The sequence below is a fragment of the Musa acuminata genome, chromosome BXJ1-11, assembly GCF_036884655.1.
Source record: "Musa acuminata AAA Group cultivar baxijiao chromosome BXJ1-11, Cavendish_Baxijiao_AAA, whole genome shotgun sequence".
In the NCBI taxonomy this organism is placed as follows: Eukaryota; Viridiplantae; Streptophyta; class Magnoliopsida; order Zingiberales; family Musaceae; genus Musa; species Musa acuminata.
This window is the reverse complement of record NC_088337.1, coordinates 32,601,720-32,819,664: the sequence shown is the minus strand read 5'-3', so window position 1 is coordinate 32,819,664 and position 217,945 is coordinate 32,601,720. Positions and strand designations below refer to the sequence as shown.

General features: G+C 39.2%; 31 protein-coding genes, 3 long non-coding RNA genes, 2 other non-coding genes and 1 pseudogene across 64 annotated transcripts; 21 read left to right on the top strand and 16 right to left on the bottom strand.

The window, feature by feature from the left end:
• Positions 1-9,582: 9,582 nt before the first annotated feature.
• Positions 9,583-12,255, bottom strand: LOC103972668 (DNA (cytosine-5)-methyltransferase DRM2-like). Its single transcript, XM_009387012.2, has 7 exons — positions 12,121-12,255; positions 11,855-11,951; positions 11,747-11,793; positions 11,436-11,594; positions 11,161-11,254; positions 10,827-10,930; positions 9,583-10,743 (listed from the first exon to the last, which is right to left on the bottom strand). Exons 1-7 carry the CDS (start codon positions 12,253-12,255, stop codon positions 9,583-9,585), a joined length of 1,797 nt encoding a protein of 598 aa, XP_009385287.2.
• Positions 12,256-13,157: 902 nt separating this feature from the next.
• Positions 13,158-23,718, top strand: LOC135597781 (polyprotein of EF-Ts, chloroplastic-like; annotated as a pseudogene).
• Positions 23,719-24,518: 800 nt separating this feature from the next.
• Positions 24,519-27,009, bottom strand: LOC135597780 (small ribosomal subunit protein eS4z-like). Its single transcript, XM_065091241.1, has 5 exons — positions 26,888-27,009; positions 26,076-26,153; positions 25,814-25,994; positions 25,503-25,600; positions 24,519-25,185 (listed from the first exon to the last, which is right to left on the bottom strand). Exons 1-5 carry the CDS (start codon positions 26,888-26,890, stop codon positions 24,748-24,750), a joined length of 798 nt encoding a protein of 265 aa, XP_064947313.1. The 5' UTR covers positions 26,891-27,009; the 3' UTR covers positions 24,519-24,747.
• A 4,651-nt stretch (positions 27,010-31,660) lies between these two features.
• LOC103972410 (small ribosomal subunit protein eS21) lies at positions 31,661-34,238 on the bottom strand. Of its 3 annotated transcripts, none has more exons than XM_009386744.3 (4): positions 34,183-34,238; positions 33,794-33,895; positions 33,565-33,697; positions 31,661-31,973 (listed from the first exon to the last, which is right to left on the bottom strand). In XM_009386744.3, the coding sequence occupies exons 2-4, from the start codon at positions 33,841-33,843 to the stop codon at positions 31,908-31,910; spliced, it is 249 nt and encodes an 82-aa protein (XP_009385019.1). In that variant the 5' UTR covers positions 33,844-33,895; positions 34,183-34,238; the 3' UTR covers positions 31,661-31,907. The 3 variants fall into 3 exon arrangements, with proteins under 3 accessions (XP_009385019.1, XP_009385020.1, XP_018675838.1); XM_009386745.3 differs by having other exon boundaries at positions 34,128-34,226; XM_018820293.2 differs by having other exon boundaries at positions 34,131-34,223.
• Positions 34,239-35,389: 1,151 nt separating this feature from the next.
• Positions 35,390-36,123, top strand: LOC135596679 (protein RALF-like 33). The gene has a single exon (XM_065088738.1). The coding sequence runs from the start codon at positions 35,547-35,549 to the stop codon at positions 35,916-35,918; it is 372 nt and encodes a 123-aa protein (XP_064944810.1). The 5' UTR covers positions 35,390-35,546; the 3' UTR covers positions 35,919-36,123.
• Positions 36,124-40,192: 4,069 nt separating this feature from the next.
• LOC135597778 (pollen-specific leucine-rich repeat extensin-like protein 3) lies at positions 40,193-43,715 on the bottom strand. Its single transcript, XM_065091240.1, has one exon. It carries the CDS (start codon positions 43,666-43,668, stop codon positions 40,321-40,323), a length of 3,348 nt encoding a protein of 1,115 aa, XP_064947312.1. The 5' UTR covers positions 43,669-43,715; the 3' UTR covers positions 40,193-40,320.
• Positions 43,716-46,220: 2,505 nt separating this feature from the next.
• On the bottom strand, positions 46,221-47,535 carry LOC103972408 (dormancy-associated protein homolog 3-like). Its single transcript, XM_009386742.3, has 3 exons — positions 47,318-47,535; positions 47,033-47,215; positions 46,221-46,915 (listed from the first exon to the last, which is right to left on the bottom strand). Exons 1-3 carry the CDS (start codon positions 47,451-47,453, stop codon positions 46,809-46,811), a joined length of 426 nt encoding a protein of 141 aa, XP_009385017.2. The 5' UTR covers positions 47,454-47,535; the 3' UTR covers positions 46,221-46,808.
• A 971-nt stretch (positions 47,536-48,506) lies between these two features.
• Positions 48,507-50,151, bottom strand: LOC103972407 (60S ribosomal protein L22-2-like). Its single transcript, NM_001377450.1, is given in 2 exon segments — positions 48,507-48,923; positions 49,864-50,151. Coding segments are annotated over 2 exon segments (387 nt in total). The 5' UTR covers positions 50,106-50,151; the 3' UTR covers positions 48,507-48,778.
• A 443-nt stretch (positions 50,152-50,594) lies between these two features.
• On the top strand, positions 50,595-55,178 carry LOC103972406 (NADH dehydrogenase [ubiquinone] iron-sulfur protein 5-B). The gene is made up of 2 exons (XM_009386740.3): positions 50,595-50,825; positions 54,827-55,178. The coding sequence occupies exons 1-2, from the start codon at positions 50,676-50,678 to the stop codon at positions 54,929-54,931; spliced, it is 255 nt and encodes an 84-aa protein (XP_009385015.2). The 5' UTR covers positions 50,595-50,675; the 3' UTR covers positions 54,932-55,178.
• An 833-nt stretch (positions 55,179-56,011) lies between these two features.
• Positions 56,012-59,652, top strand: LOC103972405 (serine/threonine-protein phosphatase PP1). 3 transcript variants are annotated; one of them, XM_018820232.2, is made up of 5 exons: positions 56,012-56,290; positions 58,338-58,897; positions 58,979-59,069; positions 59,148-59,182; positions 59,269-59,652. In XM_018820232.2, exons 1-5 carry the CDS (start codon positions 56,089-56,091, stop codon positions 59,287-59,289), a joined length of 909 nt encoding a protein of 302 aa, XP_018675777.2. In that variant the 5' UTR covers positions 56,012-56,088; the 3' UTR covers positions 59,290-59,652. The 3 variants fall into 3 exon arrangements, with proteins under 3 accessions (XP_018675777.2, XP_009385014.2, XP_064947311.1); XM_009386739.3 differs by having other exon boundaries at positions 58,979-59,182; XM_065091239.1 differs by having other exon boundaries at positions 56,087-57,032; positions 58,979-59,182.
• A 2,860-nt stretch (positions 59,653-62,512) lies between these two features.
• LOC135596506 (uncharacterized) lies at positions 62,513-62,935 on the top strand. Its single transcript, XM_065088554.1, has one exon. The coding sequence runs from the start codon at positions 62,513-62,515 to the stop codon at positions 62,933-62,935; it is 423 nt and encodes a 140-aa protein (XP_064944626.1).
• A 1,669-nt stretch (positions 62,936-64,604) lies between these two features.
• LOC103972667 (putative pectinesterase/pectinesterase inhibitor 28) lies at positions 64,605-66,412 on the bottom strand. The gene is made up of 2 exons (XM_009387011.2): positions 65,374-66,412; positions 64,605-65,296 (listed from the first exon to the last, which is right to left on the bottom strand). The coding sequence occupies exons 1-2, from the start codon at positions 66,410-66,412 to the stop codon at positions 64,605-64,607; spliced, it is 1,731 nt and encodes a 576-aa protein (XP_009385286.2).
• A 763-nt stretch (positions 66,413-67,175) lies between these two features.
• On the top strand, positions 67,176-67,675 carry LOC135596678 (uncharacterized). The gene is made up of 2 exons (XR_010480997.1): positions 67,176-67,314; positions 67,484-67,675. It is a non-coding gene; the product is annotated as an uncharacterized LOC135596678 (long non-coding RNA).
• A 2,136-nt stretch (positions 67,676-69,811) lies between these two features.
• LOC103972402 (phosphoribosylformylglycinamidine cyclo-ligase, chloroplastic/mitochondrial) lies at positions 69,812-72,983 on the bottom strand. Its single transcript, XM_009386736.3, has 8 exons — positions 72,623-72,983; positions 71,503-71,597; positions 71,321-71,422; positions 71,108-71,167; positions 70,836-71,008; positions 70,606-70,717; positions 70,362-70,520; positions 69,812-70,170 (listed from the first exon to the last, which is right to left on the bottom strand). The coding sequence occupies exons 1-8, from the start codon at positions 72,918-72,920 to the stop codon at positions 70,000-70,002; spliced, it is 1,170 nt and encodes a 389-aa protein (XP_009385011.2). The 5' UTR covers positions 72,921-72,983; the 3' UTR covers positions 69,812-69,999.
• Positions 72,984-74,535: 1,552 nt separating this feature from the next.
• Positions 74,536-79,906, top strand: LOC135586919 (uncharacterized). Of its 6 annotated transcripts, none has more exons than XM_065091233.1 (6): positions 74,536-74,810; positions 75,114-75,231; positions 75,309-75,370; positions 75,453-77,102; positions 78,763-78,904; positions 78,999-79,906. In XM_065091233.1, exons 1-6 carry the CDS (start codon positions 74,787-74,789, stop codon positions 79,694-79,696), a joined length of 2,694 nt encoding a protein of 897 aa, XP_064947305.1. In that variant the 5' UTR covers positions 74,536-74,786; the 3' UTR covers positions 79,697-79,906. The 6 variants fall into 6 exon arrangements, with proteins under 6 accessions (XP_064947305.1, XP_064947304.1, XP_064947307.1 ...); XM_065091232.1 differs by having other exon boundaries at positions 78,757-78,904; XM_065091235.1 differs by having other exon boundaries at positions 74,536-74,830; positions 75,065-75,231; positions 78,757-78,904; positions 78,999-79,905.
• Positions 79,907-80,441: 535 nt separating this feature from the next.
• On the bottom strand, positions 80,442-80,513 carry TRNAP-CGG (transfer RNA proline (anticodon CGG)). Its single transcript has one exon. It is a non-coding gene; the product is annotated as a tRNA-Pro (tRNA).
• A 65-nt stretch (positions 80,514-80,578) lies between these two features.
• LOC135585334 (uncharacterized) lies at positions 80,579-87,446 on the top strand. Of its 6 annotated transcripts, none has more exons than XM_065091231.1 (12): positions 80,621-80,684; positions 81,047-81,150; positions 81,231-81,314; positions 81,410-81,434; positions 81,535-81,617; positions 83,516-83,548; positions 85,425-85,503; positions 85,599-85,651; positions 86,047-86,107; positions 86,305-86,387; positions 87,064-87,133; positions 87,171-87,446. In XM_065091231.1, exons 2-12 carry the CDS (start codon positions 81,130-81,132, stop codon positions 87,191-87,193), a joined length of 615 nt encoding a protein of 204 aa, XP_064947303.1. In that variant the 5' UTR covers positions 80,621-80,684; positions 81,047-81,129; the 3' UTR covers positions 87,194-87,446. The 6 variants fall into 6 exon arrangements, with proteins under 6 accessions (XP_064947300.1, XP_064947303.1, XP_064947298.1 ...); XM_065091230.1 differs by adding an exon at positions 80,860-80,951 and having other exon boundaries at positions 80,647-80,775; positions 87,064-87,446; XM_065091227.1 differs by adding an exon at positions 80,860-80,955 and having other exon boundaries at positions 80,647-80,775; positions 87,064-87,446.
• Positions 87,447-88,192: 746 nt separating this feature from the next.
• LOC103972399 (GTP-binding protein SAR1A) lies at positions 88,193-91,551 on the bottom strand. The gene is made up of 3 exons (XM_009386727.3): positions 91,214-91,551; positions 90,966-91,097; positions 88,193-88,783 (listed from the first exon to the last, which is right to left on the bottom strand). The coding sequence occupies exons 1-3, from the start codon at positions 91,340-91,342 to the stop codon at positions 88,463-88,465; spliced, it is 582 nt and encodes a 193-aa protein (XP_009385002.1). The 5' UTR covers positions 91,343-91,551; the 3' UTR covers positions 88,193-88,462.
• A 565-nt stretch (positions 91,552-92,116) lies between these two features.
• On the bottom strand, positions 92,117-97,308 carry LOC103972398 (calreticulin). The gene is made up of 14 exons (XM_009386726.3): positions 97,147-97,308; positions 96,370-96,477; positions 96,027-96,219; positions 95,658-95,916; positions 95,510-95,566; positions 94,838-94,885; positions 94,665-94,751; positions 94,524-94,581; positions 94,377-94,444; positions 94,209-94,304; positions 94,082-94,129; positions 92,673-92,702; positions 92,508-92,585; positions 92,117-92,393 (listed from the first exon to the last, which is right to left on the bottom strand). Exons 1-14 carry the CDS (start codon positions 97,247-97,249, stop codon positions 92,382-92,384), a joined length of 1,245 nt encoding a protein of 414 aa, XP_009385001.2. The 5' UTR covers positions 97,250-97,308; the 3' UTR covers positions 92,117-92,381.
• A 5,162-nt stretch (positions 97,309-102,470) lies between these two features.
• LOC103972396 (uncharacterized) lies at positions 102,471-130,871 on the top strand. Of its 3 annotated transcripts, none has more exons than XM_009386724.3 (26): positions 102,471-102,763; positions 105,663-105,743; positions 106,778-106,877; positions 106,983-107,067; positions 107,175-107,224; positions 107,303-107,368; positions 109,182-109,261; positions 110,803-110,862; positions 112,899-112,998; positions 113,092-113,169; positions 117,099-117,166; positions 117,244-117,312; positions 117,392-117,469; positions 117,562-117,657; positions 120,408-120,478; positions 121,374-121,451; positions 121,586-121,679; positions 125,183-125,281; positions 125,888-126,087; positions 126,177-126,291; positions 128,780-128,911; positions 129,011-129,118; positions 129,276-129,385; positions 129,452-129,547; positions 129,851-130,107; positions 130,215-130,871. In XM_009386724.3, the coding sequence occupies exons 1-26, from the start codon at positions 102,722-102,724 to the stop codon at positions 130,298-130,300; spliced, it is 2,499 nt and encodes an 832-aa protein (XP_009384999.2). In that variant the 5' UTR covers positions 102,471-102,721; the 3' UTR covers positions 130,301-130,871. The 3 variants fall into 3 exon arrangements, with proteins under 3 accessions (XP_009384999.2, XP_018676394.2, XP_009385000.2); XM_018820849.2 differs by having other exon boundaries at positions 130,198-130,871; XM_009386725.3 differs by having other exon boundaries at positions 102,472-102,763; positions 130,221-130,871.
• A 387-nt stretch (positions 130,872-131,258) lies between these two features.
• Positions 131,259-135,838, top strand: LOC103972395 (uncharacterized). 4 transcript variants are annotated; one of them, XM_065091223.1, is made up of 3 exons: positions 131,259-131,356; positions 132,205-133,063; positions 134,398-135,838. In XM_065091223.1, the coding sequence occupies exon 2, from the start codon at positions 132,248-132,250 to the stop codon at positions 133,043-133,045; it is 798 nt and encodes a 265-aa protein (XP_064947295.1). In that variant the 5' UTR covers positions 131,259-131,356; positions 132,205-132,247; the 3' UTR covers positions 133,046-133,063; positions 134,398-135,838. The 4 variants fall into 4 exon arrangements, with proteins under 4 accessions (XP_064947295.1, XP_009384997.2, XP_009384998.2 ...); XM_009386723.3 differs by lacking the exon at positions 134,398-135,838 and adding an exon at positions 132,007-132,076 and having other exon boundaries at positions 131,308-131,356; positions 132,205-133,257; XM_009386722.3 differs by lacking the exon at positions 134,398-135,838 and having other exon boundaries at positions 132,205-133,257.
• LOC135597776 (bZIP transcription factor 53-like) lies at positions 135,096-135,838 on the top strand. The gene is made up of 2 exons (XM_065091225.1): positions 135,096-135,229; positions 135,332-135,838. Exons 1-2 carry the CDS (start codon positions 135,180-135,182, stop codon positions 135,735-135,737), a joined length of 456 nt encoding a protein of 151 aa, XP_064947297.1. The 5' UTR covers positions 135,096-135,179; the 3' UTR covers positions 135,738-135,838.
• Positions 135,839-139,044: 3,206 nt separating this feature from the next.
• On the top strand, positions 139,045-149,360 carry LOC103972391 (uncharacterized). Of its 3 annotated transcripts, none has more exons than XM_065091221.1 (13): positions 139,045-139,687; positions 141,219-141,639; positions 141,799-142,450; positions 142,769-142,809; positions 144,108-144,152; positions 145,110-145,210; positions 146,409-146,487; positions 147,393-147,491; positions 147,577-147,645; positions 147,754-147,803; positions 147,908-147,989; positions 148,524-148,618; positions 148,707-149,360. In XM_065091221.1, exons 1-13 carry the CDS (start codon positions 139,317-139,319, stop codon positions 148,864-148,866), a joined length of 2,265 nt encoding a protein of 754 aa, XP_064947293.1. In that variant the 5' UTR covers positions 139,045-139,316; the 3' UTR covers positions 148,867-149,360. The 3 variants fall into 3 exon arrangements, with proteins under 3 accessions (XP_064947293.1, XP_009384991.2, XP_064947294.1); XM_009386716.3 differs by having other exon boundaries at positions 144,108-144,176; XM_065091222.1 differs by lacking the exon at positions 139,045-139,687 and adding an exon at positions 139,787-139,996 and having other exon boundaries at positions 144,108-144,176.
• Positions 149,361-150,846: 1,486 nt separating this feature from the next.
• Positions 150,847-153,634, top strand: LOC135597775 (uncharacterized). Its single transcript, XM_065091220.1, has 2 exons — positions 150,847-151,442; positions 153,136-153,634. The coding sequence occupies exons 1-2, from the start codon at positions 151,011-151,013 to the stop codon at positions 153,379-153,381; spliced, it is 678 nt and encodes a 225-aa protein (XP_064947292.1). The 5' UTR covers positions 150,847-151,010; the 3' UTR covers positions 153,382-153,634.
• An 850-nt stretch (positions 153,635-154,484) lies between these two features.
• Positions 154,485-160,815, bottom strand: LOC135586044 (uncharacterized). 2 transcript variants are annotated; one of them, XR_010481412.1, is made up of 8 exons: positions 160,336-160,815; positions 159,568-160,058; positions 157,084-157,465; positions 156,056-156,252; positions 155,783-155,924; positions 155,073-155,229; positions 154,814-154,928; positions 154,485-154,691 (listed from the first exon to the last, which is right to left on the bottom strand). XR_010481412.1 is itself a non-coding variant. In XM_065091219.1 (7 exons), exons 2-7 carry the CDS (start codon positions 159,633-159,635, stop codon positions 154,906-154,908), a joined length of 969 nt encoding a protein of 322 aa, XP_064947291.1. In that variant the 5' UTR covers positions 159,636-160,058; positions 160,336-160,814; the 3' UTR covers positions 154,485-154,905. The 2 variants fall into 2 exon arrangements, 1 of the variants encoding a protein (XP_064947291.1); XM_065091219.1 differs by having other exon boundaries at positions 154,485-154,928; positions 160,336-160,814.
• A 403-nt stretch (positions 160,816-161,218) lies between these two features.
• On the bottom strand, positions 161,219-166,357 carry LOC135597774 (shaggy-related protein kinase alpha-like). Its single transcript, XM_065091217.1, has 13 exons — positions 166,197-166,357; positions 164,388-164,576; positions 164,161-164,253; positions 163,957-164,016; positions 163,578-163,850; positions 163,239-163,313; positions 162,746-162,802; positions 162,520-162,660; positions 162,233-162,283; positions 162,050-162,145; positions 161,856-161,939; positions 161,660-161,762; positions 161,219-161,540 (listed from the first exon to the last, which is right to left on the bottom strand). Exons 2-13 carry the CDS (start codon positions 164,499-164,501, stop codon positions 161,458-161,460), a joined length of 1,230 nt encoding a protein of 409 aa, XP_064947289.1. The 5' UTR covers positions 164,502-164,576; positions 166,197-166,357; the 3' UTR covers positions 161,219-161,457.
• A 2,444-nt stretch (positions 166,358-168,801) lies between these two features.
• On the top strand, positions 168,802-173,336 carry LOC135597772 (ATP-citrate synthase alpha chain protein 2). The gene is made up of 11 exons (XM_065091216.1): positions 168,802-168,959; positions 169,205-169,381; positions 169,464-169,706; positions 169,853-169,904; positions 170,226-170,340; positions 170,427-170,508; positions 172,258-172,353; positions 172,486-172,587; positions 172,695-172,811; positions 172,885-173,001; positions 173,087-173,336. The coding sequence occupies exons 1-11, from the start codon at positions 168,861-168,863 to the stop codon at positions 173,156-173,158; spliced, it is 1,272 nt and encodes a 423-aa protein (XP_064947288.1). The 5' UTR covers positions 168,802-168,860; the 3' UTR covers positions 173,159-173,336.
• Positions 173,337-174,809: 1,473 nt separating this feature from the next.
• On the bottom strand, positions 174,810-177,771 carry LOC135597773 (uncharacterized). Its single transcript, XR_010481411.1, has 3 exons — positions 177,234-177,771; positions 176,646-176,684; positions 174,810-175,194 (listed from the first exon to the last, which is right to left on the bottom strand). It is a non-coding gene; the product is annotated as an uncharacterized LOC135597773 (long non-coding RNA).
• Positions 177,772-177,782: 11 nt separating this feature from the next.
• LOC103972388 (uncharacterized) lies at positions 177,783-179,474 on the top strand. Its single transcript, XM_009386713.3, has 2 exons — positions 177,783-178,992; positions 179,277-179,474. Exon 1 carries the CDS (start codon positions 178,042-178,044, stop codon positions 178,957-178,959), a length of 918 nt encoding a protein of 305 aa, XP_009384988.2. The 5' UTR covers positions 177,783-178,041; the 3' UTR covers positions 178,960-178,992; positions 179,277-179,474.
• Positions 179,475-181,749: 2,275 nt separating this feature from the next.
• Positions 181,750-188,636, bottom strand: LOC135597771 (uncharacterized). Its single transcript, XM_065091215.1, has 11 exons — positions 188,457-188,636; positions 187,316-187,480; positions 187,139-187,242; positions 186,805-186,879; positions 184,766-184,859; positions 184,598-184,657; positions 184,372-184,437; positions 184,189-184,287; positions 182,932-182,976; positions 182,299-182,401; positions 181,750-181,988 (listed from the first exon to the last, which is right to left on the bottom strand). The coding sequence occupies exons 1-11, from the start codon at positions 188,562-188,564 to the stop codon at positions 181,918-181,920; spliced, it is 990 nt and encodes a 329-aa protein (XP_064947287.1). The 5' UTR covers positions 188,565-188,636; the 3' UTR covers positions 181,750-181,917.
• Positions 188,637-191,529: 2,893 nt separating this feature from the next.
• Positions 191,530-193,222, top strand: LOC135596677 (probable galacturonosyltransferase-like 4). Its single transcript, XM_065088737.1, has one exon. The coding sequence runs from the start codon at positions 191,777-191,779 to the stop codon at positions 192,833-192,835; it is 1,059 nt and encodes a 352-aa protein (XP_064944809.1). The 5' UTR covers positions 191,530-191,776; the 3' UTR covers positions 192,836-193,222.
• A 353-nt stretch (positions 193,223-193,575) lies between these two features.
• On the top strand, positions 193,576-198,402 carry LOC135585301 (uncharacterized protein At4g15545-like). Of its 2 annotated transcripts, XM_065091213.1 has the most exons (9): positions 193,580-194,076; positions 194,162-194,230; positions 195,246-195,302; positions 195,517-195,586; positions 195,766-195,867; positions 195,954-196,160; positions 197,440-197,482; positions 197,851-197,929; positions 198,013-198,402. In XM_065091213.1, exons 1-9 carry the CDS (start codon positions 193,795-193,797, stop codon positions 198,103-198,105), a joined length of 1,002 nt encoding a protein of 333 aa, XP_064947285.1. In that variant the 5' UTR covers positions 193,580-193,794; the 3' UTR covers positions 198,106-198,402. The 2 variants fall into 2 exon arrangements, with proteins under 2 accessions (XP_064947286.1, XP_064947285.1); XM_065091214.1 differs by lacking the exon at positions 197,440-197,482 and having other exon boundaries at positions 193,576-194,076.
• A 558-nt stretch (positions 198,403-198,960) lies between these two features.
• Positions 198,961-200,877, top strand: LOC103972384 (33 kDa ribonucleoprotein, chloroplastic). The gene is made up of 4 exons (XM_009386708.3): positions 198,961-199,464; positions 199,557-199,658; positions 199,752-200,054; positions 200,181-200,877. The coding sequence occupies exons 1-4, from the start codon at positions 199,015-199,017 to the stop codon at positions 200,304-200,306; spliced, it is 981 nt and encodes a 326-aa protein (XP_009384983.2). The 5' UTR covers positions 198,961-199,014; the 3' UTR covers positions 200,307-200,877.
• A 148-nt stretch (positions 200,878-201,025) lies between these two features.
• On the top strand, positions 201,026-206,282 carry LOC135597769 (histidine-containing phosphotransfer protein 1-like). 6 transcript variants are annotated; one of them, XM_065091210.1, is made up of 9 exons: positions 201,026-203,177; positions 203,268-203,355; positions 203,669-204,796; positions 204,896-205,013; positions 205,108-205,238; positions 205,354-205,422; positions 205,620-205,691; positions 205,808-205,880; positions 205,955-206,282. In XM_065091210.1, the coding sequence occupies exons 4-9, from the start codon at positions 204,954-204,956 to the stop codon at positions 206,003-206,005; spliced, it is 456 nt and encodes a 151-aa protein (XP_064947282.1). In that variant the 5' UTR covers positions 201,026-203,177; positions 203,268-203,355; positions 203,669-204,796; positions 204,896-204,953; the 3' UTR covers positions 206,006-206,282. The 6 variants fall into 6 exon arrangements, with proteins under 6 accessions (XP_064947282.1, XP_064947280.1, XP_064947281.1 ...); XM_065091208.1 differs by having other exon boundaries at positions 204,893-205,013; XM_065091209.1 differs by having other exon boundaries at positions 204,882-205,013.
• A 1,036-nt stretch (positions 206,283-207,318) lies between these two features.
• Positions 207,319-209,783, top strand: LOC135596692 (uncharacterized). Its single transcript, XR_010481002.1, has 4 exons — positions 207,319-207,440; positions 208,151-208,297; positions 208,424-208,586; positions 209,654-209,783. It is a non-coding gene; the product is annotated as an uncharacterized LOC135596692 (long non-coding RNA).
• A 161-nt stretch (positions 209,784-209,944) lies between these two features.
• On the top strand, positions 209,945-210,016 carry TRNAC-GCA (transfer RNA cysteine (anticodon GCA)). The gene has a single exon. It is a non-coding gene; the product is annotated as a tRNA-Cys (tRNA).
• Positions 210,017-211,165: 1,149 nt separating this feature from the next.
• LOC103972381 (bZIP transcription factor 39) lies at positions 211,166-214,415 on the bottom strand. Its single transcript, XM_009386705.3, has 2 exons — positions 212,723-214,415; positions 211,166-211,789 (listed from the first exon to the last, which is right to left on the bottom strand). Exons 1-2 carry the CDS (start codon positions 214,299-214,301, stop codon positions 211,320-211,322), a joined length of 2,049 nt encoding a protein of 682 aa, XP_009384980.2. The 5' UTR covers positions 214,302-214,415; the 3' UTR covers positions 211,166-211,319.
• Between the last annotated feature and the right edge of the window lie 3,530 nt (positions 214,416-217,945).

Below are 217,945 nucleotides of genomic sequence, written 5' to 3'. Positions count from 1 at the left end.
AAGAATTGCATGGTGTTCCAAGTAGATGATGGCTTTGCTGTTTTCTTGGGTCATTCAATCAAGTGACTCCACTGCTTCTGCCATTGTCATAATTCATTGGGTTATTCTTGGTGGGTCATTTTACTACTTGGCATTCATAAATGGCGGAGCCCTGGTTACCCCAGGTGATGCCATCATCTGTTGTAGGGCCTGCAAATTGAAGTGTAATATTGAAAGTAGATAAAAACTTAGGTTGACTTATACGAGTATGTATTATCGATAGTGTAATATTGTTAACTTAGGCTTAAACATTTTAAACTATGGTTAGGCTTAAAAAAATTAATATATTAATTATCCAATCAATCATTATCATGACAATTGCTATTAACGTATAAGCCACTACTAGGTTATGTCTCACATGCACTATACGATAGTCAAATTAGATGGCTATGATAGAGAATTTCATGTCAGCACCAGCATTGATTGATTTAACCACCCCATCATCTAAATCAACTCCATCATCCGAGTTTGTTTCACATGTTACGTTAGATACTCAACTTTAGAAGATTGACTATCGACCGAAAGATATACGTTTGAAATTTCAACTTGGCACAGAGGTAACAATGTTGACCTAAATAACCAGTCTATTTTCATCTAGAAAATCTAAGAAGAGTTGATTCCCTAAGGTTTGGCTATAGAATATAAAGATATTCGATAAATTCAACCTTGATATAGAGATAATCAACTACTTTCTATTTAATTAACAAATCGTTCCACTTTTTTCTACCATCATCATTCCTATGATGTGCTTTATTCAATGACAATCAAACATGATCAAAATGACCCAAAATGCTTCCTTAGACTAAAATCCACTTTTTTTCTACCATCATCATTCCTATGATGTGCTTTATTCAATGACAATCAAACAGGATCAAAATGACCCAAAATGCTTCATTCGACTAAAATGGTACCCTTTAACAATAATACAATTGAAATGAACGAAAGCTCTCCCTTTAACGACAATATGATCAAAATGGCTCAAAGCGTTCCCTTGAATAACAATGCGATCAAAACGGTCCAAAATATTCCTTTTTGATGATAACAAGGTTGAAATAGCCCAAAGTGCTCTTCTTAATGATTATACTATCGAATCAACTTAATAAACTCACATTGTTGATAGGAGTGTGAATTGGTCTCTTTTTTAGTGTTGACTAGTAAACAAGACTCATTTCATGCCTTGACTCTACTACACCCATCAATGCATGAATGGGGGCAAATGATACGAAGATGATGACATGGCTGACACCTACTTACTATATGGTTGACACCATAGTGCTACGTAGCTAATACCTTGACACTACTATCTAATACCTAGCACCGTATGACTAGAGCTCGACACCATGTTGTTAACACCTTGATAGTATGCGGTCAATACAATCTTATTCCTTGGGCATTATAATCACATCCATGATTGCTATAGACTTCGTATTGTGTGATCTCACCTAGGACTAGGAAAGGTGAATAACTATCCCTAATATTAATGCACATCTTTGAGTGTAATGATCCTAAAATTACACTATAAATGATCCGTTAGGTGTATTCCCTAACTCTTTAATACATAAGTTCCTATACATTCAACATTCAAGGACATGACATTTAGTTAGCACCTCATAACCACATACAACTTAAGTATCAAAGGAGTTTTGTCAAGCACACCCCCGATACAATTTTATAGAATTCGTTGCATTACGAATCGAGTGGGTTCAACACTTTCCCATACTAGTTCGAGATAAGAGTGGAATATGACATTGGTTGGCTCCAAATCAATACCCTGATTAGACAACCAAAATCTACATTAATATATTGGCACTAAAGGAAAGACCTTCTCGATATGTCTTAAGAAAATCCTACGAGCCCCTCTTGGACAAACTAAGAAGATCCTATTTTTCTAAGCCCAACTTTTGGATCCTCTAAAAACTATATATTCTTCATTCCTAAATATATTTCTTTTTGTCGCCTGTTCTCTAATACGATGATCAACCACCTACCATTTAATCAATAATCCACTCTACTTTTACTTACCATTGTCATTATTGTCAAAGCACTCCCATCAATAACAATATGATTGAAATGACTCAAAGCACTCCCTTCGATGACAAATGACTAACATAGTCTAGATTGCACCCTTCGATGACAACATGATCAAAATGGCTTGAAGTACTTCTTTCAACTACAACATAGTCAAAATAGCCCGAAGCACTCCATTTGATGATAATATGACCAAAATGGCCCAAAGTACTTCCCTCAATAATAGCATGGCTAGAAAAACAAAAAGAGCTCTCCTCAATGATGATACTTCTGAATTAACTTAATATACTCTCATTGATAATAAGACTGAAAATTGATCCCTTTTCTGATGTTGGCTAACAAACCAAAATCCTTTTGCTTCCTGACTTCGCTACACTCATTAAGACATAAAGAGGAGGGGCAAATTATATGGAGATGATAATATGACCGACACCTACTTGCTATATGATCGACATCTTGGTATTATGTGATCGATAGCCCAACACTATATTGTTGATACCTTGACATCATGTGATCAATTTAGTATTATTCCATGGTTATTATAATTGCATCCACGATCGTTGTATGTTCTATAGTTTCAACATAGCATAATAACATCTAGGATTAAGAAAAACATGTAATAGTCCTTAACATTAATTTGTGTGCAAATGACCATCTATGTGACATCAAACAACACTGTGTCAATAATTCCTAAGTACACATCATATAGTAGCTCAGGAATCTTATCTCCCTTTGCATCAATATCTTGATTTAGCTAATTAGCAAAGCAATTCAAGCTGTACTTTGGTAGCAACCAATGCCTAAAGCAAACCATGATTTCTCTCGTAATGGTTTGTTAGAGGGATGAGGAGTCCTTGGTTGATTATGTCTCAAGATTCATCGATGAAGCTTATTTTGGTCATCGATCCTTATCCAATACTTTATGAATGATCTAAAATTATCTCAATTTCTATGGATGATTATAAAGAAATCTTTAGCAACTTTACTAAGTTAATATAATGAGCAAACCAACGTATCTTTGTTAAGGGCCTTATTGTAGGAATGAGGAAAGATGATAAGTGAAAGTGTCAGAGGGACGAAAGACCGCCATGACTAAGTAGCCACCTCCTTGAAGGTCCAAACCTTCTTATGGAGGACCCTCTTGACCAAGGAAGACTTCATTCCCTTAATACCTCTTAAACCGAAGTCTTTAAAGGATTATTGAGAGAACCTAGCCTAATAAGGTTAGCGTCGACAAGGCATGACAAAGCCAACTGCTATAAATTCTATCAGAACCATGACCATAATATTAAAAAAGTCCATGATCTAAAGAAGTGAATCAATAAACTTATGAGATGTGAATATCTTAGGAAGTAACTTTGTAGACTTTGGGAGCCCTCTTCATGACCCAAAGGGCCCATTGAGAGGTAAATCATGTCATCAATGGCAAGCCCACTTTACGGGTGCAGGGACAAGTGATACATGTAAAATTTACCTTTTAACACAATTGTTCATATTAGATTTGTCATGACATTAACCACTAAAAAAAGTCTTTAGTATACTTTCCTAGCATAAAAACATATGTAAGCACTTACAGTAATTATTTAGGAGAGAGCTCCACATGAGCTTAAGGTGACATCTTAAAGATAAACCTTCTCATGAGCCCGAAGTGACCTCAAAGGAAAGCTTCTCATGAGCTTGAGGTGACCTATTCGATAGAGAACTCCCCCGTACCAAAGTTGACCTCTTTAGGAGAGATATCACTAACGAGATTGATAACCACTTGGGAAGAGTGCTTCCACACATCCCGAGGTGACCTCCTAGAGACTGCTTTGCATGAGCCCAATATCACTTTCTTGAGAGAGAGCTTGATCATATGCCCAAAGTGACCTTAGGAGGGAGCTTCCCATGTGTTAGAAGTTATCTTAGTAGAAAATTCCCTCATGCGCTTGAGATGACCTTCTTTAAAGAGAGCTCCTTAAGAGCTAGAGGTGACATCCTTTAGAGAGAGCTCTCTAATGTACCCAATGTACCTCCTTGCTAGTGAGCTTGCCCTTGTACTAGAGGTGACATCCTCAAGATGGACATCCTCGTGTGCTATAGGTGACCTCCTCGAAAGGCATCTTCTCATATACCTAAAGGACCTCCATGATAGAGAGTTCTTCATCATCCTAAAGTGAACTTCTTATGAGAGAGCTTCATCACATGCTCATGGCAACCTCCATGGGAGGGAGTTCTCCATGTGCCCGAGATTACCACCTTAGAGAGAGGTCCTTCTCGAGTAGGTAGCCTCTTTCATATAAGGTGTTCTTCTTGAAAAAGATATGAGCCTAAGATGACATTGGGAGAGAGCTTTCCTTATGTTGAGGTGATCTCATTGATAGAGAGATCTTCTCCTTGTACTTGAGGGGTCATCCTCAAGAGAGACTCCCCATTGACTGAGGTGAATTCATTGTGAAGGAGCTCTCTTAAATGCTAGAGGTGACCTCATTAGGAGGAGAGCTCCACATCGATCTTCTAGGTACATCGGGAGTGTAAGGATCTACAACAGATTGGGAGTTCTAATTTAGCTTTGCCTTAGGGATCAAGAGCAACATTTTGAGAAGTCGAAAGTTCTTCCTCGACACTCTAGTATCACTTTGATGATTCGATTCTACTTTAGCTTCTCGACACTTTAGGTTAGATAACTATACATAACAAAATTGACATATACAAAAAAAATCACTTAATATTTAAATAATTTTTTATTTATTCATACAAATGAAAAATATTTGTAAGTACTTTAGAACTCAACTTTAGTGAGTTTAAAGTAAAAATACTTTTGAAATAGTATTAGTTTTATATAACTATTAGTTTAATGAGGGAGTATTCCTTTTAACTATAATATTGTTATTCTATAAACTTTGTTATTCTATAGCATATTCAATAGATACTTTGTCATTCTAGAAACTAATGGGTCATATCTATTATAAGTTGACTAGACTATATATCAAATCTTGATTGAAAATAATAGTTATATCATTCAACCCCCTCCCGCATTGTGCTTTAAGATATAAACTTGTCTATTTTGAAACACATTTTTGGACTTAGACCTTAGTTACTTATATTTAAAAATAATTAAATATTATTTTAATTATTTTTTTACTCAAGTAAATGTGTTAAGTGGTTGGAGATAATTTAATCACATCACGAGTAAATATTTTTTTTACTTTAGGAGACTTATCGTGCATAAAAGGAATGCTTTGGTTATGTCAAATGCTTTTAATATGTCTCATGAAATAATAATATATTTTATGAATGTTGAGTATTTTGGATGTTTTTTATCCTAGGTAAACACATCACATGTAAAATACATACTTTAATCATATCGAATACTTATAGGTAGACATCATCTTAATGCCGAGGAGACCTACTTAGGAGAGAGCCCCCCCATGTGCCCTAGGTGACCTCCTTGATAGAGAGATTTGTATAAGCGTAAGATGGTCTCCTTTGAAGATGACTCCCTCATGTGCTCAAATTGATATTCTTGATAGAGTGCTTCCTCTTATGCCCGATGTGCTAGTCATATATAAGGTTTCCTAACATGATGTGACCTTGAGAGGGAGCTCTACTATGTGCCTAAGGTAACTTCTTGAGAGAGAGCTCCCATATATAATTGAAGTGACATATTTAGGAGAGAGTTCTCTCATATACTAGAGGTAATCACCATAAATAGAAGGCACTTCCCTAGTATAGTACCCCTTTCACTTGAGATGTCCACATTGTCTAAGACACCCCAAGGATCATGTCAGGAAGCCTAAAGCCCTCAATCCTTAAACTATCACATTCAAAATTATATCTAGCGATGAGTTAAAATAAACATTACACTTCATCTTGAAAGACTCCTACACCAAAGTACGATGGTGGGGATAAGTGGTAAGGGCAAAATTATTCTTTTACAACTTGACATGTAGACACCAATGCGACACAACTTCCACTTTAGGATCAGACCTAGTTGTGTTATCCTCAATACCACACTTAATAGCTAACTTTGGAGTTAACACATACATACATGCACACACACATATTTTTTGGAGTATTGTTGTGTATATAGAAGAGGGAGAATTTCACTCTGATGACACATATAACAAAACAATCCTAATGGTTAACCCAATATTTGTTTGTTCATATAAAAAAAAAAATTGTAGGTAGGTAAAAAAATCAAGTCTAATTTAGTGAGTTCAAAATAAAAATATACCTTCCTAGGTTGCTTAAATAGTTTTAGTTTTATGTAACTATTAGTTTAACAAAATAGTATCTCTACTAAGTGTTATATTGATGTAGCATGTCTGAGTCTATACCAAAGTATAATATATATTTTGAGATCTAGACATCTATTACTCATATTTAAATATGGTTAAATAGTTTTTTAGTTAATTTCTTTTCTAGTAAGACAGATTAAATGGTAGGAAAGGAGATGATTTGATTATGTCAAGTAAATCAAATATTTTTTTATCTTAAGTGAACTCATCATTTATAAAAGGAATGTGTTGGTTATGTCAAATACTTTAGATGTGTTTTTAACCTTAGGATGATTTGGTTAGGTGCGTTCACTCGACATGGATGAGATTTTAGATGTTTTTTTCCAGCAAACATATCATATACAAAGGGAACACTTTGGATATATTTTTATGATAGGCAAATGCATTACATACAAACAAGATGTTTTAGTCATATTATGTGCCTTAGATTTTTTTTTTTTATACAAAGATATATCATGCACAAAGGAGATGCTTTGGACTTAGTTGTTCATCTCATATGATTATGATTTTTTTTATTTGTGGATGGATACATCACACATAAAGGGAATATTTTGTGCTGGGTCAACCATGTCGAATATTTTAAATACCTTTTGTCTTGGTAGAATATATCATGCGTAAAGGGGATGCTTTGGTTTTATTTTATGGAGTTACCATACCATCTCAAGAGCACCAATTTATAAGCCCCTTTATGCCTCATCAACTAATATTAACAGGTTCCATTCTATGAAATGAGATTGTCACTCCACCCAAGGTCATTATCCCAACAAACCAAACTAATGAGTACGACATGGAGGTATTGGTTGAGGGACTTGGAGTTAAATCTCAACTTGATTGATGAAGTATGGATAAAAACACACTTATACAACTTACCCCGTAATCATGCCATGGTGAAGCATTACAACCAATAGATCTAATACCAATGATTGAAGACTAAAGACTTGATATTATAAAAGGTGAATATAAATTGCCCATAACTATGAAGGGTCTTATCGAGTATTCGAGGAGGCTTGATAAGAGAAGGGTTAAATATACCTCAAACTTGGAATATTAGTCATCGCAAAAAGTATTTCCCATAAATAGAAGTTTGAGCCCAACACAAGCACAAGTACAAGACAAACACAAGCCTTAATAAAAAACATATCTTCTTCAAAAGAAATATTTTTATTATTGTTGGAAACTTCTATACATAATAAGAACAAATAAAAGAAGAAATTCTTGATAATAAAAAAAATTTGGGAGATAATAACAAGTTGGACGATAGGAGTAATCTCAAACTCAAGCATCTCCACCACTTCAATGTTATTGACCAAGATGATGGTCTCCAACACTGTGGTGGGTTTGATACATAGTGTCTCCATGGTAGCAATAGGACCTTCTTCGATTATAATAGGAGCTTCGATGAGAGTTATCTCTCTCGTTGGATCTAATACCCCCAACGACCGCCCTAGCTTTCGCCATGGTCTCCAACACTATGGTGGGTTTGATACATATTGTCTCCTTGGTAGCAATGGGACCTTCTTCGATTATAATAGGTAGCAATGCCCCCTACACTGTCAATGCCTCGTCAACATCTTTTCCTAGTTCAACTACTTCAGGATCAGTAGCCACTAGAGCTGATGACTCACCATGGTGCTCTAATTCATCATTATCGACTAATATGACCTAGTTGTCAAAGGAGCATCAATCGTTGGGATTCTCATAGATCATGGAACGTGTGTGGTTATAAAGGATCTGGGAGATTATCATAACGTTGGGATTCTCATTGGAATTGCATGAGCATCTGAATCATTATAATGTTTATTATGCAAGATGAAACCCAAAATGACGAAAGCCAATATCCCACGTGACACATGGAGCGATGAGGTGCGGACAACTTGATCATGATATGGTTAAATTCGATCATGAAGCATAACTTAATTTGCCGTGATGCAAACAAATCTAGCCACGAAGCATATGTTGATTATGATGCAACTAAATCTAGCAATGAAATATTGCTCATTGATGATGTAATCAAAATCGATCATAAAACATCTCGTGATTATGATCCAATCGAATTTGGCGTAAAGCATTGCTCGAGTTTTATCATTAAATATCTTCTAATTACGATATTGGTAGAATATGATCACGAAGCATCGTAATCAAATCTGACTATTAAATATCTTTTGATTATAATATAATTGAATCTGGTTACGAAGCATCACTCGATAACGAAACAATCACGAAGCATCCCTCTAGTAGCTCGAGGCTAATGTAGCTACACACTTCACATATGATGTGGTCGATAGCTTATTAAGTAGAATATTGTATCTCGATGCCCTCCGCACAATAAAACATGATATGGAATTTCAAATATGTATATGATCTTACCATACATCATATCTCACTATGTGTCATGTCAATTGAATAGTCATCCTGTAATGACACTAACTCGATGGCAACATGCAGGCCAACTCAGTTTTGCATGTCATTTGGTATTCCTTGACGTCAACATAATATGTTGCATTGTAAGTAAAATTATTCTCTTTTTATAGATGGTCATTTCATTCCTATTAGGTTTCTTATTTTTAGGTTTATTATATATATATATATATATATATATAATATTTTTAGGTTCAATGTAAAAAACTATTATCAATCCAAATATTTTTTAGGATTTTTATCCTAATTTATTGGTTTTTATATTTAAATAAAAATAGAGTACATATATGGCATAAATGAATAGAAATTCTAATCTATAAGGATGAGTAAATACATTTTATCTTTTTAACAACCGTTATTAATTGGGCCTGAGTTATATCTAATGACCCCTAAATTGGATCTTAACCGACAAAATGTATCGACTGATATAGCATGAGTTTTGACCGTATTGATCTATACATCACCGTATCGATTGATGCTTGATCTGTTCCTTGTGTACCGTACCACCCGAAACGGGTTGACTCGCATACAAGTCAACCAACGGATAAGTGCGTATCACCCGTTTCAAACCATTTCGGGTGGTACAATAGTAATAGTCCTTCATGGCAGCAACAAATGCGAGACCTATCTGATCATAATTGACTCAGTGAAGGACTTCCCAATTCGTCTTAGCAACAATGAACATATACACTGCAATGTTACGAGCACTCCCTCTTTCCGAGAGTACAAACAAATCAAAGAGACACTTCGTCAACAGTTTAGTTTCCTCCTATCTCACTCGGAGGAGGAGTTAGCAATGTGTGTTTTGTCAATGGAATCAAACCTTCTTCCCCATAATACATCTAACAAGTTCCAGGATGCGGAAGTATTCATAGAACAGAGAAGAAGAATTATCACCCTGGAGCCCATCCCGACGGTGACGGTCGCTTCCGGCAAGGTTACGACAAGGACTTCCACCGATCACCAGATCAAATCCCCCGAATCTTGCGATCAACAGCTCCAGTCTCTCGCGATCGAGCTGCCGGACATCAGGAAGCTCAATCAGCGTCCCTGTCTGGTTGGTCTCATCCCACCAACTCTTGAGTATGTTTCTATTTTGCTGTGAATTTTCCAGCGACACGACCGTCTTCAGATGTATTCCCAAGCGATGGAGAGCGACTTCGGCTCCTCCGATACCCGAAAACAGCGAGAGAACTGTCATACCATTCGGGAACATGTCCTTCAGAACTGACAAATGGTAAGCCACTGTATCTACTTGAAACGAGTTCCCGAGAGACCTATATCTCTCTGTCGTGGTGATGCCACCCCCTCTCGTGTGATCCTTGGGGAATCCCAAAAGCATTTCGATCTCGCCCGGTTCGAGTGGAGCTACTTTGTGCCGCCCCACCCAAACCAGATTCCATCTTCGACATTCGTCGAGGACATACCGCTGGGTCCTCGAAGGTGGTGGGTCTCCAAACTTTTGGAGCTCTATCCTGATCTTATCAGTTAGCCTCGCGCTTGCGGTGCTGGTCAGAAAGCAGTTCAAGTGCGTCCTGGTGTCCCAAGAAGGCCACCACTTCGTCGTCGCCGGGAGTGCTTCTGGGATAGTCTTCGGAGCCATTGGCATCACAGGAAATCTGTTCTGGATCGGGAGGTTGTGGACGTACCCCCGTTTCCTCGAGGCAGCACAAAAGTACTTTGAGTCCACGAATTCCGGTTCGACGTCGTATAGTAAGTGTGAGATGGTTGCCCAAACTTCCTTTGGTGCCGATGCGTCGTTCTCATAGTAAAAATATGGAGGACCTGCGGCTGCCTCCGGGAGGAGTCTTCTGCATGTTGCAGTCGTCGCCTCATTTGGAAGCCCAAATCCAACCATTCGCTTAGAAGTGGAGATCATCGAGGATTGATCTCCAGTCAAAGAACGCTTCTTTTTGCTTCGTATCTCTGCATGCTTCCTCTTCTTGCCTCTTGCCCGACTATGTTGATGGCTTTCAGGCTGTCAGATAAAATGATGAATTAAACTATGTCAAATCTGCATCAAGCTGGTCCAGTAAACTCCACGGATACGATTCGAGTTACCTCATCGTTGACACCAGACGGTTCCCCCGGATCACACTCGAACGTCTTTGCTACCTCGGCAGCATGTATGGAATCTGCCAGCTCCAAGATGGAAGCATTCGGACCTGGCGAAGGTGAACAACAGTAACAGTCGATGAGTATTTATCATAATACGTGACAGCAATCGACCAAAAGATTGTGTTTGCATGAAGCAAAATTTCCGAAAATGATCACGGCATACTGCTCGCTATATGGGTTGTCAAACAAGCAAATGCTTTGCCAAGTCTCACCGAAAAACACTTCTAAAAATCAACTTAAAATGATCACTTCTTAATGGATTAAACAGATACGATACCACATCTCTCGATGGCAGCAGATGCCTCGGTGCTGGGAAAACCCATCTCCACTAAGGTTATCAACTTATCTTCAGAATCATCCTCCGTGGAATCCTGTAGATAATTTTGGAGCAGAAAAAGTAGTCAAATATCTATCTGACTTCAAAGACTAAGACCACAAAATATACGCTGATATGCCAAGTTAAAATAAAGAACAACAAATAGCTATTGAAAAAGAATTTGATTCGTTTGACTATGACAAAATTCAATTATTAATTGCAAAGTGCGTCCAAACAATTGGTGTGCAATGAGCATCCTGCTGCAGTCTCAAATCAAAGAGGCTAGCAAAGTTGTTGACCTCGTCACTGAAGTCAACTTCATCTGATAGATCATGGCCCGAGCTGTTTCCATCACCAGGGGGACGATGAAGCCTTGCAGGAGATTTTTCTATAGCCTGTTGAGCAGAATATAAATATTCTTCACTGTCCTAAAAGCTTTTACGTGCGGAAAATAGAGAAAACGTATGACCATAATAAAGTTCAAAGCTCAAAGCTTTTCAGCTCAATATGACATCAAAAAGAAAAGGTACAAAATGGAGCTACCAACCGCATACGTAAGAAGTGTTTCCAGTATAGCATTAGGATCACTTTCTCCTGCACCCAAAACAGTTGATTAGACAAGGATCAATCTCTACATTCAACAGAAAACACTGACCATTTTCCTCGACGGCTTTCATCACGGAGTCTCCAGAAAATCCCATCTCGATAAAATGATGAATCAATGCATAGCGACCACGCCCAGCCTCACAAACCTTGAAACACAAAGGTTGGTTTCAGAAATGTCAGAGTTTCCTGAAGGTGTCAGCTATTCAGAAATGTTTTGAGTGTCTCTGTCAGCTAATTTGGCCGATGAAGACTTTGACGGATCTCACCTTCGTCATTTATGTCTTGCAAAAAAGAAAACAATATCAGCGTCCTTACCTTCTTTGATGGGCCTGCAATGTCTTTGGCAGGCGAGCGAGGAGGATTTGCTGCAGGCATCTCCTCCTCGTCGTCGCTGGAGCACACGATTTTCTTGCCCTTATTCGTCGGAGACTGGACAGCAAGCAACCTCATTTCGTCAAACAAGCAAAGAGAAAGAAGAATGGACGCCGACGTTTCAGAGATGACAGACAACTCACTCACCATCGGCAGACGAGAAGGCCAGGAATTCTAAGAACAATAACAAGCGAGAAGCAGCGCTTCAGGGGAACAGAGCGTGCACAGAGAAACGCGTTGAACCCTGCCCGGGAACACAGAAGACTGCGGCACGTTGCACCTTTTATATACGCGGGGACGGGTGTGGCCTTTGACCTATCACACGTACGGCTGCGTTCGATGTAGAGAATTTTGCCATTTCTGGAGTGGTATATATATGGTCTGTTTTGGCTGCCATCGTTGCCATAAGTCGACGAAGAACGGTAAGCGATAAAGGTGATGCTTGATAAGGTGCTCCGAATACGATTACACCCTTCCAAGTATATGACGGTGTCTACTGCCCAAAGCAGTTCGACGCTAACGATTTTCCTATCATCGAACTCGGATGCCCTCGCCGATCCATCTCGCCTGCTCCTTAGAAGATGCGGATAAGTCGTTCGATGGTTTGTCCGGTGACGACTATGGCATCTCTTACGTAAACTGTCTCTCCTCCGGATACAGTCACTCCCTGTCCGAATCCGTTGCAGATATTGCCGTCCGAAGCAGTTCGAGAGAACCCATCCCTCCATCACTGAACTTGGATGCCGTCGCCTTCGCCATCGTCACTGATCCTCGGAGGACGCCGGTAAGCTGTTCGATGGTTCGTCCCATGGGAAAAGAAAGGGGAACAAGACGTCCCATGGGCGTTGCGAGTGGCACCGTGTTGAATTGGTGGCGCTTTGACCGCCCCGGATAACGGTAGTCAAACCCGCCGTCGGTCCGGTTCGGGGCGAGATAGGCCGGTTAAACAGACCCGGTTCTGTCTATCTCATCCACGTATACATTAAAGCAAAGTGGCTTCCGACATCGGTCCCGGGCCTCGTCTCACCGCAAAGATAAGACCCCTTACCGCTCACTTCTCACTCCTCTTTCCGGAAGAGGGACGAAGACGACGGAGGAGTAGAAGGAGATCGGCCCCGGTAAAGGTGCTCTTTTTCACCTGTTTCCGTCTCTCAATTGAGTTGCTTCTTGCCCTCTTCCCTCGACTGTATCCGCTCGAGTTGTGTTGTGTTGTGCCAAGTTGTGTTCTTGATCAAAAATTCCTCTTCTTTCTTTGTGCATTTCATGTCGAACTGGGATTTGAGTTCTAGAAATTGGTTGATGTAGTTAGAATTTAGGAAGGAGTTTATTTTATTGAGTTATGGGCTCTAGTTCTTGTTGGCTTCGTTGCCATCACAAGTGCGTGAAACATGACATCGGGAGAGCCAGAATGCCAATTTACTTATTTATGCCTCAAAGTGATCGTTCCCCTTTAGGTTTCTGACTTTACATCGCATTTACCCGGAGAATTACTAGCGTCGAGGATCCAACTGTTAGCAGGAATTAGGTGATTGGGCTTTGACTTGATACTAGTCCAGGGCGTGAGTGAGAAGGCTTTTGCTATTCCAATTAGACAAAAGATTGAACTTTGATTTTGATGAATTGTTATCAGTTAATATAAAAGAAAAAATGCTGGCAACCACTCTCTTGGGGACTGACAGTACCCTCCTTTCGTCTCTCCCACATAGAAAACAGACATCAGAAATCCCATTTCTGGATTTGTTCTTTAGCTTTACCCTCATTCATGATTCAATTGCACGATTACAGTTTGAAGGACTTGCAGCTGCATGATGGTTGGCTGTTGACACTTAAGTGTCTCCACACTTAGAATTAAGAGAAGTCCAGATAGTCACATTAGTCTTTGTTTTGCAATAAATCAGAGTTTGAATACTAATTTCACATTGAATTCTGAGATATTTATTCGATGAATTATATATCATTGAAAAGCTTATCGAGTCAGTAATCCAAAGAATTTTGAAGAATTTGATTTGAGGTTTTCCAAGGAAAGTTATATTCAGTTCTTTCTACAAAGGTCATAGTGGCTGCTCTATCGAGATTGAAATAAGGTTCTTCTCACTTCACTTTTGGGTTTTCCTGGTGACTTTTATTTATTCTTTAAGTCTTTAATTAGTTTTCATTTATTTTGATCTTGAAATTGGTGAAGAATTAATCACCCATGCTTGGAGGGTTGTTCCATGTTTACCACTATATATACCACGTCTTGTAAGTCTAAAGTATAAAATGTTTTGAATACAAGTCTTGTTTCTTGAGAGATATTGTCATTCTCATATAACTATGTATCTCTTTGGTGAATTTCTTGGAGTAGCAAGTTCCTAAACCCTCCTCTTAGATAGACTCTTTTTGGATCGTGATATTTATATCCCTTAAGTGTTTTACTTTGGTGGTGAGCTTGTTATCTTCCCTTCCATCCATTTTCTACTTATTTTTTCTTCATCTCGTCATCAGTTATGGATAAATATTATGTAAGCTTGTAGAGTTTGAGATTATATGACAATTGGTACATGCTTCGTTTTCCATTAATATACTATGAAGTGTGGTAGTTTTAGAATCTAAGCCCAAACTCTATGGGTGACATGTTGATGTAGGCCAAGTAGTAGATTTTTTTAATGATTGAAGAATTAAGAAATAAAATAAAAATAACTAAAATATATAAGAAAAACAAATAGAATATTTGCATCCTAGGAGAATACTCCTATAATGAAGGTCTTGGACATTCACACATCTTACACGTGAACCGGAAAAATAAATATGGTCTCACTCCATTCACATATAATATGGGAAACAAACTCAATTTATTGATTTATTTGTCTTCTCATTAACTCTATCCTTTTATAGTCGCTAAGTACAAGACTACAAATAAGAAAGAATACAAACAATAGCATTCCATAAATCAAATTATTTTAATCATTACAGCTTTCCTTTGCTTAAAAAGATATATTTGTATATTTGATATTCCTTTTTGGTGATATATTGGGTTGACAGATTTTCATCTTTGTATAGAACTAATCTTCCTTATAAAAATTATATCTTCAATCAAGATTTATAATCTTTAAATCAAATTTTAGTTTCTTCCTCATTTGTTTCCATTTTTTTGTTCTTTACTAATTTAGGAAATTAAAATATTAAAAATATTGCCATACTTTGTGTCCACTATCTTGATCATGAATTTACTACCCCCACCTTAGAAAGAAAAGTCCTTCGAAAAAGGGAAGATTATGGGTGAGGGGGGATTTGAACCCCTCGACATGAGGTTCATAGTCATGTTTCTAATACTCTAAGCTGTTGGGAGTACCTTTAAAAAGTACATTTTCTCTTAATCATTTCAAGTAAGGTTCGTTGTACCGTACCGTATCGGCGTTTCGACCCGGGCTCGGTATGGTACGGTATTGGTGTATCGGACGGTACATCAGGGCGTACCGAGCGGTACACCCTGGTGTACCGAACAATTTTATACTTTTTCCTACTATAACAATGCTACAGTATAGTACTGTAGCACTGTAGCGGCACCGGGCGGTCCGCGTACCGGTAACCTGTCGGACCGGTACATACTGTCTGGTACGGGCGGTACGCTTCGGTATGGCAGACCTTGGTTTCAAGCAGAGTTAGTCTTACTAGTCCATACCGGTGTACCAGCTAATCATTGATATGGTATTGTATCAATCCATATCGATGTACTGTGTGGCGATACGGTGGTGCATACCGATGGCAAGGAAAAAATGGTCGAAAATAGCTCCAAAAGTTCCTGAAAAATAAAAAAGATTGGATTTTGATTTTTAAGTTGGAAATAAATATAAATTTAGTATAATTTTAGCAAAAATAATCTAAATTAGGAAAGAATATTGACACATGTCTTTTTCGGGATTTGAGGAGTAGCCTTGTGGTACGTTTCAAATTGTCCTTTCAATGATATTGAATTATCTATAAAGAAATAATTTAAATTATTAGATTATTTTTAAATAACTTAAACTTTAAGATTCAAACAATTCAAGTAATCAATCGATGGATATAATTGGTTCTACCACCAAAAAGAATGACGGGACTCCATGGGCGGTGGATCGAGATCCTCGATCCCCTATCCCATGTATTTGTATATCAATTTGATATGTTTGTCGAACCCAATTTTGAAATTGATATCACAACATGATATAGTGATACATCGTATGTCATTGGTGCATCAATATGGTGATTGTTGTAGTATGATCATTGTGAAGCACACGTGCCCGAGGTTGCTCCTTAGACAAGTACGATTGTCGCATGTATCGGTGCAGAGCATGGAGAATGTCGATTATCATATTGTTGCTCATAGAAGAATGACCAACTATCATTGTACTATTGTTAGTCATAAGATTCTCCATAATATGATGGCTTTATTCTATTTCTACATCGTGTAGGCTCTGTCATATCTACTCAAAATAATTTATTGTCTCCCCCTTTCCCTTCCGTGTATAAACTTAATCAGTACTTCGTTGAGCTCCATGATCTGAATCCTAGGTGACATATGTGTAAAATACTGCTCCTTGGTACATTCACCACACTCAAACTATATAAACGGGACCATTGACTCCTCGGTGTCGTTGCCATCATTGGTCAAGGCATTGTTGTCCACGTCGCTACTTTGTCTCTGGGCCGAGCAGGTTGTTAAATGCGATTAAGAAAGTGTCTCATCACCTGATTCGATTCTTTCCAACGGTGCGACTGATGCTACTGCCTTCCCCTTTGCCTTTGCCTTTGCCTTTGCATGCTGGACGGACAACTGTGATGGTTGGGTTTCTCTAGTTCCTCGAATAGTTTGACTTGATATTGTCAGGCTCTCTCCGTCATGTTTTGATCGAGGAGTATCTTCCTCCTACTAGGGATATGCTTGTTTTTCTTCTGTTGCCTCAGTGATAAAACGTGAAGGACATAGAGGATCTTCCGCCTCATAAAGTATAGGATCCTCTTGGTTCTCTGCTACCTCTACCCACTCTAACATTAGTTATGAATTTTCATTATAGTATTAGAGGTTGATGGGATCAATTTATGGTTTCTCTAGCTCCTTATCTAGCTCGGCATATCGCAACCTTAGTTGCATATTGTAATGGACATATATAAGTTTCTCCAACTATCTATACGATAGTCTATTGCAGACCTTTGTGTGAATCAGTGCGAATGTTGACCAGTTATGTTCACAACCACTAGATGTCGTAAATCAACAAAAATATAGAAAGAGAATACGTACCTCTTAATTAGAGTGTTTTTCCTCTAGGTATTAATCCTCCTAAATTTGATCCAATCTACAAATCGTCGCTTTATTGAGTTTAAGAGAATGAAATTGTGAGAATGAAAGAGAGATGTGAGTGAGAAAGAAAGAGTTTGAGAGAGCTGAAGAGTTTGGGAGAATGAAATGGGTTGAAAGAACGGAGGGGAGGGGAAGGGTTTAAAAACCCTTTCCTTTGGTTCAAAAGGTCAAATTGATCTTTTGAAACAAAGCAATCTTAGCCCTTGATTGGTATCTGTCGAAATCCAATCGTTACTGATCAGTACAGGTGATAACGATCGGATTTTGATCATTTCGACCTGTATAGACCTCCCTATCGCTCGATACGGGGTCATGTAATGTATCTTGCCCAGTATAGGGCAGTCCGCATATTGGTCTCTTATCGGACCAGTATGTATCGCCAATACCGAGTTGTATGCCACGGTACAGTGAACCTTGGTTTCGGTTGAAGATATGATAGTGTGTTTTTCTCTATACATCTCTATCTGTAAGAAATAAAACAGGGTGTTTTGAGGTCAAGTGATAGGGAAGAGAAGTCGATCTAGGTTTTGAACAAGATGACCTCTGTATTTTTTTTATTTTTATCTATTATATATTTTTAAACACAAAAAAAGCCAAATATAGCATTATGCCATCAAGCTATTATTTTGTAAGACCTCCCCTACAGTATTGTCACCATAGTAGAGTTTAACCACAAAGTTTGGGATGCATTGATGTGATTCTTCTATGTCTAACACTAGAATATTGAACCAAGCCATGAACAGAGAAAGGCATGAGAGAAGAATATTAGCTAGTGATTATGAGGCCCCAATTCTTGATTGGAAGGGACACCAAAGACCTTTGTACTTCTATCCCGTAGATAGACAAAAAGGGAGGGAGGACAGAGATTTTGGTTTTTCATGTTGTTAAACAATTGAACAATGAAAATATATGGTGAGTGCCTGATCAAATTGATTAGGTAGTGTACGAACAAGGTTCAAGTCTCTCAGTCTATCGGGATGCCTCAACTGCATACATCACTGCACTTCCACTTGACACTTATCTATCCCACAAGGACAGAGAACCGTCATTGTCTCGATTGTGCTACTAGAGGCTTTGGGGTCGATATAAGAGAGCACTCATCTTAGGGTGAGCATGCTACTTAGATGCTTTCAAATTTATCCAAATTTATTGTGGGCAAGATAAACAGTACACTAGAGGTGCATCCTTCTTGGTCCTCTTGATGGCCCTAGGGCAACTTTTATCTGTTGTCCTTCGACTCGGCATCGTCAAATCACTAAGGCTGACTTTCGTCTTGGCTCAGTGGGTGGGTCTTGCATTCAAGACCTCCTTTGCCTTTGCACTCAAGGGCCAATGTCCATGCTGCTCGAGGAAGCTTTTGCACTCCTCCATTAACTTATAGGAGGCCTACGCCCATAGGTCTTAGTATAAGGTTAGAATTCTAGCCCTTCTAAAGTGGTATCTCACTAATGGCTTAGGCCCCTCAGAAAGAGAACTTCTTCGTCTTCCACCTAAGCTAGATGAGAAAGGTCCAAAGCCAATCCTAGGGTATAGCAAAGCTTCATAGGGTCTTTCTATCGAGGTGCGGGTACTCCACATCTTCAAAGACATTATGTCATTGAACCTCTCTTAGAGACAATGTCCAGATTGTTATGCCTTTTGTGTGGATCATAACTTGATAAGGAATTTTGATACCTTAGGACTATTATAGTTGCAGTCACCCTTCACTAAGGCACTCCCTTGATCTTCCATGGAACTAGGACAACATCAGCCCCCATATATGGTCTGACTTTACAACGACCTGTCTTTTTGGTAAACAATCACCTGGGCCTAGTCATTACAACCCCCTCTATAAGGAGGCACCCCTTCTCCCGAGGTTAAGGGGCTATTTTGTCGAGTTCCTTAGAAGAGTTGTCTCATGCCCCCAGGAATTGTCTACCTACCCACCTATGTCGGTTTTAGGTCTCAATACCCTTTTATCGAAGGTCATTTGAGCTTTTCATGGGAGTATGGCATGGGTTATACTCGAACATTGGCTCGAGGCATTTCCTCTACCTTTTTTATCTTGGAAAAGCAAGATCACCTTGCATCCTTGAACCAATAATCATCTTTCAATTAACCTAGTCTTCTCCTTCCCTCCGAACCAACAAGGCGTAGTATAGGAATATTCACCTATTCACCATTGAGTATGCCTTTCGGCCTGATCTTATGCCCTGACTCATCCTTCATGGACGAACCTTGTGGAGGAACCCTTAGGTTTTCAGGGCATTGGATTATCACCAATGTTTATGTTACTCAAGTCGACATTCTCACTTTTGATTCATCCAAATCTGCACGTGGGTGCTTCGCTCTAAGGTGGAGTACCAATGCATTTTCACATCTCATATATTTGGCAAATCGCTTAGCCCTATCCATCTTCAACATAAGAGCACTAGATATATGAGTTATTGCACTCTTTCTGGGCAAACCTCCTAGTTGTGTTTGCACCCCCACCTCCTTTTTCATTGAGCTGTCATTTCGGGGTCTTAATTGGTGATCTGGGTTGTTTCTCTCTGGACAATAAAGTTTATCCCCTTTGCCTTATTGATTGAACTTAATCCCGCTTATTTTTGGGTCATATTTGATGTTTAGAGTTTGTCTCGATTCGGTGTCACTCTTGCATCTCGCGTTAACACAGTGCTTTACCCCTGGATGTCTACTCAACTGTAACACCTCAATGCCAGCTAGCTCTAGGTACGAGTGACATTTCACCCCTAAAATCTGCTAATTCTTCAACATCAGTCAGTTGGGACCTACCTCTTAAACTAATTAAATTTATTCAAATAAAAGATAATAAATGGTCTAGCATCATAGGTCTCTAAGTGAATAGGAATATATTAACATATTAAGGTATGGGGACTTCGCCTTTATAGTTAAGGTGAAATTGAATGCTTATATTTATTCACAATATAGCTAATTCTTTTAAGTCATGTATTCAACTCCATTTGATTTGGTGCCTTGATGTAAGACAAACATAATTGCCCAGTTTTCCTTCAAAATATTTTTACTTCAAATTTAAAAGTGATTTCATGAGTTCTTTTGACAGCTTGAACAACTGTTTATTAAAATCCCTGGATTTCAATGTTGATCGAGGAGCAATGCACCACCAGTTCACATGTTGAGTAAAGGTTTTTTTCTCTTTTTTTCCCTTTTTTAACCTTTTTTTCTTTTTATTTCCATGTTGAGTAAAGTTGATAGCATTATCATTCATAGTTTCTATAATCACCTGATTGCCCTTCATTTCTGGGTAAGTCTCGGGCTCATTGATATGAGCACCATTCCGTGGCACATTGCAAGTAGCACATTGTTACTCACAGCAAGCACTAAATAGAAGCCAACATATTTTCTACATCCAATTTGTGGCCCAAATGTTTTTTTAGGATTGATCCAGTGAACCTACGTATTGTGCAGGTTGCAGGAGAATTTGGAGCTTAAACTTTAATTACAGATCACACCGTTAAACAGAAGACTTTATTCAAGATGACACTTGTAAGTCATTGCTATATAGGCAATATCTCTCTTCCTCGAATTGTTTTCAGACCAAAGAATGAGATCTACTTACCAAGATGTGATACTTCTGAAACGAACACTAGGCTAAAATCATCTCAAAGATTTCTTTTACCACATTCATCATCAAGACTGTTTCGGCTACACAGAAATCGCTTTTGTTCAAGAGTCCAAACTGCAGCAGCTGTTGATACTGATTTAACTGTAGAAGAACCAAATCCCACTGTATCAGGTGAAGTTGCTGATGGAAGCTCACAAGCACAACCAAGTACTGATGAATCAGGTGGACCTGCCCCAGCAAATCCAACTACCACTTCTAGTAAAGTCAAATACACTAGACCCACGAGGAAGAGTGAGATGCCTCCTGTTAAGGATGAGGAACTAGTTCCAGGTGCTTCATTTATAGGGAAAGTAAGATCAATACAACCATTTGGTTGTTTTGTGGACTTTGGGGCCTACACAGATGGTCTGGTACATGTTTCCAGGATGAGCGATGGTTATGTCAAGGATGTTGCCTCTGTTGTTTCTATTGGAGAAGAGGTGAAAGTGAGAATTGTGGAAGCCAAGAAGGAGACTAGATGGATCTCTCTGACAATGCATGATAAGGATGACAGCTAAAATCCAACCGAATAGAGTGACAGACAGAAGCAGTGAAAAGCCAAGACCTGGTAGAAAAAATGCTTCAAGGTCAAATCAGAAGCAAGAGGAGACCAAAAAGAGCTCAAATTTTGTCAAGGGGCAAATTTTAGATGGAACTGTAAAGACCTTACAAGATCAGGAGCTTTTGTGTCACTCCCTGATGGAGAAGAAGGGATTCTTCCTGTGGCAGAAGAATCTGAAGGATTTGGTGGCATCTTAGGGAGTTCATCTTTGCAGGTTGGTCAAGAGGTCAATGTTTGGTTACTGCATATTGCCAGAGGACAGGTAACTTTGATGATGGAAAAAGAAGAAGATATTGAAGGATTAAACATGAAACTTAATAAAGGTGTGGTCCATATAGCAACAAATCCATTTGAGCTGGCTTTCCGCAAGAATGAGGAAATTACTGCTTTCGTCTCTCGAGGTGAAATCTTTGGTTGATGACCTTGCCATGCAAGTAGCTGCATGCCCTCAGGTCCATTATTTGGTTTCTGTAGATGTCCCCGAAGAAATTGTGAAGGAGAGGGAAATCGAAATGCAGAAGGAAGATCTTTTGACAAAACCTGCGAACATAAGATCGAAAATAGTAGAGGGCCGAATTAAGAAGAGGCTTGAAGAATTTGCTTTGCTTGAGCAACCTTATAAAAAGAATGATAAGCTGGTAGTTAAGGATTTGGTTAAGCAGAGAATTGCAACCCTTGGAGAACATATCAAGGTCAAAAGGTTTGTCCGGTACAATCTTGGAGAAGGCTTGGAGAAGAAAAGCCAGGATTTTGCTGCTGAAGTGGCTGCACAAACTGCGGCTAAACCTTCACCTGCAGTCCCAATGGATCAACCTACTGAAACCAAGGAAGCTGTTGAGAAGTAAGTCTTTCTATTCCTTACATAGTTTGTATGTCGTGTCTAGGGCTAGTCATGATTTTGTCACATGACACAAGATTTGGCTTTATTTACTGGCTGACCAACAAGGAAGGCATACTGTGAAATGTAGAATCCAGAGACTTTAGTTTCTTGTGAAATAATATGTCGTCCCTTTAAGCCTTCATTTCTTAACTGCTGCTCCAGTTTTGATTACCGAGGAAGTTAATTATGCTGGTGGCCATCATTTCTTCCTAATAAAGAAGAAAGAACAAACCGATAAAAAAAGTAAGAACATGGATTTTGAAGTTGAACTACCATAGTTAGTCAATGATTCTAACTTTTATCCCTTTAATTACTACCCTCTCTTTCTCACATTCTCTGTTCCAAAATGCATGTGGTATACTTTTATGCAACAGTTTGAACATCAATATGAGATATAGACCTGTTTATTTGATTGTGAATCCACTTTGATCGAGTCTTGCATTTAGAAGATTCTGACCAACAACCTTCCTGTTTCAGGCCTGAAACAATTGCAGTGTCAGCTGTATTGGTGAAGCAACTTAGGGAGGAAACAGGTGCTGGCATGATGGACTGCAAAAAAGCAATTGCAGAAAGTGGTGAATACCTTGGCAAGAAGGGCCTATCATCTGCTGACAAGAAATCATCCAGACTAACTGCCGAAGGTCGGATTTCATCCTATATCCATGACTCTGCATTAGTGCACTCGTCGAGGTCAACTGTGAAACCGATTTTGTGGGTCGGAATGAAAAGTTCAAGGAACTGGTCGATGACCTTGCTATGCATGTAGTGGCCTGCCCGCAGGTTGAGTTGTCTCTATGGAGGATATCCCAGATAGTATTATCGTGAAGGAGAAGGATATAGAGATGCAGAGAGAGGATCTTCAGTTGAAGCCCTTCATCAAAGATGATAGCATTAAGGTGAAGGATCTGGTGAAGCAGACGGTTGCTGCCCTTGGAGAGAACATCAAAGTGAGGAGGTTTGTTCGCTTTCACTCTAGGAGAAAACTAAAAACCGAAAAATGAGCTGTGCAAATATTTAATCGGAATAGGCTGTCCACATGAAGAGTTGAGATGACTTTTGGACGCAATTGTGACTCTTTAATCTGTAGAGCTCCGCTTTTGTGCTTAATTTGTCGAATCATTTATCAACAAAGTCACCATTTTTTTTTTGGCCTTCAAGTCACAATTCTGGAATTGCATGTTGCATGTTGCATTTGCTGTCATGTTGTCTCTTTGTCGTCTCTGTTTCAGATTTCTGCACTTGCTGAACTGCTAGACAACTGCAAATTGCTTCACATCCTAAACTAAAGAGTGATAGATTCCATGTTGCAATAGATGATGAGTTGTGGGTTAAGACCTCCAGAATCTGAAGCTGCATTGAGTAGGTCGTAATACCTTATGCACTCACTCTCTCATCACACCTTATGCATTATGTAAGTGTCATAATACCCTATGCACTCTTTCAACAACAGCTATGGTAAGACGTAATGTCTTAACGTCCAACTTATTTGAGATGCGCCACTTGGGAGTAAAATGTAATATCTATTAGATCTCATTATTCTAAACAATCTTAATCCCCTATTAATGTCTTAACTTGCTATGTTATTCCTTCTAAGAAAGTTTAAGCTCTCTTACAAGATATCCACATTACCTGTTTTTGATAAATTTACAGTTATTGGGTCATTGTGCTTTGCAAGGGAAATATTCCACTAGAATTCATCCCTGTTTAGCCAATAAAGATTGAGAAGTGATTATTTATTTTTCTCAATAACAATACATAAACATATGCGTTCAATGAATGTCATATCACAACATTCCCTATTGGTCATCATATTTACATTCTGTCTTCACCATTAGACATTTGACACTCTCTTTGTTTTGTATATGCTATGTATAAAGCACAAGATTTTTTCAATTATTTGTGCCAACACAACTACTCAGTCTGTCCACAAGCCAAAACCTAGAAAGCAACATCAAAATAAAAGGAAAACACAAATAGGCATTGGTAAAAACCAAATAACAATGTCTAAGAGTAAGAATAGAGTGGCAAAATGTAGAGGATCCTATAACCATGATTATGGCAATTATTTCATCTTCCACTTATGTCCAAAGAGAAACTGGCATGCAAGTGATAAAATTTGAGGCAAGGTTCTAATCCAGTAAACAAAGAGCCCTATAACAAAATTCAGATGGATGCAGAGCATAGAACTAAGCAGTGGCAGTTGCGCCAGCAGCAGCCAAGCGCTTTCGTGCCTCCTCAATGATGCTGAGCTTGATTCCCTTGCCCTTTGGAAGAGACACCCATGGCTTTGTCCCCTTGCCGATCGTGAAGACGTTGCCCATGCGAGTCGCAAATTCATGGCCAGTGGCATCTTGGACGTGGATGGTGTCAAAGCTCCCCTTGTGCTTCTCCCTGTTCTTAATCACACCGACACGACCGGTGTTTCTCCCACCAGTCACCATCACAACATTTCCAACATCAAACTTGATGAAGTCGACGATCTTGTTGGTTTCCAAGTCAAGCTTGATGGTGTCATTGGCCTTAATAAGAGGATCAGGGTAGCGAATGGTACGACCATCATATGTGTTCAGGTAGGGAATGCCCTTCTGTCCAAACTGCACGGAGCGAACCTTGCAGAGCTTGAACTGTAAATGGTGAAAATGGACTTTCAACACATTGATAGATTTCAAGATTTTTAACAGCAAACCAATCCGCAAAACTGCACATAACTAGTTCTACCATTTACTACTCATTTTAGTGTATGGAAACAGAATGAATTACGATGTTCACTAAACATGTTGGTCTTGGAAATTCAAACATCTGCAAAATGTAATGACAAATCACAACATTGATCAAGATAAATCTACAAATACATATTTTTTATGCTCAAATTATCATCAAAATTTTATTGTCATGAGTCCCACAAATATTCACAAAGAAACCAAGCACAATGCCTACATACCTTTGCCTCTTCATCCCTAACTGAGTGGAGACGAAAGCGTCCCTTGGTGTCATAAAGGAGTCGAAAGTTCTCATTTGTCTTAGGTATTGAAACAACATCTGCAGATTACAAACCATGTTAGGTAAATAATCAAGCAAATAACAAAGATGTAAATCATGAATGAGAGATTGCTAATTTTAAGTTTTGAACTCTTAACATTATTGTTATTTTTTAACATTATTGTCATTTTCAACAGTTTTGTTGCAAAAAAAAGACCTTCCACCAGAAAGAACAACATATCACGTCTCATCAGAAAAGGGTTGATTGCATACCCATGAAACCAGCAGGGTAAGTCTTGTCAGTCCTGACTTTCCCATCCACCATCACATGGCGTTGCATCAGAATAGCAATGACTTCACGGTAGGTAAGAGCATATTTCAGTTTGTTCCTTAAAATAAGGATCAAGGGCAAGCATTCCCTGGCTTTATGAGGGCCAGACGACGGCTTGGGAGCCTAGCAGATGACCAAAACTATGCAAAGTGAAACAAAGTGCGTAAACCAAACGATGGCTCAAAATAAAAGATTTCAACTTACGAATGCTCCACCAAGCTTATCCAGCATCCAGTGCTTTGGGGCATTGAGCCTCTTCAGATGCTTCTTCAATCCCCTTGCCTGAAGCGCATCAAGGAAAACAAGTCAAGCAAGCAAAAAATAAAAAATAAAAGGACGAGGTGACGAGCAATTAGAAGCAGATAACGTTATAACCTAGTTTGAAAAAATAGTTCATCAGAATCTTCCCTAGTTCTTGACAATTATGACTGACAACAACAATCTCATAAACCAATCACTGTGATGTTTCATGCCTTCTGAGAGTACAAAAGCATAAGCCACAAACAAATATCCTACATGTTTCCCAGTTAGGAAAACAAGATCCATCTGTTATATGCAGCAGAGAAACAAAAGACACCGACCATATCAACCAAGTTGCTACCTTTGCAAAATATCAGAAAGCTATGAAGGCAAAAAAGACACCTTGAGTGGAAAACATCCAGAAAAATAACATAAATTTGATCGCTCAAGCAATATAAACAAATCCAACACTCCAATCTCCCAAAAAAAAGCATCATAGGCAAGTATATTCAAACAAATAAATCCATCTAAAACAATCCAGTAAAAACATAATTCCAATCGCCACGAGCGGGACCTTTTTCATAGAAAAATAAATATTTAACGGGTAAAAAATCCAAAATAACAACGAACAGCATCATTCGAAACAAATGCTCGATGCATAAACCCTAATCCAAGATGTGCACTTAAACAAAAGCAAGCTATTCATCGAATCGCAAAAACGACGAGAAACAAAACAATATTCGTGGTATACATCGTAAACTTGGACTGGCACAAACCATATTTTCGGATCTCCGGTTCCTTCCTCCGCCTCCTCTCTAGCACTCGGAAGCGCCGAATCCACCTCTAAATACCGAATAAGCCCGACGGAGAAACCCTAGCGCACGGACGCGATCGCCACTTAAGAAGGCTGAATGACCATCTTACCCCCGGATGCGTTTCTGATGCGGTCCGATCCGACCCGGTCCGGCGAACCACCCAATCGTTGATTGGACTCACTAATTTATGGGACGTAGGTTTAAGCCGTAAATATCTTCATTCGCATGCGCACCCGTGTGAGCGAAGTTACGACATGTAAAACATTATTTGCTCGTTTTTTTTTATCTATTTTATTATTAACTTGGATGCGAAACGAATCACATCGATAGATCTAATTAAGCTCGATCTTTTTGTAAGTTGATATTAGATTCAGCGTCCGAGGTCGGTTGATATTTTTTTTTTTTCACGTGAGTCTGAACTAAATCAAGTTGATTCAATCATCACTGATATCCATCCCTAATATTTTGACGCTAGAATGAAAATTCATATATCATAACATATCTATGTTGACCAATAGCCTGTGTTCGTAAACCATCGATACTCTTCTACGGTACTAGATGTCTTTCTAAGCCTCACCAAATAGATGCATGCATTGACTAAGATGATACGGTTTGCAATAGCTCTAGCTCCTTAGTAGTCGACAACTCCCTTGAGGCCTATTGAGATGTCTCGATCGATTGTGACCATTGTCACCTTGGAACACTCATGGTTGACCAAGCGTCTGGTGTATGACGTGCCACGATCTCCTACTACTAAGAAAAACAGGCCCCATCACCCTCAATTGGTAGTGCTTGAGTCAAAACAATAATAATCAGGGGAGGAGCAATTGTGACTAAGGCCAAGGTGTAAGCACCAATGGAAAAGTTGAGATTGTCATCAAGAGGCACCGACAAGCCTTCATGGCAGTCAACATAGGGGTTCTCCTCAACCATGGCCTTCATGTATTTTTTTATGAATTAAGTCAAGACGAGAAGATCTCTAAAATTAAAGGAGACATTCTCCACTCTCCCCAGCCCTTACTTAAAGCCTACAAACTCTTTGTATACGATGACTACTTATGTTGCACACTTCAAGGCCAAAGCCATCTCGATCTCCTATCACTCCATCTCAGTGATTTGATTATTCAAGTTATTGATCTTATCATTAACCTTTATAAGTCTGTCCTCTATTTGCGCCCTCATATCATCTTCGGCTATTATGCTTCGCCTGACTAGTAATATGCTATTGTGCATCAACCACCTTTGCCTCCAAGGCAAACGATGACCTATGGGTCATCACACTCCTACACTTGCTCCACCTCATTATGGATCTAGAACAACTCGCTTGTTATGTGGGTGGTGATGCTTCTCAAATCAGACACTTGATTGCTTAGCCTCATGATATAGTAGTAATGTTGCACAAGGAAGATTGAGAAGTTAGTTGGAAGGAAAAATTATCCAATTGTAATTTATGTGACTTCATGACTTACCATCATTTTGTTCTTCATGGTAGCACCGATCATAACCTCTCCAAGTACCATGTGTGCACCTCCCTCACTAGAGAAGGGATTAGTGCCCTATGGTAGCATTGAGTTGAAAGGTTCTTATCCTCCTAGGTCAATTGAGAAACCTTCGTATTTTTCCACATAGCCTAAAGGGGTTCATTCTTGTCCACATTCAATAAGTCGAATATCTTTTGGGTAGCAAAAGGCGTTGCCTTATTCTTGCGCAAGTCATAAATAAACTAGTAGTGTGGCCTCATCCTTGATAGTGCCGCCTTAAGATACTCACTCTCTAAAGCTGTCTTAGATATTTTCTTCTTAACCACCACATTCTTTCTCTTGGGAGGTTCTTCGATGATGACCTTGTTAGTAGGGGTGACTCTTAAGTCACATGTACTAATGAGGGGGCAAGTTGCCCCAACACAACTAATGAGATAGCTAGGGTAACAGATGCCTTGATAACTGAGGTCGCACCCCTCTTCTTCATTGTAAAGAGATTTATCCCTACAAATAGAAAAGAAAATAAGTTATGAATCAAGAAGGTAAAACAAAAAAAGAAAAGGATAAAGTTTGAAGTATACCTTAAGGGTCCAGCTTAGGCTAACACTAATCATTCAATTTTTATTCATCCATTTGAAGGCCAAAGATGAGGTTAGAACCTCTGCTAACCAAAACACATGACCCCTTTATAGGAGTTTCGGAAGGGGGAAGAGTTATTGATGATATTTGTCAATTAGTCAAGATTGAAACCTCAATCCTAACGATAAAAAAGAAATACCAATTTCAGCCTTTATTAGATGTTAGGGGCCTCTTTATCTTAAACTTCTTACGAGCTATAATAATACATTGACTCTCTTGCATACTTTGAAAGTAGACGGGAGGTGGCAATGCTAGAATGGCAATACTCCCCAATAATAACAATCAAATAATGCTATAAGTTGGGTATCATTTGGAAAAGTGAGATACTCCATCATTGAAGGTATGTTGAGATGAGCAGATAAAGAGGGAATCTAAGCTCAACCTCTAATACATCGATATATCTACAGAGGTGTCTACAAAACGGGTCAAGAGAGATGTTGCCCAGATTGAGATACCTACAACGAGTACTCGATTGAGATGTAAAGTATTAGACATGTATACTCTTCAAATACTCAGGGTCAAAATAGACTCATAATTATAGAAATATTTTATGATCTTAATGGTCTCTCAAGATGTTTGGATCTATCATCATCAAGTACCCCAAGGAGGAGGAAGTCGAGACCCCCCAAACTTTAGATTATTCAAGAATAAGCTTTAACTCTCCCAACCATTAGTTTATTAGGAGATCAAGATTCAGATGAAAGAGAAAGATATTTTTCTAGCCTAAGGTGAGAATAAAAGATGATACAGGTTCGAGGAGCTAAAAGTAAGGACAGAAGATAAAAGAAACTCAAAAGAGCTTAAGGCAAATAGTCCTTATAGCCCCATAGCACCTCCTCTACTGTTAAACATCCTATCAGTAATTTCTTGCCCAAACGACGTACTATATGACTAGTGCTACATCAATTATCTCCCACTCGACTTTTTCATTTGTGGACTCAAGACTTCTATGGTTTTTTCACTCGTTGAGGTATTGCTTGTTGGTACTAGTTTCATGATTATATCTAACACATTTTCTCATACTAAGCATTGAAAATATACTCGATGCATCCTTCTCAAGCTAAGTATTGAAGTTATACCCGATGCACCCTCCTCAAGCTAAGCATCAAAGATGTGCATGATCCGACCTTCCTCTGGCTAAGCATTGAAGATATACCTAATGCACCCTCCTCGAGCCTAGTATCAAATGTGCTCCTTGAGCTAAGTATTGAAAACATATCTAATGAACCCTCCTCGAGCTAAGCTTCTAAAATGTGTTTGATGTGCCCTTTTTGATCTAAGTATTAAAGGCTATCCAATTTGCACTTCTCTAGCTAAGCATCAAAAGTTATTTGATGCACGTTTCTTGGCATCAAAAGTTATCTGATACACACTCCTCAACTAAGCATCCAGAATTATCATAAGCATCCATCTTATGTTAAACATCAAATATTGTTGGAGGCTCTCTTTAGGGCAAACACCAAAAGTTACCAACGAGCTATCCAATAAAACTCGTTGATTTTTTTTTTTTACGAGGAGTCATGACTCTCTAATCTCTAATAGAGGTGCATGTGACTAACTCGTTAAGCCAATGTCTGATTGCACTCGGAGAACTCTTCCATAGAGCCTCCGAAGCACACTTTCATTTGAGATAAATAATAAGAAAAATGTTTACCCAACTTATGACTTAACATATGGCAATCTAATCAGCACTAGAAAACTAACGCCCCTAGTTAATAATTAAATCATACAAGTATTCATTGAATATAAAACATCCAATGAATATTCTCTCTAAGTGGATCAAGCTCATTAGACTATACTAATCGAGGCCAAATACTATTTACTCATATCTTCCCTTACTTCGTTATATCTTCCCTTACTTTGTTTCGTTACTAATTTCAGCATCGAATGAACCATAGTAGAACAATCATTGGAGCTCTCCTCGACCCCAAGCGAGTGTTGGAACCTTCAGTTAAATTGATCTGGGCATGACCGATAAACTTTAGCAAAGTTTAAGCATACAAATACTCAGCATGGAAAAATAATTCAAAAACTTGCATTGCTTCATTGATTTGTTAACTATTTATATGATTCAAGAGTGTTTCCGATGCAGTCCGATCCGACCCAATAAACCATCATAAGAGACGAAACCTAGCCGTTGGATCAACGAACCCACTAATTTATTGCGCCATCCCCAAGTTTGTAAATACCTTCAATTAGTTTCTCTAAGTCATGACATGTACCGGCTCTTAAGCTTACAAATATGCTGCATGAACATAGAACCCTGCTTATCATGGAAGATCCTAAGAACTTGTATAGTTGCATCGATTTGTTATTTATATGGGTTTGATTTTAAGAGAATTGACATTTTAGGTTTCCAAGAAAATTATTATCCAATTTCTCTTTCATGCACCGATTAATAGCATAAACACCCTACTCGAGGGAAATGGTTGGAGGGACCATAAATTTGCCATCGCAGTAGATGAACATAGAACTAGTTGAGCATTTGATTGATTGGAGAGAAATCATGGCCTGTGATATTGGCACACGACTGACTACTAATAAATTTCCATTCAATGAAATCATGAAATGAAACAGCATTTATTTTCCAGTGCATCAGAAAACACAACTCAGCTATGGCCAAAAATAAGGCAGTCATTAACTTAATCCCATGGCTTGGAACACGCTACGCTACATAGAAGTAATAGTAATAATCCAATGAGTTCGAATGGGGTTTAAAAAGACCAAGCAGCACCAGTATGTCATCGTCATCATAGAGCACAAAATTTAGGCTTCGCGCAAAGCTAAGTGGGCTTAACAGTAGTTAATCCCTTCGTTAAGGGAAGGGAATTTTAATCAAGCATTGCTTCGACAATTGACTTCTACTGCTGCTTCACTTCGACCTTTTTCTTCTGCCAAAGTCTATCCAAAGAACCATCAGCATCACCCTGCGGGAAAAGTTGTGGAACAAGATGAACTTGTCAGGAGCATACAAGTCGTACAGCAATTGACGCAAGTAATGCAAAGGCAACAGGTTCTCAGTCATGCCTTATGGTCGAGCTAAGAACCATTTTATTATCCAACATGTCATAACTAGATGTAAGTAATGCTATTTGAGCCGACAAATGTGTTTGATAATGAGTGGCACATTTCCATGTCAAACAACCGTTCAGCCTACTGATCTTATGAACAAATTTCGGTCCATCAGTGGTTAGCATGTAGAAGCATTGCAATGATCATGTAAATAACTCTCTGACTGGTGAAATAATATTCCTATGAGAGGCCATCTAAGCTAGCTTGTTTTATTACAGATAATACAATTGTTAAAAAAACCCCTTTTTTGGCTCAAGTTTATGATGATTACTGACATGTTAATTAATAACACAGATAATTAACTCAAATGGACTCTCCAAAGGGAAAAGCTTCGATGATGCACCAACATAACATTCATGTAAATCTTGATATCATTATCAGTCGTAAGCTTTGTTGTGACTTTGAGGAAGTGCAACGCCTTATCAAGGAAATAAGTGTTTAGGATTTAGTGTGTTGTGCCAATTAGGTTGGCAACCGTACCCATAGTCTCAAAATCCAGACAGAACTTAGAGACCTAAAACAAGGTAGCTAAACTGATCCTTCAATCAGATGTTGATAACAAAAGTATCCCATTTTGTAAATCAAATACCACGCAAACCACAATAGAAAAACCAAATACCACAAGCTAATTGGGTAACATAATGACAAACTACAATAGAAAAATTGTCACAATTTTTTTCCCAAATACAGCATAACAACTATGTAATGCCAGAAACTGACAATTAGGACAAGCCCCTTTGTCATACAAATAAAGGAGACTTAGTGAACACAAATACAAGTGACATGAGCACAACAACATACCCCTAAGGATGGTGAATTTTCATGTTACATGAGCTTTCCACTCACAACAGCTCCCCCTCCCCCTTCTAGTAACCTTTGGATACATAAAATAAAAGGCCATTGTAGAAGAAAGGAATGTGATTTTATTCACTATTCCCAATAAGTTTTGTTGTATTTATGCCCAACTAACAAGAATCCTTTAATCTCAAGAGTATTATAAATTTAATCTCTTTATTTTCTGAAATCTTATGGTTTCTGTGATGTAGATGACTTTCCTCGTTTTTGTAAGTCTTATACTTATTAAGCTACCACACTAATCCAGCAAAATAATTTGATTGTCCCTAAGACAAGATTCCAATACTAATCCCGAAATCAATCCTAGTCTCTCATACTTCAAACCTGGATTACATTCGGTTGGAGGACATCTTTTCGTGAGGGAAAAAAGGTCAGAAACTTAGAAAAGCAACCATAGCAACATTAATATATGGGGCAATGTGCTCATTTTCAAATAAGTCTTCAATAAGCAGCGATATTAAAAGAAGAAAATAGTAAAAATGGCCTCATATTTTCCTTAAAAAACAGTAGCATATCAATCACGACATAAAGAACAAATGATTCCAGAAAGCATGAATTAGTACATCAGAAAATCCAAAAGTGGCAGCAGACCTGAGCTCGGATAAAGCCAGAAAGTGCAAAAGTGGAAAACTGGCCGGTGTAAACGCCACTCTCATCCAAATGCCCGATATTGATCTGGACCGAGGCATGATCCTTGGCTGTAATGAGCCTATTGGTAGCAGAACTACAACAACAACATCGAGGTTGATCATCATAAGATGTAAAATCACGCTTTAGCACAAAAAGATAGAAGCTCTCCACGAAATTATAGGACGATTACCATTTCCTTGGGATGTAGAGATCCGTCATCTCACCCGCTTCGTTCTGCATCTTGTCAGTCGATTCTCTTGCCGAAATACGTGCACAACGATCACAAAATCACCTAAATAACAAAGATTTGAATCATAAATCAGATCGAGGCAACCAATTCCAAACAACCTGCGCCTTCTTCTGGGCACCACAATTACAAGGAAACATGCTCTAAAGGGGAAAAAATTTCTGTTTCGAAAGGAACAACAGAACAGCCGCAGAACGTCAAAGTAATCAAATCATAGCACGAAATCTTTCCACGAGCCAATAAACAGAAATTCTGAGGCAAAAGAAACAATATCAACCACAGAAATCATAGCACGAAGAATCGAAGAGTAGCTTTGCATTTGCGAGTCGCACCGGAAGCAACGGATGCGACCAACGGGAAGCAGCGCCGACGCGGGGCGGAGGGCGTCTTCGATATGATATATATAGCCAGTCGCCAGCCCTAGTTTCCGCACGTGCTAGTTCTACTCACACGTGAGACGAACCGGTTCAGGAGTGGAACCGGTGAAATGACCGAGCGAGAGCCGGCCCAACCTTAGATGATGGACCAAATGTGTTATTTGGTTCTCAGGATTGACCGATCCAAGCTTTAATGAAATCGAATCTTGAACCGATTTCGCTAATCACATATGGAAACTGAGCCGAGGCTGAGTTGATAAATGATATCATATAAATTATTAATAATTGATAGGACATATTTTGACATCACTAACGTGCACCAGAAAAGTAGACACAATGATACAGACGTGAAACCTCAAGTACGATGTGACGTACAACACACACGTGACGGGCAATCACTTGCCACCCCATCCGTACGAACGACATCATTAGAGTACAGTCGTCTCAGAAAGCTCGGGGCAACGTCGTGTAGTGTCGATCCGTGCAGGTCGATCGGCACTCATACAGAAGCTAAAGTCGATCACCCGAGGAGCCTGCCACAGTTAATTAACCCCGTACGACCAACTCATCCTCACAAGTTTAAAAGCTACCCCTCCTTAATCAGGAGAAGGAAGGACTTCGAACACTCAACTCTATCTTATTTTACCAAAAGCTAACTTAAGCTTCGGATGGGTCAAGTCAAGAAATCCCCCTCTCGACCTTGACCTGTGTGTAGGAGTCCAACAACGAAGAAGGAGGCCACTTGTCAATTAAGAAGACTGTGCTCGAGAGATGAGGCTCAAACTCGATCAAACGTGACCCGATTCTCGCCTTCACTATCCAAGCATCCACGTGGATAACCTTATATATCCAGGATTGAATTGAGTCGTACTAGCCACGGTGTAAAGATTCACCAACTATAACTAATCTAAATTATTTTGTTATTGATCTAAATATCCGCATTAAAATCAAAATCCCAAGTGACTCCATTGCTAAAACACCAAATCAATGTCACATTTTGCTTTGTCCAACTAAGATTGGTCTTCTGTCTTGGATCCTATGTCAGGTTTAAGATGATCTTAGTGCCGCAGTAAAAGACAATTATATGTTCCATGTAATTTTTCATCTGCGGCTAAGCTTGAATGAAAACTCAAGAGTAAAAATCCCCAGTCAAATGCGAACGCATCCATTGGAAGATCTCTACACCACCAAGATCCTCTCTTCTTCTCTTTGTTGGTAGGACAAGGAAGGAGAAAGCAATACTGGAATACCAAGAGTTCCTTTCTTCCGAGAGAGAGCAAGAAAGAGGTATTTGTTCTCTCCACCGAGGAAGAGGGCGAATGAGCAAGCACCACATGATGAGGCCGACGCAAAGCTCCCTCCTTTCGGTCGCCCTCCTCCTCCTCCTCCTCCTCGCCGCCGCAGCGGCCGCCAGTGGAGGAGGAGGGGGCGAGGTCCCGCTCGCCTGGATCTCCTCCCTCTCCGGGTGCCGCGGCACCGTCGCGGAGTGCCTCGCCGGCGAGCAGTTCGACCTCGGAGCCGAGGTGACCCGCCGGATGCTCGCCACCTCCAACTACGTCAGTTACGGCGCCCTTAAGCGCGACACCGTCCCCTGCTCCCGCCGCGGCGCCTCTTACTACAACTGCCGCCCCGGCGCCCAGGCCAACCCCTACTCCCGCAGCTGTTCCTCCATCGCCCAGTGCCGCGGTTGAAAAGCTTCCATATAAAAATACGCCAATTTTTAGGAAGAACAAGCACGAATTTGGTATGTGATTTGGTTGCTTCGCTCCAGTTTCAAATAAATGGTGTCGTTCTTGATGACGCTATTGTTGTTTCGGCGTTGTAAACAGCGCTTTCATGTGATTCGTGTAAAAAAAAGCTTAATTTAGTTGATCATGGCTCGCTTCCGTTTCCTTCTATGCATTTCCTCTCCAAAAAAAGGTCTCCTTTTAGAAAAAGGAACATGATTTAGGCGCAGATGTTATTTCCAAGTTTTGATGCTCAAACATTCTTGCACTTCTTGATGCTTCGAGCTACTAGAATGTCTGTAACGAAAATGTGATTCTTTGCCATAATTGAGATCTTCTTCGTCTTGTTCTAGATTTCCTGTTGATGAGAAAATAAAAATATAAGCATGATTAAAGAGCTTTAGTAATTGGTAACACAGTGGGTTTGGTTTAAGGGTAATGGAGTTGAATTATTAGAACTGAGATGGTGCTATTGGTTTCTAGTGCTTATTGTTGTTGTTTGGATGCAAGAGAAGTTAAAATTGCAGATTGGAAGTGGATCAGCAAGATCTCCTGTTAGCCACTAGAAACCAAAAGGTGAGGGACAGGGCATCCAAAGGTCAGTTTAATATATTGGTGTGGCAGCACTTACTGTGTAACTGCTTTAGATAGGTAAAATTTATGATTGGTTTGTTTTGAAGTCAGTGAAGATGATGTGTGAACAAGGATGGCTAAGGTAGGGGGGGTCTATGTTTTAGAGAGAGAAAGGTGAAACCTCAGAAGAGCACACCCTCCACCCCAGAATCCCAAAAGGATAACTTGGAACTCTTGCCTTCTCTAAGTTTTGATGCTTATGTTACTTTATTCTCTTTTATTTAGGTTGGGATTTCGAGGTGTTGACCATATGTTCCATAGTGCTTGTGACTGGCATTTATTTAAAGAAAGAGGACCCCAGTTTCTATGATCTACTCTTGCAAGTTTCAGTAAATTGGTGAAGTTTAGCCATGTCTTTTACAGGTATGTCTTCCTAAGATGGGCTTTTGTTCTAAGGAGATTTGATAAGAACATCATAAAGAGACTTTAGTCTACAAGGTTTTGATTCTTACTCCTGACTAATGATGGGTTATCTTGTGTTAGTATTTATCTTATTTAGCTGCCAACTTAAAAGTCAGGGGTTTAGGATGCCTTCTAAAAGAGCTACCATCATCTTTGTGATTGCTCATGTATTCCTTCTAAAAGAGCTACCATACATCAACTTTATATTTTTTTTCTTTGCATGGTTTGAAAAATAGATTTTTGCCATCCTTGATTATAAGAACATGTTTGAATAGCAAGCATTGATAAAAAGCTATGATAAATATGTTTCAGATGACAAAAGAGATATAAAACATATCTTTTTACCTTGTTTGGTTTTGATACAAGGAAGAGATGAATATTGCTTTTCATGGCTTAGTGGAAAATATAGACTGGGAACCAGGGAAGCTATGTATATTTGAGTAGAAAGATTCCCTGTCTTGGTTTTTAAGCGGTTTCAACATCATTTTCAACTCTCTTGTTCTTTGTCCACCGATAGCTACCTTGAGGCCAAGTCTACCTCGACCTGAACATGGAGACTCAAGGAGGTTCTTCCCTAGAGAACCTAGTGTTTTCAAAAGAAAGAAGATTACCTTAATCGAAAAATGAAAAGGAAAACTTGCTGACCCAGCTATCGACTTTCAAGTTAATGGTTCCTGTTCTTATTTTCATATCTAAAACAATTGTGTGAGCACAAGACCAGTCATAGCCAGCTGGAGACTCTGTAGGGGATCGATGTTCTTGTAAATTATGTCCCCATCTTGCAATGTTTGCTTCGTCAGTTTGAACGTAAACATCTGATTTCTGCTATAAGTGAATTCACACATGCCACTGGAGTTCCAAGGTCAGGAATATCGATTCATATTTAGCTTGAAGGAAGAAAAACCTTGAAAGCAGACCTTAACAAATTTTTGTTTCTGTATCTATGTTAGTTCTATGAAGATAAAACATGTTCTATGTACCTTTAAGTTATGAGAAGTGATAAGTCGAGTCAATATTATGCTGTGACCCTCAAAGTATGACATTTCTGATAGGTACTAATTACCTAGAATCTAACTGCAGTAGTCATGGCCAACCAAAGTCGGTAGACTTGACTCAGACAATCATCAGACCTGGAGCACATGAATAATGGTACACTCACCCAATCTAACAGTGGCAACCAGATGAACCAGCCAATTTGATGTTTCAACAGCTGCCAATAGTGGCATTGCATCGAGAAACTGTCCTCTCAGGTCCACACTGGTTTGGCTTGTTTTTCTGGATTTACTGTCAAGGTTTTATGTCGTAGTTGCCAACAAGAGGAGCAAAAGAATCTTTGTTCTTGGTTTTTGCTTTTGTTTTTTTAGAACAGAATGAATAAAGCTTTGTTCTTATCATAAGGAATGGTTTCATGGGAACTTGTTTTCTTGTTTCTGAAGAGTGTAAGCTGAAGGTTTTCGAAACAGGACAAGAAACTCTGGAGTGACATAAAACATTAACATGTCACCCTAATATGAAGCTGTTGTTCCTTGAAAGAGAGAACATAGACATCAGTTGGTACTTTGTGGTTTGGATCCAGCTCATGTTGTCTTTTCAAGGTTCTATATCTGATGCTTTAGATCTACCCTGGAATGCTGAAGCAAGTGGGTGCTATTCTATGTTGTTAGATCTGAGAATTTGGCTGGTAAACACCTCATGTGTGTCTCTGATCTGTGTCAGATCCAAATCAAGGTGATTTCCACTGCTGAAAAAAAGTCCATCAAGAGACATGCTGTGCTGTGATGCAGAAATCAGATCTACAAGCTCAGCAGCACATTTGAGTTCCATCCTCTGATATCCATCAAGGATGGAGTTGCCAACAACCCCCAGTCTGGGCTAGTGCAAGTGAATGAAAGTGATGCAGACATCACACAGTAGCAGTTGGTGGTGTAATCTCTCTGCTTCTGCTACCAATGCATGCACAACGGACAAAATATATTGATAGAAAGAAAGATTTGATGGACAATATGTTGTGGTAAGGAAACATTGGTAAAGTGAGCTACATCTGAAGTAATAATATGAAGGCTTCATGAAGTGGGAGGAGGGATGTTAGTGTCTGAAATAATGCAAGGGAAATCTCTCTTTGCCTGCATCAGCAGACTACAGTTGCAGCCAACTGGCAAAACATCTGCAACTCATCCATAAACAGTAACCGCAGAATTCGCAAGCACAGCATCAGATAACCTGTTTCCTCTGGCAAGCTTTGCCTCAGACTGAACTTAAATCTAGAGCAACCTGCAGGCTCACAACTGAGCCATGGAAAGATTAGGAAAACAATTTCATTGATTGAAAACCAAGTCCTCCCTCTTGGCTTTGTACACATCTGCAGATTCTGTGGTTACTTTCCATCCATAGTGTATTGTATACTGACTAGAAAAAAAAAAAAAAAAAACTGCTTATTAATGTCATACAGCCTCAGTAATTTTTTTTATATTATTAGCAAAGGAGGCAATATCATATACCGATGTTTCAAGGTTGACTCAGAACAATATGATATCGTATACCGTTCGATACACCAGGACATGCCGAGTGATTTTAAATATTTCTTCCTCTCTACTGTAGCACCATAATACTGTAGCACATTCCATCCGGTAGTGAGCGGTCCTCGTACCGATATGCCATCGGACCGGTATGTACCGCCTATATCGAACGATACTATTCGAAATTACATACCATGATTATTAGTCTCGTAGTAATAAGCACCCTTTTGGAATTCAGAGGATAGAGGATTGAGTAGAGCATTCCTAATATTAATCAAATTTTATCAAGAATATTTTATTTTAAAGTTAAAATAAGGCTCGTTAAGGTGCATACTAATTGGTTGATTTGTGTTTTGATAGAGAAATACTGTGATAATCAACAACGTCTAAGCGTTAGACAGTCGACAACTAAGCACTAAGTGATACGATTGGCATGACAACATCCTCCAAACATAATCAATCATGTCATGAAATATATGAAATCATACCCGACATTAATACACGTAGCATAATGATCCTTATTGATGTAAATTATTAGTGGTCAGGTAAACGTCTTATGCATGGAACTTCATCAATCGACAAGCCCGAGAACAATTATTTGTCTGTGAAAAATTGCTCCACCGTGAAAATGCAATGAAAAGACTGTCATATAATCATCAAGTTACATAAAAGATGGAGAATTGGAGATCCATTACAGAGCAGAAGATGGATTGCATGCATCCAAAAGGAATAAGGTATGCTCTTTAGCCTAAGCGAGATGATTTCTTCCCCGACGAGTGCACGGATGGTCGAAATGGGAACGAGACCACTCCAGCTTAATAGCCTTTGTAGATAGGTGGAGGTGGAGATGCGTAGCTCAATCCGCCGACCGGCGGTAACGTGTCGGGCTCAGGAAGTGAAGCAGGGGAGACGACCGGAGGATATGAAGTCGATGGTGGCGGAGAGGAGACAAGAGGAGGGGATGAAGATCCCGGGGCCGGTGCTGGTGTTTGCACTGGTGGCGGTGGCGATGCTACGGGTGGTGGAGGTGTTTGCACTGGTGGTGATGCCACCGGCGGTGGTGGAGAGTGCATTGTCGGTGGTGGGGTTGATGCTACGGCCGGTGGTGGAGATGATGCCACGGGCGGTGGAGTTGATACTACCGTTGGAGATGGTGATGGGGATGATGCCACGGGCGGTGGAGTTGACACTACCGATGGAGATGGTGATGGGGATGATGCCACGGGCGGTGGAGTTGATGCTGCCGACGGAGATGGTGATGGGGATGATGCTGTGGGCGGTGGTGTTTGCACTGGTGGTGGCGGTGGTGAGTACACAGGTGGTGGTGGGGATGATGCCACGGGCGGTGGAGGTGATGCTACCGACGGAGCTGGTGATGGGGATGATGCTGTGGGTGGTAGTGGAGATGATGCCACGGGCTGTGGAGGTGATGCTACCGACGGAGCCGGTGACGGGGATGATGCTGTGGGTGGTGGTGGAGATGATGCCACGGACGGTGGAGGTGATGCTACCGACGGAGCTGGTGATGGGGTTGATGCTGTGGGTGGTAGTGGAGATGATGCCACGGGCTGTGGAGGTGATGCTACCGACGGAGCCGGTGACGGGGATGATGCTGTGGGCGGTGGTGGAGATGATGCCACGGGCGGTGGAGGTGATGCTACCCACGGAGCCGGTGATGGGGATGATGCTGTGGGTGGTGGTGGAGATGATGCCACGGGCTGTGGAGGTGATGCTACCGACGGAGCCGGTGACGGGGATGATGCTGTGGGTGGTGGTGGAGATGATGCCACGGGCGGTGGAGGTGATGCTACCCACGGAGCCGGTGATGGGGATGATGCTGTGGGTGGTGGTGGAGATGATGCCACGGGCGGTGGAGGTGATGCTACCCACGGAGCCGGTGATGGGGATGATGCTGTGGGGGTTGGTGGAGATGATGCCACGGGCTGTGGAGGTGATGCTACCGACGGAGCTGGTGATGGGGATGATGCTGTGGGTGGTGGTGGAGATGATGACACGGGCGCTGGAGGTGATGCTACCGACGGAGCTGGTGATGGGGATGATACTGTGGGTGGTGGTGGTGAGTATACAGGGGATGAAGGAGAGTGTACTGGTGGTGATGATTGAGATGACGCTATGGGTGGTGGTGGTGGTGAATTGATTGAAGGTGGTGGTTGAGATGATGATCCAGACGGTGGGGGTGGTGGTGAGTTGACTGTAGGAGGTGGAGAAGAAACCGGTGGTGGTGGTATTACTACTTGTGGAGGTGGAGATCGGAGCTCTGGTTGGGATGGCGACGGAGCAAGAGGCGGGGAGGCGAATGACTGAGGCGGTGGTGTGCTTACAGGTGGTGGTGGAGGAGAATGCACTCGTGTCACGGGTGACTCGGAATGCGGAGGTGGTGGTGGTGGTGGTGAATTGATTGAAGGTGGGGGTTGAGATGATGATCCAGATGGTGGGGGTGGTGAGTACGGTGGAGGTTGTGATGAATGAACTGGAGGTGGTGGTGAGTTGACTGGAGGAGGTGGAGAATAGACCGGTGGAGGTGGTGATACTACTGGTGGAGGTGGAGAGCGGAGCTCTGGTTGGGATGGCGACTGAGCAAAAGGCGGAGAGGCGAATGCCTGTTGCGGTGGTGTGCTTACAGGTGGAGGAGGAGAATGCACTCGTGTCACGGGTGACTCGGAATGCGGAGCTGGTGGCGGTGAGGGCACCGGTGTCACTGGCGACTCGGAATGCTGAGGTGGCGGCGGTGACTTCGCCGGTGCCCTGGGCGTTGGAGGCTTCGGTGATGATTTTGGAGGGGTTGCTGCCACCGGCGCAGGCGATGGCTCCTGAGGTGGCGGTGTCACCGGGTTAGGTGATGCCTTCGGAGATGTTGGCGTCGCCGGCTTTGTTGAAGGTTTCGGAGACGGCGTAGCCGGCTTAGGTGAAGACTTCGGAGATGTCGGTGTCGCCGAAGAGGGAGTGGAAGAGCTCGGAGAAGACCCACATTTATCTTTGCTGCAGTCCACAGGGCGACTCAACACCCGATAACAGGTCTTCGCCGACTTCTGCCCGGGCCGCTTCTCAAGGCAATTGCCCTTGTCGTCGAAAACGACGTCAGACCCGGCCGAGGGCACGCACTCGGCGGCTTCGCCCTTGAAGTAGTTGAAGGAGAACGTGAAGTTGGTGAGGCTCGGCAAGCGACAGAGCTTCTCCGGTACCACTCCTGTGAGGACGTTGTGCGACAAGTCCAGGTCCTCCACCTTGCTCAACGCCGCAAAGCTCGTCGGGAGATCGCCGGTGAGCGAGTTCCAGCTCGCATCCAACACCGTCGCGTTGCCCAACTCCCCCACCTCGGACGGCAAGCAACCGACGAGCCCGTTGTTCAACAGTACGAGTTCGTTCAGGGTGGCTCCCATCCTTCCGGTGCTACCGGGAATGCAGCCGCCGAGCTTGTTGTTGGCCAGAACCACCACCGACGCCGTGGAGTTGCCGAAGTTGTCGGGGATGGGAGAGCTGAAACGGTTGTCGTTGAGGAAGATGGCGTCGAGGCCCTTGTCGAAGAGCTCCGGCGGGAGGGCGCCCTCGAAGTCGTTGAACCGGAGGTCGAGGTACCTTAAAGATGGTAGGCCGACGACGACCATCGGAAACGGCCCGACGAAGCGGTTGTTGCTGACGTCGAGCTCGTGGAGGAGCACGAGCCGGGAGAAGCTCTTGGGGATGATGCCGCAGAAGCGGTTGGAATTGATATGGAAGAGCGCGACCTCGGTAAGGAGGCCGAGCTCGACGGGAAGGTAGCCAGCGATGTCGGCGCCGTTCAGGTCGACGCCGGCGACGACGGTGAGCTTCGGGTCGTCGAGTGCCGGGGCGCAAAACACGCCACGGTAGCCGCACACGTCGGCGCCGACCCAGTTGCCAGTGAAGTTGGAGGGGTCGGAGTATAAGGCGTGCCGCCAGGCCTGGAGGCCGATGTAGGCGCGGCGGAGGCGGGCGTTGGGGAAGCTGAGGTCGACCTTGACGTCGAACTCGTAATCGTCGGGGAGGTCGCCGTTCTTGGACAATGCCAGGAGCTGGCGACGGGCGATCAGGGCAGCTTCGACGCTTGAGAGAGCTAACGCGGACGACAAGGAGGAGGAGAAGAGAAGGAAGAGGAGGAGGAGAGAGCGGAGGCAGGCCTCCATGGTGGGCAGATGGTGTGGCTTCCCCGCCCTGGAAAGCCCAAGGCTGCTATAAGGGGGAGTGGGAGGTAAGAGGAGGAAGAAGGGGTTGTTATAGCTGTTGAAGCAGCGGTACGTGAACGGTTAGGCTCCTTTGTTGGAGTTAGTTTGCCTCCTTTAGGTTCGTTTTGGGCGGAGGAATTGACGGTTGGCGTGGGATGGTGACCGTTAACCCGCGAAAAAGGAGGGAAAGGTTGTAATCCCGCGTCTGTGGCTCCCATTGCCTAATTTTTTATATTTTTTTAATATAATTTATGATAAATAATAAAAATAGAATATTTTAATATTTTTAAAGTTCAAATTATCTTTTATTATGTTGATATTCTTCATTTTTATCATTTGAGCTATACCTCATTTAAACATAGATTACATGTATTTCCAATTTCTCGATATTATAATGGTCTGATTAGTGGACCAAATCAACTAATCTAGTTACTAATTTTTTTGGTCCGACCATCATGTTGATTCAGAGACGAGATTGTATACACAATTATAATGAAGTTGGCAGCTGTTTACAGATATTGTAAACAAAAATAATTTATAAAAATACCTTAAATATTAGTACGATGATAAGATATTAAAGCCACTAATTAAAGATTAAAGGTTAAAAATCTTAATCATGATGTAATTTATATTAAACTCTATGACTAATCAATCTTTTTTTTTACACCTTAAACATGAGTATACCAAACCCACTCATGAAAAATTGAGAGATCAAAACCTCATTTCATATAATTAAATATATTTAATATTTAACTAAGAATCTAAATTTTCATTCGATATATTTAAATATATCTTAAATATTGATGTGAAAGTTGAAGGTGCAAAATAATTTTCAAATTTATTCGATATAATTAAATATACTTACACATCTTATGCCCACCCAATAAAATTATAAAAGACACATCTTCACTTGCCCATAGCTCTAATCATCGCTCCTCCAGATAATTAAGTCCCTCAGCCAAACTGGATTTGTATGCATTGAATTTTTTACATTAGTTTCATATTTAAAACATTGAATGATATAATTATAGATGAATCTTTACATTGTGATCGAGGAGTCAGTATGACAGGTCCAATCTTGGATGTGTAATGTTGCCTAGACGGAGAATCGAGGGGAAGAAACAAACGTCGAGTCGGGTTGAGCTGCGAGCCTCACCATTCACTTCTTCATCGTAAGCCCCTACACTTAGGACGAGATCGAGAGGAGGATTTCCCGACTCAATCCCTCCGAAGTTTAAATTAGAATGGAGTGGAAAGATAGAGAGTTCAATATTCCTTAACCCTCTCATTCGTTAAAGGGTTGACTTTTATATATGCTTTGGGGTGGTTGATCGTACGCGGTCCTTTAATGGTCGTCGACTCCTCGAAAGGATGACTTGTACTCTACGGATGTGCGTCGACCAACCCGTATTGGTCGGTGCCGTTCCGAGTTTTGTGGAATGGCCCTAAGGTGTCTAGCATCGCACGGGTTGTCGTTACGCGATGTCGTCTTGAGTTTTATGGAGCAGCTCTGGGTTATCCGACACCAAGCGCTGATCGACTATGTTTCGAATCAAACATTATAGGAATTCCTTCTAACACTTGGTGGATTGATTCTGGTGCTTCAACTAATATTACAAATAACATGCAGGGATTTCTTTCAATTCGGAAACCAAAAGAACATGAAAGATTCATCGTTATGGAAAATCGTCTTAAAGCGAAAGTGATATCAATGGGAACTTATCGTCTACGCTTAGAGACGGGTCACTTGATGGATCTTGTTGACACATGTTATGTCTCTATAATTTTTAGAAATTTAGTTTCTCTTTCTAGAATTGATGAGTTAGGATATTGTCTTTCTTTTGGTAGTGGCAAACTCAGTATGTTTTATGATTCAATAAAAGTTGGTTCTGGAATTCTCTGTGATGGTTTGTACAGAATTAATTTGGATCTTGAGTTTGCAAAGACATTAATGACCATGCAATCAAATGTTAGATTGAAACGTAGTTTCAATAATGAAAGATCTTTTATATTGTGGCATAGATGATTGGGGCATATCTCCAAGGAAAGAATCGAAAGATTAGTAAAGGATAATATTTTAGAACATTTAGACTTCACTGATTTTGATGTTGGTATGGATTGCATTAAGGGAAAGCCGGCATTGAGGGGCGTCGTGCAGTATCGTCTCGAGTTTTATGGAACGGCTCTAGGATGTCTGACGTCATACGGGTTGCCACACGTAATACCATTCGGGTTGGCACCGTCTCGAGTTTCATGGAACGACTCTAGGGCGTCTGACACCGACCTATACGATGTCGAACAATGCGAAGGTCGCGTGGTCGTCTCACTCCACATCAGTCCGAAGGTTCTCTGTTTGCTACCACGTGGGTGATACCTAAATGTGCAGTATCCATGATAACGAAATCCAAATATATGATATAATAAAAAAATATAAATATTTATCATATAAATATATTTATATGTATATTGTTAATAATAAAATAAAAAATATTAGCCAGCATGAACTCATCAGGTAATAAAACATTAATCTGGCACTACCAATCTAAAAAGCACAATGTACATATCTAAAATGCACATTATTACACCAAACTATCGCCTAAGAACAAAGATTATCCCCCCCACCCCCTCTCTCTCTCTCTCTCTCTCTCTCTGAGACAAACTACTTACAGAACACAGCATTAATCTGGCACTACCAACTTTCCCATGTACATATCTAAAAAGCACTTTATTACACCAAACTATCGCCTAAGAACAAAGATTATCCCCTCCTCTCTCTCTCTCTCTCTCTCTCTCTCTCTGATACAAACTACTTACAGAACACAGCATTAATCTGGCACTACCAACTTTCCCATGTACATATCTAAAAAGCTCATTATTACACCACGCTGGTGCCTAAGAACAAAGATTATCTCTCCCTCTCTCTCTCTCTCTCTCTCTCTCTCTCGACACAAACTACACACACAACACCTCGATGAGTAACACAAACAGCATCGCCTCCTTCTCTAACGTACAACCACCCACATAGAGCTATTTGATCATCGCACAGCGATTTCTCTCCAAGCAACAGTCTCTCTAAAGCAGCAGCAGCAGGCGAACATGAGTTAGAGTTCGAAGGGAGGACAAGAAGAGCTCGTGGATTCCACCGCGACCGCGTCCGCTTTCCTTGCCTGCGCGTCCGACATCGACTTCCTCCTAAAACGGGTCGCTCCTGCTCGTTCACACCAACTAATCAACCGTCACAAGCACTCACAACAAGAAAAGGAAACCTGCGGAGGTTTCTCCTGCCCTGAGAACGTAGGCGAACGACTGACGCCGTAGATCGTACCGGAGAAGGGAGAGACGGGCGGGGTCGAGCCTGCCGGCGATGACGGCGGCGTCCCGCCCCCTGGCGACGCCCACCCGGCAGGCCTCTTTATCATGATGCTCCTCGTTACCCTCGGCGCCGCCGCCGCCTCCGCGGAACCCTCGTCGCCGTATGGCCTTCCCAGGCCACCGGTCGCCGCCTCATCTGCCATGGATTTCATACGCCAGATCCGCAAGCCTTCCCAAACTACAAGCTCAAGAAAGGAAGACGGAGAGAGAGAGAGAGAGAGGGTCTGCTCCGTTGTACCTTTGTCGGCGGGGGTGAGAGGGGAGGAGGAGGACGGGCGGAAGGCGAAGGAGGAGTACTTCCGGAGGCGGCCGAGCCCGGACTCGGGGCGGGGGCCGGCGAGGGTGTCGTCCCAGAGCTTGTCGAGGAGCCCCATGGAGTAAAGAGTCACGTTTGCACTCCACTGAAGCTTCCTGAAGGCGTCGGCTTTATCCACTGCGAGTGGGGAGCCGAGGAAGGTAAGAGAGCGGGTATGTGTTTATAGGCTGATCCAAGAAGGGCGGGGATTCCATCTCGTCGGGCGCGGGACCAACGACGATCGGTCCAAGTGGGTTTCCTTCAGCCGTTGGATTTGATCATGACGGTAACGGAGGGCGGTCCCACGACGGCAAAGGATAAGATCGGGTTCGAAGGAGTGTGCCGCTCACGTTAATTTTATACTATACTAGTCTATTGCTTCGTCCCCACACGCGCCCGTTGGATAGGATTGTGCGGGTCCTACATGACAGGTAATTTCGCATATTGGCCCCTCAAAGTTCTTATTTTTTATACAAGTCTTTGGACTTAATTTCTTCTTTCAAATTTCATGACGTTGTTAGTAGCCTAACGCATTCTTCCATCGTTGTAGTGCAGTCCACCACATTTTTATACATAATTTGACTACCTATCTATCAATCCATCTATATAATTCAGGAGTAATTTTCCGATCTTTTAGGTTCATGAGAAATTTTATTTCTTTATAATTCAAGAATAATTGTTATTTGACTTTTAAGACTATGTAAAAAGCATTTAGTGGTCTTAAATTTCATTGGCACCACTTAAATCTTTGTAATATTATTCATTTGCGTGGAGATCGGGATCAGTCTCTATCAGATTGATGAGGATGGTCCCTCCTTTATCCTAGCATAGAAGCAACCTATGGCTGATGGATTTACCACCTTGTGTGGCTGCCCTAAACTGGGGGAACTTTTGTTCTTCAGTGATGCCAATCAAACCAATTAGAAATGCTTTAGGTGGGAAGACAAAGGAAAAAGTCTTCATTGATAGACATGGAACTAATTCATAAACAACCTTGTTAGCAATGGCATTGTAACTTTCCTCATCAGCATCTATCACCAGCAGATGGAGCCTACAAAACGCCAGGATAAATCCCCATGGCACCTTTTCAGTACACAAAACACAAGGATGCAACTAGGAAAATGAAGCGATATGGACATGAAATACTGATGCTTGATAAGTTGCATATGGTTCTAAGATAAATTTTAACAGGATTTTGTAGAAACAAACTGCAGTTAGAGGCCACAGAAGAGAGGACTCGTGCAATAAGAACACTGAAAACAACCACAGCACATAGGTAAAACTTGCAGCACACAGTTCGATTACTAATATAAACTCGTTGATCGAGTACTTTTAATTTGGAAAATATAACGTGCCAGATTTAAGAGAAAACCTCCTAATAACCTCAACTTCTGATGAGCAAAATTAATCTTCCTCCTCGCCTTCATTCTCAGCAATGTTGAAGTATCTGAGTTCGTAGACAGTGCGATCTTTGTTTGAAGCAATAACTCGCAACCAATCCCGCACATTGTGTTTCTTTAAGTACTTCTTTGTCAAGTACTTCAAGTACCTAAACCAAAAGAAAAGAAGCATTATGTAAGTTTCCTCTACACAACAATTACATTCCTTGTGACGAAAGGGTTGTCGATGGTGATCTATTGTTGTCAAAGGAAAAAAAAAAAGAAATTCCAGTTGCAGACTTGTTGGAAGAACGAATGACGACAATGATGGCCACAACAAAATGTATATATTGTTAATTAGTTCTCCGTAACAATGACAAACACAACAAATTGCATGTATGGTAAATTAGTTCTCCATATGATCACACATTATTCTGCCGTCATTTATGACAACAAGAAAAGCAATGTTCGAACAAGTAGTCAAAACCTTCAGACTACAATCCTTGAAGTGGCTGACTCAAACTATGAACAACATGGCTATGTGTGCTCTGAGAATTATAGTACTCGGTAGGAGATGTTACAATCAAACAGATACTAACCATATGCAGACAACATAAAAATCAACATATACATCAATATATAGAAGTCTAAATTGCTTACCAGCGACTTAAGAATGCTTAATAGCTCAAAACAAGGTGCCACAAACCTGAGATTACCGCAGTCCACAACATTCCATCCATATTGAAGGTACTCATTCATCTAATTCACATATCCAAACACCAAATTTTAATGGAAATTGTAATCCAAAGTGCCACAGAAGCTAAAATTTGCTTCGATTATCCACCATTTTAATCCACAAAATCAAGTGCACATAACCTAGCATACGAAATAGGGCTCAGTTCACACATTTCGCTTGAGATGGGTTACTAGGAAAAAGGAAACACAACATCTCCCCAAACAAATCAAATTGACGCCACAGATTATGATGTATAAACAAGGATAGATTCGCTAACGAAATGTGTCGATTCAGCCTTAGAAGAAATGGAGGAAAAGTAAAGGAAGATACTTCAGAGATCTATCTACATCAAGAGATCAGGGCACGAAGGTTACCGCTTGGAGAACGGGCCCTCCGAGGTGACGGTGATCTTGCTCTTGTCCCGGGTGACGGTCACGGCGTCGCCAAGGGCGCCAGCCTTGCCGCCAGCGACCTTGATCCGCTCCTGGAGGAACTTTTCCAGCGAGGCGATGTCCATGATCTTGTCCTCCACCGGCTTCGCGCAGTCGATCACGAAGGTCGAGCCCTTCTTCTTCCCACCCTTCGCCGCCGCCGCTGCGCTTCCCCCGCGACTCATCGTGGTTACCTCTGCTCTCGTTACAGACACCGCCGCACAGAGGGTTAGGGTTTTCGCAAAGATGGAGATGGAAGCGTTCCCACTGCGGCGGCTCTTATGCATGCCCTTGTTAGGATATCTCGTGGAATAAGATATATCTTTTGCTGCGCGACCGCGTGACTTGATCTTGGCCGCTAGCTTGGTTGGGTAGATCGATCAATAACTTCGAGTTTATGGGACTCCGCGGAACATGTTACACGGAAGTTAGCGGGTTCTGGATCGGGTTAAAACCAGAGCCGAAACCAATATTTTCCATTTATCGAATAAAATCAATCTGATTTAATCGGGTCGGATCGGTGCATCGCCGGTCAGTGTTGAATTGCTGGACGTGACCATTCCTGACCCGATCAAAAACCCGGACGCTTAATATCTCATCCCAAATTATCCATCGGACGGCGGAGATTAGCCGTATTCCAACAATCGCTTATAGACCTCTTTCTTTTGTCGCCCGTGTCCAGATCGAAGCGGAGATTTGGGGGAGAACGCAAGGGGAAAGAGAAGAATCGGCAGAGCGGCGGAGAAGGAGAGGAGATGGCATCGGGCTGGGGGATAACGGGGAACAAGGGGCGATGCTACGACTTCTGGATCGACTTCAGCGAGTGCATGTCCCGCTGCCGGGAGCCCAAAGACTGCGCCCTCGTCCGCGAGGACTACTTCGAGTGCCTCCATCACGCCAAAGAGGTCATCCCATCCCTACCCTCAAATTCCACTCTCTTCCTCTCGTTTTTCTTCTTCTTTAAGATCTTACCAATCTGTGCCTATGTCGCTAAGTCGTTCATGCGACGCTGCATCATTCACTGTCGGATCTAACAGGACTCGGACTTCTGTTTTGGGCATAATCCGCAATTGATGAATAGAGAACAAGGGTTCAATCTCTAAGGACAGAGTGGAAGGATAGCGTTGGATTCATTGCAAATCCTTTTCTCATTCAAGGCTAGCTTAGTTTTGAATTGTACCAGGATCGGCAGTCAGTTCAGGATTGCGGTTCTCTTATGCAAGGCTAGCCCCTTGTGATCATCCGTCCTTTAAGGAATAAACGGAAGTGCATTAGGAAGTTCATGAAGCTCCTTCACAACAATTTCACTTCTAAGTTGCTCACGAATTTTTTTGTGGATTTCAGGAGGACCTTTCGTGTTAATTGGGTCTGTTTGATTTTGGTGAACAAAAATACAAGATAGTCCAACGAGCTTTGGCACTCTTTCTCGCAGCGAGTTATATTAGATTAGGTGTTTTGTGGTTTAGAGAGTAATTATTTAAGATATGAAGCTATAAAAAAATTATTTTTGGATCTATTTATGGACCCCTCCTTTGTGTTGGGAATCGAAGGATCCTTGTTGTGTAAGTTTGTATTTAATTACTTGGGCATGATAGGAGGCGTTCTGTTCATGTTTTTGTTTTTAAGTTTTTATTTATCCCATTATAACTTCAATTATAATGAATTTATAGATATATTTTTATGAAAATATCTACAGATTGAGGCTGGAAATTTGCTAGAGAAATGACAAAACAAAACTAAGGGCCTAGAAACCAACAAAAGTTGATTGAATTGGCTTCCGGGAATTATTAGATATGGGAAACTTGGTAGACTGATGATTAATGTATTAGCGACTAGGAATCAGCAAACAGTTCAATCTGAGAAAAAAAACTCAAAAGGTTAGTAGTGGAAGAAAATGAAGTGGAATTAATGCAAAAATGAAATGCCTCAGAATTTTTATGTAGTTTCACATCTTAATGCACTTTGGTATTGATCTTCAAGTTTTGAGAAGGTCTGTAGTCACGTTATTTAGAAGTTTAGGGTGATCGAGAAGTTTGGAGCAAAGCAATGTTTCAATGTAGGTCTAGCAACTAAACAATATGTACCTTCTGTTTTTGGCATTGATCTGTGCATTATGTTTATTTTCCTTTAGTAAATCAATATGTTATATAATTTGACCAACTAACTGAGAGTTATTTAGGGCCTTAGTGACATTTAGCAAATCCATGCAATTTATTTTATAAATGCAGAATCATATTGTTCACTTCTCATGTATTATTTTCTATTTTAGGAAGTTTATTCTTGACCACTCAAAACAATGGTATGGTTACCTCCTAAAACTAAGTTATCTTTACCAAAAGCAACTTCTCGTTTTTATTTTTGTTAGAATAAGAATTTCAGGGTGAGCAAAAAATAAAGAATTAAGAATACAAATGGAAAAACAATTCAAATGATTCGACTCTTGTATTGATAGAGACATCTGTGAGCAATGAAGGAAAGGAAGAAAAGATATGCAACATTCAGAAATTATAGAAGAAAAAGTACATTACTAACAAACTCTTTAGCCTGTTAAAAAAATTTATTTCAAGATTTACAAAAATGTGTTTTTTGAGGATTTTTTTTTCTTGAGCAATCAATTTTAACCTCTTCTCCATGGAGCACATGTAGGTGAAGGTGCTGCTTGGCCAAGCAGAATATCTCACAATATGTCTTGTGCATTTGACTGGTATATCTGTCAAACCAGGCTAGTAAACATACGATTGCAATTACACAACTAAGCCAAATCTAGATTTCATTGTATGATAAATTCTCTAGTTTCAGTTTCAATTAGAAAAAGGTATTCCTCCAGTCGCTCTCCCCTGCCACCCCCCTCCCCTAGTTGGTCACTAGAGATGGGTGGCCTGGGAAAGTGAAAAATATTGCCAGTGAGAAGTGGTAGTGGAGTCCAATAGTTAAGAATTTATGGGTCAGTATAGATGTTATCTATTTTGTTCATATCAGGCTCATAACGCTTGGCCTTGATTTTTTTAGACTTTAGCGACATGTGGTTTCGTAGGTTGCAACTTGCAGTAATTGCTTATCTTTATACACCTCTTTATATCAGTTTATTTCGCATTGGGAAGAGAAATGACTTGTTTTGAATATACAATGAACTATACCTGGTGTAATCTGCTGGAAGATGAGTATTAACGTAAGAAAATCACAAAGTTCCATAATATTTTCAGTTCAGAAAAAGTACATCAGCAGGCTTGAATCTTCAAGCAATTTCATCAGATTCAGTTTGCCTAAAGAAAATTGCTGTAAGATTGTAGGAGTTCCCACTGCCTTGCTTCTGGTGAAGGTGAAAAGGAATAGAACACTTGAATGGCCACAGCAAGTCTGGTTCTTTCCCTTCATTTATTTTCTACTTCAAGGTTCAATAAATTCTAGGTAGGAAAAAAAAAACTTAAATACATTTGAACTTTTTTTTTTCTGGATCTTCCAAATTTTTCTGTGAAATGACTAGGGCATAAAGGAGTTATCGGCATTTTGAAGTTCTCTTGGTTTTGTACTAGAGTTTATTGTTGTTTTTTGTTATGTTGCCGGAAATAGAAAGAGCTATGAGGTAATCCTTGTTTGTGATTCCTTCTTCAGTGTCAGGACCTGTTTAGTTATTTCTTGTCCATAGTACCATTTTTCTTTTGATTGAAGATGTCATTTCTATGGTTATGAGTGGCTCTAGACCACCCCATATATTAATAATTTGGGCCGTTTCGCAAAATGTTCACTATTTAAAATATTTAATGCTATCACTGTCACTCCTTTTTTGCTTGATACATGTCCTTTCTTTTGGCCATTAATTGTACCTTTTCAATTATTGCAAGAATTTTCAATTGTTAGCTTCTATTCACTGCTCCAAGTTATTTTATAAAGCAATCATCAGGTTTGGAACCTATGATATACATTGATCTGCACTAACTTATTTGCAATTTATGAGGATTCTTAGTCTGAAATGTTGCTAAGAATGTGTCGCTACATAACCTATTTCTGCTTTCATGTTTGTGTTTCGTTTACCATCATGTAAACAGAAAGTACACCATTATGTAACATGACTTTGACTTTCATGTGGTTTTTTTTTTGTTATTCCTTTGCTTTTTTGTGAAGCAATGATGCATTTTCAATGAATGAGGTCATGATTTCTAGACCCTAGATTTAGCACTTGTTCCAGGTTTATAGCTAAAGAATAACTCTCAAGAAATGTGTTGGTTTTCTTGCATAAAATGAATAAGCACTTTGCTGTCGAGTCCCGGTCAAATCAATATGTGCACATTGTTCATTCATCGCTTACTGCTTGACCAGAAATTTGAGATATGTGTGGGTGAGGTAAATAATCTAGTTTGTGCTTCTGAACACTTTTCAGAGTTGTTGACGGCGGATAAATATTTCATTAGATTGTCCCACTCCATTCTCTCTGATTCGCAGGCTAACATTAAAAAATAACTCTCAATAATTGTGTTGGTTTTCTTGCATAAATGAATGAAATCTTTGCTATCATATGTCCTGGTCAAATAAATATGTCCATTTGGTTCATCCATCACAGGCTGCTTAACCAGAAATTTGAGGTACGCTGGGGCAAAGGTTTATAAGCTATATTTAGTTTGTGCTTCCGAACACTTCTGAGAGTTTTTAACGATGGAAATATTTCATTAGATTGTCCTTCTCTGTTATCTCTGATTCACAGGTTTACAAAATGTCCTTTAATGTAATTCATGTTTATGCTAGATGTAAGTGGATTAAGGTATCATATAAGCTTTTTTTTCTTTTTTTTTTTGGTTAGAATGTTTAATCTTAAGAAACATGCATCTTTTGACCTATGTCATGTTCTGAAAAGATAACAAGCTAGAAGTCTGTGATCCTATATTTGACAAAATGCGAATTTGTAGTGCAGTTCCGACGTAGAAACCGTGTTTACAAGGAGGAGCAGCGTCAGATACGAGCAGCTGCACGGAAGGCAGAGGAAGCTGAAGGGGGCAAAGCGAGCAGTCACCATTAGCTGTTCTCATAAGCATCCCTTCCCAATTTGACCAGAGCAGCAACATGGATGGGTTTCGTACTGTTTGCTTTGATGAGTGAAAGCATCATCACCTGTTTTCCTTGCGAATCTGTAGACTTGGTTTGTGCAAGAACCAAGTTAATAATAGTGGCTTTCGTCCAAACAAAGGGATCATTCTATCCGGAAATGTCTAGTTAATTGTTATTACCAAACTGAACTATTTGGTCAATGCCTTTGATTTCTTTCATGTTTCATGGCCCCCCGTTGTTCTATGGTTAAGGGAGTCTTATGAGGCATCAGTTGAACCTTGCTCAACAGATCTCTGACTGCCCACAAGAACGAGCGGAATATGGACTTGTTTGTTGGAATCATCTGTTTGTGAATAGTATAGATTTTGCTAGGACCTATAAGAAGAGATAAACATCTCATCCTGTATGAAGCTGGAAATGATTTATGTAATCGACCCTATAACAAGTTTGTGATCTGCAACGGCAAACACATCCAATATATGTGATCGATCATTAGAACAAGATGAGGCATTGTTATCACAAGTGCAGGATGTAAAACGTCTTCAGAAATGTCTGTGTTTGTTGTCGCATGATTGTAGTTCATCTATTTAATGTTCTTGAACACATTTCTGCCTTAATCTCGGCCCTGATGCGATCATGCGCTGCACAAATTTTAACGCATATGTTGTGTATGTATAGATTACGTCAAGTAACAATTAAATAAATCGGGAAGATAAAATTGACTCAAAGCCGACATGACCCCCAAACGGACCCGAAAGCACTCACTCACACGGTGGAACACTGTGCGTTGATGTGGCAGCTCCCTTGTCGTTGGATGAGAAAAGTGTTTACTGTCGTCTTCCGCGTAAGATTGTCGCGTGGTATGTGCGCGTGGAAGCGGTACCCATCACTCGAAATCCATTTTTGCAGCAATCGGGGGCCACCGCCCGCTTAATCGGACCGCTGAGACGCACCCGATCTCCCGAAATCAACGGCTATTTCGCATGGACGCGCTTTTGAATTCTTCTTCATATAAAGAAAACAACGAAGAAAAGAAATCAAAAGATCGTCTCCTCCTCGACAGATCGACAGATTGAGAGAGTGTGCGTGTGAGGGAGAGAGGCGAATCGAGATCGGGAGGCGGGGAAGATGTTGATGACGAAGAGCTCGATGGGGGCCATGGAAGGGCCCGTGCTTGACGACGTGATCCACCGGCTGTTGGAAGGCAGGCAGGGCGGCCGCCAGGTCCAGCTCTCGGAGTCGGAGATCCGCCAGCTCTGCATCGAAGCCAAGCACGTCTTCCGCGCCCAGCCCAACCTCCTCGAACTCCACGCCCCCATCAAGATTTGCGGTTGGTTGTCGGATTCCCGATCTCATCCTTGACATTGGTCGCATTCGATACGTCGCTACTTTAGATTCGCGATTTCCTGGCTTGTGATTTAGAGCTTTGATCGTCATCGAGTTAGGCGCATAATAATACTATCGAATAGAATGCTTTTGGGGCCTTATAATGTTGCGAATAGCATTAAGGAAAACATATCGGCAATTGTCCCGTGAAATCGGTATCAACTTTCTCGTGATTAACATGATCAACAAATCTTGCTTCACAAATATCAATGTCCTAGTCAATGTATAGATTTCATTTATCTGTGATTTATTCTTCTATCCAAAGCTGCTGAAAGGTCAAGGTCAACAGTGGAGGAATTTCCACGGAATGAAAGTTAGAATGTCGTCTTCATCTTTTTCCCCATTTGATGAGGTCAGATTTGGTCGCCTTGCTAATTTGCTGAGGTAGACAACACGTAATTGATTATGGGAGTATCAAAGTGGGTCGAGGCGGGATGCCTCATGGAGTTGAAGCGAACCGATACGGCACAAGTCTAAGATGTAGAGTTGTTCCAGATCGAAGTGTTCCACTGAGTAGAAGAGTGCTATGAGGCAAATCCTACCGAGGGGCTGAGATAATGGAGTGAGTGGTCGAGTTGAGTTTTAGGCCCTCCTATCATTCTGGACGTGGATCCCCCTCCATTTCGAAAATGCAGGAGAGGAGACATTGACGCTGAGATTTCCAGACCTACAAAGGATGCACTTTGGTGGGTTAAACCATATTCAAAGTCTCTGTTATGGTAATTTGATAGTTTGTATTCTATGGTTGCTACTTGAGACTGATTAGATGAGGGAATTACTTGAATAGATGAATTCATCGACTTTGTTGCTTTGCATAAGCGAGTGCAAGATCCAAACAAAGCCCTTGGCTTCAAGATACCACATCAAACTTAGATCATATTAACACTATGTTATGTATAGCTTTTAGGCAGATGATCATTGTCAAATGGCATTTAACTAGACCAGTTTGCTGTGTGACTAAAATAGAGTCAGCTTCTTAATGCAGTTCTTTTTATATAATGCTCAAATTACAATGCTAGACTTTGGAAGGATGTAGGGTTCACATAACATAGGACAAATGAAGATTTTAGGATCATCAAGTGGCGAGCTAAAATAATGTTCTTATCTCATTGATGCAAAAAAAACAACCTATTGATCACTTGCAAGCTATATTACCTCATGTAATTAACAACGGGTTATAGCTTTCCATTCAATTATTTCTTAATATTTTACCATTCTGGATAGGCAACTTCCATGAACACTCTTTCACCCACCTGCTTTTGTCCAAAGCGCTACATGGTCCTTTGCCTCTTTTGTGATGCTATGCTTGACAGAGTCAATGTGGCACTATTGCTTGTAATTTGCGACTAGCTGACTAAATTTACATAAATCCACATATTATATATTTGAGTTGAGTTGAATTGAATTAGAATTCTTGGGAATAGTATCCACTATTATAAACAATTACATCCTAATATTTGTTATTAATAAAACAAATAATATGGCTGATAGAGACATCTGATCGGATTCCTTGGACTTCATGTTTTTCTCTACACCACCATGCCAAACAACGACTGCAATTAGTTATTTGTCTGAGGAATTGTGTTCCAACTGAGAAAATAGAAAAGGATAATAAGTCAAAAAATAATATTAGCAGAAAAGATACATGAAATCACCTATTTCAGTTACAATGGCTGCTCTATCAGGTGATTGTTGTCTGCTTGGCTCAAGGTTCTTGTTTTATTTCATTGCTTGGACTGACCCAGAAAGTCTGCCTCGGCCATAGTTGCAGCAGACTGAAACGGAGAACAAAATCAGTATAAAATGCATCAACAAATAAAGTATGTTTTTCCCTTTGTGAATTGATACCAATCTCAACCCTTTATTTCCAGAATGCTTCAAAGTTTTCATTGATCAAAATGTGAAGTTCTTGGTCAGGCCACTGGGCATAACTAAGCAAAAAATCTTGTTCCCAATAGCTACCAAAATACCAATTTTGACATCTATTTCAGGTGATATACATGGACAATATCTTGACCTTCTGAAGTTATTTGAAAAAGGTGGCTTTCCTCCTCATTCTACTTATTTATTTCTTGGGGATTATGTGGATAGAGGCAAACAAAGCTTGGAGACGATATGTTTGCTTCTGGCATATAAAGTCAAGTACCCTGATAAAATCTTTCTACTACGTGGAAATCATGAAGATGCAAAAATAAATCGAGTTTATGGATTTTACGACGAATGTAAAAGGAGATTCAACGTTCGTCTCTGGAAGACATTCTGTGATAGTTTTAATTATTTACCAATGGCAGCATTAATTGATAAAAAGATATTGTGTATGCATGGGGGCCTTTCACCGGAGTTGAATAGCTTGGACCAAATCAGAGATATCAAAAGGCCCACTGAAATACCGGATTATGGTCTTCTTTGTGATTTGCTTTGGTCCGATCCTGATCCTAAGATTCAAGGATGGGCTGAGAGCGATCGCGGCGTTTCGGTTACATTTGGCGCTGATAAGCTTGCAGAGTTTTTGGACCAGCATGAGCTTGATCTCATATGCCGCGGTCACCAAGTCAGTAGAGCTTTGGCTTACTTTGTCATCTTTCCTTTTCTCTGTACTTGTAAATGTTGCTAACAGTATATTTCCTCTTAGGTAGTTGAGGATGGTTATGAATTTTTTGCAAATCGGCGATTGGTTACTTTATTTTCGGCACCAAACTACTGTGGAGAGTTTGATAATGCAGGTGCATTGTTGAGCATAGACAAAAACCTATTCTGTTCATTTGAGATATTGAAACCCTATGATTTCATGTCTACTCCAGGCAGCTCCAATGCATTAAAAACAGCACCTAAGAAGGTATCCCCTTTCCCACTGCAGTTTCTCATTACTGATTTGCTTCCTTTTGCTTGTTGAAGATTCTAATATGTTATTGTGAATTCCAGTCAGAAACTGGCAAAGTTTGACGTGTCTTCAATCGTTTGTCGAAGTTTAACTCGGCTCCAAAGGGGGAGATCTAATGGGTGTGGATCCGCCGGAGCTTGCACTAACTCTGTTGCAGTTCTGGTACTTTGGTAGAGCTTACGACTAATTTAACTCTCTGTTTTAAATGATCAGGAGAGCCAAGCTTGTCTATCAAGCCGGAAACACCATGTGTAAACAACACTAAGAGCTTTGTTCATGTACAGCAGCAATGTAGGATACTCATGTTCTTTTCTTCTCCACCATGTTGGTGGCTGCACTTTCTACTTGTAGCTGCAAGCGATTCCTTTCGGATCCTCTCATTGTGTTGGTTATCTTTCCTCGACACTCAAATGCATATTTGATCATCTATTGTGTCATATTTAGTGCAGCACTGTTGTTATTTCGGTGATAATAATGTTCGAGTCCAAAAAATAATCTCAGCATAAAATTGTATATAATAACACTATTTGTATTTCTTAAATAAAATAATATTAATCTTTGAAATGCTTAATTTATAGAGTTATATTTTTTGTATCTTTATCCTGAAAAGAGAAAATCGTAAAAATAAATAATTCATCGTGAATCGATCGTAAAAAGAAATTTATGGTTCACTTTTCTTAAAATATAAGAATTTAATGGTTCTTATAATAATTGTTACAAAGACGTATATTAAAGAAATGATGATGATGTACGCTAAATTACCGAATTATGTGACTCATCAATCGATGATGTGTTCCTCCAAAATACCTCATATTTATTATATCTACTATATGTGAGATGGCGCACATACGTGTATATATTATATATATCGGGACTATAAATAAAACGACGTAAACCGTAAAGACCAAAATAGCCTTATCCTTCGTGACCCCATCAAAAAAGAACAAAACGACGGACGGTGTTTCCGTCAAACAAAACAATCCGACAGCTGCCCGCGTCAGCAAAACCAGCGGCAAGCGGCCGCCCTCCCCCGGCGGCGCTCCGCTGGGTACGTCCCTTCCGCCACCGCCGCTGCTGCTGCTGCTGCGGCGAGGGAGCAGCAGTCCCTCGTTCCGCTCTCCTCGTCCATAAAGATCTGCCTGCACCGGCACTCCTCGCTGCAGAAGGCTCGGTCTCCTCTGAAATAGTATATACTAAGCCAAAAGCAAGCTGCATAAAGCCCTTTAGAGAGAGAGAGAGAGAGAGAGGTGCTCGTTCCCTGGTTTGTTCCTGACCTGTACATGTATATATCTTTGCCTTGTTGAAGCTTTCCCCTGCAGAGGCAGCAGTGTTCCAGAAAAGTGCTCCGACGGGCAGAAACAGATGTAGAGGAGAAGGAGAAGGTAGAGTTCTTGAGGAAGGAAGTCTTGCTTATGACATGGGTGTGTTTTGGGAAGGTCTTTTGGGTTTCTAGAAGAACGCTCAAACCCGCCATTTTACTGCTACTACCGCACAAACTTCGACCTCTTCCTCTCTTCCCTTCCCCTGTGCTGCTGCTGCTGCTGCTGGTGGTGGCAAATGGGGGCGATACATAAGGAAGAAGGGAGGCCTGCGTCTGCTGCTCCGCAGGAACATGGTAAGGAGGGAGTCTCAGCTTTGATGGGAATTCGGGGAACAGACGGACGGATCTTTTTAGCCTCGGTCCGGTCGCCCATTTGTCGTTTTGTTATATATATATATATAACTATTACCCCTTCAAAGCTCTATGTTTCCTCGTCGGTGAGCAGCCGTCAACGAGTCGAACCGATTCATGCGCACCTTGCGCTCGAGTTTTCCGGTCGCCGCAGCTTTGGGATGCATGCATCAAAGGACGTATATGCATGGTCTACGGATGCATGCGTCAAATTATTACCTAAACTATGACCCATAAAAGGAAGGCCTCTTCCCTCATGCAATCATCTCTTAAGTCTCCGATTTAGACTCAGTCCTTTGGACTCTTAGCTGATTCAAGTATCAAGGGATCTTGCTGAGCATACGAAAGAAGTAATCCCCAAAAAGAGACCTGTTGTTCTCTACGTGCTTAATGGCTGGTTGCGAGGCACAAAAGCAACACTTAGGCTCACTGGTGCCTTCCCTCTGTCTGGGGTCTCAGCATGCATACTTACCAAGCCGCAAGAGCGTCGCAGAGCACAAACACCACCTGGTGTGCAAACAGCCAACTGTGTCGGAAAACTACAACCAAGTTGGCAAGAGATCTATAATCTCCTCATCGAAAGGGAAAATTTGCATCTTGTCTCACAGAAGAGGACCAGATTGCTCTCGTGATCATCCCAAAGTGTTTATTTACCTTCTTATTTGCTCCGAAATACCAAGATGAGATGCGCAGGGTCGAAGGAGAGTGGTCTTTTGGGGGGTGGGGAAGGCTAGGAGGCGACGGAGGGAGGGGCGGCGGTGTCGCCGTAGGCAAGGAGGCCGGGTACCGGTAAAGCCCGAGTATGTGGTGGTGCCACGAGTACCAGAGTTCCGGAGAGCCGTGGAGTAGGAGCACCGCACCTCCTGCCCCTTTCCCTTCTCCGCTACGTGCATGTTGATCCCATTCACCTCCAACGTTCGGTGACTGATCTCTCTCTCTTCGACGCATGTCAAAGCAAAAACGCCGGCCAAATAGCACTGCATGGCTTCGGCTGCTTTGTCTCTGCATGGAGGCGACGTTGTTTCAGAGGCAGTTTACGTAAGGCCGGCATCAGAATAAAGTTGGTCTTTCTTGATTCCAAGCTACGGATATTACCGGGTCGGATATTTTAAATCCGGATTCGTAGAATCCACTTAAATGGAATCAGGAAAGGATTTATCGGGTATGTCTGTAGCTTGTAATTTAAGATCCAATATTTCACCATTTGCATGGATTTATCACTCGTAGGCACGGATCTTAAAGACAGTGACCGAATTTATGCACGTATCCCAAAGTATGATAAGTATGGATCATGAATGGGGAGGAAACCGGAGAGGATCTTGGGTTAAGTTGCTCGGAGTAAGTGGATGATTCGACTTAAACGGGTCGGATGAATGCGGGTGTCCCGTATATCCGACCCGCTCCCGTGGTACGGCTGCGTGCAAGGCGATGCCGTGCCGTGCAGTGCAGTGCGCCCCTTTCTCTTCCTTGCCACGCACAGCACCGAAATGAAACGACAGCAAACACAAGAGCCGATGAAACCCCCTTCATTTGTTCTTTGTTTCATTTAATTTGTGCTTCTTCCTCGTCTGCCTACCTCCCATTGATAGCCAGGAGGAGGAACGGACGCACGCATGGAGACGTCCTCGGCCGCCGCCACCTGCGGCCTCGGCTTATCCGCCAAGCCCCTCCTCTTCGCCGCCACCCTCTCCCTCTCCGCCGTCAGATCAGACCCCTTTCGCTCCGCCGCCACGTCCCGCGCTCTCGACCACCGTACCTGGCGCCGCACCCGCCGCGGGCTCGAGGGCGTCGGCTCCTCTTCCGACCCTCCTTTCGGCCGCGGAGGCGACGGCGGAAAGGGCTGGAACCTCGGCAGCGGCGGCGACGGGGCCTCGACACCGTCTTCGTCGTTGCATCCGGCATTCCTTCTCATTTACCATGTCCTCTGCTGGATTGCCCTTTCCAGCTGCACCCACTTCGCTCTTAAGAAGATGGCGCAGCTTCTCGTGGCGACGAGGACGACGCTACCTTTAAAGTCGCCAGCGTCGGCGAGCTGATTTCAAACCAACCCCCCATATCTCTCTCTCTCTCTCTCTCTCTCTCTCTCGATAGTGGTTCCAACAATTAATTATTCAACCAAAAGATAGATTTCTTTTCTTATATTTGTATAATTAACGTTAGCATAAAATTTGTAATCATTTATGTTTGTGTAAACAACTATGCCGTGGTCTCGGGGCCAACACGGTTTTGGTCTGATTGCGGTGGTCCGGTCGGGACGTTGCGTCGAGAGGGAGGCTTTTCCGTAGCGCCGGGAAGAAGTAATTCCGTCCTTGTACCTGCACACAGGTCGGGTTGGAAGCTCGGACCCTTCCGACGATTAAGTTAGTGATGAGAAGCGGTTTGTTCTCCCCCCCCTCCCCCCCACATCGTTTAGAACTCGGGGGTATTTATAGGGAAGTTTAGTGCTACCTGATGTGCTTACCCGCAGGAGCAGGATCGTACCATCATGTGTTACCTGATGTGCTTGCCCACAGGAGCAAGATCGTACCTCTGATGGCGTTTGATGTTGCTGTTGGCATTGCATGAAGAACCGAACTACCGCAGGGCATGGGCGTGCCTCGATCGTCGTTCTCCTTTGCCTCAGCTAAGCATGTTGGGTCAGACAACGACGAAAGAGCGGGTGACGTCAACGCACATCGCATCGGCTATTGCCCTCTTTGGGCAGAGTGTCGTCCAGGCATGGCTGACATCGTGGCGCGTCATGTCGCCATTATTACCCTCATCGATTGAGATTACAAAGATCGCCCCCATTTTAGCCCATAGAGATCCTGTCTATTTATAGATGAGAGCAAAAGTTTTAGGATAAGTTACTATAAGAGTTCCTCGCTATCTATAACATATTTTACCTAATTAAATAGGACCTCATAATCTATAGAATAATTTCTAGAAAAAGAGATATTATTTTTTAAGTCTCTTGAAATAAAAATAAGGTAAGCTAATCTAAACTAAGCTACAAACTATTAGTGTAAACAATCTTAAGTCGTGGCCTTGGGGCTGACGCAGTTGGGTTCGGGTCCGAATGATTGGGGATCTTCCGGGAGCGACCTTTGAGACTGCTGCGGTGGTTCGATCAGAGCGGGTTGGTCGTTCCCTCTGGGAGGGGACTCCTCGCCTGGGCACGCGATGGGAGGCATCCCGTCTTCGTCCCTGTAGGGGGTTTTTTTGTTCCTCTCTTTCCTTTTTCGGGGCGCGAGAGTTTTCATAGTGAGAATTATCGTTACCTAGTGTGCTTGCCCGCAAGGAGCAGGATCGTACTTCTGGTGGCATTTGACATCGTCGTTGGCGTGACGTGAGGGATCAAGCCGGAGAGGAGTGTTAATGTGCCTTGGTAGGCTTTCCGGTCCGTGTTGACCAAGTGTTGTCGGTCCATGGGGCATAATCTAGGCCAGCCGATGTCATGCGAGTCTTACCCTAATTATTACCCTCGTTATAAACGAAGTTTGAGGATCAAATCTCTTCATCATTTTTTCTATAAAAAAAAAATCATAATTTATTATCATTAAATTTTATATCATTCGACCTATCACTCGATCCATGTCTTCCATGGACCGGGATGGATGCCTAGTTTAAAGAGACATGTCTATATATAAACCTCCTTTCTAGTTCTCCAATACCGACTGAATGCATGCCAATGTCTGAAACCTATTCAGCTTCTCCGGTCTCCTCCTACATCAATCCAGGAGTAAATGGAACGCCGGTTTTCGGAAGCCATGTCTTCCCTTGGATGAACTGCTGCACTGTGTACTTGTGCGCGTGCGTCAGGTCGACCTTCTTGTACCCTTTCCATGTCACCCTCTTCGCCGTCGCCGCCCCTGGGCCACGGTTGCCGATTTCGGTGTAGAAGCAGGTTTTCAGGCCGAAGTCCCCCACCCATGGCTGCCACCCGTCCTCGTTGATGAGGCCGTCGATCTGCGATTGCATGATTATGGTCCTCGAGTACTCCTTCCACGGTCGGCCGAGGTAGCTCCGTGTCGTGGTGCTGGCCGACGAGAGCGTCGGGTCCGCGCTGATGGTGCAGTTGTGGAGGACGATGCCGGTTGCCTCGTGCCGGTCCTTGCGGCCCTGCGCAGTGACGATGCACTGCTGGTTTGCCATGGGCTTCCTCACGAGCATCAGGCAGTTCTGGAACACGACGGCGGCGTCGCCGAACAGGAAGTCGATGGTGCCGGAGATGGTGCACTCCCTGTAGAACTGCCGCTTGGTGTGGGTGTAAAGCGTGTCCTGGTAGCCGTCCATCTGACACAGATAGAAGACCGACTTGTCCGACTGCACCCGCAGGGCCACCGCCTGGTGCTTCGCCGCGCCCGCCGTGTTCTCCACTCCCAGGTTCTTGCCGATGAACCCGTCGCCGACCACCGCTGCAGTTTCGATCATGTAAAATGAACGTTTAGAAACGCAGAGTACACAGGATTCGTGAACTGAGGCAAGTAGATACCGAGGGTTGCTGTCTTGAAGGTTGACGTGCCATCGACGTAGTTTAAGCTTCCGGTGATCTTCGTCTTGGTCGGGCCGTCGCCGAACATCATGACATTGGTCATGCTTCGCTCCACCATCACGTTCTCCTTGTACACGCCTTCCTTGATGTAGATCACGAAGGTGGCATTGCCCTTCTTGGGCACCGCGCTAAGAGCTTGGGTGATGGTCTTGTACTTTCCACTCCCGTCCCGAGCCACCGTCACGTCCGGCTTTATATCCTTCGTTGAGAGCGCCAGAAGCTTCCGCTTGTCGTTGCCGACCCAGGAGGGGAACTCGCCGCGCTCCCCTTCGTCATCCGACAGCAGCCGCCTGCCGAGGGAGGAGAGTTGGAAAGAGGCCAGGACGGAAGATATCCCATCGATGATGGCGAGAGCGTTGCTCGTCAGGGCGGACGAGCTGTTCAACGCCTTGCTCATGTTGTCGGCAGCGTCCCCCGTGGTGTTATCGAACCCGTCGAGGCATGTCTGCTGGTAGGTGATCGTGGCGCTCAGCCAGACCTTGAGGTCGTCGACCACGTCGCTCATCTTCGCCATATCGACCCCTCCGAACCTGGCCACCGAGTTCTTGAGGTCGTCGATGGCGTAATCGAGCAGCTCCTTGCAGTTCTCGAGGGCTTCGCTCGTCCTCGGGTCTTTCGCGGCCTCCTGCAGGACGGATGAGTGGTTGAAGGCTTCACGTAGGCTGTCCATCGCCGAGGTGAACGACAGCTCTACGAGCTTCTTGGGGTCGGTAACGTTGCCCGCCCTGGCAGCGAGGGAGCTCTGGCATTCTTCCGCATAGTCGGTGGGACGGCAGATGGCCCGAATGGCCTTCGACGTGGTTGTGAGCTCGGCATCGCTAGATGAGCTGCTGCTATTATTGCGTCGCGAGACCCCGACGGCCACCGCGACCACCATGGCCAAGAGGACTATCGCAGAGCCCGCGACGAGGACAAGCTTCTTCTTATTCCCCTGCGCAGGCTGGTTGAGGTTCGATACCTGCCCATAGCCGGAGGTCATCCTCGTACTTGTCGTCGCTGGTTTGAGATTACGGTGGGGCGGGAAAAGTTGGAAAGGCTAGTGTGGAGGGAGTTCGAGAGAGACGGATGCGGGAACGAGGATATATAGGGGAAGAAGAGGACAAAACAAAGGATGGTTGGAATTGGCTCCGGGAAGAAGTGGCGGACAGACTGGAGAGCCATCGGACAAAATAGGGGGTCGTTATACGCCCTAATTTTTAGGAGCAAGAGAAGAAGGAAGCATTTGGTCCACTTGCTGGTCAATGGCTCAGCATAGCTGTCGTCGCATCCCCTGCTCCTCGGAACGCTATTGATTAAGCCGTACTAACGCTCTCCTAGTCATCAACTCCTCCAGTATGGTGCACTCATAGATTGCCACGTAAATGGTTCACTTATATTTAACGGGATGCGCTGCCCCACCTGCTCCCTTCGCTTTTTAGATTCCAAGTTTTGCTCAGAAACTCGCTTTGTAATGAGTGGAACAAAGTTTGTAATGGGGCCCATAGCGTTAGCGTCAGGTGCGAAGGTGGGTTGCTTACGAATTCATGTCTCACATCGGGGTCTTGTCGTCCCGCATCACTTCTCTGTTCTCCCACCGCCTTTCCGACCCTATAAAAGAATTCCCGTCGTCCGGTTTCTTCTGTCGCTCCGTTGGGGCTTTGGTGGTTTTCCGCTCCTCCTCTGATGACTACAGTCCGCTAAATCACTTGCCGGAGGGGGAGCATGTAGCTGAGACCGCGCCGAAGCAAGTACAGGTGATCGTAGACGCGGAGGCGGAGGGAGGACAACACGGTCGAGATCTGCAACAACCGGCGGGAGGGAAAGCCTCCAGAGGAGCAACGTGAGGGGATCCAGGCCCAGCCCGTCACCGAGATGATCCACGCTTCTGCCATAGGGAAGAAGGTAATCACACTCCGATGATTCTTTGATTATTCTTGTGGTTTTGATTGCTGGATCGGGTCGACCGGATCAGTTTCTCTTGGGTTTCGGTAGGATTCCTGGTGATAGGGTTAGGGTTTCGGATTCGGGCACCTTGGCACACTCACTTTGCCGTTTGATTTGGTGATTGCAGTTGGGAAATCTTCCGGCGACGGTGGCGAATGTTCTTTCTGATGGGAACACTATGCAATTTGAAGCTATCATGCAGTTCCACAGATTACTCTTTCGATCAATGAATCTGCAACATATAGCTGTTAATTCATGCTATTATTCGTTTCTTTTTGAATCTTGGCCATTCTGAATTGTTCAATGAGTCGTTCATACACTTTGCTTGTTGTTTGTATCGGAACGAAGTCCTCCGATCGAGGAAAGCTACAGTCAGGTATGATTGCTGCAAGCGATGGTCAGTCACAGTCCCTTTTACTCTTTGCCGTTCCATTTCGCTTGCTGTTTCCTCATGTTCCGAACTCTTGTTCGTGTCAATCACTGATCGTTTTAGATATCAGCTTTCCCGTTTCTGTATGTTTTTGGAAGCAAGTCGATGGTGGTACAAATGGTGGCCAATATTCGTTTTTACATAGGGTGCCCCTTATTTTTTATTTAGACAAAAATATCCTTATTCTTTTTCTTAAATGATTTGACCATAAATATTATTAAAAAAATTCTTAATTTTAATAATTAATCATCGCAAAATTCTCAAAAAAATAAAAATGGTACAAATTATTTTAGAATCACTAAAATAATTAGAACATGATTCTAAGATAATTGATACGAATATATATATATATATATATATATATATATATATATATATATAATTATTAATTTTTTTAATAATATATGTGATCCAAATTATCTTAGTAAAAGAGATAGAAAAAAGGGCACCCAGGTAACAACAAATTTAGGGGGTGTCATGGTGGGGACTTTGTTTTCGATAAAATGGCCTAACTCTTATAAAAGTCAATTAATTAAGTCTTTAATTGGAAGAATAGATTGGGACACTTAAATTTCAATTTATTTGAAAGCAGTAGTATTAGTAGTAGTAATAATAATAATAGATCTTTAAGGAAGACAATTAGGGATTGGCTAAACAAAACATTACATAAAATCTTTTTGATGATCAAGAGATGAATAGGGGTATGAGGTCTCAAAGGTACACACACAATGTGGCTGACCACGGGGAGACCTCATAAATGGCATATGGTTCGCACGAAAGCGGGCGGAGGGCTGAGGGCAGCGGCTCATCGGCCGTGGACGAGGTAGGAGCAGCGGGACTTGAGCCAGTGGAGCCCCCGGCGGAGGGAGGCCCTCACCTTGCTCTCCACGGCATACGCCTTGTACCTCGCCATCCTCCTCCGCTGTGCCGCCTCGGGGTCGCTGGACCACCACGGCCTCGCCGACGAGGAGGACGTGGCCCCGCTCCCCCGCCGAGGTTTCAACCGCGGCGGGCTGTCGGCCCGGTGCTCCATCCGTCGGCCCTTGTAGAATCTAGGGGGATCGATTCGAAGGTTTGTCTTGCGGGTTTTTGCGTGGCTTAGATGTGAGGGAGAGATCGAGGAGGAGGGATTTAAGGATGGCGGAAGAGTGGATTGGAGCTGGCAATTGTTATTTTAGGAGAAATGTCAGTAGCGATTAACAGATGGTAATTATTTCCTACTATCTTCGGATACGACGACGATGCGGTCGGTGGTGCTAATGTGCTCTGCCATTTGTATCTTAAATTGGAACCATCACCCGCATCTCAACCGTTGATCCAGGCAACACTCCCCGAGAACAATGTCTCCATCATAACATCATGTGAATTCATTATCGATTTGCTCATCCAGGTCTCCCAAGTGAGATACACTCAGATCAAACATCCTTAGATTGAGAGTATGAATTCTCGTCATGAAACCGTGTGAATTCATCACATTCTTGTCCATCTACTTCTCCCATGTGGGACAATGGTATTTGAGAAAAGAAGTAATTATTAGATCCCTTCAACAACAAAAATACTTATCCCGATCTTTTCGAACCCTCATTAGTGCGCGATGTGAATCCATTAATTTTTTACCTATCTATTTCCCCCAAATGAGGATCTGGTCGAGTGGTAATTGAAAAAAGAATAATTAGATCCCTTTAATGATAAAAAAATTACCAATCAGACAAACAAACTAATTAATATTTATCACTCCGATCAAAGATATTATTATCTTTACTTTTTATATTTGTTATGTAATCTTAATGATATAAAGATACCATTTTTTTTTATTGATTCTGTTCCGATTGAGATTTGTGAATCCATTTGTCTCTTCCTTTTTGGCATACTGCATCACTGCTCCTGCAGCATCTACTAATTCAAAACTTAATTTTAAAGTCATCTTTTTATCCAAAAGTTTTTTATATGCCCTAAAAACTAACAAATAACGTCTTGGGGTTACTCCTCGGTATGTTAACATCAATATAGTCCGTTACACATCCATGAAATCCATAGGAAAATAATAGTAATTATCAAAAAAATATATATATGCCAGAATGCATATATAGCCAGCCTCCTGGAGTCAAATCCTACGTTTATGGATTCATGTTAATTTTCTACCACATTTGTGACCTCCTATCACAAAAATGGAACCCTTATTCACATCCACAAGCGACAAGGTATCTTCTTGCTCATACATACTCGACCCCTTCGCCCACTATGACCTCACCAATGCGATAAGCTCCAGATGAACCCTGGCATTCCGATAGTATTCGGGCGGTTGCATCGCTTCTTACAACAAGAACCATCCCAATGCCCATATTAAATGTTCGCCTCATCTCAGCATCCTCAACTCCTCCCGCCTGCACCAAGTCACCTTTGTCAACTTTGATGTTGTTATCGGCAAATAATGTTGAAATAATATAAACAGACTACTACCCACGAAGCTCACACCTGAATTCATATATCTCAAGATCTAAATATTCATTTAAACTATACAAGAAATAGACAGAGAACTAATGTGGGAAAATTTGTAAATCGAACTTGTGGGTACCTCTTTTAGCCATTTAAATACAGCAGGAATTTCCCATGAATCTGTAAAAATTTTAGCTCCAAGGCCTGAAGGAAATACTCTTGGAATGTTGTCCGTAAAACCACCACCTGTGATGTGAGCTATTCCTTTTACACCCCCCTTGCTGATAATGTCTAACACCTGCATACATGTACAAGTGAAGAAATATCCATATTTGGTGTCTAAATTATCACAAGCAAAAGACATGTATAAACTGGAGACTAACCTGCTTGACATAGATGATGGTGGGTGCCATTAAAGCTTTACCCAATCTAATGGGTTTACCATTGTTATTTGGAAGCTGATCATTTAAAGAAAGGCCACTTTGAGCCAAAACCCTGCAGAAACAAGAGTGGTGCAGCAAGATTTTAATATATTGATGAACTTAAATAGAAAGACAATCCATCTATATGTCAGAACCCGACAGTGCAGGTCTTCTGGCACAAGATTACTAACCTTCTCACGAGGGAAAAGCCATTAGAGTGCACACCACTGGATGGAAGACCAATGAGGACATCTCCAGCCTCAATGTCCTTCCCATTGATGACCTCATCCCTTTTGACAATGCCAACAGCAAACCCACTCAAGTCATATTCTCCCTTGGCATAAAAATCGGGCATCTCCGCTGTCTGAAGTGGTAAAATTTTGTGATCTATTACTACCAGGTATAACATGGACTAAATTTGAATTGAAAAAAAAAAATTTACAGGCGAGTCTCGAAAAATTACCTCGCCACCTAAGAGAACACAATCAGATTGTTGGCATCCATCAACAATCCCCTTTATCACCTACATTGATTTAACGAGAAGTCATAAAGTTGCTAATCTTATATAATCATGAAGATTATTTAGAGATGCTAAAAGATTAACAAAGTACGAGCGAATGTAAAACCTAAATGCTGGTGCTATTAATGGCCAAACCATGAAGATGACTACTGATACCTTTTCAGCAAGATCAACATCAAGATTACTCGTTGCAAAGTAATCTAGGAAGAACAATGGTTTTGCTCCTGAGGTAACTATGTCATTCACGCTCATAGCCACCTATCAAGAAGTATGATAAATCATCAACTAAACTTAAAAATCAAGGGAACGAACTAAACAATATAGTGTACATTTTATACCAGATCAATCCCGATTGTGTCATGGATGCCAGTTTCAAATGCAAGCTTCAGCTTGGTACCAACACCATCGGTACCGGCAACAAGGTATGAGTCACCTGTTCAAAAGATGAGGTTGGATCAACAGGTAAACTTTTGTTAAAAAGGACTACCATTCATGCTAATTTCAATTAGCATTTCTGCTTGCAAAGCACTCCATGATATTGCTTCCACATGTTCAGCGACGTAACATTAACTACAAACAAATGACAAGGTGTGCAAAACCCTTTAGTCGTTCAGTCAAACATTAACCGCAAGCCAATAGTTTCAATAAAATTTCTTCTAGTTAACAAAAATGAGTTCCACAAAAATTTTCAACACTCTTCAGAGCCCTTACACCATGTTCCTCATAATTGAAAGCCAAAAAAGAAGGAAGGGAAAAACAGTCTTCACAACTCCTACAGCATTGTTCGTCCCAATTGCAAGCCAAAAAGAGGAAAGAAAGAGAAAATAAAACCGAAACTTCTGACGACAACTTTCACTAAATTTCACATTCAAATGAAAATAAAATCCCCGAAATTTATCCTATGATTCAAGTGAGTGCTAATCGATCAACAAAATGCTGCTTTTGATCGTATCATAATACATGTGGAGAAAGAATGTAGTGATGCAAGGCCTATCCACAGTTCATAAAGATATCAGATTCCCCATGAATAACAAATTACAACCTTTTATATCATCACCACTGTGTTGCGCATCCAAACAAAGATAATGGTGTATCTTAGAAGTTCCTACTAAATCATCCATCCAAATTCACATCGATAGCGAAGTAAACCTAACACAACAGTCGTACAGAGACAAAATGGTTTCTCTTGATACATCTTCTTTACCTTAAGTACCTTGAGAGCAAAAGATGCTCCTTTTATATTTTTTCCAAATTGACTTAAAAGAGTGATTCAAGTCCCATCTTAGACAAAGAAACAAAAAATTGCAGTTCTATACTTATATGGATAGGCTTACAGGGCAAAACACTATATGCAAACCACCCTAAAAGTATCATAGATCAAAATACACTATCACGAAGCAACAAGATCGAATTCATAAAAGAAGTAAACTGGAACTCAACACAAGGAATCGGAAATACCCAAAGGGAAGAGGCCACCAAACCCTCCGATTCCGGGCGCCAGCTTTGCGATCCTGCGAACCAACTCGGACCCGGCATCGATGTCGACGCCGGCGTCCTTGTACGTGAGACCCCGGCTCCCGGATCCGACACCTGAGCACGAAATCCTCAGTCTCTCTATCAGCCTCGACCTCGCCACCGGCGGCAGCCGCAGAGGCCGCCCCATCGGGCTCGCGCGATTGGTCACCGGAGACGCCATCTTCCTTCCCGCCATGCTACGGAGGATCGGCTCGGCCGCCGTTCCCAAGTTGGCACTCATGGTGACCGAGGAGAAGAAAGAGAGCACGCGAGAGAGGTATAGGGCTTTGGATGAGTGAAGTAGCGGACCTTTAGATCGATCTTATAGGGCTAAACTTTCTGCCGAAATGTGTGCGGATACGCTGTTGAGATTTGCTACAGCAAGAAATGGACGGTTGGATGTGAGGAATTTTACGTACATATTATCGTATGATTCCTTCGGATATTACGTTGATAGAAAGACTATCCTAATTATCATCCTAAACCCTATGTTGTCACCAAGAAGACAGGAAACGATACACCGATCATTGAGATTACAAATATTTTCAATCTTTCTTAATCCCTAATTTATCTCTTTTAGTGGTCCTGTGTGAAATATAGTAAGAGAAGATAAGGTAAATCTAGTTCTCGTTATAGATCTGACTTTTATATCCTGTTAAATATACCTGTAAATCAAATAAAAACATTCTAGATGACATCAAAAGGTAAGCATTGTAACTCTAATATATCATTATTTGATTTTAGTTTTTAGTTTTAAATTTTTTCCTATAATAGTAGTATAATCATGATTTTTCTAAATTAAATATTTTAGATCTATGGATGATACCTTTGCCAAAAATAATTATTATTATTATTCCGTTTTGATTTGTGATGTTTGAATAATTCATATATATTATCGATCTATTTTTTTATTTAGTTGATATTATTACCTACTTGCAGATAATGCGAAGTTCATTGTATTTGATTAATAAATCACTATTAATAATTTATTATCAATGATAGTATTATTGAGGACGATAGCTTTCGATGGTCACTAATCCAATAATTACATACACAATAAAACATAAAAATAATTTATATTTTTATTCCATCATAATTAAGGTATAAGTCATGAAAATAATTTATCTACTAGTTAAGAAAAAAAAATACATGCATTAACTCCTCCCAAAATGAGTCAAGAAAACAATTTATGTGTTTATAAGATAATCATTTTTTATTCCAATCTATCATTTTACTTTCTTATTTTTTCATAAAGTGCTTGATAATGAATGAAAGGTAACCTTATTAAAATTTGATTTTTAAAATAAAAAATTAGAATCGAATCGCTTGAAACCGATGATTTGGATTCAAAGCTTCCTTTTTCGATTTGAACTATCAATTTTATTTTATTTTATCAATTTTATAAATAAAAGCATAAAAATATTAAAAAAAATTATATTTTTATTTTTAATATTTAAAAATTGATGTGCAACTATAATGAACATAATTATATAAAATTTTAAAATTATTTTAAATAAATTATGAAATTTATTATTTGAAACGCAACAAAAGATTTCGATTTCCAAACTTAGATATCAGAATCAAATTATTTAAGGTTATTTTTTATTCGGTATGGAGTCGATAATAAATCATTAAGTTCATTCCCATTTTCATTCAAATTACACGTATCAAGGGAAATAGTGGGGTCACCACGTGCTTCTTCCACGTCTGACCTATCGGCTATCATTTTCTCTTTTTTTATTTATAATTATTATCAATTATTATTTCCCTATTAATATAAAATAAATAAATAAATAAAAGTTATCTGCTATTTATTTATTTATTTCCACTCCGTCCCTCTGCGTCTCCCTCATAGCTCCATTAATGGCTTCCAACTTCTTTGCCGTTCTCTTCGTCATCTTCCTCCACTCCTGACATTGAAGCCCCTACCCGCTATGAATCCACCACGTACCCAAGAAGTTGTTCATCCCCGATGATCCGCCACGAGCAGGCGGTCAGCCTCCTTTCTCCGCCCCCCCCTCCTCCTCCTCCTCCTCCTCGATCCGGGGCTTGTTCGTAGCTGTTCCGCGCAACAGTTCCTTCTTTCTGAAGACGTGGGAGAATCTGGATGGAGCAACGTCGTTTGATTGGCGTGAGTCGAGTAGCTTTAGTGTAAAGTCAATCCCTTTGAGCCATTTCATCATATGTTTCTTTTATTCACAATAGATCGAGTGCGTAAGCATAATTATCTGTGAATTTTTTAGATGCAAGAGATAATCTTCAATGTATGTGTTTATATGACTAGGCATAGCTTGATTTTGTTGTACGATTTTGATATTTTTCTTCATTTCTTTGACTTGGTTTAGCTTGAATTACTTCGATGCGGTGTTGGTTTGGTGAATGTAGGTGGTTTACTCGGGCAATCGTTTACTCCTTGTATGGTTTTCGATGCTAGAGAAAGATGATGACGGGGGAAAAGTTGGATTCAAAGAGTGGTATCGGTTTCTTTCATTTAATTGACTGGACTGGGAAATCGCAGAAGAAGTCATTCGGCCATGGAAATGCTTCCATGGGTAAGTCTATCTTCTTGGTTTTACATGATAAAGCCATTCTTTTTGGCATCAACAAGCCATACCATTTATCTCTGCAGAGGAAGGAATTCAGGGGAAGGTGACTGGTAATGATAATACGCCGGCATCACAACTCCATCAGGTGGGATTTGGTTGTCTAGTTGGTCACATGACTTGTACCTGTTTCTTAACTTGTTCTTTTCGTTTTGTTGTTTTTTTGCCAGATTGATGAAGATGAGAAGTCAGGAATTTCGATTGCAAGGGCCAGCAGTGATGACCACAGTCATACTTATTCAGTCACAGATGGAGAGGGAAGCAGGATTAGGGCTCCAGGAGTTGTAGCAAGACTTATGGGTTTGGATTCGATGCCCTCATCAGTTAGTTCTAAGCCACATTCGACTTCAATCAATGATTCACAAGTGCTTCGAGCTAACTTTGGTGGAAACAGAAAATGTCGTTCCAGCAATGCCATCCTAAAAGATGGTGCTTATTCAAGGAAAACACTAGTGTCAAGGCCCGAAAGGATGCTAAACAGCCCAATCGAGAGGTCCCAAGTAGAAGCATTGCCTCCAAGATTGGCAAAGCCTACCAGCCACGAGTTAATTTCACTAGTTAGAACTCCTGGATTAATCTCTGCTAAGGCTACCAAGGATAAACTTCAGTCTTCTAGCTCATCTTCAAGTCCCTTAAAAGTTTCTGATTCAAGAAAGATCACGGCGAACTCTAAGAAGACATCAAAGCCTTCAGAGTCATCTGGATCATCTGCTCAGTCAGTTGCTTTCAAGTCTTCTAGGTCACAATATTTGGGTAGGTGTCAGAATGCTTTAGAAAATAGCAAGTCCTTACCAGGTATAAAAGAAACCGCACAAGCTGGTGCAAAAGATAAAGGCAAATCAGTTTCACTTGCTATTCAAGCAAAGTTGAATGTCCAAAGAAGGGAAGTCTTAAGCGCAAACACTAAAAATAAGTTGATTGTGGAGGAAAATGATGAACATCATATCAACAGAACCTTGAAATTTCGGTCAATTGACCAAACAAGTAACCAGAATAAAGGAGGTGGTGATTCTTTTAATGCACCACAACAGAAGATACAGAAGTACATGGCGAGTGAAAGAAAGCTTGCTCCAAAACCATCGGTATCTGACCAGAGAGACAGAAAATTACACTCTAAGGATGCTTATCCTGGACAGGACAAAGTGGTAAATGATCTTCCAGGGAACAGTAAAGTTTGTTACAATATAAGGAAGGGTTCAAAGACTGCTGGTACTGGTAAGGATAGATTTATACTGAATAACAAGATCACCGGCAAGAAAAAATTGCTGGAGCAGGGATCCTATTCTAAGATACGTGATTCTGTTGACAATATGCCAGTAGATAAACCAAAAAAACATATTCAGCATAATGTTGCGATACACAATCATTTGAGACAGCCTGATGATAACACAAGTAATGCCGCAGATGTTGTGTCTTTCACATTCACATCCCCTTTAATAAAGCCAGTGCATGGATCTCATTCAAACAATCTCGAGGAAGAAAAGATTGTCGAAAAGATGGCTTACGTTTATCCTTTTTCTGAAGCTGCTTCAGGTTCAGAGTGCAAAAATTTGTCCTCTCGCAAATTGAATACGATAAAAGGTGATCATTTAGGTTTCCTTTTGGAGCTGAAATTGAGAGAATTAGCATCTGAGACTCAGTCAACTTGCTGTAAATCAACCGAAGGTCGTGGTACTGCTGCTTCTTTGCCTGACTCAAGAGATTCAGCATCCACTTTTGATGAGTCTTTCGTCCAGTCTATTGAAGATGAAGTAAGCAGTAGCAATCCAAACTGTTCAGTTGCTAGTTCTCAGGTGCCTTGTGTCAGACATAAGCTGCAGGTACATTGTTCTTATGAATAGTAGTATAATTTGTGTCAGTTTACCTCTTTTCTTTGGTTTTTTCTATAATTATAGTGGCATTAATGCAGCACAAGAAATGCAGTTATCATACTTGTTCTTATGCATACTTGTATAACTTGTATTGTGGAATTTTAGTTCACCTCTTTTCCATGCTTGCCATTAGGGCATCATACTGACCTATGGTTAGCTGTATATTATGTAGACTGTTTGGTCAAAGCCATTCATAAGAGTGTATCTGCTATTTTCTTTCACAAGGCCAACATTTTCTTCTGTTGTTCATCAATTAATTTCTAACTACTTGACCATCTAAATAGTGATATCATATATGTAACATCTCTATAGTTTACTCTGTGACCTAGTATTTACATCGCACAATTTGCAAGATATGCCGAGTGCTACTGATGTACTCAAGCAACATCATGTGTAGCATTTCAAATATAAGCAAAACTATTTTCTTACAATGCCAGATTTCAACATACACAAAATAGAATGGGGAAGAGCCAGTTAGATGGTAATCGAATTGAAATATGGTACAGAATATGTCAGCCTATAAAGTTGAGGTAACCATGAGAAACTTAGGAGCTCGAGTGCAAGAATACAACTACTGGGTTGGTGGAAAACTGAGAATTAAATAAATAGACGTCTGTTTGTTGGAAGTAAACCAGTATCAAACTTGAAATACCAAGTAGAAACAGAGACTGATACAGAGAGTTATACTGGAGCAATGATGGAGTTTGACAACCACATTTTAGAGGATTTCATATACCATAATGGTAACATATATGTGACTGTCCAAAAGAAGGTGGATTATCAATTTGATGAACACTTGATAGTCTGATAGAGCATAATTGCTATTAGTAATCCCTTTGTTGGTACTATTTTTAGTTTTTTAGGTATCTTTTAGAATAGTAAGGTAGTATTACTATTTATGGATAAACCAAATACTATGGAATACTTTTAAGTGGAAAGATGATGCATAGTGGCTTACATTATGTTTATGCTTCACCTTATTGCTTGAACTAGGTTTCCACAGTAGATGCACATTTGAACATATTGTTAATATGCTGGTTCATTACTGTCAAGCAGACAGTCCTAGAACTGCTATTATGAGTTTTATGGCTTAGAGCATTACTGTAAAGGAAACATCTTAGAGCATCCCATTGACTTTACCCATCATGCAGGAAGATATTCCTTTGTCCAAATATTTGTGGTGGGCTATCTTGAACAATTGACTTACTAGGATCACCTGCACTCCAGAACTATAGCATTTACAGCTCTTCCATGCATCAGTTATGTAACAAAGTCAGGGTTAGCATGAAAAACATGTTAGAAGAAGAGCTTTATTTAGATGTGGATTTTCTATTTTCTGGTCTGCTGGGCCTTTCCTGTTTTCTGTACTTGGTTGTGCTTTCTTTCAAAGGGCAACTTTGTCTGGAAGTTAATGCTTATAATAGATTCATTGGTTTCACTGATGCAATTGGGTAGTGCTGTAAAACTTAGAAATACTAGTTCTTTCTTGAGTCAATTTTTTTTTCTTGTAAAAAGAACAGTTGATGGTGAAATATTATTTCACTGTAAGCAGTAAGTTGCTCCATGGATACTTTAACCCATTGATTATTTCTTATGCAACCAGTATCAGGAAGTAAATAGGATCGATTGCTGTTGTAGCACAGCAGACCCAAGGGAACCTGGTTGTCAAGATCAGAGTCCCCTTTCCATTCTTGAGAATTCATTTTCAAATGAAAGCTGCTGCTACTCTGAGAGCTTTGAAAATGCCGATGGTAATAACAGATTTGTTCAGATGTTACATGATTCTTCATTTGATGTTTTTATAAAAAGCTCCATTGCTTATAAAACTTGATGGTGCTTTTCCAGGTAGCAGGACAGATTCGTCTTATTCTTCCATTCTGGATGAAGACATTGTCGAGATGGATTGCATCGACAAAACTTTGTCAGCAGAATGTGAGATGGAATTATCTGATTTAGCATCCTCAAATAAGCAGATCTTAGACTTGGGTCTAGTCTCAGAAATCGGCATAAGAGATCGTGCTGAAACTCTGTGGGGTGGACTGGAGTACGTGAAGGAAATATTAACCATCTCAGAGTTTATTTTTGATGATCTAATACTTTACTTTATGGACCAATCTGATGAGATCTTTGATCCCCTTCTCTTTGAAAAATTAGAGGAGAATCAAAGCTTGACTGCTTGTGAAGTAGAGGAAAGGCACAGAAGGATGAGGAGGAAGATAATTTTTGATGCAGTGAACGAGTGCTTGGAAACTAAATATAGTCACTATTTCCGAGCAGGTTTCCGAATGTGGTCGAAAGGTGTTGTGCTTGCTGCCAAAGACTTGTCACACGAACTCTACGATGAGATATCGGGATGGAATAGCATCGAAGACTTGATGGTGGATGAGCTTGTGGCCAAAGACATGAGTACTTATCTTGGGAGGTGGAATGATTTCGAAATCGAAGCATTCCAAGCAGGAGTAGAGATTCAGAGGTGGTTATTTGATACCTTGGTTGATGAAGTTGTTGCTGATTTCCAAATCAGTGACCCACAAGATATCTAATTGTTTCTCCTCTTAAGTATCTCACTGTAGATTCCTTCCTCTACATCCTTGCAACTAATGTTGTCACGACAAATTCTGATTCTTTGGATCACTCATATCTGAGATTGTTCTTTCTTTTTCTGTAGTCAAAGTTTTCATGGATTTATGGTGAGTTTTTCATCAGAAGATGCGCAAAATTCATGGTTGGTGAAGGTTTTTGTTAGAAGATTTCAGTATTTTGTTTCTGAAAGTTCCAAAAGAGAATATGAAATTGATTAAACTAAACTAATTAAACTGATGTTATAAATATCTTGACGATATTAAAAGATTAGTTTCTTAAAGAGTTTTGAAGTGTTCACGGAGAATTGGTCGGCATTCGAACCCGATCCGGTCCAATTTGATTCCGGCTCAAATTTTGCTAGCTTATCGAGCCTGACTCCCATAAAAATTCTCGCGATTTTGGTCTGGTTCGATGCGAACCTCTAAACCCGCGTCGACACACTTAATTCAGAGTTCACGTTAAGAACAAGGCTAAAAACACTTAATTCTTAAAGAGTTTAAAGTGTTCATGGAGAATCGGCCGGCATTTCAACCCGATCCGGTCCAATTTGATTCCGGCTCAAATTTTGCTAGCTTGTCGAGCCTGACTCCCACAAAAATTCTCGCGATTTCGGTCCGGTTCGATGCGAACCTCTAAACCCGCGTAGACACACTTAATTCAGAGTTCACGTTTAGAACAAGGGTAAAAACTTTGAAGTAACCATTTGGGGCGTTGCGAGAATCGAACTCGCGACCTCTCGCACCCGAAGCGAGAATCATACCACTAGACCAAACGCCCTGTACAGTACACCCAACACTTTATCTATATCTATTCTATGAAATCAATATAAGAACGGCTTCTGTAACCCGTTATTAGGGTTCCATTGCGCCATGTGAATTGCTCTTCGCGGAGGTACGTTTCTCTCTTCCTCTGATCCTCGCTCCCCCTTTCTTGGCTCACGAATGCACGGTACGATTTGGTAGCGAGGAACCCTAGTCGGTATTCGACGTCCTATCTTTCCGAGAAGAGAATCCTTGGATTAAGTCAAAATCTTTGATATGTTTGTGTTTTCCCTATTTTTTTCAACTAGAGTCTCCTACGATTAGGTCCAAATCTTTGCTCTATTTGCTTTTTCCCGGATCAGGGATGCGGATTGGTATACGCGGTCTTGGTTTTTCGATCGAAGTGTTTCCCTAGAGTGAACGGGTGCTAGTGATTCGTCAAGTTCTAGCTAAAATACGTATCAAATCTCGACTTTCTTCGACTCCATGCCCTTATCCTTAGGTGCTCTAGCTGATCCAGAATCGTGATATCTCATATTAATTTTGCAGTGATTGTGGTCATTGGACTTGAAGATAAGGGAACTTTTGCTGTTTGCTTGGCCCCGAGGAACCTGTCTTGACGACGCATCGTGATGGCTCAGCCTCGCACTAATGTGAGTTTTTTTCGTAAGTGCCTTTTTGTGGAAGCGGGTTATGCCGCCGTTTACATGTCTGCTACCTGTTGTACGCATAGGCTGTTGGAGTTGACAACACTTTTCGGAGGAAGTGGGATCGGGAAGAGTTTCTTCAGAAAGCCAGAGAACGAGAAAGGCAAGAGGTGATTGCATTTACCAGCAATAAACGTATCAAGGACTTGTTGGGCAATTTGATCTCATCATTTGTTTATTTCTGTGTTTTTGTTTTGTCAAGCAGGAGGAGGGCAGATTTAAATCCAAAGGTAAACTCTATAAGGATGCTGGCCTTCTGTATGGGTTCATTGTTTCATATTGATGGCTTTTTAGTCAATCTTATACCCCTATTTGATGTCTGTATCTCAGAAAAAGCCCCTCCTGTCCAAAGGAAACCCCTGAAGCACAGGGATTATGAAGTTGACCTTGAATCCCGCTTGGGGAAAACTCAGGTTTGTTATGACACCACTTAGTTGCTTACGATTTTCTTTTCTCAGAAATTTATGATGGTTCCATGATAAATACTCATTTGACGATGTGGAAGAATTTGTGCAACAAAGGGTGTTTAAATGTATGAGCTTTCTTTGGTGATTAATTTACTTACTGTTGTTTTCTGGACATGCATCGTCTTTTTTTATTTGTCTAGGATCATGGCCATTTTATAAATATATAACCAGATTTGTAAATCTGTTAGCAATAATGGCAGTTACGGACTACATCTACCAAACTTTTTAGAGAAGAAAGAAAAAACAATCACCACCACCATCATCATTATGTATCTTCTCTATTCAGTGTCTTTAGCATTCAACATAAATCGAAGCTCATTGCAAGATTCTTATTTTTACCCTTACTTCCTCTATTGCACCCTTTCTTAACAAGTTATACTTGTTTTGAATTTCATGATCACTTTGTTCTGTACCAAATAAACAAAAGATGGTTTTCTCCAAAATTGGATTCTTGTTATCATTGGTGACTTTCCTGGTGAGGGAAATTCTTCTCTAGCTTTTGATCTTCCTGTGTTGGGGATATGCGTGGGTTTTGTGAGATGGGCTTTTAGATGAAGTCTCAGTCCAGGCATTGGAGCGGATAGATACTTTTAAATTTTTAATCATTATTAATTATTTTTTTGCGGAAAAGATTCACTCTTAAGAGGCTAAGATGTGTACCTCCAAAGTGAAAAATGATTCTGTGGAGTCAGTTACATGGATATAGGTAAGGGCAATATCACTCGCCAAATCACCAGACATCAGGCCACCCAATGTTTTCCTTAATGAAGTTCTTTAATTCTTTCATCTAGTTCTCGTTACACCACTTATCCTAGGTCACTTGTCCATATGATGCATTTATGGATTTCCTTTGGACATGTGCATACTACACGAATGGTTTCTTGAATTTTATACTCAATTAGGACTTTTCTTGATCATTCATTCTTTTTATTTTTATATTTTCTAGGAATCCCACACATTTTGATATCCTTATCTCGGTGATGCTAACTTCTTGCACATATTGTTTCTTAATTTTTCAACAATCTAACACATGGAATATAGTTGGTCACCCAACTGCCTTGTTGAACTTTTCTTCTAGTCCAAGGTTCAAAAAACGTTCATACAACAATCTTGACACCCCTTGCTTCTTTAATTATGTTACTTAACTCTATTTATAATATCCTCATCAAATTTTGTCATTTGCTTAATGATAATTATGCAAGTGTTTGTTTGTCCTCTATATTTTTTCATTAATCGTAATAATACATAAATTGCTTTCAAAGATAATTTTTAAACATAAAATCAAATTTATATTTTAGGAATAAATGCTTCATATGTTGGCCTTTGCTTAAAAATTATTTTCAAAAGCATCATAGTGTTGCGATAATTCCCCTCTAAGTTGAGCGATTTTAAATATCTCTCTTTAGTTATATCTTGGTATAAAACAAAGTTATCATCCGGTTGGTAGGGATTTTTTTAGTTTGCAGAATTTGTTAAATAATTAGTTAGCTTGACTATTTCTTGATATCATTAACTCCATATCAATGGGGTTACCTTACACTCTTGCCCACATTCAGTCTCTTTGAAAACATGCTTTACAATACTCATAATTTTTGGGGCAAATTTATGGTTCCTATCATTATCGCTTCTATTTTATCTAAAATCTTTAGGATATTCATGGCCCAACATCTATAAGTTACTTGTCTGACTTCTTGTTTGTATGTTATTATAATAGATCAACAAAACTTGAAAACATGTAATTGCTGGTGTTCTATTTATGACGGATCTTGATTGTCTAGGTTGACCAAGAAAAACAACAAAATTTTTTATTGTTGCTCATAATTTACATTCTTTCATTTTTGCAGGTTGTTACCCCAATAGCACCACTAAGCCAGCAGGTATTTTTTGTGGACATTAAACTGTTTAGAATTACGCAAATGTGGTTTTGTTTTTTATTGGAATCTATGACCTTTTTTAGCATATTGTACAACTTTGGTGCTACATGAAAGTTTGATTTAAATTTACCAACTTTGGTGCTACATGAAAGTATGTTTTAAATTTAATTTGAAAGTTTGTTTATGTCTGATATGGGAGGGTGAATCAAAAAAATATCTTACTAATGTCGATGATAATTAAAGCATGGCTCAACTTTGATTGAAACAATTCTTCCTAACATCACAAAACAGCCTAAACTGCATATATTCGAGATTAATTTTCTTTAATTATGTCTATAACTATTGTAAAAGTGAATCCTTCCATATCTTTGAGATTAACACTTGTTCTTGTAGAAGTATTCCTTATTGTTTTAGATCTTATTGGCATTTGAACTTGTATTTTCCTTGTATATTCATGATAAGATGATTAAGCTAATCTAGTGATATCTTTAGGCACCATAGACTGCCATGTTTGTTAAGCTTAGGATGTCAAAATTTAGCCTTTGCAATAAGTACAGCATTAAGCATGATCACTAAGAAACCTCTTTTGAAGCCTTTATTTTTTTTTTGAAAAGATGTTTTTTTAGGATGCAAAGAATTAGTAATGGAGTTTCTATTTTGCATGATATGAAATCATATTGAAATTTATAATTTCTGTATTAACATCTGTGTGTATGTTTATTCTCTATTTGAACGTGTCAATATCCTCCTTGTGTATATTGTCAACTGAAGGATGGTATAAGAAGTAAATACATTTAGATGGTTTCTATGCATGAAAATCACTAGATGAGGAGAAGGCTAGTAGACTTAAATAAATTAGGAGACGAATTATGTTGATGGTGAGGATGTAGTAAGCCATTACATGGATGAAGTGCTCAAATTGATTTGAGTACTATCCCATTAGAGGGAGAATAAACTTACATATTTGTGCTGATAATTTTTGAAGCTGTGGAAGGGTAGAAGAATCAGAAACTATGCAAAAAGATTTATGGTTATAGCCATTCCAAGTTAAAGGATGTGTCATGTCACTGCCCTTAGTTCTTACATGGCAACCAATGAGAGATAGATGTTGGTACCTAATGGGTTCAATTGATGGCTTTTAATACTATTATGTGAGAAAATATTGTTGAAGGCGCTAAGCCTCTTATATGTCTCTATTGCCATAGTTATTATCAGTCGTGATTACTGCTTATTTGATTTGAAAAGATGGTGGATGACTTGACTGCAAGCCATAACTCAGCTCTTTCATTGTGTTACTATATCATTTCAATGGTTCTGCATCATTGCCCATCATAATTTCATCTACTACATATCATGTTAGATTCCAATTGTTGATGGATGTTTCAAAGGAACATTGCTTTCAAAGAAAAAATAATAAAGAAATGTTTGGTATACTTCTAGAAAGGAAACTTAATCATCGCCTCTTTGGTTGACAATGTTTTTTTTCCACCTTATGTTTGATTTTCATTTAATTTCTGCTCCATCACCCTACAAAAAATATGCAGCTATACTGCATTTAATATAATCATATTGCACTATCACCCTCTCCAAAAACACACACACACACAAAAGCACAAGAAAAAAGAGTAGGGAAGGAGGCAAAAGTTATTGGACACCCAGACATTTTCCTTGAAAACTCAGAAGTTACCATATATAAAGCAGTCCCTCTTTAATGAAATTCCTCTTATTGGAAAGCCCAAGATGCTTTAAGTATTAGAAACATGATGGCTGAGACTTCTTCAATTGATAACTTAGTCACGAAGTCCATGTCCATCAATTTGCTAGTGAATAGATGCCTTGTAGGTTTTGGTCTTCAATATAATGGGTTTGTATTTTGCAGGCTGGATACTACTGTGCAGTCTGCGAATGTGTTGTAAAAGATTCAGCTAATTACCTGGATCACATCAATGGCAAGAAACGTATGTGACTTATGCCCTTTTTTACTATTGTGGGGCATGACCTGACTTGGAAGGTTCACTGATGCTGGCGGTTATTGACTTCTTGTTCTACCCAGATCAGAGAGCTTTGGGCATGTCTATGCGGGTGGAAAGGGCAACTCTTCAACAGGTATTACTTTATTCTCAGTTGATTGAGAGCAAAAGTTCCGAACATTTATCGCCATTTGAATAAAGTAACCAATTATTTTGAAGGGCTTATTCTGTTACTTTTTAGTGAAACAAAGTGATCTATGCTTTGTAGATTTTTAATCTGTGTTGGGATATTTTTATCGAGATAGTTGTTATCTTATATGGGTTTGAAGAAAAATGAATAGATGAAGACTGGCTCAGATGTGAAACAGCTGACGTATATGATGCATTGCTGTATCTATGATGTGGCTTGATTGCAGTTTGTTCATGTAATCTTGGCATACTGCTATGCGAGGATCAGAGTGTTTCATGCTCAAACTATTGATTGATCTCCCTAATATTATTTATATATTCTTATTCTATCTTTTTTTTCAGGTCCAAGAACGATTTGAAGTGCTTAAGAAGCGGAAAGCTCCAGAGGGCTTCACTGAGCAAGGTAAGAAATTGAGTGGATTGTTATAGCCTTATAGTTGTCTTGTTTGGTTTCGTCAATCATTATTACAGTTGTGCAGCGTGGTGAATTTAAAATGGGAGCTATAGGCCAATGTCCACATCTTTGTATAAAAATGAGTGGGAACTAATTGCTGGTTCTCATACCGGCTAGCTTTATAAACTTTAATGTGCTTGCTTCAGATTTGGACGAGAGGATAAGAAAACAGCAGGAAGAGGAGGAGGAGCGGAAGCGTCTGCGTCGAGAAAAGAAAAAGGAGAAGAAGGTGAGCAGTTCTCATGCTTATGGTTTGGACTGGGATTCTTTTTCCTGTTGCTATTTGTTTTCTACCTTTTTTGTCATCTTGCCAGATTTTCTAGACTTGGCAAATAATATGACTCTGTTTGGATATGTGAAGATAAAATATAGATACCACCACTTATTTTCAAAAAAAAGATAAAATATAGATACCACCACGTCATTTGATGGTTGGCTGCTTTTTGGAACTTTGTGAGATGAGAACCAAGAAAATCAAACTTAATTTTATCATTGATAAAATTATACCATTGCTTGCACTTTTGATTTTCCAGACTAATTTAAATTGCTTATAAAGGAGTTAATCATCATGGAACATGTGCTTATTTCTCCACTCACAAGTAAATAATTACATGAAAGGATGGATAGATAGATAAATTTAGTAGGTTTTGGCAGCTTTTGCTATCAGTATCAATGCTGTTGATGGTTTGGCCCAGCACAGCAAGAACTTTGGAAGTTTTGCATGTGAACCTACAAACACATGAAAAAGTAGCTAAACATTGTGGCAAGATTTTCTTTATTCCTTTCTTTATTGATCCGAGGCAACATTTGATTATGGAAAACATTTTTTCGTACATATACTGTGTATGCCTGCATTCATTGTATCTCCTGCTCTGATTACTAACCAGCTCAGCTTTGGGTTTTAGAAAGAGAAGGCTGCTCAAGAGGAAGTCGACGATGTCGATCCCGATGTTGCTGCGATGATGGGCTTTGGAGGTTTCCGATCATCGAAAAAGTGATACGGGCTTTGGAGGTTTCCGATCATCGAAAAAGTGATACGTAGGCATCGGCTGCATGGATCTTCCAACCTGAAACACTTGTAATGGCTTATTATCATAGGCTGGAAGTCCTCTCGATCTCACTCTCGTTGAACTGCAAACCTGTCTGTAATGTCATGATTGATGCTAGGGTTTTTTGAATTCCTAAATTGTGCAGAAAATGTTGGGTTTATCCACCAAAGCCAAAACAGTATCAGTTGACATCTAAAACCAGTTTTGGTTTGCTAAAATCATGGTGGCGGTGCGCGGCAGGATTGGGTTTGTTTGATGACACCATTATCGAAGTGGGCAGTGATCCGAGTATGCTTGTTGGTAATGAATGCTATTTGTTTCTGCCACCAGCAGCCCTTCGAAATAGTGACTGTTGAGACATGGAATTATTGATTAATTAATTGTTGCTCAAGCAATAGGTTTTAGGTTTGAGTTAATTTTTTTTAATGAAAATTTATCAAAGTTTGAGTTGCATAAGAGATAGTTATAAGCATAATGTAATGTAATGAATTTATATATATATATATATATATATATATTATTTAAAATAGGGATGCATGTTTACATCCAAAATTTCTGAAGTGTGCAAATAGATATTAAAAATAAAATCATAAGATATATCGTAGCTTAAAATTATATTTCTAAAAAAAAATAAAAATGAAAAAAAAAATGACTGGCATTGCAGACACAATAAATAGCATGGTTAATTAGGAAAAGGTTAGCCAACGTATCACCACCATAAAATACTACTGTCCTCGAGCTCTTTGCAGCTTGGGGGACAGAAGATAGGAGGAGGTTGGACCAACTATTGCGTCGTCAAATTCTCGTGACAGGCACATACGCCATGTTTGGTACGAAATTAAATACTAGAGAAACACGGTTCTGAATCTTCTTTGTGCAAGCCACATCAATCCTGAACATGTTCCCCCCACAACCTGATAGCTGAAAAAGCCCAACAAAAGGTATACCCTGACGAGAAATTATAGCTAAAAGTAAACCAACACCATAAGCAAAACCTCTGAAACCTCGTTTTAGTGCTCCTCCGTGAAACAAATGGACATATCCGGATGAAAGGCATGAGCAGCCTGACTCAATCGAAACCCAGACTCCGATCAGATTTTAATGTTGCAAATCAAAATTTCCATGGACCGACCCACTACGAGAGAACCAAAGGAGTTCCATATCAAAACCGACGGACCAACGAGGATCATTTGGCTTGCAAAGTTTTTAAGTTTCCATATACGGTCTCAGGCCATGAGACGCCAAAGACTCGACCCTACTTGATGTACTGGGAAAGCCACTTGAAACCATCACCATAACCCATCTTACGTACGATGCTGCACATGAAGATCTCAATGGGGCGGACGTTGGAGTCTGTTAGGTTCACCTTGCCCTTGCCGGTTGTGAAGTTGTTCAGACCTAGGTGGAAGCATAGCTCTTCCTCTGATGCTGCATATGGAATGTCAATCTTGTTCCCTAGAATGAGGAACGGGACATTGGCCAGGGCATCATCTGATAAAAGTGCATCCAGTTCCTTCTTTGACTCTGCTAATCTCTCCTTGTCATATGCATCCACCAGGTATACCACCGCATCCACCTATTTAAACAGCAAGTAAAACACAGCCTTTTAGAAGGTTTACAAAATCACATCTATCATACAAACGAATACAATGATCTGGAGAGGCAAGAGGCTTGAACTATAAATGCACAAAGTAATTGGACATATTTTGGCTGAAAAACTACAGCATTGATAGCTTGGCTGATAATATGTAGTTTGCTGATCAGATAAGAAGATTAAAACATACCAAAAACTGTAACAAGAACCTAAAAGATTTAATGGTACTCCATGAGAAAGAAATCTAAAGTAGCAGGCACAGGCACCTTAAAAAGCATCAAGAGATCCAAAGTGAACCAAGTTCCTTGAATGGCATCCATAACAAAGAAATAACTCATTTAAGGGTGAATAGATGTGGTGATCTTTACAGTAAAAGGAGACCACTGCCATGCAAAGCATTGTTAGGTGATGTACCGGATTACCTTTTTTTTTCTTCCAAAACCAACTATGCAAAGCAGTGTTAGGTAATGTATTCCAAAACCAACTAAACATATAACTCATCTTATTATACGTGCTTATGCCAAAAGTTCATAAGTAAACTTAAAACTCAACTTATCAGAGAAACTTTTTCCAAAACCAACCATACAGGTAAGGCATACAGGCTTATGCCAAAAGCTTCGAGCTCAACTTATTGTACATCTTATAGATTGGGCTTGCTGTTGGATTATAGGCTGCTTCACCTATTGTCATTTTTATACTAAAACAACAGTCTTGAATCTCTTGATTACTTGGTAAGATCTGGTATCCGGCCCAGCCCATGCACGGAGGTGATCTGGCACAACACGACCCTCAAATGCACATACTTGATTGTAAAAAGTGAGAAGAGAGTGAGGACACCATTCTACATGCCGCTCTTGTGCATGTCTTTTTGCAGCAATGGCAGTGGAAATGGAGAAACGGAGAACGAGAATGGAAGAAATCAGGGGGAGTTGGAGAAAACAAGGAAAACAGGTAAGTGAGGCAATCAGGGAGGATCGGATCGGATAGAGGGGTTCAGACAGTCAAATTGTTAGACAAGCACACCCCTAATTTCTTCTTGTGATGGATAGACGAGAGACATTGCAGGTCCACCTGTGTCGGTGGGCTAGCATGACATGTTGCCAGGTCAGATCAGCTACATGGTGTGTGTTGCAAAACCAAAGTATGGCATGAGCAGGATCAAGCCCTGGGCAAGACTGTGGCAGACTACTATAACAACTCGGGTCATACTGCCAATGGGCATCCCAAACTAGACTCCTCCAGACCTGTTGGTAGGCTAACAAGATAATTAAGGACTAGCTAGGAGAATGCTTTCCAAACAATTTAATTAGCTTATGTATTGTATGCCTTGCGGGCACAAGTAATATGTTTAAATTCTAAAATGGCTGCATCATTTACAATCCTTATTGCATTTCTTTTTCTCAAAGATGTCATATTGATGCACCCTCATCATGCTCTCGTGTGGACTATCCTCACAACACTCATCATGCGCCATGCTTCTTTATTTCAGAACAACGATTTTTTATGTGAAAACAACTAAGTTCTTCCTAAAGTTAAGTAATTGTGGGATTTGCTTCCAAAATGACTTTTATTTCAGTTGGCTCAGGCTTATAGATGCAGAGTCACATTAGAATCAAGCCAAATTTCAACAATACTAGAATTCGAGAATATGCTCCTAAAGAGTATGATACTCAGAGTTGGACTGAACACACAGCCAAGGTTATCTATTTGCTTCCTAGATCTGTGATATGCCCAAAAAAGATGGACACAAAATAGATAAGATCTTATGGCTGAAGTCAGAAATTGTGCATTGCCATGGGTGAACAAAGTTCAAACGTCAAATATCACGGAACAGAAAATACGTAACAGCATAATATTCTGGTTTCTCAATTCAACACCACGAGACATATGAAAACGAAAACTAAACCACAGCTAAAAGATATGTGATCCAACACATGACCTGATGATCACCGAAATCATAAAAAAAATCTGTATGTGGACTGAAACAATATCAAGGAACGAATGCATATAGGCCATTGAAAGATTACCTTTGGGTGAAACGAGTAAAATTCAATTCTCAAAATAACCATAATGAAGATTATAGGCTTCAAACGGAGGATAAGTACAAGCAAAATGCAGTAAACTCCTAACCGAAAAGCAAACAGAGTGTAGAATGTTGAGAGACCTTAGCATAGTAATCCTTCCAGACACGTCGTGCAATCTGGTGCCCTCCCAGATCAAAAGCCTTGAACTTGATTTTCCCGATGCTCAGCTCCTCCGACGTGGGGTGCTGCGTCGGCTGGTGCTGGACCAATCTCTGCATTCGAACAAACTAATTACAACCAACACATCCTTAAATCGAAGAAAACTAAACCGACACAACTCTCTTATCAATGACCGACGAGAAATCTAACGAAGGACGAGGGATCCGACCTCGTCCTTGAGCATATGGAGCAGCGTGGTCTTGCCGGCATTGTCAAGGCCCAAGAACAAGATCTTGGCCTCCTTCTGCCACAGACCCAGAGAGGCGAGGACTCCGTAGAACCAATCTATCAGGAACATCGCGGGCGGAGAGAAGTTCCACAAGACGGACGACCAACTAAACGCACGATCAGGATCGGATCCGGCGACCGGAATCGATTCCGGGGCCGTGAGTCCCCGATCTGCTCGTCAAATGGGAACGAGACAGCGGAAGACGAGGAAACCCTAACGCATAACGGCAAAATAATAAAAAGGAAAATAAAATGAGGCGTGAGGGTATATGTATTATTCCAGGGTAGTCAAAGCTGTCTTTGCTTTTTTTTTCTTCCTCCGTTGAGTTGGATGCGACTCAAATGCTTTTTATATACTAAAAGCCTCTCTCGATCGATTTCCTCTTTCTATATTACGTGATGATAGGTATTGCATCAGGGTAAAGATCTTTATGGCTATTTAGGGATATCGATCAACCATATTTGTAACGTATGCATTTAAAACTAGATTATGGAAAGCTATAAATGAACTTGAGATATAAAAATGCACCTCGTCACATTTTGATTTGCATATGCCTCCTCCTTTCTCTTCTGTTTACGGACTCGATTGGACAGCCAAAATAGTAATTATACGTGTACGCATCTATACCAACTTTTGTATATGATTGTTATCTGTTCAATAACATTAGGCATCTAGAAAGATCGAGTGTTGTTGTAGGTTACCTAATCAAGCCATGTTGCAGCAGAGGAAAAAAATATATGCAGGAGCTACTGTTGGATTCCATGAGGGCAAAAGTAGCAGCAAATGCCTGCTACTTTTCATCTTGACTTGCACATTTGCATGACACAACCACAACACCGGATATATCACAATCAAAACACCAGAAATAAATGACAAATGAAAGTTGTTGTTAGTTCATATAAAAGCTACTGCATCCTGAAGAACTAAATGAAGCTAAAAGTTGAGGTCCAGAAACAGTGTGTGACAGAAGTAACCATGCTGCTGTGTGCTCAAATTGTTCTCTCCAAGTGATAAATTCTCAAAATAAAATTAAAATTCAAGGACTAAGCCATCAATTTGTCTGTAGACTGCTGGCGAAAATTGTAGCAGACTCTGTCAGCTTCTTCCTCTAAAGCTCATCCTGAAACCATCAGGAGAAGAATTTTACAGATACACAACTATACAGATCCAACAACTATAATTGCACAAAATCTCTGGGAAAAACAGGGAGACATCAGAGCTAAGAGAATATTACATGGGGAGTTTCATTGTCCTCTTCTGCATCTGAATCAGACTTTGAATCAGCATCTTCTGCATCATCCTCATCTTCGTTCTACCCACAAAATGCAAAGGGTGCCAAAACAATTATTAAAATATGGGAAAAAGAAGATGCACAAAGAAATATCATTTTGAAGCTTACATCTAAATCTGATTCATCATCCTTGACTTCCTGTTATAAGAGGAACAAGAGAACTTGTTTAGAAAGATACTCTACACCCCCGAAAAGGTCAATAGAACCATGGAAATTTATCTAAGCATAGAACCAGTTAAATAAAGAGCTTCCGTTGAGCCAAAAGGGAAAACAAATGGCAGATGAAATGTCATCCACATTGCCTCTAGATCATCGAGGGAGGTAGGCACCCAAACATGCACATATGTTGTGGATTAAGCAATGCAATCTATCAATCGGAATATATATCTAATGATCGAGACCGAGTTAGCATTAACCACAATCAAATTTTCAACACAATATAAAAAGGGAGAAAAACACTTGGTAAGGGGTGTATACATCCCAAACTATCTATATCAGTGAAGCCGCAAATCTGAAATAACTGAAATCTTATCGCTGATGGGGACTCTATATGGGCTTTACGGACGCAGGCAAGTGTGTCAAGGGGCAAACTTCTGGAGTCCCATTGAAAGGAAAACTCGGTGGTTTGGAAGAAAGACTATACTAAGCAGGGAAACAACTTGAAAGGGTATCTCCTAGAGTGCAAATTAGGTCTTGCAAGGCCTTTTGGTATTTATGCACCATTGGGGCCAAATGCTAATAACACCAAGGGAAGAAAACTCTCGCTAGAAAGCGACATAAATATTCCGCTCTTAACCTCCTTCCCCATCCAACAACCATGGTTTTGTAGCATTTAAATAAGACAGCGTGTGGAAGGAGCCTAGAGTAGAAGAAGGCTCCCTATGTGATTCTCAATTCATAAGTTCAACACCAAATGGAGGACAGTGGATCAACCACTTGTGAAAATTACAACCAGATTTTAATGCACTTTCTAAAATGGTCATGATATGACGTAAAGTCCAAAAAGCTCTCTCTTAAATCTCAGAATTTCCCTCACAGACCCTAGGAACCCAGAAACTTGTAAAATCTTCAGAAAATAGTGTGTTGGATAATATATTTAAATCTAGATAACTTGGTTGCTTTCTTAATTTACATATCTGAAGAAACCACCTAATTTATCAGAACATATTTATGTCAAATCAAATCCATGCAATCATTATGTATAGAAGTCTACCTAATTGGAAAAGTAATCTATATGAAGATCTAAATTAACTCACACAGCACCAAAGGCATTGCACTTGTAACACAACTCAATATTTCAGGAATCTATGTTAAGAAATGAGTAGAAAGACATTTTGTCATCAATTGGTTATATAAGAAGAGAATCTCTTCAAACCCCAGCAATCTTTATCTATTGTATAATCTTTGAAAGAAAATGCAATAGTTTTTAAAGAAAAATAGCATGGAAGGATATGCATATGTCACTGAAAAAACAACAGGATATAAGAACTACTGAGGTGAGAAAAATGCCAGCATACCTCTTCTTCTTTCTTTTTCTCAGCCTCATCAAATGCAGCCTTTTCAGCCTGAAAAATAAAATAAAAGAATTTAGTAGTTGATTATTCTATGAGATACTGTCAACAATTGGAATTTTGAAACGCCTACATCCTTAAGCTTGCCCCATGTTTCTTCGGCAATTTTCTTAGCATACTCAGGATCATCACAGACCAAAATGTTGTCAAATAGTGACCCAGCTTTGACCTGAAAAGCACATAAGGTTGTCATACACTCAATATGGAAATTAGACTCAAGTGGAGGGAATTGTAGCTTTACCTGCCACAACTCAATGCCTACATATCTCAAGTTGGGGTAAGCATAAATGTAGGGATCGTCCTTGAAATCTGCATGGAGATTAAAGGTCAAAGTCAACTGACAGAAAAGGAAGAACATACTAACTTCAAAGTAACAAAAAAGAAGTACCTGGATTGTCAATCATTGGTGCCTTCCACTTCCCCTTATAATTAGGATTCTTGATTTTCTGTAAAGAGAGCAAAGCAAATAATCAGGATTTTCAATCAAGCTCTAATGCTGATGCTGGTTAGAAAGACTAGCTCTATAGACCTTTTGCTTCCAGGGTCCCTTATATTCAGGGTTTGGAATGGTTGGGGATGTCCATTCACCATCTTCTTCTTCATCCCAATCTTCTGGCTGGACAATTACACAATAGCAAAAGATGGTGAGAGTACATGACACAAGAACAACACTTCCTAGAAGCAGTACTAAGAAAATCATACCTTTGTCGCATGAGGATCAGGGATCTCCTTAGGAATGTCATCATACCCCTTCATCAATAAGGTTAAGTTAGTTTCATGCCATCAAAAGGTACCATACATCAAGATAAAATAAATAGGAATAGCGTGTAAGCAACAAAAAGCATAGATGTATGTTTCTTATTGTCATGCAAAGAAATATAAGATGAAAATTAAAATGATCAATAATAGCAAAATTACAATACATATATACACACACAAAAATTCATGCACAAGCACTGAACAAAAAACCCATTATATATAATCGCATATATATATATATATATATATATATATATATATATATATATATATATATATATATATATATATATATATATATATATATATATATATAGCGCACACACGCACATGCACGATGTATATGATCCACTTTTTTCCTATCAAAATACTGAACATGGCAGCACTGAATTTGATACAGAACAGAAAATTGCAGCCTTTTTGCAAGCCAAAACACAACAGAGTGCAAAGTCATTCAACAGCTCTATTATACAAGGGGTAAATACAAAATATTACATTGACATCTCCCCAAAACAAACAGTAAAGAACTACAAACTCTGGCACAGTGCCACCTCATTGCCTGAGCAAAAATCCAAACCAAAACGGGAAAAGGTATGATAATAAAGTCAAGATTACCTCTGGTTTCTTGTCCTCGGGATCAGGGATGTATTCCTTGTCATCCCAATCTTCTGGCTATGACATCAGACAATTCAATCAAATAAATGCATACAATCAAAGAACACAATCCTCAGCTAGTTAAGATTAATTACTAGAAGGTGCTTACCTTCTTTGCATCAGGATCCTTAATTTGCTTTGGGGGAAGGATATCCCAATCATTATATAGGCTACCCGTTTGCTTCTCATTGTTATCGATAAGAATAGTATACGTAGCATCAGGGCGGACAACGAAAGTGTAAACATGAGTTAGCTGGTCAGTCTCGCAAGTAACTTCTTTCTTGATCAAGTGGTTCTTTCCATCACGTGTGAAGATAGCATGAACCTTTTTGGTGCTGAACCCACAGATATCAGGCCCAAACATGATACTGCAATTTCAAAATGCAGACAATCAATTTGGATTACTAAAAAGGAAAATAAATAAGAAGGTACAGTGTCAGTTGCTATATGGAAGGGAATCAACGAAGGTAAAAAGTACCTATAGGGGGTCTCTCCACCAAATTTCTTCTGATCAATTTCACCACTTAGCAGCTTAATGTAGCCACCTCCGCAGTCAAGTTTCTGTTCATGTTTAACTGAGAATTGCAACACTAATGTCTTATCCTTGTTGCTGAACTCAGGAAACTCAGCTGAAATAGCATAGAATCTGTAGTCTTCAGTGGTCTGGATGCCTGCAGTAAAGGAATTCATTAAACCAAGAGATCACTATATCAACAAAAGGCATCCAAATTTTTCATAGTGGAATTATTCGATATTAAGCTTTGGACTGCAGCTTTACAACAAAGATCATACAATGATCTTTACAATCTATAGAGGAGTACCTTTATCTTCGGGATCACCAGTCCATTTGCCAGAGGTATGGTTCCAGTCGCCAACCATATTCTCATCCTTCTTCCAATCAGATTTGACCCACCGATTCTCCCATCCATCTTCAAATAACAAAAGAAATGCAGAGAAAAGAATCAATCGAGTATAATGAAAATCCATCCATTTGTGATCGTTGTACAATATAAATTAACTCCTTATTCTAAATAAATCCTGTACTGCAATCTGGCATGTCACAGCATTTGATAGGAAGATTTAACACATCACACGTTTGGCAAATATTGTCAGAACCATCAAACTAACAGCCACGACGATTGTGAAGCCTCGATGAGCAAACAATTAAAATAAACAGAAACGTCTAAAACACTATCTTTCACAATAGCGGGGATAAAGCTGTAAATCAACAAAGTCCAGGTGAAAGAATATATCAGTATTTTCCCGCCGCCTCCTGTCCAAGACTGAAAAAGGTCAACGCAAAGAAAGAAAGAAAGATTTCTATCCACCGCTCCATCAACTTCACTATAAATCACGCGTCAGATGTAATGCATCGATCTATTTAATGAATCGTAGCCTGTACAAGCAAAATGATCGAAAAATCATATGCATCATCGTCGGCGGATGGCCGCCAAACTACAGATCGCTAACAGAGAAGTAGGGAGATCATATCGGAGAAGAAGGATATCCAAAGAGAGATCGAAGTAATGGCTGCTACCGAGCGTAGAAAGAGTAGTTCAGATCGCAGATCTCAAGTGAGATCGGGAAGGCGCACATACCTCCGAATCGCTCCTCGAAGTAGACCTCAGCGGAGGCGATCGACATGACGGCAAGCGTGACCGTGATGGCGGCGGCGAGGGGAGACCTCCTCCGTATCGCCATTTTGAGCTCCCCCTATTGTCAGTCTATCGAGCTTTACTACTTGGATCGAGACGGAGGAGTCGAGGTTAAAAGATAAATAGAAGAAGAGATAGAGTAGTACAGTGTCCATCCGGTGGACTTACCTCAGCCTCAACTATGCTCGGCCAAAAGGTTGAACACCCAATTGATCGTTGCCACGTGGCAAATCGACGTGTCTGGCCGTCTGTGGAGAACATATGACAGACGGCGGTAGGGCTGCTCCAAGGATTTTTTTCTTTTAATTACCAAAGACTAATGTGGAATTTACACCTAAATATTAGGCCTACGATTATCAAATACTTACGTCAGTGCCACTATCATTATCCCTACGATGGTTTATTAATTGTATTTTCGAGAACAAAAGTGAAATTTATGGCTAACGAGAAGGGCATGTTGGACATTGAATTCAAATAATAAGTAAGCAATGGAACTTGATTTCTTGCTGACGATGGACGGTTACGTGGCATTTCGTCAACATGTCAGTGTGACTAGGCTCGACCAAGCACGAGAGCATGGTCGAATCGAGCAGTATTTAGTGGGCGTTCCACAAGCTCTGCCCTCAGTTTGACCCATCTCAACTTGTATCATGATTTTTATTTTTGAATATTTTATAATGAGATTTTTATAATTTTAAAAATAAAATAAATAATTTTATTTATCCTGATATTATCAATTATATTGGTGAAAAATATAACATGTGACATCATTTATTGGATTGATATGAAAGTTATATAAAAAAGATAATTTTAACGTGCACGTGAGATATTAAAATTATTTTTGTACTAGTAAAATCATTATAAATAGAAGAGTTATTAAAATTATTTTTTGGTTATTATTTTTATATCGATTTAACACATGGTGTTTTGTGCTATGTTTTCTATCAATGCAACTAACGATGTCAGAATAAATATAGTTATTTATTTTATTTTTAAAACTATAGAAATCTCAATTTAAATTTTCTTAGTACAAAGATCATATAATATTAATAGGGTCCAAGTATAATGGACAATCTGTAATTAATTCTGCTATTTTTGTGGTTAGGCAATCTATATAGGTTGAACAATGTCTTAAGTTGACCACATCATTGTCACATCTTCATGTTAGCAACAATAACTAAATATATCATAACTTAATATCGTCTTAGCCAGTTTTAAGATGATGTACCCTGGGGTAGAGATCGAAGAAGATCCATTCACCGAGTATCTCAAATACCAAAATATTCTAATAGCTACCTATGTCCTCTTTAACGATGACCCTAATTCGTCACCTCTCTCTCATACTTAGTCTATTGTATTATCACGTTATGTTGACATTCTCTAAGTTGTCGAGTATGTCTACCCAACTTAATCCTTATATCTTTATTTTGTTGCATCATTGGGCTTGCCTACTCAATTAATCTTTTACTTCATAAGTTAATGTCTCATTTTAGATATAGAGGCTTAGTCGAGTTGGTATAATCTTTCAAAATATTAAAACTTTCTTTCCTTTAATTGAATGAAAGTATTTTTTTATATAAATAGCATCAAAGACATGTAAAACCAAGGTTTGATGCTTAAGGCATAGTCATCCCAACCTGACACAAAGGGATGTCTTCGTGCCTTTAGCAACACCACTCTCTTTGTTGTTTTGAGGTAATCGGTTTCATCTTGGACGACTTTGATGACTAAATAGGGCACTTCTTAGTTTGGGTTGCTAACTTTAGCTTTTCAAGCACCAAGTCCCTTGATTCAACTCCTCGTAGGTGAACACCTCAATTGCAAATCATAGTCATCGATTTCTTATATCTCAATACCCTTAGGTGTGTTTCTGCTCTTACTTTTCATTATTATGTCATTCACATGAACTTAAATATTTCTCTTAATATGATGCTTAAATATTTTGTTCACCATTTTTTGGTATATTGCTCTCATATTTTTTAACTTAAAGGCATGACTTGATAGCAATATATGTCTCGGTATGTGATGGAGGTATATTCCTGATCCTTTGACGCTATTCTGATTTGATCGTACACTGAAAATATATCTATAAAGGTAAAAAGCTCGTGACTCAAGATAATATTAATTGATTAATCAATCCGAGGAATATGATAACTATCTTTTAGGCATGCATTGTTGACACGAGATAGTCAACATATCATTCAGTTTTCATTAGATTTTTTAATGAGTATAATATTGGTGAGTCATTGAGGGTACTACATCTCGACAATAAACCCTGATCCAAACAATTTATCTACCTCTTCACTAATTACTCTATGCCAGTTAGGAGCAAACTTACAATGCTTTTGCTTCATTGATTATGTTTTGAAAAAAATGTTCAAGTGATGTTGAGCTATGTTGGGGTCAATTCCTGATATGTCTGTCGGTGACCATGCGAACACCTTAGTATTCTCCTTGAGAAAGTTGATAAATTGCACCCGCCTCTCCCCATGAAGGGTTTTCCTAACCTTGATGGTTTGGGTGGGTTGGGCTTTATTTAGGAGTACCTCGATTAGCAACTCTACCATATCAAGATATGGAACAAATTTGATTAAGTCTCCAGGGTCTATATGTGATATCTTAGGCCGAGACCATCATCAAGTAGCACTGTTGTAACTCTCTTATGTTACTTCTAAGCTCTCTAATATTGGCTCTCATTAAAAAAATTATTATTATGTGGTAAGTTAGCATTATCGTCTTTAATCTATTTAGTATAGGTATGATTGTTTGTAACTATCATAAACTCAATCAATATTATTTTAGATTAGGGCTCATGTTTGAATGTGACATATAGCTTCATAACACTGAGAGGTAAGATAAAGTCGCAAGTGAACCCTAGTAGTGATGTTATTAAGGTAAGGCTATTAGTGACAACCTAAGTTTTCAAAAAGCATCAAAGGATATTAATAGAGTTACTTATGTCGATTACGACCCTCTTCACTTGAGCATTAATCATCTATATAGAGACTACCAAAGCATTGTCATGATTCAGACCGTGATACTCCACCTCTTCCTCATTGAAAGTTATCTCCTAGTCGCTTTTCATTCTCGGATGCTTTTCATTGGTAACTCAAGTATAAACTTTACAACTCAGAGTCCTCTCCCCTCCCCTCCTGAGGCAAGTCCACTAATTATAACATCAATTTGCCTCTCCACTAGCCCCAGAGGTTGGGGTGAAAGTTCCGGGTGCTTTCAAATGAACTGCCTAAGGTGCCCTCGTTATATGAGCTTTTCAATTTGTTCTTTCAGGTCATGATATTTTTTGATGTCATCATCGTAATCTTAGTGGAACTATAATACTTGAACTTATCTCATTTCACTAATGGGGTTTTCATTAGATGAGGGTATCTTAAGAGCCCCTTCTTTATCTGTAGGAAAACTTTGATTTGTTATATTTAGATATGTTAATTTTGACCTTAGATAGGATACTTTGGCTGCTATACTATGATGACCTCGGGTCGAGACTAATAGTGGCTGCTCCTGCTTTGACCTCTTGCATGACTCCTCATACTTAATTGAGACCATTGTCTTAGCAATACCTTGATTGACCCTTTGAAGTACCTAGGGTATAATTATTGGTGGTCTCCCTATCAATAACAAAAAAAATGAGAAGGCTTGAGCCCCATTATGAAGGTCTACATTATGAGTAATGATGAATAACTATTATGCCTCGATCTCATTTGTAAACTGAGCAATAAAATTTGTAAGTGTTTCTTTCTTCTCATGCCTAAGTCTAAGGACTATTGTCACCGAAGACCAAGGGCATACTTTCCTTTTGAAGTGATATTCAAACCCTAATGCTAGCTTGGGTGAAATAGTATATGAAAAGTGGCTTTAAGCAAGTGTACCATTCTTATATATGGCCTCTTAATGTGATCGAGAAGGTATGACACATTAGGACATCCGAGATATCATATAACGACATTTAGGCATAGAACACTGTAATATACTCCATCGGATTGATAATACAACTGAATGCTTCCATGGGTGGGAGATGAATATTTGTTGAAATTAGTTCCTCTTGGATTTACTAGGTGAATGATGATCGACTTGTCTCAAATTCAAGTAGGGCAAAGTGAGGGCGGTATGATTCATTGAATTTCATGATTTATGACTAAAGTGCACCGTTGGCCATGGGTGCTCTTGAGATGTCAACATCGCGTCGGGTTGAGGAATCTCAATGGACACCATTGGTCATGGATTTGGGGACTATGGCTGAGTTGGTGGTATCATCTGTTGGACTAGTTGGGAAAAAAGTGAATCAACGACCTATATTATTCTTATTAACATATGTACTTGGTGAATGAGATTTAAGAACACATCAATGAGAATGAGGAGGTAGACCAAAGTCATCCTTGGAGGTGAGAGACCTAGGACATTAAATATGAACTAGTATTGTATTGGAGTCTACACGGAGGTAGATGCATTAATGTCCAGAAAGAGTGGCTACTGTCTCCTTTGGGTGAAAATATTATAAGTTAGGTACAATGCCTCTTTGCTCAAGTGTTCATTGAGAGGATCGACGAACGGATGTTCGTGCAACATTGGGTCCTCTTTTTAATAGCAAAAATATCACGTAAAAATATCATTGATGCCTGAATCAACCCGATGTGGTTTAGACTCGTGTACACATGAGTATTTGAGGGGCCTTCGAGATGGAAATATCGAGCTTCTGAGGAGATTCTCCAAAGTACCACCTACACGAGGACAGGTTGGAAAAAGTTTCTCGAGTCCGTCTCTCCCGTGGTTGAGTTAATAATCCAAGATAAATGAATACGATCACCGTCATACGTCACCTGCCACGTATGCCCCACCGTCCTTCCGAGGCCCATGGCTTTGACCAATTGCGCGATGCGTCACGCGTGAGTCACCTATTGGGCCGCCTCGGCGCGTTCAGGCTCGGCTGCGTCAGCCAGGCACGGCGAAGCCCTCCCCGTCCCACCGTCAAAAAGGGAAAGCGAGATATAGCAACAGATCAGCTGTCTATGACGATGCAGAGTTCAGGGAACCTACCTCAAACCAGGCCCTCACTGACCGAAGTCCCGAACAAGCCACGACCTCAGTGGGACCCACGCACGCTTTCTTTTCCTAGATCCTGCCTGGAGAGGGACAGCCGTGGCGCACTAGCCTCGGAGCCCCTACGAGGACGGAGGGCGTTTCCGTAATATTGGACGACGCAAAGCAAACTATTAGGTCGCCTCATTCCGTCTCACTATTCCTACATTGTCTGAATAAAGAGTAGGGAGAGCAAAGAAAGAGAGGGATAAAGAAAAGGAGATAGAGAGGGGGGGAAGAACGAGAAAGGGGAAAAGGGTGGGCTTCTCCTGCGTCGTTAATGGCGGTTAGGGTTTTCCATTCGTCGCCCTAAACCCGCCCGTTTCTCCATCTCTTCCCCTGTTCCTCTTCCTCGTCCTCGGAATCTTGGGTACCTTCCCCCTTGAATTGTCGCGGGAGGAGCTGCGGTGGCGGCGGGCTGGTGATGGGCGCCCAGGGCAAGACGTCCAATTCCTCGAGTTCTTTGGTCAGTTCTTTCTAGGGTTTCTGAAAATTCGTTTCCCGTTAGGGAAAGATCTTGGGTTCTTTTTTCTTGGGTGCCCTAGTTTTTGTGATCGGTGCTTGTCTTCTTGAATCCTTTTGATTTTTGCACTGTTCTTGCTATCTTAGGGTCTCGTGTTCCCTTCTTGTTTAGTAATCCACTGGTTCTGCCACTGTGGTTATGGGCCCTTGTTATCAGCTTAGGCGCTCATCTCGCCTGTACCAATTTCTTTACCTTTCGGGTTTTTGTTTCTGTTTTTGATTCGTCCAGGGAATCACTTCCGTCAGCGACTAGCCCATTTTATATCGTCATGTGTCCCGGTTTGCCTGCCTTCATTTAGTTCAGGAGACGTGGCTTATTTGGTTTTGCTATAGTTTATTTTTACAGCATTATTTTCCCCGTGGTTTATTTTTGTTAGCTGTCATTCTTTTCGTATTCTGCTGTTTCACGTTACCTACACATTTGATATATGGTAATAACCTGTATTCTGTTGTTTCACGTTACAGAATGATACACTTATTTTTAGGCAGCATAAGATAGTCAATTTCCTCATCAACAAACTGATATACTAAGTTACTAACATAACAGCCAAAAAGTGAGGCTGCAGTGGTGGTGTATGACATGTAGCTTAGAATTGCATAGTCTTGACTGTGCTCTTCTAATGTTCGCATTAAATCAAAAGCTGAAATCTCAAAACAAAACAATAAATATTTTAGCCTTAATGAATATATAATCAAACATATAAAAGTGGAGCATATGACACACATTCCTGAAAAACATTGTGCCTCTTAGTTTGCAGTTGGATTTGAACTCTTGAAAGCATATCAAAGTATTTGGTTAAATGACATGGATCAAGGATTTTAATTTGCCAGAAAATTAACGTAAGCTAGTTGCTGGATAGTTCACTCAATAACATTTGGCATTCATTGTCCATGTGGTGCTTATACAGCGCTGTTGATGCCTTTTTTTTTGCATCAACTGTAAATTTTTTGTTATTTGTTTTAATTATTTTGCTTCCTGTTGGATCATTTTGGAAAGAGCCTTAGTAACACCCTGAACCCTGCACATGAATCAGTGACTGTGATGTCAGGAATGGTATATTAATTATATCACATTGTTGCATCTTCTTTTACTTGTGTTGTGACTTAAACTATTACATTGATTCTTACTTTATGTGGCATCTAGTCATATTTAATTTCAATTCTAATTCTTGTCAAAATTCTTAGCTCTCGCTGTGCTAAAATATAGATAAACTCTTTTTGTAACTTTGGACTAGTGTTGTCAAAAGCGCCAGGCACTATGGCAACAACATGCCTTATTGCTGGAGGCTTTAGATGTTTGTTTAGGTGCTCACCTGAGTAAAGTAATGCACTCACCTCATGAAAATTATGAAAATATATCCAAGTTCATTATTTCATTAAAACAAGAATTTAATCAAAATGAGTTCTATATCATTACATATGTAAGATGATTATCATCAAAGCACCAAATTACATAAGCTGAGCTGTCTATAGAGTGCTCAATCAACAAAATTATAATCACATTGCTTCATTTGTTATTATCAAAACTAGAAAATTCAAACATTTATCATTCAAGACTTCTAATGATAATCAAGGTCCGCCCACATCATCAACATTATCTGTTTGCCTATCTTCCTCACCACTTAGTTTATATTTCTTAATATCATCTTCTATTTTATCAGAATTAACCTTTTCTTCTTCAATATTTATTATGCTTGAACTTGATGCTTTGGCGCATGTTTGTAATCTTGGTTGTTGTCTAGTATAGTCTTGTTTTTCGAAACGCAAATGCCCTTGTTATGTCACCCATTATCAAATTTTGATCGTAAAAAAACCACATCATCTTTTGCATTTGACATGTTAACATTCATCTTTCAATTAATTATTTATTTAACTCATTGGTACTATTTCAAGAATTAGGATCAATTGGATTCCACAAATTAAGACTTGAGTGCTTGATTTTACTTAATATACTATCGGTAGTAATATCTTTGATATTTTAGTTTGTTTATCTACTTTATATGAATTTTATATTAATTTAAGATTGAATTAGTATTTATAGAATAAACGGCATAGAAAGGGTCAATGTGCCAGTGGCAAGTAGGGAAAAGCTTATTGGGTTGGCAGCTAAGGTGAGGCCCAGGTGAGCCTCTGATTGTCTAACACCTCGACCGAGGTGCTTGCCCAGAAGTTGCCTAGTTTAAGACTTTTAGCCTAGGGTACTTCGAGGTGCCTTATGCACCTCCAAAGAGACTTCTTCTGAAGAGAGCACTGGCAAGATTCAGTTTTAGTTCTGAATCCAGTTACATGAAGTCCCTTCTTTGTAATTAATCCTTCGTACCTCGAGAGACAGAGCTGCTTTATCCTCTTTGCCCTCCCTATCTTATTACTATTTTTTTTTGCTGTCTCACATGGCAGTGAATTGCAAATATAGTGGTGATTGGATGACAAACATGGTGAGAACGGACGGTGAATGCGAACACAATTGTATATGCTTTTTTGCTTCGCAGTCATGCTTTTCTTTTCTCTTGCCTTTCTCTTTCTTATGCCTACTGGCTGTGCTGTCTTCTGTCCTCCAACTTTCCCTTCACTGGCTCCAGCTGGTTTTTGGTTATACGGCCAAGGAATTGGCTGATGTTAAACCTGTCAATCTGATGAACCGTCATTTAATAGTTGAGATTGATCGTCTATATTATCTAATGTGATTTCGGAAAATGATTTTTCACACATTTTATGGATTTTTTTGTTCATTTTTCCTTCTTTTGAAGTCAACATCATCCGTTTTTGTTTATTATCTCCTAGTTGATTTGTTTACACTGCAGCTTATGATGAATTACTAACTAATTGGTTTATAAATGGTTCAGCGAGTTAAGGTTTACCGGTTGAACGATGAAGGTAATTGGGATGATCAGGGCACAGGGCATGTCAGAATTGATTATTTAGAGGTTTTGTCTCTCTCCTGTGACCTTCATGTAATATCTATAAATATTTTGTTTATTTAATAATATTTGTAGCTTATTATTATGAAATTCGTAATTTTATTTGTCACGGATATTTGTATCCTTTTTTTAATGATTGCTTGCCTTTTCTGATTAATGATGATCCAAAAAAAAGAAAGTAGATATTTAAAAATAGGGATCGACTTAGACTTGTAAACTAAAGCTGCTTATGGTGTTGTTGATTTTTAATATGGGATATGGACATAGTTCATGCATGCACAATTCCGTTGCTTTAGAACAAGGTTTGCCATACCGGACTGTACCGTCCGGTACGGGCGGTATGTACCGGTCCGACAGGCCAGCGGTACGCGGACCGCCCGTACCGTACCGAGTACTGTAGCAGTGTACAGTACACTGTAGCAGTGTACAGTAACACTGTAACAGTGTACAGTGCTCGGTACACGTGAGTGTACCGCTCGGTACACCTGGGTGTACCGAGCGGTATACCGTACCGTACCGGTACTGAGCCCGGGTCGAAGCGCCGGTACGGTACGGTACGGCGAACCTTGCTTTAGAACATTATGTATGAATCCTTTTTGGCTTGATAACGAGAAATATGGGAATTTTTTGATTGGTGATCGGTCATGCAAACTGTGTACTGAAGCCATCTCAATTGCAACACTTAGTTATTTGCTGAGGGATCAAGAATAGGTACCATTCATATGGTAATGCATTGCAGCGGTTGTAGGCTTTTCATATACCAGTGATCTGATAGTAGCTATCAGATCATAACATCTCATGCATAGTTTTAGTTGAGTTTGAAAACAAGTTATTGGAGACTTTTCCTGAATCCTTACCATAAAAATAGGAGATCAATAAATTTTTTAATTAAAAGTACTGAATTATAAAAAAACATAATGGTTCTTTTAACGGTATTTAGCCCAACAACTAGTTCTGTGATCATACTCTTCACCAGTTAATAACTTAATATACATGTTTAAACATAGCTCTTTTTCGTTATTGCATCATCATGTCTTCAGGGGACCGAGGATCTTGGCTTGATTGTGGTTGATGAAGAAGAGGATGACTTTTTACTCAAACATTCGGTCTCCTCAAATGATATCTACACAAGGCAAGAAGGTGTATGCTCTTTTTTTTATTCTTTTTAAATATTTGGGCTGGCAAATGATCCCTAAGTTGTTTATTTATGTGTTCCTGAAATGTCATGTTTCTTGTGAACTTAAGATACCATAATCTCATGGAAAGATCCAGAAGCAGAAGCGGAATTGGCACTTAGTTTTCAGGAGGCTCCAGGCTGCTGCTATATATGGTAGTTCATTTTGGTATTGTTGTCCTCTTTTGCAGTCAGTTTACTGAAGTTTTCACTTTCATTTGTATAACTTGAAAAATACACCAATATTGTGCTGATGTTTTTAGGGACCAGATATGCGAAATTCAGAGAAACCTCCATTTTAGTAGTCTTGGTGGTAAGTTGATTTTTGCAATCTTTTTAAATACTTTAAGGCATCAAGCTTGCTTATAATTCCAAACATGAGATTTTGTAGATCTTGAGGTTGGCCCTCGTCCAGCGATGGAAGATCTTGAAGCTACTAGCTCTTTATTATCCAATGGTAGATTTTCTCATTGATATGCATTATAGCCTTTTTTATATTTTTTTTGCAAAGATTCATTACCTTTTTTGTTTGAATTGTTTTGTTGTTTTACTGAAGTTTAAGTTTTTCAGACGTCTGAAATTCATCAAATGTAAACTGATCATGACTAACTTGCTTTACAAATTCATAATGGCTTGTATTCCATTTATTCTAATTGGTTTTGACATGATCAAGATAAGATGCTCTTATCAGGGCTTTCTTTAATTCAAGTAGGGGACCGATCTACAAATTATCTACTAGAGAAGTAAGCTATTAATCTAAATTATTATTTCAATTTCGTAAAAGAGATGTAACAGCTAAGTTTGAACCTCGTAGCCTTACATCATCAATATATATAGGTTTTGCCCGGGAAAACTTTTTTTTAAAGTAATCTTGTCATCATCCTTTAATGTCAAATTCTTCATAATTCATATAGAGCTCCTACCAGCTAAACAACTTGTTTAGCATATATTATAACCATATTAGAATTCTGATACACTAAATGGTTCCTAAAACAGCTACTGAAATTAATGGTGAAATTAATCTGAAAATATCTAAAATAGAGAAGTCAATCGTATTAGTTTGAAAGCCCTTAAAGGAGTTGTGAATATATAGGATTTCCATTTCAACTTTATTGCTCCATGCAATTTGTACTTATCATTTGCAGGAGTGGTATATGATTCCAATACAAGAGTAATTACAGAAACATGTCCACGTATTATACTTATCTCAATTTGGTAAAGACTAGCTCAGTTCATCTAAAGATTGATCTTAACATTTTTTTAGTAGATTAGGCCAACTATATTCCAACTTCAACTGGAGCATTTTTTCCCTGAATGCTCTGACTTTCTTTCCGGAAGACCTATTTTAAGTTTTTAAGTTTCCCTTAGCTTGATCATCCAGTTCCTTGACACTTGTCGATGTCCTCTCTACCATTCATGCCTTTCTTGATCCCATGCCTCTTGGAAATTGTTCAAGAAACAAGAGCCTTCTCACTGATTGCAAAATTTCTATCCATCATTATAAATAAGGTTAAGTTTTTCTTTTATCCTTCTTTCTTTTCCATCTTTGATGCTGCTGATTAGTATTCTATGATTCCTTCTCTTTTTGATCCTTTTCCTCCTTTTCCCCCTTGTTCTGCTGGAAGCCTATATCAGTATGGCCATCTATGAGCTGTGTTGATGTCAGGTATCTGACTGTTGGTCAGCATGAGACCTTGACAAAGAGAGGCAAATTTTGGTCTAGTGATTTGGGTTCATCAGAATTCTTTCTTATTGTGTTAAGCAATGACCAGATTTACAATATTGTCTGTGTTAATGAACTTGAAGCAATGTTTACTGAATCTTCTGATGGTAGTGTCCGAAATTGCTGATAGCAGAATGCTGCCCTAGATTGAGTTAGTTCAGGATCCCATGGGGGATTTGGTGTGTCTGAATTATTTGGAGCATCTGAGTATCCAAAATTTCTGAAAATTCTGGTAATGGTAATAAAACTGAGGTTGTGACCACGTGTTGAAGGCACAACATATAGTTGGATGCATTTTCCTTTATGAAAAATTTCAGCAGGAATATTTCCTTGCAAAATCTTATATTTTATTAAACTTTGTATCAGCACCAAATTGTTGTAATATTCTTGTCCCTTGCTTTACCTTTTAAAGCTTATGTACTTTCCTTTTAGGCTTTGTCAATGCATTTCTACATATTGTATCAAATATACTTGTTCTTGCAGAATATTCAGTTTGTGTACCTTATTCTAGTCATTTTCTTAATCATTTTTTGGTTATCTTTTGCAGATGAGTCACTTCGTACTGTTAATAGTGAACTAAGAGATCTTCCATCCATTTCATTATCCAGTCTTCCATTAATTTTGAAGGTATGGAATGTCCAGAATTCCCACTCATTCTTTTACACTTTTGTGCTACATGTGATTGTCCCTGTGCACGCACAAAAAATAGAAGTCATGTTGTGATATGCTGTGTCACTAACATCCTATGCTGCTACTTTTTTTTCATATCTTTGGAGGATTGTTGTGTATCCTTCTCTGTTGAACACTAATTTGCACCGAAATCCAACTATCTGGATGGTTGTGCATCTGAAAAGCTCTCCCACAGAATGAAGATTTCAATCTTCACTTGTGCCCAAGGTTTCCCATAGATTGGGGTTTTAAATACCCAATTTGTGCTCTGTGTGCATAGTTTATTGGAAAAAAGATATTGATTTACAAATTTCTGTCTTTATTCGGATATTCAGTTATCAAATTTTGCAGTCAGTCTTTGTTCATGAATATATATATTATTGCTCTTCTGTGCATTGTTGTTATCTTGTTTGGCTTTTGTTATTTATCAATTTGTGACTGTCTTAACCTATTTTTAAGCTGACAGTAGATAAAGCTTGGTTTATGGAATTGTGTTTGATGTACATGGTTCAACAGCTACGATTCTCTTTCTTCTTCGAATACACTCCCAACTTAGAGAAAGGACTTAAATTTTGAACTGATACTAGAGAAAGGACTTCAATTTTGGTCTGGTACCACTTTCAGTTACCGGTCAGATCAATATGGTATTGGTATACTGACTTGTATTGCTTGATATAATCAGAAAACAATAACCTCAAAAAAGAAGAGTCTGGTATAACTGAGATTTGATTCCTTGGATAATACTTAACCAGATTATTTACTGTGATCTGGCTCTTTTCTTGATGAAATATTGAGTTACTGGCTTACTGCTATACCAAAAGAATAATGCTCAGATGTGTTAAACAACCAATTTTTTCTATGTATAAATTCAAAATATGAATACTTATATAGTCATCAACAGAAATTCATTGTTGCACTAAAATAAATGGCAAATAGTTTGATAATCTTAAACATGTTTTATTAACTCTTCTAACACTTCTGAATGTCTGGTACATGATTTTAGATCCAAGTTTAGTTTGTGATAATTTTTTGTAGTTGCTTTATCTATTTTCTGGAAGCAAATTTTATTGTGAAATATTAAGGAAATAACTTGATGCGAGTTCTTCTGAATTATATCTATACAATTTATTTAAAACTGATAGAAGCTTGATCGGAACTCCTGAAAATGGCTGAAACTGGACAAAACTTGATAGGGATTTCATGGTGCTGTAACTTCCAAGATTGATCAATGTGGATGTGTTCTTTAAATGCCTGGCAAACCCTTTTCTCTTAGCATTTTGATTAAACTTGTATATTAATCTCTTACTTTTTTCTGTGTCTTTATTGTGCTCCTGTGCCCTTGGAATTTCACTTTTTAGCTTCATTGATGTGCTAAGTGAGATAATTGGTTGGGATCATATTATTGTTCTTCTTTGTTTTGTTTTGATTTTCTACATTTTGTCTTTGGTGTGCCACACAATTATTAAAACCTTAAAACTGATGGTTTATCACATGCGCAGACTGTAATGGAATGTGGTATCATGGATCAGATGCGTGTTGGAGAATTGATATTAAAAGATGTAAGCTTATTGCTAACCTTACCCAAAGTAATCTACTTAAGCTTATGAACATGAGAGTTTTTAGCTGGAAGTATAGCTTTGAAATGTTCTTGTATTGGTTGCTATTTTGATGCAATTTTTCCTATTATGCTATAGAATCTTAATTTATGTTGGCATGTTTTGGATTTATGTGTATACCTGGAATGGTTGTTAAACACTGTTTGTGGGGAACATGAAACTCAAGATTTTAATTTTAATTTATTCATAGTCTACATCTTCTTGTTCTGTTGATTGCTATTGGGAATTTGTGTCAGTTGTCCAATGGTATAATTTGTGTTTGTTCAACTTGTAAAAAATGTGCACATTTTGTCAACGTGCTGTTTGTTGTTTTTGCTTATATCAACAAAAATTTTGGAGTTGGCTTGTCCTAGCAATTTTCACTTTTGATTCTGTTTGATGCCTGGCATTAGAGGGTAGGACCGTAGGGGTACAATATAATTGAATGGTCAAACATGTGGTTTCATCATGTGATTTTTTGGTGAGGGAGGTTGTGTGTTTGTAATATATTGACAACACGACATGCAAAATGAAAAATTCTCTCAATTAAATCTCATTTTTTGGGATGTTTGTGTTTTGATTATGTGCATGTTAGATATTAATTGAGATACTCTGTTTTATGTGGAGTTGAATTTGAGATATATAGGGACATGAGTGAGGCTCCTATCAATGCAAGGTCTATGAAGGGTCAATATATGTTGATTTCCCTTTGCAAGCAAAGAAGTTGTTTTTGTGACCTCAAACTGCAAAGGGACAAATCTTATTGTGATCCAGGGATCACCTTTAAACTGAATTTGAGATAATAAATAAAATTAATGATTTATCTTAGTTTGATTATCAGAGGTTCTTGTTATCTTCTTCACATTTTAGAAGAACTGTTTTATTCTATAATTTCTTCATAATGAATAAGTCATGAATGCTATTAAATTTGCTCATTATATTTTGCTATGGTTTGTATTACGTATTCTAATGTTCAAATTCCTAGCCTTTTTTAGCACAAATTTGTTTATTATAATTTTTGTTGTTGTATACAACTATACATGTCATTCCGTGTTCTACTTTTCCAAGATTTAACATATGCCATATTTTACAATGTTGTAAGTGTTTCATTTTTAAATTCATATCCTTATCCATGTCTGTCATTCACTGGGAGGAATGATCTAGTTTAATGATCATGGTGGTTCTTTACTTCATGCATTCTGGCAAATTGTGTACGATAGGCCATCAAAGCTTGCTTATTTCTCCACTTAGTTCAAGCTCTTTAGATGTAAATTAAGGTGACGATGAGATATCAGACTGTCTAGGCATAGAAGCAGTTAACAAGATGGTACATTGTCTCAATCTCATTTTAGTATAGGTCCATTCCATGGCTTCAAGGATGTCTTCTTTATGGATTTCTTTCCTGATTATTGGCTGCTTGAAGAAGCACTCTGACCAGAGCGGGAGCCTTAAGAAATTGGGCTGAAGAGGAATTTGAGCCTTCGGAAGCTAAGGAATATACAGAACAAGGTGATGAAAAAAGAATCCTTCTACTCAAGACTCAAGTGTCTGTTCTTTGCATGGAAGTGTTACTTGGACTGTCAGAATAATCTGGAAGCATTACTTTGATCAATGAAGCTGCAGCAGCTGAAACTGGCTTAAGATTCGAGAATTCCTTCCTTGTAAAGGATGTGGAAGTATGAAAATTATGTTCAACGAGGGGTCATAGATCATTGAGACATCTACCAACATTCTGTGTTAAATAACAAAATTTATTCTTTCAAGAGGTCTTGACAAGTTTGCTGGAGTTATGAGAACTGCACTTTATCTTTAATAAAACATGTTTATGGTGGGTAGTGTTTATATAATCCTAACTTAAAGAAACAGTACCTAGATTTATCACAAGGTAAGACAAAAAATATATGTTCATGTTTAGCAAGGAATGCATCAAAGCTATACTTGCATTAACCAGATCTACATTGAAAAATTTAATCAGTTTTTTTTCCACTTGTGTGGTGCAGCAAGATTTTTTTTCCAAGCTAGTAGATCTTTTCAGAATGTGCGAAGACTTGGAAAACATGGATGGCCTCTACATGATCTTTAAATTGGTCAAGGGTATTTGTGAGTACTGAGAACCTCTGCTTTATATCAATACATTTTTTTATGTTCAATTTGTTTCTTATGCTAACGATAGTTTTTTTTGGTGATCTGTAGTTTTACTAAACAACCCTCAGATCTTTGATAGAATTTTTGTGGAAGAATACATTTTGGACATTATTGGTTCCCTAGAATGTAGGTTCTCCTTTTCAGCTCCTGTTTTCTCTCTTACTATTGTTTTTAGAAGTGTATATGTTTTTAGATGAGTGGAATTTGATTGTATATATGCTTCTTAATATGTTATCTAATATTGCTTGCTGGTTAAATCTGGGTTAGCTAAATGATAGCTGTCATTTATTTAACTCCTTATTACTCCATGCTTTGGGTTCCTTTGTTCCCAATTTAGCTGGCATAAAGTTCATACTTGTGCATTTAACCCTGCTTTTTGGATATGTACCCTAAAAACTGCTATTGATTTTGTTTGTTTCTATTTTCATAATTTCATTACAGCACTTAAGATGATCCTTCTATGTAATAAAATGCACAAGAAGTGTATGCGGTATACAGTAGGAGTCTTGATTAATGGCTCTGTAACCACATGCTATTGTCATGGTGTCTAGGCCGATATGGATGGTAAGTGCTATTTATTTACATATGGTCAGGCATGTTGCTGTTCTGACATTATGACATAATGCCGGTAGGTGGTGGAAAATTTAATAAAGAGGATGAGAGAGGGAAATAACGGTTAAAAAATGTCGACATGGAAGAATAAACCTCCAACGAGAGGAGACCTCCAGTTATCTTTGACAATCTCTAGACACCTGTGGATCATCTTTGATGAATTTTTAGTGAGGCCTCCTTGTGGTGGTAACCTACCAATACGCATCCAGATCTAATTGGAAGGAAAGGCCAAGAGAACTTCTATTAGGCCTTCATTTTAATTATTTCAGGTTCATCAGTTTAACTTGTTAGTAGTTGATAACTTGATATAAGAGAGAAAAAAATGGCAGTAAACATTTGCCAGCTTGCCCGTATTTGTGGTCTAATATGGTCATGGGTATTAATGATGCGGTATCCTAGTCCATGCAGGAACATAGGTTCCTGATCTTGATAACTGAGCTTGGCACACTGGCTTTTTAGCTGGTCTTGGCCTCTCAAATGCTTTGGTAGAAGTAGGATGCTTTCGTCCAATAGCATCATGGCATATGACTGCATGCCCTGCACGACTTTGTTACTGTGATCTGCGCATAAAATTGATGTATGCCTGAGGGGTCGATGTTGGTGCTGTTTGATGTGCATGCTCCAACATGGAGTAGGATAGACTCATGCATTTCAGCCATTGCTGAATTCCTCTTGCACAAGGAAGATCATGTGAAGTTTTTCAGTTTTGGATCATGTGTCTTTGTTGCTAACATGTGGACACAACAGTTGTTCCTGTATCCTGTGCTTATGACTTTATTCACCAAGGGAACAAGAGGGGGATCTGGTGAAACTGGTGATACGAGTACTAAGCATTCGGCATTTGTACTGTATAATAGTCAGTATGATGTCTGGTGATACAATTTGCTTCGGATTGAAAAATCCATTGTCATTGGACCGTATATAATTATCTTAAATGGTAGCCATGAAGTACATAAACCTAGTTAAGTTTTTGATTTTTTTTGGCAGCATACCTAACTGCCGTGCTTTCTAGAGTATTGGATATAATGTATAAAATCGATACTTTTCTCACAGACTTTTCGTTATTCTTTGTTTTAATGAAGTTTTAAACATTTAATAATTAGCTATCTGGCATGTTGACTTATCAACTGTTTTGAAGTCATTGTTTTCTGGACCTGAACATTTATATCTCTATTTACAATCAAGTTTATTCATATCTGCTTTTTAAGGCAATCGCTGCTGGTACATGTTTTGCAGCTAGAACCCTATTTCATGGTCATCTTGTTCTGAAGCTGTAGTTTTTGTCCAAATGTTGGGAATTCTGGTAAAATTACATAGGTGTTACAAATATATATTATCCACACTGAGGGATATTACTACAGTTCTTAATACCTATTGTGTTATACTAATATTGATTTTGTTGCTTTTGGCCTTGATATAAATTATTATTATTATTATTATTATTATTATTATTATTATTATTATGGTTCATTGGTTGCAAGGAAATGAACACAAATTGGGTTTCACTGAAAAAGAAATACATAAAAAATAACAGCAAGTTGTTTCCTTTTTCTTTCCTGGTGTATAGGATATAGGAAACCAAAACCTCTTTCCTTTTTCTTTCCTGGTGTATAGGATATAGGAAAAATTCTAAAACATGCTCTTTTTAATGGAAAGACATCTTGAAAAGTTGTAGGATTCTGGTCTAAAAGAAGTTTCTTTTTGTTTTCCTAAGGAATTGCTCGGAAAAATGGTTAGCTTTCCTGCTTACTTGGGTACTCAGTTGCTGATTTTTATACAGTTTTCCTACCTAATAAACATGAAAAAGTTCTCCAGGAAAAATATTTTTGCGTGCAACTTAACACACTCTTATTCTGTTTATGATATGTGATTTATGCTCCTGCTTTTATCTGTCACTCATCTCCGTCACAACACTAGAAGATGGTGGGGCAATATGATTAGGTGAGTTCCCACCTCTTTACTGCCTTTGGGATGTCCATCATTGCCCATCGAGTTGTGGTTGGGCCTTGGAAGATCAAGTCATTTCACGTGACCGCCTTAGAGTTAGAGGACACTGAGAAATCTGTGGTTGGTGATAATTACAGGTTTGTTGGTGATGCCGAGAATAATGATTTCTATGAAGTCATGAGTACCTGCATGATCCAGCCAAAGCAGGAGGTGGCATGGGACTGACTGCTTGATGAGAGGTAATGCTGGCAGATCCCAGGGAATCATGGTCTCACCACACCCCCTTTGCTGAAGGTGTTGGTGGTATTTTGGTCTGCCGTTCTCTGCAATGGTGATAATCGAACTAGTGATTTGTGGAACTGTCAGTGCCACCATATGCTCTCCCCTTTGGTAGGCCTGATGTCAAGAAGACAAAAGGACAGAATCATCTATTTAATTAAATGAAAATAAAGTTTTTTGCTCATTATTTACACAAGATCAAAAGGAAGGGGAGGAAGGGTAAAAAATATCTTGGTGAAGGTGCTAAAATTTGTTGTATAATTGTTGCTTAGTAAAACTGAGCGGATGGAAGAGAGAATAATACAAGATCTGATGATGCTTTCGAGGAATAAGAAAAGAAATAAATAAGCAAGGACTGATAGAAAAGATATGGATTATTTTTTAATCATATTATGGATTGAGTGTGTGATGTTCACAAACATATTCGGTGTTTGTTATTTTTTCATTGGAAGGGATGTCTCTAATATTATAGGCCTGCATATTTTTTAAGACATAATCGAGGTTAATTTGGTGATGTTGCTCCTCTGTTGCTTGGGTGACTATGTTTCTGGTTTTAAAGAGAACCACTCTGCATGTAGGGGTAATACTGTGTGATAGACCCCTTCTAGACCTATCATTTTCTAGGAGTTTGGACCACCCTTTTGATCTGAAGTTAATCTGCTTTGAATAATTATTAGAATAGTATGCCAAATACTTTTAATCGAAGTCCACGACAGATTAAATCTTGGATCAAGTTTCTAAATGCTTTATATAGATATGTCCTTTGTAAATGCCACTATTTTGTAGGGCCACTAGTTTGTAGGTAGTTGTTTTCATTTTTCACTTTTAGCCTTTGTGTGTCTCTGTTCACTGCTGATCGACATTTTCTCTGATTGATTTCTGAGATGGTCAGAATAGCTTTGATCATGTTACTTATAAAAAAAAAGCTTTGATCATGTTATTACACATGTATTTGGATTAGGCAATGACTTTGTTGTAACTCCTCTTTTGTATAAATGATCAGATATCAAGATCTTGTCCTTATTACATCGATATTCTTCAATATATCATGCAATGGTTGTGATGAATATTTTTCATGATAATTGTGACTTGATGTTTGTAACACAGGAAGGTTTTTAGTTGGAGTATTATTTTCTATATAAACTTCTTTTGCAAAATGATATATTTGTCATAATTTATTTTCTATATAAACTTCATTCTCTATAAACTTCGTGTAGATGATCCTGAGGTCCCTCAAGTGCAGCAGCACCGTGCATTTCTTAAGGAGCATGTTGTTTTTAAGGAGGTCAGTTAGTTGAAAGTCACCACCAAACTGATAATCTTATCTTCTTGATTGTGTTTCAAAGATTTGGTCCTCTGCAGGCCATCCCCATCAAAGACTCTTCTGTACTTTCAAAAATACACCAAACTTACAGAATTGGTTATCTCAAGGTCAATAACGCAGCCTATATTCAAGCTATTGGCTTAATTTGCATTAAGTGACATCTCACTATTGTTGTGACAATTTTAGGATGTGATTCTACCACGGGTTTTAGATGATGCTGTAATGGCAAGTCTCAACACAATGATTCATGCTAATAATGGTGTTGTGAGGATCTCAACATCTCAACCTTTTGGTCTTTGTTTATTTCAATTAAACTTTTTCTCTGACATTTATTTTTTGTTATATGATTCTTTGAGGTCATTTCCTTGTTGAAAGATGATGCATCTTTTATTCAAGAAATATTTGCAAGGATGAGGTCAACCTCCACCTCAGTCGAATCAAAGAGGGACCTGGTAACAGAATTATTCCCAAATACTTTATCTAACTGTTATACAAGCATACTTTTAATAATGTTTAATTTGATATGAATCAAGTAATTTCTGCATTTAACTGGGTATCTGTTATATGAATTTGCATTAGGATCCTAGCAGCACTTGGTCTTTACTTATGGAATACATTTGTTCTTTTTTAGTTTGACTTCTTCTGAGCTGAATTGGGAATAATTCATTGTGTATGATATTGTCCTCCGAGAGCCATAATATACTTGTTTTACCATGTAACTTATTTAGTTATCCTTTTATTTTACTAAATTCCAAGTGTCATGCTGTTTAAAGCTATATATTGCTGAAGTATTTTGATAACACAATGCCAAATGAAGATGTTTACGTAGATAGTGAGGTTATTAGAAAAAAACAGAATAATAAATACTTACGAACAAGTGGGAATAGTTTTAATTTAGGATAAAATGAAGAGGAAGTCATTTTAAGGTGGTATATACACGTTTGAAGAAGTGTGTTGATAAGTCAGTGACTGAGGTAAGTCAATTAAGTTTACTTGTTTAAAGGGTAATAGAAGGCCTAGAAAAATGTAATTAGAAACTTTAAATTGTGATTTGGTGGATCCTAATTTGACTAGTGATGCTTGCCCTCAACATAGCATGATGGTTAGGGATGTTAAAATCGGTTCGAACCGAACTGTTATGGGCTGAACCGAACCGAGCCATAACAACCAATTCGGTTTGGTTAAAAACTTAAAATAAGGTAGTTTGAATCAGAACCAGTTCGGACCTACCTAACTAAACTGGTTCAAAATTGGTTAATCTGGTTCCGTTAACTGGTTAATTGGTTTCTAATTTCAAGCAATTTAAAAAAAAATATTTTTTTCTAAATAATCTAAAAAAAGGTTTCTATCTAGCACCCAATCCAATGCAGAATTTCATGTTGATTAAGGTGAGGGAAAGATGACAACATAGATAAGAAAAAATGAGAGAAAATAAGCTAGAAGCCTTCTTCTACAAATGCAAAAAATTAATTTCAATAATCCATTGATTCGTAATGTAAGAATGTACTTTGTTAAATTGTTGTCCCATATGCTTGTGACAAGTGTGTTGCTTATTGATTTTTTATCATGTAAATTGTATGGTTCATTAGTTGATTAGTAATACTAGTGGTTACATCAGATCTTTCTGCAGTTTAGTAATACTAGTTTTGATGCCTCATGCACATGACAAAAAGCTTAGAAGCCTTGTCCATATTGATTTTGCACAATTCCATGAACGTTCATTTTTAATTTGATTCTGGAGAGGTTGATAGTATGTAATTGGTTGTTATCTTCCATATTTGAAATCGGTTTGGTTCGGTCCGAACTAGTTAACCAAACTGCGGAAGAGTACTCTCCCGAACTGAGATCGTTTATCTTTTTCAAAATTGAACTATTGATGAATTGGTTCAAACCAAACCGGTTCTGTTTGGTTTGAACACCCCTAATGATGGTGGGTGAAGATCCACGCTGCTGAGCCCAAATATTTGGACACGTTACTATGCTCTAGAATCCAGAGTCCAATTAGTTTCAGCAATTGTGTTGTTTGAATTCCAAGTTTGTGACATAATTTTTTGTGTCGGAATATGTGGAAATGGGATGGTTTTTTGTTGCCGAATGAGTAGCCATTCGAGATGATCTTCATAATTCAAGGTTTGTTGGGCATAAGAGAGTCTTGGGATTTAGTTTAAAATCCTATTGTTTGGACTGGCTCATTGAAATTGGCCAAAAAAGAGAACATAAAAAATGATAAAGCTAATTGTATAAAAAATAGAAAAAATAATAATTATTGCAGCATATCATTTATTTTTATATTTTTATTTAAGTTTTTACAAATAAATAACTCAAGAAAGTGATTAACAGAAAATGGGGAAAGATCTGCATCATCTTCTTCCTCCCCTCTTCTCACCTATCTATCTTGGTTTTATTGGTGGAATAGCCATATAATCTAAAGACATTGAACTTTTACGCCAAAGTGTTCTAGCTTTTCTGGAAACATGTTGTTTCAGCAATAGCTCCTTTTGGTGTCAATTGAATTTGATTGTGTTGATCATGAAGGGTACTATCCTCTTGAATGATAATTTGTATGATTCTTTTCTTACTTCACGGGCATAGATTTGGATTTGGATATGGATGTGATGATATATATATATATATATATATATATATATAATCTTTAAGATAAAAGGAAACAAAATGACATTGATGCAGCAACAACGTTGGCTACAGGGATTTTTTTTTTTCTGTGGTTGTGCACTTTATAAGACAATATCTTTAGTTAAATCAAGATCATTCAAATATCTTTTTATTGTTTCACAGTGTTCTTAGGTCTCCTCGTGTCTCTTATTACACCATAGGTACCAATTTACTTATCCTAACTTAATCTATAGATCTTCTTAAAATATGTCAATTACCATTTTAGGGAATTGTTCCTCGTTTTATCTTGTATGGCAAACAATTTGAAGTATCCACGATTGGTGGTTGAGTTGGTGATTCTTATTCTTGGTGAATATCAACTTTGAGTATGTGTCTATTATAGACTCATAAGTTTCCATCTATAAATAGAAATAACTCTTTTCATCAAATTTTAATTTTTTTCTCATCGGTATGTTTCCTGAAGTGTTTCTGTAAGATGCATTGTGGAATTTGGATGTCTGTAGTTCACAGTCTTTGTGCCTTGACTTGAGAGACCAATGTGACATTATTTTTTTCCTCCATGTACCAGGTTTTATTCTTGCATGAATTTTGTTCTCTGAGTAAAAGCTTGCAACAGGTTCAGCAATTGCGGTTATTTCGGTATGTTCATGTTTGTAGCTATAGAGATGTTTTTTTTTTTTTTATGTTGCAGTATAGCTTTGAAGCAACCAGTCTACTGATTGCCATATAGCTTTGTTATGGTTCTTTCAAATAACATTTGGCTGAAATATTTGTTAATTTTATAATGGGGAGGTGTAACAAAAACGTTTAATGGATATCTGAGTATGTAATGTTGTGCTAAACAATGAAATGGATGGGATGCCATACATGTTTTGGAATAAAATATCTAATTGTTCCAAGTCCTGAAGTTTGATTAAGAAATTGAAGTCTCATTATCATTAAGTGTGCTTTATTATTCTAATAGAAAATAGCCATCTCTTGTAAGTTGGTTGACATAAGAAAACCACAAAGCTTGAGGTTTCTTGCAAATGCAGTTACAGTAGTGGTAGTGTATAAGCAACTGTGTTCAAGAAACAATTTGTATCTATGCATGATAATTCGTGTTGATTGAATTGAATTATATTTGGAAGTTAAAATTATTTAGCAACATTTGAGTTTTCAGCAACCATACGTTGCATGTGAATTGTTGCATGTTTCGAGATCCCCTCTTTGGCTGCAACTATAGATATTTGGTTTTGTGTACCACAAGAGAGACTTGGTATCTTTCTTGGAGCAATTTAAAATTGTTGTAAATTTAGGATTTTGAATTCTTGTAATCATTGCAGTTTTGAGGAAGCCAAACATAAAAGGATCCTCATACATATGAAACTATTGGTTACCTTCTGATACATAATCATTAAAATGATTTTAACTGAGATAATAGTTAATTATATAGGTTTAGAATCAAATTTATTTAAGAAACAAAAGTCTACATTTATCCTTGTAAATGCCTTTTTGATAGTCTTCTGTAGTCCAATGATATTTTTACCAACAGGGATCTTGCTGCTGAAGGCTTATTTGACATCATTACAGATGTGTTGCAGAGTCAGGACAAAAAGCTTGTTTCTGCTGGGTAATAAGTAGCCTTATGTCTGTTAATATTCTTTTAAGTTATTTGTAGCTGAGCCAAATTGTAGGGATCTATGTCTGTTGTTTTAATTTTTATTGGCATATGCTAAATTGTGCAGCTATCTATTTGTAATGCAGGACAGAGATTCTTATCCTTTTTCTTAACCAAGATCCTAACCTTGTTAGATCATATGTCATCCAACAAGAGGGAAATTCTCTTCTTGGACTTTTGGTAAGCAAGTTGATAGCTATATGGTCTGTCTTAAAATGCACATTTTTTTTATATTTATTTATCTCTAGTGAGCTCTTTTCGTTCTTGAAAAATGTCAAGGATGTCAGTAATATCTTAATATCTTAACGTGAGACACAATTTGTTGTGACTTGTGAGACTAAAATGTTGGTGTTGGTCCTAGTCCAGACTTAAACATGGACTGCCCTGATTTCGTTGGAACTGCCTGGTATTGGCTGAACTTGGTGAAACATCAAAACTTAACCAATGCTGGTTGAAAATTGTTGAATTTTGATCAGTTTCTTTTAAAAGCATCAGTTCAGTTCATTATGTGAACTGGGCTTCTAGTTTAATAAATGTGTCGATTTGATCAATTGAATAGGGAGAAGATTAGGAAGAGAAAGTTTGCTGTTTTCTTGTGTTTCTTTTCTTATCGGTTTTTTAACGTACTTGTGCACAGCACCAGTGGGTTCAGCAACCAGAGTGGTACAAGTAACCGGAAAGGCCTTCCTAAATGAGACCTGACTTTCTATCGTTATTTAGACCTAAGCGCCTATTTGTGATGGAAGATTTTGTTTATTTGATTGATGATAATTTGAATTCTTATGATTTTGGCTCAATAAAACCTTGATTGGCCTTGTCCCACAAATAGTAACTAAATTTGTTTTTTTTATGCAAGATAAATTACTTAAGTACTTTGAATTTCATTAGTTAATTTTCTTGAAAGGCTTAGACATTTTTTTTCATTAATGTATTTGGTATGTATAATGGCTTCTCCGATGTTTTTCTGTGATATCCATATAGGGGAAGAGGTATATGCTTCATTCCACAAACATCATAAGCCTGTTTGTTAGTTCTGTTTGTGCTCGATGTATTTTACAATTACATGTGTAACAAATAAAAAGTTTCATATTAGACCTTGGGTTTCCTAGCCAATCAGTTTTGTAATTGTCAGAACTAATATAGTACCATCAATTACATTTTTTGTCCATGGAACCGGAAAATGGCATGAATAGTGTCCAAACTGTGCCAAAGTTTGGACAACTCAAGTACATTATATCATGTACTTGGCGCTGCATGATTCATGTGGAATGCATACTAGATATGGATGTGCCACCATATCCTCAGCAAGATATTTGCATTTACATGTACTTTTGACCTATATTACATTCTTTGACTAGATGCATGTAATCGGCACTATTGCACCTTCATGGTTACAACATGTTTTTAGAATTTTATAGCTTTTATTGGCCGTAGCAAGAGATTACATTTAATAAACCTAGACATTACGTGCATTTTTTCTATGATCTACCTTTCAATCTTTTAATAAGGATTGCCTTAGATTTGGTTGATCTTCATGTAGGTTTTGTAACATCCTATAATGTGATTATGTTGTTTTTTGGATAAAAAAATTGTTAGATCTTATTGGCTGTAATGATTGACCGATCATATTATGTGATAGTAAAGAGATCTTGATGAATTGGGGATGCTACTATGTTCGAACCTTTCAAATCTGACACCTGGTCACTTTGTGGTTCTATCTGGATTGCCTCTGGTGTTGTTATCTTGGTTAAGGTCCAGTTCCACTGTGTGTTCAAATTTTGAGACTATAAGAGCAAAGTTGTTGACATAATATACAGAAAATTATTAATTAATGCAACTTATGCTATGTTCATTTGTAAATTGATCATTTAAGCAAAGAGTTACCATTTCTTTTCTTGAACAGATGGAGATAAGGAAAGAATAAGTTCTAGAGGCACAAGATTAACAAAGAGATTAGTTATAGGCTAAAGTTATCAATCATGGTTGAATTTAGCTGGAAAAGTTAAGCATAACACATTATCTAATGCATGCGCTAAAATCTGGGTCAATATATTGGGGATCTTATATTTCTGATAAAGCTAAGTTGGGACAAGGTGAGCTTGTTATTTTGTTTTGAGCAGTCTTGACTTGTTACACCTGGAATCAATAGTCTTCTAAGTCCAATATTTATTGGTAGTGCATGTTTACCCATGGCAGAAACATATAAACTCTTAGTTTGGGACTATTGGGCATCACATGTCTACTGTCACTGACAACTTTAGCTTTTATATTGCCACCGACATCGAGTAAAACAGATAAACTTGATTGTTGTACAACTTACATATATGGTGCCACATTATGACATCTAAGAGTAGAACTGTAGCTTTTAAAACAACAATTGTGGCTTAAAGCTGATTTTCCCTTGTATACATCTAGATAAGTAGAACTGTAGTAGACCTAAAAGGATATCGTGGACCCTAATCTCTCTTACATGTCAAAAGGGACTCAGAGGCTCCATGATATTACATGAATCAGCAGGGGTACAATACTGTTCATTGATGCTTACTAGCTAATATAATCTAAAATAGATTTCTGCAGCATATGTTTCTTGCACCAAATTAGTGGTACAACACTGTTCATTGTACTTAATTTTTAAACGAACTTTGATGAGTATCCATATCCTACCTTTGATGTTTTCATGCAAATTAGTGGTGAATTTTATATCTTTCATGTTAACATTATAATATCATGTGTGGATGGATTGAACTTTATGTTTTGTTTCAAGGTATATATATATATATATATATATATATATATATATATATATATATATATATATATATATATATATATATATATATATATATATATATATATAAGTTTGACTTACCGGTCCGAGCCAGTGTGTCGGCCGGTCGACGGCAGGACACGTCTTGCTCCGTACCAGTGTATCGACACATGGTATGCCGATGCGTACCAATGTTTCGATGAGAAAGAAAAAGAGGTTGAAGAGGAAGGTCTGGTGGAGGAACAGAAGAGGAAGAAGGAGAAAGGAAGAAGAATAAAGAAAAGGAAGAGGAGAAGAAGTGCAGCGATACTTGGGAAGCAGCGGTAGTGTCGAAGGGAAGCAGTAGCTTCACAGTGGCAAAGAGACAGTGCTGCTACTGCATCGCAATGTTGAAGAGGCAGTGTTGTTGTAGCATCGCAGCGGCGAAGAGGCAGTGCTGCTACAGCATTGCAGTGGCGAATCAGTGAAGATGTAGCGTTGCTGCAGCAGTGAAGAGGCAGCGCCGCTGCAACATCGCAGCGGTGAAGAGGCAGCGCCGCTGAAACATCGCAGCGGTGAAGAGGCAGTGCCACAGCTTTGTGTGCGAGAAGAGCCCTAATATGTTTTTTTTAACGCTGAAATGGATTGGGCCCACCACTTTTTGATTTTTTTATTATTTTAATGCAGATCGCCGGAAAACGGGGTGGTCTGAGTATCGGTCCACGCCTGGACCGGTATGTACCACCAAAACCGTACCATTTCGGGCGGTATAGTAATCCTTATATATATTCCTTTTACAATTATGTTTGTTGTGTTCATCTTTATATTGCAAGGTTAGCTAATTATTGTTTTACTTATTTGTGTCTTGACCTGGATGGATAAATCTATGTTATTTTTTGTTGTAAAAAATAGATTTTACTGATGAAAAAATTTCCAGGTCAAGGGTATAGTTACTGATATTGGGGAGGATATGCATTGTCAGTTCCTTGAAGTTATTCGAATATTGGTTGACTCCTACACTACATCTGGTTCACAGGTACTCAAGTAAAAAAAATTATGATTTTATATTGTCTTATTTCTTTGTTGTCCTACCTGTTGCTTGTGTGAACATCTAAAACATCATTTTTCACACATATCATGTCAGTTGATTTTTGAGTTTCTTTGAATGTTCATTTATTCCCTGTTTTTAAACATGAGCTTATCAGAAACATTAAATATATACCGGCAATGGTCGCTTCATCAGTGTACAAAGCGTTATGTTCTTGCAACAATTTCCAAATCATGTTTTCTTGGTACTATCTTCTCATAATTAATAAATATCTTTAAGGGAAATGAGAGAATTAAACTGATTCATGAGTCGTATCCAATCTTGACAAGGATTTTTTTAATGTTTGCTTGCTTTAAGCAATCTTTCCTGGTATAGACTCTGAAAATTTTCCCTTTATATTAACTTGCAATAAGCTTTCTTTAATCATTTATCTTGTTTGATGCTTTTTACTGTTTGCTTGCTTCTGACTATCTTTCCCTTCTATAAACTGTTTGAAAATCTTCTTTTTATATTATCTTGCAAGGAACTTCTTTGATCACTGAGTTCGTATGCTAATGCTTTCATAATATTTGATTATTATTCTGTTCGCTGCAGCGAGACACAATTGTAGAGATCTTCTATGAAACTCATCTGCCTCAGTTAGTAGATGTCATAGCATCAGCGTGTCCCCCACAGAACACTTCCCGGTCAATTGCTAAATCATCTGCAACCATTACTTTAACGAAACCAGAAATTTTATCAAACATCTGTGAGCTGCTGTGTTTCTGTGTGATTCATCACCCCTATAGAACAAGGTGAGAATATGATCAAATCTCTATGTTGCTAACTATATTGCTTGATAATCTTCTCAGATTAGAGGTGCTTACTTTTCTTGTATATACAGGTGTAGTTTTCTTGTGAATAATGCCATAGAGAAGGTCTTGTGTCTAACATGCAGAAGAGAAAAGTTTCTAGTGGTGGCTGCTATTCGTTTCATGCGTACTATTGTCTCCTACAAGGTGTGTCTTCCAGTTTTGCATTAGTAACTGTTTTCCATCATTCAGATATTGAACAAATATATTATCTGCATATCCTCATATTTGTGCTCTATCACAAGTGCAGATAATATTGACTAGTTGCTTGTTTGTTAAGCATAACAAACATTGCAAGATGTAGATATACTAACAAGGAAATCAAGACATGTTTATCAAGTTGCCTCCCACAGCTTCTTCTGGTTACTGTTGTAGACTTGTAATATTAGTCTAACAAGATAAATAAACACTCTAGTTTTTAATATACCGTATTGGAATTTTATACATTAAATTGATTGTAAATAAGACCCTAGAGGTTCTCCAAAATTGTCTCTAACAATAAGATTGAAAATATCATATTCTTAAATCAAGTAGGACTATGGCATCCCTTAGGCAGGAGAGCTAGCTGAGATTCAATCAGGTCTTATTACAGATTTTGACTTGGGATGTTTCTTGGATCTACTTCAGTTTCATCATCTTCTAGTTTGGTATGGATTATAATCTGTTAGTGTGCCTCCTATGTGTTCATGAGCCCAATAATGATTGGGGTTGCTCGATTTGGACTATTAGGACTCGACTTCTGGGGAGCCTACTGGCTGCTTAAGGTGCTTTTAGTCACTAAAATTTTGCAATGTGATACTTGCCAAGTATCTTTTGGGCCTTAAGATGCACTAACCAGTAACTTTAGTCTAGTTGGTTAACATAGTTCTGAAAATTGGTTGTTAACATGGTTTCTTGAAGAAGTAATGACTTTGAGAACTCTACGCTGATTACCTTGTCTGTTCTAAAACAATGTTGGAGTGTCATTGTTCCTTCTGAAGACCAAAATTCAACATGCTGTTTGTCCCATGGTCATTAATATGCTGGTATTTGTTTATGGATCTTGGAAAAAATGTTATTTGAGAACATTGAAGTATCTTGGCTTTCTATTTAAACTGGATCTAGGCCTAGAATAAATAATAACATATTAGAAGGCGATGTTGGATAAACAGCATGAAGTTTCATAGCTGTGGGTTATGTCTCAGATTGAAGTGCTACTTGGATAAAAGTGTACACTCCTAGTAATTCTGGATTATCAAGTTGTGAGCATATGCCTACTAAACCATGAGGCAACTTATATGTCAACCAATTCGACCACTCAGTGTGAACTGTGTAGGAGGCAGATTCCTGGAGTAGGATGGGACTCCAATAGTTTTTCTACTGAGGACCTATGCTAAATGCAACCCAACCAAAATCCACTAATGGGGCTATTTTGCTGCCTCTCACTATGTGTTACAGGTAAGTCAGTAATCTTTGGGATGAGAAACAATATCCATTTCTAATCATGTTGAGAATCGTTGAGCTTCAGGACTGATAACAGTAAAATTGATTGTTCTTGGTCTAATCTCCGGTCAAGCTAAAAACTTAAAGCCAACAAAATCCAAGCTAAACCTATAAGCTTGATGAATACCATTAATTGCTGAAGATTGGAGGCAGATAATTTAGACCTTAGGACCCAGACTTATTCTTGGACTCCAATTTTGTCATTTTATTCTTTTGCCCATACACAACTAATTATTTTAAATTTCAAACAACTTTTTCGATATATGGGTTGTTTTTTAGGCTGCTACATCATGCTGGGATAGACATGACAAAAAGTTTGTTTGAAATCCCACCCAAGGAATGCCATTTCAGGTATGGACCCATATTGGTCCTTGCTGCGTCCGGTATGTATCGGTTGGTATTGTTATATACTGACTCATGGTACATTGATATCTACTGGTGACTCAAAGATGAAGAAGAGGAAGGAACATATGATAGTGGCGGAAGAGGAGTAAGAGGAAGGAGGAAGGAAGAGGAAGGAAGAAAAGGAGACAATGGAGAAAGAGGAGGGAGGAGGAAGAACTAAGAAGAAGCAGTGGAGGAAGAGGAGGAAGCTTACGTAGTTAGTAACATGTGGTGGGTGGTGGGGAGGTAAGCAGCATTGGGCGTTAGTAGTGACTTTGTGCTCCCCATGTAATTGGAGGGGTAAACTATAAGGTTTCCTTTATAACTTTTTTAATGGGTCTTGGTTCAATCGCTTGAAACGAGAGTGGTCCATGGACTGGTTAATGTAACTGGTATGTCTCACTTGTTTCATACCATTCTAGGTGAAATGTCATTCCATGAATTTCCAACATCTCTTGATCATATTGTAAGGTGCATGGAAAGGATGAGCTATCTTCAATACATACGCCCTGGTCAAAAACAATCCCCCTGGTAGACATTTAGGATTAGATTATGCTTGCGCCTCTGACTGTAGAATAGGTTGGGTCTAGTCCTTCGGTCTTATGGTGGATAACTAAATTGTTTTTATTGGCTTTCTTTTTCTGTACTAATTGTGTCCATTGCATGCTCTAAATCACAGTACTGTTACTTAAACCAACTGTATGCATTAGTCCATTACTAGTGACATCAGATAAATGTTGAATGACTAGTGAATCTGGACGTCTTACAGGATGAACATCTTCTTCGTCACATTGTTAAAAACAATCTATTAAAACCAATCATCGAGGCATTCATTGAGAATGGTGATCGCTACAATATGCTGCATTCAGGAGTTCTTGAACTTTTGGAGTATATCCGGAAGGTAGTCTTCCTTCTGGTTTCTTCTCTGATAGTGTTTTTGAGGATGTTTATATATTTTATTTTATAATTTCGTTTTCATGGCTATCCGAAATATATGCAGGAGAATGTAAAAGTTCTTGTCTTGTATGTAGTTGATTCCTTTTGGGATCAACTGCTGGAGTTTCAGCACTTGGGGACTGTCCAGGCCCTAAAGGTCAAATATGAGCAGGTGTGATTCTGTTTCTCAGACTGATTTTTTGATGCATTTTTTAGGTTGATGTCAATTAAATTAATAATGGAAGGAAAATCATGCTACTACTTTTGATTGTTTAGATATTACTTCTACTTCTGCATTGGTTTATTCTGGTCCCTTTATCTTGTGTCAGCTGCTGGAGAATCCTGAGAATAAAAATGCTACTATCACTGTAGACCCTCGAAGAAAAACCGAGGACCGTGCTCTTGAAAAGGAGGAAGAAGACTATTTTAATGAGGACAGGTATGTTATGCTAATAATAGTAATGTTGCGTGTGTAACGTAAGAGTTTAATTGGTGTGTAATCCAGTGATGAAGAAGACTCCGTTGCTCATTCATCGCATGTTCGAAACCAAAATGTACGATCAAAGCTGCCTAATGGAACCAAGGACCACCCATCTTCAAGGTATCCTTTAGCACAGTGTTATTACCTTTAAATCATTCTATTGCTGAATACACCCATATTGTCACTTTTCAGTCAATTAATACAGGTAAGATGCTGTAGCAGGAGTCTTTATACATAAATTTTGTGATTATGTCAGATAAATTGTTCTAAAAGACTCATATAATTCATTTCACAATGGAGAATGAGAAAGCTGCTGATACTTTAGTTATCAGTTTGTTTTCTAATGAAACTGTGTTCTGCATTTGGTTGTTCGACAATCTTCATTTATAGCTAATGTATATGGATCACTAATGTATGTTGTAGGTCTGGATCTGTTGGACTTGTTGACTATGACGATGATGACGACGATGACTATAATCCACCATCTAAAAAATCTGAAGCTTCTGCAGAGGATGAGGACGGTGTGGCTTTTTCCAGAATCAAGCGCAAGTCCACCACTTCGCCTGACTGCAAAGATGAGAAGCCTGAGCTAGTGAAGAAACCAAAGATGGATCTACGTGTAAATGATGCTAAGGCTGCCATCTTTGCTGCAAGTTCAACCTGCAGTGACAGCAATACAGGTAATATGAGGTCACCCCTTACCTTCTATGGATTGTGTACAAAATGAAATGGATGAATTAATTATTAGGAAAAGATTCTGTGTCCCTAAGGTGGTATCTGTCTGAAGCTGTAGATACGAGACAGTCAAGTGGAGAGGATTGTCCGTCAGCACCTGTCAATAATTCTTCATCAGCGGGTGTTGTGAATGGCTAACCGTTCATGGTTTGGAGCCATGTTGAATATGATGAAGTCATAGTTTTGGCTTAATTATCAAGCAATGAACTCTCATTGCACAAGAAGTCAACAAAGGTTGCAGTAGACATTTTTAAATCTCGTTTCAAGGAGGAAGATGGACAAGAAGAATGGTCGAACCATGGCTGGATCTGGAAGGGGTGAAACAAGTCTGTAAACTGTATATTTGAAGCATAGGTCTTCTTTGGAGCAGCATGAATTATTTTCTTGCTGGCGGAGCGATGGGCCATTAGCATCAGCATGTATTTATTCTTGTTCACTTGTAGAACAGTCAGAACTTCAATACATCTTGTGAACGATGAAAGAGACCATCACTTGTTTATCAGAAAAAAAAAGAAAATTGTGGGTACAACTTAAAAATATAACTACTGTAAGGAGACTCGGTTCTCTGCACTAGCTTTTTGAACTGGTGTGGAGTGTCTCTCAGTTCAGAGGTAATATTCAATTATGTACGGGTGACACTAGTTTCTTTCTTTTCCTTGTATTTAAAGAGTAGAATAAACCTTTCTTAACTAAGGCTTCTTTTTCTCCATCTTAACCTGTGTATTGTCCTGGTTCTTATCAAGTCTTTTCTTCATTGACAGACCAGTGTGAAATTTATTTTGATGGTTTTGTACTTATGCCAACATGTTAGTTCGAGAACGATTATGACAATGCCATCGGATGACGGCCGGCGTATCGATCGAACTGCATATGGCGGCACTAACAATACTGTGACGACGTACATCGGACAACGCCAAAAAAGAATTTAATATATTTAAAAGCGTAAATTTGGTTTATTCTACAGTGGCATGAATAACCTTTTCGAATTTACATGCTGAAAGTTTTAGTCTTAAGACCTCAAATTACAAATATTGAAATGGTTTTCTCTTTTATCGTTATATTTATTATCATTAAAAATAATTATCTAATGGTAATTATTCATACTATTAGTAGTATTACACGGTTTTCCGACACGCGCTTCCTTCCGACCCTCTGCATCGTCTAGGGTTTGGTCCTGCCCTTCTCGTCTCACAGGTACCTCGATTCGATCCTCTCGCATTCCTGTCTTACCTCTCCATCCGTTTCTTTCGGTGTTTGCTTTCTTCTTGGCGATCGATCTGAAAGATCCGAGATTACCTCTCCGTTCGTCTCTGCGCGTGTTTGTTTTCTGAAATCGATCCTTCTTTTATGCTTGTTGATGATCGATCTGAAAGATCTGGACAAGAAGATGATTACCTTTTATGCTTGTTGATGATCGATCTGAAAGATCTGGACAAGAAGATGATTACCTCTCTGTTCGTCTCTTTGCGCGTTTGCTTTCCGAAATTGATCGATTTCGTTTTTTTTTTTTGCTTATTGATGATCGATTTGGAAGATCTGTACGAAGAGATGGGTGCATCTCGTTCACACCTTCGCACGTTTGCTTTCTGAAGTCGGTCGTTCACGTTTTGGTTCTTGACGAACGATATGAAAGATCTGGTCGACTAGACTGGATGAGGAGTCGAGGGGTTCCTCTCTCCTAAGAATCCGGCTTTCGAAAGTACAACTTTTCTCAACGGGACTTATTCGCTTGCTATTGTTGTTTTCTGGGGCTCGCAGTTGTGCCTTCTCTTTGTTTTATTTGCTTTCGGAGCCTTGTTCCGCTAGTCTAGATGTGTGTTGATGTGCATTTCTATGACTTGTAGGATTAAAAGATACTGATGCCTTGGTTTCTACTTTCTACTATGTTCGGTTGGCTTCCCATTCGAAATCAAGGTTTCATAGCTCGGATGTGTTTCCTCCCAAGAAAATTAGGACTAGGTTTTGTTTTTTTTTTTCCAGCCATAAATTTAGGTTACCATGGAGTGGACCTCTTAATCCATTTACGTCTTTCTTTTTTCCAGGATATTAGGAGTTACAGATCGTTCTAATTATACAGTCATATATATGTCGAGCAAGAAGGAAGAGAAAGCGCAGGCTGCAGCTGAACGGATCAAGGCAGCGGCGCTGTCAGCTGCCAAGGGTCTTAGTCGGGCTCAAGCCGAGCGGGCTGCTGCTGCAGCAGCCCGAAATGTGAATGCCTATGGGCAGAAGGAAGAAGGACCTAGCCGATGGCAGGAAAGGAAGGAAGCAAAGCGCCAAATGTATCTGATGAGCACAGAGAAAGCTGTCAAATTGGGTGAAAGGAAGGATATCAAATCTTCCGTTTCCTCTGCTGGTGTCACCTCGCAGTGCCAGAAGTGTTATCAAGCTGGTCATTGGACTTACGAATGCAAGAACGAACGAGTCTATATTTCCCGGCCGTCAAGAACTCAGCAGCTCAAGAACCCGAAGCTGAAGATGACCCTCTCGGTGTCGTATGAATTGGACAACCCTGACATTGGGAAGGAAGAAAGGGATGAAGGGCGTGATAAGAAAGAGATTGGGGGAAAGAATGGCACAAAGAGCAAAAGAAAACACCGATCTGGTACTGATTCGGATGAGGACAGCAGTGAGGCCTCCGTGTTTGAAACAGATAGTGAGTCTTCAGTGACTGGTTCTGAAGACTCATCCGGTGAGTCTAGCTATAGCTCCAGTTCATCTGATTCAGAGGAAAGGAGGAGGCGGAGAAAGAAGCATAAGAAAAGGAGACAGAGAAGGTACAGTTCGTCTTCTGATTCGTCTGAGACCGAATCTGCTTCGGACAGTGACTCTGATGAGAAAATCAGCCGGAGGAAGAGCAGGCGACACAGCCGTAGGCGTTAGGCTGATTTCATAGGAATGGTAAGTTAACTCTTTTTATTAATGTTTGTTGTGGTTGTTCTGTTACTTATTCTGACCTTTAATGGTGATAATGTAGTGTCCAAAATTATGCTTGTTTTGTATTACAGCAGTATCGTCTGAGCAAATGTTTAATACTTTTCATGTGTGGCTACATAATTAAATATATGAATTTCATCTGCTTATTTGGTTGTTAATTTGAGAAATATGTGGAAAATAAGGAATGTACTTAAATTATGCTTCTATTAGCATTTTGATGATGGTAGTTGATTTATTGGGCAATGTTAGACTATTTAGTAGTGTACTTGAGCTAACTTACTGCTGAAAGCATTATGAAGAAAATGAGATCCACATTCCCATCCATATCCTTGTTTCTCTATTTTTTTCTTTGCACTTTTTTGAGTCTTTTCATAGTGTTGCATTTTCTTGTTTTAGTTTTTTTTTTTTCGGTCAATGTTCTTATCTGCTCAATCATTTTACATCTCCGTTTAAATTCTTTTCTTACTGATGATTTTCTTGTTCTTGTCTTCTATGTTATTATCGATGTTCTTACCTACTTAATCATTTTTTTTTTCCATTTTCGTTTAAACATTACTGCTCAATCGTCTCGCAATGTCACTGATTTTCTTTTTGTTGTCTGTTTTCATGGATGTTCTTGCTTCTGCTGCTTATGTTCTTTTAAAGTTTTTCTGAAATTTTTAAAAGTTTTATTATTGTAATTGTTGTTTTTTTCCCCATTTTCTTCTTCTTTGCGCTTCTTTTAATCTTTTCACGATTTCTCTATGTTTCAAGTGATTTTCTTATCCGCTCAATCATTTTCCATCTGTCTAATTTTTTTTTTCTTGATCTTGTCTATGTCTTTATTGAATGCTCAATCATTTTTTCCATCTGCATTTAAACATTACCGTTCAATATTTTTGTAATGTTGTTGATTTTCTTGTTTTTGTTTATGTTGATGTTTCTATCGGTGTCCTTACTGCTGCTGCTTGTGTTATTTTAAAGTTTTTCTTTTTCTTATTGGCGTTCTTATTTTATGTTATTTTAATGTTTTCTCGATGTATTTATCGTCTCAATAATTTTCCGTCTCCGTTTGGTCCAGCTTGATGATGGATACTTAAATGTCGTGTGTGTTTTTCGGTTGATGCTGTGCAACTAATTTTTTCGATGATGTTATAATTTGTTTTTGATTGCTAAAATAGTAAAACTCCCACTATTTGTTTTGAGTTCAGATGAAAGAGATGAATAATTATATTTTTGTCACGTGTAAAACTGTCATAATTTAGTTCGATTGTCGCCCGAAAGTAACGAGTCATCTTCACAGTTGTAATTGTCCACAGGTGTGAAGAGTAGATGGAAGCAAACTCGTCACATTGGTGTCCTGATGATGTGCGAAATAAGAGACAGTGTTGTCTTGGATCGAAAGCAGTTTTAAGATCATAAATTATGTTGGCAACTTACAATATAGGTATTTAACATAATTAATTGGAGACTAGGATGAAAATTTAGGAATATTAATCATATCGAATACTGATTTGATGATAATTAAGATATTACATATAGAAAAGGTATAGATATTATTATTATTATTATTATTATAAATAAAGATGGCAAAGCAATATCTTAGAGATAAAGAAATATGAAATTATTGTATCTAAAATTTTTATTAGAAGAGGAGATTTGAATTGTTATAATAGGTGTCTATTTCTGATTAGATGATTGATGATCCAACCGAAAGGGATCTAAGAGAAGAACAAATGGGGTGAGTAAATTTTTTTAAATTGTTGTTATAATATATATAACAATATGATATATATTGTTATAATATTATATATATATATATATATTATAATTATTTTATAGGTATAAGCTCTTTATTGCTAAAGTTGGGAGCACCCTTCCTTGGATATTGGTCTAACAGCAGAGATCGACTTCTTCTTGTTTCTTCACCCAACAAAGACATCGGTTTGCTGTCTTATCCGGGGGGAAGCAAGCAAATCCCTGTTCCCATATCCAAGCCTCTGCCACCTCGATTTCTCGTCCCTGTTCCCAAATCTCTCCTTTCGGTGGGTTTTCATACCCCCCCCCCGACCCCCGAAGACGCCATCCTCGTCCTCGTCGCATGATTCGCTTTCTTTCCCGGATCCCCGTTCGTTGTCCTAATGGTGTGAGGTCAGTTTCCATTCGAGCCCACTCCCTCTCACCTATATCAACGCCGCTGCTCTTGTTCGTCTTCTATGTGGTGTTCCTCGTAGCTTGCTCACTCATCATCAGGATGACACGGAACCCGGCGCCGGCGGCGGAGAGGAGGCAGAAGCGGAAGCTGTCGAACCGGGAGTCGGCGAGGCGGTCGCGCATGAGGAAGCAGCAGCGGTTGGAGTACCTGACCAGCACGGTGGTGCAGATGAGGGACGAGAAGGCGCGGATGGCCGAGCTGGCCGCCGGGGTGACCCAGCAGCGGCGGCTGCTGGAGTCGGAGAACAGCGCGCTCAGGGCGCAGGCGGTGGAGTTCGCCGAGAGGCTGCAGTCGCTGAGCTCGGTGCTCCGCCTGGTGGACGACGTCCGCGGGGCGGCCATGGAGGACGTGTCGGAGATCCCGCCGCCTGTTCCTGGGCTGTGGCAGTCCCCTCGCCCGGGCGTGCCCATCTTGGCCTCGGCGGACGTGTTTGAGTGCTGCTGAGCTTACTTTGGATTGTCTTTATCGATCCTCTCTTCCATTTCTGAGTGCAGTTAGTACTTGAGATAGGTTTCGTTGATTTCACAAAGTTGACCTTGTTGACATATTCTCTCTCTTCAACCAACTTGAATCTAAAGACCATATATATATATATATATATCTAATAAGCACTAATATCCAATAGAAAGTAGGAGTATATCTAAAAATAACAAATGTCAATATGCTGAATAAATAAGTATTAATGATAATAATTCTTGAAAGGGAAATATCGTCTCGGTATGTGATATTTAATTTACACATAATCAATTTTGAGAATTTAATTTGATTGTCAAATGAATCATATCATGAGTCTAACATCCAAAGACTCGTAACACAAGTTGGACATTAGACTGGTCAAATTCTATGGTCTTTCCCAATCAACTATTAAACTATTTAGGATAAAAATTTAAACCTTTAATATGATATTTTGAGGCTCAGTCTTAGTGACTAATATAGAGTCTTTTTGTTGAAGGATAAGTAATAAGGATAGGACTTGGACTTAGATTGCTACTACCAGTGAGCTGATGAGCTTTACATGTATTTAGAGAAAAGGGAATAGTTAGCAGACTCCCTAATAGATTGTCATACTCGATTCCTTGCAAACTTGAGTCAGCTTATGAGAATCACTAACAAAGATTAGGAAGAAATATTCTATAGAGTACACATAATTCAGATTGATATATTTGCAAGTGGTGTATTCTGCAGTCACAATATTAATAAGCACTATCTTGAAAAAAAAAAATGAAAAGAAAAAAAAAAAAGACTGAAGGCTAGAAAAGGGTTTATGCAGTCAGAAGGGCTTTTAGTTCATCAAATTCTGTGTAGAAAGAAAGTTCAAAATGCATGAGCATGCCATAAGAGTTGATAGGGACCTGTGCAGGCAGGATTGCAGTCAGAAGAGTAGGCTTTCAAAGCATGTTCCAAATGCATTTATGATGCACACAAGTTGATGAGGAGGATGTCTTGCAGTTAGCTGTGGCATTCATTGTCTATTTCTTCCATGAATTGGAAATGTCTATGTTGAATTGTAAATGAAAATGAAAATGAAAATTATAAGAAAAGGAACTATTCTTCTTGATTATTTAGGAAGCAATTTCGATCATTCTTTTTATCCATCATTATTTCTATTATTATCAACTCTGTGTTTCATCGAAAACAAAAAAATTAATCCATTAATTTGATGAGTCTGAGTCTAAATAAATACTTAAAATTAAATTAATAGTAATCAATCAATTTAGTTATATAAATAATTTATTTTTTCATATCCAATATGAGATTAAATTAAAATGTTTAACTATCATGAGCAATAACCAAATGGTGATAGTACTAGATATCAACTTATTTGGTTGATAAAGAAAGATGTTTGATTATAAAATCTCATATTCACCTCTTATCTTTTGTAAAGAATTCTTGATGCCATATATGTCATTATGAGATGTCACTATGTAAAGATGTTTAATTTACATAGTAAAGAAAATCTTGATGTAATTAATATATTTCATTATGAGATGTAACCAAGTAATCATAAATATTTGCAAGAGCAATATATGAAAGAGTAATTGAGCAAAAAAAATTAATAAGAAGACAATAACAATGATCAAAAGTTCAAATAAAATAAAAATATAGGAGAGTTAGTTAGACTTATCATTAGATTTTGATAGATCATCATGTAATAATTGAATGAAATTTGGGACAATGTTCTCATGAGGTCTGTCAAATATATCATGAAGAATAAGATTGCATTCTTCATCTAATGGCAGTTAAATCTGATGTAAACTTGAGATATGTGCATGTTAAAAGAACATTGACTCTTTTCATAGCTGCTGCAATTGACTCATGGTTGATGTGGAAAGATGATTTGGAGAGTATAGGAAGTTAAATAAAGGAACTGGCATTCTCTCCTTGCAAGTGGGTGGACCACACTACCACCAACTTGCTTGCAAGCAAACAAAAAACCTCAATGGATGAGGATAGGAGAAATAAAATACAAGCAGATGAAAGTTGAAGAGAAGACAAAAGATGAAAAAGGTAATTTTTCTAAGAGAGATATACAGGAGACATTGCACAAGTCAAATAAGACAAAATCAATGTTGGATATTATCTCAAAGGTTTATCCGATAGTATTGACTTAATTGACTTAATGTTCTTGACTTTTCTTGATGAAAGTTTCATGGTTCTACTTGTCATTTACGTCGATTCCCTTTATGCGGCTGACTTGTACACTTCGTCAAGTTTCACATAAGTTATTTTTCTTCTCGGTTTTCATTGAGTTGACGGTGACTTTCATACCTACTATTTTATAGGTTAGCCCTCCGTTGAGTTTAATCTTCACATTGGCTCTAAGTGTACCTTCGTTTAGTATTGCATAGGGTTGCTCCCTCACTTAATCTTGCAATGTGTCCACCGATGTATTATCTCATGCGAGATCATATGATGACTCATCGTTGCTTGCTCACTGAATCTATTGAACTTTATGGAGTTATCGTTTTGAGTTACCCCCTCAATATGTGTGGTCTATTGTACATGATTCTTCATCTAGAGAATTGAGACTTATCATGATATCCATCCCGGTAATTTTTCTCTTTACATCATTCACTCTGAAAGTTTCAAAGACCATCATCCTCTTGGATTATTTTGCTTTGATGAACATACCGTGTCATCGTAAACGCATTTACTAGATTACGACTTCGTCGATATAGCCCATTATTATATCTCTTAAGATTTAGCAACATAGTAAACTTACTACATACTTCATTCTTTTATAGACATTTCCTTTTAACGTAGAAAAAGTTTTCAAGTTCTATGATACCACGTTTTGATCATCTTAGGATGACTATAGATAATCCATCATCCTTATACAAATCTTTGCATGAGTATTGAATTCTTCAATATCTTAAAAAGATTATTTTAGAAAAAAAAATATTACTTTAAATGATAAAATCTCTGAGATTGAATTAGCTAGTTTGGTAAAAAAAATTAATGATTAATAATAAAATTCTGAGATTGAATTTTATCTTCATTGTATATCCATTAAAAAAAAAAGGTTAATCCACTACCTTAAATAACAAAGGAATCCACTACCTTAAAAAAGGTCTATCCATTGTGAATTAGCAAGTCACAATTTCTTTTGTTCTGCACAATGCATCAGCATCAGACTCCAAAATTAACTGTTGGAAACCCAAAGGTGGTAATTTGGAGTGAAGTGAAGTGTCAAACATGCTGAACCAGTAATGCCAAAAAGCTTCACCCAGTTGTCATGGCAGCAGCAGTCTCAGAAGGCATGGGAGGAGTTGTTCTTGATTAAAGAAAGAAAAGAAATGCCCCCACACAAGCCACAGCCCACCGAGAGAGAGAGAGAGAGAGAGAGAGAGAGAGAGAGAGAGGGCATCATTGATCCATAAAAGGAGGCTTCTTTCAGCAGAACACCCATTCTCCACCGCCCGGGAATTCGAGGACAGGTGATGAACGCCCTCCTTCTCACATCACTGCCTGCGTTGCTGCTGCTACTCCCACTGTGAGGCGAAAAGGAGCCGCCTTTGGTGCATGGAAACCCCGGCGGAAGAGCTGCTGAAGAAGATCAAGGAGCTGGAGGCCGGACATGCCCGCCTGAAGCAGGAGATGTCGAAGCTGATGCACGTGAACGAGGGCGGCGCACGCCGATCGAACCGCGGCCGGTCCCACTCGGTGTCGCCGCAGAGGACGGTGGCCTCGCCGCAGAGGAGGAACAGCGGAGGCTTCGAGGGCTCACGCTTCTTCCGGCACTCGTCGAGTCTGCAGCGGGAGAGCCCGGGGGCGAGCACCTCTGCCGACGGCGCCGCTGGGATCGGGCTCTCGGAAAGGCAGTACCTGAACATTTTGCAGTCGATGGGGCAATCGGTCCATATATTCGATCTTGATGGCAGGATCATTTATTGGTCAGTTGCCTATGCTTGCTTTTCTCTGTTCTTTGATCATCGCCTTTCCTTTCACTTATTTATCAAATGTTTTTGTTTTCTTTTTGGATCCTTAGGTAATGTGTTGCTGACAGTCTACTAATCTGGTCAGGTGTCTTCTTATCTATGATGTTTTGACGATTTGCATGATAATATTCAAAACTTTGGCAATGGGTGTGATTTAATTCTGCTATCACCCTTTTCTGATAAAATTTATATAGATACTGATTCGGTGAATGCTCATATGGAACCTTGCAAGAAAATTGTTGGTCGGGAAAGGTCATCTTTATGGTATGCTACTGTTCCAGATTTTGTAAGTGAAAGCAATTTATAGGTAGAACAAACTGAGAGCACCTCGACAAGCACTATGCATGGTTTTCAAGTCATATGCCGTGCTTAAATGTCAAGCATTAGGGTTCATTTGTTATGGAGGAGTTTACCAAAGACCTCATAAGTCGGCAATCTTTTTTCTAAGGTCACCAGATTTACTAGGATTTGAGATGTTGTTTAAGTGTACCATGATTGTGGTGAAACACTTGTGTCCTGTATTCTCATCAGCTCTGGCATACACATTTATTTTTATTCTCTTCGATTTGTTTCTTGTTTCTAATCTATGTTTTTTTCTGAAATGTTGGGCAGCATTCTAGTTCAACTGATCTTAACAGATCCTCATCCTAAGATCCTTTTCCACACCTTAAATCACTCACGATAGGAATTCAAGTGTCCTGGTCTGGCCTCCACCGACGAGATTGTCAAAACCAAAGAGTCAAAGACGATACTCCCTCTGCTACAATATGTTATGTTATATGACACAAGGGCACTAGAAGTGGCCTTCTCTTTAGTGCTTCAGCACATCGATTTAATGGGTTTGGTCAGCAGGTGGCACTCACTATAAAAAGAAATAATTTAATTGTTATGTGATCAGGTATTCTCATTGACATTCTTCTTGAAAGCTTTGATATTGCAATCAGAGGAGAATGTCAAGACAAATATGCTTTAGCCATCATCGATTTGTAAGGTTTGGGAACTAGAGAATTTTATGACTAAAATTTGGTCAATTATTGAAGAATACGTTGAATGAGCATAACCAATATTACTTATTTACTATATTGTCTTTGCTTTCTAGCAAGTTCACATAGCTGAACTGCAAAGGAGATCTAGATGGAACTTGATCTTATGATTGCTTCTGGTTAGTTGGTGTATATAAAGCAAACCCTCGGTGGTTTGCATTTTCTGTGGTCATTTCTTATCCATTTAGGTGTCTTATTATGCTTTGGTGCTATATCTGTTTTGTTCATTCTTTATAATGAAAGGTGCCACATAATCCTCTCCATGTGATATTTGGAAAATTTTATCTTATGCTTATAATATTGTGCTGGCAAGTGTTTTATTTTGGTCAACACACAAAGACTTGATCGTTCTGGCTTCTAAATGTTAAACTAGGTAGTTGTTCTAGTTTATTCACATAATTAACACAAAGACTCTTCAAGGATGATCTTTTTTGATGTTTAAGGAACCGATCAGCAGAAAATCTTTATGGTTATGCTGCATCAGAAGCTCTTGGTCAGAATGCAATCGAGCTGCTTGTTGATGCCCGTAATTTCAACATTGCTGGTCGCATAGTTCAATGTGTAACTACGGGGGAGAGCTGGACAGGAAAGTTTCCTGTGAAGAACAAGTCTGGGGAATGTTTCTTAGTTATTTCCACAAACACCCCCTTTTATGATGATGATGACGGTAGTTTGGCTGGCATCATTTGTGTCTCGAGTGATTCAAGGTCCTTTCAGGACTTGCCATCCTCTCCAACGTCTACCGAGTCACAAGCTTCTGTCGGCCACACTGCAAGTCGCCCAAGAAAAGGTTCTACAAGCAATGGTGGTTCTATTCCTCAACAGCCCATCCAAATTGCTATTGCATCCAAAATTACCAACCTGGTGAGTGTAACTTGTTGTAATTTCATGACCAGAAGAATGTAATAGAATCTCATGTCATAGAAGTTCTTGGGAGCATTCTTCATTTTAGATGTGTCTGGCATATATTGTTAATTTATTTTCTAGTTTATTCTTTCTTGATTTTTAGAATCACCAAAACAGGCTACTAAAGTTACAAACAAAGTTCGCTGTCGAATAAAGCCAGGTGAAAATAATCTGGAACGTGAAATTGGAAACAGAGATAGCCAGTCTTCTGATCATGATGCAATGCCATCAGACCGTAAGGAGGATGGTGCTTCCAGTGGATCTAGCACATCTAGAGGTGAGGTGCCACCCTGTGCTTCTGGTAAGCCCTCTGCTGTAGTGGAGGAAATATCTCCTGGCAAAGCAACCAAAGTAAATAATGATGAAGATGACCGAAAGACAAGCATCTTCAAGATCATAAGCAAGACAGAGGCATTATTTGCCAATAGGGGGATATTATCGCCCTGGAAAGGGCACAACCAGGATGGTAATGATGCAAAGAATTGCTTGGTCTGGCCATGGTTGCATGGTGATCAAGAAAATGACTACAGTTATCCAAAGTCATCCGAGTCTGGCACAAAAACAGAAAATCAAGCAACTGAAAACAACCGGACAGGAAATAATGAAGCTTCAGGCTCCTGGTCCTCTCTTAACATCAATAGCACAAGTAGCATTAGCAGCTGCGGGAGCACCAGCAGCACTGTTGTTCACAAAGTGGATATAGATACTGATTGCTTAGACTATGAGATCTTATGGGAAGATCTCACAATTGGAGAACAAATAGGTCAAGGTAGTCATCTTCTTTCTTGTGCAATAACAAGATGGCATTTGCTTCGGAAATCCCTCTAATGAGATCAGATGTCTTAGTGCAATAATCACAAATTGGACCAATTATCTTCTTTTGCATGTGCATGTATGTCTATGCAATGATTGCCAAGGAAACTTTTTAACAAGTACCAATAACATTATTCTCTTCTTACTGCCTAATTGGATTGGTTACCTAAATGATCCAACCTATAGCACTGAATAGGCAGAGGCTAATAATGTTATCACCTTTTTTCTTGATTAAATGCCATTCTCTAACTTTGAATATCTTCTGTTCCTGCAGGTTCTTGTGGAACTGTATATCATGCTTTATGGTATGGCTCGGTAAGGTTCTCTCATTTCATATAATGTGACCCAAGAAAGGTGTTTTCAGCATAGCTTGCTTTTCAATGATTTCCCTCTTGAGTAGCTGTTTGCTAGTCCTGTCTGTATTTTATTTTTCAATCATGCCGATGTTTAATCCTATTAACTTTAACTTTAGTTTGGTTTTATCTATGAGAAAGGCTTATCAATGAATGTGCTCCAGGATCATAGGTTTACACTTTACATAAGAGAGATACCAAATGCCACCATTGTTGAAAACTTAAATGTCCACTTTGAAAGTTTCAGCTAGAAATTCAATTGGATGATTTAATGCAAGATATAGTGAAGCTTACAATGAAAGTGCTAATTAAGATATGTTACAGCAGAAGTACCAAAAATTGAGAACTATCAATATGAGGTGACAGCATAAAATTATTTTACAATCACAAGGAGCATAAAATAATAGGAATAAATATGCACCTTCAAATTATACATTATGTTTCCGTATTCCATGCCTACAAGTCTTGTAGTTGTGATCTATTTTATGGTGGAGAGACATAAATCTGACCTTGCAGGCTGATTTAAATAGATTATTAAATGCATAAAATAAGCTGATGTTTTTCTTTTGACGTAGGTAGTATCTTCAGAATCTATGTAATATGAACTTTGTGATATATAATGCAAATGCATGCATATATATTTTGATATTCAATGAAAGAGTTGTTCATAGGAATAAAATTATTTTCCTTGGATTGATGCTCAAATGAAGTAGCATGCTATAGTGGATTGTGATGTTCTGTGAAAAAAATAAAACTAATGTATCAGTTCATCTCCGGTAGTCATGAATTTTTCTTAATAAGTCAAAAGATTTTTCACTTGTTGGTTTTCTTTAAGCTGCCTATGAAATGATTATCTGAACATTTGATGTTCCTAATGCTGGATACTAATAGTTTCTTTTTGGCCACTGGCCAGATAATGGTGCAGCATCTTAAATATCTAAATGTGCATGATATATTCTTGCAGTTTAGAATTGAATCTTGACTGGCCAGCAGGTTGCACAGAGATGAATGATCTGCTAGTACTTAGCTTAGGGCCATCTGCCTTGTCACATATTATTCTCCCACCCTAAAATAAGGAACCATTGAAAAGCATGGATGAAATTAGGCATGTTCTATCTTGTCTAATCTCATATGTGGACTTTCAATTTCATACCATAGATCTTTTTCTAGATGAGCATGGACGTCTAATGGATCAATCTGATGTTCAAACCGCCTTGTCCCTATTGTTATGGAGTTAAACTTATGCACTTTCTCTTGTAGGATGTGGCAGTTAAAGTATTCTCAAAGCAGGAATATTCTGATGAGGTGATTCTTTCATTTAGACAAGAGGTAGTGATCTCTTATAGACTCATGTATATGGTATATTGAGATTTGAGAAGCTCCCAAACCTCTTCTCATGAATTTGTGGTTCACATTGATTATTTGTTATTAATTTAGTAGTTGCTATTATTATCTTTTAAATAATAGTATCATTGTTGTAGACTATGTTTACTTCAAGACTTTCAATCGCGTCACTCCTCTATCTTTTCAGCTGTTGAAATTTTAGCTATCACATCTTCTAACAAGTTACAAGTGTTCAACTTCTTCATCAACTATCTTGTTTGAGAAACTTATTCAGAAGTTCATAAGATTAGAAATTACAGATCTTAGAAAAATGTCTCTCTCCTATATTTCTTTTTCTACTGTGCTTCTTCACCTTTTGAAGGTTTTCACTTCATGGTTCTGAGTCTTGACAGCATTGTCACTTCAACTGAGTCATATTAGCTAATACAAGTTAAAATAAGTATGCACTAGAAAGGTACTTGATCAATGATTTATAGTCGTCGTGACATGAAGTTTTAGAGCTTATCTGATCTTAATTCTCTTTATAATCTGCTACAATAACATGTGTAACCTTGTTGGCTTTCATAATCTCATGGGGCTTACGACCTGCCTAATTTCTATACTTTTATTGGCAAATTATCATGCTTGACAGCCCCATATGGCTTTTCATTAGCTATCCCAGACTTCTAAGATCTCAAAACTAATGTGTGCTGTTGAAGCTCCACAGAGATATGCATATGTATGTAATACTAGCTAAGCCAAATTTAATAATTTGTTTTCTGTTGACATGGTAGAAAAGAGTCCCTCTTTTCCAGATTGTATTATTGATTTCTATTTATCGGCTGCTTTTACTATTCAGATGTCTTTGGCGTGATGTCATCGAATTTCTTTTGAATGTTTCACATTGTATACAATCTAAACATTGCTTTGCTTTACAAGGTGTCATTGGTGAAGAGGCTACGACATCCAAACATACTACTTTTTATGGGTGCAGTTACTTCTCCCTGTCGTCTTTGCATTGTGACAGAATTTCTTCCACGGTTGGGTCTTGACCTTTTCTTTTTGAATTAGAGTAAAACAATGTGAGCATTATTTTTGTGTGAATGCGTTTTTCCTTAAACCCATCATGTAGTCTGGAAGTTAGCAGGGTATTTGCATCCTGTTAAGAACAACAATCTTCTGGGTTTGATATCCACAGAGACACTCTCGCATAAAAGGTAACTGGACAAGATGATGTTAGGACCTGGCTCAATAAAACACTAGCCTAATAATTTGGATTGGAAAGCCTTCAACCACATAAGCCAAAATATCCAGGTTATTGGTAGTATATACAAGGTACGCAATACCGAATGATACTGTCCGGTACGAGTGGTATGTGCCGGTCCGACAGCATACCGGTATGTGGACCGCCGGCTACCGAGCGAAACGAAAAAAAAAAAATAATATATATATATATATATATATATGAAAAAGGCAACGTTCGGTGACGTCGCCGAGGCGACGCGATGTCACCTTTTTTGGCGACGTCGCCTTTTTCGGATTATATATATATATGTATATATATATATATGTATGTATATGTATATACATACATATATATATATATATTTATATACACAAATATATATATATATATATATATATATGTATGTATATACATATACATACATATATACATATATATACATGTATATACATAGATATATATATATATATATATATATATACATAGATATATATATACACCGAGCGGTATGCTAGAGCGTACCACTCGGTAAACTCGTACCATACCATATCGAGCTGAGCTCGATACTCCGATACGGTACAAAATTGCAAACCTTGGTTGGTACATCCAATACTTCTTTTTCCTTGACTTGAACTTTGCAATAATTGTATGATTATAGAAGATGATTACATTTTAATTTCCTCGAGCTGCACCTTTGGGATATAGCAAAAGGAAAAAATCTGTTGCTGGTGGAAAGTTGAAGTACATCACAACTCTATATCATGTGCTATAGGTGCAACTTGTAAATGCTCAACCATTTGTTTAAAGTTGCACTTAAAGTTACAAGTAAAACAATATAAATTTACTGTATAAGTGCATATAGAAAAATGTTCATCAATTTCATATATATGTCCCACTTATGGAATCCATTTTTTAGTTATATTGGAGTGTGATATACATTTTTGAGACTTTTAGATATCCATTCACTTTACATGGACATAACTTGAATGCAGTGGGAGTTTGTTCCATTTACTGCAAAAAAACACGGGGAGGATGGACTGGAGACGGCGGATTCACATGGCTCTAGACATTGTAAGTATAGTTCCTCAATCCAAAATGGACGCTTACTCTTTTTCATATCTGTTCAAATCTAGTAATTCACATACAACAACCCAAAGTGCACACATTCGTATGGACATTAAAAGTGGTAGTATGTTGGTTCTACATGAATTGAAGTATGGAAAGGAATGTACTGTATAAGCACCAAATCAGATCCAGGAAACAGCGCATCATCCAAGTCCATATGGTTAACTATTTTCATTTTTTTGGGAATCATGTTACAAAAGGGAAGTATCTTGGTCAATGCTATTCTTCTTGAATTGGACATCTGAGATAGTGTGGGAGTTTGGGAGCATAGGGCAAATGTTATGTAGGACTCTTTGGACTGAAGGTGGGTAGTGGTTAGTAGAATATAGCAAAGTGGGCAAATTGCAGAGAGAGAATTGGTGCAAAGTTGATGATCTGCCAGACTGAAAAAGTAAGAGAAAGGCTTTATGAGTGTTTTGGTGGAAAGCTTATACTGCAGGTTTTTGGAGGCAGGAAATGTTGCTGACAAATTGATGGTGTCATTATGGGTGCTTTTTATTTTTTATTTTTTGCTATTGGGCTGTAGATGTTAATATCCTAAGGTGATCCAGTGGTAGGTTGCACCAACAGCATTCACAGAGAAAGGAGGAGTTGGTTGGCAAGGATGAGTCTTAGCAATTGGTTCTTCCAAAAGTAGTAATTTTTTTAGGCAAGAGAAGATGTTTTATTGGTTTGTGTGGCTCAGAAGAGCTATAGGTTAGACGGAATTGAACTCAGGCTTTTTTTGTTAATTTGTATTACAGCTTTTGTGTATATGACCTTTGAAATGAATGAAATGCATCTTAGACCCTTAATGTTGTGATTGTTTCAGATGATTTTAGTTTATTGTGAAATTCTTACTTTTTCGACAGGCAAGGGGGATAAATTATCTTCATCATAGCAGCCCTCCTATCATCCATCGTGATTTGAAATCGTCGAATTTGTTGGTCGATAAGAATTGGACAGTCAAGGTTGCATTCTATTTATTAATATCAGTGGCCTATGCCAACCGAACAGAAACATTTTATCCTTTATTAATTTCTTTATGACTAGCAGGTTGGTGATTTTGGTCTTTCGCGTTTGAAGCACGAAACTTATTTGATTACCAAAACTGGGAAAGGAACGGTATTAACATTTTCTTATGTTCCCTTTTAACCCATAGCAGTCATTGATGGCTTCTGAGTATTTGATTATTTGTGATACTAAGAATGTTATGTTTATATGGTTTCTTAGCCACAATGGATGGCACCGGAAGTTCTTCGAAATGAACCTTCAGATGAAAAGTACATGCAGATGTTAATTTTATTTTAGCACACAATTTACATTGTTATTTTACTTGCTGCTTCAAAAAGAATAAAACACTTCTTTTTGGTCTATGGAAAAATAGGTCGGATGTGTATAGCTATGGCGTAATACTGTGGGAACTTGTCACCGAGAAAATCCCTTGGGATAATCTCAATTCAATGCAGGTAATGCACCGCTTCAACTAAGTACAAGTTATTTTCAACTGTTGATGCTCTACAATGTTTTATGTTCCGAATGCTTGAAACTTTGGTATATCATTGTGGAATATGACATTTCTAGCATTCTTAGCTACTTCTTAGTGGATGGCCGAAGCCTGATGCATTACGATGGCTTGACATTTCTAGCATAACCAATCAATGAGCTAGATGTCCATTTTCTCTGAGCCACCTTGCCATGAAGTTTTGTTAGTTTCATCATTTGTCTATTATAAATTATTATTTAAACTCATGAGAGTCAGGGATTGCAGATTAACTTTTGACAAAAAATATGTTTGGTTATCCAGCTTTTCAAGTTTCCCGGTATGTTTGCATCTACTAAATTCACTGATAGTTGTTTCAATCATTCATATCACCTACATTTGTTTTGAAAGTGATCGTTGCTTGACAATTTTGCTGTTCTTAACAAGTTTGCCTCTGGTCTTGGACTGATTTCCTATTACCCTCCAGAGATATCTCACATAATGATTTTTGTTTATCCAGGTCGTTGCAGCTGTAGGATTCATGAACCAAAGGTTGCATCTCCCAAAGGATTTGGATCCACAGTGGGTCTCGATAATTGAGAGTTGTTGGCACAGGTTGTTTCATCACCCATAAATAGTTTAAAACAGTTCCTGCCCTTATTTTCTTAATCATCCCTGGTTGATTCTCTATTTTTTCGTACAGTGAACCAAAATGTCGACCAACGTTCCAAGAACTTATAGAAAGGTTTAAAGATTTGCAGAGACAACATGCCATCCAGTCTCACCTGCAGCGTGCCACACCGAGTGAAACCACACAAACCACCGCAAAAATGAGCTCTCAGGAGAGGAATGATTTTGACTAGATCATGATCTATGTTTCCATACCAACCTGAGATGGGGAATCAAGCTGCTTCTGTCTCTTTAGGAGTGCATTTGCAGAATTTAGGAATTGGTTTTAGATCCTCCAACAAGAATGTAGCTTCAGCTACATGTTATTCTGCTTAAGCCATGCAAGCGCTGTGAGTTCAGAAATATTTGTGGTGGTCATCTGAGATTCTTCTGTGTGAAAGAAAATGGATATCGATAACGAGGGTGTCGGGTTTGCTATAATTCAGGAAAATTTAGGGCCTTTAATATGTACAGTAAATGACAGGAGGATAGCTAATGGGGGGTTAAGCCTTGAGCTACGTCTACTGAGGAGTGTTTTCCTTGTGCCACTGGCAGCATATATCCATCATCTCTAAAAAGAGGAGAGACTGAATTGAACCTTTTCAAGATTTTGTACTATGAAGAGAAAGGCTCCACTTTGTAACTGCTATGTTCTTTTCAAAATAAAAGAGAACAAAATCTCTCTCTCTCTCTCTCTCTCTCTCTCTATATATATATATATATATATATATATATATATATATATATATATATGTATGTGTGTGTATATATGTATATGTGTATGTATATATGTATATATATATATATGTATATATATATATATGTGTATGTGTATATGTATATATATGTATATATATATATATTTTTATTTTTATTTTTTGGTGTGTATGTGCGCTTTAGTGTGTGTGAGCAAGTTTTTGGAAAAAGTATATAGTGTTGAAAAATTCTCTTAGAGCTAATTTCTATAATTTTTTGTTGAGTACCCTTTCCTTATGTGAAAATATCATTTTACCTATCTCTGTTGGATCTATTGTCGCCATTGTCCTACATCGCTGTCCTTGCTCCATATAGACCTTCTTAGCCTTCATTGGATCTACTCACGTGCTTGTTTGTGACACAAGCAACTATTGCCCTCATTGGATTTGCTCTTATGTGCCTCGTCTTCGTTGATCTTGCTCATAGCATTGGTGGCTAGCAATGAAGGCATAGACAAAGAGGGTTGCAAGCAAGGAAGGAGAGAGTTATGACTAACGAGATAAGGGCGAGTTTGGCGGGGTAAAGGGGAGGGGAGTTAGGGCAATTTGAGCCAACAATCTCATGCTGGGTGAAGGCGATGGTCGATAGGGGTAATATCATTATTTTTTTAAAAAAATATTCTATGAAAATTTTTAAAATTTTTAATAATGACAAAATATCAATCTCAAATAATTATGATATTATGATTTTGTTGTATATTTATGTTGTATAACTTTATATGATTTTCTTAGATGAAACATATTTACATGTATGCCGAAGCAGAGGACACGAGGTGATAATATATTGTAGTGAATAATTCAAACCAAAAAACATGCAAAAGGAGATGAGTGTTAGAAATATGTTCGACAACTTCTCCTCCAATTTTCAAATAAAAAAAACGTGAAAATCAATTATAAATTTATAACTAGAAAAATGTGTATGTTTAATTACTGGGAAGATATTTTTATAATATAATTGAGATTCTAATTAGTGGGAAAAATATGTATCTTAGAAATAGGAGATTTTTAATTCGTGGGAAGACTTTTTTTTAATTTAGATAATTGTGAAGAATATTATTCGTTTTGATTTGGTTGTAATGACGTGGCAAATGAGCTGATGATTTGACTGCGTGGACATCGTCCATTGCCTTATTTAGGTCCACGCGCGTCTTTCCATTGGAGATCCATTTCTTTCCAGTGTCAATGGATCACACGGAACACGATTATACCCGCGAGTGAGAATACCTCATTTTTACTTCATTTTATGCGAGAATTATCCTTGGTGACGTGAGCCCTAGGATGGGCTCACGTGAGCGGCAGCACACTCCCGCAGGGAGAACTGGGGGAGGCGACAAGATCACGTGAGCCGCGAAGCACAACTCCGCGCTCGTCCTCTTGAGCGGATCGGTCTCCACGTCATCGATCCGCGTAGCGATGCGAGCAGTGGACGGTGGAGATCGTCCGTCCCTGAAGCCGGTCGCTCGTGGTATCCCGAACCCTTCCTCCCGCCGTCTTCCTCCTCTATTTCTCGATCGATTTTGATTACCTTTTTCCCTTGATTTTTTTTCGATTAATTTCGTTCTGCATCCGAGGAGGAGGAGGAGATGAAGGGAGCAGCGACGGCGGCGGCGGCTGAGAAGGAGGAGAAAAGGGCGATGGACGCGGGAAAGAAGAAGAGGGAGGAAGAGATCAAAGGCGTCAACGGGAAAGCCGACGTGTATGAGGTCGATGACGATGAGGTGGAGGAGGATGGGGAGGACGACGAGGAGCCGGAGGAGATCGTGGAGTTGGATGACGACGACGACGATGGTGAGGGGTCCGATGATGATGACGACGATGATGATGATGATGATGACGAGGAAGAAGAAGAAGATGACGATGTGGAGGAAGTCACACCGCAGGGGCATCGCCCCCAAGTGCAGGCGGCGGATGATGACGAGGAGGAAGATGAGGATGAGGACGAAGGCGGTGACGGAGATGACGACGACGATGACAGCGACGACGACGAGGACGATGCCGGGGGTGAGGAAGAGGAGGTATCTCTCTGCCTATTTCGTATAAATCTCTCTTTTCTACTTCATATTTGCCTGTTTTGCTCATTAATTACTCGATCTAATTACCGTGCTTGGATTCTGCTCAGCTGCGTTTACTTCTTGTAGATCTAGACATTTGTATACATAAAGATCTTAGTTTTGTTCTTGGAATGTGTTATTGGTGAAACAAAACTATGCCTTTCGACGCAAAATTAACTGATGCTGCACGGAGATCATCCTGCAATTAGCCTAATTTGGGTTGTATCTAAGTCCAAATTGGTACTGTGTACTATTATTCATCGAAGTCTCTTATTGTTCATACATCAACTTTTTGGACTCACAATGATAAATCAGTTGGTATGATCATGTATTTGTGCTTCTTTTTGTATTCCGTAATGATGCCCTCCTTGGTGTGATTTCTTTTGTGAACCAAATAGATCATTACAACAATCCTGCCAAAAATTTCTTTGCATCTTTGTAATCATATCTTGTAATATCTCAATTTTTATGTTGCTTCCTCCTATATGTCGACTTGCTCTGCCGAATCATATCTAGCGTAGTTATAGATCGATCTTAAGCAGTAACCACAGATAACTGAGTCTCTATTAGTTTGTGGAAAGCTTTCTCTCCTCCAGTGCACTGACTATCGATACTCTAATTTGGTCTGTTCATTGGTTAATATGATGAACCTTTAATTTCTCTGGAAAACTTTCCCACTTATTGTTCTTTACATTCTTTTTTTTTATAATTTCCAAAGTAAGACTTGGTTTTTTTGCGTACTTTATGTCAGAACCTCTTTGCCTGCATGTTCACATCATAATACAATCTTCCTCTGCTGCCATTCATCTTCTCTTTCTTCCTTGAGGGATGCTGCTGCCCATCATCTTATTGCATATTGAGACAAAAAAACAAAATTAGGGCTCATCGATGATCCTATTGAAACTTCAAGTTTTCAAGCATTAAACATGTCTGATTATTTCCTCTCTCTTTTTTTTCATTTGCCATATTTTGCATGGTTGGCAATTTTGTCCTGTGTCCTGATGTTTACTTGTTCTTTTCTCATTTTCTATTCGCATAAGAATCGATTCTAAAGAGAAAATTTCCAAAGTGATGCCGATGCTTTGTGAAATATTCAGCACTACCGCCATCTTTATATGGATTCACCATGGTACATATTAAGCTACTATTTCCTTTTATCTTGGCTCATTTTATGATGCTTCCAAAGTAACCTAAGCTCCTTGTCTGGTTATAGTGAAACAGAAACATCGATTTCTCCTCCCCCCTTTTTTTTTATTGTTTCTTGAAGTAAAAGTAAGTTTGGTAACAAAAGGAGGCTGGAAAATTATTTGTTTGAGAAGAGCACAGCACATGAACCCGGACAAAAATTAGCTTCCATCATGATAATCTTCAAAAAAAAATTGGCAGCGAACGCTTCACCTTCAGAGTTGAGATTATACTAAATCATCGTTACCGAGCATGTCATGTGCTTTGATTTACTCTCTTTTTCTAAAGAGCAAAATCACCAAAAATCATTGCTGAGTTAGCTCTTAGTAGTTTCTGTGCCTTCTAACTGTTGCATTATTTTAGTAACCTGATGAATTGGCACATGTTTGGCTCTATTTCATGTTCCAACACATGATTGGTCTTTTGTACTCATGCTCCTCTTGCTCACATCTTCTATGCCATCTAACACTAGGAGGAACTGGGAACCAAGTACCTTGTGCCGCCAGTGGGTCGTGCAGAGGACGAGGAAGATGCGAGCGACTTTGAGCCGGGTGAAGAAACCGACGACAATGATGAAGATGATCATCAGGGTCACGGTGGTGGTGGTTCCATCAAGGATGGTACCTCATCAAAGAGGAAAAGATCAACCAAGGATGATTCAGATGGCGACAGCAAAGGCGACGATGACGATGATGACGAGAGGCCACCAAAGCGATAGTACATTGGTGATCTACCTGTTGTCCAAATGACTTTTGTTTGAACTTTTTATAAGAGCAACCCCGCCCCCCCATTACTTGGTGTTTATTAGGGTTTTAGATAGCCTGATTGGGGATGATAGATTGGATCTGCATGCATTGTTTGACAGTGTGTTAGTTAGGCTTTGTACAAGTTAGGAACTTTCATGTGTTGGTGATAGGTGGCAGTTGTTTCACTAAGATCACATCTTAAATCTATGTTTTCTTTCCTCGTGACCTTTGGAATCTTTTGTTTGACCTTTCTGTTTCCAAGTTTTACTGATGATTTTTGGATGAACATTGATCCAAGCGTGCCCGTGATCCGACGGTTTGCAACTCACATCATGCTTGCACCGATCCTAAGGCACCTGACTCTGCCAAAGGATATCTAAAAGCACCGATTCTTTGTAGGTCTTCGTCTTATAGTCTTCGTAGCTTGATTTATTCATTTATCTCGATCTTTTCACCATCTATTTGGAGTGCTGACACTGTGTGATATGAACATAAATCGAGGATTTGATTCGAACTATATCAATAACAAATAAAATATTTCAGACATAAGAAGAGGTATTTTGAGAATATATCAATGAATAAATATGAAACAGAAACTCAAATATCATATTTAACATTTGCATTTAGAAAATTAGCTGGTTGGAACACAGTCGATGGTAGGTTGACCTTGGGACTAAAATTTCCTATTGTTGAAACCATGCTTCTCTTGAACTCGACTGCTCGCTATTCATGAGTAACTTTCTTCGATCAGATTTTGGTCGTCCATCCCAAATGGAGAGAATGGAGATCCATTGATGAGTGTTGCAACCCATGTTTCAGGAGATTGGATGGTTCATGCAAAGAGCAAATCTACTAAGCAAGACAAAGAAGAGGCAACGAAAGAGCTTCCGAGTGTTTGACAAAGAAGAGGCAACAAAAGTCCCTTCACAAAGGAGATCAACGCTACTTGAGCTTCGAGTGTTTGTCAATACCCCTATCCATTATGCATATTTCTAGCAAATATTATTTTTGTATTTATTTTTTCTTCCGAACCCTCAGCTTCAAGTGTATTATTAACATCCAAACAAAGTTGGGAGGCATCAAAAGAAACTGCTTCCTTTTTCTTAACTATTTTTCAAGGGAAACTCCAGTTCAGCATTGTAATCCGGTTACCTCTGGATTTTCTTACAGAAACCTCTACTCGAATAATTTGTAATCAATCGACCAGGCACGCACAACGTCGTCGTCGGGGATTAGCAGGAGTTCCAGTCAGCGCGAGCTGCACCTAAGGCCATCAACCACCCTGGATCATTTGGCCAAAACAGGTCAGCTTACTGCCCTCATCAACAGAAGCATGGCACAAGTGGCATCCCCCGTGTGACCTCCAAAGTGCAGAGAGCAAGGCATTTTTCAACATCAGCTTACCACAACTTCAAAAGCAGCAGCCCATCAGCACACCTCTCCCTTGAACAGCATTGTCCATGTGGCCTCATATCTCAGCCAGTTGCAATTATTACTCAGTGTTTCAAGGACAGCCGCTCTGGCAGCACAGCATCGAAAACAAAAGATAAGTTCAGAAGATTTCTCACAGCAAATCAAAAATAAAAAGAAAACAAAAAACTATAGATGCAACTATACAAAGTGTAATTGCAACAGATTTATCAGTGGGAATTTTAAGTCTCACTTATTAGTTCGTACGTCACGATCATCGAGGTGCCCCAAAGTGACATGTTTAAGAACCTGGGTCCGAATCCTCTGTAGAACCCTCTCCAACCATCGTCCTCGAGGAGCCTCCTTGTTGTCTTCATAACTGATGGCCTTCCCGCATAATCATTCATGACCTAGGTCATAGGAAGAAAATCTTCAGCTTCAAGCAACTATGATGATGCTATGATTTTCTAAGGTCAAAAGTCTCTTTTTATTTCACTTCTCCATACTTCTATAACAAGAAACTGTAGCAACTAATCTTGTTGTACAAAGGGGATTCTGAACCATTAGATGACAGAGACAATATTCTGATGAAATACAATAAAAGTTCTATTTTTCCCCTCCAAAGCACCATGTTAAAAGACTTGGAGCTAAGTGCCCTTCAAAACTGTGCACTTTGGGTTCCATTAGAGGATTCAGTGAAAATTTATGTCAAATGATTACCTCTAAGGGAAACAAGCTGTTATTTTAAGAGAAAAGAAGATATCCGTATTCTTGACTGAGACGTGATGACTCTCTTGAACAACCAAGATCATCAGCCTCTTAGTTTCTGATATTATGAATGTCAAAGTGACTGCAGCAGAGTAGCAAACATGTTTTATGACACCTATATGTACATTATTTTCTTCAAAAGAATAAAGTTTGGCACTATCAGTGAGTATTTGAACAAGATAGGACTAAATATACCTGCAGCCGTGTCTTGACTGTATCTATCGGAGTAGTGATAACTGATGAACAAGCACTAGCCAGTGTTCCGGCTGTTGCCTGAACAGTTACTAGCTGTAACTGAGATGGTTTTTGCTCCACATCATTTCCATAGCCCAGGCTCCTGTCCAAGAAAAATGATAACAGATGTTTGTGCATACACATTATGAGCCAACCTAAGATATGCATGCTGCATGTAATTTCTGAACAAATCCAACCTAAATAAATAAAGGGAACATATTGTGATAAATGTACCTCCAAATAACATGTTGAGCAGCACCATAAGCACCCCACCAAAGAGCAGTTGCAGGTGACTGGGTTGCTACTGTTATCCCAAACCCTCTATAAAGACCACGAATTCCTTCTTTCTTCATCACTTTGCGGATGACATCAAAAGGGCCATTATATGTAGTCATTTCAGGTAGGCCTTGGACCATCAGTCTCTGGGAAATCTAGAAACACCAACAGAACCTAGGTTTAAGTACAAGAATGTGCAGAATCCTCAGGTAAATCTAGTAAGCTTGTGTTGATCACAACTGCCCCCCATGACACCTATGCTTTTCATAAATTTTTTTGTCCCTTTTGAGGTGCACCAACCATTCCATCCCTCCCCCAAAAAAGGAACACCCTTGAAATAGCACTAATCTAATTTGCAAACCGACTTTGATTTTACCAAGAATAAACAAAGCAATGCAACAAACCAAATTACTTAGATTCTGGTTTCATGTAGAGAGAAGAAAGGCTGTGCACAAATAACACTTATGAAACCAGGACATTTTTAACAAGGCACAAATTCAACCTTTTCCTCTACAACCCTAAACGATGTTGACTCTTAATTAATTATTAGAAATTTTGAAGACAAGGATACTACACTGCTCTTTCCAGTTTCCCCTAAAAGAAGGATCACATACTATATCTATGCCAAAGTAGTCAATCCTAACATTTTTGAATGGGACAACAACATGAAGAGTCTAAGCTCTAACAAAGGAAGGATTGAGGGAGTCCAAATCATGCAACATATGATCATATTTTGTTGATTCAACTTCAACAGCAAATAGGTAACAACTAAAACAACATCAACGATGTGCCCAAGCACAAATTTCATATCTTTATTTTTAATTATTATCCCCTTTGTTATCATCTATGACAAGCTGGAAGAATGTGAATTCATGGTCCCTAAACAGGGAATCAATTTTAGTACGTTTAAAAACATGTAAAGGTAAATTGGATGTTTGGAGTTCCAAATTGCAAAACAATTAATGAGTGGAATGAAGAGAACCTACCACATCCAAGGGTACAAAATAAATACATGAAACTATGTTTGAGACCAATCCTGCCACTCCATTAGACAAAGCAATACGTGTTGCCTCGGAGACATTCAGACCCTCTGTATTTTTTAACATTATATCTTTAGATACTTCAAGTGATGTAAGAGCCAGCACTCGACCTGGCAATGATCCAATGGCAGAGGTAGCAAAACCTCTATAAAGTCCAGGAATTCCATCATGTCTCAGTATTCTTTTAAACACAGAGATTCCACGCATGTGCGATAACCCAGCTTCAGTAACTTGCATTCTAGTCTTAACAACGGCTGTTGGATGTAATAACCCAGACTGAAACGTAAAGAGGACGGCACCAATGACATGAAACTTTGTCTTGTCCAACCTTAACACCAAAGTAAAACAAAAAATTAGTTAGATCTTTGGACTGTCAGAAGCTTCCAGACAAACTGACATTTCTTATAAATTCAAAAGAGATTAATGATATGTCAATGAACAACATCAAAAGAACTATGTTTGAGGGAAAAAGAGAAAAAAACACAGATGTCTGTGGCTCCATGCACACACACATAGTTAAGCAGAGTAATACTTCCATCTACATGAGACATACACTTTGAGAAGTGACTTCTAAAACCAGAAATAGATAAGCTGAAACATTCTAGACCTCCCACTTTTCAGTGAGTGGAGTTGAAGATGTACATATTTATCAGAATGAAGTGCTCTATACTAACAACACAGATCAGCAATAAAGCAGAAACTCATTCAACACATTATATAAATTAGCTCTTAGATAAGTCTACACTGACCTTTTAAGGGTCATTTTAACTCATTCAACACATTATATAAATTAGCTCTTAGATAAGTCTACACTGACCTTTTAAGGGTCATTTTAACTCATTCAACACATTATATAAATTAGCTCTTAGAGCACCCAACAAACTGGATAATTCCAATTGCATTGATTGGTTAACATAATTAGGTTTTTATGAGCCAAATTCAATTTGGGTAATATATTTTCCATGTACATCACATGGTCTCAAGTCTGGATTAAATTTGAACTTTTAAGACACAAATCTAGGATACATCTGATGCAATCCCCTGGGTCATTTTATTAGTCCTGCCTGAGCTGATCTAAGATCTTGATTTGGAGAAGAAAGAACAGCCTTTAGGTACATCATGAGTAAAAAAGCACACAGCACAAATCAGCAGCATTTAGATATATTATGACAGGACAAGATTCACTGAAAAAGCCAGATATATGTATACATATACATATGTATATGTACATGTATACATAAACATATATATACATGTATACATATACATATATATATATATATATATAGCCTTAGAAGTAATCTTTTATCCCACAGAAATTATTTCTTCAACAGCAAAAACGTCATTATCTGAACACCTAATTTTCATAGTCACTTCTCCTAAAAACCCTCTGTGAGGTGTTCCCAACTCGAGGAGTTATGCTGTCAATAACCTGAATGTGATATAAAAGGAATCAGATGTTGTCAATGATGATATGGCAGATGATTCTCATAATAATGCTTTGTGAATTTTGCTACAGGACAACATTTACAACTTATTAACAGAACTGTTGCATACTAATCAGTGTGATCTTTGATCCAATCGGAAACAGCAGTTACAAGATATCATATGAGATCTAAGACTCGATTGTTGAAAGCGATTTATTTTCAAAATCTCCTGCATTTTAAAGGCAGCAGAGAGACATTCTTACTTTCAGTTTGAGGTTTTAGGGTTCTGCTATTAGTCAATTGATCTAGAGAGAATGATCGCATCTTTGTAAAAGTAATTATCTCAACCAATCTATGCTAGAATGGCTACATTGTTGACTAATACTACTGAACGGTAAAAAGAAAATTGATGATGATTGTTTGAACTCCAAAAATTCGTAAATGGATATGCGATCGCTAGCTAGGATGTTTTAAGTGAAGTTGTGTAAATAATCCTGGCTCGTACGACGAGACCTTATTAGGTTTTAACTTCCTTTTTGTTCCCCATCCGCCAAGCGCTGTAGACTACTTGGTCAAGTACACGATCAAGATATCCAAGAAACGAACTATATACTACTAGGCTCAAATTATACGATGAAGAAATCCAGGAAACGAACTACATGCTATGTGGCTCAGGTATACGATCAAGAAAAAGAAGGAACCAACTATACACTACATGAATACATGATAAAGGAATCCAAGAAACGAACTACGGACTCCTTGTCTCAAAAACACGATCAAGAAATCCAAGAAACGGAGTACATGCTACTTAGCTCAAGTATACGATCAAGAAATAAAACGAACAACTATAGACTACTTGTCTAGAATACACGATCAAGAAATCCAGGTAACGAACTACAGACTCCTTGGCTCGAGTATACGATCAAGATATCCTCCAAAAGAAGTCGAAAGAAAAAGAATGGGAACCTCGGAGACAAGGAGGAAAGGAAGAAGCGGAGCGGACCTGTCCCAGTTGATATTGGTCTCGGAAAGGGCGAAGTCCGCGGCCGAAGCCTCTGCTTCCACCGCCATCGGTCACCTTCTTCCGCCGCCACCGCAGCAGCTGCCCTCACGGGGGCTGTTTCTTGGCGCTTGCTTGCTTCGTGTCGGTGGCCAAGCAAAGGAGCGCCTCGTACCGTACTCGTCTCTTCCCTGCTTTGTTGGGAACGGACACCTTCTACAAAACGGAGTCACGAGGGTCGGATGGAGAAGCTTCCAGAATAGGGGGGGAGAGACGAGACGCCCCGCTGCTGATCTGGCTCCGCGGAGGAAACACCGCCCGGATGACTTTTCATGGGTGATTGCGTGGAGGTTCGTCAGAGTGTTCCGAGCCAACGAGATTGAGGTGCTGCCGTGTCTCTGTCAAGCGATCCAGCACAAGAGGAAGTCCTTATAGGTCGCAATCGCGGGCGCCATGCAGCTACGGATCTCTGTGCTCAGCAATTGGGTGATGTGCTGTAGCGACGATTGTGTCACTTTGTTGGTCAACTAATGGGAACAATAAGAAAAATGAATTTTAATGAAGACAAGTATTATTTATTCAAAAAGGAGTTTTTATAATAATTTCCCCGTAATTTATGTTGAACAACCGATCAAACAACTAGAAATTGTGTCACATGTGTTGAACGCGAAGCATTCCTTTCCTCTTTTTTGTGTTCGAGCCAAAGGTGTCAACCATTCATTTCAAGGACCACTAGAAGGTCAAAAAGGATGGCAGCCGGCGAGTGCCCACCTGTTAATTAGGTTCTCGAGTGCAAATTTTGTAGGAAACCAGTGAACGGTCGAGATGCAAGGCGCCTTTGAATCAGCACAATTTACATATGGTGGGTGTCGAAGCAAGCTTCAACTAACAAGAAATGAATCAGCCAAGTATCGAGCCAGAACACCGTGGCACAGAAAAGGAGCAGCTGCTCTCTGGAGAAATATATAGCACTAAGAACCTAGAAATCCAACTACACCTGGATTCATTTGCCAATCAAATGCATGATGCAGACAACCAAGAAAGAGACTGCAAATTTCTACCAACAAACACAAGAACAGCTAGAATCAATAAATCCTTAAAAAGTACATTTATTTAAGATATTATAGAAAAAAAAAAGAGTTCAATGGACATTTTTGAGATTTCTTGAAATCTAAAATCTTATCCAAAGGTTACAGTGACACTGCTGAGAATCAAGACAATACAGCACTGAAAATGAGCACTTGGTAAGCGAACAAGGAACATATTTAATTACCAAGTAAAGAAAAAACAAACTTGCTGAAAAGGAGGCATTTATATCCAATAATGATTTATAGTCTGCTACTTTATGGAAAAAACTAGGAAAGGAAGTAATACAGTAGACTCTGCAAAATATCATATCAACGCCAAACTTTAATTGGATTCACATTATTAACCAAATCCATGACATAATTATACAACAGGAAATGGGTCTTTCATAGTGGTTAGAGTGTGATCCTTTTACCAATACAATACCTCCGCGATCAACTTGAATACAAATATATATAGAGACAACAGAGGCAAGGATTTGTTTTGATTGAAGTCTTAAGCAAACAACAAGATTTCTCTAAAAATATCTAAATATAGTGTGAGAAAAAGCATAGGTTAGCAAAGATACTGAACAATGTTCAAGGACCCAAGAGCATACCTTGCAATCTGGAGTGCTGATACTCCACAATACAGTAATACAAAGTAGACTAAACAAAGACAAGGAGAAGGACAGAGATGTCAATGACAATAACAACAAGAAAGAGACTTAAGAGGTCACACACGATGCTAATAATTAAGAAATAAGTATTTTTCCTTTCTACCGTATATAGATACACAAACTATTTTCTAGTGACATGATTCAACAAATCACAGCCCTAAGAAGGCGCATTGCTTTCTTGCGTGCTCCGGAATCAATTTTGATACAATCTCCGTCGGAACACCCTTTAACTCTGTATAATCATGCATTGTCAATAAAGAAACATGATTTTCAAGAGGGCGAAAGGATGAATGAAAAGAGGGTAGCAAAAGAATAATGTTATGCAGAAGGGATGTTCCATCCCTGACTTACCATTAGGCTTGAAGTTGAAGAGTGGAGGTAGATAACGACCATTTGGTAATCGAGCACTTGGATCTCGAAGCTCATCAAAGAATGGATGGATCAGTGCTTCCAACTGCACGAATAGCAACTTACTAAGACATCCCAAATTTCTACGTGGATTAATTTAAGTCCTTGGCTACAGTAGTTAAAAAGTGTGCCAACTCACAGCCGTGCTCCGTAAGTTTGGAGAATATTGAAGAAGCCTAGAGACAAGATCTACTGCTTCAGGTGGTGTTCGTTTATGAAAAATCTGACAAGAGTACAATATCTGGTTAAAACTGTAGACAGGAGAGATAAAAGAAAATAGAAGTGATTTGAAATTGAAAACAAATAAGATGATGAAATGCTAACTAAATTTACCTTGTGCCATGGGTGAGCTTTGATATGTGGAAACTTAAACTCAGTGTAATTTGGATTCATGCATTTGATTTCTTCTCTTGTTGGGGTACCCAAAATCTGCACCATGCCAAAAGAACAGAAGAAATAAAAATCGTGGTACCAATGATACATCTAAAAATAATAAATGCAAACTGCGAATGGCACCTTGATAATTTCAACAAGTTGGTCGACTCCACTCTCACCAGGAAACAAAGGCTGTTGACATGTCCAAAGAAATCATTTGCATTTTTTCATTTTCTTCTAGAGTACTACAAAACATGGTTTAGGATACAGGTTGAACGAGTATAGATTGATTGGTCTGTACCAGGCCAACCAATAATCAGTATAGAACCAAATGACACCAGATGGTGGTACATGTCAGTGTCAACTTCAACAACACATTGAAACTGATACCAAAATGGTATTCAAAACATGCTACAAGGCAGTAATACCTGTCCTAGAAGAAGTTCAGCAAGAACACAACCAGCTGACCAGATGTCAATTGCTGTTGTATACTCAGTGGCACCAAATATAAGCTCAGGAGCTCGATAATATCTGGAACATATGTATGATATATTTGTTTCCCCTTTCACCTGTTAAAACAAAAAAGTCATCTATATCCAGACACAGGTATTCAAGAAAAATATTGATGGATCGACAGAAAGGATGAAGATGTACCAAAACTTTGGCACTCCCAAAGTCACATAGTTTCAACTGATGTGTATGTGGGTTGACCTGTTACAGGAAAAAGTTAAAAGAAATTATATTACTTAAACTACAAAAACCTAATATAATTACAGAAGTATAACAATACGTATCAAAAGCACATCAACATATATAGCTATATTCATCATTATATAAATTAACCTAGGAAAGGTATAGGCAAAAGATACTGTGTAAATATACAATAAATACCATGTAGAACAACTAAAACAATTATATATGCACTTCAACATCTCAAACAAATACACATACATCTTTTCATATGGAAACTAACTTCCATGTGTTAGTTTGACACAAATTAAAGACTCCAAGTAATCCTTATTTGAACAACATTATGAACATCATATCAAATACATCTATTTTCCTTGTCCTTGAAGACAGGGAAATGGTTATGAAGCTCAATTTTCTATCCAGAAAGATGGACACAAGAAAATGGTAAAATATATACCAAAAGATTTTGTGGTTTGATGTCTCTGTGGCACACTCCAATGCTTCCATGAATATAAGCCAATGCTCTACAAATCTGTCAATACAAAGGAAGAATCAGGGCATGTTCCATTGGTACTTTCCCGAGTTGGTTCATTCAATTAATAACTGGATGGCAATAATAACATCATAGCACTTTAAGAAAATAACAAGAGCAGCCTATGAGAATGACTCAAACGAGCACAAATCTAATGTTGAAACTTGAAAGTAAACACGGTAAATGGAAAAAGTTTGTTTCAAATGAACTTTCCCAATAAAACGATTTGTCAAATGAAGCCTGACAAAAGAAGTTTAAATTTACCTGATACATATAAAGTTTCACGTATATCAATGGCATACGCTGATTCATCTTGTTATAGTGCTTGATTACTCGATGAAGAGTCTCAGGTACGTACTCAAGAACCAAGTTAAGATAAAGCTCTTCTTTTTCAGTTGTTGAAAAGAAGCAATGTTTTAAGCAAACAACATTTGGATGATCAAGAAGACGCATGGTTTGCAACTCACGGTTCTTGTACCTCTTGTCTTGAAGAACCTTCTTTATAGCTACTGTCTCAACCGTCTCTAGACATTTTGCCTAAAGGTAGAAAAATGATTAGTAGAACAGATAAATACAAAATATTGCAGAGCTACAGGTAATCCTAAGTTACTATTCTAGCAGACAAGGAAACTGCTAAACTCACCTGGAATACGACTCCAAATGATCCATGCCCGACAACACGCTCAGCCATGTAGCTTATAGTCTGCCAGGCATCCAAAATAAGTTAACAAAGGAGTAGAAACTGACAAATGCAAAACAATGATGATGAATTGGATGAGCAACATCAGGTAACAGGTATTTTTAGAATCAATTCACTTGGAAATATTCACAGAGCTAGCAGATTTACCTGTTTTGGCTGGCCATTTCTGCCACCTATAGTTGTCACAATTATATGACCTGTCTCTGTCCCGTTGCCATCAACTACAGTAGCTTCCACTTCCTACAATTACCGTATAAATAATTACTGATCCACATGTTTGCTTCTCAAATAATTGCAGCATTTTTTCCACTTACAATAATGGGAAATAGATAAAGCAGCATTGGTTCAATTCATCACTCAGTGTATTTACTTACCTTATCATCTTTTATTTTCATAACATTCATTGCATCTGGCAAAGTGTCCACAGAAACACTACTACCAGTGGTATCTTTCGGCCCTGATGAGGGTGGCAAGCTAATTGAAGCCATTCAGTACAGAAGGTAATTTAATGATCTCTGTAACCAGTTCCTCATGTAAAAGAAACGGATCCCGAGAACAAGTACCTATAAAGAAACCAGAATTCATGTCATTAAGACGAGCCTTGAGGCATAATTTCTGGAATGCAAATTCAAAAGAACCTCATGCAATGTTCAATGTTGTACAAATAATTGAGAATTAGGCTCATAAACATACAGTGCTTACAAACATCTACATCAAAGCAGATACTCAAACAGATAAAGAGTAACAAATTTATATCCGAAGGCATGTAAAAGATAGAACTTGTTTATATAGATCAACAGAGGAGGCCATTGAATGTTTAACCAACTCTCAACTTTGCTCACATTACATCGAATTGATAATAGCTACCAAACAACAGAATAAAACAGCTAAAATAAGTACAACGTTACGTCTTATATCTTTCCATTTAGATACAACACAGCAGAGTCAATGTATGGTGCCTTTGACCAAGTTAACTATCATTAATTTCCAGCATCATTAATCATCCACAGAAATTAATGAAGTGCAGCAAAAGCTAGCAAAGGAACACTAAATTTCATGCGACAAGTCAATGTGTGTTGCCTTTGACCAAATTAACTGTCATTAATTTCCAGCATCATTAATCAGCCACAGAAATTAACTTACTGGTCCCCATCATAACAAACCCATTCTTGAAAACATATCCCTAAAAGCAATATCAGATGACAATCACACAGAAATACCCAGCCCATAAAAGAGGCATACCCAGTTCATGAGGCTCTTGTTAATATCAGGTGTGGGGATGATCAATGTATGCAGTCTTCCTTCTATATTTAGAAAGATTATTTCCAAGACTTGAACCCTGATCTCCCAGATCATAAAGGACCAAATCCCCAGTCTACAGCTTCACCTAATTTTAGCAACTTATAAAGACTAACAAACGAAATCATCAACCACTTAATTAATGGGCATCATCTTAGACGTTTCGGTTGATCTAGGTTCCAGTTTTACCAAACTTGCCATCCGTGAATACCACTGAAAAGGGAATCCATTGTGAAACTTCTCAACCACGTAACTGGTCTTCTCAAACTAAGATTCCCATAAAAGATCACCCATGACCTCTGCAGCAAACATTTCACTTCTTCATCATGAAACACAAACATGTAATTATGCTATCCTCAAACAACGTTCGAACGTCAGTCAAACAAGGAGCTCCATGATCACTGGGGAAGCTCAAGCATGTCTAACTCATATCTGCAGCAACTATAACGAAATAGAGCTCCATGATCACTAGGGAAGCTCAAGCATATCTAACTCATATCTGCAGCAACTATAACGAAATACTCTATATTAGGAGAAAACAGAAGAAAAAAAAAATCTAAGAGATAGAAGAGCAAGAGCAACTGATTCAGATCATAACACAGACCCTGGACCTAGAAGGAAAAAACAAGATTTAAGCAACGAACTTCCATAGGCAACAAAGGACCAAAAAATGTAAAGCGTCAAACCCTAATAAGATCTCCTTCGATCTGCTCTGACAGTCGAAATCATTACAGATCTGAACACAAAGACGGATAGAAAGTACCACAAAAGGTCGAGAGAGCACGGATCTATCAGATCAACAACTGGGAGAAGATCATAGCAAGCTCAAACCTAAAAACCTGTTAAACAGAATAAGAAAGAAGAGTTCGGGCTGCGATTCTCACCGAAGAGAAATTCAGCCACCGATCAGGCAACGAGAATCACTGGGAAACAGATCATCAAGAGATCGAAGAATTGACGTTCCCCCCTCTCTCTCTCTCTCGACCTTCGCACTCTCACCTCGGGGTTGAGGAGAGAAATGAGACTCGTGTGAACACGAGCTCGAACTTTCATTTGTCTTTTTCTAGTATTTTTTCGCTTTAAACCTTTTCGGGCTTTTTATTTACAGAGGGTGTGAACGTCGGGGTTAAAATTTTCAATTGAAACCTTCGTATAAACTTAATTTACACCTCTTCTGCTACTATATATTCACAATTCACGGAACAAAACACAGACAATACCAAATATTATCCCCAGAAAAAGCCCCTTTTATTTTATTCACAATTAAGGCTCCCTTTGGGTTTTATTCCCACTTAAGGCCTTTCTCTATGCAACATTTGGCTGTCACGGTTATAAGTGAGAATAAGTGAAAGTTCAAAGGACGTTTTCATAAAATCGCCCATAAAATTGTCACAACAGTGCCGTGTTGCTACGATCGGTCGAGAGATACGAATCACGAGTTCCTCTCACGCATCTCAAAGCATCAAATTAATGTCTCCTATCCTATAAAGATGAAGCTTGTGCCAAGACACGCATCCACTGTAATCTACCTAGATGTACTTGCAATCGCCCTTCGCTAATGATTCGGAATAAACTTTCGAAGGACATAAAAATCCACTCGGATCAATCATTAGCCTCCCTTTACTAGTCATTCAATTATAAAGGTTAATCTTCCAAACTTGAGAATTTTTCCCGTCATTGACATGAATAAATCTCTGAAGAACATACAAGTTCATTTGAATCAATCATTAGTCTCCCAACCTTAAATAAAAATTTCAGACCGAAGACTTCTGTTGTTTTATATCATAGGAAGGGTTAGATCGGGATCTTATTCTATCATTAATTGCTTATACACGATCTCTAATGAAACCAATGTGTATCCTGACGCATTAGAACCCCTAAGAGGCTTGGACATATGATTGATCATCAAAATCTCATCTCGAACATATAAGCAGTACATCAGAATCTCCCCCAATCGAATCTTCTTCGACTCTAATCGTCTCATAGGGAAAGGGGTGAGGTTACCTATGAGGAAGAAAGTAATATCTAGATAACAAAAAGTTGACTTCTAATGTAGCAACTAATGGAAGAGAATTTAGCAGAGCTAATTAATTGTGTCATGCTGGCTGCTAGAAGATAAATTGCAAATTTTATTTGAAGATATTCTTACATTTATCAAATGCTGGTTAAAATTTGATAATATTGACTTTCTTTATTAGCAAGGAGATATTTTGCATCTACAAAAGAGAACAAAGGTATTTAGAAAATATGGTGATAATTTGTAGAAGGAATGAGGATGTAGTTTGATTAGTTTTCATGAGGTCCACATGAGTTTATATCAACAAAATATAGGACTCTTAAACGTATTGATTTTTTTATTATATTGGTCATATAGAAAGTACATTATCAATTAATCATCATCTAGCATATCATCTTCATGTGATGTCAAGGTAAAATAAGAAAACGAATGCCACTTTTCACCCGTCTACCTAGCAAAAGTCCAATATAAATGGTTATAGGTTAGAAAGATTGTTGGAGATTATTAAAGACTAATTCTTCGTGGAATAGTTTATAAAATATTTTATTCTTTATGATTATATATAAAATATGATTTTCAACACAATGAAAAAAGAGATTTTTTTTTACCACTCACATCTACACTCTTATTCTTCAAGTTATTAACTTAAGATCGGAATACTTCTCAATTTCAGTCTTCAAGTGATATCTGGGGAGTTTGATATTTTCACATTAGACAACTTTATATATGTGGGTCTGGGTCACATCGGACTAATCAAGATATTAATGATTTTTTTTTTTTTCTGTTAACACCATCAATAATCCATTACTCAAATGCCAAATAAGCAAATGATGAAATAAATAGAGTTTAGCCACTTATAATTCGGATCTACAAAATTGGCTCATATACTTTCTTGCGGCCCAATCCAGAACTTCCATCACAGCACGTGCGCCGACCAACGCAGCGGACAGTGTCCTGTGCCATCGCCACGATACAACTGGAAGATCCTATTTTCAAACATAACTGGAGAGGATCGAGTTCCCAACCACCGCTAACAGGCCACCGAACCTTCCCAACACACGATTTAAAGAGTTACTAAGTAATCCCTCCAAAACGGTACTCCCACCGTCTATCTTTTCCAAATTAATTTGATCACGTCAGATGAACGGTTCGATCAAAACAAAAAAAAAGTGGGACATACATAACCTGCACAATATTTGCGCACCCGAATCCTACGGTTCATATAGTTTCCCTGAACAATATCGACGGTGGATGTCGGATCTCGCATAAAGTTTCCACTATTAATAAAACTATGCGGCGGCAATTAGCGACCGCCGAGGGGTAGGTGGATGCGTCGGCCACTGTCCGCCAAAGCTAACCCGTCTCTTCCATCGATGCGAAGCGCCCACCTACCCGCCAAACGAATCTGGGCCGTCCAATACTCCAAGTTGATCATCTCCGAACGTTATTTAAAGCGATGTCTAGCGTTGCTTAGGGGCGTGGTGATCGTGTCCGTTGGAGCCACGGGCGGAAGAACCGAAGAAGGGAGGCGATGGCCAGGAAGAAGATCCGGGAGTACGATTCCAAGCGTCTCCTCAAGGAGCACCTCAAGCGTCTCGCCGGCATCGATCTCCAGATCCGATCCGTCCAGGTGCTCTCATCCGTCCCCAATCGATAACAGAGCCTCGGTCTATCGATCTCTTACGATCGTCCGTTTCCGGGGTTGTTTGGTCGTTTTATGTTCTCGATGATCGATTCGTATGGTTTCCTGTGAAGTTTGAATCTAATTTCTTTGGACGGGATGATGAATGCGTTCTAGTTGTCGCGCGTCGGTCGAAATTGGTCCTCAAAATGAGGGGTTTCAGACTATTTTTCGTGATGGTTGAGTTGATGTAGGTGACGGAATCGACGGACTTCAATGAGTTGGTGAACAAGGAGCCATGGCTTTCGTCCATGAAGTTGGTCGTGAAGCCCGACATGCTGTTCGGCAAGCGTGGAAAGAGTGGTTTGGTGGCTCTCAACCTAGATCTGGCTCAGGCGGCTCAGTTTGTCAAGGAACGTCTGGGAGTGGAGGTGATCTATGATGTTTTATGATCTTCTTATGCAATGAGATAACCGTGTGATGGAATCTAATATACTTTCTTTTTGCTCAAAGGTTGAGATGGGAGGGTGCAAGGCTCCGATCACCACGTTCATAATCGAGCCATTTGTTCCCCACGATCAAGAATACTACCTCTCTATTGTGTCCGAGAGGCTGGGTTGCACCGTCAGCTTCTCAGAGTGTGGAGGCATTGAAATAGAGGAGAACTGGGACAAGGTCAAGACGGTATATCTTCCTACAGAGAAGCCTATGACAGGCGAGGCATGTGCTCCTTTGATCGCAACGCTTCCATTGGAGGTGTGGTGCACTCGTTCGTAGCTATACATCAAATTATCGCTTGCTTGCTTTTCTTATTATACTAGTAACCATCAGAAATTATATATTATGGTGATATACTTCATTGTTGCTATAACTAGGATCCCTTGTTGCATTAATTGGCTCAGGTACGAGGGAAGATAGGGGACTTTATTAAGGGAGTTTTTACTGTGTTCCAAGGTAAGCCAGGAAATTAAACATCTGACTGTATATGTTCACCTAATAATAGATTCCCACACAATGCTGTTTTCTATGTTCTTGCCTCCAAATATGTTATATGCAATATATAGATATAGAAGGTGGTAATGCACATATGTTAAGAAGTAGATTGTTCATAGGTTATTACAGAAGTCTTCTTCTTGATGACATATTTGAATAGATCTTTCTATTTGCTACTTAGTGTCCTTAATCTGTAGATATGTTTTTTGGTTCACCCCTTGTTTCATTTTTGTGCTCATGATTCATAGTTAGCATTGATTTGGTCCCTTGCATCTTTTACAGATTTGGATTTCAGTTTTATAGAGATGAACCCATTTACTTTGGTAAATGGTGAACCATACCCACTGGATATGCGAGGAGAATTGGATGATACGGCTGCTTTCAAGAACTTCAAAAAGTAGGCTATAATTCTTTGACTTGAAGATTGGCTTATGGAAGACATTCTTTGACTAACTTCTTGATGAAATTTAACACGCTGTGTAGGTGGGGAGGCATTGACTTCCCACTTCCTTTTGGAAGAGTCCTGAGCCCTACAGAAAAATTTGTTCATGAACTCGATGAGAAGGTAGCAGCATTGATGATTACATCTTTTCATTTCTATTTAATTGGTACCTTTTACAGGAAGTTGACAAGTTTTGTATTTATAATAGCCCATGTTATTAGAAACATCTTAATTTTGTGTGGTCATGTATACTCTACAGTTTGGCGCATTGCTTTGTACTCTTTCATTTTCCTTATTGTTTCACCTCTTTTGAGATCCAACTTCATTGTGCTCTAGCTTATCATTTGCATTTAGCATTATGATGGATGTAGTTGACATTTTAGCTGGTCCAACAGTTTACTGCTAATAAACTTTATGCAACGATCTTTTTAAATTTTTTTGGAGACCTCCAAACCAAATCATGCCATCTGTTGAATCAAAACTGAATTTGAGTGCAGATATAAATCTTAGAAAAGAATTATCAGTAGTTTTGGTTTTTATCAGACATGAAAATGCTGGAAATGATATTAACTGGATTGATAATGTTACTTGAACTTTTCTAAAGCTAACTAGCTTGCCTGCTGTTTGAATTGTATTTGGTTTGTTGTGTTTTGATCCATCCCCATTGTTTCTTCTTGTTCCTGGACATTTTGAAGTTTGGTTTTCACTTTCTGGATGATCTAAAAGTAAATTATATCTATGAGCTACTGTAGTGCAGTAAGAACAAATTATATCTATCAGCTACTGTAGTGCAGTGAGTTACTATTATGAAAATATCTTGAACTCGTGCAGCTTAGGTATATGAGAGTTTTGGGGGAAGTCCAAGAGGTCTTATTTTTAATTCTTTGCATCCTTTGATGGTCACTTATTTGATGCTATGACTATGGGCTTAAGATGTCTGGAGGGGATCTTTGCTTTTTTTTCTTTGTCCTTTTAAAAAAGTGAATTTTGATTTGGATGTCTTTTTCCAGTCATACAACAGCTTCTTTCTTATGCTATTCAAGTATATTTTGAACACAATAATGATGATGAAAAAGGATTTGCATTTTGATATTTTTCTTTCTACATTCAAGCTTTATGGTATATTGACCATAAAATATTAGTGAGAATGGTTTTAAACATTAATTGTTAATCTGTGCATGACAACTGTTATGCAGTTTAAGCTTTCTTTGTTGATATTCTGTGTATGTTTCCATGCTGTATCTGTTTAGTTGCTTCTCTTCTTTTGCTGTAAAATCTGCAACAATTTATAATTGCAATCATACGGATTAACTTTTCTATATATGATACTAATGGCGAACCAGCATGCTACAATGTAAAGATAGATCTGTTCAATGAGCCATCGGCTGTAAGGTTTAGGAATTCACCATTACCTTTAAAGGAACAGCTGCAGGACTGAGGGTTCCTGATATCCAGTAAAGCATTTACATTTCTTTTTGCCAATCCATTATTGTTACTTTGAGATACCTCTATAAGCTGTCTCAACTCAATCGGTAATTACTCATTGACCAACTGATACTGCCTCCCTTATGGAGCTTTTCTGGTGACATCTAGCATCTTCTTGTCAGAAGATGCAGGACATGTGCAAGAGGTCATGAGAATTCTTTATGCTTGATTTGATACTGTTTTCTTTATATAGATAACGTAGTTTTTTTAGAATATACTAGACCTTGCACAGGATCGGAGATTGCATATATCATTTAATTTTCTTCTGGCTGTACAAATCCCATCCTATTCTAACAAACCAACCAATTTTGTGTGTTGGAGTTGTAATCATGATGTTTTTCCATTCTGTTTTGAGCATACTAAATGATTTTGATTACTTTGTTGCAGACCAGTGCCTCCTTGAAGTTCACTGTCCTAAATCCAAAAGGACGCATATGGACAATGGTAGCTGGTGGTGGTGCTAGTGTCATTTATGCTGATACGGTTAGCTTGCTTCCGTCACATCTCAGTTTTTCGCAAAATTTATGTAGGACTTTGATCACATTAGATTGCTTCAGTCTGTTAAGCCTTATGACAGAAATTTCTGCCTTGAAATTTGAATTCATCGTTTATTAGGTCGGAGATCTGGGCTATGCATCTGAACTTGGAAACTATGCGGAGTACAGTGGTGCTCCAAATGAGGAAGAGGTTCTTCAATATGCCAGAGTCGTTCTTGATGTATGAATTCCCTCCCTCATCCTTCTTGTTTCTCTTCTTTTGGGTTCATTCTTTGTTCGACTTCTCCTTAGCATTGACATTGAACACGATGTTTTTCACCGTATCAGTGTGCAACCGCCGATCCAGATGGCCGTAAGAGAGCTCTTCTCATTGGAGGAGGTATAGCAAACTTTACTGACGTTGCTGCTACATTCAATGGCATCATCAGGGCACTGAAAGAGAAGGTTAGTTCACCAAATTACAGCCGTTTTGTATCTTCTCCAACTCATGATGTACTTCTTCCATATTTATTCACAGGAATCAAAGCTGAAGGCAGCAAGGATGCACATCTATGTTAGAAGAGGGGGACCAAATTATCAGACTGGTCTGGCAAAAATGAGGAAAGTGGGCGAGGAGCTCGGAGTTCCTCTGGAGGTAACTCGATGCACATCTTCTCTATGAGGGGAGACACTTATCGAATTCGTTGGCCATATGCTCATCCAATGACTTTCTGTTGCAGGTATATGGACCGGAGGCCACGATGACAGGAATTTGCAAAGAAGCTATTGACTGTGTCATGTCTGCTGCATAACTACCATTGCATCGATCATTTCTTTTACTACCCTTCATTTTGTCTTGCTAATCAAAACCATGCTTCAGGAACAATGTGTAGCTTCAGTGAGAAATTTGACACGTGAACATTAGAATACATGATTGTTGAGCTTGAAAGTTAATTTGATCATGGAAATAAATTAAGGTTCCTTTTTGAAGTGTCTGATGTGAAAGCTTGTGTGATTCATGAAGGTGCCTATCTGCATAGGAAAAAAGATAAGGTGCGTGGTACCTGCTGCTGCTTCTAACAGTCGTCGCCAAACGCTCCTATCGAGAAGAACCGAGTCTTACCGATCAGTATTCTAGCCACCGACCAAAAGAGCAGAACTTAGTCTGCACAGGTATAGTAGTCATCAGCCGGATAAAACTGGTTAATTACATGTAGTTTGTATTTTGATTTTTACATTGGCATTTTTATTATTATGGAAGTAAAACATCTCGGACGATGTTAGTGGTTGCGCACAACAATGTCGCTAGCATCGACGTCTATACTTGGCCACCTCTGACGACGATAAGGTTGTCTCTCATTGTGATGTCATATGCCTCCACGAGGAACACATTGCCAACCTCATCATTGCCCGCTCTACCTAACGTATATGGTGAGGGTCGCTCCCCATCCTTCCATTTTTTCGTAATCCTATTCTCTTAGGAGCAGCATCCCGGAATCCTCAAATCTCTGAATCCTCAAATCTCTCTCCCATCTGGTTAGTGCCCAATGCGTCACCACAGAGGGTGACGTCCATCGTCGGCCCAATTGCTCTATTAACCTCTCACACGATGGATGGCCCAATTGCTCTATTAACCTCTCACACGATGGATGACATGCGATAGAGGGCAACAATCATCGCCAACCCAGTTGCTCCAATGGCCTCTCGTATGATGGATGTCGCCCTCTATGGCATCACATACATTGCCAACCTAATTGTTGTAATGGCCTCCTACACGATGGACAGTGTGCCATAGAGAGCAATGTCCATTGTCGACTAAATTGCTCCAATGGCCTCCCACACGATGGGTGCTACCCTTTGTGGCATGGCGTTGGGCACTAACCAGAGCTCATCCACGTCGTCACAATCGTGCGGGAGGCCATCAGAGCAAAGGGCGTGCACAATTGCAAATAGGTCGGGAGAGGCGACGAAGCACTTCTTACGCATGATGGAGAGGGAAGAAGAGGGAGTGCAAAGGCATCGTCAGCTACAATGAGGTGGGAGAAGGATTTGAGGATACTGAGACACTACTCCTAAAAGAATGAGATGGGAAAGGAGTAGGGGGATAGGGAGTGGCCACCACCATCTACGTCGACATAGGGTGCGTAACAATGAGATCGACAGGACGCTCCTCATGGAGGCGAGTGGTATTACGATGAGAGTGGACCTTATCGTCGTCGAAGGCAACCAAGTAATTATGTTAACATCAACACCAACGATGCCATCGTCCACTACCACCATAGTCATATACTACCACTGATGTCATTCGTCACCGAATGTTAAAATTATCTTTTTATCTTTTATTTTCGTGTTTTTATTGGTAAAACTAACATCATTAATATTAATGAATCTAGATGTTTCACTTTCGTAACTATAAAAATGTCAATGTATATTCTTAAAGTATAGAGACTAAGACGTTAAATATAACTAACTATAGAGCATAATATATAATTAGCCCCGAATAAAACATCCCCATCATCATTTACACATCACTGTTTATATAGATCATTGATATATATCAATATTTACTTAACCAAAAATCTTTCCGCCACTGTAGACATGTACAGGAAGCCGTCCACATCTTTGTATGACTCGTATATGGAATCCAAAAGTGTGGCTGTGAAATCAGCTATGGAGAAGCACGCATGACCAGAAATGAATCGATCTTGTGGTGAATGCATGAAGAAGACGATACAGACTAGTGCCTGTTGGTGGTAAGGTATTTTTGACAAACACAAAAAGGGCTTTCCCAGGATCACTTCATATGTAAATGAATTGCCCAACAGACATGTCTCTCGGCACCAGATATCTGCAGAAGGATGGTAAAGGCGATATAAATCTCTAGACAAGAGAAATCCATATGCACATCACCAAATAATTTCTTTTGTAGTAAAGACAGTTTAGATAATTATTTCCTAGCAACAATAAGGGTTTGACCCCCAGTAAACATGTGTTGACTCTCAAGTATTCTACTCATCTTTTATGGTGTTGATTCAAGTATCCTACTCATCTTATGTCCTTTTGATCAACTAGTAATATTGCTTTATAAGAACTCAGTGGTAGGAAATGATCCATGTAATCAGCATAAGTAGTTGAAAACCATGATTTGTTGTTGTTCCCTAGCTATATCCTTACATTGATAACATAACAAGTATCCACCCTGAGCATCATGAGAGAACAGTGATAACATAAGCAAATATGCATGGCTTCCAGGAAAAGATAACAACTACAAGAAAAATCAATCCCAGGCTATAACTGATGCCTTGTAGAGCATGCAGATGAGAAAGACCCAACAGGGATGTTATAAACTGAGTGCCGATAGCTCTTCTGTTTTGTGGAGCACAATACATCGAGGAATGAATGCAGAAGGGATGCCTGGCATTCATTGCCTACAGGTAGAACCTGCATGTTTTGGTTGACATGTTGAACAACAATGACAAGCATACTTGGGTTATTGCTTATATTATAAGAGTCATTCTTGGTATCCTGGAATGTGTTTTGGGAGTTCAAAATACATGTTTGTAGGGAACGGTCCAGAGTTCCAATTAGGCAGCCAATTTTGGTCCAGCTACCCATCCTGTAAATTCTGGACTGGAGGTTATCCTACTCACTAGTATCCATTTATATTGTATCCATTCCATAAGATAATATAATTCTTCTTTCATGTTGGGAAAAAAAGAAAAGAAAAGAGAGGTAGAAGAAGGTCAAAGAAGTCATTGCCAGAGGTCCCTCACTGACTAAATGAAGCTATATCCTGGGATTATCTCTACCATAGCCAATTTACTTCATTCTTCTTCCATTTGACAATATATTAAATACCTTTACAATACACAAGATTAACATAGCCTAAGAAAAAGGTAACTAAGTGACAAAATGGCCTATTATTCCTTTGCACAGTAGGTGAGAACTCATCACCACTATATTACCACATGAGATTCAAATGAGCAAAATATTCAACAGTTGCATTTATATGGATGCTTGCAGTTTTGCTTTAACAAAAATACCTCTAACAACATGGCATATTGAATGTACAAAATAACCATAGTTAAGGGCACACTTAAAGTTTGAACAGTGCGATCCTATAAACAACTAGAACTACAATGCAAGCAAAGAATAATGAAAAGGGGAAAAAAAGTTCTTCCACACACACACAAAAATAAAATAACTAGAAGTATGTAATGATAAAAAAAACAAAAAGCAGCAAATTTGACTATTAGATGATGAAGTGCTACTATATGGCTGCGGAAACACTTGACTTACTTTCTCTTTTCCATATCCGGGAGAGCACTCCTCGAGAACCTATCAACAATTACCCGATGAAGCAAAATGAAAAATCAAATAGCTATAAGGCAACTATCATGGAAGCTATATTGGTAAAATGTGCTGGTGTTTGACTCACACCAGAAACTAAATACACCTTAATCACAACAAGATTCACATGATTCTTAACATGTAGTAATTACTATGTATAATGACTATAGAAACTAAATACACCTTAATCACAACATGGTTCACATGATTCTTAACATGTAGTAATTACTATGTATAATGACTATAGAAACTATACACCTTAATCACAACATGGTTCACATGATTCTTAACATGTAGTAATTACTATTTATAATCACTATAGAGTTCTCGCAATTAAGCCCAAAAATTAGGGCTTTTTCTATGCTACTGGCATCGGTAGAATTAAGACCCAAAGTATGCTCAGCAAGACTCTAACATTGACGTGACGCAACCACGATCATTCCCAAATAGGAGCAAGCGGAAATCTTCGCCATCTCCACCCATTAATACGCGATAGATTTGAGGCAAATCAAGAGTCAAAGAAGGCTAGGTCATTACCGGCACTCGATCGGGGTACTTGGCGAGGATATCCCTCGATTCCGCGAGCCGCTCCTCTGCCACACACGGGAAGAAACAAGAGAAGAAATGAAGAACTTTCTACGGAATCGGGGAAGGGGAATCGAGAGGAGAGGAGGGCGAACGGAAGGAGAACTCGTCTTTGAAGGGTCTCATCTTCTGCTTCATTATTAGTGCTCCGGCTATGGGGAAAAGGCGACGGTGATCACCTCCCGTGCTTCGTCAGTTGGGATCCTTCGATCACAACGGCACATTGGAGATTGGGCCGAACCGTTTTGTGATCTCGTCGAGTCCATTGTACCGAAATGCACGTGATAGTGGTTTCCTCTCATCTAACCGTTGGTTATCCAAGATTGGAGTGATCACACACGGAATGAAGCCACGTGGCTGAGATCGAACTGAGCCTAATTACGTAGACATCGAGGAGAACGTCTTCGGAAACCTACGGTAAAATCACGTGCATTGCACGAGGTTAGCAGCTTTTTGACTGCGGAAAACTGACCCAACGACGCGCACCCGACGGGCTACTCTCTCGATTGCTGGTCCCACCGAGTTCGCTCGTGGCCGCACCGGACCAGGGAGAGCCGTTTGAGAGTGAACCCCAAACCCTAAAACGAAGCTCAAAGACGAGGGGAGAAGAATCCCCGAAACTGCGACAGATTGCGCTAACTCTCTCTCTCTCTCTCTCTCGATTGATTGATTTGGGGGAGGCCTCAACGCTTACGTCCACGACGCGAGATCTCTCTTGTTATAGGGTTTCGAGGCCGTGAATCGTGATGGTGCGGCGGCCATGACGACGCACGCTCAGGTGAAGAGGGACCTCCGGCCGGCCGGATGCGGCGGAGACGGGTGTGGCGCTCGTGACCCCTGGCCGCTCCACCACGTCCGCCACCGCACCGTCTTCTGCCGCCTCTGCACCTCCTGCGTCCTCCGCTATCACCCCGGCGCCTTCTGTACCTCCTGCTTCGATCTCCTCCTCGACGGCGGTACATCCCCTGTCGTGCGCTGCTCCGGTTGCCCCGCCGTCGCCCACTCCGCCTGCCTCCCGAATCCCGCCGCATCCTTCGTCTGCCCTAGCTGCTCCGACCTTGGTGGTTCCTCCTCCTACTTCTCGCTCGTGGCGGAGAAATCAATAGATCTCAAGTCGGCTAAGGTGCTTCTGGCCGCCGCGAAACTGGCGGCTGTGTCCATGGGCAGGGCGGCCGCGGCCACCAGGGCAGACGCCGAGAGGAAGGTCAGGGAGGCAGCGGTTGCGAGGAAGCGAGCGAGGGAAGCCCTCGAAAAGGTTCTTCTGTTGTCGCAGACCGAGAAGGAGAAGAAGAACAAGGAAACCGATCATGTTGCAGCACCGGATCCCAGACCTGAAGTCATGGACCCAAAGAAAAAGATGCCGAAGTTGAGTAGCACAGTTGCAGCCATGGTGGGACAGAAGAGAGTTCAAAACAGAGAGCGGGATAGATGGATGAGGTTTCAGGAGCCTATAGGGATGGCGCAGACACCAGTTCAGGGCACCGTGGAAGCTACGAATAAGGCGGATCCATTGATAGGGGTGCAGAACCATGTCATGGACGAGGAGGCGAAGGGTAGGTTGACTAGTTTGGCTCATGCCCCCAATCCCATGGGTCAAGTGGTGAGGGATGAAACAGGAGTCCTCAAAGCTTCTCAAGGTGGGCTTGTTAAGGAAGAGGGAGTTGTTGGTACTTGCTGATAGTGGCCTCAAGGATACCTGAATCAACTCAAGGTAAAGATGTTTACAATCTCTAAGCTCGAATGCTTTCTTTCTTTCTTTATTTTTGATAAATTATGCAGAATTTGTTTCTTTTTCAGTCTTCATAGTTAATATGTTTTTAGAAAAAATCTTTAGCATTTGGATAGATTAAAAGGTACTTTAGAGTTTAGAGTGGTTCATTATATCTGTTGATCCGACGAGTAAATTCTGAAGTTTTTGTCCAAGTGAGAACAAAAAAACTACTTATTTTGGCTTCCTTGAAATGTTTGATTTTTTATTATCTTGACCTGTTGCAGATGCGTCAATACTAGGACCAACCAGCTACCGATGCTAGACCATGGGTACCTCTGTTATGAACGCATGTGTCGGTTTATGGGTTGTGTACTTTAGTTAAGCGCATAATGGTTGCTTGCGGTCATTGGTAATTGTTTGGGGCATTTTGAATGTACTCCAAGTTCTTTTATTTTGTCAGTGAAATGCCTTTATTTTGTCTACTCGTCTTCATTCGAAATTAGATACTACAATTGTCTTACCACTTGTGCTAACATGTGTTAGAAATGTTTCTGCTTCATGCAAATTGTTCTTGATCTTTTTGCTCAGAACTTTCTATTTCAGTGATCGGTAAACTAAATATATTGTATGTGATACTAAAGTTGGAGATCTGTTGTTGTATATGCTTTTACATCAAAGTAATTCATTTATCCCATCTAGATTCTCTAACCTTTTCTGATACTTGCTTGATGTTTTATGATTGTGACAATGTTCGACGCTATGTCTCTTCTTTTAGATTCATATCTTATGATAGTATCCCTTTATGCGTATCACATATTGTGTTTGTGCATCTCACACGAAGCTACTATTATAAAATAAATAAATAATAGTGTGGATTGATGTGCAACGCAACATGTATATGTAACCAATTGCTGTGTGGAAATCGACTATTTTCTTCCTGGTGTATGGAGAATCATGTATTGCATATCCAGATTATGTCACAAATTATTTAGCATAGCGCATGGAAGTGTGTTATGTCGCCGGCTTTATTCATACTTGTGTACCGTATTCCCAAAGACTATTAGAAATGCTTTTTTGTTGCTTTGTGACAGTTAATTTTCTGAAGGACAGAACACAAATCAGACTATGTAACTAATTCTTCTTAGGCTGAAGAAACATTTGCACTTGATTAATTTATTTGGATCTGTATGAATTAAGATGTTAGCACCATAAGATGAGAGATTTGTTCGAGAGGCTTTGACTTGAGAACCCTTCTGTTGGTATTGTTGTCTAGAACTTGGCTTCCTCTACTGACAACTGATTTGTTGCTAGAGAAAATTGAATATGTTTCAAGACATTGTTGGCAAGACAACTTTTGAATGTAGCGGAAAGATAATCTGTTACTAGGATTCGATCGACTTTATGGAATGTTGTTGCTTCGCCGATATTCTGAAATAGCTGCTTCTGTTTGTATTGGGGATTATGTTACAGATTTCCTCGATTTTGGCTGCGAATTTATGGTTTCCCGAGTTTGTATTCTTTGCTGAAAGCTTGAATATATGGTTGCGGATTCTGCAAGACGAGAAATGGGTTTGGATGTGTTATCCATTGATGGTGTACATAAGCAATCTTCTCTAGGTCAGAATATGGAGCAAGGCAACTGTGATCCAGTGAACTGTGTTCTCGTAGACAAGAGTGGGTAGAGTTTTAATGTGCTTATGGTTTAGCATGTATTGCTGGTTTTCTCTTTTTGGCTCTGAGAAGTAGATTTGTGTCCTGCTGGTATGGATTAGATGAGTTGTCTTACCGTCCATAAGAGCACATTGCTGAGTATTCATCGAAAGCATGATGTGTGATCGGGAGGGAAGGAGCGGGGGGAGGAGGAGGGGAGGGGGGGGCGGTGGGGATGGGAGAGGGGTGGCAGCAGAAGCGTCCGCCAGAATCTCGCCCCGAGAATCTAACCTCCGCACCAAAAACAAATAAAAACTCATCTCCTCCGTAACTCGCCACCCTCTCACCCAAACGGAACGATCCATTATGGGACCCAAGGGTATTTAAATCAAACAAAAAAATAAATACGAACCAAATTGATTTTATGAATGATTCATATCCTTCTTTGCTTCAAATTGATTTAAATTAATTTTGATTAAAAAAACCAACTCTATTGAATTAATTATCTTAAACCCTTAATCGATTAATTAAACATGGGTTTAATTTCATAAATATTATATTATCATCCAATTGAACCAAAAAATATTTAAAATTATAAACTGATTAATCAAATCAGATCAATCAATCTTTGAAACAATCCGATTAAATAGATTCGATAGTTAATGAAGGTACACTACTTCCCTTTTTTTCTTGGGATGATAAGAGGCATAGAAGTTTGGCTCATATAAATATCATCAGAATTGCAATTATATCCTTCGAACGGTCTCTTTTTTTGTGTGCATTATTATCTCTTCATACATCAACTTGATGCAACTTTCAACAACTATATTGATCCTTTTTGGCACTCATATCCTATTGTCATTTTAATTTTCACCATGTGTTCCTAGTAACGACTCACTGGAACAATACCAAACTTGTTTGCTACGTCCTTGTATGGGCATATCAGCAGTTCCGTAAGAGTTCCATAGTGATTTCAAACAGGTTTACCAACCAGAGTTCTATTGTCCTATCTATGTAACAAGTTCCACAGTGATTTCGCAAAAGAGTTGCTATGTCCTATCTCGTCCTTGGGGTCACCACAGTTCTATTGATTAGCACACACAGATAGAGAAAAGATACACCCATCTCCGTTAGTGTTGATCTAAAACCAGGTTTAATTAAACATTAAAATACCTTTATGAATGAGAGCCATGATGAACACCTCGCAAACATTATAATCAAATAAAGTAGATATATATAATTAATTAGGAAGGCAGACCTATGTGTACTGGCAGTTCATAGACCCGAAAGTTTCTCGATCTCCTTGATGATTAGATCTTTCTCCTCTTCAAATTGATCATCTTCACCTACAGTAACACACAAAGTGAAAGTAGTAGTTGTCAGCTAATACAAGTGCTGGTCAGAGAGAAACAACTACTCAAAGATGCATCTTATTTATCAGCTGCTCATGTGTTTATTGGTTGTGGAGGGGAAAACAGAGGTAGGAGCCAATGTGAAAGTAAAAAAGAATGATGATTTATTTGTTCCTTTTTGGCCTAACCATACTGATGACAAGTTGGCCTTTCCAATGGGATGGCTAATTTTCCAATCTCTTTTGTGCATGAACATGTCTGATGGATAGCTTGTCGAAGAACAGATGCAATGACAGAATTTTACCTTTGCTCATAGGAAGATTTTGCAGTGACATCAAAAGTTCTTCATGGTTGTCTATCAGGACATTGATAATTTCCGGTGGCTTGTTTGGATTAGCCACAAATACCTAATTTCAAGAAAAAGAATTGTACAAGAACATTTATTAGTAGGAAGCCGATATTGCATAACAACTGTCTCTTAAACCATTAAAAAACCATTGTCAATAATAGAAAGAACCCATCTTATTCCTGGAGCTTAGGCTTCAGTTAAAAACCTATTGCAATTTATATCAAGAACACATCATCTTCCTGGTTAAATAGCAAATAACCCTTTCAGAAACCCTAGCAAAATACTATGAAAATGTGCCATAGAGAGAAAATGCACACATTCAAGCTGTAGTCAGATCGAGTTTAGATACAAAATCGAAATACTTTTTAAGGCAATACAAGGAACCATAAGCAACTGTGAATAATATATGACTTCAAACCAATTAGTTAACCAAAACTGAATCCTGAACTTTATGGTTCATCTTCATGTTAAACATCAGAAGATAGGAAACCATGAGAAATACCCACTGTCAGCAGGTTTCTAGTTGGAACATACAATTAGAAAAAATGTAACATAAAATGTGTCAAAAGGATGTGAGCGACAAACTACCTTAAAAATGTGGAAGGCAGAAATCTGGATATTCTTGCTTGTGTCCTGAAAAGAACATGGCACATGGACAAGAATACAAAAATGTACACATAAAATTAGGACATGTTATATGACAATTGAAACTTAATATAAACACCCCAAACAAATGATATCAAATGAAACAGAAACAGCATAAAAGAACTATTATCCCAGAAATCAATTTCAAGACATCAGGTACATATTTAAACATTCTATAGCCAACTATGGAGCAGAAATTTTGGCAGTCATTCCAAGCAAACAGATTTCAAAGTTCATAGGCATTCTCTTCTCTTTCTGGAGGTTCCCTAGTTGAAGCAGAAAATAACTAGATGAAGTGTTGACAGCTGAAGTCAATTATCTTTTTACAGGATATTGAGAAAACAGTCTATCAGCAGATATTTCTTAAATCAGGACAACTTTCACCCGTCCATGTGAAGAAAGAAACATTCAGCTGTGCATGCAGTGTCAAACTCTTTAAGGCCTGGAAAAATGAGCTTTAGCCACATTCTAATCCTTTTGATTCTTAATGTAGCCAAACATTTAAGACATCAAATCATATAAAATAGTATAGGATTAATTACCTTTGAAACCATCATCAAATCAAAGATCCACTATCTTGACACTGGTGACTAAGTAGCTTCAATATGTATCTTTATTTAGATGCCGAAGGCTCCTGTTGATTTTGTGGTCTTAATGGACAGGACAAATTTTATATGTTACCAGTGATTAAACTCCTCATCAAGTGTTGGATTGTGAACCGAGGGTGGGGTTAGAGAAAATAGAGAGAGGTTGCAGGTAGGGGTTGCCGGTCAAGTGGTTAAGAGGGAGAGGATTTTAATAAATTATATTTGTCAGGATCTGATGCAATTTTACTGAAATAAGGGACAGAAAGGGTAAAACACATTTTGTGCCCACTCATATGAGCTATATACCAGAACTAAGCAGCATAACCATTTATGGAAAGATTATCTGGAGCTAATATAAGTTTGTCGCCCTCTTAACAGGCATCTGGATATGAATCTATATATAATTTAAATAGAATCAAACTCCTCTATCATTTTGCACATTACTGAACATATGCACAGGATCCCCAACCATTAAAAATACCAAATATTAAAGATCTCATTGGAAAACATAGAAACCATGAAATAATAGCACGAAAACCAAAAATATACTTTAAGAAACATACAATAAGCTAGTAAAACTAGAGTTGTAGAAATATGATGAAAAATCATGTACCTTTAATAGTGCCATCATAATATTCAAGAATCGAACTTCTAGAATGAAGCGCTTCATTGTTTGCAGATTTTGGGATTCCAAAAGGAAATCCGAGAGAATCTAAACAATAATTGACATGAATGCAATTATAAAAGACAGAAACTTTGAGACGGAAGCTAAATGTAGATTACTGATAGAACTAACCTTCAAGGATTGTCTTCTTGTTACATAGTTTGGAGATGTCAGTAGCTTCTCATATAGCTCAAAGAACTGCAACGACACTCTTCAATCAGACAACTTGACAGAGCACGCCGAAACATCTTACCCAACTAACATACCAACTTTCCAGCAAATTATCACAATAAGTTGGATTTGGGAAAATTTAATCAATGAACAACTGAGTTGGTACATGAAGAACTTATTAGCAGACCTGATCATAATGTGAAATCAGAAACTCAGAGACAACAGTTTCATGCTTTATAAGCAAGTCCTGCAAAAATTGTCCATAAGTAAATATAGGAGAATGCATGAACATAATTCTGGAGTCTACAGCATGAAGATAAGTAAAAGCCAAATGCAGAGTGTTACTAAAACTGACCTTGAAGGTAGCAAGAGCATCTGAAGCTATATCAAAGGTCGGCAGTTCCACATATTTGAAAAATAATTCAAAGCTATTTGATTCCAAGATACATCTGAAAGATCACTACAAAATCAAAATGCATTCATAATCAAAAATTAATTGTCATAAGATAATGCAAATGTTATGTTTAAAATTCCTTATACACCTAGCTGTAAAATATTACAGTTTTATTTATCATACTCATACATGAAGTTAATTAAGATGCCATGTTCCTTAATGGACCAATGGTAAAACACAGGTTTAGTGTCACTACACTTGGAATTATCCAAGGTGTCAATCATAGACAAGCATGAAGGATTACTTGAAGCTATAGGAAATCAAACTACATGCCTTTAAATGACCCAACTTAGTGTAATCAAACATTAAGAGGCTTTATGGAAGCTGCCAGCAGCCAAAAAAGTCCTGTTCTACTGGGAACTCTTGCACAAAAAACTCCCTACTGTTGACGAACTTGCCACCATGCAGACAGCTCCTCCTCGTCTCTGTTGGTTATGCGAAAATGACATTCAATCCATTAACCACCTCTTTTTACAATGTGAATTCTCAGTAAACATTCTTTTTTCAGCTCCATCTGAACATCCACTTCAGCATGAAGGAGTGGCACTTGGGAAGCTGGCTCAGTGAAGGAGATGATTTGTCTTTGTTGAATGTTTTTGATCCTAAGAGCCTTAATTGCCATGGGTTTTTGGTTTCTGTCGCGGCAAACTAGAAGTGATGCCAAATTTAATCAGCCTAAACCCAAGGCAATTTTGCTGATTCCAAGTTTCCTGAAGGGACAAATGAGAGATTTCTCATGAAATAGATCGGAGACACCTGCTGTAGGGTTGGTTCAAACTTAATTCAGATGGTTCTTGGTCTAGTCCAAACAAGAATCATGGTATTGGCTTTGCCATTTATGATTCTAATGACAATATTCTGTTTGCAGGTAGCAGATTCACCGAGGACAATATGCTAAAGGCTGTTAGATTCTAGCTATTAAAGAAGGCCTCAATTTGCTTTGAAGGAAGGCATCAAATGCTTGTAGTTGGAGTGTGATGCACTCAATTTGGTTTATAATCTTACAGAAGAACCCCTCCTCGGAGGATTTTAAATGTTGTCAATGGAAATTTTCCGTTTATCAAGTCTTTTTGAGGCTCTTAGAATCCAGCATGTAATAGAGAAGCTAAAGGTCTTGCCAATTGGGTGGCAATTTTTGCAAGATATTCTCATACCACCTTTTTCTCCTGTTGTCTCCTCTGATCTTGAGGGGCACTTCATGAGCATTTTTTGCCTAATTAATGTTGGTTGAGAAAAAAAACTCTATCCTACATAAATAAACCATCATATAATACTTTATATCAATGGACCACTCTGTGCTGAAAATCCTGATGTAGACTTGACATCCAAATGTCACCAAAATCTATAATGTCCTGTTTGAGGCTGACTGGATGGGCAAACTGAACAATGTCAAATTCTTTTGTCAATAGAAAATGTAATTAGAGTATAAAATTCTTGTCTTGCTCAATAGATGTTTCAGCAGAAAAAGTCTAGGCATATATAGATAAAGATCACAAACACATTTTCGAGTAAAAAATTTTTGTGTGATTACTTTCCAGTGAATGGTAAAAAAAAGTTATGTTACTTTATCAAGAATGGTATAATTTGTGAACTATAAATATGATGAGTAGCATAACTTCAATTAATGAGTAGCATCTGTGGGGCTATAATTAGTGGAATTTTGAAGATGCAGATGATGTCACATCACGTCCTCATCAAAAACACCCAGACATATAATTCTTGGTTAGTTTGGACAAGCACATGAAACAAAAAGAACACCGATAACCGATAACAATATGATCATATTCATAATTTTGAGAAAGCTAAACATAAATACCAATCTAAATTATTTAAGCATGAAGTATGATGATTAATTTGATTATATACTTGCAGAAATGTTAACAGAAGAATAAGATAGAAAGATAATGATTACAACAACCCAAGGATTTCTGATAGCTTACTTTGCAAGAGTTGGATATTTGATGCACTCCCTCAACATGTTACCACAGCTCAATGCAATTTCTTTGTTGTTGTAGCTGCTCGGAAAAGAACTAACTCAATGAAGCTTCAAGACTGACTAATTGGAAACTTCAACAACTCAAGGAGGAAAAAAACAGAAAGATGACACAGTTGAAATATAGAAACAATGCAAAGAATCCTAACAGCGAATGGTAGTAAAGAAAAAAAAAAATGGACCACTCCCCTATGACTGGATGACTGGGAAGATAGGAAAGTATTGTTGTAGATACTGAAGATTAGGTGACAAATCAACTATGCACAAAAGACAGCACTCACCAGATGACAAGGAAATCCACAAGTTCCAAATTATTCTCAATATATTCCACACAGCAATTCTGCATCAATAAACTGGACCAACAGTACACCAAATCTTTTCTGGCCTGCTTATGAAAGCATCAGTTAGCTTTGGCACCATTGATGATTAAACTTACATCAAATGAAAGCTAAACTCACTTCCCAACTCAATGATGGCAACTTATGAACGAAAAGAGCAAGAACATCTCCTTTGCATATTTCAATAGCCAACTGTGAAATATGATCTTCATTTGGTTCAACTTCTCCATCCCCTGAAAGCATTTGTCTCATAGAAAGGATATTCTTTTGAACTTCTTCAAGAGCCTAACATAACAAAATATAATTTCTTAGAAAATGAAATAATGAAAAGATGTGCAAGAGACATCACTATCTCTCTAGATTTGCTTTGTACATATTTCTCTTAAAAGGTTCACTTTGCATTGGTTCTGATATATTCAAAGAAAGTGTAATTAAGCTGCCTTTAAACATACAAGTGTGACAGTTGAAGGTGAGTAGAATTACAAAGTACAAAAGCAAAACTGCTCTACGAGTACAAGGTCAGCCATCAGGCAAAGAATTGGGTGCTCGCCAGCATAGGATAGGAATGCACGCATGAAGATCTTAGTTCTAGACTTGTGCTGCAGCATGCTTACAAGAAGAAGGGACAATGAGTTTAGAGCCTAGACAAATGAAACACCAAAAGAAATATATATGGGCGAAGGTGGCATCAATATTCTTATAGTCTCGTTATTAGGTTAGTACTAAAGTATTGAAAACCTTGATACCCTTTGCAGGATTCATACTTCTAGATATATATGATCAAGATTGGACACTAAAAGCATCCTTGCTAGGATCAAAGTCCGAGACAATCTATATCATATGCTATACAGGATGGAGTAGAGGATCGACAATATGTTAGCTACTTCAGTCTTTCACCTTATGGACTGCACTGGTGGACACAAAAAATTGCACAGGATTGAGAGATTTCTTCCTTGATCGGACTGAATATGTTCAAGAAGAATCCAAAAGCCCGCATAAGAGTTATCAACCACGCCCAAACAGGCAGATCGAACAAAACGGCATCTCAAAAGCAGAAGATCGAGAACATCAAAGAAATTTCCACAAATAACTCGATCGGATAGGTAATTGACATAATGCAAACTGAGTAAATCGCAAGCGATCCGTTCAAATCTTAGATCTACAACGCATTTAGGAGAAATAAGCAGATTTAATGATCCGGCGGTCGATCGGAAAACACGAGAAGATCAAGACCGGATCAGAGGGGGGGGGGGGAGACAACCTTAGCAAAGGTGCTGGTGTCGAGGGCCAAGAAGCTCTCCTTGATGGCCTTGGCGAGCTCCGCCGGCGTCGGCTTGGGCCGCGGCGACGACTTGAACAAGAAGGACATCGGCGCGCTTCGCCTCGACTGGCACTCCCTATCTTCGCCCCAAAGCAAAGTCGGTCCAGAAAAGTAGACGTCGCCACGGTTCGATGCTGCTTTTGTCGAGTATGATTCGGTTCCGTCCGGTCCGGTTCGATGAGTGGAGACGTCAGCTTAACATACAATACCCGCTGGCTTATAGTCTCATCGGTAGGACTCAGGCGGATGGTATGCCAATGGGTGACAAACTCATGGTGATGTGTCTCTGCCACGGCAAGGACCATGCGGGACCCAAAAGTATGTGGTTCCAGAATATTCTAAAATTTTAATTGAGTTAGTTCTTAGGAGCAACTTATTTGCTTAAAATAGTTCAAGACCTGACATGGGTTTCGGATTCTACGATTTCAGATCCGGAACTGATTCTGGTTTCTAATTTTGGTTTGGATCGATGATTTTTATTTTTAATTAAAATAAGTTAAAATAAGATTATTTATAATTTAAAGATATTTGTTTTAATAGCGACTCATGATCAAACCATCTATCTCGGATTTTGATTCGATTTGATTTTAATTTCAGTCTAATTCGATTTCATTCCGATTTGATAAAAAATATTTAAATACATATAGTTGAGTATAATATGGATTAAAAAATTAAATCTCTATGTTAGAATCTTGCTTGATAATTTTTGAAGACGTTGAATAGTTTAACTAGTAAAGATTTTGATTGATAATAGAAAAATCCTTAAATCCAATCTTCATCACCTATTTGGAAGAAAAAATAAATTAATCCATATTTATTAATTATATTTTTTTAAGTAGAAAATTTTAATCACAATTTAGAATAGAATGAAAAAAGCACAACAAGCTATATAACCACATATATTGACAGAAATATGGATGGGTATTTAACTAAAATTTAACTTTTTCAAATGAAAATAATTTTCTCTTGGATTATTAAAAGAACTATATTTAGATAAATAAATAAATATATATATATTGAGTTATTTTTAATGATCATAAGATTATGGTAATTAAGAAAGTCATCATGCCAAAATCTATAAACACTCTCACATCTTGCAAAACTAGTCTGTAAATTATATTCTCTAGGGAAAAAAAATCATATTTAGCAATGGATACTCTATAAAAAATGATAAATAATATAGAGTGTTTCTCAAAAACTAAACTAAGGCATAGTCTCAACATTATTTTCAGTCACACATGTGGATGGATATGTGACTAAAAATTAACTTCTTACAGAAAAATAGTTCTCATGGATCGTAAACAAGAATTTTATTTAGGAAAATACACATTGAAAGCTGTTGAAAGGTGGACAGGAATAAAAAAATTTAGATAAATAATCTAGAAATAAAAAAGTTAATTTTGAAAAAGTAATATATTTTTCCTAATCTTTCAAGTTTTCTTATTAAAAGTTCAAGAAAATAAATTATAATAAATAAGGTTCACAATTTCGACCCATTTTGGTATACCAACTAATGATCGGTATAATATACCTAATATATATATATATATATATATACCTAAAATAGCTCCAAATATACCTAAAATTTTTTAAAATATTAAAAATAGCTCTAAAAAACCTAAAAAAAAATTAGAATTTCTAAATTGGAAATAAATATAAATATAGTATAATTTTAGTAAAAAAATCTAACTTAGGAAAAAATAGTGATAAATATCTTTTTTCGGAGAAGTACCTTTGTCGTACATTTCGAATTATCCTTTCGTTAATATTGAATTATCTATAAAAAAATAATTTAAATTATTAGATTTTTATTAATAATTTAAACTTTAAAATTTAAATAAATTAAGTAATCAATGGATTAATATACTTAGTTCTACCACAAAAGAGAACGATATAGCTCCATAAGTGATGGATTGAAATCATTGATTCTATGTATTAGTATATCAATTTGATATGTTTGTCAAACTCAATCCTAAATTTGATTCCATAACATAGTATATTGATGCATCGTATGTAATTGGTGCATTAATATAATGATAATCGTAATCTGATCATCATGAATCACATATGTCCAAAGTGACTCCTAAAGTAAATATGATTATGGAGAATGTCATAATTTTTATTTTCATCACTAATATGCTATTCTGTATCATAAGATCAACTATGACCAACTATCAATTGTAATATTGTTAGTCATAAGATTCTTCATGATATGATGGTTGTAAATACGATAAGCTTTGCTCTATGTCTATATTGTATAAGTTATGTCATATATTCTCAAAATCATCCACTGTCATTGGCTCCTTCCGTCATATTTAGATTGAAGAAGATCTTATTCTTAATCGTCTAAAATTTGATCTAATAAAAAAATCATAGTTTTCTAACTTTGTTGAGTTGGAGAGTAAAATATGAGAATAAGAAAGAGATGTAAATGAGAACAAGTCTGAGAAAGTTAAAGAGATCGAGAGAGTAATATGAACTAAAAAAGGAGGCAAAAAGAGTTAAAAAAATATATTCCTCTAATTCAAATGATCAATTTGATTATTTAAAATGGGGTGATCTTAGCCCTTCATCGATAATAATCAAATTTTGATTGTTACTATTTGGTATAGACCTCGTATCGTCTGATATAAGTTAAATTATGATATTGTTTAGTAAAGGATGATTCCTATATGGATCATTCATCGGATAGATATATATCATTTATGGCCAGCGGTATGGGTCGATATAGTGAACCACGATAGTAAGGATGATGGTTTGCAAGAATCTCTCTTTAAGAGAGAGAGATATATATATATATATACTCGCGCGCGCCCGCACAAAGAAGTGTTGCTCTCTGTGTATCTGAATGCCTTCAGTCTTCCGTCTTCTCTGCGTGCCATACTCAGCTTTCTAATGGCAGCAGAAGTGGTGTTTGTTTCGATCACCTCCTTCCTTGTCTAACTTTGGAGCATTCCTTGGATTGCTTCGGTTGACCCCTCGTCAACCTCAACGTGCCTTCCACCGGCAGGAATAGGCTTCGTTAGATATTAGTACCGGATGAAGTCCACCGCAGAGGAGCTGGTCTCCCGTGCCTCGCGCGCTTCCGCACGCTGCTTCCCACCACCGTCGAAGGATCCGCCGCTGTTCTCGCCCGCCCCACCCTGTTATCACTCCTTTAACCTTCTCCTCCTCCACCTTTCCTCATGGATTCTTTCCCTCCTCTTCTCCTTCGCATCTGACGCCGCCTTCGTAAGACCTCCGTTTCCGGTAGAGGCAGGATGGCCTCCTACCTTCGCCGCCACGGCCTCCTGTCCTTCGTCCTCCTCGTCGTCGCCGCAGACTGCGCCACCTCCGCCTCCAGCATCCGCATCGATGTCATCCGGCGCCCCTCCAGCACGACCTCGTCCATTCCCGCGTTCCGGGAGGCCCCCGCCTTCCGGAACGGCGACGAGTGCGCGTCGCCGTCCGCCGCGGGGCGTGTCGAAATCGCCATGACCCTCGACGCCAACTACCTGCGCGGTACCATGGCCGCCGTCCTCTCCATCCTCCAGCACACCTCGTGCCCCGAGAGTGTCACCTTCCACTTCCTCGCCGCCCGGCTCGAGGCCGAAGTCCTCGCCAGCATCCGCTCCGCCTTCCCTTACCTCGACTTCCGCGTGTACCGCTTCGACTCCGCCCGCGTGCGCGGCCGCATTTCCCGCTCCATCCGCCATGCCCTCGACCAGCCGCTCAACTACGCGCGCATCTACCTCGCTGACATCCTCCCTCCTGAGGTCCGCCGCGTCATCTACCTCGACTCCGACATCATCGTCGTCGACGACATCCGCCACCTGTGGGAGGTGGAGCTCGGAGACCATGTGGTGGCGGCGCCGGAGTACTGCCACGCCAACTTCACCAAGTACTTCACCGACGCCTTCTGGTCGGACGCCACGCTCTCCAGCACGTTCGTCGGCCGACAGCCCTGCTACTTCAACACCGGGGTGATGGTCATGGACGTCGAGAAGTGGAGGTCGGGTGGCTACACCAAGATGGTGGAAGACTGGATGGCGGTGCAGAAGCAGAAGCGGATCTACCACTTGGGTTCTCTGCCACCATTCCTCCTGGTACTGGCCGGAAACATCAAGGCAGTGGATCACAGATGGAACCAGCACGGCCTGGGCGGAGACAACATCGAAGGCAAGTGCAGGAGCCTTCACCCAGGGCCTATCAGCCTTCTCCATTGGAGTGGCAAAGGAAAGCCTTGGTTGAGGCTGGACTCCAGAAAGCCTTGTGCTGTGGACTACCTTTGGGCACCCTACGACCTCTACAGGTCTTCGTTACCCACCTTAGAAGAGTAAGGCGGTCTGGCGAGGTGAGAAGAGACAAGGTCTAGATTCTACAAGGTGAAGAAGACAAAGGCAATGACGAGGAGACACAGAGATAGGATACTCCGATGGGTGCAAGAGGAGGACCCATAAAAAGTTCGTGAGAAGTGACCTCAACATACCAACATAGTGTGCAGGGAGAAGACCTGCAAGTAGAGAGAGAGAGGGGGAAGAAGACAAGTGAGAGGCGTTGAAGAGGGGCTTCATGGGGGACTCGATGATCATTAGATGCAGCGGTGGGATTTCCTTCCGCCATTGAATTGTTCATACTTTTTAGGTCTCGGTCGTGACTGTGTGTGTGTTGTGAGGAAGGAAACAGAAACAGCAAAAAGTATTTCTTATAATTTCTCTAACTTTTCTCGGCATGTATAAATGTCAAGATTGTGTGTATAAGCAAATACATTGCGGCTGAATTATTTAGATGGTCATTCAATTATAATCTTTGCACATGTGACATGAAACGATCGAACATAATTGTCAAAATCGAAGTAGATAATAGTTTGACCAAGTTGGTTGAATATTATCTATCATGCATACCAATAATTGGATTTTAATGCTTATAAATTTCCTTCATGATAGATTTATGACCTCGATTAATGAAGGATGATGAGTTCGTGCTCACGGAGGACTCCCCCTGTAATTGTCGCGCTTTAGATCATCAGATATATTTGATCATCAACCACACATTCCTTCCTTCACCTTATCTCATCATACCAATCCGTGCCTTCTCTGCCACCCACTGCCTTGTGACCAAATCATTCGTATACCCACACATCGTTCTCCTCCTCCTTCTCCTCCATCCCATTTCTAGCTCTAATAACCGCGCCGATGATTTGTTGGTGTCTCGGCCCATCTTAACGGAAGTAATCAGAGGAATCCAACAAAGAGGGGGAGGAGTGTTGGGGTGAGCAAGAAGGCCGAGGGGGAGGCAGATGGCGGAGGCATCGGGTGGGGGGCCGCCCGAATTCGATCTGCCTGAGGCGGTGTTGTCGGCGCTGCCCACCGACCCCTTCGAGCAGCTGGACGTGGCGCGGAAGATCACCTCGATCGCCCTCGCCACCCGCATCTCCGCCCTCGAGTCCGAGGTCTCCGCCCTCCGCCTCCGTCTTTCCGAGCGGGACGACATCGTCGCCGAGTTGCGCGCCAAGCTCGAGGACCTCGACGCCTCCCTCGGCGACGTCTCCGACCGGCTCGGCCGCGCCCAGGACGAAAAGGTCCGACGCCTCTTCTTCTAATGCTCCTTTGCGAACCCCACCGTTGGTCCATCGGCTCTTTTCTCATGCCCTTCGCCCTTCTCAGGAGACGCTCTTGAACGAGAACGCGACGCTATCCAACACCATCAAGAAACTCAACCGAGATGTGTCCAGGGTACTCGTTCCCCTTCCCATTCATTCCACTTCAGTTTGTTCATCTCCGAATCAGATTTTGTTTGATTAATACATTACCAAGTTTCTCGATAAGGGTCAATCCCTTTGTTCGGCATTGTTTTTCTATAGACAAACTTCGATTCTATTACAGCGACCAAGTTAGAATTGGTCTGTCCCGGTTATTTTGGATGATAATTAATTAAAGTTCCACATTTGTTTTCTTCTCAAGAAAGAATTCGAGTCTATGTTGAATTGGTTTATACACTTAGAACCTGAACATTATAGTGTTCAACTCAAATTGTGCACTCCCCTTTCTTCGACACACTCCTTTAAGAAGCTGTTGCAACTAAGGGGTGCAATTTGACCTCCAGAGCAAGGTTCCGCTTCTTATCTGATTCAATTGGCAGCAAGACTCTTAACTAAACTCAATCTGCAGTATTAGTCCTATAGGTTTTATGCTTCAGTACTTTGAATTGGCTACTTGGAAGCAGCCAATTGATTTGAATTTATCCACCATGCACCTTCCAAAATGTAAATGTTCCCATATTATGAGCATACTACTACTTGGTAAGCAACTTTTTTAGTTTTCTTGAAAAATCAGCAGCTCTGTGGAGTTAACAACCAGCTAATTGATTGTAAAATTTTGTCTTACAAATATTGAAGCCTGACTGGTTTTATGTTCTGTTGTATAACCTATGAATACATTGATGTGACAAAGGCTTGAATGATATTAACGAGAATTATTACATGATAGGTCAGGGATTTTCGTATCTCTGATGGATCTTGGAACAAGACTTTCAGATAATTCCAGTCTGTGCTCAGTTGCTTAAGGAACACTTTGTTGTGTCTGAAGGATGAAGACAAAATTGTCTTCTTGGGATTCAAATGTGTACTTACCTATGCATCTTAGTCTAATCTATTCACATAGGAATCAACATCATTTTACCTATGCATCTTAAATTCTTTAGTATACTGTTTGTTCTTAGTATTCTTATATCTTCATTTATTTTGTGTAGTTGGAAATTTTTAAGAAGACACTTATGCAGTCTCTGCAAGATGAAGAAGAAAGTCCAGTAAGTGACTATGTTGCAAAATCTACATGCAGTAATGAATTAATGACTATGTTGCAAAATCTTCATTCTTTAATGGATTGATTTTAATAGATTAATCCTCTCACTGAAGATTTTCTAGGACAAAGTGTGGATGCATTCTTACTTTGCTCAACTTTGAGTTTTTAGTATTTGGAGTCAATAAAGTAGTGATTTAACCACGATCATTTCTGTGCAGCAAGGAGTTGCCAGGGTGGCACCAAAAGTATCAGAAACAGCTAGTTTCTCAAGTGGATCGCTTGTTGAAGGTATTGCACCAACTGATCCTGATTTTCAAATAATTTTTCTTAGATCACTCTAAATTATCAATGGTATATAGCATATCACCGAAAAGATTCATGTAACATAAATATATCATGTGGTGGATAAATAAGACTTAGGACACTGAATGAGTTCACTGTTGGAAATTCTTTGTAATTCTTGTCAGATGACGAAGTTGGATCATCTCCAATAAAATATTCTCAGCAAAGTCGATTATCTGAAACTGGAAGTTCTCTTTCAGAGCAAGGTGGTTCTGGTGAAATAGATGGTATGCTGATTATTATGTTTAGCATTTTGGTGGAGACCAATATTAGATACTTCAATTCATAAGTCATTCTTACTGCTTTGTTTCAGGCTCCAAAGAGGGCAGAGTATTTGGTTCATTAGCATCACTTGGTAGCACACCGAGACTTACTCCTCCAGGTTCTCCACCAAGGCGGCATTCTATTTCAGTTGCAACCACAAGGAACATGTTTGAGGAAAGGTCATCTGTATTTTCTTCCTTGCCGTCAAGCCATCACAACTCAATGAGCTCTCCCTTTGACACTGGAGCCCAAGCAGGTGAGTTTTCAATGTTTCTCACTGATAATATATGATTTATGGAACTGAACAGGTTGCCAAAGTTTCTTTCTTTACTCTGATTTAGGAGGCTATAAAGTGCTGTCAAATAAATAAATAAATAATGGAATATGAACAAAATTTTGCAAATGAAGATAGGATGGGACATATGGACCTGGCTGGCTGATCATCTGACATTTTAACTAAATGCATAAATCTTTAGTCAGAAAAGAATTGGAAACTGAATTAGAATATAACATTATGTTTGCTGTTTTTCTTTATTATTAAATATGAATCAGAGAAATTATTGTTTAGTCGAGAGTTAATTTGTTTTTCTTGCATAAATTTTTATGGCAATGATGAACAGGTCTGTATACATCCTAGTGTGATAAGCAGTCATCCAATTTTAACAATGCCAAATTTATCAACATTTTAGTCTTCTCTGGTTGAGAACAACTGCAACTGAGTGCAACAATAAATTTGTTTCTGGAAGTGTTAAAAAGTATTGAATTTTGATGAAACAGCCATGAAGTTCTAGATTAAGATGTTCTACTGTCTGCTCTCTTCCCCCTTCAATATCATCCATGTGAAAGAAAATCTAGATGCTCGATATACCTAAATCACCGTAAAACATACCAAACATTATGTGAGGATAAAGAAAAAAGAAGGATGAATGTCGACCATTTCACTATTCCAAATTGCACGGTAAAAATGTGAGGGAGGGAGAAACATATATATGTTGGATATATCTATCCATATTGAATTGCAGATATATCAATGATAGAATCATTTCTGATTGAAACATGGTTCATTCAGTATAAATGAACTGATGGAGGGTGGCAAAAAAGGTTCAAATAGCAGCATACACTTTTTCAAATATAGAAATCATTATCTAACGAATTCAACGGGTCCAAGCAAACAAAACAAATGGAAGAGATAGTTGGAATTCGAACTAGATCTTGGTGTCAAAGGGGATATGGCGAAATTGGTATACACTACAGACTTGATTGGATTGAGCCAAAACCTGCTAAGTAGTAACTTCCAAGTTTAGAGAAACCCTGAAATTAAAAAAGGGCAATCTTGAGCCAAATCCTTATTTTTAGAAAACAACTAGCAGGTCGCATGAGATGCCTTTGACATTCATGGTGTTTGGTCAGAGAATTTGGTTATCTGTTGTTTGAATATACCAGAATTGCATTTGCTAATTTCCACTCCAGTAGAAAATGCACAGAGTCTTACATTTTCCTGATTGCCCCACTGATCCATGAATCTTCTGTTTCAGGACGAACTCGAGTTGATGGAAAAGAGTTCTTCCGTCAAGTTAGGTATGTATAAGGGTCTATGGGGTAGCCCTGACAGGAACAAAATGATCATATTTGACTTGCAAGGATAGTTGTCTTTTAGTTCTTGAGCATAAATATGATTGTATGGAGTTTTAAGGGACATATATCCAACTTTCCTAGATAAAAAAAGCGCAATTCTACACTGATTTTGGTCATTACCCATTGTAAATATCACTAGTTGCTTTTTCACAACTTTTGCAAACATGAATCACTGGAAGTGGTGTTCTTCCTAAGGGGAAAAAAAAAAGTGCTTCCTTTCATGTAGTAATGAGAAAAAAAAAGAGTCGTTACAGAATCTGGTTTGTGAATTTAATCGTCTATAATGAACTATTGTGAGTTGTGTCATGCAGGAGCCGTCTGTCCTATGAGCAGTTTAGTGCTTTCCTGTCCAATGTCAAAGAACTGAACGCACACAAGCAAACAAGAGAGGTAGAGTATCACAAGCCCCTTCCCCTTTTCCTCCATTATCTCGATGTTCCTTGATCAAAGCTCTTTTTCTTATCCCATTCCAGGAAACACTGCGAAAGGCTGGGGAGATTTTTGGGCCTGACAACAAGGATCTCTATGCCATATTCGAGGGTTTGATTACCCGGAATCTCCATTGACAACGCTCTTCTACCGCCTCCTAAAGCTGCATAAGGCCAGTCGGTCACTGTTGATTTCATTTGTTTGTACTCAACATATACGAGTCTATTGTTCTGTGCGTCCAATCCATTGATGTCTACAGTTAATAATACCATCACTGCTGTTGCTGGTCTTTCAATAAAATATGGGAATATGTAGAGAAGTCATTATACTTAGCTTGTGTATTATGCAGTTCACAAAGGGGAATCCTCGAGACAAAACTCGTTGCTGTTTCATAGTTCAAGAACAAATAACATAACTTATGCTGGTTAGTACAAGGTGATTTGTGATCGATCTGGGGATTCAACTCGTGTCTGTATATAGAGAACACGAGTCTTTTATACTGTCAAGGCTTCTATTGACTTAGTCTTTTATTGGGGAGTTTCTTGTAATCATTTTGGCAAGTAATATATTGTTTGGCTTGATTAAATTAACTTGATTCAGAGTTGCAAGGGAATGAGAATAATAGGGGAAACAATAAGAAGTAAATAATAAAATGCACCTTTGAACAAGTAATTAATCTAATTAAATAAAAAAAAGGGGTATTACAATTGTAATTCTATAGCTATAGCATTTAAATAAGTAATATTAAAATTTAACTATCTTGAGAAATAAAAAAAACAGCTATTGCAATTGTATATAATTATTGTATATCATTTGAATAATTAATTAATATAACTATCTTGAAAAAAAAGAAACAGCTATTGCAATCGTGATTCTACAGCATTAAATAGGTCGTCTCATCGAGATTCGTGCGGATTCTTGATGGATGGATGGATGAGATCAAGCAGAGGCCAACTTATCTAAAGCCAGAGGATAAGAAGAGCTTTATTCCTTTCTTCCCTTCTGTTTCTGTCTCGTCTCTCCTCTCTCACGAAGCGTGCTCAGAAATGGCCACCGTCGTTTCCATTCGCTCCCTCCATGGCGTTCCCACGCTCTCCTCCCATTCTCCCGCCCACCGCGACCGGACCAGCCCTTCTCATCACTATTCGTTACCCCGCTCCCGTGGACCCAGATCTCTCCGCCTCAAAACCCTCGTCCTCCTCCCCTTTCCTTCCTTTCCCTTCTCTCCCTCTCGTCTCCACAACTCCACCTCCCTCTTCGCTTCCGCCGTCGCTTCCTACTCAGGCGACGAAGATGAAGATGTAGAACAATTCGAAGACGAGCAGCAAGATGATGATGAAGAGGAGCAGGTGTGGAACAGGTCGAAAGCGAGCACGAGAGCCGTCTTCCCGCGGCAAGAAGTGGGGCGGCTGTACGTCGGCAATCTTCCCTTCACCATGACTCCCGCCGAGCTCGCCGAAGTCTTCAGCGAAGCCGGCACCGTCGAGACCGTCGAGGTTCGTTCTCCTCGATCTCCTCTCCAGCAGTCGTCGCTGCCCGTTCTTTAGGTGTTGCGCTAACCCTTCACTTTCTGTGGCGTTCGCACCAGGTGGTGTACGATAGGGTCACGGAGCGGAGCCGCGGCTTTGCGTTCGTCACCATGGCCAGCGTCGAGGAGGCCAACGAGGCCATCCGTATGTTCGACGGTTCCGTGAGTCATACCAATTTGCTGATCTACTGCATGCATTCTTTCTCGTGATTGATTTGAATGTGAACGTGGCTTCTTGGTTGGATGATAATGCAGCAAGTGGGTGGCCGGACGGTGAAGGTGAACTTCCCAGAGGTGCCAAGGGGAGGGGAAAGGGAAGTGCTGGGGCCCAGGATGAGATCCCGCGGCTTTGTCGACAGCCCTTACAAAGTCTATGCGGGGAACCTCGGATGGAGTCTCACCTCGCAGGCCCTCCGGGATGCATTTTTCTCCCAGCCCGGCCTGTTGGGTGCTAAGGTCATTTTCGACCGTGATACCGGCCGGTCGAGGGGGTTTGGGTTCGTGACGTTTGCTTCCGCTGAGGAGTGCCAAGCTGCCATTGAAGCCATGAACGGAGTGGTATTGGTTCCATACTCTTTTGGGTTCCTGTTTGTTTCATGTTGCTTCACTTAATTATCACTTTGTTGTTGGATTAATTTGTCAAACTTATGGTGAAAAATTCTATGGATGTTTCTTGTAATTCAGGTGGTTGAAGGGCGGCCTCTGCGTCTGAGTCTTGCTGAGGGGAGACCATCCACGAGTTCTTCGCAGGAATCTAGAGTGGAGGCAGAGTCTCAGGGCAGCTCACTGGAGTCGAGTCTAAGCTACTGATTTGTTACAATAAGAGAATGGGCTGATTGGATTCTGTGGTTCTTGAGTGCTAGCCGACAGGTCTTATTCTGAAACGGGGACCATCATTTCTTATAGAGTGGAACTAGATATAGAAATATATGAGAGCTGGCATGATCATTAATTCAGACACCTGGAATGTTGACAAGCTTGCTTGCAAGTCAGCTAAATGCTTATGTTCCAGTTAATCCGATCAAAACTGTCAAACTGAAGAAACACGAGCTCCCTCTAATGCTTCTTATCTCCGAGTTTGCTCCCTTGTGTATTTTCTGCAAACTAAATTGAGATGAGCAGTTTCTGGTTTAGGTTTAGTTGTAGGAATTGTCTGTGTCATCTAAAATATTTTACAGCTGATCTATTAAGCTGTGTTCCTTTTAGACTTTCACTACACCAGGTAATTCCTCTTATTAAAGGTGTGGTCTTGAATCAATTTGCAGTGGGTCAAAATTTGTTTTCAAGTGTTTTCTTCTATGGTACTTAGGAAATGTGGATTTCTAACTTTTGTTGTTCTGTATAATTTTGATCCTATGGCTCAGTGAATGTGAATTCTTGACATACTTGTTTAGTGCTGTACATATATTAAAAGGAAACTTGGAAGACATTCTCTTATTGTAGCAATATCAGTGAGCAAACAGGGAATTTGTTGCTCAAACAAGTTTAAGTAGTACAATATAATATGTTTGTCTTGTGCTGGAGAAAATATAGTTGTATTTGCTACCGTATCCAATTAATGGGCAAAAGTGATCCTACTAGAAAGTGCTTCATTGTCGAATCTCTGCCAATCTTGTCCAATACAAATTGAACAAAATTGGTATAGAAGATTTTAGAACAGGCTAACAGAGATGTAGCTCCAAAAGTACTCCCTGATGTACAAACTAGAGAGTTTCCCAATGCATCAATTTAGTGAAACTTCAAGCTTGTTGGATTTTCACAGCATATAAATTCGTTTGTCAAGTGAAGCTCAGGGTTAGGTGGTACTGTCGACTGTCAACTAAATCTGGGTTTTACCCAGCTACTATTTAAATTGCTACATCGAATAAAGCAAGCCAGCAGTTTCTATTTAGTTGGCAGAGTCAATCTAGTGTTTGTCTCAAAACTGTTGATGCATAAAATAACAAGCTGAAAATTGCAGTTATGAAATCAAATGTCATGCTTATTCCTTGAAAATTTCAGATATGATTATTCCTTTACATGGAGTATGTGCTATTTTGCTATAGGAGTATATCATGGAGTTTTACATAGAATATGTCCTATTTTGCCATAGGAATGTGTCTACATGACTTTTTTCTGATGATGTTTCTGTTGTGAACTTACAAAACAAGTTCCAGGTAAACCATCAGTCTGAAGCTAGCCTGGTGAAGATATTCTGCATAATGGCGATGACATTAGCCATTAGCTACATGGAGACATTATTATTGGATGTACGTAACTGATTTTATGTGAGAATCTGGCATAATCTGTAGATTGCCTGGAACGCAAACTCAGAAATGCAGAGTATCAAGCTCCATTAAAAAGTTTCATATGTTGTATTCTCTTCCCTGTTGTCAGTTTATATCTCTTAAATATTTTGTATACCTTGGTAGAAGTGGCTATTCTTGTGATCTGAACTGATTTCTGTGTATCAGGTCATCCATGCTTCATGATGTTGGTGCTTTCTTTCATCTTCTTTTGTAATTTGATTCTGCATAAATATTCTGAAAAGATGGGGGTTTAGTCAAGAGAAGGCTATCTCATTGTTTTTTGTCTCAGTTATTGTGATGAAAGCAGAACACATTTCTAGATTGGACATTCCAAGATGTTGGAAGCTTACTTCTCATTGAGTAGGTTTTGCTAATAAATATGGAGCGGAAAAGAATAAGGCACAAGTAAACATTGTTTTAAAATGGAAGGTTTATGGTTTTGGAAAAGGAATTTTTTATCATTCTGATCAAGTTTGTTGGTGTATAATGAAACCATAATGCAATTCATTCTAGTGAAAAAATGGTGCTCATGTGTCTTTCATATTTTAGCGAACCTGTATTACAAATCTGTGGTGAGGTTATGAAGCTCTTGTTTAGGGCCCATGGCAATACTAAAAGTCATGAGAAATGATTCATCCTGGCTTTTGAGCTGTGATAAAGAAAATTGTCTTCTAAACTTGTGGCATAACTTTGGCTTAATGAATTGGTATTAGGCAAACCAAGTTATATGTAGCTTTGTTGAACTAGAAGTGTAATTCTTGAGGACCTATTTATAAGATGAGCCAGTCCTTATTGATGCAGAATCCCATTTTTCGGAGAGCTACATGTAAGATTATCCAACTCTTTCTCCATGATTTACAGTTGCACAGTTCTTGTAGAGTGGATTCCCTGCAATTCAGCTTTCATTTATTCTTTTTGTTACATTATATTTTTCATGTTGCTCTAAACCTTGGATAGTTTTAAACTTTGAGAGGCTCTTGTTGTCCAAGAGTTGCAATAAATCTGGTTGGTCATGTTGTATCTCAGTACTGTTGGAGAAGTTAATGTATTATGTGCTGCCCCTGATTGCTGATGTTTATGAGGAACTGCAACAGAGGTTCCATGTCATAGAGGTCAATATGATGCTACATTGATACTTTGATGCCATGAAAGCTAGTCAATCTGGTGGCACAGTATACTAGCATGCAATCTTACTGGTATTTGCAGCAACCCTTGTCAAGGGCTCCATAAATAACATTCGGTGGATCTTTTGTATCTTGTGCTTATTAATTAAAAATCTCCTGTGTTGAATGAATTCATCTTTCTGTATCAAGTCAAAATTTATGTTTTTTCATGAATCTTTCCAGGTGATTTTTCAAAGTTCTTCATATCACTAGCCGATGGCTCCTAACAGGTATGTGAACAAGCTCAGTGCTAGTACCTGCAGTGACTTGAATTCACCTGACATGATATGGGTTGAGCTTGTACAAAATGTACCTTTCAGTGTTGAAAAGGATGGCTAGAGCTTGTCCAACAATTAAAATGCAAGTATCTGTGACAGGATCTCAAACAAGTCCCCAAAATGATGTCAGGTGAAATTAAGTTGCTAGCTGCTTTATTCATCTACACAGTGTTTTTCCTGATAACTTTCTTAGTTTGTTTCATGACTTGTGTTCATGTATTGCTTGTCACCTGCAAGAAATGGGACTGTTAGACGAATGTGTTCTGTGACCTACTTTAATTAGAGCATTCTCCAATATCTCATGCAGACATAATCTTATGCAAAGTTTGATGATGAGAAGAGATTAGTGTGGTTGACCTGAAATAATTAGGATATTATGATTTATTATTATTATTGTCTAACGAGCCACATATCATTCTCTCAAGGCATTTCCATTAGTGCAGGATCATGGAGTGCTAAGATGGTTCGGACATCAGACCCTAAATGGGGGAAGAACAACAGATGATTCAAGCTCTCATCCTAAGGTAATGGATTCACATACATTATCACTAGATTAACACTGGAGGCGTATTCCACAAATTTCTGATGTGTGTCACGCACAATATAAATCTCTCGTGGGAAAAATAGTTGAAGCAAAATATTTGCTACTTCCTCACATCCTAATGTTTAAGATGCAATTAAGAAGAAGTCAGTAGTTGCTGTAAGCATAGGTTTGGTAGTTCTTCCGATGTACACGGACGCATCAGTCGCAGTCGCTCTGACTAATGGTCGGCACAGGACGGCGGCTTTGACCGACATGATGCGTCAACGCACAGGTACTGTCATTTCGTTCCTCTTCATCCGTCAACACTGTGACCATGGCAGTGGTGATGGTGGAAGGGATGATGGCAGCTTGGTAGAATGAAATAGGAATTTTGGATGCTTGTTGCAGTTATGGTCAGTGATTGTTAGATCAGTATGCTAGTCTTGTGTTTCGACACAAATAGATGATAATAAGCCAATGCAAGTGAACAGAACAGAATGCTTTAGAAGAACAGGACAAGTGAGTGACTCCACATTTTCTTTTTCTGGGGATAAGGTTTGCAATGGGAAAGATGTTTAAGAAAGGTAAAGGTTGCCAGCCCACACCAGCGAATAGCAGAGACAGAAAGCAGGGTAAGAATCTTGATCAGGCCATTGAACATTATTAGAGAGAGGACTACAGACAGGATCTTGGGTGTGTTGTTCATTGGAGAGAGAGAGTGAAGAAAACAGTGGAGGGACCAATCTAGACCACAGCATCCTTGTCATTGACTCTTTGGGAAGGGTGAGCTCCGGTTGTATTTTTCCTGCCACAGTAGGCCAATCAGAGGTGGCTAACTAATGTTGTGCCTGGTTAGGATGAGATGCTCTCCCAACATCACGCAGCCATTCAAGGGGGAGAGAGAGATAGAAAGAGAATATAGAAGGTAGTATAGGCTGTAAAGAGAGGGAGTGAGGAGCAGAGTCAGGGAACGAAAGAGGAAGGGCGGATTTAATACAGATGGTCATGAGAATTTATGGCTAGCTTTTAGGAGGCAGTGACTAAAAGGGTGAGTGGTTTCTCTGCAGCAATAAATTTCCTCCAAAACTCGGTGAATCTCTTTGCAGTTCCTTCCATATCGTTCTTGCTGATAGCTTTTCCTCAGAAGAGGCGAAGAGCCCCCCTCCCTGGAAGAAACCTGGTCCCTGCTGCATAGCTGCGGAGACATGGAGTTGGGTAACTTGCAAAGAAGATACATTGACTTCACATCAGCTCTCTTCCGTGAGGTATAGGGATCTTTTCTCATTGGTACTTCTGTCCTTGTTCTTCTGATTCCGAGTTCTTGTGATGTTTCTCTAAATCTGTCTGGTGTTGGAGAAGGGGTTTCTGGACAACCAGTACACACAGTTGCAGCAGCTGCAGGATGAGAGCAACCCCGAGTTTGTTCTTGAGGTCGTGACTCTTTTCTTTGAAGACTCTGAGAAGCTCCTCGATGAACTAAGCAGGACCCTGTGAGTGATCTGGTCCACAACTCCTCTAATCCTGTTCCATTACACATGCCTCGTCCCTCGATTCGATGGATTTATCGTTTACATGCTTCTTCTTTCGGCGGTGCAAACTCTCAAGAGATCAGCAGGTTGTGGACTACAAGAAAGTGGATGCCCATGTCCACCAGTTGAAAGGCAGCAGTGCCAGGTTTTCCACTTCATATCCATTCGAGTTGTTCCTTTTGTGTTTTTTAGATGCCGAAACCTTGAAATATTTCCTCAAGAATGTCTGCATATTTGAAATCAAACTGTGCGTTCAATACAATCATATTCTGAGTAGATTTTCCTTGAGATGGTTTTCTGATTGAGCTTATTCCCCACATACTTGGTATTCTGATTGAACAGCATAGGTGCTCAAAGAGTTAAAAATGTGTGCATGGCCTTTCGCAACTGCTGTGAGGAGAGGAACCAAGAAGGGTTTATTTCCAGTCTCTCAATATAATTTTTTGTTCTTGTTGCACATCTTTCTCTTCATTCCATACCTGATCTGAACTAGAATGATTCACTTCTAAACAAGCAAAGCCTTTCTGCAGTTGCCTCAGATGTCTGCAGCAAGTGAGGCAGGAGTATTTCCTGGTGAAGAGCAAGCTGGAAACTCTGTTCAGGGTATGGTAAAAAAGTCTTTGTTTGAATCCATTCTTTGTCAGTCGTGCTCACATTTTCTCTTTCTTGGATGCTAGCTGGAGAAGCAGATTCTGGCTGCTGGTGGATCAGTCCCAGTGTTGTGGTAGTAGCAACAGTAGTACATGCCAAAGCAGTTGTCCAGAGGTGGCAGGAAGAGTTGGTCATGATGTTTGCTTTGTGTTTGGTTTTTGCTTTTGCAGCTTCCTGTGGCCCACTCATGTGGAAACATCTCTTTTTGAGTGGATTCAAGGGATGCCATGATTCCCCACCCCCCCTTGATGCTGTAAAAAAGTGACTTAGCAGCCAAAACTTTTTGGTGTTCCATTTCTGTGATGATGTGGTAGAATAGAGTAGCAATGATATCCACTGTTTGACAGACATTTAGGTCCACAGTTTGCATGCACAGTTGGTTTAGCTAACCATTGCAGAAACACAAAGCATAGCTGAAGTCTGAAGAATTGAAGTGTGATCAGTACATAGACTAGCAAAATATGATGAACCCTAAATTTGAGGTTCCTGCAGAGACATGGAAGTCAGAACCATTTTACAAAGGTAAAATAAAAACAATGAAGGTTAGCTTTAGCTCTTGGAAGTCAATGTTACAAATGTATCCACAGTCTGATTCTTACAATGGCTATATGTACTAACTGTTGCATACTTGAGATTGGCAAACCATAGATAAATGATTGCAGACATGGTGTAATAAGATTGCTGCTTGAACAGGACCTTGACCATATTTTATTGTGATCAAAGTGATTTTTTACCTTGATTTGAAGCTAAACTTGTAGTTGCAAAGCATGGCACTGCAACTCCTGTAAAACATGAAAGTTCTGATCCTTGGATGGTTGTATTTGTTGGTATAACTTGTAGTTGCAAAGCTATACTTGCGGAAGTCTTCCACTCGATCATCCTCGTACTGTATAGATGCAAAATAAATGCAGAGTGGCCGTTGACAGGGTATATTCTGGTGTCACCATCGTTGCATCAGTCGACAATCACATCAGCGCTAACATGGAGTCTTGATACGATGCTTTCCGTCAACGTGGTATCTTGGACTTGGGTGGGATGGACGCTTGTCCCATGTCGTCCAAAATTGTACGAGACACTGTCGCGTAACATAAAGTTGCTCCGGAAAGCTCAAAACGATGTTGCGTAGTGTGGGTTCATGCAGATCGATCGATGTTCGTATAGGAGGTATAAGTCGGGTGTCATTAACCGATCACGTACGATTGACCCTTGCTCACATAGATGTGTTTTTAAGGGATCGAGTCAAAGAAATCCTCCTCGACCTCGGTTGAATCTCAAACTCAATCTGACCATATATATATATATATATATATATATATATATATATATATATATATATATATATATATATATATATATATATATAAAGATGGTGAGAGGAACGGAAACGTCGGCAACGTCGCCCCCCTTTCACTTCCTCTGGCGGTTGGGTGGCTCCTCTTTCCGGTTGCTCGAGGCGTCTTCTTGCTGCCATCAATGCGTACCGCGCCTTGCGTTATTCGTCTTGCTGCATCTGTGAGATCAATCTTCTGCACTATTGTTCTTGTCGTTCGATCAGTATTATCACCATAGTCGTCTTGTTCGTAGATCAACATTTGCTTTGTTCGATCTTTGCGGTCATCTAGGGTTCTGTTCTTGATGGGTTTCGCCTTTCAGTTGCTGAAGGCGTTTCCTGTTTTGTCATCAACCTAGCCTTCATTTTGTTGTTTATGTGCTTCGGATGCTGCTGCAATAATGACTCGTTTTGGTTTCTGATGTCCTCCTATGTGGGGTTAGGATTAATGATCAATTAGGGGTTGGACTTGGATCGGTTGGTCTTAATTGCAAAGTGGTTTGAATTACTTTATTGATTTACTTATGGACTATAAACAGTCAATTAGTTCTGATGAGTTACTTGCTATCGACTTCTTGGAGTCATTGGACGGTACAGTTTCTACTTTCAAATGTAAATGGCAGCAACTCTGGTGCTGTCTGCTGGATTTATAAGATGTAGACATCATCATATGAGTGTATGACAACCTTTTCCCAAATCTAGATTCTTTTTATTAGTCTTGACTACAAGTTGTTCAATTTGTTATGTATTATACATCCCAATGTAATTAATAATATAGATTGTCTTCCATTATCCTTGGTATTTCGATATTAGCTAGTTGTTTTGGCTGCATATGCTTTGATAAACTGTACTAAATGCCTAGAATATTGCTTTTAATGAGCCTTTGTTGCAGGTGGTGGTGATGGTTGGGATTTGCTTGTGATAAATTGCACACAGTGTCTATAATATTGCTCTAGAACCTGAATCTTTTGGGGGTTTGTTGCTACATATGTGAAGATGCTTAGTTTGTAAAGGAAGATCAGGATCTCAGGGCCGTAGGGTAATCTGACAAAATCTTACTGATTAGTTTAGCTAGCATCTTCAGTTCATGCAATTATATGTACATTTATCCATTGGCAACCATTAATATATTCTTGTTCCCCATTGGACTCCCTCTTGCGTGCAGGGAAGTCAAATGACTTCATTATGTTGCTTATGCAAATCATAAAAGTGAAAAGCAATCCTGAAGATTAGTAAAGAGAAAAGAGAGACCCAAATATTATTGGTTATGTGACTACCTTTTTTGAAGCCATTGGATAAGCTTTGGTTAATGCCCATCTCTACTGAAGGTAAATACAGAGAATCTACTTTTCAGGCATCTTTCCAGTTTTTACTGAAATGAAATTTTTGTTACTTCCCTTGCAATCTAAATATTGCTTCTTTGATTTTGTGCATGTCCAGTTGTTAAAGAAACTAGAGCTTAAACTGCCGAAAGAAAGAATCATGATCTCTGGTGCATAAATTAAATAGGAAGTAACATGATACCAGGGAATGGGTGACCAATGAGAGAGGGAGCATTAACCTGACGGTGGCCATATGCTTCTGTGGGAAGTAATGATAGTGTGCCCTGAGAGTTGAAACAAAGAATTCTGAAGTCAGCAGAAGTTGTTCAAGCAACAAGTACACCATTAAGAGTACAACTTTTTTGGACAAAGTCATGATTCCAAAGCCTAGTTCTTGGGTTGGGTTACATTTAAATGACATTCCAACTCATTCATTAAACTAAATGAATACACTCTTGATAGTCTTATGATGGTGTGATTATCAGTGACATCTCTATCGGCCCAAGTCGGTTTTGGGCCACGTGCGCAAGAGTCCAAAAATGATCAAGGAGATGGTTCAGGTGTTTGCCGAGGAGTCGACCTATAGGAAGACTAGAGTTGGGTGGGGTGCCCAACTTGATCCTTGCGACGGTCAAGTTAGGACTGAGATGGAAAGTGGAGTCACGGGTAAACAGTAATTGACCTTGGTAATAATAGTAAATTGATGAATTTTATAGCAAGTTGAGCCCAAAAGAATATTTTGCGATAAGGGCAGAATATTCTCTTCTGGGTTCACCATTGTTCTTGTGCTTAGGTGGTCGCCACATCGTCTAGGTTCGACCATTTGTGTTGATCGATAGCCACATGTCGAGTTGCGTTTGAAGGGATGAATTTTCCCCCTATCATCTTACCTTTAGATAATTGTTCATGTTGTTGTTACATTAACTTCTTCCATTCAGTCATCACATAACATGCATTCAATCGTTGCATTACATGCATACGGACTGTGTACCTTTGACCTCCTACACACAGTTTCGACACTGTTTAATTTGTAATATGCATTTTTATAATTTGTTTTGTGAATATGAAAACAGGGATCTTGACAGGAGTATGTGTGATGATAACTATTCTTCATCAAAATCCATCCTTTTGCCGATCTCTTGATGATGTGCCCTAAGTCCCGCGGATAATGGAGATCGCCCAGGTCAGTATACTCTACTAAATCACGATTATTAATGTCTTCTTCATGCAGCCCTTAATGATAAAAAATTGGTAAATTTGTGTGGATTTACTGTAGCACAATCTGAAGCTTATTAATGTCATTAATCATGCTGGTATCTTATTATAAATAATAAATAATTGATATTTCTTATCAAAACCAAATTGGGTCCATAGCTCAGTGGTAGAGCAATTGACTGCAGATCAATAGGTCACCGGTTCGAACCCGGTTGGGCCCTTTCTATAATTTTTTTCTTGTTACACTATATATATTTGTTTGGGTTTTTATTTATATTTTAAATATGTTGTTGTATTAGTGAAAAATATATATGTTTGTCGGGCTCTTTAAAATATTTTTTATTTGTCATTCAAATAATTTCTATTAAATTAGGTCCATAGCTTTGATAGGTCATTGGGTTGAGCTCTTTTTTATTTTTTATTGTTTGTTTTTTTATTTTATTTTAAGTATGTTGTATTAGTGTAAAATATATTTTTATTCGGCTCTTTAAATTTTTTATTTATTATTTCAGTAAAGCAATTGACTACAGATCAATAGGTCATCGGTGGATTCTTTAATTTTACACCTTAAATATTGACATGAGAGTAATGCACTAAACTTACTGCCTAGCTGTAGTTTATTGCAAGGTCCGATCTTGAATTTCTCATTCACCTGAAAAAGAATATATATTATTACACTTTATATATTTTTGTTGGTCCTTTTTTACTATTCATATAATTTCCCATCCAAATACTCTTCTGCTGCTCTCATAATAATGTTGTTTTATTTTTTATTTAAAAAGTTTATTAGTATTACAATATATATATATATATATATATATATATTGTTTGGGCCTTTTAAAATTATTATGTTATTTTCTATTTATATATAATATATGTTGGATAAATTCTCGTAAATAGTTCTTAGCTTTGATAAATTCTTACGAATTTTTTTTTCTTCTAAAAGCTGATTTTTAACCTGCCCTCACCCCATTAGTTATTGTCTTCGTCCTTAGCCACCTTCGTGTGTGGGTTCCTCGCCTAAGTTTGTCGTTATGGTTTGTCTTCACCTTATATTATTGTCCTTCCGTCCCCTCTTTCTCTATCGTTATAACTTGCGTGCTTTGCCTGTGTCATTCTCGCCCGTGACTCTCTCCACCAATGTTGATGATGAGGATGATGGGGGTTGCACTTAGACACTACTTGCACGGAGGTGGGGGCTCACAGGTAGAGATGCCAGCGTAAAATCATCTTTTATATATATAAAAAAAATATTCTATAAAAAATTTTGAAAATGAGGGAGCTGTATATTCCCTTCATCGCCGGATCCTGGTCCACCGCCGCCCGGAGATGAATTAGTTTGTCAGCCAATATGAATCACTCAGCCAAGCTGAACACAATGAAACCACCTTTTTATAGCCGGCAAATACTTAAAACATGTTAAAAAGATAAACCACGGTTCCGTATCAGACACAACAATGCTACCGAGGGAGCAAAGCAACTGAAGCCTTTTATTATCATTCAGTCATAATCTACTCCCCGGAATTAGTTTACAAGATGTGGGGCAGAGGTCTTAAAAGGAAGAACACAGGAGTAGGTCACATACTTGACGCTGTCAAGAAGTACAACAACAAAAATTCGAGATAGGGAGTTGGGTGAAATCCTCCCATCAGTTTCACCATCACCAGCCTCCCTGGGATCAGCCAAAATAGAGACCACAACTGAGGAAACAGGTTTAGGATTGTGGAAGTTGCTGCTGCTTTCAGAAGGCTTTTCAAACTGTTCCGTGTTATTTGCCGTCGTGGTTCCTCGAAGTGGAATTGGCTCAGGATACATTATCCTCCTGTTTCTCTTTTTTCGAGGATGAGACGAAGTAGGAGGGAGGTTCTCTGAAGCATTGACAATGGAGGAAGCGTTAATGATTGAATTCGTAGGAACGATGCTGCTCGAAGAGGAAGATGGTGAGACGTCAAACTGGAACACCTCAGTGCACATGCCCGAACTCAGTATTGGGCCTGTCAAAACAACGTAATCATACACCAAAACAGTTTTGTGTAAATTATTTCATTCATGAAACCGAAACTATCGGATGCTTTTTATATATAGTTTAAACACAAGGCACTAAAGCTAAAGAATGAGCAACCAAAAGCCATGCTTCAAATTTGAATTTGCATAAAAAAACTAACATAGAAAGAGAGAAATTTAATGTGCAATGTAACTTCAAACAAAAATGATGAAATATATTTAATACAGATGTTCATATTTACTTCTTATACGCATCAAATACTAACTAAAGTTTTCATGTGGTGTACAAGTGATTCTAATACACAAGTGGATGTAACAACTTAGATAGGCCATAGGCTACAAATAAATATTCTCATATTAATTCTGGGTTGAAAATCCTGGGCCAACATGTCTACAAATGCACGCCTATTCACAGATTATGTAGCTATACAAATATTAGACACCTACAGGCTGCAAGACATAGATGGAACATGAAAAACAAGGTCCAAACTACGATCAGGAAGTGCATGAAACTAAAATGTTACCCTAGCAGATAAAAGAATACAGAGGTATATTCTACGTAAAAATTCATCATAACTAGTTTATAATTCATATGCAAATCTATGGTTGAAGATTGTATTTTCCCCTATGGAATTGTCATATTCAATGATACTAACAGCTACGGGTCTTGTTCCTTTTGTAAATGCAATCTGATGCCCCCCCAAAGATTGCAATCTGATTTCCTCTTTCTTCTTAAAGCAAATCGCATGCTATAATAGTTCTCAAGCAACATAAACAAATGATCATATATAAGAAAGAGCTATCTAGCACAGAAGATATTAATAAATAAATTATTTGCCAATTTAATGTCAAATTCAAGAGAAACATTGTAAATTCAGGAACACCAAACACAGATATGAACAAATGAGGAATAATTCGCTCACCTGCCATTCCTTCGCGGAACCACTGTTGCATTGGGCCATCATCAGCCAAAGTTGCTTTCAAGTTGTTCACATATGTATCATCAGAATTAGAAGCTTTTCTATAAGATCTAGAGTGTTGATCCACCTCCTTTCCAGGTTTGGAAATGGCCAATGCAGACATCGAATTGCCTGCAACAGCTAGCCCAGTCTCTTTACCTTCTTTACCCAGTGACTGCCTTTCTTTGGCTTGTTGCATGGCCTTCTCACTGGCAAGAACAGAATGGATTATCAAATTCCCATTAATCTTCACATGCTTGCCGTTTCTCGGCACATAAAGCATTGCAGGCAGATTCTCAGTGGAGTTATGAGTAAAAACAGCTTCCGAACCAGGTGATGACCATGAAGTGCTTCCCATTGGCTTCACTCGAGAGCCCGCCTCTACATCCTCACATCGCCTACCAGTAACCCTATCTATACCACCTTCTCCAAAACCCTTCTTTCTGCTACACAATACTGTGCTATTTGGACCACTATCACGACTTCTAACACTAAAAATCCTACCTTTAGTCTGGCTCAAACTTTTCATTTTACTCATACCTTCATCCGCCTCATTTCCTTCGTACCAACGGTTTACTCTGGGAATTGCTCCTCCAAGTATTAGCATAAAGAACAACAACCCCAAAAGGCTCGCACTTGCCACTTTCTTCGTCTTGCGCTCGCCCTTCTTGCTCTCTGACTTCTTTGCCTTTGGAGTAGGCGCAGCCTGTTGAGGCTTCAGTCTGGGTATCGGAACCAAAGGAACCTGCGACCCTTGTGGCCTCATTCCATACCCCGGAACCCACGGGAAATGCACCGGCGCCATCGCCCCTGGTGGTGGATAAACCGCAGGAGGAGCACCACTCCCACCCAGCTGATGTCGTAAGCTCGCGTTCTCCGCCACGATGTACGAGATCTTGGTGTTCAATTCATTGATGGTGGAGTGCATCGACTTGACCTTGTCTTCCAGCTCCTCGACGTACTGCTTCTTCCTCTGCCTGGAGAGCTGGGCGCTCTCCCGGTTCCTCATCAGCCTCGCCCTCCTCTTCTCCTCCACCACCTCACCCCCCGATCCAACGTCGGGGGGCGAGCTCGCCTCCTCTGATCGCCGAAATTTGCTGCTCCTAGGGTTAGATCCAGGGTTATTAAGGTTAAGATCGGCGTGGCCGTCGGAGAACCCATCGTCGTCCGTCTCCATCTTCCTCTTCAGGCCCCATCCGGCCCTCTCCCTCTCCTCCTTGACTCCACGGTCAGCGACGAAGACGCCGGAGGCAGAGGAGTCGCCGGATTCGGGGGAGCAGGGGCGAGCGGCGAGGTGCGGGGGATCCTGGTTGAGGGAGGAGGAGGAGGACACAGCGGATCCGTCGGCGGCGGAAGGGTGGGAGGAGGCGTGGTGGTGAGGCTCCTCCGGTGAGCAGAGGAAGTCGTCAACGGAAAAGTCGTCGAAGTCGAAATCCAAGTCGAGGTCGCGCAGATCGTCGGAGGGGAGGGAGAGGTTGTCCGGGAAGAGGTCGGCGAACGGGGGATCGAGGAGGAGCGAGGAGGAGGGAGGCGGATCCGCCATTGGAACGGATCACGGAGGGGTTTGGCCTCGCGGAAACGAGGAGGATGGCTTCCACTTAAGCGTCGGGTACGGAGTCGGGTCTCGCCGTTGACGAGCAGTGGGCCAATTGGACGCGGTCTTCCGTCTTCCGGAAGTTTCATCTTCCCACTCTTGTACCACCACTGCGATTCCAACATACTTTATTCTCCGACTTACCCATATATCATCGGTGGGTCCACCCCATCCCTTCCAGTAGCAGTCAGGCACGTCGGGCAGGTAGGAAGAGGAGGCAAACTTGTCGATGTTTAAGGATGGATCCGGTCGTCCATTTGCGACCACAAGTTCGCTTTGCGAGGAGTACAAGCGACGGGTGACGAGCGTGGCCTACGGGGACGCAGAGCTCAATGCTTTTGCCTACTCGCTCGCGGTTCACCCACACCCACACCCACACCCACACCCGCTCACCTTACCTTGTTGTGACTTGAGAAACATGGTCCCACATGGACCCATCAGCAACCGGTCCGATTTGAATTGAATGCCTCCGCGTAGATTTGAGAAGCATTACCCAATTGGATAATCTGGTTGTAATGTATCCGAATACCATTATTACTGAAAAATACATAAAATTCTAAAAAATTCTTCTTGATTTTTATTCGGTGGAGTCCTATAACTATAAAAGATGAACGAGTGACTCGGTAAAAATTAAGATGATTTACCACTATGGTACGTTTGATTATCGAATGGATAAGAACATTACAGGAGAGTGTATATCCCTCCTTGTTCATCGAACGATCAACACCCCTTAAAAAACTTAATAACCTAGTGATCATCCTTTAATATCATCTCAAAAGTGTTCAACTTATCTAGGCATCAATGGTTCTCATCCTATTGGGTCAAGTAGCTCTAGTGCTTGCACAGGTCTTAGTATTATTGTTACTTCTATGAGATTGGCTTTTTTAGGCTTGCTTGCTAGTTGTCTAATGCATCAAAGGCTATTCTCTAATGGATAACTCTTCTCTTTTAGGAGGATGTCTCCGTACCGACTACATCAGGGTAAGATATACTTTTTAAGAACGTTTCGAGAGCCAAAGAGCTCATCACAATAGAGAAATATTTTGGGGTAGACATGAAACTTGTCGAGACGAACATGATCACCTTTCTCATCTTAAGCACCTTGAAATCCATACCCATGCAACAAAATTTTTGCTTAGTGTTGCATTGGGGGAAGGATTAGAAAAGAAAGACTCAAGGGATTGGAGCATACCCTATGGTGCTAGGCATAGGTTGGCACCAATCAACTAATATCGATTCATTTTTTATAACTAAGAAAGAGGATAAAGCTTCTATTAATTGAAGTACATAATCCTTTTTCTTAGTAGTTAGAAAAAGAGGGATGTTTGTGACGATATGAGTTAAGACGGCTCCCAATAAAGAAGTACACCCCTTCAAATGTGAAAATTGAGGGCTCCCTTTATATTGAATACTTTTTCGAGCTGCAAGATAGTAGTTCTTAGCCGTAGCCCTATTATAAATTTTAAAATAAAAGTGAAAAGATTCAGGATAGGGGTAATGCTGAGATAGCATCATTCCTCGATAAAGACTATGAGATAATGCCATGAATTGGGTGCCATATGAGATGCTAGTATGCTTCACCTTCAACCATTGAAGGTACACCATAATCAACGGATAAAGGGGGAACCTAAGTTCGATATTCACACATCGACATATAGATAGAAGTATATACACATCGAATTATATGGATGCAGCCTAACTCGAGATACATACACAATATACTTAGTTATTATGAAGTACATGAAGTGTAGATACTCCAAATACTTAGGAATCAGGGCTAAATGCTAGTTATAAGTATCCTATATGATTTAAAGATTCCTAATAACCTTTGAGTCCACTCTTACCATCTCTCTCATACCCTTGGGTTAACCGATGATAATACTTTGATCCTCTCGATCATAAATTAGCTAAAGGAGCAAGACTCAAACAATAAAGAAAAAGATATCCTATGGACTTGATATAGGAGAGGGATGAATAATGATGATTCAGAGGTTCAATGAATAAGAGATATAATAGAAGGCTCATAAAATCCAAAAGGAGGGCTCAAATTGCATAATGAGTCTCATTGCTATAGATAAGTTTGTTATAGCCTTAAAGTACCACCTTAATTATTGAAAGTCCCATCAGCGGCTTCATGCCTATGCTTCTTGCCCGAGCAACATTCGGGTAGGTATCTTATTAGTCTTTTCTACTCAATTTTTTCACTTGTCGACTCAATCTTTCTATGAATTTTTTTGCTCACCAAGGCATCGATCGACATGAGAATTGACCACTAGCACAAGCAACAAAGACTTATCAAATGTATTATTCTTAGACTAAATATAAAAAATCACTTGATATGCCCACTTTGGGATAAGAATCGAAGGTTGTTCAATATGTCTTTCTCGTACTAAGCATCTTTAGGTTATAGAAAATTATTTGATATGCCCTCTTAGAGCTAAGCATTGAAGATATCTTGTTGTATTTTTTTTAGGGCTAAGTATCAATAGTCATTCAATGCATTACCCTTGAGGCAAACATTGAAAGTTACCTGATGCACCCTCCTCAAATTAAATCGAAGGTCAACCAATGTGCTCTCATCGGGTTATGCATCGAAAGTTATCCAATGCACCTCCTCAGACTAAGCATAAAAAATTATCTAATGTATCTTTTTTAGACTAATCATCAAGGATGCACCCTCCTTAGACTAAGTATCAAAAGTTTTTTGATACATCCTCCTCGGGCTAAGGATTATAAAGGTATTCGATGTGCTCTTTTTAGGCAAAGCATTATGTCCTTCTTAAGTAAGCATTGAATATTTGTTTGATGTATCATTCTAAGATTATAAATCAAGGATACATAAAATGGGCTCTCCTTAGACTAAGATTAAAAAATTATGTCTGATGTGCTTTAATCAAGCTATGAATAATGAATGTATCTGATGCATTCTTCTTAGACTAAACATCGAAAATCTACCCAATACACTCTTCTTGGGCTAAGTACTAGTAGCTACCCAATGTGTCTCATAAGACTTGTCGATCTCCTCGATAGGTCAATCATGACTACTAAGCAAATGACTCGACAATCAATGTGCTAATTTGATATAGTTGCACTTTTAGATCTTTATGAGAAAACTCCATAAGTACACCTTCCACGGGGACACATAATAAGAAAAATATTTATCCTAATTAAGACTCGATAAGTTGTAGTTTAATCAACATAAGAAGACCAAGGCTTTAGTCAACAAGCAAGCCACATGCATATTAATTCAATATAAAATGCATCTGAAATCTTTTTCCTTAGACACGAGTTACCAAGGTGAGTCACTATTTACTCATGACTTATATTCTATTTCGTTGCTAATTTGAGCATTAGAGGGATGACATCAAAAACCCCATATGAACTCGATCGTCGGTACCAAGTTGAGTGTTTGAGATCTCATCAATCACTTCTAAAGATTTCTTATACATGCGGGTTTGAACTAAGGATTTAGTTATTACTAGCATCATCCCCTAATAGTTGCTTTAAAAAAATCATTGATTCCTTTTCAACCAAATAAAAATTATTTTTAATCTTACAAAGTATTTTTAAGAATATAATCTTTTATAGATTTA

Bases quoted from the DNA above. Each gene is read 5' to 3' on its own strand.
- LOC135596679 (XM_065088738.1), top strand. From the start codon at position 35,547: ATGAGCAAGCACCACATGATGAGGCCGACGCAAAGCTCCCTCCTTTCG.
- LOC103972408 (XM_009386742.3), bottom strand. From the start codon at position 47,453: ATGGGGCTCCTCGACAAGCTCTGGGACGACACCCTCGCCGGCCCCCGC. The intron at 47,216-47,317 runs GTACAACGGAGC...AATCCATGGCAG, and splicing joins TCTCACCCCCGCCGACAAAG to ATGAGGCGGCGACCGGTGGC. The intron at 46,916-47,032 runs GTACGATCTACG...GTGAACGAGCAG, and splicing joins GCCCGTCTCTCCCTTCTCCG to GAGCGACCCGTTTTAGGAGG.
- LOC135586044 (XM_065091219.1), bottom strand. From the start codon at position 159,635: ATGGCGGTGGAAGCAGAGGCTTCGGCCGCGGACTTCGCCCTTTCCGAG. The intron at 157,466-159,567 runs GTCCGCTCCGCT...TTTGGTGTTAAG, and splicing joins ACCAATATCAACTGGGACAG to GTTGGACAAGACAAAGTTTC. The intron at 155,925-156,055 runs GTACATTTATCA...TTTCTTGGACAG, and splicing joins GCTCAACATGTTATTTGGAG to GAGCCTGGGCTATGGAAATG.
- LOC135585334 (XM_065091228.1), top strand. From the start codon at position 81,130: ATGGCTCAGCCTCGCACTAAT. The intron at 83,549-85,424 runs GTATTTTTTGTG...TGTATTTTGCAG, and splicing joins TAGCACCACTAAGCCAGCAG to GCTGGATACTACTGTGCAGT. The intron at 85,504-85,598 runs GTATGTGACTTA...TGTTCTACCCAG, and splicing joins TCACATCAATGGCAAGAAAC to ATCAGAGAGCTTTGGGCATG.
- LOC103972410 (XM_009386744.3), bottom strand. From the start codon at position 33,843: ATGCAGAACGAAGCGGGTGAGATGACGGATCTCTACATCCCAAGGAAA. The intron at 33,698-33,793 runs GTAATCGTCCTA...TTGTTGTTGTAG, and splicing joins CTCTACATCCCAAGGAAATG to TTCTGCTACCAATAGGCTCA. The intron at 31,974-33,564 runs GTCTGCTGCCAC...CTTTTCCCGCAG, and splicing joins CTGGCTTTATCCGAGCTCAG to GGTGATGCTGATGGTTCTTT.
- LOC103972398 (XM_009386726.3), bottom strand. From the start codon at position 97,249: ATGGCGATACGGAGGAGGTCTCCCCTCGCCGCCGCCATCACGGTCACG. The intron at 94,752-94,837 runs GTATGATTTTCT...GTAATTGTCCAG, and splicing joins CTGATCCTCATGCGACAAAG to CCAGAAGATTGGGATGAAGA. The intron at 94,305-94,376 runs GTAAAGCTACAA...TGTGCTTTTCAG, and splicing joins TAGGCATTGAGTTGTGGCAG to GTCAAAGCTGGGTCACTATT.
- LOC135596506 (XM_065088554.1), top strand. From the start codon at position 62,513: ATGGAGACGTCCTCGGCCGCCGCCACCTGCGGCCTCGGCTTATCCGCC.
- LOC135597780 (XM_065091241.1), bottom strand. The intron at 25,995-26,075 runs GTAAGTTGAAAT...GTCATCTGCTAG, and splicing joins ATAAGCTTGGTGGAGCATTC to GCTCCCAAGCCGTCGTCTGG. The intron at 25,186-25,502 runs GTATGTAGGCAT...CACCATTTACAG, and splicing joins TTAGGGATGAAGAGGCAAAG to TTCAAGCTCTGCAAGGTTCG.
- LOC135596677 (XM_065088737.1), top strand. From the start codon at position 191,777: ATGGCCTCCTACCTTCGCCGCCACGGCCTCCTGTCCTTCGTCCTCCTC.
- LOC135586919 (XM_065091232.1), top strand. From the start codon at position 74,787: ATGGAGCAACGTCGTTTGATTGGC. The intron at 74,811-75,113 runs GTGAGTCGAGTA...TTTCGATGCTAG, and splicing joins AGCAACGTCGTTTGATTGGC to AGAAAGATGATGACGGGGGA. The intron at 78,905-78,998 runs GTAATAACAGAT...GTGCTTTTCCAG, and splicing joins GAGCTTTGAAAATGCCGATG to GTAGCAGGACAGATTCGTCT.
- LOC135597778 (XM_065091240.1), bottom strand. From the start codon at position 43,668: ATGGAGGCCTGCCTCCGCTCTCTCCTCCTCCTCTTCCTTCTCTTCTCC.
- LOC103972402 (XM_009386736.3), bottom strand. From the start codon at position 72,920: ATGAGTGCCAACTTGGGAACGGCGGCCGAGCCGATCCTCCGTAGCATG. The intron at 71,009-71,107 runs GTAATTTTTCGA...TTACCACTTCAG, and splicing joins GTGTTCTCTTAGGTGGCGAG to ACAGCGGAGATGCCCGATTT. The intron at 70,171-70,361 runs GTACCCACAAGT...GACTTGGTGCAG, and splicing joins TATTTAAATGGCTAAAAGAG to GCGGGAGGAGTTGAGGATGC.
- LOC135597775 (XM_065091220.1), top strand. From the start codon at position 151,011: ATGAAGGGAGCAGCGACGGCGGCGGCGGCTGAGAAGGAGGAGAAAAGG. The intron at 151,443-153,135 runs GTATCTCTCTGC...ATCTAACACTAG, and splicing joins CCGGGGGTGAGGAAGAGGAG to GAGGAACTGGGAACCAAGTA.
- LOC135597769 (XM_065091210.1), top strand. From the start codon at position 204,954: ATGGAGTTGGGTAACTTGCAAAGAAGATACATTGACTTCACATCAGCT. The intron at 205,014-205,107 runs GTATAGGGATCT...GTGTTGGAGAAG, and splicing joins CATCAGCTCTCTTCCGTGAG to GGGTTTCTGGACAACCAGTA. The intron at 205,423-205,619 runs GTTTTCCACTTC...CTGATTGAACAG, and splicing joins TTGAAAGGCAGCAGTGCCAG to CATAGGTGCTCAAAGAGTTA.
- LOC103972405 (XM_009386739.3), top strand. From the start codon at position 56,089: ATGTTGATGACGAAGAGCTCGATGGGGGCCATGGAAGGGCCCGTGCTT. The intron at 56,291-58,337 runs GTTGGTTGTCGG...CATCTATTTCAG, and splicing joins CGCCCCCATCAAGATTTGCG to GTGATATACATGGACAATAT. The intron at 59,183-59,268 runs GTATCCCCTTTC...TGTGAATTCCAG, and splicing joins TAAAAACAGCACCTAAGAAG to TCAGAAACTGGCAAAGTTTG.
- LOC103972381 (XM_009386705.3), bottom strand. From the start codon at position 214,301: ATGGCGGATCCGCCTCCCTCCTCCTCGCTCCTCCTCGATCCCCCGTTC. The intron at 211,790-212,722 runs GTGAGCGAATTA...TTGTTTTGACAG, and splicing joins GTTCCGCGAAGGAATGGCAG to GCCCAATACTGAGTTCGGGC.
- LOC103972399 (XM_009386727.3), bottom strand. From the start codon at position 91,342: ATGTTCCTGATAGATTGGTTCTACGGAGTCCTCGCCTCTCTGGGTCTG. The intron at 91,098-91,213 runs GTCGGATCCCTC...GTTCGAATGCAG, and splicing joins TCCATATGCTCAAGGACGAG to AGATTGGTCCAGCACCAGCC. The intron at 88,784-90,965 runs GTCTCTCAACAT...CTGTTTAAATAG, and splicing joins GGAAGGATTACTATGCTAAG to GTGGATGCGGTGGTATACCT.
- LOC135597776 (XM_065091225.1), top strand. From the start codon at position 135,180: ATGATTCGCTTTCTTTCCCGGATCCCCGTTCGTTGTCCTAATGGTGTG. The intron at 135,230-135,331 runs GTCAGTTTCCAT...ACTCATCATCAG, and splicing joins CGTTGTCCTAATGGTGTGAG to GATGACACGGAACCCGGCGC.
- LOC135597774 (XM_065091217.1), bottom strand. From the start codon at position 164,501: ATGGCTTCAATTAGCTTGCCACCCTCATCAGGGCCGAAAGATACCACT. The intron at 162,146-162,232 runs GTGCCATTCGCA...GGCATGGTGCAG, and splicing joins AACTTGTTGAAATTATCAAG to ATTTTGGGTACCCCAACAAG. The intron at 161,763-161,855 runs GTGAGTTGGCAC...CTATTCGTGCAG, and splicing joins CAAACTTACGGAGCACGGCT to TTGGAAGCACTGATCCATCC.
- LOC103972391 (XM_009386716.3), top strand. From the start codon at position 139,317: ATGGAAACCCCGGCGGAAGAGCTGCTGAAGAAGATCAAGGAGCTGGAG. The intron at 147,804-147,907 runs GTACATGCAGAT...ATGGAAAAATAG, and splicing joins AATGAACCTTCAGATGAAAA to GTCGGATGTGTATAGCTATG. The intron at 147,990-148,523 runs GTAATGCACCGC...TTGTTTATCCAG, and splicing joins ATAATCTCAATTCAATGCAG to GTCGTTGCAGCTGTAGGATT.
- LOC103972667 (XM_009387011.2), bottom strand. From the start codon at position 66,412: ATGACCTCCGGCTATGGGCAGGTATCGAACCTCAACCAGCCTGCGCAG. The intron at 65,297-65,373 runs GTATCTACTTGC...TCGAAACTGCAG, and splicing joins CTTCAAGACAGCAACCCTCG to CGGTGGTCGGCGACGGGTTC.
- LOC103972668 (XM_009387012.2), bottom strand. From the start codon at position 12,255: ATGAGGTTGCTTGCTGTCCAGTCTCCGACGAATAAGGGCAAGAAAATC. The intron at 11,794-11,854 runs GTCAGTGTTTTC...TTTTGGGTGCAG, and splicing joins GAAAGCCGTCGAGGAAAATG to GAGAAAGTGATCCTAATGCT. The intron at 11,255-11,435 runs GTTTGGACGCAC...AATTATCTACAG, and splicing joins ATGCTCATTGCACACCAATT to GATTCCACGGAGGATGATTC.
- LOC103972384 (XM_009386708.3), top strand. From the start codon at position 199,015: ATGGCCACCGTCGTTTCCATTCGCTCCCTCCATGGCGTTCCCACGCTC. The intron at 199,465-199,556 runs GTTCGTTCTCCT...CGTTCGCACCAG, and splicing joins GCACCGTCGAGACCGTCGAG to GTGGTGTACGATAGGGTCAC. The intron at 200,055-200,180 runs GTATTGGTTCCA...CTTGTAATTCAG, and splicing joins TTGAAGCCATGAACGGAGTG to GTGGTTGAAGGGCGGCCTCT.
- LOC135597771 (XM_065091215.1), bottom strand. From the start codon at position 188,564: ATGTCCTTCTTGTTCAAGTCGTCGCCGCGGCCCAAGCCGACGCCGGCG. The intron at 184,438-184,597 runs GTCTGCTAATAA...GTGTCGTTGCAG, and splicing joins TGATTTCACATTATGATCAG to TTCTTTGAGCTATATGAGAA. The intron at 182,402-182,931 runs GTAGTTTGTCGC...TCTTGAAATTAG, and splicing joins CTGCCTTCCACATTTTTAAG to GTATTTGTGGCTAATCCAAA.
- LOC103972406 (XM_009386740.3), top strand. From the start codon at position 50,676: ATGGCATCGGGCTGGGGGATAACGGGGAACAAGGGGCGATGCTACGAC. The intron at 50,826-54,826 runs GTCATCCCATCC...TTTGTAGTGCAG, and splicing joins GCCTCCATCACGCCAAAGAG to TTCCGACGTAGAAACCGTGT.
- LOC103972388 (XM_009386713.3), top strand. From the start codon at position 178,042: ATGACGACGCACGCTCAGGTGAAGAGGGACCTCCGGCCGGCCGGATGC.
- LOC135585301 (XM_065091213.1), top strand. From the start codon at position 193,795: ATGGCGGAGGCATCGGGTGGGGGGCCGCCCGAATTCGATCTGCCTGAG. The intron at 194,231-195,245 runs GTACTCGTTCCC...TATTTTGTGTAG, and splicing joins TCAACCGAGATGTGTCCAGG to TTGGAAATTTTTAAGAAGAC. The intron at 195,587-195,765 runs GTATTGCACCAA...AATTCTTGTCAG, and splicing joins AAGTGGATCGCTTGTTGAAG to ATGACGAAGTTGGATCATCT.
- LOC135597772 (XM_065091216.1), top strand. From the start codon at position 168,861: ATGGCCAGGAAGAAGATCCGGGAGTACGATTCCAAGCGTCTCCTCAAG. The intron at 169,382-169,463 runs GTGATCTATGAT...TTTTGCTCAAAG, and splicing joins AGGAACGTCTGGGAGTGGAG to GTTGAGATGGGAGGGTGCAA. The intron at 172,354-172,485 runs GTTAGCTTGCTT...ATCGTTTATTAG, and splicing joins GTGTCATTTATGCTGATACG to GTCGGAGATCTGGGCTATGC.
- LOC103972395 (XM_065091223.1), top strand. From the start codon at position 132,248: ATGTCGAGCAAGAAGGAAGAGAAAGCGCAGGCTGCAGCTGAACGGATC.
- LOC103972396 (XM_009386724.3), top strand. From the start codon at position 102,722: ATGGGCGCCCAGGGCAAGACGTCCAATTCCTCGAGTTCTTTG. The intron at 121,452-121,585 runs GTAATAAGTAGC...TTTGTAATGCAG, and splicing joins AAAAAGCTTGTTTCTGCTGG to GACAGAGATTCTTATCCTTT. The intron at 129,548-129,850 runs GTATCCTTTAGC...TGTATGTTGTAG, and splicing joins AAGGACCACCCATCTTCAAG to GTCTGGATCTGTTGGACTTG.